The 288,358-nt window shown below is 43.3% G+C and overlaps 5 protein-coding genes, 1 long non-coding RNA gene and 1 pseudogene across 8 annotated transcripts; 6 read left to right on the forward strand and 1 right to left on the reverse strand.

The window, feature by feature from the left end:
• Window positions 1–24,912: 24,912 nt before the first annotated feature.
• LOC308426527 lies at window positions 24,913–68,656 on the reverse strand. 2 transcript variants are annotated; one of them, XR_013975211.1, is made up of 5 exons: window positions 68,517–68,656; window positions 34,609–34,681; window positions 31,577–31,714; window positions 26,139–26,227; window positions 24,913–25,625 (listed from the first exon to the last, which is right to left on the reverse strand). It is a non-coding gene; the product is annotated as an uncharacterized lncRNA (long non-coding RNA). The 2 variants fall into 2 exon arrangements; XR_013975212.1 differs by having other exon boundaries at window positions 24,913–26,227.
• Window positions 41,621–67,087, forward strand: LOC308425706 (myosin-2-like). Its single transcript, XM_080923161.1, has 39 exons — window positions 41,621–41,776; window positions 43,622–43,848; window positions 43,956–44,099; window positions 45,573–45,729; window positions 46,787–46,814; window positions 46,897–47,011; window positions 47,110–47,202; window positions 47,731–47,794; window positions 47,897–47,995; window positions 48,842–48,945; window positions 49,410–49,548; window positions 49,845–49,963; window positions 50,051–50,200; window positions 51,269–51,439; window positions 51,526–51,835; window positions 52,438–52,517; window positions 53,989–54,076; window positions 54,163–54,280; window positions 55,647–55,770; window positions 55,857–55,993; window positions 56,302–56,557; window positions 57,963–58,205; window positions 58,313–58,489; window positions 58,573–58,718; window positions 58,800–58,890; window positions 58,979–59,368; window positions 59,973–60,099; window positions 60,958–61,076; window positions 61,209–61,405; window positions 62,027–62,210; window positions 62,291–62,456; window positions 62,597–62,721; window positions 62,872–63,180; window positions 63,265–63,468; window positions 64,013–64,138; window positions 64,226–64,396; window positions 64,478–64,582; window positions 64,675–64,770; window positions 66,809–67,087. The coding sequence occupies exons 2-39, from the start codon at window positions 43,645–43,647 to the stop codon at window positions 66,959–66,961; spliced, it is 5,829 nt and encodes a 1,942-aa protein (XP_080779287.1). The 5' UTR covers window positions 41,621–41,776; window positions 43,622–43,644; the 3' UTR covers window positions 66,962–67,087.
• A 990-nt stretch (window positions 68,657–69,646) lies between the features above and the next one.
• On the forward strand, window positions 69,647–93,496 carry LOC308426125 (myosin-1). Its single transcript, XM_080923876.1, has 40 exons — window positions 69,647–69,736; window positions 69,989–70,021; window positions 71,452–71,695; window positions 71,788–71,931; window positions 72,030–72,186; window positions 72,675–72,702; window positions 73,418–73,532; window positions 73,633–73,725; window positions 73,827–73,890; window positions 74,565–74,663; window positions 74,752–74,855; window positions 74,976–75,114; window positions 75,333–75,451; window positions 75,540–75,689; window positions 76,453–76,623; window positions 77,782–78,094; window positions 78,186–78,262; window positions 79,247–79,334; window positions 79,415–79,532; window positions 79,757–79,880; window positions 79,967–80,103; window positions 80,194–80,449; window positions 81,925–82,167; window positions 82,275–82,451; window positions 83,231–83,376; window positions 83,454–83,544; window positions 83,630–84,019; window positions 84,817–84,943; window positions 86,365–86,483; window positions 86,627–86,823; window positions 88,084–88,267; window positions 88,538–88,703; window positions 88,792–88,916; window positions 89,345–89,653; window positions 89,738–89,941; window positions 90,233–90,358; window positions 90,446–90,616; window positions 91,120–91,224; window positions 91,343–91,438; window positions 93,238–93,496. The coding sequence occupies exons 3-40, from the start codon at window positions 71,492–71,494 to the stop codon at window positions 93,388–93,390; spliced, it is 5,829 nt and encodes a 1,942-aa protein (XP_080780002.1). The 5' UTR covers window positions 69,647–69,736; window positions 69,989–70,021; window positions 71,452–71,491; the 3' UTR covers window positions 93,391–93,496.
• Window positions 93,497–104,543: 11,047 nt separating this feature from the next.
• Window positions 104,544–127,042, forward strand: LOC308426121 (myosin-4). The gene is made up of 40 exons (XM_080923873.1): window positions 104,544–104,606; window positions 104,819–104,866; window positions 107,332–107,574; window positions 107,667–107,810; window positions 108,128–108,284; window positions 108,902–108,929; window positions 109,031–109,145; window positions 109,533–109,625; window positions 109,778–109,841; window positions 109,996–110,094; window positions 110,212–110,315; window positions 111,323–111,461; window positions 112,108–112,226; window positions 112,330–112,479; window positions 113,032–113,202; window positions 115,010–115,319; window positions 116,320–116,393; window positions 116,912–116,999; window positions 117,079–117,196; window positions 117,418–117,541; window positions 117,633–117,769; window positions 117,883–118,138; window positions 118,842–119,084; window positions 119,193–119,369; window positions 119,559–119,704; window positions 119,782–119,872; window positions 119,961–120,350; window positions 120,823–120,949; window positions 121,281–121,399; window positions 121,509–121,705; window positions 122,166–122,349; window positions 122,435–122,600; window positions 122,693–122,817; window positions 123,040–123,348; window positions 123,968–124,171; window positions 125,246–125,371; window positions 125,459–125,629; window positions 125,710–125,814; window positions 125,918–126,013; window positions 126,788–127,042. Exons 3-40 carry the CDS (start codon window positions 107,371–107,373, stop codon window positions 126,938–126,940), a joined length of 5,823 nt encoding a protein of 1,940 aa, XP_080779999.1. The 5' UTR covers window positions 104,544–104,606; window positions 104,819–104,866; window positions 107,332–107,370; the 3' UTR covers window positions 126,941–127,042.
• Window positions 127,043–139,661: 12,619 nt separating this feature from the next.
• Window positions 139,662–140,020, forward strand: LOC308426124 (small ribosomal subunit protein uS10-like; annotated as a pseudogene). The gene has a single exon. The product of its transcript is annotated as a small ribosomal subunit protein uS10-like (transcript).
• A 4,500-nt stretch (window positions 140,021–144,520) lies between these two features.
• On the forward strand, window positions 144,521–174,250 carry LOC308426122 (myosin-8). Its single transcript, XM_080923874.1, has 39 exons — window positions 144,521–144,566; window positions 146,032–146,271; window positions 147,090–147,233; window positions 147,320–147,476; window positions 150,404–150,431; window positions 150,529–150,637; window positions 150,729–150,821; window positions 150,952–151,015; window positions 151,620–151,718; window positions 151,810–151,913; window positions 152,056–152,194; window positions 153,283–153,401; window positions 153,489–153,638; window positions 155,113–155,283; window positions 156,369–156,678; window positions 156,785–156,852; window positions 158,536–158,623; window positions 158,707–158,824; window positions 158,992–159,115; window positions 159,198–159,334; window positions 160,678–160,933; window positions 162,693–162,935; window positions 163,044–163,220; window positions 163,299–163,444; window positions 163,526–163,616; window positions 163,939–164,328; window positions 164,902–165,028; window positions 165,327–165,445; window positions 165,569–165,765; window positions 166,874–167,057; window positions 167,143–167,308; window positions 167,401–167,525; window positions 169,004–169,312; window positions 169,992–170,195; window positions 171,274–171,399; window positions 171,487–171,657; window positions 171,806–171,910; window positions 172,554–172,649; window positions 173,996–174,250. Exons 2-39 carry the CDS (start codon window positions 146,062–146,064, stop codon window positions 174,143–174,145), a joined length of 5,814 nt encoding a protein of 1,937 aa, XP_080780000.1. The 5' UTR covers window positions 144,521–144,566; window positions 146,032–146,061; the 3' UTR covers window positions 174,146–174,250.
• A 17,477-nt stretch (window positions 174,251–191,727) lies between these two features.
• Window positions 191,728–241,282, forward strand: MYH13 (myosin heavy chain 13; the record flags this gene model as incomplete). The annotated part of the gene is made up of 40 exons (XM_080922382.1): window positions 191,728–191,770; window positions 193,914–194,138; window positions 195,750–195,893; window positions 195,976–196,132; window positions 197,678–197,705; window positions 197,795–197,906; window positions 199,190–199,282; window positions 201,429–201,492; window positions 201,595–201,693; window positions 201,792–201,895; window positions 204,123–204,261; window positions 207,765–207,883; window positions 208,581–208,730; window positions 208,840–209,010; window positions 209,665–209,974; window positions 212,166–212,239; window positions 212,342–212,429; window positions 215,327–215,444; window positions 216,179–216,302; window positions 216,989–217,125; window positions 217,599–217,854; window positions 219,299–219,541; window positions 221,711–221,887; window positions 222,401–222,546; window positions 222,651–222,741; window positions 223,513–223,902; window positions 228,195–228,321; window positions 228,411–228,529; window positions 230,264–230,460; window positions 231,216–231,399; window positions 232,371–232,536; window positions 233,155–233,279; window positions 234,461–234,769; window positions 234,846–235,049; window positions 236,889–237,014; window positions 237,290–237,460; window positions 238,829–238,933; window positions 239,032–239,127; window positions 240,706–240,840; window positions 241,268–241,282. The coding sequence occupies exons 2-40, from the start codon at window positions 193,935–193,937 to the stop codon at window positions 241,280–241,282; spliced, it is 5,817 nt and encodes a 1,938-aa protein (XP_080778508.1). The 5' UTR covers window positions 191,728–191,770; window positions 193,914–193,934.
• Between the last annotated feature and the right edge of the window lie 47,076 nt (window positions 241,283–288,358).

Genomic DNA, 288,358 nt, shown 5'->3' on the forward strand with positions numbered 1-288,358 from the left:
TGGCATCTTTTTATTTACACATATAGTTTTTTAATTAAAATTCATGCAATATATTTGTTCATGCCTTCTCATTCCTGAACTCCTTCCAGATCCTCCTTACCTCCCTTCCCATGTAACTTTATGTTCTTTCCCCCTCTTTCAAGAAGAAAAACAAAACAAAATACAAAACAAAAGTCAAAACAAGCAAACAAAAAAAAAAAAAAAAAAAAAAACCAACAAGACAGGAAAAATAAAGCCAAGCCAAACCAAACCAAAATGAAACCAAAAGCTCATACATGGACATCTAAGCCTTTCCCAATGTCTGCCTACTATGAATAGAGCAGCAATGACCTTAGATGAACACATGTCTCTATAGTAGGATGTATAGTCCTTCAGGTATTCATTGAATGGCCAAATTCCCCTCTGAAGTTGCTATAGCAACTTTCTTTTTCATCAGCAGCCTCCGAATCTGTTTTACGATTTTTCTAGTCATACCAGATACTGGTAATCTTTTACTTTGTTTGCTTGTTTGTTTGTTTTTACTAACTTACCAGCAAGAAAGGTAAGAATTTAGTGCCTCATTTTTACCTGTGTTATCTAGTTGGCAGGTTGGACATTTTCCCACACATTCATGAACATCTGTGTTTCTCTTTTAGGAAGTCAGCTCCTCTAAGCATCTCTCCTCTGTCTCAGCTCAGAGTTCTCAAGCCTGGATGAATGCTAGAATTACCCACTGAGCTTTTCAATGACACTGGCTACTGAGACCCAGTCCAGTCTAACTCTGCTGGATGTCCTTTCTAGCACCTTGTCACTCATCTTCCTACCCATAATTTTAGAACTTCCTTGGTCACCCCGAGCTCCAGCAATGGTGAGAGGGTGGATACTGGCTGCTCCAAAGACCTTGGTTTTAGTTCCTTCTCCCTCACACCATGTCAGTTCCATAGTGCTCTGCGGGAGTTCACTCAAAACTCTCCCTCCACATTTTACCTTGAGCACAGGAGGGAAGAGAGGGAGGGCAGAAGAAAGGTTCAGATCTGTATAAAATGTTTATGCTATGTCCTATTTGAACGAACCCAGTGTGATAGACCTTCCAACCTGGATTCTTAGTTTGATTTTGCAGTTTATTAGCCATAGAACACATTAATATCAGTGACTGAGCTTCTGTTTGCTCTTATGTGAAATAATCTTTACTGTCATTGCCGACAGGTGTGTGTGTGTGTGTGTGTGTGTGTGTGTGTGTGTGTGTGTGTGATATGCATCAGGTGTCACAGATCCAGTAGAACTAGTGGATTTCTTGTCAGACTTCATATCCATCCACCTTGCTCCTTGTTGGAGCCTCCTCCTGTCTCCACTGACAGACTGTTTCTATGTTTACTCATCTTGTAGGACTACTGAGTCTTTCCCGGGTCTCTCAATCAAATCTTTATATACTCTTTTAATTGGATGTTCTATATTTACATTTCAGATGTATTTTTTGCCCCCAATCTCATTTCCTCTCCCCATCCCATTGCCTCCATGAGGGTGCTCCCTCTCCCAACCACCCTCTCCCACCTCAGTGCCTTGGCATTCCCCTTTGCTGGGAAAATGAGCCTTCGCTGGATCAAAGTCCTCTTTTCTCACTGATGCCAGACAATGTTATCCTCTGCTGCATATGCACCTGGGGCCATGGGTCTCTCCATGCAAACTCATTGGTTGGTGTTTTAGTCTCTGGGAGCTGTGGTGGGTTTGGTTAGTTGATAATTTTGTTCTTCCCATGGGGTTTGCAGACCCTTTCAGCTCCTCCAGTCTTTCTCTAGCTCCTTCATTCATGTTTAGTCCGATGGTTAGCTGCAAACATCCTCCTCTGTACCAGTATGGCTCTGGCAGAGCCTCTGAGGAGGCATCCATATCAGATACCTGCCAGGAAGTACTTCTTGGCATCAGCAATAGTGCTTGGGTTTAGTGGCTGCATATGGGGTGGATCCCCACATGAGGCAGTCTCTGGATGATCTTTTCTCTAATCCCTGCTTCTTTATTTGTCCCTTTATTTCTTCCCATGAGTGTTTTGCTCTCCCTTCTAAGGACTGAGGCATCCACCTTCTGGCCTTTCTTTTCTTTGAGCTTCATAAGTTCTGTGAATTGTTTCTTGGGTATTCTGAGGTTTTTGGGTTAGTATCTGCTTATCAGTGAGTACATATCATGAGTTTTCTTTTGTGACTGGGTTACCTCACTCAGGATAATAGCTTCATGTTCCATCCATTTGCCTAGAAATTTCATGAAGTCATTGTTTTTAATAGCTGAGTAGTACTCCATTGTGTAAATGCACCACAATTTATGTATCCATTTCTCTGTTGAAGGATATCTGGGTTCTTTCCAGCTTCTGGTTATTATAAATAAGGCTGCTATGAACATGGTGGAATATGTGTTCTTGTTAAATGTTGGAGCTTCTTTTAGGTATATGCCCAAGAGTGATATAGCTGGGTCCTCAGGTAGTATTATGTCAAATTTTCTGAGGAACCACCAGACTAATTTCCAGAGTGATTGTACCAGTTTACAATCCCACCAACAGTGGAGGAGTGTTCCTCTTTCTCCACATCCTCGACAACATCTGTTGTCACCTGAGTTTTTGATCTTAGCCATTCTGATTTGAGTTAGGTAGAATCTTAGGCTTATTTTGATGTATATTTCCCTGATGAGTAGGGATGTTGAGAATTTCTTTAGGTGCTTCTCAGTCATTTGATATTCCTCAGTTGAGAATTGTTTAGTTCTGTACCCATTTTTAAATAGGTTTATTTGGTTCTCTAGAGTCTAACTCCTTGAGTTCTTTGTATATATTGGATACTAGCCCTATATCAGATGTAGGATTGGTAAAGATCTTTTCCCAATCTGTAGGTTGCCATTTTGTCCTTTTGACAGTGTCCTTTGCCCTACTGAAGTTTTGTAATTTCATGAGGTCCCATTTGTCAATTTCTCATCTTAGAGCATAAGCCATTGGCGTTCAGAAAAATTTCCCCTGTGCTTTTGTTATCTAAGCTCTTCCCCACTTTCTGTTCTATTAGTTTCAGTATACCTGGTTTTATGTGGAGGTCTTTGATCCACTTGCATTTGAGCTTTGTACAAGGAGATAAGAAAGGATAGATTTACATTCTTCTGCATGCTGACTGCCAGTTGAACCAGCACCATTTGTTGAAGAGGTTGTCCTTTTTTTATTGAATGTTTTTATCTCCTTTGTCAAAGATCAAGTGACCATAGGTGTGTGGGTTTATTTCTGGGTCTTCAATTGTATTCTATAGATCTGCCTGCCTGTCTCTGTCCCAATACCATGCCTTTTTTTTTTTTTTTTTTTATCACAATTGATCTGTAATACAACTTGAGGTCAGGATTATGATTCCCCTGGACTTTGTTTTTATTGTTGAGAATAGTTTTTGCTATCCTAGGTTTTTTATTATTCCAAATGAATTAGCAAATTGTTCTTTCTAACTCTATGAAGAATTGAGTTGGAATTTTGATGGGGATTGCATTCAATCTGTTGATTGCCTTAGGCAAGATGGCCATTTTTACTATGTTGGTCCTTTCAGTCCATGAGCATGGGAGATCATTCCATCTTCTGAGATCTTCTTCAATTTCCTTCTTCAGAGATTTGAAGTTCTTGTCATACAGATCCTTCACTTGCTTGGTTAGGGTCACCCCAAGGTATTTTATATTCTTTGTGACTATTGTGAAGGGTGTTGATTTTCTAATTTCTTTCTCAACCTGTTTATCCTTTGAGTAAAGAAAGGCTACTGATTTGTTCAAGTTAATTTTATATCCATCCACTTTGCTGAAGTTGTTTATCAGCTGTAGGAGTTCTCTGGTGGAATTTTTGGGGTCACTTAAGTATACTATCATGTCATCTGCAAATAGTGATATTTTGACTTCTTCCTTTCCAATTTGTATCCCTTTTACCTCTTTTTGCTGTCTGATTACTCTGGGTAGTACTTACAGCACTATATTGAATAGGTAGAAAGAGAGTGGGCAGCCTTGTCTAGTCCCTGATTTTAGTGGGATTGATTCAAGTTTCTCTCCATTTAGTTTGATGTTGGCTACTGGTTTGCTGTATATTTCTTTTACTATGCTTAAGTATGGACCTTGAATTCCTGATCTTTCCAAGACTTTTTAACATGAAGGGATGTTGAATTTTGTCAAATGCTTTCTCAGCATTTGGTAAGGAGTGATAAAGGGTAAATAAGCATTAATCTATCAATATTATCAAATGTCCATCTGGTAGGAGTGCTAGAGTTCAAAGATAGATCCCAATAACTTTCTCAAGGTTGAATGAGAAGAAACAGTAAATTTAAATAAAACCGACAAGAGCAGACAGTCTGAAGGTGAGTCTGAGAAACATGACAGAGTCCAATAGTAATGAGTGGTCACTGGGATGGAAACTCAGGGAAATCTTAAGAAGTTAATAGAAAAGCAGAATGTTGTTAGGTGAAGGGGAGACAAATGCTTCTGGCAAGAAACATGGGGTCAGTAAAAAGCAAGGTGACAGAAGGGACAAATGCTCTGCAGAGATGTTTGGTGAACATGTGACAACTGTGGAGAACAGGGAAGGCCAGTGTGGGGGCATATGGTGCTATTTGATACAATGAGTTTTGGTAGCAGTTGCTTCTTGACCTCAGGATTAACAGAAGCATAATTTACATTCCCCATTTTGTTAGCATTTGGGAGATTAATTTAGTATGGTACAAAACACAAAGGGTGTTATAGCAAAGAGCTCCTCTCTTTCCACTCCAGGCTTCTTTGTATTATCAACCGTTTGTGAATCTTCCAGGGGTCTCTTCCACATAAGGACAGTCAGTTCATGTGGCTTGCCATTGTTGTGTTCTGTAAAGTCACTATGAGTCCTGAATCGGCAAACACTGAACCACTGATCTAAGGGAAAGACAGGGTTTGCTCTTGTCATGCACTTCAGCCTTGGAGCAGGGAAGAGGTGCATCGGTGAGGATACTGTCTCTTTCCTCTCCAGTACCCTGGGGAGGAAGGAGAGTTGTCAATGTCCGGTGGCAAGAAGGGACTTATTAATTCAGGTAGGTCTTGAACTGATGGCAGATGGCAGCGAGAGAGAGAGTGGGGGGGGGGGAGACAAGAAGGGCAGCAAGTAGAAATCAAGGAACTTTATTCAAGGAGAAGTTTTCAAACCTAGATATTCTCAAACTCTCAAAACAGGGTGAAACCTAGACAAGAAGAAAATTGATGGCTCTGGAGTCTTCATGATTTCCAGGTCCCTGGCTCCTGTTTCAAGAAGGGGGACATTCTCAGATGTCAGTTTAGGAGGTGATTTATAAAAAGCTAAGTTTAAAAAGTCTCCCCTCTGCTTCTTATACAGCATTTCATAATGACACCTCCATCCAGCTGCCCCCGAGCTCTGCCCCATCAGCTCTGTGGAATGGAGATTTGGATATTTGGTTTGAAAGTAGGATTTCAGAGTAATGACACTTTTTTTTCCCTACCCCATCACTGCTTCTCCCTGAAACATCCCCAGCTGTGGCCTGGGGACACTTTGCTGAAACAAAGGTTGGAATTAGCTCTCTGACTCTAGCTCTCAATAAGGGCCACCAAGAGTCTAAGGCCGTGTCCAAGGATGAGACCAAGTGTTACAGGGCTTGTAAAGCTCTGAGATCATCATTTCCTCTTTGAGAACTGTCTTGCGACAGTGCCTTTTGGGTCATCTCAGGTGGAGGCTGTAATGGTTTCTGTCATTCTCCATAAGAAACTTCCGTATGAAGTATACATACATGGCAGAGAATGGAGCACCCACAAACATCCACGACGTATCAAATGCCAAGCCTGTGTGTTAAGTGACCTGTTCCCCTAAGATCAACATTCTAGAATATAACATGACCATGACTTTGGCAGAGATGCTGAGGGACCTTCTGGAATTTTCCTCATCAGGAGACAATTCCCTTTCCCATCCAACACTGAAAATGTCTGGAGATGTCTGTGGTTGTCACATCTCAAGGGGTAAGTTACCCCTGAGAAGAAAAGTTGGAGTCACCACTGAATATTCTGCAGGTAGGTTTAACTCCATAACAAAGTCTGCGCATCAGCATTCAGAGGACAAGAAGTCCCAGAAGAGGGAGAATAGGGAACTTGGTGTTTCAACTGTAGCATCTTGCTTAAAACCCAGTTAAAAGCTGTTGAAATGTATCTCAATTGTTACCCCCGTCAGTCTACTGACAGCTCATTATCCTTGGGGACTCATGATTTACAGTTCAGGACCTGACATGGACCGTAATCAAATATCCATACGTGGGAGTTAATTTTAGAGATTCATGCTTTCTATTCCACTGTGGAGCATTTCATTTTTCAGGCTTACGTCGCCGACTCAATATATTTTCTTATTTTATAACTGTGTCTTCAAAGCTGTCATTAACATTGACACTGAATGAGGCTGACATGAGCTCCTTTAAATTTAATCTGCAAGTTTGCAGGTTGTTGATCTCTGCTCTGCCCCTGCAGAAAGTGAGATAAAATTGGTCTGCATACACAGGTACTTACATAAACAGCTGCAAGCAGGAGCAGAGGGAGTAAAGTATCCAGGGCTGACCACTTGAATCAGTGGATGCGTAGGTGATGTATTGTCTGTAAGAAACAGGACAGGCGTGGCGATGCTGCATGCCTGTCATCCCTGAGCTTGAGAGCTCAGGCAGGAGGATCATGAATGGAAGATGATCCTTGACTACAGAGTAAGGTTCTGTCTAAAAACTGAGAAGGGAAAAGAAAGAAAGGGAAAGGCAAGGGAAGACAACAGAAAGAAAAACCTAATAATTATGTATTGGGATAAAATGATGTCAGAAAACACTATTCTTATTCCCGTCTAAAGAAGTTTGCAAATGACCCTTTTCTTTTCTAAATGTGAGTTAAGAGAGCCAGGTGAGGAAGCAGGCTTTACTCTGCATGCAGGTTACTAGGGTTTTTGTCAAATGTAGATTCTGATCTAGTAGCTTGAGTCAGGGTCATGTTCCCTGGGAGGTTGATTTTGCCCACCTGTGGATTGCCTTTGAGAACAGTAGGTATTAGAGGTCTCCAAGTAGCACCTTGAGAAAACTTGTTGCTATTTAAAATCTGTTGGGCACAATATCTGGTACTTAGAAGTTAGAAATCACATCCTTTGAATGCGTTGGGATGTAAATCATAAGTGTTTTTGTGTGTTTGAGATTTGTTCTGTTTTTAGAATACAGAAAAAGGAAATGTTTAAATATGTGGAAAAAGAATAAACAATGGCTATATATTGTCTTTGTTAGGGTCTCTACTACTGTGGTAAAACACCATGATCAAAAGGAACTCAAGGAGGAAAGGGTTCATTTCATCTTACAGCTTCTACTTCATCATCCTGGGAAGCCAGGGCAGGAACTCAAGGCAGGAACCTGAAGGCAGGAACTGATGCAGAACTCATGGAGGAGTGCTGCTTGCTCCTCATGGATTTCTCAGCTTGTACTTTTATAGAGCCTAGGACTACCAGCCCAGGGATTATACCACTCACAAGGGCCCTCTCACATCAATAAAGAAATGCACTAAAGGTTTACCTATAGGCTAATTTCTGTTAAGTGGACATAGAACTATCCAGCACAAAGATAATGTTGATAGGCATTTATTTTGATGGCAAAGATGGCCCTTATTCAGAAAAAAAATGTCATTTTATGCTTTGAAAAGATACAATAGCATTTTATTGTCAAATAGTGAAAAGTTCACTTACTGAATCAGGAAGAACTGAACACTGTCTAAGCCAGTGGGCAATCATTTTGGAGAGCTGGGTACCCTCTTTTGGACACAGTATGAAGAGCACCAGGCTCCTTTCCATTCTGGGAAGATCATAGAAACAAGGCATGAGAAACTGGGAAGGACTATAAGGGAGGACTCACTTGAGGCTTTGAGGTGTTTGTTCCATCTATGAACAACACACATATCTCATATACATGTAGGTATCTCATCATGTCAGCAAGCATTTGAAAAGCTCAGTGGTGGAATTACTGAGAAATTTTTTTTTTCTTAGCTGGGCATGGTAGCACATGCCTTTAATCCCAGCACTCAGGAGGAAGAGACAGGCAGATCTCTGTGAGTTTGAGGCCAGTCTGATCTGCTGAGCTAGCTCCAGGATAGCCAGGCCACATAGAGATAGACCCTGTCTCCAAATACTACCCCCTGAATAAGTAAGCACATAAGTAAGTGAATGTTAAAAATAAGACGATTCAGCAAATGGTGTGCCTATAGATGTAGGAAATTAAATCACAGTCTGATAGTGATGTGGAGTGAGGGCTCCTAGCAGAGCTGCAGGAAGATCAGCTCTTTCTTAGAAGTTATGGCTCTGTGGTGTCCCAAGACATCCAGAAATGACTTAGGCAAGTTTGACACAGAATTGTACAGGTTTCTTCTACTACTGTGACATTAGCTGACATATGGGTACAGAAATGCGTGTCACCAGAGGCCATGGTGAGGGAGTACACACTGATAGAGCCTCGTGTAGACTAAGGTCTAGTTCCTTATCACATCAGCCAATCCTAATTCCATCCTTCCATATCACCAGAAGAAACCATTAACGCTAACAAACCATAGGAATATTAGAAAGGACAGAGCCAAGGAGTGTCAATCAACATTATAGTTTGAAAATGCTTGCTGTTAGATTTTTACATGGTCTTGATCTTAAATTCTTTGCATCTCATTGTGTTCAGCTTCTGCCTGTTGGTATGGGACATGTTTTCATTAATCTGATGGTCACAGGCCTCACCTTTCTAGAACCCATCAACCCCAGGCCAACTAACATAAGAATTTCAACTTTCTCTCCCCATCAACACTACTCCAAATCTGAAAGCTACCAGAATGTCCCTTAATAACCGAATGAAGAGACAAACTGTTCTGTGCCTATAAAGCAGAACTTTACTAAGCAATGAACAAGCTGCCAAGGCATAAAATATTAAATGCATGTTGTAAATGAGCAAAGTAAATTTGAAAAACAGCTGCACATTGTTTCAAATTCAGTGACTTTCTGTAAAAAAATGAAACTATAGAAATAGGTTTAAAAAATCAGTGGTTATGAGGAGCTCAAGAAGATGGAGTTGGGTATAGGTGAACCAAGAAGTGTGTGTGTGTGTATGTATGTGTGTATGTATGTGTGTATGTATGTGTAGGTCCGGAGAACTATTTCTCATGATTCTCTAATGGTAAATAAATGACACTTTGCATTTGTCAAAACCCATAGCCCTTACAACACAAACATAAAACTTTCATGTATGCAACTTAGAAAAATCATAGGTTAGGGTGCACAGCACAATGCATACAGGTTAGTATGCACACATACATTGAGAAATTTCCTTAAATAATTGCCCATTAGCAATAAACACAACTAGTGTCTGATAGTGGTTTCCAAAATCATGTCTAATAAGGGCAAGCAGAAATTCTTGAAACAATACTTAGACCCACTGAGAAGATAAGCCTGAAGTGTCTCATAATGTCAGAAAATCAGAAGAGACTCACAATGAAATAAATGATCCTCAATCAAAATAATGAGAGAATGGCACAGAAGCTAACCGAAAGAACTCTCAAAGGCCAAGGTTAGGACATTCTGAGTAACAAAACACCTTCAACCAATATATAAAAACAAACACCCACACATCTGTTCTAATACAAACAAATCACTGAGTGGTAAAGAGGCAAAGTCCCATGCTGAAGGTTTGTATGCAATCCGTGCAGATGTTCTGCTCTTGAGGTTGGGGAGTGTAACTCCCACTTCTTCAGCTGTGGGCTGCCCATAGGACTTCCTGCTACAAACAGGGCATGGAAGGTTAAGAGAAGAGTCAGAGTGGAATCACCGAGCCAGCATCCCAGTGGCTGTGTGATTCAGGTCAACGTTAGCAGTGGCAAGGCCTTGGGATGCTAGGTGAGAATGGCAGAATGATGCTACCTCAGAAACCTTTACTCTCTAGTCCTGTGGTGTTGGGCATGAGGAGACTCAGGTGATGGGCGAAAGCCCTGTGAAATACAACAAGCAGTGACTCTCAAAACAACAACAACATCCTCAACAACCGCAAATACCGAGGAGGGCCATCAAAACAAGAGAAGTCTGATTGACTGCCACAGCCAAGAGGATCCTGAAGACACCTAATCACTTAATGCAGTACGGCATCCCAGAACAGAAAATGAGTAAGCAGAAGTTAATGTGCTTTCAGAATCAACTCGGGGAGTAGCAGGCTTTATTAATAAATATACACCAGTGGCATTTCTAATAATAGGAAACATATAGTCCTGTTTGCTTCTCAGCCTTTTGACTAAGACTGAGTGTAGAAATGCACCATAAGGCTATGGTGTTAATAACTGGGAAATGATTACCGACTTCTCTGCTTTTACATGGATCTAAAACTTTTGGAGAATATAGTTGTTAATGAACAAATGATGTTAAAATCAAAGGCCTTAAGGAGCCAAACACATGTTGCTACATAAGAAACCGACCCGTGGTGTTACGTGCTCCACCTATATGGAGGGGTCCAGATTTACAAATAGTGGCTTTCTTCTTTTGGCCTGACAAGAAAACATATGATGGTGGCGTCATGATCTAGCTTACTTTAGGAGATGACAAACTAATCGCCTTCAATCCCTTCCTGCTTAGAAGTCGGTAGACACCATCAGTACCTTGATCCCCTCAGCCTTTTACCTGACAGAACCCTGTAAGACTGTCAGTCCGACTATATCAGAGTTGAGTTTGGCAGCTGTGACCGACCTGGTGAGACTTGGCCTATGGACAGCACCTAGAGGTGCTGAGGGAGTGTCCTGGGAAGCCAAACTCCTCCATCTCAGCAAGTTTGCTGATGATGTCAAGTTTCCGTAGTTTCAGCAGCTTCTCTGAAACAAATCCTTAAATGATCCCAGGCACAGGCAAAGGAAACCAAGCAGCAGGCTTGCGTTCTCTTTTTAACCGACAGGTGCAGTGATATTTATTAGGCTTCATAATTTCTCCTATAAAGGATGTGGGAATGTTAGGCTATCAATTGCGAATGCCCAAAGAGTGTCACCTCCCCCAGGGGTTCCATATAAATGTAAAGAGTGGGGACAAAGATGAGAGGAAGAGATAAAGTAGCCAGGAAATGCAAGTGTGTCTTCCAACACACTTAAAACACAGGTATCACTAAGTGTCTTCAATCCTCTCAGTTCCTTACAGTACCCCAAGGGGCAACTATTTTCAAATTACTCTCTTCAAAGTATCTGCTCACACTTCCCAAATGAAAAGTATAATCCTATCCCGATTATTGCAAACATACATTCTTTCGAATGGTTTCAACTCATATAAGGAGCAAACTTTTGCTGAGCTAAAGAGTTTATGCTCAAACTAGCAAAGAATCCAAGAGTTTTCAAATGAGACAGCTGGCGGTTCTCCCACGTTCGCTTTTTAAGTGCAGTCACAGAGGCCGGCACGTCGGAGTGCTGCTTGTGGAAAGCTTTCACGGTGGCTAGACTTTCGGTAGGCTGTGGGGCTCCTCCACCTCTCTCCTCTCACCATCACTCCACGGATGATGCTGGCCTCTGAGGTTAAACTTTACTCCTCACAATGCAAATCATCCACTCTTCAAGGATGCAGAGGTGTGAGATGTTTACATTTCTTGCAGTTGCAATTGGGAAAGTCCAATGATCCAGTTGGAAAAATATGTAGTGTCCGTGGGCAATTTTGGGTAGGTATCTTTAAACACATTTTCAAAACCCATCTGTTATTCCTTTGTTCTTTTAAAAATGTTGGGGTATTTGAAATGTATCTGAGTCTTCCAGTGATGAAAAGATAACATTGTTGCAATGAGTATCCTGTGTGTGTGTGTGTGTGTGTGTGTGTGTGTGTTGTATATCTGTTCAACCAAGTAAATCTTTGACATACCTATGCAAAAATCACTAAGCTAAATGTCTAAAAGTAAATCTGCTTGCCCAACTGATATATACATTTTTAATGTTGCTAGACACTCTGAAGTTCCCCCTCTTACAGATGTGGCCCCCTCTTATATCTCCACTTGTACTAAGTGAAAATCCCCTGCCACAGGTGTTTCTAAAAGGTAGAAGCATGGGCCACAGAGGACAGATCCACCCCACACCCGGAAGATCTACCTCCAACCCCCTCAGCAATGAAAATCCTATTTCTGAAGGAGCAGCCGCAAGGTCTGTTTACTGCAAGGTCGCTATGTGACAAATGTGTCCACAGCTCAAATTTACAAGTTGCAGATGAAGGTCTTTCAACACAAGCCATCTTTCACCAGGCTGATCTTGAGCCTCCAAGGGCAACACTCCACTTAGCACTTGGTGCTCAGGATGTGCCTGAGTCAGGGACAGGGGCACTGGGAAGCTCAGGAATGAAGAGAATAAAGATAATTTTTCTCTCGCTATTAGCAGATTCCCTTTATTTCTTAGGCCGACTCACTTCTCTTCCATAAGAACCGGAGTAACACTGGGACAGTGTGGTTTTAGCTGAACTGTCCTCGGTTCTTGGCTAAGACGTCTATGTTTTAGTGAATTTACTGACAAAAAAGAAGAAATGTTTATTCTGATCAAAACTATCATTTGGTAGAAACATCACTAGTTAAGAACAAAATATGCAATGCCAACATTATAATGTGTTATTTCTGGGACACTTCACATAAGTGAATGTTTTTTTGAAATTGATGAAGTACACAGACTCACATCAATGTGAGACTGGCTTCTCCCTTTAGTTCTCAGACTCAGACATAAATGGACGAGGCAATTGCCTTAGGTTTTCTTAGTAGAGTAAACTATTCACAAGTCAGGAAACCAAACTCTTGACTGCTCTGTGGCTCAGTCCACCGATAGAAGAGCCTCACTATGCCACCCCCACCTCAGCCTGCCAGTTTCCATGGTAGCTGTTTGATGGTCAAATTCTACAGGCAAGAAGAGGGCTGGTGGGTCCACTAGTTTCTCTGCCCTCCTTCCCTTTCTGTCCATCTTGCTTCCCTCGATCTTAGCACTTCTTCTGAGCCCTTTACAGCACCCCAGGTTCGTTTCTGTCTCATCAGATTCACTCTCTCTGCCGACTTCCTGTTCCCTCTCCACTCTGCAACCCTCACGGGCGACCACCGACCACCGGCATCCTCCCATCCTCCCTCGGGAGCCTGCACTGTTCTCCCTGCCCACTGGCCTCCTCCCTCTAACTTCTTCGGCCTTAACTCCTCCTCCATCATTTGCCTGGTCTCCAATCACCAGTCACCCTCACACTTTTCCACTAAGAGAAGCACATTTGACACTTTCCTTGGCCTTCACCCGTCAGTAACCCCCAAGGTGAAGTTTCCAAATCTCTGCTGTTTCTCAAGCGCAGACTGCTATTGCTGAAATCTGACCATTGGTGTAGCTGCAGGCTTCCCCCATTGAAAGGCTTCCATTGGCAACAGTCCTTCTAGGCAGAGAGTAACAAAGGGTCAAAGGCCGCCTGTAACATTTCAGTTATCCGGAATACTCACTTAAACGAAGACAAAAGTAATAAATCTGAGGTAGGGGTAGGGAGCACTTGCCTAGCAGGTGCAAGGGGCTGGATTCAGACTTCAGTACTGTAGGGGAAAAGGTAATACATTTAAAGTATTGAGTTTATATTTTATATAGAAACTTTGATAGAAAAGAAACTCTTCACCTGAAGGCTTAGAAATAGGTTAGCGGAAAAGCACTCTCCTAGATAGCACAGGGCCCTGGGTTCGAGCCTCAGGACAGTAAGTAAAAAGAGAAGCACCATTTTTTTTTCTCTTAGAATTAAAGGCAAGACTATTTTATATTCAATTTTTTTTGTTGTGTGATTTTTTTTTTCTATCAAAATACAAAAGCTTTATCTGTCATTGCTGCTGGCACAGGCATTTTCTGGGGAATGTTGAAGTGATCCACAATGATTGGGTTGTGACAAGAAATTACTTATTTACAAACTGCACCACCAGTTCAGAAAAAGAGGGGAGGTTCTTCTCTACAATCCAAAACTGAACTGCCTGAGGCTAGACGTATAGATCAGCCAGGAGAGCATTCACTTAGCATGCAGGAAGCCCTGGTTCAATTCCCAGCACCGCATAAACTGGGTGTGTTGGTGCACACCTGTAATCCCAGCACTCGGGTGGTGGAAGCAGGAAGATCAGAAGTTCAAGGTTGCCTTCAGCTACCTAGAAGATGGAAGGCTAGCCTGGGCAACATGAGATGACCCAAGGTCCCCTGCTAAGTAAAGGAGTACAAAAAAAAAAAAGGAAAAAAAATATGACATACATGTATGCATACACATATGTACACACATGGTTATTCTTCAGCACTAGTGAGAAGAAGACTGTCACGTGTGAAGGCTGAAGTAAGCTAGTTGCAAAAGCACGTATGCTGTGCAGTTATACTTATATGTTGGAGATGTAGTGACACAGATCATAAAGGCAGAAGTTACCTGAGAAGTAGATTCTAGAAAGCGTGCTCTACCATGTCGAATCTGCGGTTGGTAATGATGCGCTGTGCGGTTAAGGATAGGCCTTACATGTTCTTACCACAATGACAAGACATAAGGGCTGCCTCTCAGCAGGCCTCCTTGGCTGCAGGTGTCACCCAGGAAAAGACACCAGTGTTTGCTGTCTCTGACAGACACACAGTGGAGTGAGCACGAACTCTGAAGGACCTACGTGTGACTCCAGGAGAGGATGCTTGGTCACGGGTAGCATGAGACGGGATAGGAAATGCTGGATTACCTGGAAGCAGGTAAGCCAATGGAAATCTCTTTTCTCCCAGCAGAGGTTGGGAACAAGTAAAGAGCCAAGGGGCGCTGGAGGATCGGCCCTCCCTCATCTCAAGCTGGATGGCCTCTTTAATAAGCCGCGGCAACAGGAGCAATGTCTACCATCTTTGAAGCTCAATCCCTTTGCCCTGGTATCCCCTTCCCAGCCCCCTGCTTACCCACTCCCATCTGCAGCTGCTTCTTCCCCGCTCCAGAAGAAGCAAAACAAAACAAAACAAAAACAAAACCAGAAAGCCATACCTCTCCATTCATGTTTAAAAACACACTTGCTACTCACACGGTTACATGCCCCCCTCTCAGTTCAAAGCCCGTTTATGTAAACACACACATACTGTTTGAGTCTATGTATGTATATGCACACAGGAAGGTATTAGATCTACATGGCTATGTAGATAGAATAACGAGACACATAGATCAGTGTCTTATAAAACATAGAAGATCTGACACTATTAGTATAGATGAAGTAAAAAAAAGAAAGAGAAGGAGAAATCAATTTCTTCTGTGATAATCACCTTTGCAAAGCAAAACCCAATAGGAAGCTGTTAGCAGGCAAGCACTGCCTGGGGTGTGTGTGCTTAGGATCCTGAGTCAAATGACTAAGGGACAGTCCCGCTTATTTGCTACATGATATTCAGCTTCTCTGCCCACTCACTGCTGCTTAATAAGGATTCATCTCCTCTCCTTCTCACCAATTTGCCAGCTCATTTCACAGGACCCGCGGACTGGCCGAAAGAGGCAAATGATTGCGAGGGGGCAGTTCGGTTTTTGTTTTATTTTTTATTTTACTTTATTTTATTTGCTTAAAGATTTGGTTTTTAGGAGCCAAAGGGAATCGGAAGCCAGCCAGTGGTGAAATACAGGACCCAAGTTAACAGCTCACTGTAAAATTACCATCATGTTATGTCAGAGAAAGATAGCATTTTTTTTGGTAGCCTTATTCCCAAAATGCATTAAGCTTCAATGTGATTAAGGGGCTGCTGGAGAATGAATAGGCATGTGTTTATACTTCGATCTGGCTGCTGATGGCCTGGATCTTTTTAGTTGGCAAAAATTCATCATTATTTTATGATGTGTTTACTTGTGGATATTCATGCAGTTTTCCATAAAGAGTATAAAAATGAATGTGCTATCTTTATATATAGGTATAGGATACCTGGAAATATCTGAAAATATATTTTATCAAATGGTTAAGACCCTGGAATGCTTGCTGCTTGAACCCCAAAAGGGTACGTTCAGGATCACAGTCTTGTGCTAAGAAGTTCATTTTACTTGTGGGAGCATGTCTGAGCACAGTCAGCAACAGGATGTTTGTAGAAATGATTTCAGATGGGTTTCGGTTCAGGTGGTAATGGGGGTTGGGCTGTGGCGAAGCCCAATAGACCAAACTGCTCTGTGACCACATCGGTCCCCAGGAGACTCTGCTGAGGTCACCAGCTGTGCCTGTCTGTCTTGCAGGCACTTGAGTTTGGAAGTTAGAGCCATTTGCCGCAGCCTTTGAACAAAGCCAGATATCCAACTTTCACCTTTTTCTCTTCTCCCCATCCCACCCAGGACATTTCAACTGGACCTCAATAGACCCCAATCTACCCTGGACCCCTCTTTACTGCCCCAAGTAGACATGTTATTTAGAACAAGCAAAACTTTGCCTTCAGTGGCATCTCAAGTTTGTGGGTTTCTTGCCTCTGTACCAACCAGCTCCTCCTCCGCTGGCCAGTAGTTTGTTAATAACAACTCCAACTAGTAATAAACTCATCCACTATTTACTGAAAAGGCCGAGATTAGAATGAGGTGCCATCTGGAGACTCCCAGCTTTCGGTGATCCGATTTCTGACTTCTAGGTGGGCAGGTGGAAAGGTGACGTTCCTCTTTCTGATTCCAGGGACATGGTCTTTATCCTTTCTTTTTCTTACACATATCTACAGTACAAAATATATAGAATGCAAAGCATGTCGGGATCACCGAAAGCTGGGAGTCTCCAGATGGCACCTCATTCTAATCTCGGCCTTTTCAGTAAGTAGTGGATGAGTTTATTACTAGTTGGGGTTGTTATTAACAAACTACTGTGTGGATAGAATCTTCTTTCTTTTTTAATTAAATGTATTTGTTTATTTATTCACGTTACAACTCAATATCAGCACTTCCTCTCCCAGTACCTCCTGACCCAAGCCTCCCCAGTTCTACCTTCAGAGAAAGTCCCACATACATCTGGGTGTCAAATCATCCTGCCCCACACACATCAAGTCATATTCCCTCCCACTGAGACCAGACAAGGATGTCAACTTAGGGGTGCAGAATCACAGGCAGTCAGGCAACAGGCTCAGGGACAACCTCGGTTCCAGTTGTTGGGGGGACTCACATGAAGATCAAGCTGCTCATCTGCTACATAAGTGCGGGGGGCCTGGGTCCAGCCTGTGCTTGCTCTTGGTGATTCAGTCTGTGAGAGACCCTGAGGATCCAGATTACTTGACTCTTGGTCTTCATACAAAGTCCCAATCCTCTTTGGGTCCCTTGATCCTTCTCCCAACTCTTCTGTAAGACTCTCCAAGCTCCATCTAATATTTGGGTGCAAGTCTTTGCATCTCCTTCCACTGGCTGCTGGGTGGAGCCTCTCAGAGGACAGTAATGCTAGGTTTCTGTCTGCAGGCATCAAGAAGTATCATGAATAATGTCAGGGGTTAGTTCTTGCTCATGGGTCTCAATTTGGAGCTGTCATTGGTTGGCCATTCCCTCAGTCTCTGCTCCACCTTTGTCCCTGCACATCTTGTAGGCAGGACAAATTTTGGGTCAAAGGGTTTGTGGGTAGGTTGCTGTCCTTATCTTTTCACTGGGAGTCCTGCATGGCTACAGGAAGTGGCTACTTCAGGATCCATACCCCCTACTGCTAGAAGTCTCAACTAGAGTTATTATCATAGACCCTCTGAGTCTCTTTCTTTCCCATATCTCTGGCAGGTCCTAGAGATTGCTTCTAGCCAATCTTCCTTCTCCCTCCCCTGCTTTCCCAACATATATGGCCCCCATCCTGCCCCACTATCATCTCCATCTCCTTTTTCACCCAGTTCCCTCCTTCTATTGACCTCTGATATCTATTTGTTTCCCCTTCTGAGAAAGATTCAAGCATCCTTCCTTGGGCCCTCCTTGTTATTTGGCTTCTTTGGGTCTGTCCATTATAGCATGGCTATCCTGTATTTTATGGCTAATATCCACTTATAAGTGAGCACATATTATACATGTTTTTTTGGGTCTGGGTTACCTCACTTGGGATGATATTTTTTTAGCCTCATCCATTTGCTGGTAAAATTCATGATGTCCTTGTTTTGAGAATCTCTTATGGGACCCAACTTTGACATTTCTGTACTTGATTTTTATCCCTGAGTGGTGCTGGGCCTTGAAAGCAAGGTCTTGTGATGCTAAGCAGATGTCCTGTTCCTGAGCTACACCCCAACCCTTGAGGGAATTTCACATGCCAGCTGTCAGTAATCACTAGCTCTGCTTCATTATCTGTTCCTTTTGACATTCCAGGCATGAATCATTGTCCTTTCAAGAAGAACATCTTTTCTGTTTAGTCATATATAATCTAGGTCCACCATCCCTGGTCAGCAATTCTACAGTTCAACACACATCGAAAAGACAAAAACTCTTTTTATTTTTTTTTAAGAAACTTTGCATTTGGGCAACGATGTTGATTTCAAAGTGATGCTGAGGTACTTCTCTCCAGTATTTGTGTGATGATTTCACTGCAGGATATAAAAGTGTCTGACTTAGCGATGTCACAAACTCTATAGGGACGTTGGTAGTATACATCTACAACCCCAGGCTCATAAGCTCTTTGTCATGAATGTCAGGAAATCATTATTTTTGTGTTTTTTGGAAAAAGTCTATAGAACACATATACATTATCGTGGAATGACTATTATACAGCATCCTTTAGAAGGAGACAATTTCCCACTCTAGCTCTTCAGTCTACCAGTGGGTCCACAGACTTACACACAGAAACTGGCACCTTGAGAGTCATGAAGAATGACATCATGACCTCATTATAGCCTTAATCTACGCTCTCCCTGGAAAATCAATCAGGGCCTTGTGTTACTGTAAAGATGGCTATAGGACTTTTTCGGGTCAAAGTCATGTATCACAGTGAGTGGTGCCTGATATAAACTAAGGCTTTCAGCCAGAGATGTCATAGTGATGTTGGTACATAAGCTGTAATATGTGTACCCCATTAATGGTAGATGTTAGTAGTAGGAAAACTGAGATAGAGAATGAGGAAGCTTAAAGGGATTTGGAATGTTCTGCCCAAACTTTCTATACACATAAAGATTTCTTTGAAAGTCTACTAATAGAAGCTAGACATGATTCCACACACACGAAATCCTGGTGCTTACGGTTCTGAGGCATGAGAAGCCCAAGTTTGAGGCCAGTCTAGGCTACATGGTAAGACCCAACCTGAAAAAGAAACTGTACACATAGGGAGGTGAGTATGACCAGAGTAATGTTTCATGTGTATATGCACATGACATAAACCCTAAAATAAGTCCCATTATTTTGCACAACTAATTACTTTTACAATGAAAAACTTTTGGTTTTTTTCTAAGTCCATGTACATTTTAAATTGAAATTGAAAAAGAAATAATTGTATATGGGAGAGAGACAGGCCTACTTTTGATGAAACAGTCAGTAAGTATGCTGGCAAACTTTCTGTAACATGAGATATGTTTAATGCAACGGAGTAGAGATATATCTACATTTAACCATGGATCTAAAGTGCCCCACCCCCACAATTCCTGCCTGTTAGTGAGCATCCCGTCTTCTTTGCTTGGAGATCTCGATGATAATTAGGCTCCCAAGACTCATTCTAGGGGCAGTGTAAGGAAACAGATACAAATGTGGAAGAGGTGGCTCTTGTAGTGAGATACAGTTTTCCTAAGGAAATGAGTGGACATTGTACATGGAAGAGCTTGAAAAGACAAGGCCCATATCTCAGGGTGGGGGGAGACTGGATTCCCCCTTGAGAGTCTAAGGTGGTGATTAGGGAACTAGATATTAAACTTCCTCACTAGTTGGAGGATGTATGAGGTTGGGGAAGTTATGTGATCTCACCAGTCTTGTACCCCTCTATCGTAAGTAAGATATCATGAGAACACCTGCCCCATAGACTTGTCACAATTAAACAAAACATCCAGGTCAAGTTCTCAGTACCAGTAAGAGTATAACAAATGTTCAAACTAAGGTAGTTACTATTAGCTTTGTATGAACGACCACAATCCTCTCTTGTATCTATATAATAATGAAGTTTTAATAGGCCCAAATCAGTGTGTTGGTTTTGAGGAAACTGGATAGATAGTAGCCAAGGGTAGAGTAAAGGAATACTGTTTCTGCCCCCTCCCCCCATTTCTTCTGTATCGAACAAGACACTGTCGACCAGTCAGGGATTCATAGATCCAAGTTTTAAGTGGAAGAAGTTGGCTGGGGTGGAGCTGGCAGAAAGATTCATGGTGCTGCCAAGGAAACAGATGCAAAGAGAAGCAATGAGACAAATACCACGGTTGATAGGGCAATGCTCCTCTGAAATGGGAGCTGGAGAAACCCATGGGCCCCTGAGAGCCATTCCAAGATGTGCTTGTTAAATTTTGGTAGGCTGTAGTTGACAGCATTTGGGAGCGAATAAACTCAAAAGACAGCACTCAGCACATCCTTGTCCTCTTAGTGAGGCTGCTTCAGAGTTGGCTCACCTCAACTCAGTCTGCCTCCCATAGAGTCAGGAGTTTCCCGTGCCTCTGACCCCTTTCCTCTCTCATCCTGGTCTATACCACATCTTCAGATTGCCTTCTCTATAACTCTGTGCTCCTCTTCTTTCTCTTTCCTTCCAGACTCTTCTATTCCCTTGCTTTCTGAGCCAAGGCTAAGATATTTTTTTCCTTGGGAACGCCTGACATTACCGAAAGGGTCCCTCTTACCTATGCAAGCTTCTAGATGAATCTCCTGTTAAGGTCCCTCTAGTAGTGCAAAATGCCTTAGCAAATGCTTGCAAAAGGAATCTGTAATTTAAGGCTGGCTGATTCAAAATATGTCCATTGAGTTATTTTTGCCATTGGCATCTTGTTTTGTGCACTAATCTGTCTTTAGCTGCTCTCAAAAGTCCTACTCCCTTTAAAACTTTTTTTTTAAATACTAATCAAACACTTCTCTGACCATCATTGTACCTTTCTCATTAGAGCTGTCTGAGCTTTCAAACAGGCCCTTGATGAATCTCATTCCTTTCGGATATGTGGTCTTTAGAGGAAACTCTAAATTTGGGTTCCACATACTTAAGAATTTGTATTATCAAATTAATCAGTAGGAAGAATTAATTGTCCTACTGCTTTTAATGGAAGATCCGGGAGAGAAAGGATCAGTTTCTCGACACATAAAAGGACTGTTCAATCATGAACGATTTAGCTAAAAGGAAAGAATTAGTTCGGATTTGAAATATGTCATTTTCTTTCACTCCTGGAACACAGAGAAGGGACCTGTTCCCTGAGCTCAGAACTCAGTGTCGGCCTATCTTAATTTCCGTTTTTGACATGAGTGTGTTCAGTTTGATATTTCTTGTCTATCAAAGCATATACTTACACAGTAACATGAAGCTTCAGATTCCTTTATTTTACCTAAACATAAGCCTAAGCCCTCAAAGGGAAGGAGGCCAAGTGCCTCAATTTTATTTATTTTATCTGCCAAACGCAAGCCAGAGGAAAATTACTGGGAATTTCTTTGAAAGTCAAATTAATTCATTAAGCGTCTGTTCTCTGCCCTGACGTCACCACCCTAGTCTAGCTTGACTGCCAGCATCAGAAGACCCATTGGTTCTCCACTGCTGCAATGGCTTGTTCACTGCTCTGGTCTCAGACTCACTTCTCAGCTGGCTTTGGAGTCCTTGCCCTGCCCCTTACAAGCTGAGCAGCAGTAAGCAAGTCATTGATCGACTCCTCTCTGGGTACCAGCATCATCGGGAAAAACACCGAGAACAAAGTTCTGCAGAAGAAGTATGAGGGAAAATATGGGAGCTGATGAACCTGGTACCTGGTAGTTCGACTTAAGGTTCAGGTCATTTTGGCGCTGATGCTGTTTCTTCATACAAGTGTTTGTTTTTTGCAAAACATACAGCTTACAAAGAGATCAGCACTGAGGAATATGCAAAAAGTGCCTACCATTCAATAAGAAAGGGTGAAAATATGCAAAGAGTGCCCAGCATTCAATAAGAGAGTGAAAATATGCAAAGAGTGCCCAGCATTCAATAAGAAAATGATAAAGAACCCAGTGTTTTTTTTTTTTTTTTTTTTTGTTTTGTTTTTTTATTCCTCACTACTATAGATTGAACTCAAGGCTTTGCAAATGCATATATACTCTATCACTAAGCCATATTCCCAGCCCTAATTAGCATAACTTTAAAAGCCCAATTAAAATTTTAAATGAGAATTTCTCCAAAGAACAATATCAATGACCAACAATGTCACACTAAGGGATTCTCAACATCATGTCGTCAAACAAAAGCAGATCTAACTCACTGCAGGATATTTCTTTAAGTTTAGCAGCCAAAGCTAAAGTGGGAAAACTAACAGATGGATATATTCAGTGTTATGAAGCAGGGACAGGGAGAGAGTGGAATCTCTTGCCTTGCAGGTGGGAGTATAAAATGGTAACATCAGTTTGAAAAGCTACCTGGCAGTTTATTAGAAAGGTAAATATAGAGTTGCTTTTCAATCCAGCCATTCTAGTTCTAGTCTAGATACTTATGCAAATAAATTACACATCGGTCTGTGAAAAAAAATCCATACACATATGTCCCTAGAATCTTTACTATAGCGGCAAAAAGGTAGAAGTGACTCAAATGTCCATTGGCAGGAGAATGGATGGACAAACATTTTTATAACAGGCTGCTTCCGGGGCATTTAAAAAGGCTTCAAGCATTGCGGTCCCATAAAGTGGGTAAATCTGAAAACAGCATGTTGCCTTAAGGAAGGACAAACCAAATGACCTCATTCTTATGGAACTCTGAACAAACAAGACAATTTATGGTGAAAAGGATTGAGAGTGTGGTCTTTCTTGGTAAGAAGTAGCTGGTGGTGTAATATAAACATATACATACAATGCAATGATATCAGTTAGATTAGAGTTCAATAAGGCAATTCAAAAAAAAAAAAAAAAAAAAAGATCCTGACATGGAATCCAAAAGACTCTCAGAAAAATTAATTCCATCAATGTTAAAGTTAAGACATATCCCTCTATATTTTTAAGGTTTCTGAAGTCATGATGTGCCTTAGAATCAATGGTATGTCAAAGTTTAATTGGTAGAGTTTTTTTTATTCTTAGAAGTATGTTAAATTACAGAACATTGAAAATTGGTGACTTCTAAGTTGTTTCTCTCTCTCTCTCTCTCTCTCTCTCTCTCTCTCTCTCTCTCTCTCTCTCTCTCTTAATTTGCAAAATGTTTTCTACAACCATCCCACTGAATATTTTTCTGTAGTTCCTGCTTTGGCGGGGTTCCTAACACCTGACTAATAGTTAGGTATTAGGTAATCTGATTTCATGGGCTCTGATTTCATGCGCTACAAAATTACTTTCCCTAAGAACTATGCCCTGGAGTCACTGAAGACATTAACCTGGCAGCCAGATTCTAGTCCTGCTCTCTACAGCTCAGCAGTTGAGGCTTCAGCCTCCAATAATAGGCTCAGCTAGGCCACACAACCTGAAGGCCTCTCTAAGCCGGCTCAGGCGGCCAGTTCTCCTCAATCTCTGTCCAGTCCTAATGACCACTTTTACAGAATGGTGAGAAGTGTCAATCAAACCTTTTCCGTTCCCCCAGATTAGTGTGAAAGATAACTTCTGTTGGTTCATTTAACATCAACTCACAACCTCAGCATCCCATGACATCCTCAATTAGGGAGGCTGAAAAGCCCAGGGCGTGCTCTCCTAGCTTCTGTGGTTAGTTGTGGTTAGCCACGTGACTTCTCCTGGCCAATGAACATACTACAATGGGGAAAGCTAAGAGAGAAGTTTCTGGTCTCCGGTTACACCACCAACCTGTGTCTTATCTTGGACTTAGACGTGATGACTGAGTGCAGAGACCTCTCTGAGAGCTGTTAAACAGGAAGAATGAATTCCATACCGAGACAGTAGAGAAGGAGAAACTGTAACAGCCTTGAAACAAACTGTGGTTACAGTTTTAAGGACCCAGTTAATGACATTGGGATTTTGTCTGGAAGTCCTTAACTACTAGCGATTCATGATGAACTATCTATGGGTTAAGTTTGGTGTTTAGAACTTGCCCAGTGGAAGCCGGTGGAAAGAATACATGCGCAGGTAAATGAAATAACACCAACGGTTGTGAAACTGGATCAGACTCACCAGGGCAACTCTAGTTTCCTATGTGTTTTAAATTCGCCATAAAAAACAAAAAACAAAAAAACAAACAAACAAACAAAAAAAAAAAACCAGAAAAAAAACTAAAAGACCAGAGAGTTGCCCAAAGAGTCCTGGGGAGGAGAGGCAATGGGGTAAGGGCTGGATTCTGAACTTTACAAGTACTCCTGAACAAACCAATGAGATTTGAAGGCAAACTGTTTAATTAAAATAGTGTAAATAGAAATGTCTTGCCTTTGACTATTATGCTAATGTGAAAGGAAATGAGGTAAATTGCTTATCAAACCAAAACCTTTGGATCATCTTTATGACATTCCTGTGACTTTAATGACTTTTAATGTCACCTCAAACCAAATAATACTGGGGGGGGGGGAGAGGAAAAAAATTCTCAAAAGCGAATTTTGCTAGAATGTTACTCGAAGTCCACTAGATATAAATTGACAAAATACACTTATTTGTCTGGTGCAGTTAGCTCTTAAAACCCACAGCTAAGAACAGTAGTACTAAGTATCATGCAGCAATTTAGAGGCTTTTCTCTCAGGAGCCAGTTCCCTACCCACAGTGCTGGCCAGAGGCATCTTTCCAGCAGGACTTGCATGCCAACCTCACCCCACCCCCACCCACAGTGTGGCCTGCTATGAAGAGGAAAGACTGGCTGTCTTTCCCAGAGCCTGCCTGAAGCAGACAGTGAGTAGCCCTTGTGATGTAGGATCAAGAAGGATGTCATAGTTTTCTTTTGTATCTTAATTCTTCATTTTCAATGCTTTACAGCGCCAGTTCTTCAGCTCCAATGAATCAATAAACGCAACGGAGAACAGTTCTCATACAAGAGCAATAAAAATAAATGCACACGCCCATAAAGTGATGAAGATGGGCGAGACACGGAACTTTCCAGGAAAGAAAAAAATAAAGGGTGAATGTAAACACACCACCATGTTCTCTGGTGTAAAGACTCTGAGTGGCTTTCACCTTAAAAATATTGCCAATCAAAAATGGGGTGTAGAAATGAACTAACATGACTCATATTTCTCAACGAAAAACATAGGCGGAACACATTTACAAGATAACAGAAGAGAAACCTTCCATGATCAAAGGGCTCCTAGAAATGACCCCCCAAAACACCAGCCATCAAAGAGAAAATTGACAAATTAGGCTCCATCAAAACTTGAAGCTGTGCTCTGGAAAATACTATGTTGAGAGAACAAAAGGACAAGTAACAACCAGGCCAAAGACAATGACATATCACATCCAACAAAATGAAAACATGGGACCCTCAATGAAGCACCAGTAAGGATGTTAAGGAAAGACGTAGAGAGGTGGACCAGTGGTTGAAGTGCTTGCTGTGTATTTGAGAGACTCGTTCGTATCTCTAGAACCCAGTTAGGCATGGGGACTTGCCTGGGACTTGCCTGTAATTTCTGCCACAGAAGCTGAAAATAGGATCTTCAGAGCAAGCCGGTACTTATAATACCTCAGGGAGACCTCTGAATTTGACTGAGAGACTCTGAAAAAGATAAAGTCGAAGACCCATAGAGGAAGATTCCTAATGTCATGCTGTTACACCTGCCCACACCTGTGTGCACCCAAGTGAACACATATACATGCACTCATACAGTACAAACACACACACACACACACACACACATACAGAAAGAGAAAGAGAGAACTATTATATTATTCTATTTCAGGTATGCACCAGCCAAACACTAAACAGCATAGGGGCTTTAGTAGTGTAAAGTTCTATATGACCACACAGATGGCTCAGCCAAAGAATCTGCATCCAGAGTACATAAAGAATTTAAAAATTTACTAGTAAGGAAATTAATGTCTTAAAAATTGGCAGCAATCTGAATAGGTATTTCATGAGAGAAGATATGATGGTTCATAAACACACGAAAAGATGTTCAACACTGTTAGTCATTAGAAAGTCGCCATGAAATCCTACTGAGATACCATTTACAAGAATAATTTCCGCAAAAACCTACATGCAGTAGCAACAAGGCTGGGTGGCACATACCTTTAATCTCAGCACTCAGGAGGCAGATGCAGGTGTGGATATCCGTGAGCTCCAGGTCAGCCTTGACTGTTGTAGTCGGTGTCCTATTGCTGTGAAGAGATACCATGACCACGGCAACTTGTATAAAGGAAAACATTTAATTGCAGCTTGCTTACAGCTTCAGGGGTTTGGGTCATTGTCAGCATAGCAGGAAGTATGGTGGCAAGTAGGGTGACATAACTGGGGAGGAGTTGAGAGTTCTACGGAGAGAGAGAGAGAGAGGGAGGGATGGAGGGAGGGGAGAGAGAGACAGACTGGGGGGGGGGAGAAGGGAGAGAGAAAGAGACTGAACCTGCTTTGAATACTTGAAATTTCAAAGACCACCCCTAATGACACACCTCCTCCAACTAAGCCACACAGGTGCCAACAAAGTCACACCTCCTAATAGTGCCACTCCCTGCTCACCAAGCTTTCAAATCTATGAGCATCTGGGGAAACCATTCTGATTTGAACCACCATAACTATACAGAGCTACTAAGAGAAACCCTGGCTAAAACAAGCAAATAAAATTGTAATACAAACTGCCAAAGTTAATATGGAGGAACTTCTACTTATACTGTTGGTACCTGCTCTGGAAACGTTTGGTGGTTTCTTACAATGTTAAATCTACACTTGTTTGTCAACCCTTGATTTAACTCCAGGGTGTGTGTGTGGGGAACATGAATACCCATAAAAACTTGCACATGGTTGCCCAAGACAGTGCTAAGTAGACCAGTCTCAAACTGTAAACATGATGACTTTTTCCTGGTAGGGGAGGATGGGTAAACATCTATGCAATGGTGCATCTGAGCAATGAAGAAAGATCATGATAATGAACTTGGAGAATCTCAAGGGTGCTGAGTCAAAGAGCAGCCTCTGGGGGTTGTGTAACTGTATGGTTCAATTTATATGCTATTCTTAAGAAGAGAATATAGTGACAGGCAACACAGTGATCATGGGGGTCAAGGTTCTTGGTAGGGAGAGGTGGTTTTTGTGTGCGTGTGTGTGTGTTGTTTTGAATGATGAAGCTGTTCTGTGTCCTAATGGTGGCTGTGTTTAACACTAAGTTCTGGTTGTATCCAAAGTCACAGACCTGAGCATTGCCCTCTAAAATTAATTCTATGCTCATTAAAGTTTTTCATGTAATTTTGAAGTTGGGAATGGGAAGTAAATACTAAAACTCAGCCAGAAGAGAAATCACACCAGAAGAGTGAAGATATTTTGAGCAGGGTGTCCGAAGACGCGTTCTTCCAGTTGCAACCTTTTGTGAGATTATCATGGCTGGAGTGTGGAACTGGCATGAACTCAGAGATGTGGGCATAGAACACAAATCAACGGGAGACGCCGAGGCCAGTGCATACAGGTTTGATAAATGGAGTTCATGGAAACTTTAGTACTTTCAACTATACAGTAGGGCTGCAGTCAACTCACCCTACCCAGTAAGTTCTTCATGGGCAGATTCAATCAATCACAGAAGGAAAATGTTTGTACTGTGTCTGTACAAATTATGTACAGACAATCTCCCCCTGTTATTTCCCAAACCTCTGGGTCTAACACGTATTTGATGGCATTTCTATATTGCATTAAGTATTAGAAACAGTCTAGGGATGACTTAAAACTTTTAAGAGGATGTTGGAAGGAACCAGGAAAACACCAGGTCATCTTACACAGGGGACTTGAATACTGGTGGGTTGTAACACCCAGTGGGGTCCTAGACCCTATCCCCGCTGGATACCAAGAAATGACTGTATTAAGTAATTTGAAACTAATATATAACAGCCACTGGAAATTGTGTTTAAGGGCTGGAGAGATGACTCAGCAGGTAAAGGTGATTGCTGCCAAGCCTGATGGACCAAGTTTGATCCTCCAAGTCCCACACTGTAGATCGGGGGAACTGTTTCCTGTAAGTTATCCTCTGACTATTACACATATGCTGGGATGTACATGCTTTCCCTCCATACTAAATAAATACATAAAATAATTTTAAAGTAAACTCAAATTTTGAATGCAATGAAAAGAACTAATTATATAAAACAAGTTCATAAAATCATTTTTCAGTATGAATGAGAAAGTTCATGGCAGTGCAGTTTCTAATGCAGAGAGAGAAAAAGATGGGAAGGCCATCAGAAATGAAATAGAATATATATTCACACTACGCAGTAGCTACATTAATATATTTGCCCATATGAAAAAATTAATATAGAGCACAATTTCTTTTCTTTCTTTCTTCCTTCCTTTCTTTTTTCGTTTCTTCTTCTTTTCTTCCTTCCTCATCCCCCGTCTCTCTCCTTTATATTTCTTGCTTCTTCCTCCTTTCTTTGTCTTGAGATGGGATCTCATATAGCTCAGATTAACCTTGTACTTGCTATTGAGCTGAGGGTGAACTTGAACTCCTGATCCTTTTGCCTCTGCCTCTTGAATGTTGGGATGACAGGCATATGCGCCTATTGTAACTATACACAAACCAGTCTGGAGAGCTGTGTGCCCCACTGCTTACAGTGAGATGGAAGGCGTAAGAGAATGGAGGGCACTCATGAATAGCTTCACCTAGTCAACTTTTAAAAGACCACTTCTGTATATAACAGTGTATTATTTATCATAAAGCACGGACTAATTTCACCACCCACCCAAGCTGCTTGAGCAAAGGCCTTTGAAAAAGGGGCCTCAAGGGACTGGAGACACAGTTTATTCGGGATGTCCACGAGAGCCTGTCCTAAAAAAGGGATCATGCTGGGTCATGTCAGATACCTCTTGGCTAGAAGGGTTTTCCATTCAGGCAAATCACTTTTCTACCCCAAGCCCAGTTCCCCAATAAGAAGCAGTTGCTGAAGAACAAGAGAGACTCTCTGACCGTCTCCAGGGCCAGGTCTTATTCACCCACTTTATCTGCAGTGTTTTGTGTATGAAGAAGAAAAGCAAAAACAAACCAAGAAAAAGACTTCATCCTGGGCCCTGAGACATGGCTCAGTGGTTAAGTGCACTGACTGCTTTCACAATGGACCTGGGTTTAGTTCTGAGCACCCGCATGAAGGCTCACAACCATCCTCAGCTCCAGTTCCGGGGGATCAGATGCCTGCCTCTGACCTCTATGAACACCAGACATACATGCGGTGCACAAACGCATATGCATGCAAAAACAATACACATAAAATAAGTTGATTTTAAAACAGAGAGTGCTGTGTCCCATGATCTTAACTGATGATCAGTTTGGCCATTATTGTTAGTGCTAACCAATAGTTAATGCCTAGGTCTACAGAGATGCTTTGGTAACTATTTTCTGTGGGGTTTATAGAGGTAAGTCATTTATGAACATTGACGATAACACAAGAGATGGTGTTGGATAAGAGAGTGAGGGAAGGAAAAGGAAGACAAAAGGGAGAGGGAGATGGAGAAGAATCTCCCTTGGAGAAGCCCTCTGTGCACAAAAAGCAGGAACAAGTATTCCCGTCCTGGCCTTACACAGGATGCTGGAGGCTTGGGCGGTCACATGATCAAACGATAGTTGTCTTACCGGTTCTCATGATCGCACAGGCCTCTCCCCACCAGAAGGTGCTCCTCATGGAGGAAACATAGAAAAGATAGATAGGGTACATAGAAAAGCCCATCCCATCTCAGCAGAGGAAGAATTTGAAACACACAGTTCTGAAAAATGCTCAGTGATTCTATGAATATATCAGGTATATTTATTCCCACACATAAAATTCCTTTTGTTACATTTATGGATGCCGCTAGTAATAAGAATGGAATTTAAAATGATTTTAATGGAATAAATGACAATTCTGTCAGGATAAATCAAGTCCTGCCTCATGTTTTAAAGTTATCTTCTGTGATTATAATTTTACTTGTGAAAATGTACTGCTACGGGGGAGAAATCCCTCAAGGTGGGCTCCTAATTTAGAAGTCCTTTAATACTGCTTGGGTTAATTGGAGCTACACTGGGAAGTCCCTCTGAGTTAATTATCACAAGGTCGCTTCTAAAATTGTCTTTAGGACAAACAAGGCCTCACTACTTTAGGTAAACACAACTTCCCACAAACAGCAAGAGTGAAGTGTGTTAGAATGGAACATACATAGCATTGTTCATAAAGGCATTTATAGCTTTGAGGTTATGAGTCAATATTTCTTGGAACTATTAAAAAGCATTTCTTTTCAGCACAGCAGGAAATTGGTTTGCTCATGTAACAAAGACTCTAGGAGCATCGGGTGAGGTGGTGCTGGACGACTGCTGTTCATGTTTACAGTGTAGGTAAATAGTGCTAACCTTCCGCTCATCCTCCAAGAACAAACGAGGGCCAGCTGAGGACCTCTTGCCTTCTCAAAAGTGCTGAAGGAAATCTAACATTTGAACAAAGCACCTGAGTCCTTCAGGGCTGCCTTTCACAATTTCAGGCCGGCCTGAAATTTTCATCCTGAATGAAGGTTTCTAGCTGGGGTGTGAGTTGAAGGGACTGAAGCTGAGGTAAAGATGTTCTAGCCCCACAACAGCCAATACAACACACTGTGTCAAGCACTTCCTGTTTACTGTGTCCTCTGGTCGCCACACGATTACAATCAGGAGGGAACAGAAGCTGTCAAAAGGGCTTCTTTGCAGCAGAAAGTGGTTAAGGCAAGGGTGCATGGGTACATGGTTTGTCAAGGTGCTGAAAACAAGTGACATTTGGGCTGTCAGCATTTAACGGGGCATCTACACTATACCTGCTCCCTAAAACTCAGGGCACTTTGTGAAGGAAGGGGTAAGCTTAAGAGTCACTCTGTAGGAAGGAGGGCTGGGAAGAACTATGCTGCTCGTGAACTCACAGTAGCCACTGTTGCTTGTACAGGGTCCACACAACACTAAACCAGTAGGCATTCAGTCACCTGGAGGACTTATGGGGCCCTGTCTCATGCAGGGAAGCTAATGGCAGTCAAGGACTGCCAAGGAAGTCATTGCTTTCAGCACTAGAGCCATTGGTGAGTTACCCGCAGTACCAATGCAAAGTGTCACATCTGTGCTTGTGAAGTGGCTGTAAGTGACCACTTCTAAAACACACGAGTCATAAAAAAAAAAAAAAAAGATGTGAAAGTGGGGCAGGGACTTGGTGGGAGGGATGGGGGAGGGGTTGGCGGAGGTAGGAGGATGATGAGAGGTGGGTGAGGAATGAGTATGACCAGAACATTTTATACGCACACACACATGCACTCACACATAAATAGAAGGTAGATAGATAGTATACATACTAATTGTATCTACATAGGTACAATATTGTCAAAAAATTAATTAGCTCTAAAAATGAGTCTCAAAAATGTTAAGCAATGTGGTCCAGGCTACCGAACCATAAATCTCAGTATCAGGATGCGAGCGGGATAGCTCCACAGAATCCTAGAGCATACACAGCTCATAGTCAGAGAACAGGAAATGGACACCTGAGACGGAGGCCTACCTTTTGAATAGTAACTCCATGCTAGATTTGTATTTCCTTCATCACCATCTTCCCTCAAGACGTTGACTATTATCACTGTGCACAGGGGATGGCTTCAGTGGTCAGACCATGGTCTGAATGAGAACTGTCGCCTGGGTTCTATGAGGAGTGAAAACAGTAAATTTATGTGTGAGCAAATAGATAAATTAAAGAACATCTATTTGGTAGAAACCTTGCAGATATGTGGAGGATGAGGAGGGGTTGGCGCTGGCAGTTTTGAGGACTTAATCTCTCTTTTGTGTTGTGAGCTCTCAAATGCCTCAGAGGATTCCCTATTCTGTTTCAAATGATTTGCACACGGTGAGAAACTGTGTTGAGAGCATGTGAACTACAGCCTTTAGGTGGTCCCTCTACGTAAAAGTATGCCCTTCCTTTATTCTGTAAGCAGAGAGTTCTGTGTCCTCACCACAGAGCAGATATTCAGAAAAGGGCAGAGAGCTCCACAGAACAGCTTCTCATAGAAGAAAAAGAAATCAAAATATAACTTATTGAAAATATTTGAACTATTCTTCCTTTTCTTTTAAAGATTTACTTATCTATTTTATGTACGTGAGTACACTGTCACTGTCTTCAGACACACCAGAAGAGGGCATCAGATCTCATTACAGATGGTTGTGAGCCACCATGGGGTTGCTGGGAATTGAACTCAGGACCTCTGGAAGGGCAGTCAGTGCTCTTAACCGCTGAGCCATCTCTCCAGCCCACATTTGAACTTTTCAAGTTGGACCTTTTGGCTGGCTTCTCAAAACTCTTTGTAGCCAGGTCTCAAGCTGGAAAACTCGTTGATGATTCACAAGTGCAGGATCTGTGAAGTAGCTGATGCTTGGCAGTAAGTGCCATCTTCAGAGGGATAGTCATCTTCCAAGGGCCTGCCGCAGGCCCTTGTATGAGCCATCAGATGTGAGAAATATGGGTGCTCATTACTCAAGAGACTCACAAAGTGCCTTCCTTCCTTTCTTCCTCTCTTCCTCCCTCCCTCCTTTCCTTCCTTCCTTCCTTCTTTCATTTCTTTCTAGTTCAACACATCCAGGGATGTCTAGACCATGGGTCAGGTACCAAGATAGGCCCGTGAGATGGAATATTGAGCTAAATGGGCCCCCTTTGACACTGTGATATCAAATGGTAGTACTTTCTTCTGGATTCTCTGAATTCTCTGTATCTTCTGACTCAAACATCAGTGCATACCAAAACTCTAGATTTTGAGTTGCAACCCTAAGTTTCTGATACCTTAGGTCAGGGATGTGGCTTGATAATGTGTGCAGTTACCAAATTCCTAAGTGAGACCGCAACCGTGGGTCTGGGGACACTTTGAGAACTGGTGTCCAGGACACAGAAGTCTAGAAACTGCAGACAGTTCTTACGCATGCCCAGGGCCAAACATCACAGAAGAACCATATACTCATTAGCATACAGATTGCAGTGTGGTATAGGGAATATTGAAGTAAGCATAGATGTTACCCTTGAGACCAAGAAATCCACATTATCATGGGAAAGACATACTAGGGCTTTCATAGACAATTCAGATGCCTTGCTGAATAGGTGTTATGTGGTTGGCATCTCAGCAGGGATGGAATGGCTGGAGAAATCTGCACATTTTGGAAGTGAGTGATCTCTGGACTCCCTATTAGGAAAAAAAAACCCAGGAAAAATGAACTTAAGGTCTTCTTCCTTCAAATATGTTAAGGCTGTAAGTTCAGACATCAGTGACAGTGCCTGTCACCATTTAAGCTGGGCATCTCCAGAGGCCAGAATTTCTATAACGAATTGATGGATGTCTGGACAGTCTTTCTAGAGACAAAGACATTTTGAGCTGCAGAACCAAGACCAAAAGGTTGAACAGGACAGTTCCTAGATGGTCCCTAAATTAGTAAACATTTACTTATTTATTTACTTGCTTACTTACTTACGTGAGACAAGGTGTCATTATGCATCCCTGGATGACATAAAACCCACTCCATAGACCAGGCTGGCCTTGAGTTAATAGAGATCTGCCCACCTCTGCCTCCTAGATGCTGGGATTAAGGTTGTGTATTATCACATTCGACTTATTACCTGCTCTTAGTGCCAGCTTAAGTCATTTGCTTTAATATGACCCCAGGAGGGAGTGTCTCTCTAACAGCCAGCCACCCCATAATGAGTCTGAATTATTCAGGAAGTATGGAACTCTGCCACTCCCACCCCCTTTCCTCCTGGCTGCAATGCACTGTTTGCTAAGTATGTGCACATGTGTTGGGCATGTTGGTCGGCTCCCTGCTACTTTATCAAACACCCGAGACAGTCAACCTTTGGCCCAATTTGGGATGTTCCATGACCAATTGACCCCGTTGGTTTGGGCCTTTGGAGAGGCAGCCATGATTTGCCTCATGATGAGGTAAGAGGAGAGAACAGGAAAGATGTTACCGAAGGTCAAGAACACATTTCCAGTGGCCCGAATCCTTCTAACTACAGATTCTACCACCAAGCTTGGAACTAGTCTGTGGGTGGTTGGGAGAAACGCAAGCTACAGTAGCATGAATATGAAGCACAAACCTCCTCCAAATGCACTCAGGCAGTGGAGTCCAGTTCATCAGATCTGGAAGACTCTTGAGGATTACCTAATTAATGTTTCTCTGCAGGTTATGCTAAATCATGGGGGATATCAATGGTTTTTAATTTGTTTTTCTTATTTGCTCAAGGGAGAAAGAATACAGAAAATGAAGTGGTGCCTTCCAACAGACCAACCAAAACAAATGGATGTGTGTGCATTTGCAGGCAATTTTTTAATCCAAAAGGGACAAAGCATGTGAAAACTTCTGTGTTCAGTTTTTCAACTTGAATGGAACTGGGTCTCCAACATTTGGCTTTTGGAAGCGAGGCTGCTGACTTCTGTTCTGTGGTCACTTTCTTGGGTCGTGACAAGTTTCAGCTTCTTCACAGGACCAGAGCTTTGGATGGCATGCCCATCCTTCCCTTCATATAAAAAAAAATCCTTCCTCCTCAAGCTCTAAAAATACCTCTGGGCCTTGGAGCACAGCCTTCTTTTCAGCAGCTTCTCTTCACCGGAACAGATGCTTGACCTGGAACAAGCTGAAACCAGAAAGAAAAAGAAGCTGATGTACATGTGGGTCTCCTTGAAGTGCCCGGTTTACAGAAAGAACAGAAAAAGTATTTGCGTCCTCAACCATGAGATCCCAGTTCAGTTCCACCTTCTCCTTTGCTTTTCTCAGGGAGGGCTTGGATGTGGTATTTTTATTTTGCTTTTGGTGGGAGATGATTTGGCAAGACAAGCTCAAAAGCGACTTGACTTTTCATTCTTTCAGCCGACATAAAGAAAACAGAATTAGGTTTTACTTGGTGACTCCCCCCACACCCCCCAGTTCTAGAAGTTATCTTTAGAAAACCCCATGGTACTCAAATGAAATAAAATTCTTCAAAGAATTGGTGGATAGACTTTAAGTCATGTAGGAGACTATTCAAGAACTCCATGGTGTACTATTCTGGATTTATGCCATTGCTACTTGTGAAAGTTTGTGTGTGTGTGTGTGTGTGTGTGTGTGTGTGTGTTGTTTGTCTGCCTCTCTCTATGTTTGTGTATCTCTCTGTCTCTGTCTCTGTGTTTGTTTATCTCTCTGTCTCTCTGTGTGTGTCTTTGTGCATTTTTCTGTGCATCTATCTGTCTCTGTCTCTCTGTCACTCTGTGTCTCTGTCTCTGTGTGTGTTGGGACCTCATATACACCGAGCATGGCCATTATCATTGAGATATATCCCCAGGCCATGACTGTGTTGAACTAGCAGGCCGGTGGGATTGCATAGGAGCCGGGCAGAAGTAAAGCAGAGCTGTTTCCAGTTTCGAGAAACATCCACATGAGTGAAGACACTGGTCAAGGGGGTGAAGGTGGAAGGTTAGGAGCCCCGACAGAATCCCTAAATGTGTTCTGGGGTTGCGAAGAGATCAAGGGGGAGGAGTCAGACAGGGAGAGGTCAGTGTAGCTAATACCCATGTAGAAGATGGGAAATCAATCCGAGAGTACAGAACTGTGTGACACATGAAGGAAAGAAAAAAGAAAATGACATGGAGGAAGCAGGTGCAATGGAGTCTGAGGAAAGAGGACTGTGAGCTCAAGACCTGGCCACAGAGCAAGACTTTGTCTCCAAACATCCAGGGAAACAACCAACCAGCAAACAAGTGGAAGGTTTATGTGGAGTGAGGGAATGTCAAAGGTCTGACGAGAAAGGCAAAAAGAAAACACTCTGGTCATCCCTGTGAAATTCTGGAACAGGACAATCGTTCTTAATGACTTAGTCAGCATAGCTTCTTCTGACACATCCTACCCAGCGTGCCTCCCTAGCTCGTCCCTCATACAAGACTTCCCAGTACAGATGAAGTTGTTCTCCCTCTTCCTGACTTTTCTCTTTCTGCTTACATTTTTGCATCAAGAATTTCTTTACCTGGACTTGATACTGTCAAATCCTGTACATTCCTTCACGGATTCTCAGGGGAATGTGATCAAAACACATCATATACATGGATGGGATGCCATAGCAAAACCCATTATAATCTAAGACTAATAGTATATGCTAATAAGCTTGTGCAAATTATAATAAAATAATTTTGTGTGTGGTTCCAGTGTGTTGAACTTGAAAAGACTAAAGATACAGGATGACAAAGACTAGACACAGGTGGCTCTTTCATTCCATCTTCTCTGGGCTCCATATTTAAATATTTCACATTCCAGAATAATTATTCTTCCGTTTATTACTTTAGCTTCCTAGCAATGTTGTATGGTGCCTGAAGGCTACCAGTTTACTGACTTGCATGCCGATCAGCAGCCCAAGGGTTTTAGAGTGGCCGGGAGTGAACAAGACTTGCCAGTGCTTGCACTAGGCTTCAGAAGCAATAGGGGTGGGTCAGGACATCTTTATTTGAATTCCAGGGTGATAACACAAGACACTTCACTCCCTTTTGAATCCTGGTTTCCCAGAGAAAAAAGTAAAGACAGCTTACCTGTCCCATCCACACCTTTTAAGAAAGATGGCTGCTCTTCAAAAGGTATCTACAGGATAAGAACCCCAGGTAAAGTTTGGAATTACTGAAATAATTGGTGCCTATCCTTAGCCATTCCAGCCATGCATATTAATGCCTGTCATGATAGGAATGGGACAATAGAGGCCATGTATGCTCACTGGTCATACCTCTCAATTGCATTGTTAATTGGACACGTGTTTTACATAAGCACACACAGACATGTGTACAGGTGAATGCATTTTGTCTCGTGGTCACCAAGACATCACTTCTCCAGATGGCTGTAGGGACACATGCCCATGACTCCACCATCCCAGCACTCAAGAAGGAGAATCCTGAGTTTATGTCTAGCCTGGGCTATGCATACAGCAAGAGCCTATCTCAAAACAAGCAAATAATTTCTTTTTTTTTTTTTTGTTGTTGTTCTTCTGTTGTTCTTTCCCCAAATGTCTGGCGTGCTCGCATAATCATATACCTTTATGATTGAAAGAAACAAAGTATGTTTTAGTCTCAAGGGAGTTGGCGTCTTTCCCAGAATCTTCTATAGTCATCACCAGGCTCTCTTGTGTCCAGATGTTGTGCTTTCTGCTGTGGCACTTCTGGGTGAGGGAGGCTGGGTGTGGCCACCTTGCTCTGTTCTAAGCAACTCACATGGTCTTACATAAGATCTGGATTTTGTTGGGTTTTAATATACAACTCTCTCGGTAATCTCCCACATAATTCCATCTACGAGAGAATACCGATACAGAACCTTCTTCTTTCTATACTTGTTTCAGGGCTAAGCAATGTGGTAGGCTTTTAAGGCTAAATCAGGAACGACGGCAAAGCCACTGCAGGTACAGAAAATCAAATTTAAAATGACTTTTGAATGATCACATCACCTGTTTCAAAAATTCTAATTCATGGGAACCAAAAGACCTTTTTCTGGCTGTCATTTTGTTATTTGTTATTGTCATTGTTATTTATACTCTGACCTGTCCCTTTCTTTGTTTTCTTTCTTTGTTTGCCTCTCTTGTCTCTCTGTGTCTCTATCTGTCTCTGTCTCTCTCTCACTGTCTATCTGTCCTCTCTTGTTTCTCTGCATCTGTATCTGTCTCTGTCTGTCTGTCTCACTGTCTTTCTGTTTGTATCTCTGATCCTTGTGGGCGCTGGTTCTTTCCTTCCATCATGTGGGTCCTGTGGATTGAACTCAGGTCAACAGACCTGGAGGCAAGAACCTTTACCTGCTGAGTCATTTCACTAGCTTCATTTTTTTTTTTCCTTTATAAAGCAATTTCTTAGAATATGTTATATCTGGGTATTTAAACCTATTTTATGCAGGTAGACTGCTGATACATAGTTTACAAGTTTGAAGCAGCTAAACAGCAATTCCTAGAAAACTATCAATATTCATTGCTTTCTGCTTGCTTACAGAAACATGGACTAGGAGTTTGGTCTACTGTGGGGTAGGGGTGGGGGATTGGGAATTGACTCTTTGAAAACTCCCATCTCCAATCCTGCCTCTTCTAAGTTGTCATCTTATATCTCTAATTCTGTGTTCATACTTCTTTCAAGTGCATAAATGATCTTTCTGGAATCTCCAGCTTTTATTTTAAAAGCAATAATATAAGCTGGTTCTTCCTCTGTGTGGACTTGAAGCCCTTCTTCCTCTCACCTGTTCTTTCTGGTTGTACTCGGCACAAAATTCAAAAGATACAAAAAAAAAAAAAAAAAAAAAACCAAAACAAACAAACAACAACAACAAAAAACCCCAGAGACTTCCACCGTTACCAAGCATCCGGTTCCTCCCCGGAGGACAGCAGCTTGCCCGTTTTTCCACCCAATCAATTCACTCTCCATCCACCAAGTATCTACCCTAAGCTATGATTTCTTCACAATTATCATAATGTGACAGCTTTGTGTCTATTACGGGACCAAATTGCGGTTCCTTCGTGAGGTGGAATAACAGAGAAAAATGTGTGGGTGTGATGAACTCGGGGAGTGGTAAGGAAGAGAGAAGGGCACGCCACGAGGGCAGTGGGGGCTCAAATGGAGCCTGGTGCATGATGGGTAACTGAGATGATAAGGAAATAAGCCTTGCTGTAGCAGAGAGTTCAACAGAAGCACTAACAAAACACCGGGGCCACTGTAATCCCAACTGCTAGATAAGCAAGGGTACCACATGCTGTTCTAAGTGTCTAGGCCTTTTATTATTTAATCCCCACACACTGGCATGTGCTATCACTTCCTTATCCTTTTATATTTTGGGAAATGGAGACTTGGGAGGCTGTTCTAACTTTTCAAGGGCATACGGCTTTACACGTAGTCAAAACATAAGTCCATGTCAGCCTCGAGGAACGTGGATGTTAAATCAAAGACATTCGGAGCATCCTGAATGTGCACACTTAGATTTGGTGGCACTTTCTAAATGAGCTCCTACCTTGGTTTTAAGAAGGATAAAACACAACTCGTACACTGCAAAGAACTTGGACCCTATACTTTAAAATCTTGCTGTCATGTTTTGAGGTGACTTGAACCACACTGTCAGCATCTTTTTGATTCTTCAGACCCAGTCCTTCTGTAGACAAGGTCGTTGTTCCCTCTGGAGCCTCTCTGCACATCATAACCCAACACTCACTCTTGAATTTCCTCCATTTCTGATTTTGGCACCAAATTTGAATATGACAATTAGACCGGGGAAAGTGCTAGACTGATTCATTTGAGCAGCGCTGAAATCCAGGAGGCACAAAAGGGATGTTTATCCTGACTTGTTTGCAGAGTGGAAAAGTACACTAACTCAACTCATTCATCTATATCCAAAGTGCTGGTTAGAGAATATTGAAGAATATTTACTAGTCACAAGTCAGGAACCAAAAAGCAAAAGGAACAACTAGGGCTTGTGTCTCAAACACCAGGAAATTTAGCTTTGGATTTTCTCCTTTACACTAAAAAAGTGCCACACCAGATAGTCTCTAGTCATATAACACAGCATCATACAACATCTGAGAGAGGGGCTCACAGATGGAGGAAACATGTATGTTCTGAGATGAACGAGTCACCATGAAAGTGAAGATTGGTTCAGAAACAGCACAGAACAAGACATATTTAATAAGGCTTAAGGAAGCCATTCATGGGGAGAAGAAATAAGTGAATACCAAAATATCAGATTGGACACTCATACTGTCTAATGGAAACCTGAAACATAGCTCACCAAAGCAGAAGTAAGTGCTCATGTGTCCCAGCCTTTAAAACGTTTACAGATGCAGGATGGAATGTTGATCCACTCAGTGTTAGAGGAGCAGGTGGGACATGACCTTGAGGCAGCCCTTAGCTATAACAAGGGTCCCTTGAGAATAGCCTGGGCTTTGCTAGAGTTTGGCTGTGTTCTCTTTATCTCCACGGGAGGCGAGCACAATGGTGTCTTTGGCCATGTGTTCAGTGGAACCAGGAAGGGCTTCTGCAGCCAACTGGAAGTGTGATGGGACCTGCTGTTGTCAAGAGACCCCTGTAATTGTTGGAAAGCTGATGTTCCAGAATGCCTGGGGCAGGGCACAATGCCCAGAAGGCACCAGCTGAAGGAAAGGTGCTGGAGGGAGGACCTGGGATCCTGGGTGCTAGCTGAGACTGAAAGCTCCAAAGATTCAGCTTTGACTATATCAGGCACTTCTCTGTGTCTGTGACTAATGTGCCCTTTGACCAACTTAGCAACTAAGGACTTTATTAGCACACAGATTTTTTTTTTAAATTATGGCTTCATCAAGTCTTGAAGTATATGATATGTAAAAGAGATCAAATGGGTCAACATTCTACTTCCATTATCCGAGAAAATTCAATGTTATAGCTCGTTAGTGAAGGCAGAAGAGGAGCCTGGCCAGGTCTCCATGCATTGTTTTAACTCCCTTCACTCTCTTCATGTGCAAGCATCTCCATGATGCTGATGATGAAGAATTCAGAAACTGTCCCTTAAAAACTTTTGGTTAGAAAAGTGTCCTCTTTTGAGCAGGAATTGAGATATGCACTTTTTTTTATGTGTGAGATCTACCTCAAATTTCTCCATAAAAAGGATATTAGTTAGAAGCTCAAGATAATTCAGTATTCAATATTTTTCTTAATATGGTCGATATTATATTTGTTATATTTTATTAACAAAAGAAGGTGTGAAAAGATAAAGAGCCTTCCCATGACGTCATTTATGTCGAAACAGACAAATCAAATCTCTCCCATAATCCTCTAGTGTATTACACTCCCATTGTCATTGTTTTTCTTGATGTACTAGGATATAAAAAAACACTGGGAAGTATTCTTAAAAATCACCTTTTACAACTAGGAAATATTTGACTTAGTTTTCCTTGCATACATGCCAGTGAGGAGAACAGGGAATGGCATGCTACTATACCGAGAAATAGCTTGGCCAAGGCAGTTGTTTTATTATTATTATTTTAAATAAAAGCCAGGAAATTCTGGGAATGTTAGGAAGACAAAGAGAATATTTTCTCTCTGCTTCAATTGTTGGAGGCATGCAACTTAATTTTGCTGGGCTGGAAAAAAAAGGATTAACAGGTGAAAATTAAGCCTTGTGAAATTAAAATAAGTATATTTTACTGATATAACTTAATAGGGGTAATATTTGAGAGCGATGCAGGGCTCTGAATGGCATGCCTGGCGACTCCAAAAAAGACATTCCGATGGCAGCCAGGTATCCTGCTGGCTGGCCACTGTCTTCATCCACCAGCCCAAACCTTCCTTTCGGATCATCTTCTCAAATTATCCATAGGAGATTTATCCACATACTCAATAAGAAAAATATTTCTAATTATATCCAACCATTCTTAATATGAATGAGAATTATGCAGAGACGCTCCATTGCCAAGAGGGTTTTTGCCAGACAATTCCTTTTGACTTAAGAAAGAAGAGGCCGTCGCATTGTTTCCATAGCTAGCCATATAAAAGAGTCCCGAACAAGGCTGACTCGTCCTGCTTTAAAAAGCTCCAAGGTAGGTGGGAGCAGGACTCTGGCCACTGCCGGGGCTGCAGCTTCTCTGCTTTGCACATCTGTGAATTCTGGTGCCTCCAACTTTCTGTAGCGAGTGAGATTTACTTCTCAACTAATCAAGTGCCTTGCTCCTTTCTCATACAGGACCCTCTTACTTCCCAGCTGCACCGTCTCATTTGCCAGTAAGGTAAGGGTTGAACTAACCAGTCCCTGGAGGTGTGATGGAGAGCCTCTGGGGTGGCTGGCTCCACTTCAGGTAGCATCCTTTGAGAAAGTGCCTGTCTCAGGAAATACTAACAATAGCATTTAAGGAAAGATGCTGGGGAGGGAAGGAGGACTTTTATTCCTGCCATGTGAGCAAAATCAACTCTGAAAGGTTGGTTTTTTGTTTTGTTTTGTTATTTTGCTTTGTTTTGTTTGTTTGTCTTGTCTCTGCAAGAAAAGAAATCCCCATTAAAATCTCCTTGGTAGAAAAGAATTCAGTTAGTCAACAAACCTCTAACAAAAAAGCAAGGAAGTACTCAGAACAATGGTTCCTTTAAAGATGGCAAAAGTCATCTCATAACACAGAAACATAGCTAAGTTTAACTTTTTTTTAAATATGAAAACGAGGAATTCAGCAGACCTATAGGACGGCATGCTGCCTCTCTGTAGAAGGAGATGGGGGAGAGAAGGTTTAAAGGAGCTCCAAGCGTTTGATCCCGCAGTGGCTGTACAGGGTAACCTCTCCTACCTGTACCTCAAAGTGGCACGGAGCAAGCTGCCAGGTTTCACATTCAGTACAAGGAAGCCTAGACCTCTGGGAGCCCTGCCATGGAGAAGCACAGGATGGGCGTGGGTGTGGGCTGTCCCCTTCATGAGTTTAACTTGGTTTAGTGTGCAAAGACATCATGTTAGAATAACTTCACCCAACCTCCAACTTAAAAAAGGAGGTCCAGAGATGGGTGGGTGAGGGACAAAGAGAAACACAATTAAAACTCTTCCAAAACTACTTTGGGTAAATTTAGCCAAATATCTATATGTGGAAATGAAGTGGTCTTACTTGACGTGACCAGAAAGATGTGTGTGACATTAGAGCAAATGGCATTTTCTGTGCAAATAATATCCTGAACCTGTTCCAATTACTTAGTAGTCCTTTAAACATTTTTTTCCAAATGTCACCCTACCCCAGGGCTTGAAAGTGATAAGGGGCTAGTATTATCATCCCTGTCCTAAAGATGGAGTTACTGAGGCTCAAAATGATCAAGAGACTTACCCAAGGTTGTACAGTCCTTGGCCACATGACTCTACCTATAACCTAGTTTCCCAAGTAGGATGCCAGTCTCAGATGATGGGAGATATTGGATGCTCGGCCCTAAGCACACATCACTGTAACCTCGTGCATGTTTCTTCTTGTGATGTTTGCTTCAGCAACTGCAGCCTGGTAACAGGAAAGTTGCCTAGTGTAATTTGCATCTGGGACCCCTGTAGTAGACGCTTTGACAGTGGTTCCCAACCTTCCTAATGTTGCGACCCGTTCATACCATTCTTCATATTGTGACCCCAATCGTAGAATTATTTCATTGCTACTTCATAACTATAATTTTGTCATGAGTAGTGATGCGAATATTTGTGTTTTCTGATGGTCTCAGGTGATCCCCGTGAAAAGGTCTTTTGAACCCTGAAGGGGTAGAAACTTAACAGTTTGAGAATCGCTTCACTGTAAAGATCCGCTAGTTGGAGCTGGAGAAATGGCTCAGCGGTTAAAAGCATTTGTTGCTCTTGCAGAGTTAGATTCCTGCCACCCACATGGTGCTTCAGAACCATCTGTAACTCCAGTTCCGAGGGATCTGATAGTCTCTTCTGGCTTTTTGAGGCACCAGGCATGCACACACCGCATACAATATATACACACAGTACATACATGAATGCATACTTATGTACATGCATACAGGGAAGATACTCATACAGATCAAATAGTGATAACTGGAAAATGAGCTGCTGTTCTACCAGGCACTGCAGTCTGTATGATTTTTTTTTTAATCCCCTTTAGGGTCTGTGAGTTCAGCAGCAGCCATGAGTTCCGACGCCGAGATGGCCGTTTTCGGGGAGGCTGCTCCTTACCTCCGGAAGTCTGAAAAGGAGCGAATCGAGGCCCAGAATAGGCCTTTTGATGCCAAAACATCTGTCTTTGTGGCGGAGCCCAAGGAGTCCTTTGTCAAAGGAACCATTCAGAGCAAAGATGCAGGGAAAGTGACTGTGAAAACCGAAGCAGGAGCGGTGTGTATACGTGTTCCGCCATGTTATACCTGTCACATTTGTGCTACTTTTTGCAGGGCTGGCCCCTCACTCACTTGACACCAATAGTTATCTTTCCTGTTTACCAGACCCTGACGGTAAAAGAGGACCAGGTCTTCCCCATGAACCCTCCCAAGTATGACAAGATCGAGGACATGGCCATGATGACCCACCTGCACGAGCCTGCTGTGCTGTACAACCTCAAAGAGCGTTACGCAGCCTGGATGATCTACGTGAGTGTCCCACACCAGGGGTCTTTAGTGTCATCACCATGTGCCCTAAAAGCCGAGGCACAAGTGTGTCCTAAGTGTCTCTCAGACACTAGAAGTCACTAGTGGAATTACTAGTTATTATAAGGTTCGTTACTGAGAATGTAAGACACATCCCAAAAGTAACACCTTGTTTCTCTCCCAAGGGAAGGCCATTGTGCTTCTGGCCACTAGCTTTATCACAGATCTGTTGATTAAACATACTAATGCTTTCCCTTTCCCTTCATTTCCTCCCCTCCCCATTTTCTCCCCTCACTTTCTCTCCCTCCCCTTCTTCTCCTCTCTCTTCCTCTCCTCTCCCTCCCCTTCTTCTCCTCTCTCTTCCTTTCCTCTCGCTTCCTTTCTTCTTCTCTTCCTTTCCTCTCTTTTCCCTTCCCTTCTGTATCATGATGCTGCAGAATTATCTCAATAAAGAGAAGATAAACATGATGAAACATTTAAAAATGGAAAATCTAGGGGTTAAATGTCATTTTAGGGATTAAATCTCCCCAGACACCAATACACCAGAGTCTCTGAGTCCTGGTTCCTTCCATCTGTGTGATCTTTCCAGCCTCCCCAGGCAGCCTTGAGAGTTCTGCCCTGCTCTTTTTATCCCGTCCTCACACTGACTATGTTTTTTTCCTGGTCATTCATTAACTTCCCCATCTACTATGTTGACTGGGAATTTCTCAAAGGATACCCTCTCACTTATGTTTTAGTCTGACATTCTTGCAGGGTCCAGGAATATAATATATATCCAATAGACATATGAATATAATTTTGTATTCATATTTTCTCACAGTTTAGCCAGTGCTGATATTGAGCTGGGCAACATCCACATAGATACCACATGTTTGCACTTCATAGACACTTTAATTGGTTAGTGACAGTCCTTAACCAGTTGACAGGCAACCTTTAAATTCCTGCATTTAGTCATCATGCGTTCATTTGTTCTTTGTCACTGCATAACTAAAAAATATTTCACAGTGTTTCCCAATGCCGATATATCTACAAATTATCCCCCACACTTTTGATAGCCTTTTATCATGTTGTCTTAAAATATTCCAAAGTCCCCATCCTTCTCTTATTGCTGAATACATTTATGTTCAAATTTATGTTCTTATAAATTCAAAGTGTCTCAATTCTGCAAAAAAAAAAAAAAAAAAAAAAAAAAACATTTCTGCTTCTTTCAAACAACAAAAGTCTCTCATAGTTCACACTTTAAAGGAAATAGACAGACACGGTTGCTCCTGCTGTGTGAAAACCATGACAAGTCCCAAGGGTAGCAGTAGGAGCTCTGAACTGGTCATTGCCCTCAAAGATGTTGCTATCTGCCAGACAATCAGCTTCCATGCTGATGCCTGGGAGAAATGTACTCACAAAAGTCCTTCTTTTTCTTAAAACCCAACTAAGTGAGTTGCACAGACAAGAAGGACTTTTCTCTCTCTTCTTATGCAGACCTACTCAGGCCTCTTCTGTGTCACTGTCAACCCCTACAAGTGGCTGCCGGTGTACAACCCTGAGGTGGTGGCAGCCTACCGAGGCAAAAAGCGCCAGGAGGCCCCGCCCCACATCTTCTCCATCTCTGACAACGCCTACCAGTTCATGCTGACGGGTGAGTGACTTGGCTATTTTATGTGTGCCCAAATTTTCCACTGCAGACCTCTAGAGAAAGTCTTGGATCAATGGCATCCCTCCCCTTGAGATGATCCCCTTCTTCAGGGGCTTGTGTGAGATAACACAGAGTGGCCAATGAGCTCTTTAACGTTTAAGGATCGACAAAGATTACCTGCCGAGAGACTTACGAACATGGAAAGACAGACACCTGTCTGCAGATGTACGTGTGCACACATAGACACAGCCACACATGCAGGCAGTTTCTATACAGCAAGAAGCAGAAGAATGAACTTTGCCTTTGTGGTTTTCTCCTCAGTATCAGAGAGTATGATCAACAGTAGATAGGGAGCTGCCTTTGCCAGAACCAACCAGTGAGATTTTAAGGCATATTGAGGATTGAGATATTAAACTGAGACTCTATCTCTATGGTGTTCTGCTCCGCTAGGTTGACCTGATGTATTTGTAACCCCTTTGGAGATGGATTGGAGAATTCTTTAGGCTGAGTGAGGCATCACAACTCTTGCTTTCCATTAAAAGTATGATGAAGCCATGAGTACTGTCAGCATGACCACCATTCCACCCCTTGTTACTCCTCATGCATCAAAACATTTCCAATATCCCCATCGGCAGTTGGCCTTTGGCCCACCATGAATGTGTCACTGACTTAAACTGTCATCAAAATGAGATGGACCAGCAGAGTCTACTTTAGATATTGATTTAGTAGTAGAATATTAGAAAGGAAGCCTTGTGCCTGGAAAAATCACAATGTAGGCACCCCTTCTAACCAAGGCTTTTAAGCAATTTCTTCATCATAGGATTCCCTCCCCCCCCCCCCAATGAAATGTTCTGGGAAGACATGAGTGGTTGCACTCGGTTTAAATGGGTGTGTGTGTGCACTAAGTACAGGGAGAGAAGAAGGCAAAGCTGTTAGGTCACTGTGCACCAGGCACTAAGACTGTTAAACAGAGAAATAGAAATCTCATGCCCTTATACCATTCTAACCATCCACAAGTGGGTTTGAAACAACATTAAGTGCCTGCAATTTCTTTTTGCAGACCGGGAGAATCAGTCAATCTTGATCACGTAAGTAGGGTTTTATGATTGCTTTTCATGGCTGTGGAAGCTCTTAGATGTGGGGCCTCCTCTGATTATTTTGATTTGACAGCGGAGAATCCGGGGCCGGGAAGACGGTGAACACCAAGCGTGTCATCCAGTACTTTGCAACAATTGCAGTCACTGGGGACAAAAAGAAGGAGGAGGCGACTTCTGGCAAAATGCAGGTGAGGGTGATTGTCCCAGTGTCCAGGATTTTGGAGGCAGGCCTCCAAGGCAAGAAATCTCTGAGCCTGATAAGCAAAGTCTGATCTTTCCCTCGCAGGGGACCCTGGAGGATCAAATCATCAGTGCCAACCCCCTGCTGGAGGCCTTCGGCAATGCCAAGACTGTGAGGAACGACAACTCCTCTCGCTTTGTGAGTCTCTAATACACTGTGATGGGCACTGACCATTGGCCCAAATCCGTGGGAAGTCTCTGATGTAGTCTTCGAATCTTTATTCACATTATGTTATACTGTGGTTTTCTCTTGCTTATTTTGAAGATCTCTGGTCAGAAGAACATGTGATCCCTCTCTGGAGTATTTTATTATTATTATTATTGCTGCAACTACTGTAAAATACTTTATCTTTAATTTTAATTAACAATAACTGCATATATTTATGGGACACAATGGATGATTTAATATATTTATACATTGTGGGATAATTAATCCAAGCTGATTAACACAGCCTCACCTCGTATATTTATATTCATAAATTCCTAAACCCAAGATAAAATCCCTCGACTTGTAAAATGGAAAATAGACATTTCATTTTTTTAAATAAATAGTCCCTGGCTTGGTTTAAAATTAAAACAGTATTGTCCCTGTATTAAGTGTTTTTGAGCATTTTCAATGATTCGATATTCTTGAAGGCAAAGTAGACATGTTAGCTTTCTTTTCAAGGGGAAATTCATCAGGATCCACTTTGGTACTACGGGGAAACTGGCGTCCGCTGACATCGAGACATGTGAGTGCTCACCTGCAGCCCGGTTCTGATCTCGGGACTGCTGAAGTGGCCTGACATTCAAACCTGGCAGCTTCCTCACTTTCCTTGCTTGCTTTCTTCTAGACCTGCTAGAGAAGTCCCGGGTCACTTTCCAGCTTAAGGCGGAAAGAAGCTACCATATATTTTATCAGATCACATCCAACAAGAAACCAGAGCTGATTGGTAAGGGATGTCATAATTCCTCTTCAAAGTCACCACCCCACACAAGTCACCACACCAGCCAGGGCATTGCCAACTTGATGCACCATGTCTGAATTCCTTCGAGCTTTATTATTTGTTTAATGGAAAAAAAAAAAAAAAACTTTTTAGGAGTAATTGTAGCTCGATGAAATGAGCTCAAGTTCAATCCCCAGAACCAAATAAATAAATAAATAAATAAATAAAATAAAATATTTTCTTATTATAAAGATTCTTAAGAAATCAAAGGGAAAGTGAAAACTTATCCCCAATTTCTACTATGGAATAACCATTATGAACACCCACATAAACATCATCCCATTCACCTTCAATATATATTGTTATATATAGATAAGTGCATACAATTTACCCAGCTGGAGTAATGGTCACACTTTTGTAATTCACATATATATATTTATTGAGTGTGTCATAGTTTTATCCATATTAATATTGCTGCGTGGTGTTGTAGATGGTTGCATGGTATCCCACATTAAAAATAGACAAATTTTACTTAATTATATCCTTTTCCCTTTAAGGCCTCAGTTTGCTTCCCTTTCTAATTGTTAAATAGTCACTATAATAAAGACTATGGTAGTATAAGGCAACTTCTCCTTTACTCTTTGAAAACTTCACACATGCATACCATTCATTATATCGTGGTGACGTTTAAAAATTTGTCAAGGACAGGGAACACCATGCCATCATCTTCAAGGTACTTAGTGCCCATCAGTCTTTCGGCCATGTATCAAGTAGTATCCTTAGAATCAGACTGAAAATCTCTTGCTTTGTTGAAGACATTGTTCTCATCTTAGCTCTCTTTCATGTACGTAGAAATGCTGCTGATCACCACGAACCCGTACGATTACCCGTTTGTCAGCCAAGGGGAGATCAGTGTGGCCAGCATCGATGACCAGGAAGAGCTGATGGCCACCGATGTAAGTCGAACACAGATCAATGTTTAGAACTACTGCATAGGATCAGAGATGGGGTTCACTGAGATAACTCATTCAGAGCCTCCAGAAGAAACAGCAAAGAGTGGAGGGTGTTCAGAAAACACTGGCTAACTGGGCCCAGATGCTGTCCCCCCCCCACAGGGTTTTAAGATTCCTCCCCTCAGAGTTTGCAGAGGTCTCTGATGAAGCCGAGGTGCGGCTTCTCAAAAATAACAAGTGTCTGAGCTTTACAGTGTTTTCTCCTAAGCTTCCTTTTGTGAGAAGACATAAACCTTTAACTCCATTGATCAAGTGAGCATCATTTCCACACCCCTGCTAAGAAAACCGCTTTCCCTCCAGAAGTTCTGCTGTGATTTCCTCAACTTGACCAGCTAATGAGGAATGGGAACACGGGCTCTAAGTAGCAGGTCATAACCTAACAGCTATCATCGTGGTTTTGTTGGCAGAGTGCTATTGACATTTTGGGCTTTACGAATGAGGAAAAGGTCTCCATCTATAAGCTCACGGGAGCCGTGATGCATTATGGGAACATGAAGTTCAAGCAGAAGCAGCGGGAGGAGCAGGCTGAGCCAGATGGCACTGAAGGTACCAGCTGTGTCTTCTACCTGACTTTGTGCTTCATTTGAAGCTCATGTTCTTAGCGTGTTATTTCGACTTTTCCTAAGAAGGCAAATTCACATTTCAGATTTGAGCTTTATAGAGCACTTAAATTATATGCTATGTAAAGCAGAGATATCATTTGGGGTAGTCATGGTCTTGAACTCAGGAAGAACATAGGCAAGACTATTAAAAATATACTAAAAGCGCTGCACAATATGCTTGAAGATGAAGTTTTAAGAAAACAGGTTTCTTCACACCCTAATACCATTGTATCCCTTTAGTGGCTGACAAGGCTGCCTATCTCCAGGGACTGAACTCCGCTGATCTGCTCAAAGCCCTCTGCTACCCCAGGGTCAAGGTTGGCAATGAGTACGTCACCAAAGGCCAGACTGTTGAGCAGGTAAGCGTGAAATTAATAACCACCACAAGGGCATCAAAGCCTTGAGCCTTCCTCATGTAACGTGGAGTTCTATTTTCATCTTTCAAGGTGACCAACGCTGTGGGTGCCCTGGCCAAGGCCATGTATGAGAAGATGTTCCTGTGGATGGTCACCCGCATCAACCAGCAGCTGGACACCAAGCAGCCCAGGCAGTACTTCATCGGGGTCTTGGACATCGCAGGCTTTGAGATCTTTGATGTAAGCTGCAAGCTGACTAATGGAACACCTTTAGAGCTCTGACTAGATTGCTAAGAAGGAATAGTATTAGGAAACTTCCTTTCTACTGTCTGTTATATGAAGACACAAAGGAGGTTTTCTTGGCACCCAGTAGTCATTTCCTGTGGTAAATGACAAACAATGTGTGCAATGAAGACCCTTCAACTTCCTGCAGGAAAGAGGGAGTTTAGACTGTGAAAAGCAAAGGGCTCTAAAAAAAATCCCACAGTATAAAGGAAGCTGACATTAAATAGCACAGCAGAACTTAGTCACATATAATATGCTCAGAGTATACAGTGCAGAAGTCACTGAGAAATACCTAGGGAGATAATAAAGCCTGTAAAAGGCTTAATAATTTAGAATCATCATTAATTAAATGCAATTAACTTTTAATGCTTGTTAATGTATTATCACGAAATAAAGTTTTCTATTTGATCATGAAATACATCTCCCTGCTCAGAGCCTTTTAAAAGTTTATCTTCTTTTTGATTGTGACAATAAAACTCGGCTTTAACAGAAAATACAGAAAAGCAAGAAAACGCACCTAATTCTACTAGGAATATCTAGTCCATTTGACAGTTTGGTAGGGTTTCTAAAGATATGCATGTGTGCTGTTATATTTTAGTGATCGACTGGGTCTTGTTTATTGTTTCCATTTCACACTAAAAAATAATCACTAGTCGTTTGAAATTCCTACCGTAGTGATATCCCTGCAGTGCAAGCTCTGGAACAACTCTTTATGGACTGAGAGTATGGATGAGGGCTCTGGAAGCCATAGGGACAACTGGAATAAATAGAGGGAGGCTAATTAGATACTCAGGAAAAAGACGTGTGCCTTTAAGCAAATTTAAGCAAAGAGTGCCGATTTAAGACTTTCTGTAACACGGCAACGATCAGTGACTTCCACATGCCTCAAACCTTCCATACATTCCTGTTTTGTATGGCCAACACAGACTCTTCTGACCAATGATGTTGACACTCACCTCAAAGCCATTTTAAAGAAAATGCTCAGTTAATTTTGGAGAGAAATAATCACACCCATTTATTTAGTTCAACAGCCTGGAGCAGCTGTGTATCAACTTCACCAATGAGAAACTGCAACAGTTTTTCAACCACCACATGTTCGTGCTGGAGCAGGAGGAGTACAAGAAGGAAGGCATCGAGTGGACCTTCATCGACTTCGGGATGGACCTGGCGGCCTGCATCGAGCTCATCGAGAAGGTATCCCACCCCGTCTGCTCTGTGCCCTCTTCCCATGTTCTTTCTGCTCGTATTCACTCTGCTGCTTTGCCTCGCCTTCAATCCAGCCGATGGGCATCTTCTCCATCCTGGAAGAGGAGTGCATGTTCCCCAAGGCAACAGACACCTCCTTCAAGAACAAGCTGTATGAGCAGCATCTTGGAAAGTCTGCCAACTTCCAGAAGCCTAAGGTGGTCAAAGGCAAGGCCGAGGCCCACTTCTCCCTGGTGCACTATGCGGGCACCGTGGACTACAACATCACTGGCTGGCTGGACAAGAACAAGGACCCCCTGAATGAGACGGTGGTGGGGCTGTACCAGAAGTCTTCAGTGAAAACTCTGGCTTACCTCTTCTCTGGGGCTCAAACTGCTGAAGCAGGTTAGGCTTCCAAGCCTTAAGTTTCTGTAGATATTACAATTGAGCTATTATGGTGAGGCTGGTGAGGTAGCCTAGGCAGAAGTGTGGCATGCCAAATCTCTAATTCCTTGAGTAGTAGGCTATGCTGTAGTTAAAAATTTGTGGTTCCAACTACTGAAAGAGTCCTCATCACAGTGGCCAGAAAGGAACTAACAGGTTCTCAAACAAAAAAGGCCTGGACTTCCAAAATTCTTTCCTTCTTCTCCTACTCTACTGAGTGTGAGTATCTGAGGATATTTCAGACAGTATAGTGACCAAATTCTGCCTCCAGCATTAACCTCTGCTGATATTTTGAGTCACTTTGTGCCAAGTATTAATATCGGAAGGCCTGTCTCTTCATGGTTAGGTGATTGCCGTTTCCAGCAACTCCATATAGATAATGAACCACAGAAAAGTGGATGTGAACTTAGTTAAAAAAACAAAGTTTCAAGAGGGCCAGTGGAATGGGAGGAAGTTCATGCCATGGAGGAAAGTTTGACTTGAGCATCAAGAGCACAGAAGTCGGAGAGAGGGAGCTTACTCACTGTATTCGAACAACATTATCCTTTTTTTTTCTCCTTCAGAGGCAAGTAGCGGTGGAGCTGCCAAGAAAGGTGCTAAGAAGAAGGGGTCCTCCTTCCAGACCGTGTCTGCCCTGTTCCGAGTAAGAACAAACTCTAACGCCTCCCAATTGCTTTAGGAATTTAGCTCTAGAAGTATGAGCTCACATTTTCCAGAAGATTCTAGAAAAGGGTTGACATTTATGATTTTGGTTGATCTGTAGTGGAAGAAATTTAAATCATACTGACATTACCTTATCTCACTTTTCATGGTACTTCCTCATAGGATGAAGGGCACCTCCTGAGAAATCTTACAGAGGATAATGAGCCACCATTCATAAACTAGTTGGGTGACAAGGACCAAAGCCATGTACAGAAATATTAAGAAAATATCAATAAGATGAAGGAACCTGTAAGCTGTGATGTTGTACTCCTGTAATCCTTGGGAGGCAGCAGCAGGAGGATTGAAAAATTGAAAACAGTCTAGGGTACATCTTTGAGAATATCACAATGACAGCAAGCCCAAATTAAACCAATATCAAAACAAAGAAGAAAGACTCATGTGATTTAGCAGCTAACCTACAATGAAGCTAATATAATATTGCTGCTTCTGATCCATTCAGTTGTCAACACCAAGTTAAAAAGTCATTAAGTTATGGATGGAGCTGTAAAAAAACATCCAAGGTCCAAATATTCTACATGATTGTATCTCCTTGTTGAAGAAGTAGAGCATAGTAAAGGATAGAGTCACTCTCTAGTGCAATGGTTCTCAACCTTCCTATTCCTGCCACCGTTTAATACAGTTCCTCATGCTGTGGTGATTCCCCAACCATAAATTACATTCATTGCTACTATAGTTTTGCTGCTGTTATGAATAACAATGCAAATATCTGATATGTAACACCCCCCCCCCCCGATAAAGCTTGCAACCCACAGATTGAGATCTACTGATCTAGTAGATAAACATGTTTGGGTGATCAGAGATCAGCGAAGACAGAACAACAATGTTCATACAAAGTGAAAGAAAGCACACATCAGGCTTCCTCACAGACACCCTGCCCACCAACAAGAATGCAGACAGATGGACTGAGCAAGAGTCTGCAGCTCAGCAGAAGCAATAGAAGTCTTTCTTCTTTAAATGAAAGCTGCTTCTCCTGGGCCAGGGCTGGCAGCCTAGACAGTAAAGTCTTGTAAGTGTCACACGTGTCTGAGTTTAGATTCTCAGAACTCACAAAAAAAACCTGGCATGGCGATGTGCTCCTACAACCCCACTAATGGTGAGACAAGAGGCAGAGACAAATGGAGCCCAGGCCAGCAAGCTCTGACCTATGTAGCAAAGTTCTAATATAGTGAGAGACCCTGTCTCATCCACAGGTGGATGATACCTAAGGATTGATACCCAAGATTGGTCTAAAGCTCCACAGGAGTGGTGTACATGTGCACGAGCACACACAGACACACACAGACACACACACACACACACACACACACACTAGCCACAGACTGATTTTTGCAGATGTCACCAACTGCTCTTTCCTCTGCTGCTATTCTGACAAAAGTTCCTTGCTCTTACAGGAGAATTTGAACAAGCTGATGACCAACCTCAGGAGCACCCATCCTCATTTTGTGAGGTGTATCATCCCCAATGAAACCAAGACTCCTGGTAAGAGTCTCTAGAGTGAAAGCACAGAGCATGGTTGTCACATCTCCTGTACTAGATTCCACTGTGAAATCAATATGCATTTGCAGGTGCCATGGAACACGAACTGGTCCTGCACCAGCTCAGGTGTAACGGGGTGCTGGAAGGCATCCGCATCTGCAGGAAGGGGTTCCCCAGCAGGATCCTCTATGCAGACTTCAAACAGAGGTCAGGCTTCTCCCAATTATGATCTGTCTTTGATGTTTAGTAAATAAGCAAAACAAGTTTTAGTGAAAAGCATGTCTCTATTTAATCAGCCACAAAAGGATGAAAGATTCTGAACCTCACAACACTTTTAAAAGATACTATATGTTAAGCACCATATGCAAAATTTCCACTGGATTTATCAAGGCTCACGGATATACATTCCCCGGCTTCCTTTTCACAACTCCATCTCATTCAACCCCCACCATCACACGGTTGAGATAAGAACTGCTACTACCTCAGTTTTTGGACAAATGAACCAGGGTTCAGAGAGATCAAATTATGTTGCCTAAAGTCACTAGGTGGCATGTTTTACCTAGAGCTATAAATAGGTCACCTTCGTGTTCTGTTTGATTTCAGTTTTCTCTTGCAGGTTACTTTCCCAGTTCCTCAGAATAAGAGGGGGACATGTCATGGTGACAACTCCTTAATTAGAACTTCCAGATAAGCTGATCTAGAGAGTCAAGAATGACTTCTGGGTGGCAGCTTCAGGACACTGGTCTTCTTTAAGTCTAGAGTTGGTTAAGTTGAAGAGAGTAGCAGTAGTGCCCGAGACCCAAGGGGACCCAAGGGCACACAAGGTTTGCCCTCAGGCCATTAGGATAAGTCCCCTTATCTAAAATATCGCCTACTATATTTCTCTATTTTTATCGTTAAAATATGATTTTACCATTTCCCTATCCCCCTTTCTCCCTCTAGTTCCTCCCATGTTTCACCTCCCTTTTTTCTTCTTAAATTACTTTCTTTAATTAGTACTAATTAATTACTCTAATAAATTCATATTAATTAATAATGCCTCTATATTTATTAATTTAAAAAGCAGATTTCTTGGACCCAGTATCTTCCTTTAAGGAAATTAAAATATCAAGCCATGATAGCATACTATTGCATAGGTTCTCTACTCTTAAATGTGAGCAGGAGCACGTGATCCTTCCTTGAGTCTGATTAAAAAAAAAAAAAAAGAAACAGCAAGGGTGGGGTCATGCATTCCAGAGGCAGAGGTGGCAGGGCTCTGTGACTTTGAGGCCAGTCTAGTCTACATAGTGAGGACAGCTAAAACAGAACCTATATGTATGTACCTTGTCCAAAAAAAAAAAAAAAAAAAAAAAAAAAAAAAAAAAAAAAAAACCAAAAAAAGATTGTAAATATAAAGGAAGCTACATTGGCATGAAAATATATAGCAAATAGGTTGAAAAACATGCAAATGATGTTCCTCCATAAATCAAGAGTAATAATTATCAAAATATTTTGATTTTTTAAAAGTAAATCATTTAGAATTTGACTATTGTTTGTAAGTCAAATCTTTACAAACTACACTTACTTTAAACAGATACAAGGTGTTAAATGCAAGTGCCATCCCTGAGGGTCAGTACATTGATAGCAAGAAGGCTTCTGAGAAGCTCCTTGGCTCTATTGACATTGACCACACTCAATATAAGTTTGGTCACACCAAGGTAATCCTCTTGAAATCCAGTCTCGTGGCTTCTTGCCCTTTGGACTTGGTATGTCATTTTTGATCTGCAACATTGCCTGCACACAGGTCTTTTTCAAAGCTGGTCTTCTGGGGCTCCTAGAGGAGATGAGAGATGACAAGTTGGCCCAGCTCATTACCCGGACTCAGGCCATGTGCAGAGGGTTCTTGGCGAGAGTGGAGTACCAGAAGATGGTGGAGCGCAGGTATAAAAACTTCAGTTTATTCACATCTCCTGTCTTTAAACATACACTCAAGGTGGGCAACAGTTAGGACTCGGTTCTGAGAAGAAGATCAAACAAGGAATAAATAGGCTAAGTTCTGTCAGCATGGAATATATCCTGAGAGTCCTTGAGCATTGCCATGAAATGTATCTTTTATAATATGCAAGGTTAAATGCAAATAAAGAAAAGGGGGGAGGGATGGAGGGGGGACAGAAGCTCCGAGCCTCACTCCGGACATATATGTTTGTTTCATCATCCACTGTATCTAATTAGCAACCGCTGCATTGCAGGGAGTCCATCTTCTGCATCCAGTACAACATCAGAGCCTTCATGAACGTCAAGCACTGGCCCTGGATGAAGCTCTTCTTCAAGATCAAGCCCCTGCTGAAGAGCGCAGAGACCGAGAAGGAGATGGCCAACATGAAGGAGGAGTTCCAGAAGACCAAAGACGAGCTGTCCAAGTCGGAGGCAAAGAGGAAAGAACTAGAAGAAAAGATGGTGTCCCTGTTGAAAGAAAAAAATGACTTGCAACTCCAAGTTCAGGCTGTAAGCTGGGGCTCTACCCTTGGGTATCACTAATCAAGATGAAGTGCTGGTGCTCTGGCCATGATAAGTGAGATGTATCATTGATAGGGAGGCATTCATTGTACAGAGATGGTTAAAGACTCCAACCAGACACATTTCTCTCACTGCTCAATAAACACCCCCCTCCCTGGAACAGTGCCATGACAACGAAGTAGAACTGTCTGTTTTCTTCCAATCTGCACAATTTTATCAGTCTACAGGCATTGTGGCTTCTTTTCAGCTTGAAGAGAGTCCTCAAAAGACATTAACAAAACCCAAATAATGTATTAAAAGAAAGATGATATGGAGAATTATTTTCTTTTCAAACGTCCTTGAACAACATCTTGACAGCCATTGTCTTCCCATTACCATATGGACAGCCAATGGATGATGATGTTCTAACCTGAATTACTGTTTGTTATTGATCCAAAAAACTCATGCCTGTTATATCTTCCATCTCCATGGACAGAGACCTTTTGTTCCATACCTACAACCCTGTGTTAACTTCTAAGCTGGTATGCCTTCTCCCAGTTTTTATCCCACCAAATTTATTAAGTGCTCACTTCTGGCCCAGCCATTTAGAGATCTTCCCACTGATCTGAGAATATAATATACAAGTCTAGCTTCCATTTGGGTTAAACTGACTTGGTCAAAGGGGCCTTCTTTCTGCTTTCTTCAAGTCTGCACTCAGTTATTCCTTCCTATTCTCCCCAAATGGTTACTCAGATTCCATTCACTCGGGTGAATTTATGACATGGCACACCCCAGTCTCGTAGGCATTCAGCAGAGAAGGGCAGAGGAGCATTAGCATATGATTTTCATATATATAAATGTATCATACATATTATCTGTATAAGTGTATCATACACATCATCTGTATAGGTGTATCATATATCTATATAAACCATTTGTAAAGTAGAACCACCCTCCAGTATCACAGAAAAATAAATTCAGCCCTTGTAACATCTTGAAGTTTCCTTGCACAAATGCTTCCCCATCTTTCTCCTTATAAGATGATTTCTATGCACTTCATGCCTATCCATCTCACAAGGGTCAACTTGAAAACTAATTTCATGAATGCATCAGGGAACCAATGTGTTTGATGTCCAATATTATGAGTTATGTTTTAAATTAATGGCAGCCTCTGAAAGATGGGTGTTCTAATCTACTATAAAACACATTGTTATAATGGAGAGAAAACAACATAGCTTGTTTTCTCCACAAAGACAATAAGCATTGTACACAGTAGGTAGTTTATGAAACATGAATCCTTGAATAGATAAACAAACATGAGAAACCCAGTAGACTAATTCAAGCAGGTTAAACTGTTATTATGACAATATATTTTATTCTTTCTCTCTAATTTTGACTATATTGCTAATGCCAGGAAGCTGAAGGCTTGGCTGATGCCGAGGAAAGGTGTGACCAGCTGATCAAAACCAAAATCCAGCTGGAGGCCAAAATCAAAGAGGTGACGGAGAGAGCCGAGGACGAGGAGGAGATCAACGCTGAGCTCACAGCCAAGAAGAGGAAGCTGGAGGACGAGTGCTCAGAGCTGAAGAAGGACATCGATGACCTAGAGCTGACACTGGCCAAGGTTGAGAAGGAGAAGCACGCCACGGAGAACAAGGTATGAGATGTGCACACGGCAGGCTCATGACTCTTTTTCATTAAGTAAAAATAAAACCAAAGTCATTCAGACATACCACTTAATGCAAAGCGTGTTTGCCTCCTAAGGTGAAAAACCTCACGGAGGAGATGGCAGGCCTGGACGAAACCATCGCCAAGCTGACCAAGGAGAAGAAAGCCCTCCAGGAAGCCCACCAGCAGACCCTGGATGACCTGCAGGCAGAGGAGGACAAAGTCAACACCCTGACCAAAGCCAAAATCAAACTCGAACAGCAAGTGGATGATGTAAGTTGTGCATTACCAAGGGCATGATTTCCTTCTAAAGGAAACTACACATTTCTTCTGATCCAAACACTACATTCATATAGCTTGAAGGGTCCTTGGAGCAAGAAAAGAAACTTCGCATGGACCTAGAAAGAGCCAAGAGAAAACTTGAGGGTGACTTGAAGTTGGCCCAGGAGTCCATCATGGACATTGAAAATGAGAAACAGCAGCTCGATGAAAGGCTCAAAAAGTAAGCAGAAAAGAAGGTCTCAGGGTTTTGCTTCCAGTTGGTGACAGATGGAATTTCAACGTTGTGCTTCTTTTCTTTAAGGAAAGAGTTTGAAATGAGCAACCTCCAGAGCAAGATTGAGGATGAGCAGGCCATCGGCATTCAACTGCAGAAGAAGATCAAGGAGTTGCAGGTGAGTCCAGGGCTTCCATCAGTCTGACTCATCAAGATAAAACGTGACTGACCCAAGAAGCTGAGTTGGTCCTTTGCACCACCCCCAGGCCCGCATCGAGGAGCTGGAGGAGGAAATCGAGGCAGAGCGGGCCTCCAGGGCCAAAGCAGAGAAGCAGCGCTCTGACCTCTCCAGGGAACTGGAGGAGATCAGTGAGAGGCTGGAAGAAGCCGGTGGAGCCACTTCCGCCCAGATTGAGATGAACAAGAAGAGAGAGGCTGAGTTCCAGAAAATGCGCAGGGACCTGGAGGAGGCCACCCTGCAGCACGAAGCCACTGCAGCCACCCTGAGGAAGAAGCACGCGGACAGCGTGGCTGAGCTCGGGGAGCAGATTGACAACCTGCAGCGGGTGAAGCAGAAGCTGGAGAAGGAGAAGAGCGAGATGAAGATGGAGATCGATGACCTCGCTAGTAATGTAGAGACAGTGTCTAAGGCCAAGGTACATGTTTGAAAAATAGATATTAGTGACAAGAATCCATATGGATACATCAGTTTGCATCGAGCACTTTCTATACATTAAGTCGTTTGTCACTTGCAGAAATACAGAAACGTGACCAGAGAGATGATAGTACTTGTCAGTACTTCCATTTTACATATGAAGACCTGGGATTAAAAGAAGCCAAGCACAGGAGCCCGTCACTCTGTTAATAAGTGACTTAAGCACAGCAGATCACCTGTGTTCTCCAAATTAGGGCCTGTCATATTTTTTATTGTCGACCATGTTCTAGTATATGTAAAAGCACTGAAGTATTTTTAATAACTTCATAGAGAACAGACCATATAACCCTTACAGAATCATAAAATCAGAGTCCCATCTTCAAACTTTTATATTACTATTGCATCCAGCTTTATCAGTAAAAGGAAAGGCGTTGTCTAGATTATATTAAATGTAGGATAATTTGATTCATTTGTCCAAAGAAATTTGTTTTTCATTTCAGGAAACTTAGCTGCAGCAAAGGCTCTTCATTCTGACCAAGCTTTGTCATCTCTCTCTCTCTCTCTCTCTCTCTCTCTCTCTCTCTCTCTCTCTCTCTCTCTCTCAGGGAAACCTGGAGAAGATGTGCCGTACCCTGGAGGACCAGGTGAGTGAACTGAAGTCAAAGGAGGAAGAACAGCAGCGGCTGATCAACGACCTGACGACCCAGAGAGGACGCCTGCAGACAGAATCTGGTAATTCTGTCTTCAATGCTGTCTGAGCATAGAGATGAGGGAGGGAAGGATGAATGAGCTGCTGATGTGAGCACCTAATATAAGCAACTAAGAACAGCGGTGATTCACCAGAGGGCTCAGGCTCAGCTTAGTCCAAAGTCAGGACTCGTCCAATCTCTGATCCAGAAACACAGAATCCTGAGTTATCCGCACAGGAAGCACTGGAACCAGGAGACATGCCAACACATTGCTATTCCTATTTTGCAGTGCAGGGGATCAAACCCAGGGCCTTGCACATGCTCAGCAAGCCTTGAAGTCGTGTCCCCAGCTCTTCAGGTCCCTTTGCTTATGTCAGCAAGAACTAAATCTGTGAATGAGGCGATGCACAGGCTCAACATCTCTCAATTGTCCTTGGAGGGTCCTCAAGATGACTCACTGGGCAACACCTCAAAGGCTTGGAGTGTTGAGTTCAAACTTTAGAACCCACAGAAAGCAGAAGAAGAGAACTTCAAAGAGTCGTCCCCTTTCACACGAATACTGTAGCAATCACACACGCAAACACACGCACACACATCTATGGAATCAGATATTTTAGATCCTCGGTTTGACAGTCAACCCTAGATTTACATAATGTCATATAAATACGATTTCACTCTGAGGAGAGAAAAATAAATTTGCACTGGCTTTATTCCTCTGGGTGGCTGTGCATGTTTTATTAGAAAACCTAGAGATTTTGCACAGAGCCTGAAAATGTCAGTAGATCATTTAATCATCCGAACTCTCAACGTGGGGTGCTGAGAGTTAAATTTGCTTCTAAAATGGGTTTCAGAGTTGGTTCTTTACTTAGAGAACAGTGGTGCTGTTTCCTCTGTTTCCCAGGTGAATTTTCCCGGCAGCTTGACGAGAAGGAAGCGATGGTATCTCAGTTATCCAGGGGGAAGCAAGCATTTACCCAACAGATTGAGGAACTAAAGAGGCAGCTAGAAGAGGAAGTAAAGGTGATTATTAATCTAAGGCTGACCACTGCAGTTTGTTTCACGAGTTGACCCTAGAAGAAGCCAGTTCCACCATCTTTAAGGGGACTAGGTATTTAAATATCTAGTACAATGAAGGTGTGTCCATCTTCATAGGCCAAGAACGCGCTGGCCCACGCCCTGCAGTCCTCCCGCCATGACTGTGACCTGCTGCGGGAACAGTATGAGGAAGAGCAGGAATCTAAGGCTGAGCTGCAGAGGGCGCTGTCCAAGGCCAACAGCGAGGTGGCCCAGTGGAGGACCAAATACGAGACGGACGCCATCCAGCGCACGGAGGAGCTGGAGGAGGCCAAGTATGAGCACATTTGGGAAAGAATGTGCAAAAAGCTACATATCCATGCCACGTGACTGCAGACGCGCTTCTGTCTTCTAGACTATCGTAATAGTCCCCACATAAAATGAACATGTTCCCAAACTGCTGACTTAAAAATCCCAGTTAAGGTTACAAAGGAAAATGAATAGTAGCTAATTCCAGAGCCTGCTCCTCTTTGCCAAATACCCCAGGCTCATTGCTGCCTCTGCACTGGCTGTTCCGTCTGTACACAACCGTCCCTGTAGCTCTGCTAGTAGTTCGCTCTGTTTTCTTAGCAAGACTTTCCCTAAATAGCTAGAGTTCTCACCCACAGATCACCGCGTCTCATTTCTCTTCACTGCATTCATATCTGAAGGGTGTTATTAAGCAATTTCAGACATGCCTGTCGTTGATTTCTGTCACTTGTCTGTGAGCTTCATGAAGCTGGTGACATTTGTCTTGTTCCCTGTTGTGTATTCACGTCTGGTTCTAAAAGGACCCTAGTGACTCTTGTTGAGCCAATGAGTAGTACCGGTATGAAGTTTTCCATACTGTCCAGTGTGGTGATAGTTCCTATTTTTGATATGGTTTCTTCCTCCTGAAACTTCCCGTAATCTTCAAGGAAGAAGCTGGCTCAGCGTCTGCAGGCGGCCGAGGAGCACGTGGAAGCCGTGAACGCCAAGTGTGCTTCCCTGGAGAAGACGAAGCAGAGGCTGCAGAACGAGGTGGAGGACCTCATGCTGGACGTAGAGAGGACCAACGCCGCCTGCGCCGCCCTGGACAAGAAGCAGAGAAACTTCGACAAGGTGATTCCCGAAGCATCCTCTCTCTGCTCAGCGCACCTTTCTCTGTGATCCCCAGCAGCTCACCCCTCTTGGTTTCCCAGATCCTGGCAGAGTGGAAGCAGAAGTATGAGGAAACGCACGCCGAGCTCGAGGCGTCCCAGAAAGAGGCCCGCTCCCTGGGCACGGAGCTCTTCAAAATGAAGAATGCCTACGAGGAGTCGCTGGATCATCTGGAAACGCTCAAGCGCGAGAATAAGAATTTACAGCGTAAGGCCCTTTCTTTCTCAGCTATCCCCAAGCCTGGGAGGGAACTCTGTTACTCTCTTCGACGTCACGCCTTGACCACGCCCTTCCTGTTTTTTGTTTTGTTTTGTTTTGTTTTGTTTTGTTTTTAACCCTATTAACAGAGGAGATCTCTGACCTCACGGAGCAGATTGCAGAAGGAGGAAAGCGCATCCATGAACTGGAGAAAATAAAGAAACAAGTCGAACAAGAGAAGTGTGAACTTCAGGCTGCTCTAGAAGAAGCAGAGGTACAGGCTGCGTGCGTTCCGGATAACCAACGCATCGGGAAGGATTAAGTCCACCTACAGAGCGCATAAAGGGGCACAGCACAGGGCCATCTGTGTTTGGCAACACTGCAGCATGCTTGTTTGCTAATGTCGCCTCTTGCTGTCCTTAAGGCATCCCTGGAGCATGAGGAGGGGAAGATCCTGCGCATCCAGCTGGAGCTGAACCAAGTCAAGTCTGAGATCGACAGGAAGATTGCCGAGAAGGACGAGGAGATCGACCAGCTGAAGAGAAACCACATCAGGGTCGTGGAGTCCATGCAGAGCACGCTGGACGCCGAGATCAGGAGCAGGAATGATGCCATTAGGATCAAGAAGAAGATGGAGGGAGACCTCAACGAGATGGAGATCCAGCTGAACCACTCCAACCGCATGGCTGCCGAGGCCCTGAGAAACTACAGGAACACACAGGGCATCCTCAAGGTAGGTGGCACCAAGAGGTGGTCCCAGATGAGTGGTGTGACCCGTCCCGAGGACACGGTGTCTCAATGATCGTTCACTGCACAGGACACCCAGTTGCACCTGGATGATGCTCTCCGGGGCCAGGAGGACCTGAAGGAGCAGCTGGCCATGGTGGAGCGCAGAGCCAACCTGCTGCAGGCTGAGATCGAGGAGCTGCGGGCCACGCTGGAGCAGACGGAGAGGAGCAGGAAGATTGCAGAGCAGGAGCTGCTGGATGCCAGTGAGCGCGTGCAGCTCCTCCACACCCAGGTAGGGTTTTGCACAAACACCTCCCAGCAGTAAATGCTTAAATGTCTCAGCACATAAAAGCCTGTACTTTCACACTTAATAGCCAGGTTTTAACTCTTGCCAAATTTTACTTTGTTACTGACTGAGAAATCTCTCACTGTTTTATGTTAGTAATTGTATTTGATTCTCTTCTATAGCATGTAATGGGGGACCATACACTACTGTATCAGTGTATTTAGTCATTCTTACTGCCAACACTGACATTTTTCATTGTAGAGAAATGTCATGCTACAAACATCTGTTGCAATCTTATTTATGTGCATGGACAGTCTGACTGGTAAATGACAATCATAATCATAAAGCTACTTCACCTTCTTCTAATGCACGTGAAGGTGCTGACTCAGCATATCTACTTTTCTCTTTATAATTTGTGATATATAACAAAATACTTTAATGTTGAAGAGAGCTTCTTTTTACTTACAATATCTTTCTTATGATTTTCAAGAAAGAACTATCACCACGTACTTTGATAGCATAAGAAAGTGTAACACTTATTTCTAACCAGAACACCAGCCTCATCAACACCAAGAAGAAGCTGGAGACAGACATTTCCCAAATCCAGGGAGAGATGGAAGACATCGTCCAGGAAGCCCGCAATGCAGAAGAGAAGGCCAAGAAAGCCATCACTGACGTGAGCAGAGGGTCAAATGGAGATAGCGATCCTGAGTCCTGCTGGGCCTTGTCAGCCCTTAACCAACTCTGTCTCATCTCTCGCCAGGCCGCCATGATGGCGGAGGAGCTGAAGAAGGAGCAGGACACCAGCGCCCACCTGGAGCGGATGAAGAAGAACATGGAGCAGACGGTGAAGGACCTGCAGCTGCGTCTGGATGAGGCCGAACAGCTGGCGCTGAAGGGCGGCAAGAAGCAGATCCAGAAACTGGAGGCCAGGGTGGGTGTCCCTGTGCTTCTGCACTTCCGTAGGTTTCCAGTTTCTCACTGGGTCGATTTTTCAGAGCCTTTGCTTTTGTAGGTGCGAGAACTGGAGGGCGAGGTGGAGAGTGAGCAGAAGCGGAACGTTGAGGCCGTCAAAGGTCTGCGCAAACACGAGAGGCGGGTGAAGGAACTTACGTACCAGGTAGGCCGTGGTCCTTAGCCGCTAAGCCCCCTCCAGATGCGTGTGAGATACTCACAGTGATAGCGTGCCCTATGGTTCTTATAATCTTGCAGACAGAAGAAGACCGAAAAAATATTCTCAGGCTTCAAGATTTGGTGGACAAACTCCAGGCCAAAGTGAAATCTTACAAGAGACAAGCCGAGGAGGCAGTAAGTATCTTTAGGATAGACAATAGGATAGACGCCCTTGAACTGGGAAAAGCTTCTGAATAAGTCAGTGTACTGCCTCACTTAGTTAAGAAGCTACAGATTCTGTAACCAGAGCTTTGTACACACACCGTTTCTAGTGTCAGTGGCTCGATTTTAAGGGAAAACCCCGGCTTACCAAGGAAACTATATAAAAAAAAAATTAAAAACAGAAATTATTCAGGCCATTCTCCCATGCCGTGGCAGGACAGAATGATACAGAGATAAGATTCATAAGCAGAAATCCCTAGACACCTAGCTGTTAACAAGCAAACTTAAAAATAACCCTTGGGCACTGGAGAGATGGCTCAGCAATTAAGAATACGGCTACTCTTCCAGAGGACTTGAGTTCAATCCCCAGCACCCACAACCACCCGTGACTCCAGTTCCCGGGCTCTGATGCTCTCTTTTGCTCTCCATAAATACCAGACAGACAAGTGGTTCACAAACATACATGCTGAAAAAAAATATCTGCACACATAAAATATAAAATAAAAGTAAAAACTAACTCGGGCTAAAATGGATATTGGAAAAGCACGATTACCAGATCATTATTTATTATAAACAATATGAAAAGGAAGGTGTGACTTTTACAAATATATGGAATGCAGCCAAAATTGCTTAGAGGGTTAATAAACCATTGTTTTATAGGCTTTTAGCGTGAATCAAAATAAATTAAAAATAAACCAATACATTTATATCTAATCTAGAAATTAATACCAGTAATGCAATGAAGCAAGAAATAAGTTGATTAGAGTTTATTATTTTGTAATATGACATTTTAGTAATACCTGATAACTTGTGGAGAATTAATGAAGCAAATACATTTATAGCTAGTTTAATGAAGAAACCAGAGAAAATACAAACAGCACCACAGAAACATAAAGGGAGAAATGCCTTGTAGACGGAGCAGTGTTTTTAGTGTAATGTGTAAAACAGTTCCTGAGTTCACAAAGAAACTTTTTTCCCCCAAGAGAATGTGAGTTACCAAGCTGCGCTAAAATGTTACTTCAGGGTTACTGTTGAAAAGGACCCAGGTGCAGATAGGTCTTTCAAAGTTTCAAGGAACAGATAATCCCCAGCTATGTAGGCATTGCAAGAGCATGAGAAAGAAGCAAAGCTTTCCAATTCACATTACAAAGCTCACATAGCCCTCATACCGAAACTGGTCCAAGGGAGGATAGGGGAAAAGTGAGGGCAGCCTTACCCCTGACTGTAGTCACAGCAGGGACACATTGCTAAACACTGAAACCCTTACTTATCCAAAGCACTTGCCTATCAGTGAGTGAAGAGACTTAAAGTCCAAGATGTAAAGATGCCTTATTTGAGAATCTGCCATTTATCAAATCAATCGTTATATCAAAAGCAGAGAAGATAATCATTTGTGTCAAAATAATCTATGGTAAAATTTGATGGGCATTTCCATGTTTTAAATGGCTATTAAATTATGCTTAATATGATAAGGAATAACTAATTTCAGTTAGCTGTCACCCCCTAAAAGCTAGCATTAACCATCTGGCTTTTTTTTTTTTAATTCTTGCTTTTCTGATCTTTTTTCTTCTTTTGCTTTATTCACGGCATATATGCAGTCAGATAATTTGGTTGTTGAGAATGAGAGATGGTTCAGCCATTAAGAGTACTTGTGGCTTTTCCAGAGGATCTGCATTTGCTTCCCAGCACCCATTCCAGGCAGCTAATAACCTGCAACTATAGCTCCAGGGGGTCCAGCACCCTCTTCTGTTCATCAAGAGGGTTTGCATACACACATGAAGACAGACAGACAACACACAAATAAGATTCTTACAAAAAGATAGTTTGTTTTGCAAAATTTGTGACGTGATAATTTTGAGACGCCCATCTCTAATAAAATAATTTCAGCGGTAAGCATGAACCTTGGAAAGGGTAAGATTTTACTTCTCCATACCAAGCTCTGTCTCTGCCAGTCTACAGTGCATAGAAAGATTACAGCATGGGTTTAATGTAATTCCGTTTTTATTCTCAGGAGGAACAATCCAACACAAATCTCTCCAAGTTCCGCAAGATCCAGCACGAGCTGGAGGAAGCCGAGGAGCGGGCTGACATCGCCGAGTCCCAGGTCAACAAGCTGCGGGTGAAGAGCCGTGAGGTTCACACCAAGATCATAAGCGAAGAATGAAGCAGTCCTGATGCTGTGGAGTGACTGAGGAGAGGCACAAAATGTGAAGCCTTTGGTCATGTCCCTGTGTGATTCTATTTAATCGTATTGTAAGGAAATAAAGAGCCCAAGTTCCTTTGCAAGCAATACCCGTGGGCTGGCCCTGTCTTCTGTCACCTTCCTAAAGCAGCGTCAACATTTGAAACATCTTGAGTGATAGTCACATCCTATCTGCAACTCAGAAGCACACACATCTTCACAAGTATCTTTGGTTTATTGGGATAGTTTCAGTTGATAAAGGTGTCACCAAAAAAGCCTGTTCTGATGAACAGAACTCTGGAAGCCATTTTTCTTTCTTCTTAGTTGTTCCTGGTATCTCTATATTGTCAAATCCCAGAAAGCTTCTGCATCCCATAACATAAACCTGATTTTCCAGGTCTGGATAAAGAATGGTGCTAAGCATATTTCTATAGAGATAGTTCACACTAACCATGTCATCAATTCTCCATGTTTAATAGCTGCATATTAAAACAAGCACCAAGTATTCTTCATTAGCTCATGAAAATGCTCTCTTGGATTAATACTGACATCCTGGATTCACCCCTAGTGCACATGATGACTTATCTGCTTCATCAATTGGAAATCATGCTTTTTCTTGTCAAAGCTATAGGATGCCTATCAAATCTGAACATATAGAAAACAATATTTTATGTTATAATTTGGTATAAGTTATGCACCTACTTTTCACATTCTTTGTAGCCTCCTGTATAATTCTATAAATAAAGTCAATGACTTAGAGACCAGACCAAGAATCTCAAAGCAGTTTACACAAACACACATATATGTATATATATATATATATATATATATATATATATATATATATATATATATATACACACACACACACACACACATATATATATATATATATACATGTTTATATATATGCACACATATGTGCATGTATATACAATATGAAGATGCCAGGAACAACTAGAAAGAAATATATATGTATATGTATTTACCACATATATAAAGATGTGGTAGCTATCTAGATTATTGAGACATTTTGCTAGAGGATTAACATTTTAGATCTGGAGACAGCTTTGATGCACAGCCAAAAACACAATCTTTCTAGACAGTACTTGGTAAAAGCTAAATGCTAACTTCCCAACTAAGCCAAAAGAAAATTGTCTTGGCTTAAGTGGCAAGTCTGAGACTGATTTCAACCAAGACATGTGGAGGCAACTTCACAGGTAAGCTGGTTTGCACTGGTCTTGGGGAAGAACTCAGGGCTGCTCTTCTCACTGTAGTGGCTCTTCCTTCATTATTTCCCCACATTTGTCAATGCATAAGTGTCTTATAACTTGGTAGTAACAATAACACCACACCAAACTCTTGCTTTCTCCTCTCTGAAAAGTCCACCCCCTCCCCAAGTAGAACCAAAGTCCATCTTAAAATTCCCATCAAATCCTATTCAGAGACTTATGAAAACATTCGCTTTGAGAACGGTTAGTCACATTTTACAGATACCTACTAGAGAAACAGATGTATAAGAAGCAAAGTGATGTACCTGAGGGAACAAAGCAGCTCATAGTTGCCTGGGGAGCTCCTGGGGGATGTAAAGTTCTTCAAAACCCTTCCTGGAGTCCTTAAGTCCGCTTTAGATAGAATGTGAGTGTTGGGCTACAGGTCAGTTAGCCCAGAGTCTAAACCACTGTGTACCGCTCCTCTAAGAGTAGATACTCCTCTCTTCTTTGAGCTTGATTGCTTTGTTAGAAGGACGGAATGTGGATCACAGTAATAAAATCATATGACTGTCTCGACCTGCATCTCTAGATACCTACACAGCAACTTGCAAAACAAGACCCTGGGGGCTCAGACTTAGTCATACAATGTTAACTATCCGAGAAGATTTAAGGCCATTCAGACAGCAAAGCAAACACAAGTTTAAAAAAAAAAAAAACGAAAGAAACAATGTTCAGGTGTTACCTATACGTGAGAAATTTAATATATACCAGTGTGGCTTCGAGAGAAGTCAGACTCACTGGCACCCATTTTTATAGAGGAAACAGGGTTTCACAAGCAACCTGAGGTTGTTTATTTGTTTGTTTGTTCATTTGTTTTTAATGACAGAACATGCATCTGACTAGGAAACGCTTTGGGTGGTAGGTCAGAAGGGAGGAGATGATTCCAACAGTGAGTCAGAGGTGCCAAACCAGAAACAAAAGCAGCTGTTCTTCTTTGGCTGTTCTTCACCAACCACATTTTAAAATTAAGCTTTGGAGCATCCTTCAAACGGGACAATGATCTGAAAAAAAAATTCCCATCTTCTTGGAGGAAACAACAGTTGTTACAGAGACACCGAGACTCAGAAAGTTTCCTCTGTGGCTTAACATTGCAATTGTGTGGCAGCTGAAAAGCCTTCACAGAGGGCACTCTGTGAAACAGAAGCGCTCCAGGCAACAAAGTGCACGGATTCCAGAACTCAGCAGTCTCTGAAACAACACCTTACATTATTCCAAGGACGGATCGTTTTCCTATCACCAACAACTCAAATTATTTATAGGAGATTGATTCATATACTTAACCCAATGTGAGAGGGAATATGTCTAATTATATCCAAACATCTTTAATATGAGGGGAATTAGGCTTGGAGACCTTCCTTGCCAAAAACACATTTTGCCAAATATGTTTTAAGAAAGAGGAGGAGGTTACGTGTTTTCCATATTTGATCCTATAAAAGTACCCCTTGGAATGAGAATGACTTGTCTTTCCTCATAAAGCTTCAAGGTAAGAGTGTGTGAGGACAGGGCTCTGTGTGGACGGGAAGGGATGCCTGGCTGGTGGTGTGCATGACACACATCCTGGCTCTTGCTGCCCTTGGCAGTCCTTCTAGTGAAGCACCAAGTTACTCTGCAGCAATTGTAATTAGATGTTGTGGTCTTCCCAGTCATTTCTTGGTTCCCTCAGATAAGAAGTGTGCTCTTACTGGGAGTCACTAGCTTTTAATCATAAGGCTGTTTTTGTTTTTTCCAAGTGCAGTTCGGACCCACAGTCGAAGTTGCATCCCTGAAGGTAAGGTCTTCCCCTCCCTCTCCCACCTCTTTCTTTATTCTGAGTGCAAGTAATCTTTAGTATTTCAAAGTTGTCTGTTGGGCTTGAAAAATGAAAAGCATTTCAATGTCATGGCTGATCATGCTTCTGCTAAAATAAAAAACTCTGAGGGGGCCCAGGAAACTGGGTCTCATTAACACACATCCTTTGCAGCATATGGGATGCTGTCTTGGAGTCTTGGGAATTTTGTGCATGAGGTTTTCTATGTCTAGTTTTGTACCTTGTCTTTTTAAGTGATTGCAACATGCAATGAGACACAGTTTGCTCGTTTAAAAGGAAAAACATAAGCAGTCTATGCTAGAGATTTTAGCACAAATTAATAAGACAGTGAGACAGTGTCTAAATGGACAGGTGGAATGGATCAACCCTGACCTACCAAAGTACAGATCTGCATGTTTTCTTATGGTCTGTCAAATAAAAATTTAAATGGTGAGAAAGTGGTTTCAGCAAGACAAAGTACTTTAATTTTGATATCAGCGGTTGCAATTTGAGTGGAGAAATGGGGGGAAAAAGTTTACCCAGTGGAGTTTTCCCAGAAAAGGATATCTTTAAAAGTTACAATATGGATTATATAGGATGACAGTCCTCAGAGCTCATGAATGGTAAGAAGTTGATCTTAAAGGAAAAAGTTGAGGGAAGTTATTTAAAATAACACGAGTAAAAAAACCCACAAAAACCATAACTGAGTCTGTCAAAATTCGGATAGAGGGATAATAAACGGTCATTTTAACAAGATAATGATAAACCAAGCTTTTCACATTTCTGCTTTCTATTCAAGCGTGCAACCTTTGTAACTGCTGAGTCAAGGGTGGGGTGGGGAAGCCTAAACTCTCCACATTCGAGAGAGATCCTAAAACTTTAGCCACATAGCCGGATTGTTCTTTTTAATAATGGATCCTGCTCCGGCGCCCTTCTCTGTATCCAGCATGTGTTCTCAGAGGTGTGAAGGCTGGCAGAAAGGAGGGACTCCTGCTGCAAGGTTCAGGGAATCCAATAGGGAAGAAAAAAAAAGGTTAAAGAGCCAGAGAATGTCTTAGCATCCTCTGAGCTCCCTATTTTCTGGGAGCCAATGGTAGGCAGCTTCTAAAGATTAACATGCACAACAAAGAGGTGCAGGAAGCAGTAGACATCTCTCACAGTAGGCGAGCCACACACACACACACACACACACACACACACACACACACACTCACGACTACTTTCCAAATGCTTGATTAAGTACTTGTCAGCACTGGCAAGGAACAAGGAGTCTGACATTTCAGCCACACCACAGCCAGGGAGGTGGTTAGGCCCAGTGCAATGCATTCACCCAACTGTCAGGGGATGAAAAGAAAAATGCATGTGATCCTAATAGTCGGTTTCTGCATTTCTACCATTTCTCCCTCTGCCAGGCAGGCTCTTCCACTGGGCTGCCACCGATAGCCCGCAGCCATGAGTTCCGACGCCGAGATGGCCGTTTTCGGGGAGGCTGCTCCTTACCTCCGGAAGTCTGAAAAGGAGCGAATCGAGGCCCAGAACAAGCCTTTTGATGCCAAGTCATCCGTGTTTGTGGTGGATGCTAAGGAGTCTTTTGTGAAAGCAACCGTGCAGAGCAGGGAAGGGGGGAAGGTGACAGCCAAGACTGAAGGTGGAGCTGTGAGTAAACACCTGGAGCTGGTGTCACTACCCCACTGGGCTAGCTTGACTGACTCTTAGTTCCTAACTCAATATCTCTCGTTTATGGACAGACTGTAACAGTAAAAGATGATCAAGTCTTCCCCATGAACCCTCCCAAGTATGACAAAATCGAGGACATGGCCATGATGACCCACCTGCACGAGCCTGCTGTGCTGTACAACCTCAAAGAGCGTTACGCAGCCTGGATGATCTACGTGAGTTTGCTATCATGGCCTTTTGACCAAGAGAGTAGTTAACATGTTTTTCTTTTTTAAAAATATGTAAATAATGGATGTTCCTTCTTTTGATGCAGACCTACTCGGGCCTGTTCTGCGTCACCGTCAACCCCTACAAGTGGTTGCCGGTGTATAATGCAGAGGTGGTGGCGGCCTACCGAGGCAAAAAGCGCCAGGAGGCCCCGCCCCACATCTTCTCCATCTCTGACAACGCCTACCAGTTCATGCTGACGGGTGAGTGGCTCAAATGGTTTTCATATGAATTATCACTTATAGCACACAATATCAGAGTCCAAAAGACCTTGAGAAAAAAAATAATTGTTCGTAATCATTCACAATGTTCTAAGTGTTCACAAAAGCTGTCAAAAGCAGAGGTAGGTAGGCACTATCAAGCCTGGGACTAAACTCTGCGTGCAAGTCCGTCCTGCCTCTCATCATCTTAAAGTCACCTTGCTAGGAAATGTGTGCTTTCCTTTGTGTGTTTGAATAATGAGAAAATGGCAACTGAGGCGAACACATTGCTTGACTAGAAGTGCAAGTTATGTGGTCATGACAGCAATTTTTCGTTTTCTTTCTTAACTTGAAAGTCTAGAGACTAAATCCCATCTATAACTTTACAATAATACAGTGACAAACGTTCCATGGAAAATATGACACTTAGCAACTCAAGAAAAATGTATGTGACTGATTTATGTGCTGACCACACACTGCTTCTCTTCCAGATCGGGAGAACCAGTCTATTTTGATCACGTATGTATTTCTATTCTGAAACTTACTGGTGTATTCCTCTCGTTGGGAAAATGAAAAGTGAGCCCCAGGAGAAAATTAGGTAGAACTAGAGAAATGACAAGGTGAGCGTGAGCGAGGACCTAGGGTCTGCCTCAGCTTCACTGTAGAGGGCAGATCAAGTCCAGATGGAAAACAGGAGCACTACAACTCAGCCTGCTATCCATGTGGCTTTCCTGGGAGTAGGAGACATAAAAATTCCTGTCGGAGCTTGGCCAGAGCTCAGTCCAGTGCAGAGAGTAGCACATATCAGCAGTCATGATCTTTGAGGCCTACTTAAGGACCATCTAACCCCTGGGAGAGCTAACTGGAGCCCCATCTCTAGTCTAAGGCAGCCCAGGAGTACACATAACCCAGGGTCTTACTCTCCCTCCATTCCCTACGTAGCTGTTGAGTGGCTGCTTGGTGGACTCCTCAAGAGCAGGTCTCAGCACCTTGAAAAGAGCTCAGACCATCTTATTCACTCAAACCACACATCAAATGAATGCTAAATGGATCCCCCTACTTGTCAGTGCAAACTAAGAGGAAACATGAGTTATGTGTAGACTAAAAAGACCTCACCTAGTCGAAAGTGACAGAGATGTAAAGACAGATGCATGAGAGAGTTAAATACAGTGAACAGAAATAGGTTCACTGGCCACAAAGCTCAGTTTTCCGTATATTGGTGTTTGTTGGACAGCGGAGAATCCGGGGCCGGGAAGACGGTGAACACCAAGCGTGTCATCCAGTACTTTGCAACAATTGCGGTCACTGGGGAGAAAAAGAAGGAGGAGGCACCTTCTGGCAAAATGCAGGTGAGCTGATTGTCACAGTCCTGAGTCTAGGCTCTTTGGGGGGGCTCTCAGGCAAGGAAGCCCAGAACCTGAGATGTGAGGATTGCTCTTTTCCTCCCAGGGGACCCTGGAGGATCAAATCATCAGCGCCAATCCCCTGCTGGAGGCCTTCGGCAATGCCAAGACCGTGAGGAACGACAACTCCTCTCGCTTTGTGAGTTCCTTGGTCTTCTCTTCCTTCCTTTTAAACACTGCATTCACTCTCATCTGTGTGCTTCAAGCTTTGAAGCTAACATCATCTTTTTACCTTCCAAGGGTAAATTCATCAGGATCCACTTTGGTACCACAGGGAAACTGGCTTCTGCTGATATTGAAACATGTGAGTAGTCACTGGACCTTCTAGCTAGAATCCAAGAATAACAAATGAGGGTTTGGAGGCACACTTTGCAGCTCCTGCTCAAGCATGGAGTCTAGAAACCACCTCAGCTGCCAAATAGGCGTGCAATGAGTGCCAGCCCTAGGCAAAATTCACAGGGTACTTTACTAACCCAGGCATGAGCTAATGATTCTGTAGGAACTGCCAGGCTTTCTTGGACTCGTTTGAAGTGTGCTGGCTCAGAACACTTTCATTTCCAATTGAATATTTCAAAATACTCAAAGAACAAAGTAACATGGGGGTAATTGAGTTGCCTATGGATTCAAAGTATGTGTTTTTTTTCTTTTTTTTTCCTTTTCCGAGCCTTGGTAACTAATTCCCTTTGTAGCTTCTCTAGTAAAGTGACGTTAAGAAGCAGCAGTTTCAAGTCTAGATTACATTCCAAATGTCAAGGTTCTTCTCTATGACAAGTGAGCATTCCTTTGGCCAAGCACATTTTTCCTTCATTTTTAAGGTGGTAGGAGGAAACTCAGTGCAGAGATATAGCATGTTGCACCTGATAAACACTGAGCTACCATCTCAAGGGGTCATAAGACTTAGCTGATGATCTCAAGTTCTAAACCCATTCTAAGACACCTGATAATCTCCTCTCATCTGATGTTAATTTGCCACTATAGATCTTCTGGAGAAGTCTAGAGTCACTTTCCAGCTAAAAGCTGAGAGAAGCTACCATATTTTTTACCAGATCATGTCTAACAAGAAGCCAGATCTAATTGGTAAGCACCTTACATTCATAGATAAAAGTTACTCTTTCTATCAACGATTTCTAATATTAAATATATACTCTGAACCCTATGTACCCAGAAATGCTTCTGATCACCACCAACCCATATGACTACGCCTTTGTCAGTCAGGGGGAGATCACAGTGCCCAGCATTGATGACCAAGAAGAGCTGATGGCCACAGATGTAAGTCATATATTACAGATGAGTATATGCCAGCAATAGCCTGGTTAGAGCAAACTATAAATCCTGCCAAGTAAGCAGTATCTTCTGCCCTTACATTTATCCTCTTATGTCTCCTCATAGAGTGCCATTGATATTCTGGGCTTCACTTCTGATGAAAGAGTCTCCATCTATAAGCTCACAGGAGCCGTAATGCATTATGGGAACATGAAGTTCAAGCAGAAGCAACGTGAGGAGCAGGCTGAGCCAGATGGCACCGAAGGTACTAAACCCAAACAGCCAAAGCCAAATAAAACTCTCTACGTGGGTTCGAATAGAAAATATAGTCCAAACTCATGTTTCTTCTAAAGCTGAGCTTCTAGAGAGCACATGCATATTTATCCCCAAACAGGGTGCATAAGAGCAGTCTAAACATTCTACCTCTGTGTCTTCTGGGCCCTGGAGGAGGTAATGTTGGGAACCTGAATTCTGTTTCTGCAGTTGCTGACAAGGCTGCCTATCTCCAAAATCTGAACTCCGCTGATCTGCTCAAAGCCCTGTGTTACCCCAGGGTCAAGGTCGGCAATGAGTATGTCACCAAAGGCCAGACTGTGCAGCAGGTAAATGTGTGCCCTCTGTGAAGCACACATACCAGAGGCCCCCTTGACATCATTAACAATGTCAACAAGAACTGCTTTGTCTCTGAAGGTGTACAACTCAGTGGGTGCCCTGGCCAAGGCTGTCTATGAGAAGATGTTCCTGTGGATGGTCACCCGCATAAACCAGCAGCTGGACACTAAGCAGCCCAGGCAATACTTCATTGGGGTCTTGGACATCGCCGGCTTTGAGATCTTTGATGTAAGTTGGCAGAGACTTTGGAGCAGAGAAGTTTGCAAATCTTGTTCTTGTAGTCACCAAGGATTGGCTATGAAAACTAACTGCATATAAACTGATACACGCAAAAGGACTGAAAAGTCTGGAAAAGGGTATGAACTTTGGAGCTAAACAAGAGCTCTGTCATTTTCTCACTGTGTGACTGTGGGGGTGGCATACGCCTGGTCTTCCGCGGAATCTTAATGAAGACTCATCCATGTCTGTAACATCTTCTTGCACAGCTTTTCGTCAGTTGTAAGACTGCAGCATTTAAAGCCCTGAAAGCAGTCCTCAGTACACAATCAGCAATCAGTAAATGATTGAAAAGATGGCAAAGTGACAATAGCATCCAAGTGGCACCAGAAAAGGGGATGTCAGATTGATACAGACATTGAGATCCCTATCTGCTTAATTAGGGAAATGGAGTGTTTTGACACTAAGGTATCTTCTGAAACTGACCAGTCATAAGTGGACAGAAATGGCAACTAATTAAACTCAAGTATGTCTGCCTAAAAGGAATGCTATATAGTCCAGTCAATAAAGGTGATACGCTCTCTACTTACCAGTAGAATTTCTAGTTGGTCTCATTCTGAAATTAAATTTGTGGACCCTTTTCTAGGAAGGTGAAATTTGAGTAAGGGGGTTTGCTGCAAGCGAGACAAAAACCCCACCATGCCAAGAGAGCGGTGGGTCAGCCTATCCCACTGAGGAAGAAACAAAATGCTAATTTCCATCTCCATTCATTTAGTTCAACAGCCTGGAGCAGCTGTGCATCAACTTCACCAATGAGAAACTGCAACAGTTTTTCAACCACCACATGTTCGTGCTGGAGCAGGAGGAGTACAAGAAGGAAGGCATCGAGTGGGAGTTCATTGACTTCGGGATGGACCTGGCGGCCTGCATCGAGCTCATCGAGAAGGTTTGTATGCCCTGTTCAGATCACAGTTGTATGGTGTGTAAACAAAAGACAATAAAAGCTCGGCATGTGCGATGGAAAAGGATGTCTATTGATAAACCAAATGAGGAAAGTATGCTGATGAATGAGACAAGATTTTTTTTTCTTCAAAAAAAAAGTTTATTCTTTGACTACTTTGCACATACGTATATAATATATTATACATAATACATTTTGGTTATTTCAACTCCTCTCAATCTAGTAACTCTTGACCGATCCTCACAAAGCCTTTCTTCTACTTTTTATTTTGATCCCCCGAGTTTGCATGAGTAGACATGAGTATGGGGGAGGGGACTGCCTACCACGCTATGGGCAACTTATCGGTGGCTATGCCACAGAAGAAAATACACCTTACCTTCCTAGCTGCCACTAACTGTTTGCAGCTCCTCATGATAGAGTGAAGTCTATGAACCTTCCCATCCAAGGTAGAAGGTTAGCAGGCTTCATTTCATAGAGGTGTTGGGTAGGTAACTTACCACAGCTACTGAGATCATGAGGACATTGGCCAGCTCGTGTTCTAGAGTGCACTGGTTCATCCATCCTTCCATCTTCCAACTCATTCATTCCTTCTGTCCCCTCTTTGGAGACAAATATGTTCTATAGAGTTCAGAACTCTATGCCTATGCAGAATTTAAAATCAAAATCTCACATAGAAAACTATCTTTCTTATAAAAGTTTAGCACTTATTGGCACATTTTTGTTACTCCTCTAACATCTTTGGATTCACTAGTGAGTCTCACTAAACTCATCCCAAATACTTAACACTAAGACAACGTCCTCTGCTCTCACTCCCATGAGTTCTCTCCTGCACAATGTTGAGTAAGCCTTGAAGTTCACATTGTGAACATTAGTGCAAGTAGTTCAGAAGGCATGCTTGGAAGAAATTCTGCTCTAAGACTTTCGGGGTAAAGACACAACAAACTCCAGAAGGGCATAGCCCTCATTTGTCTTCCTTTGTTATAGAGCTAAGAGTCTCATTAAGTCAAGCACTTCTGACCAAACAAATGAGTCTTCGAGAGCTCTGTGGAACTGAAGACTGAATCTAGCCATTTGTGTCATCTTTCACTCCTATGAGCAGACACAGTTTCATGGAGCATTTCTTACTGTGCTTATATTATTTAGCCAATGGGCATCTTCTCCATCCTGGAAGAGGAGTGCATGTTCCCCAAGGCGACAGACACCTCCTTCAAGAACAAGCTGTATGAGCAGCATCTTGGAAAGTCCAACAACTTCCAGAAGCCCAAACCTGCCAAAGGCAAGGTTGAGGCCCACTTCTCCCTGGTGCACTATGCGGGCACCGTGGACTACAACATCGCTGGCTGGTTAGACAAGAACAAGGACCCCCTGAATGAGACCGTGGTGGGGCTGTACCAGAAGTCTTCAATGAAAACTCTGGCTTACCTCTTCTCTGGGGCAGCAGCAGCTGCTGAAGCAGGTGATTTTCGATCAGTGACTTTTATTTAATGTGGAATTTCTAAGCAGAGAGGCCTGGCTTCTGACTGACTATGCTTTCCTTGCTTTTCTAGAGTCTGGTGGTGGCGGTGGAAAGAAAGGGGCAAAGAAGAAGGGTTCTTCCTTCCAGACCGTGTCTGCTCTCTTTAGGGTACAAACTTTATTTTCTCTGTAAACAGGTTTAGGATGTTAGATTATAGGCTGCTATAGATAAAGGGTGTGGTGTGGTACAGGGATATTGTCTTGAAGGCTCTGAAACTAGATATGTGACTCAGATTGGTTGGAGTGGGTCAGCTGACAGTGGTTTACCTGAATTTTAGGGAGGGTCAGAATAGCTTTGAAGCAATTTCGCAGTAACTAAGATAAGGATCAGCAGTGAGTTACAGAAGTATTAGATAAAAAAAACTGAATTGGAAACTCAGTAGTGAGGTCATTCACCATTAAAAACAAACAAACAAACAAACAAAAAAACCCCAAAAAACAGAAAAGGAACTCCAATAGGAGAGGATTGCATATATAATGAGATTTTTCTCGAACTTCTGGGAGCTTCCAAGTGATTTAGCTTCCTAAGTATATACTAGGAGTCTATTCCTTCTAGAGGCCTCATTTGAAAGTGGAGGACTGGTGACTCATGACAGGAATAGAAGAGTGAGTTAAAAGGAGGAAATATAAGACACCAGATGTGATAAATCAAGAGGATTTCAAGGGAAAATTTTTCTTTTCTTGGCAATCTCAGCTCTTAATCAAAAACTGGGTGCTCTTGTTATTTTGAAAGACTTTCCCTAAAAAAAAATATGGAATTTAGCCACACCAAATATCTCAGTAAAGGCCCCATATAGGAATGTAGCTCCTTCATATGCTTATGATGCTATGATAACTATGTTATGTATGCCAAGAAATTCATCAGCAGTGAGCAGCCATCTCCACAATAACAGAAAACCATGCTCAAGGTCTACAAAGCATAAGCTAGGAGGGTGTGTCAAGAGCTTAGAAACTCCAGCCATGAGTTTGGAAAATTCAAAACTGTATACTATTCAGTAGAACTGAACCAAAGTGGTGGCTCCTGGCCATTATGTTTGTAAATAGGAGTGTATATAGCAGCACATACTAAACTAGAAATTCTACGACTCCATAGGAGAATCTGAATAAGCTAATGACCAATCTGAGGAGCACTCACCCTCACTTTGTACGATGCATCATCCCCAATGAAACCAAGACTCCTGGTAAGACACTTCTTCCATCTGTCCAAATGGGTCCCAGTGTGTTTCAGAGTCTAGACCAAGAAATGCATGTGTTCTTTCAGGTGCCATGGAGCATGAACTGGTCCTGCACCAGCTCAGGTGTAACGGGGTGCTGGAAGGCATCCGCATCTGCCGGAAGGGGTTCCCCAGCAGGATCCTCTATGCAGACTTCAAGCAGAGGTAGTATATTTGTCACCATAGATTATTTGAAGGTTTTTACCATTGCCTTTTCTTTTTAACAATTAGAAAAAGCAACACATTCAAGTGACTTGGGGACACATTGTAAAGTTCTTTGATATAAAGGCTAGATAAAGAGATAAGATAGTTCCTTCAATCGTGTTTCTATGGTAAAGAAATTGGTTTGGTGACAATAGCTATGTCATTTATTTGGTTGGTTTAAACAGATACAAGGTTTTAAATGCAAGTGCCATCCCTGAGGGACAATTCATCGATAGCAAGAAGGCTTCTGAGAAGCTCCTTGGCTCCATCGACATTGACCACACTCAGTATAAGTTTGGTCACACCAAGGTAATCCTCTTGAAATCCAACTTAATGTTCCCTGCCCCTTTAAACTTTGTGTGATGTTTCTGATCCGCAACATTGCCTGCACACAGGTCTTTTTCAAAGCTGGTCTTCTGGGGCTCCTAGAGGAGATGAGAGATGACAAGTTGGCCCAGCTCATTACCCGGACTCAGGCCATGTGCAGAGGGTACTTGGCGAGAGTGGAGTACCAGAAGATGGTGGAGAGAAGGTATGAATAAGGGAAACATTCATTGTTCTAGTCCCTTTATTCCTGATTCCTGTTAGAATCCAACTTAGAACATCTCTGTTCCTATCACAGGGAGTCCATCTTCTGCATCCAGTACAACGTTCGCGCCTTCATGAATGTCAAGCACTGGCCCTGGATGAAGCTATATTTCAAGATCAAACCCCTGCTGAAGAGCGCGGAGACCGAGAAGGAGATGGCCAACATGAAGGAGGAGTTCGAAAAAGCGAAAGAAAACCTTGCGAAGGCAGAGGCCAAAAGGAAAGAGCTGGAGGAAAAGATGGTGGCTCTGATGCAAGAGAAAAATGACCTGCAGCTCCAAGTTCAGTCTGTGAGTGTCAAAGTTCTCTTCAGTGCTGCTAAAATCTCAGCTCAGTGATGACCAAGAAAATGCCAGGATTCCACGGAATCACGTGACTGGCTAACAGTCATTTACATCCACAACTCCTTCGAGTGCTCTGTAACATTCCACATACAACAGTACGGCAAAGCAGTTCAGTAGGAGTCCTAGGCGCCTGGAAAATAACCAAACATTTCCCATTCTTTAATTGCTCTTCCTGGCAGAATGTGGATGGTAGATAGGGAGATATTTGCTCTCCCACGGTCCCACCTATTGATAAATGTCAAAAGAACAATAGTATTAGTCAATAGGGAGACGACCTTGTAATAAAAATGTTTCAGTCTCCATTCAATATTCCAAATGTTTAACTAGTGGTCTTCTAAAAACTTTCTATGCAGTTTTGTTTTTAGGAAGTTTAGACTATCTAAAAGAACTGGATCATGGCAGGACTTTCTATAGATAGTGTAATTTTTTTTTAATGCATGGCATGAGGGATTGAGTTGATGATCTCACTTGATGACCCATAAAATATTCAAAGACTTGGAAAATGTGACGGGCTGTGATCTAATGTCTTTGTTTGTTTGTTTACCCCAAGCTATGTCATAATCAAGTGTAGAAACTCAAAAGGCTTCTCTTTAGTTTTCTGAATTCAGAAGGGGAAGCAACCTGTCCCACTTTATTCTGCATACATAACAAAGGAAAACACAAACATCAAGGTTGGCTTGCATTTTTACTGTAGTTTGTAGAGACCGACATGTTCCAAAATGAGAAGAAGAAAGAGATTATTGAAGGAGATGCTTAAGCTTGATCCAGTCTCTCTCTCTCTCTCTCTCTCTCTCTCTCTCTGTGTGTGTGTGTGTGTGTGTGTGTGTGTGTTAGCAGTATTCCATCTACTGCCCACTCAGTTCTAGAACCTAGAGATACAGGCATGTTGTCACAGAGTTTATATTTCAAATCCCATTTCATCATGAGAAACAAGGTTAATCCTTATCCAAGGACTTCCTGTCCCTCTGACCCATTCTCTTTGGTTCTTCCATTCATACTTCTAAGCTATGCTGTCACTGGAAGACACACTTTCCATTAAAGTTACTTTTTTTCTGATGTCACTCACCTCTTAGCAAGGTCTTGATACTCAATTCTTTATTCTAATATCTTTTTTTTTTTTTTGTATACTAAACTTCAAATAAAACATCAAACAAAGAAAACTGATTTGAAAGTATATGCTGATACATTAAACATATAACAAAACGATGGTCTCATGGTTGCTCTGGAAACCATGTTTTACATTTCTTTGCTATTATTCACGTTAATAGACAGTGCCCTGACAATTTTTCTCAGTGGTAAAAAGCTAACTAAAGAAAAATAATGCCTTTAAACACCATTTGTTTGCTTGCTTTCAAAGTATTAATAAAATCTAAAAGGTCCAGGGAACCTACAATTTAAAAATGCCTAATATCTCTTCATAGGAAGCAGACAGCTTGGCTGATGCCGAGGAAAGGTGTGACCAGCTGATTAAGACTAAAATCCAGCTGGAGGCCAAAATCAAAGAGGTGACTGAGAGAGCCGAGGACGAGGAGGAGATCAACGCTGAGCTCACAGCCAAGAAGAGGAAGCTGGAGGACGAGTGCTCAGAGCTGAAGAAGGACATCGATGACCTAGAGCTGACACTGGCCAAGGTTGAGAAGGAGAAGCACGCCACGGAGAACAAGGTATGAGATGTGCACACGGCAGGCTCATGACTCTTTTTCGTTAAGTAAAAATAAAACCAAAGTCATTCAGACATACCACTTAATGCAAAGCGTGTTTGCCTCTTAAGGTGAAAAACCTCACAGAGGAGATGGCAGGCCTGGACGAAACCATTGCCAAGCTGACCAAGGAGAAGAAAGCCCTCCAGGAAGCCCACCAGCAGACCCTGGATGACCTGCAGGCTGAGGAGGACAAAGTCAACACCCTGACCAAAGCCAAAATTAAGCTCGAACAGCAAGTGGATGATGTGAGTCTAATACCTCAGAAACATTTTTAAAAACGTATTATCATTAAGCAAGCGTGAGCTTGTCTCCCCAGGACATAATGGGCATCACCAAAGTGCTTCCCCTATACAAGAACTTTAGGATAGAATTGCTGCCATGAAGACCAAGATTCACACACAGGAAAATCAACAAGATAATATGAGTAAAAAGAATGAAAGGCAACGGGGACTTGTTCACCAAGATGTGTGTGACCAAAACAGTCTTTAGCTCACTGGGAACACTGGTGGCTTCAAGAATCCAAGGGTGAAGGCACATGGCCTTAGCAGGAAGTATAGCAACATGTCAACAGGCCTCATGCTCAGAGGGACAAGGGAATACTGGACAAGGGTTTGGAAGATCAGCTGGCCTTCACGATGACAGGATATCTAAGAGATATCCTATTGGACATGTGTGAATATGGGATGCAGTAGCCAAAGTCATGGTGTGAAACTATCCCTTTGCTGCCCATCACATGTGGGAAATACTGTCCATAAAGGACTCAGTGAGTGGCATGGAAACCATGATGTCTTACTAGTAGTCATGGCACAGATCGGCATACTTCACATTTTAAACACTGACTCTTTAGTGTAAGCAAACAGTAAAGAGGCAGGGGGAGTGATGAGACAGGCCTTCCTAATTCACTAATTCATAACCTCCTCCCCTCCCCCAGAGCATGCCGATGCACTATGAATTAATGTCACCAACTTAGCCAGGGGTAAATGTGCTACTCTAGAGACTGAATTCACAAATTGTTCACTTTTAGCTTGAAGGCTCTCTGGAACAAGAAAAGAAAATCCGCATGGATCTTGAAAGAGCCAAGCGGAAACTGGAGGGGGACCTGAAACTGGCCCAGGAGTCCACAATGGACATAGAAAACGACAAACAGCAGCTCGATGAGAAACTCAAGAAGTAAGTGGTGAAGATAAAGGTCTCGGGGGACAGTAATATCAATGGCTCTTTGACTGATACAAGGGCTTTCCCTGTAGGAAAGAGTTTGAAATGAGCAACCTCCAGAGCAAGATTGAGGATGAGCAGGCGCTCGGCATGCAGCTGCAGAAGAAGATCAAGGAGTTGCAGGTGAGTCCAGGGCCATCAGTCTGACTCATAAGGGATAAACGTGACTGACCCAAGAAGCTGAGTTGGTCCTTTGCACCGCCCCCAGGCCCGCATCGAGGAGCTGGAGGAGGAAATCGAGGCAGAGCGGGCCTCCAGGGCCAAAGCAGAGAAGCAGCGCTCTGACCTCTCCAGGGAACTGGAGGAGATCAGTGAGAGGCTGGAAGAAGCTGGCGGGGCCACTTCCGCCCAGATCGAGATGAACAAGAAGAGAGAGGCTGAGTTCCAGAAAATGCGCAGGGACCTGGAGGAGGCCACCCTGCAGCACGAGGCCACAGCAGCCACCCTGAGGAAGAAGCACGCGGACAGCGTGGCTGAGCTCGGGGAGCAGATTGACAACCTGCAGCGGGTGAAGCAGAAGCTGGAGAAGGAGAAGAGCGAGATGAAGATGGAGATCGACGACCTCGCTAGTAACATGGAGGTCATTTCCAAATCCAAGGTACAAACATGACATAAATGTCAAAGAGATTTCTGTAGACAAATCGTTAGGAAATCACAGGAGGAGGGGCAACCCAGTTGGGACTGGGGAAATGAGAGGTAAGTCTAATATGCTCACTGTAAGTGAGAAGGGCCATATCCAAAAGAATAGAAGGAGTGAAAACTGAGCTCCTTCAGAAACCAAAAATCACTATCCAGCTATACACTTTGAGGTTCTGAAATGCTTTCTATCAACCACGGCACTTTTCATTTATCCTTTATGATCAAACAAAATTTGCTTCTCACAAACACGCGATGAGCTCAGTCAGGCATCATTATCTTATACCGTAGCTATTTTTCTAAGACACTCATTTGTTCTTTGAATGTGCTTTCATGCCCTTCCTAGGTGTAGCAGATGGGCATGAGCTTTCTTAAAACTATTCATTACAACTCGATATTTATTTATTTATATGCCTCTGTGGAGCAACGCCGGTTTTGTCAAGTGCAACTTGCCCATCACATACGGCTCATTCCTGTGTTTGGACATTTTATGCGTATGATTCTTAACCCTCAGAGTATAAATAGTCTGATGTGCTGATTCAAATTGGCTATTGCATAGGAAAAAAGAGAAAAAGACATTCTAGAGAAGGCACAGGATTCACCAAACAACATAGTAGCTGTACGTTCAGACCATTCTTCTCATGGTATCTGAAGCTTACTGTCTCTGTCTGTAAAGACAGTTTATTCTCAAATCAGCAGCTATGTCTGGATCCCACGAAAGTTCTTGTTTGAATAGCTCCTACAACTCTCTGAATGCAGGGGAACCTTGAAAAGATGTGCCGCACTCTGGAGGACCAGGTGAGCGAGCTGAAGACCAAGGAGGAGGAGCAGCAGCGGCTGATCAACGAGCTGACAGCCCAGAGAGGGCGTCTGCAGACAGAGTCAGGTAGGCTGTATCTGCCACAACCTTATCATGGGTGTCCAGCTTGTTCAACACTTTACTGAGTTACTTGAGGTTACATATTACCTTCCGTGGAGGCATTTCATTATTGAGCAATGGCATAAGGTTGCTTTTTTTCCAGAAGAAGATAGTTAGATAGATAGATTGGTTGATACAATCATTTTTCTTTTGCTTTAAACATCACATAGAAGATTAGCTATCAAATATGAATTGGGCATTTAGGCACATACTCATAGTTGTAGTCTCTGGGGGGTGGGGTTGAAGGATGCTAAATGTAAGATAACCCGGCATATGCTGTGTGTTTTAAGCCAGCTGAAGCTACACATCAAGGCTTGATCTCAAAACAAACAGAATTATCAAATACAAAGATTTGTGACTCTTCACTTTTCCTAATATTGTCACAAGCTTACAATTCTTTTCTCATTACCCTGTATGATGTTAACCCCACTTAAGGATGACACGTCTTGGGGACAGTGGAGTACCGTGTCCAAGTACAAATTGCCGGGATAAACACAGTTCAGTTAGCAAACAGGATCGAAAGTGAAGCTATGGTTTGGACGAGCCTGACTGGAAACTCTGTGCACGAATTCCTCTTAATGACTTGATCAACTCTCTACTAAAGTCAGATTGCTCCTCCTGTGACACCCAGAGACTTTATTATTGTTATTAAGGTGGGCAGGGCATTCAGAGTAGAACAAAAGCTGTTCTCAAGTTAGGACACTCCCCAGAATTTCTCTTCACCAAATGGTTGAACCTTAAACACCTGCTTCCTAATAAATTCAAAACAGGGAAGATTTGTAACAAACTTTCACGGGAGGGGGGGTACTGCAAGCCTTTCTTCACCTTGTATTCTTCTGAATATGTTATTTTAAGAACCGGAGACACATTTAAGCTCCATTTGGTTGGGGAGCTATTTACAATTCAAAACCAACTTATTCTGGGGACAGAAAGACACTTGCTTGCCCAACATGGACAGACCTTCCAGAGTGTCTACTGAGCATCCGTTCTGCATATGAGGTCTATTATTTGAAGATTCCCATTTCCCACCAAAAAAAATGTTTCAGGGGGCCAACACAGTAACTCGGTAGCCAGAAAGCATCTGAGTGCTTTGACCAATCTCTGTACATTGTTTTCCACGTGTTCACTCGCCTCTTTTAACTGCAATCACATCATCTCGAATGTCTGCCAAAACCTTCTTAGTGGATCATAAAGAGTTTGGCTCAAAATTCCCCGTATTCTTATCGGACAAAGACTTGCTCGGTCAGCACTGAAGTGGATGATGGACATCGAATAAAATCTCCATCTGTCGCCATGTTTTAGCCTCGGTACCTTCTCTGCTCCGGTTTTTATTTTAGAGTTTTAATGTCTAACGTCAGGCTGAGTTTTCTGGACCTTGGTCTCTACAGGTGAATATTCACGTCAGCTGGATGAAAAGGACTCATTAGTTTCACAGCTCTCCAGGGGCAAACAGGCATTCACTCAACAGATCGAGGAGCTGAAGAGGCAGCTCGAAGAGGAAGTAAAGGTGAACTGGCTACCTGTTGTCATGGTTATCACTGATCTTGCAGTTGTTTGTACCCTCCCCCCTTTTGCTGGTGGGATCTAAGAGCTTAGAGAAGAAATACCAGTTCAAACACAAAATTAAATCTCTAAACTCTTATTTTCCAGGCCAAGAGTGCCCTGGCTCATGCTCTTCAGTCCTCCCGCCATGACTGTGACCTGCTGCGGGAACAGTACGAGGAGGAGCAGGAAGCCAAGGCTGAGCTGCAGAGGGCCATGTCCAAGGCCAACAGCGAGGTGGCCCAGTGGAGGACAAAATACGAGACGGACGCCATCCAGCGCACGGAGGAGCTGGAGGAGGCCAAGTATGTGCCTGACTTGGTTACAATGGCTTTCTATCTATTAACAAAGTGCTTGGGTCAGGAATTCTCTGTGGACAAAGGATTCTTGCTTTCTCAAAGCTCAAGGATACTGGGGGAAATGTGAACATTAATCTATATGGGAAATACAAATACCCTAGGTAGTCTGTGGAAAGATATGACAGAAGTCCATGGAAAACAGAGAAGATGTAGGCAAGAGGAAACTGAATGGTAATTTTTCAGAGGGGGAACCTTTGGCCTCATTCTGTCTACACAGATGCAGCTAGAATTAGAATAATAGCGCACTCAGTTAATTATATCCTCTCATGCGCTTTTCCTCTCTCCCCCCACTCTCCCTCCCAACCACTAATGCAATAATTGGCCTAGGGGTATAAGTGCAAAGAGAAAAGTAATCTGGATTGATAGTAGCTCTCTTTTTATATGCAAAAATATGACTTCAAGAGGAAATAGAAATATATGTGATCAAGGCCCAGTGTGGTTTATAAAGATGCTGCAGTAAGGGGAGGAGGAAGCACACCGTATGACGGAATAGACATCCGACGCCATTTGAAAGTTCAAGGCTGAAATTTTGTGAGACAGGATCTAGGTAGGAAAGAATCTTACTCATCAGTTTAAGGTGCCCTTAGTCATTCATTCTTAGAATAATGCACAGTGTATGTATGTATGTATGTATGTGTGTATATATATATATATATATATGTGTGTGTGTGTGTGTGTGTGTGTGTGTGTGTATGAACTTAATGTTTTGGTAGATGCTTAAGAGGAAAGATTTTTGTTAATTAACAAATTAACCAAAATCTGGCAAAAAGGAGAAGAAATACAAATATTCACACAAAGACAAGAATGTATCATTTGAATTTAACATGGTCAACATTCAAGTACTTGCTATGTGGGCGAGCCTACAAGAACACTAACATACAGACTCCACTATCTGAGCATTAAAACTGAATGGAGACACAGGCATAACTGGTAGTAATTCAAGGTAGATTCTAAATTCTACAAAGAAAGGAAGAGGGGTCAAGTTGGCTCAAGCTTCATAAAGAATACTTATGATGAAGTGTGGCTGCATTTAGCACTTGCTGTTAGGAGAACAAAAATGAGTTCTCAGAGAGCCTGTGGTACCAAACAAGCTTCAGAAACAGTGGTTTAGGAAGTCCGGCTTTAGAGATGCTCACTTACAGCTGTTTTGAAATAGTCGTTTCTGCTGATAACCATCCTCATCTGCTACCCATTTTCCATTCTCAGGAAGAAGCTGGCTCAGCGTCTGCAGGATGCTGAGGAGCACGTGGAAGCCGTGAACGCCAAGTGTGCTTCCCTGGAGAAGACGAAGCAGAGGCTGCAGAATGAGGTGGAGGACCTCATGATTGACGTTGAGAGGACCAACGCCGCCTGCGCCGCCCTGGACAAGAAGCAGAGGAACTTCGACAAGGTGATTCCTGATCCTTCTACAGTCTTTAATGTGATCAGCCTTTCAAACCACTTAGCTGCTCTCGTCCATTAGCAGGAACAGTGGTGTGTGTGTGTGTGTGTGTGTGTGTGTGTGTGTGTGTGGTACTCCTTTGCTTGTTTTTCTCCTTCCTAATTATTTTTCAATGTGAGATTACTCAGATCAAACTGGGTCTCTAGAACACACAACTTCTACCCTCCCCCATCAAACTTCATCAGCTACAGTTTTTTCCCTTCATGCCTTGCTCATCAGATCCTGGCGGAATGGAAACAGAAGTATGAGGAAACCCATGCTGAACTTGAAGCCTCCCAGAAGGAGTCCCGCTCTCTCAGCACGGAGCTCTTCAAGATTAAGAATGCATATGAGGAATCTTTAGACCATCTTGAAACCTTGAAAAGGGAAAATAAGAATCTGCAACGTGAGTGCATCTCCTGTTTTCTTCAGAGAGAGATTTGAAGGAACACTCCCTGGCTCTATGCACATTTCTATTTCTATTTTCCTAACAGAGGAGATCTCTGACCTCACTGAACAGATTGCAGAAGGAGGGAAACGTATCCATGAACTGGAGAAAATAAAGAAGCAAATTGAGCAGGAGAAATCCGAGCTCCAGGCTGCTTTAGAGGAAGCAGAGGTAGACACTCTATTGAACATTTCACAACAATTATAGAAGGAACAAGGCCCTGGCTCTGAGGTGCAAAGATTGGTGAATCAAAAACATGAAAAATGATTCTTTATTCTCTCCACTGAGGATGAAGATAAAGAATGAACACAAGTACCATAAGTACCTATATACTAAAAATAGTGGTAGAAACAGAAAACAGACAAATATGAGTAAAGGGAGGATCCTTCCTTAAGGAGAACCATCTGGTTAGATAGAAGGAGTACGTAACACCAACAATCATGCACACCATGTATTTCTATAGCACTAGAGTAAAGTTGAATTTTAAAGTGTATGGTGGTAGCACAAAGACAGGAGCTAGTGAGGAGGGATACTTTAGCCTTCCTAGGACACTGCACAGTGGCAGTCCTCTGCTAATGTCACCTCTTGCTGTCCTTAAGGCATCCCTGGAGCATGAGGAGGGGAAGATCCTGCGCATCCAGCTGGAGCTGAACCAAGTCAAGTCTGAGATCGACAGGAAGATTGCTGAGAAGGACGAGGAGATCGACCAGCTGAAGAGAAACCACATCAGGGTCGTAGAGTCTATGCAGAGCACGCTGGACGCCGAGATCAGGAGCAGGAACGACGCCATCAGGATCAAGAAGAAGATGGAGGGGGACCTCAACGAGATGGAGATCCAGCTGAACCACTCCAACCGCATGGCTGCCGAGGCCCTGAGAAACTACAGGAACACACAGGGCATCCTCAAGGTAGGTGGCACCAAGAGGTGGTCCCAGATGAGTGGTGTGACCCGTCCCGAGGACACGGTGTCTCAATGATCGTTCACTGCACAGGACACCCAGTTGCACCTGGATGATGCTCTCCGGGGCCAGGAGGACCTGAAGGAGCAGCTGGCCATGGTGGAGCGCAGAGCCAACCTGCTGCAGGCTGAGATCGAGGAGCTGCGGGCCACGCTGGAGCAGACGGAGAGGAGCAGGAAGATTGCAGAGCAGGAGCTGCTGGATGCCAGTGAGCGCGTGCAGCTCCTGCACACCCAGGTGTGTAAATAAGTAGGAAGGGGAAATTCCTGCATGGCTATGATCATTCTTTAAAAGGAAACCCATAATGCTTTATGAAGGAGTAAGTTTAACATGTTTACCTGGGGGAGAGTAACAACATTTTTGTTTATCTGACCTATGACATTTAGAATTGACAGTCCTTTAAAAATATGCTGTTAATTTAGATAATTTATGTAAGTAGTTAATAACTAGTTTATAGGTTCCTTTGGACATCTCTTTCTAACTTTTTTCTTCAATATTTAATATTTCTACATTTGGTATTTTAATCAGAACACCAGCCTCATCAACACCAAGAAGAAGCTGGAGACAGACATTTCCCAAATCCAGGGAGAGATGGAGGACATCGTCCAGGAAGCCCGCAATGCAGAAGAGAAGGCCAAGAAAGCCATCACTGATGTGAGCAGAGGGTCAAATGGAGATAGTGATCCTGAGTCCTGCCGGGCCTTCTCAGCTCTTAACCAACTCTGTCTCATCACTCGCCAGGCCGCCATGATGGCGGAGGAGCTGAAGAAGGAGCAGGACACCAGTGCCCACCTGGAGCGGATGAAGAAGAACCTGGAGCAGACGGTGAAGGACCTGCAGCACCGTCTGGACGAGGCTGAGCAGCTGGCGCTGAAGGGCGGCAAGAAGCAGATCCAGAAACTGGAGGCCAGGGTGGGTGTTCTGGTCAACCAGGACTACTCTACTCTAGCACATGACTTTCAATACCTAAGACAGCTAGACCTTGTAGGGCCTCCTGAGATGAAGAACAGATAGTCCCTGTTGCCTGACAGCTTAGGTATGGGCACTTGGATGAATACTACAGGTTCTACATATAAAACAGCTGGCCAGTGGAAGAAGTAGAAACTCATTGACTGAGTAGATGATAGAACGTATTCTGATAGATCTACCTTTGGGGGATGAAGAGATGGCTCAGTGGTTAAGAACACTTACTGCTCAAGCATAGGCCCTAGGTTGAGTTCCCAGCACCTGTACCCAGGTGATAACTCACAACTTTCTCTACCACCAATTCCAGGGCATCTGATGACCACTTCTAACCTCTGTGGTACACATTCACACATGCATGCAGACACTCATACACATAAAGTAAAATAAGCAAATCTAAAAAGAATTTTTAAAATTCACTTTTGTGTGTGTGTGTGTGTGTGTGTGTGTAGGTCCGTGAACTGGAAGGAGAAGTGGAAAATGAACAGAAGCGCAATGTTGAAGCGATCAAGGGTCTGCGCAAACATGAGCGGAGAGTGAAGGAACTCACTTACCAAGTAAGAGAAGGCCTTCCCTGGGCTCCTACCCATATCCCTCAGCCATTGAAAACCACAGAGAGGGAAAAGAGAGGTGGTATTTATGCTTTCAAGAAACTCACACTTTAAAATCTTTCAGACTGAGGAAGACCGCAAGAATGTTCTGAGGCTCCAGGACCTTGTGGACAAACTGCAATCAAAGGTCAAGGCATACAAGAGACAAGCCGAGGAAGCGGTGAGATCAGAACCCCTGGCATGGCTGGGTGACCAACAGATACCAGGAAGCAAAAAAAGAGGAAATCAAGGAAGGATCAGAGGACAAATGTCCTAGCAGGGGTCTAAGAATGTGATGCAACAGGCCATTCCATAAGGCAGAGAAGAACGTATTAGCCAGAATGAGGATGGGGTATAGCTCTGTGGAAGAAGGTGGGCTTGGCATCTCTGAGGCCCTGAGTCCTGTTGTAAGCGTCAAACCCAACTAACAAAAGCATAGTTCCTTCATTGTGCTAGAGAGAGGGAGGAACAGAGTACTGGGTCCTCAGCAAGACTGAGGAAGAGAACCGTGTAACTGGGGCTAGAGAACTGGGACAGAAAGTAGGTCACATGGTCTTCTGGGCCCTGGAAAAAAGTCTTCGTCATAATACCAACACAATCAGGCCACAGAATCAAGACAAATACTCCCTTCCAGGCAGATGTGGCCTGCTTTTTATTTTTGAAAGGTGTCACTACGGTGTAGAGAAAAGATTGTTGGATAACCCAAGTAGGTGCAGGAGCGTATGTGGGGAAGTTTTTCAGGTAGGTGCGTGGTTTGCACTGAGACAGAAATAAAGAGAATTGATGAGATTCAGGATTCGTTCTGGAGAGAGAAGGCATTCGGTTTGCCAGTAGGTTGGCCCTGGAAGTAAAAGGAAGTAAAGCAGGAATAATCCTCCAGGTTGTGGTGTGAAGTAGGATATCACTGAAATGGAAAACAAAGGTGACTAGAGGATCCAGATGAGAAGGAAGTGGGAATTCTGCCTCAGTTACATCACGAGACATTGTTGCACACACAGTAAAGAGAACCAGGGAGCAGCTGAAGGGTCATACATGGTATGGAGGCCAGAAGGCCCAGTAATGTTCTAAGCAGTGGGTGACGACAGCTCTGCGCTGTCACAATTACCCTACTCTGACTCACCTGAAGGAGTCAGGTGTCACTTGTGTCTCTGTGGAAACATGTACCTGCACAAAGCAGATAAGGTCCTCTATCCACTGGTGGCTTCTGTTTACCTCCTGAGTTCTTAGTCCTGAGAGGAAGAGAAATAGGAGGAGAGCAAAGGACAAAGAGAGGACAGACATACACACATGTGTACTTCACACCCATATCCTGGCAAACCACATATCCTCCAGCTACTCCAGCCCTTGCTTTTATCTACCGTGAGAGGGAGATGTAAGGGCTTTTCCGAACTACCCTATTTTAAGTCATTTTAAGCTTCATAAATGTTCTAAACCTGCATGTCATGTTTTGCGAAGGTTCTTAATGAGACATTAAAAAAAAAGAATAATTACTGGAGACTAAATTAAAACTGACCTTTCAAAATTCATGACTGTATCTACAAGCTTAATCAGGGACAACTTGGATTATTTTCGAGAATAATAAACATGTTTAATTTCTAAACTTTATTAAGTGGGGGATAATTTATGACCCAAATGGCACTAATTTATATTCAGTTTGGTGTCATAGAGATTGCTTGTGTGAGTCTTTGTCCATCCTCGGGAAAACTCAACAGCAATTACAACAGAGCCTGGGAACCTGGCACAATCATAGCAGCGTTAGCTTTTCTGAAAGTTCAAAGACAATGGTACCTGTGTTTACCAGTGACTGCATGAAGCTTAAGGGGGCTTAATAGAACAAAAAAAAATGTACACACTTCTCTAGACTTCTTTGAAAATTTACTAGGATGAATTGATTTTAAGCAAAAAGACACCCAAGATGCACTGATCCAAAAGTCTGGAAATGTGAGCGTTTCTTCCTTACAAATGCATTCCCGTTCGCAGGAGGAACAATCCAATGTCAACCTGGCCAAGTTCCGCAAGCTGCAGCACGAGCTGGAGGAAGCCGAGGAGCGGGCTGACATCGCCGAGTCCCAGGTCAACAAGCTGCGGGTGAAGAGCCGGGAGGTTCACACCAAGATCATAAGCGAAGAGTGATCGATCCAGATGCAGGAAAGTGACCAAAGAGATGAGCAAAATGTGAAGATCTTTGTCACCCTGTTTTGTACTAATGACTTTTGGAGATAAAAAATTTATCTGCCAAGAGCTTGTGAGTGTCTTTTTTCCCCCTTTCCATGTTGGCTGGTCATTTTGTACACAAGGGAGAGAAAAAGAAAAGAAACATTTTGCTTACACTTATGTCCAAATTCTTAGTCACCTAGGTCTGGCATGGAAAACACCCAGACAAGCCTAGTAAGTACCACACACATGCCTATGGGAAGATGGTAAAGCCTAGAGGCATGCCAAGACAGACACAAGGGCCCTGCTTGGCCCATCACCTGGCTTCTGCTAATGAGGTTACTGATCAGCTTCATGAAGGGATATGAACTGCTCCATCCTAAGAGGGAGTAAAAATCAGTTAAAATGGCAATTATATAATACAATCAGAGCAAAAAAATTTTTTTTAAATTTTCTATAATTCCTATCAAAATTATTTAATATATGAACCCTTCACCAAAATGGCATCAATCACTAATCTGGGGTTAGGATTTCTTGAAACAATGAGTTCTCCACTTCCTGGTTGTCTTTATGTAGCAATGTGTGGACTTTGTTGTCTACAGATGTTTAGATGCTTGGTTATTACATCTGCTTGACACTTAGGGATGGCAAGGGAGAATTAAGAATGACTGTCCCTTGTTTCTTCCATCCTTTGGAAACTGCCATATTGCATCTGAGTTATCTTCTGCTCTTTGATAGCACCAGGTCAATTAGCATACATATGTTGTATTTTCATATCAGTTACAGATATACTGCATGCCACTTCCTGCTTTCACTAACTAACACACACACATACACACATGCACACACACAGGTACACACATGCATGTATGCACACAAACATATATTTCTTTAATGGAAAACCTCCCTGATGTTTATTACTTTATCCAGATATGGTCTGGCACTGTACAGAACATTTTAGTATTGGTATTGTTGAAAGAGTTCTACAAGTGGAAATGTGACACCTTTGACTCCAAATACTTTAATTGCCATAAATGTGTTTAAAAACACACATTAAATGCACGTTGACACCCTACTTTCTAGAACCTCAAGACTACAAAATTCATACACTGTACAGATGTGGAGAAATCTAGTTATTACATAACAAATCAGTCACCACTAGGAACTCCTTATGTAAAACATGCATACTGATTTAGAACTCCTGGCTTTTGAGCTCCAAAGGACCTCTGAACTTTAATGTATGCAACAAATAAAAATCACAGTATATAACTGAAATTTTGGCTGAAAATGTCAAATGCCTAAATATTTCAGATAAAGGAAATGCTTCCCACAGTGCTATGGTAGTTACTGTTCTCTTTACAGTAATGACTAGAACTCTATCTGTGATAAGCATTTAGGTCAACGTTAGCAGGCGCGGAATAAATACAATAGTTAATGCATTTATTAGAAATGTAACAAAGGTCTTTTTAGAACCTTACGTAGCCAGTTACAAAGGAATACACAATTAAGCATTTTTAACCTTATCACCCAGTAGGTTAAATTGTTCAGCACCTCTAGACCTCAGCTTCTAGAAGATTCTCCCTGAAGTACTATTTGTTTGGATCCAATGGGTAATCATAGTGCTCCATCTTGAACTAGACTTTAAAATGATTTACAAAGCAGTTTTTAACAATCCCTACTGTCCAATTTTCTGCCAATGGTTAATACTTAATGCCGCAATCACATTACCATTCCATCTAGCTATTGTCTTAGTGAAAAAAAACAGATAGATAGGTGGACAGATGTTGGCAAAGAGTCAGGAGGGAGCAAAAGGGATGACTGTGCTGGTATCTGTTAGCTGAATCTCCATTTAATCATGACTGTGCTGGAAACACAAGATGTCTACATTCCACTGGCAGAACCCATCACAAGCTTAAGTTAAAACCTACATGTGCTCTCTCCCCGATTCTCTCTCCAACTTCTATTGCTCTCTATGTGTCTCTCTCCGATATCTCTCTGTCTCTCTCCATGTCTTTCTTTCCCTTCCTCTCTCTCCCTCTCCACATCTCCCCCCTCCTCCTTGTGTGTGTGTGTGTGTGTGCATGTGCACTCGAGTGCATGTCTTCTTCTCCTTTGTCTTTAGCTAGAAATAATATCTCTATCAATTGCTAGAATTACTTTAAGTTTTAAGAACTGCTGGCCTAAGACATGGTATGCTGTATTATTAAAAAAAAATCCATGGCCTTTGTTTTTACATAAACACACACATATAATACAAATGCAACTTTGCTTACCCTCCATTTCTCTCTAGCTCTTTCTTCTTTGAGGCCCATGCCTACCTTTGCCCTTAGGAACAGACTTGCAGTTCCATTTTCCTGCTGTGAGCTCTAAAACAAAATCCTTGATTCTGTTTTAACCCTTCTACGCTCTATTCCATGTTGGCACTGCATTCTTAGGGAACTAACTACTTGGTGGCTCAGAAGAGCCTTTATTGGAACTCCCTAAAACATATCTGCAAACAAGCAATAGGCTAATAGAGCCATGAACTCTGAAACATCAGACCTATTGCAAAGGGTCCCAGGGTCTAGTCAGTCTACCTGGAAACAGCACTCACATCTGCTTGAGATCCTGCTACAAGAACTGCCAACTGCAACATTACAGACCCCAAAGTAACCACAAAATGCAGCTCCAACTCTACTCAACCACAAACCTAGAGGCAATCCTATGAGCCTTGGGTTGCAACAGGGTAAGGTCTTGACCACGTGTAAAGATTGAAACAGACATTTGCCTTTTAAGTATGGAGGCATCAATGTAAAATTTATGCAGATAATAATCAGACAAGTGAGACACAAGTAAAGGGAATAAGTAAAGCTCCAATAAGCAACCAGAGAAATGGAGATCAATTAACATTCTGAAAAAGAATTCAAATAATCTTTGTTAAAAATCTTATTAAAAATAAAATATTTTAAAATTCAGAAATGGATAACTTAGCAAAATTGGGACAATAATTCATAAACAAAATGAGAAGCTTAATAGTAAAAAAGAAATAATAATAATAATAATAATGATAATAATAATATTAATAAAGAACAAGAGAAAACCCAGAAGCTGAGCATGTAATTGTAACAGGCCTCCAGACCTTAGCACAACTGGGGCCATGTTAGAGGGACTAACCTCACCTTAAAACCCAGCACATCGGCCCCAACACCTGCTAAAATGGGAACAAAGACCTAATACATCAAAGACTTGGTCCATAGTTCCAGGATTCAGGAAAGTCCCTAAATATACTAAACTTGCCTTTTGGTGTCTCTAGTTTTTTGATTCTCTCTAATTGTTCTTGCTAACTGAAGTGTGTCCATGAGAATGTGGTTTTTGAACATGAAATAAAAAGAACTGTAGGGATCAGGGGTTGTATGACCTGGGCAAGTTCCCCATGTAGCCACCCACCAGCGATAAAGACTTTCATTTCAGCTTTCTGAGTGTTCGTGTGTGTTCTCTGGCAGACTTACCTCAAAACACAAGGATAGAACTGAAACACCCAGTCCCAACATGATACTCAGTCACACTAAAGAAAACCCAGTGAACTCCAAGATGCATTATCTGAAAGTATCAAATTATAAGAGAGAAAAGGGGGAAAGCGTAGGGATTCTGAACCACCACCAAGTATACTTTCTGGTCATGGGAGCACCAGAAAGAGAAGAGCGAGGAAAGGGAACAGAAAAACTAACTGAAATGCTGGATACATTTCCCCAAATCTTTGGAGAAATGTAGATCCAGAATCACAAAATCTGAAGGATCCCAAAATTAACAATTTTAAAAGTGGCAGAAGAAAAGTGACTTTTCTCTCAGGAACCTGTAGGAGGAAGCCCGTGGGAGGCTAACAGTAAAGTTCCCTACAAACCAGATAACTTGCACACTCAGTTCTAAAAGACATTAGCACCAGGCAAAAATGCTGTGTACGAAAATACCATCTTTCAGAACATAATGGAGAGGGAGATTATTCTTTCTTCTTAAAAAGCAACATTTCTTGGCAGACAGGAGTTGAAAGAATTTATCACTGTAAGAGCTATCAAACAAGAAATGAGAGACTTCTTCATATTAAAATTAAAGAACTCTCAAGTCATCACATGGAGACAGAAAATTATAAATTCATTGCTTAAGGTAAGTACAGTCAGTTCAGAACATCCTAATATTGTTTGTGTTTGAGACAGAGTCTCACACTGTAGCCCAGGCTGGCCCAGCCAAGCTTGTTGCAATCCTGTGTCAACCTCTCAAGTGACTGGATTATAGGCGTGAGCTACCACTCCTTGCTTCAATACCCCAGTAGAATGATTAAGTAACTTTTAATTCTAGAATAAGTAAAAAATTAAAAAGTATCAAAATAGCTATAGTTTCAATAACTTGCTAATGGGTACACAATGTAAACATACCTACAATGTGGCACCAATGACATAAAATGTTTTAACAGTATGTGTTGAAATCCTACACTTGCCTTACATACCTGGCTATTTAGAGTTGTACCAATGTATATTGGGAAAAAGGGAAAAATTTGGGAAAAAAAATGTTGCTTTGAAAATACTATGCAGTATTACCAAGTCATTCAAAAGTAGACCTTGACATTTGAAGCTACAGTGGTTGAACACTGAGAACATTATACTGAGTCAAATAGGCCAGGCACACATTGTGCAATCTCACTTCTGTGGTGAGTCTAAAATGTCAGGCTCAGAGAAGCACTGCATCTCTCCAGGGGCTGAGAGTTGGGAGAAATAGACAAATATTGGCGAGAGGATGCAAAGCTCTCGCTTACAGGCTAGCTATGTTCTCAAGATTTAATGGGCAGCATGTGTGGTGACCAACCTATTGATCAAATTGTGGTAATCACTGGGGACGTGCATTGTATATAAAATATTTCATATATAAAACTTTATCACACAGATTGTCAGTAACTGTTATCGCTAAAGTATTTTAAAGTAGAAGAAGCAGGAAATGAGTGCCAGGAAGTGGGAACTGTCCTCCATTTCTATTGTCATGTTCTTCATATAAGAAAGTTACCCCTTGAACCTCTTGGGAAGTTTATGCAATGGAGTATCTTTCTCTTCCATTTTCTTCCCAAATCTCTTCAAATCTACTGAATTCTTTACATCCTCCCTTGTTCTTCTTTCCCGCAGCTATTGTCTATCTTTTGAAATTTCCTTTCTGAGTACTGATGTGCATATAGAGTGTCTTTGTTCCCTTACCTTCCCCCACTTATCAGCTCCTGCAAGCCTAGTTTTTGTTCCCTCTGTTCCCTTTCCAGGACATCTCTATGATCCTTAGTGACTTATTTACTTCTGAACTAAACACTGAGTCCTTTGACTTTCTCACCCACATAGAATGCCTCTGACCATCTTCTCCTTTTGGAATGTTCCCCCCCCCCCCAATTTCTAAGACTCTGATCTTCCTGGATTATATTCACGGCTCTGCCTATCCTATCTCTTCTCTTTTCTTTATCTTCCTTTGCCAGATCTCCAGATGCTCCTGAAAACTCAGTGTGACAGATTCAACTCACATTGGAGCTCTTCTATTTTTTATGATATTAGTATGATATAATTTAATTGGTCATAATGGATTGATATTGTATGACTATTTGACTAATTAGTATGGTAGGGAATGTTGCTATATCCTCAATATATGACTGTCTAATATATCTTCCTTTTAAGTCCTTTATCTTTATAAAAGGCTCTCTCCTTACAATAACTCAGTGAAATGGTAATTTTTTTCCCATTTTACAAGTGAAGAATTTGAGCTGTTTGAACCAGGTCCTGATTCTAGGGCCCACATTCACTCTATTGCTATTCAGAAGAATGAATAAAATGAGGTTAAATAAACTGTGTTTTGGGTAATTTCCCCCTCCCCCTGCAGTTGTTCTCAAACCTGTAGGAGTAAACTTCGGCCTTTATTGTTTCTTCTATCTTCCGAATGCTGCTAGAGCTCAACATGATAAAAATCTATATTTTAAGTAGTAGTTGTGAATGTATTCTCCACGACAGTTTTGTCCTGTCTCTATATTTTAAAGCAATTTGTGGCATTACCCCCAAATATACTATGCACCATAACACCATCAAATTCTTCCAGTGTGTTTTTAGTGGGTACCACACACTGTGTTGGCAAAAGAATTGATACTGCAAAGAACCCTCCATTTTCATTTTACATTTTTTCCTATGTGGTTTCATCCTTTCTCCTGGTTTCTAGCACCATCCATGCCCTGTGAACTGTGAATTTCTATCTCAAACCTAATTTTTTCTTCCCCCAAGATCTAGGCTCAGTCTCTGCTAATGGTCATTCCAAACCAGAAATAGACAAACCATAACATTCCTTTTAAAAGAGAAAAATACTTTCTTTTCTCTTGGCCATTGGAGTTTTAGTACAGTCAAAACCAACCAACCAACCAACCAACCAAAAACAAAAACCAACTAAGACAGAAGTTAAGACCCACTCATCTTCAAAGTGTAAGCTTGAACTACATTTCATTAAGGAAATATTCATATACTCTCAAGACTACTAATTCATGTCTCAGACTAAAGAGATAATGGCTTGGCTTGGTGCTTCTCCAGAGGATATATTCAGTTCTAATATGACAGCCCACAACCATCTCTAATGCCAATTTCAGGAGGTCTGACACCATCTTTGGGTTTCTGTGGGCACTAGGGACACATATGGTGCACAGACATACATGCACATAAAACACCCCTACAATTAAAATTAAAAAAAAAAAAAGTTCCTATCTCCTAGTCACTATAATTTTTTGTTTCTGGCTCACTATGACTATAGACAATATATTTCTGTCATTTCAAAATGTTAAGTCTTATATATGCAGGCCTGGCGTCTTACTGTATCTTTGGGGTTTGGAGCAACTACCAGATGCTGTTTCCTGTTCAGCCATTGCTTCCAGTCTCGTCTGCTTGGATCACTCCACCCCATCCCATCTTTCATCCTGTGTTCATTTTTTGAGTCCAAGCCACCGATGATTCCTGTCTCTCCTCTTCCCTCACTTCATCTTAGCTTATCTCTTGGTTGTATGTAGCATATCCAGCTTTATCTTGAATGCCCAGTCATTCTAAGCCACTTTATCCTTCCTCCTCAGTTCTCTTGCTCCGCCTGTGCCTTCCACTCACTTGCACATCCTAGCTCATCATCCAGGACTCTTAGTGCTTGCCATCTTCTCTCTCCTCCCCATCTAGGCTTGCACATGGCTTCGGATATTCCACCCTGCCTCGCCCTCTGCTAGCTTTTGCCTGATTTCATCTACTCGGTTCCTGTATTGTTTTATCTCTCCTGTCCCCTTTTGGTCTTTCACCTTCTGCACTGTTTTTTATCTTTAATTCCCATTTATTACACCATCCTCTCCTCTCTCTCTCCCTCTCTCTCTTTTCCCAAATCACCACATCTTCTCTCTCATTATGTTAGACCACCTTGATTTTTCTCCTGAGTCCTACCCTAAGTCACCTCTTCTCTCCGGTTGTTACATCTGTCATCTCGGTCCTGTTACTCCAGGCAAGCCCACGTTTTAGAACAATCTCTGCTTTACTTGTTTAAATAAAAGAAGTTGTATCTAGTCACATTTTATTTCGGAATCTCCTTCCACTGCAGCACATATTTGATAAGAACATGCTTTTCTTTAATAGTTTCTTAGTTTTGACCCTTTAAACCAACTGGCAACCATCCACACAGTAAGATTTATAGAATCCAGACATACTCACTAATGACTGGTACGTAAGAACTGGAATACCGACCCCCATCTTTCCCCACAGTGGACGTCCCTCTTCATGGTCATCCCTCATGGATGGGCCACCACGAGGGAAGGTAGTGTATCTCTTTCCTCTCCTTGCCAGCAGCTGTGGCCCTGGTATCCTGCTACATTTTTCTTCATTAAAGGTTTCCTAGTACCACATCTCAAAGAGAAAAGTAAATCCTACAATTGACTTTGGCCTTTAGTCTTCAAGATTTCCCCCTGGAGCAAAATAGCAAAGCAGGCCTTGCTGTCTGGCTGGGATCAAGCAGGTGAGGATTCAAGGGGTCCTGAGCTAGAATTAAAATTATCTGCTGATTCGTTTTCATTATAGTCCATCAATTCCCGAAAAATTAGATTCTCAAACACTAATTGCTAATGTTACCTGGAGAGTGAGGACAGCCTATGATTCTTCAACTCTGAAGCGTCAGACAATGAGGAAAGCAACAAGATTAATAGAATTTTCACTAACACACCAGGAATCAATGGAGTCCTAAAGAATGCAATGGAGCGATTGTTACAGAAAGTCAGAGCATTCCATTCTCCCCACTTCTGAGACTTGTTTTTCTAGGACTCTGTGCTGTGAGTTAATCATAACACCTAGTAGGTGCATGGAAGGTGGGCAATGAGGAAGTAAAACTCCTGCACGTGTTGGGGCCAAGGGCTGAATATGTCACCAAGACAGAATTTTCTCATTCATATCTAGCAACGTAAGAACTCAAGTCTTGACACAGTTCTGACTTTCATATGCTTCCCATCTTTCCGTGCGTTGTGTCACGGTTTTAGCTTACTTCTAGTTTCCTGGTTCGGGAAATGTCAGCTTCTGGTGGGTAAGTATGTGCAAGAGGGTATTGTAGCAATACATGAAGTCGAGCTATGGGGAAAGGGACAAAGAGAGTTGGGGAAGTGCTCAACAAAATGAAGTCTGCAGGAAGAAGACATATGGCCACCCACAAGCTCACGACTCTGAGTAAAGAAAATGTGATAGGAGAACACAGCTGATGCGACAGAACAGGAAGGGACAGGCAGACTAAAAGTGAAGGCAGGACACCCTGCTTTGGACAAAGTATATAGAGTCCGATTAGTGACGGACATAGATATGAATCTGTAGCCTTCCCAGCAGTGCTGTAATGGGAGTCTCAGGGGAATCTGAAAGAGAACAAATACCAGCTGGGCTTGCTGGGGTTTAAGACATTTTGTTCATATGCCATGATAGCTGGACACCACAAAAACTAGGCTATGGATATCTCCAGTCTGGGTTTCAACTTCACTGTAAAACTCATATCAAAACCCGAAAAACCGTGTCAACTGGACATTCCCTAAGCACCTACAATCTTTTGCAACCACTTTAACTCCCTTGGAGATTCAGGAGATCCTTGTGCAACTATGACCTGCATCCCCCTAAGGGAGAATGTGTACCTCAGCGCCCCCTAGTGACAGAGTCCTGAGCATTTTATAAAGATGTAAGTTGCAGGGGTGAGTCTACATACCAATTCACACACGGTGATACAACCTAACACAGAGACTTACAGCACACAATTAACTTTTATGACCATGCAAGGTTTAGACAGTGTTAAATTTCTCCCAGATGTGCTTGCAATAGATTCAAAAAGTATAAAATTCTCAGAAACCTGTATTTCCTCATCTGTGAGGATAATGGGGGGGGGGGATGCCAACGAGAAGTGTTTATTGGGCTGCTGAATAGCACATCCAAATTTTTCTCTACTTTGAAATAAGGCAGGCCTTCCCACGTGCATGTAGTCACAAAGACCCACACAAGTACAAAAGGTCTCAGCTTCCTTTCCTGTGCTCTCTATTTAGACACCCCTTGGATAAGCCAGCCCAGGGGAATCAGGCTCATCCTCCACCAAAGTCGCTTCTCTTCTCTTCCTGCCCACGGTCTGTGGTGGTCTCCGATGTCTACTATTGTGGTCCCTGCTGGTTGGCACTACTGTGTCATTGTCATGTTTTTGGGGTTCTCAAGATAGTAACTGACTAAAGTTCTGATGACATAGTTTCTTTTAGCTACTAATGTAAAAATGTGCTCCCTGTCCTGGCCTCATTCCAATGTTCTTCTTTCATCCTTCAGATCCAAATGAATTTAATAAATAATTATTATGTCTATAATAGTGATGACAGCCCCTAAGAGGGGTGAGAGAAGTAAGTTGTGAAAAAATCTTAGCGGGTCAGAAGACTTTTCTTTCTGGCTTTGAGCCTAACACTTTGGGTAAGTCACTCACTCATGGAGGTTGCTGCCATAAAGAATACCCTATTTCATAGCGTTATATCCAAAGACAATTTAAAAGTATAAAAGGTTTAGCCTGCCAGTCCGTGAAAGGCAAGTTCACCTAACAGAATTAAAAAGCAGCCTTCTACTGAATTTAGCAATTTAAGTCAGGAGACCGTGGTTGAAAATACCACGCCAGATCCCAGGGACAGTTAGAGTAGATTTCCTGTCGTATTCAGCAACAGCTGTGCCTGTATCAAGTTTGTCAAATCCAATTTCTGCCTTTCAAGGGCACTGGCGGCGGTGGGGGGGGGGGGCGCGATCCACCCACCTAGTGTGTCCATGGGGAGAGTTTTGTGGACAGCATGCCTGTCCTCCCACCTTAAGTAAAAGTACACAGTACCCACTCACTGAAGCTACGGCTAGCCCCAAGCCTTTGCCCACGCCCCCGGAAGTCCCGTCTGTGTCTCCTTCCGAGATGCAGTAGAAACACACGTAGGCTATCACAGAGCACCCTGTTGCCCCATGCAGTGGAAGAAAGAGTGGGAGACATCTATGACAAACCCTCCAGAAGGGGACCAGACACGTTCATCTCTGTTCTGACTGCCCCTCCCCTTACTGCACCACCATCGCTGCCTGAGCTGAGCATTCACTTTCTCCCTCATGGTTAGACCTTCAGACCCCAGAAGAATCTAGCGCCGGTCTCTCTAAAACCCCAGCCCTTGCCTAAGCATTTCATCTTAATATCTCAGTGCTTCCAGTTGCAGTGTCAGATCTAAAGTTCATTCCAGACTCCGGAATGGCTCTAAGCACTACCAGATTAATTAGCACTACTCTCTCACTCACACCGGGCTCAACCTGTCGAAACAGCTTTATGGGCACGAGAGTCAGTAGGGAGCTGGCTTTGAATCCCGTGATGAATGATCCAACACCCAAGCCAGAGAAACGGCCTCCGAAACCCTGGATCCCCATTCCCTATCAGATGCCTATAAAGAACCCTAGATCATCCCCTGTCAAATTATTTATAGATGACAAGAAATATTTCTAATTATATCCATTCACAGCCACAGTCAGTGAATATTGTGCAAAGAGATTGCCAAAAATGGTTTTGCCAAGTAGGTTCCAGCTAGGACAGCTGAGGTGGCTGCTGTGTGTGCAGAACAGCTTCTATAAAAGTGAAGCCCTGGCGCCTCTGTCCTGTCCTTCCTCAGATCCTTCAAGGTAGGTAGGTATGTGTGGCAGAACACCTGGCCAGCTGTGCACTCCTGGAGTGAGGGAGTTTCTATGTGAGGGGGATGGATATTCCCTCCCACACTTTAAGTACTGCCAGCATCCCCAAGAAAGGCATTGCATACAATATAGTTCTAAGATTTTGTGATTAAATGGGGGGAAATGCCCAGTATGCCTCTCTCTTTTTTTTTCTCTTTCAACAGTAGTTGTCCGTCTCAGCCCACCTCCTTCTTCATCTGGTAACGCAAGAGGTAAGAGAAATTTATTATTACCTTCCAAAGAACACAGGGCTGTCTTTATTGTTATGTTTTAATGAGTGGCTATTTTGTTTTTTATCTTATTATTGGGCATAGGGGCAACCGGTCTTTAAAAACAACTTCTCATGAAACTTTGCCTTTTTTAAAGCCATTTAGTCAAACAAAATTTTATGCAATTTCTTTTTTGCATTTTGTTGGAACTTGATGAAGAAGGCAAACCCTCATGTATATTCAGTATGAACTGCCACACAATTCAATCGCTGAAAAAGGCTATATGGAGAAATTAAAAAACAAACATTGCACCAGAAGTCAAAATGTCTGGGTGCCAATATAGGCTTTTCACCAATTCAAATCCCTGGGCCACGCCAGCTAGCTTTTACGTGTCTTCAAATGTGTGTGTTGCAAGAGCATTAACACCAGACCTGGACTTAGACAGTCGGGCTCATAGCTCACCACTGCCTCTTACCACCTCGGTGAGGTGACCCTGGGTGACCCTTTACCTTGCTGAACCTTAGTTTCCTCATCAGTAAAATCAGAAGGGCAGATTGAAGTTGCTGCTCACGTCCCTCTGCTCTTGTCTAATATCTAAGCCAGTGGTTACCAAGGACTCTTCCACCAATCAAAACACTTGGTGGATCTCCCATCTTCTGCATAAGCAGATGCATGTGCAGAGCACAGAGATGAAGAAAAATTGCTACATAATAACTGATTGGTTTAAGCAAGTTCATGGTTAATATATTAAGTAATAGCAATTTAGAAAAAGTAGAAAATCTATTGCTTCCAAGGGAATGAATGTTTCTTGTTGGTATCGGAGGTGATCACTACTGTGTAGACAGAGCCCAATACCACACAACAAAGTGAAGGTCCCTTGAAGGCTTGGAACCCAAAGGTGACAGAGGACATCTGAGACAAGAGCAGAGGGGTGGTGTTCTTCCTGTGCCCTAGGATCTACTGCATAACAGCAATCATTAGGGCAGAGTAATTGATCCAAATGAGCTTCATTTAAAAAAAATGAACGAAGTCATACAATAGCATTTAAAGGGAAAAATGCTAATACCCAATGCTTCAATATCTGTCCCTTGAAAACAGGTCTCAGTTTCCATGTCTCCCATAAGCCTTTTGTTGATTCTAAGCTTCAGTATGTGGGAAATTTCATATGTATGTTGAGAAGAGGGTCACTGTTTATAATGAAAGGAAGACTGGGATGTTTTCTGGAAAATCTGTGAAAGATTGGAGCCTTTGCCATCACTGCCGGTCACCAGGACTGATATGCTGCCTCCGTACTGTCCCGTCCTCCACTCCGGAGGTCACCAGCTTTCACTCTGGTCAGAGAGGGAGTTGTTTGACCTGACCAGGATTTGTCAGTTGGAAAAAAAAGAGTTGTGAATTGGTATTGGCTTGAAGCTTCATAGTGGCTATCAGTTTCAGGAGAGAGAAATTAGAAATGTGACGCTCTCAGAGAGAGAGAGAGAGAGAGAGAGAGAGAGAGAGAGAGAGAGAGAGACCATAAACCTGAGGCAATAAGGATCAGGCAGAAACAAGGTGGAGGCTGAAGGCTGAAGCCAGTAAAAACTGGGAAAGACAGACTTTGATAGGGAACCACTGGACATTAAAATGTCTCATTAAAATTCGGATGCTTGTATTCCTTAAGCAATCCTTTGGAGTTACGTTTGCTCAGATAAGAATGACAATTTGCACACATTTTTGTCATTATTTTACATTTTTCCTTATACTAATATTTTATTAATATCCATCGGGCTTATTTTTTCTTCATTTACTTAGTCCTTGTCAGTTAATGACAAGTTTGTGTGCATTAAATATTCAACCTAAATTCAGACTTTCTTTTCTTACATCCAAACTTAGTGATTTTGGCATTCAATTTTAATAACTTGTGGTGAGGAAAAATGGCTCAGTATTTTTGGAGACAGTAGCTCTCTATGATGTAGCTCTGGTTTACCTGAAACTATGTAGAGCAGGCTGCCATTAAACTCACAGGGATTTGCCTGCCTCTGTCTTCCAAGTGCTAGAATTAAAAGTGTGTGGCATCATACTGAGCAATTTTTAGGCTTTTAAAAATAGGTTCATTAAGATGAAACAATTAGAAAAGTTATTTTTTATTTCTTGTGTCACCACAATGGCAAACAAACAGACAAGTGAACGAAATGGGGGGTGGTAGGGAAAGGAAAGGGAACCAAAAAAAGAAAAGAATCCACAGAAACAACGAAAGATACTGAACACACTGGTAGCCTGACAAATGTGATTGGATGGCCATCATCCCCTCCCCACAGAAGGAAGAACCAAGACTTCAAATGTCAAAAAAGCTATCAACACAGGGCTATTGGGTGCTCTAGTCTTCTCCTAGCTCCCTGGTACAGTCCACGGAAATGCACTAGAGAGTGAATGAACCAAGCCTGTTAACACAGGCCAGGGCTATCATTTGTGTCCATTTCTTCCTCTAGGTGCACCTGGCCTTGAGCTGCCATCGATAGCCCGCAGCCATGAGTTCCGACGCCGAGATGGCCGTTTTCGGGGAGGCTGCTCCTTACCTCCGGAAGTCTGAAAAGGAGCGAATCGAGGCCCAGAACAAGCCTTTTGATGCCAAATCATCTGTGTTTGTGGTGGATGCTAAGGAGTCCTATGTGAAAGCAACCGTGCAGAGCAGGGAAGGGGGGAAGGTGACAGCCAAGACTGAAGGTGGAGCTGTGAGTAAACACCTGGAGCTGGTGTCACTACCCCACTGGGCTAGCTTGACTGACTCTTAGTTCCTAACTCAATATCTCTCATTTATGGACAGACTGTAACAGTAAAAGATGATCAAGTCTTCTCCATGAACCCCCCCAAGTATGACAAGATCGAGGACATGGCCATGATGACCCACCTGCACGAGCCTGCTGTGCTGTACAACCTCAAAGAGCGTTACGCAGCCTGGATGATCTACGTGAGTGTCCCCTGTCATATTTCATCATATTTCTGTTGTTGAAGTGTCCCATTATGTCAATGTTGAGAATTAAACCATCTTTGAACATGCGCCTGCCGATAGCTATCTGTTTAACCACAGTAGCTGTCTATCTGGCACATTAGTGCTGCATCAGACAATGGGGGAGGAGGGAGGGGAGAAGCTGTCACTAGATGCAACCATGAAACCCTACAAGGACCCACACTTCCTTGGAGCCTCTCCCCTTGCCCACACAGTGTTATTTCCAAGTTGGAGAAATGAGTTGATCGATGACTGAGCATCCTTATCTTTGTGCACAGACCTACTCAGGCCTCTTCTGTGTCACCGTCAACCCCTACAAGTGGCTGCCGGTGTACAACCCTGAGGTGGTGGCAGCCTACCGAGGCAAAAAGCGTCAGGAGGCCCCGCCCCACATCTTCTCCATCTCTGACAACGCCTACCAGTTCATGCTGACGGGTGAGTATATCCATCATTACAAACCTTACACACACTAGAAAACATGTAAGGAGTCGTAGCAAAGAGAACATATGGCCAGATCCCCGAGAATGAAACGCTTTGCACATGTGACAATAGCAACGAGACTGAAAAAACCGATTAAGAACATGATGTACCGATTCCAAAAGCGTAGGGAAATCGGCTTAGACTTCTATGCTAAAAATCCAAATTGGTTGGTGCTCATTTCAGTTCAGTGTGATCAAAGTTAGGTATCAACGCTGTATCTTAGTTACCTACCTCTACTGTATTATCTCATTTTACAAAGTACGCTTTGAAATTTCACAAGCACAGTAGGGAGCGCAGCCTGGACATTCGAAACACGGCAGGATTCTGAACTATGATCCAGGTGAAAGACAGAGACTCGAGGCTTTTAAGCCACGTGTTACCTGGCCGATTCTCATTGGAAAAGAGTGAACTGGTTCTACCCATAATCCTTCACGTTAATGATGAGACCGGTGTGATAATCAGCACATATTTTACACCTTAGTCCCTAAGATCTGTGAAAAGAAAACCACACCTATAGGCAGTGTTTTGTCTGCGCATTCGCTTACTATGTCTGCGCCTTTTTCCCTTCACAGACCGTGAGAACCAGTCCATCCTGATCACGTATGTAGATGCCACGCCTTTCTGTCTGCTGGGTTTGGATGGTTGGGGCAGTGCCTCCTGCCTTACGTTCTGACTCACCCTGTCCTCTTCTGTCCTCTCAGTGGAGAATCCGGGGCCGGGAAGACTGTGAACACCAAGCGTGTCATCCAGTACTTTGCAACAATTGCGGTCACTGGGGACAAGAAGAAGGAGGAGGCGACTTCTGGCAAAATGCAGGTGGGCATGTATATCTGAGGGAGGATGGAGGAAAAGCAGGCTTTTCAAAGCATGACAGTGGCATGTCAGAACCATAGCAACCAGATGTCCATGATGCCAGAGTTCAGAATGCAAACGGTGGAAGGGCTTTGTGAGGCTCAGAAGAACAGGCTGTTATGTGAGCAAGTTATAGGCCTGAGTCCCCTCTGCCATTTCTCAGAAGCAAAGGTGGGGCCTGAGAGGCAGGGAAACCAAGTTATGTCACAGGCATGTCACACTCTCTAATGTGGACTCCCTCCTTCCTCCTAAAGCCTTGCCAACGGAGCGGGGAGAACAGACGAGAAGCTGTTGTATTATATACAACTCAGATAACCCAAAACTTTATCTTCCTCTCCCATTTATCTTAAGGGGACCCTTGAAGATCAAATCATCAGTGCCAACCCCCTGCTGGAGGCCTTCGGCAATGCCAAGACTGTGAGGAACGACAACTCGTCTCGCTTCGTAAGTCTTCTGGTCGTCCTGTTCGAGTGAGAATGACCACCATCTAAAATGGCTCTTTTAGATATGCCATGTCAATGTGCTTCCCACTTATTTGGCCCCTAGTTGATGAAATGGTTCCCAGCTTTTAATCTACCCTCCTTTGCCTTTTCAAGGGTAAATTTATCAGAATCCATTTCGGTGCCACAGGCAAACTGGCCTCTGCAGATATTGAAACCTGTGAGTTAATGATCCCTGGTGACGGGGAGTCTGTTCTCTGGGTCTCGGGAATTGAAAAGGCTTGCTTCCTCTTCTTTCTGCTGTGTGATGTTCGAAGCCTACCTTTTCCACTCATAGCCTTTTCATTTAAAGCATGCTTATCCTGTTTTTCCAGATCTGCTAGAGAAGTCCAGAGTCACCTTCCAGCTCAAGGCTGAAAGAAGCTACCACATCTTCTACCAGATCATGTCCAATAAGAAACCAGAGCTTATTGGTAAGGGACATCCTGATTTATTTCCACCAAGGAAGACAACGCCCTGATGACTACGATGTCCCTCTGAAATGTGCTGAAAACCAAACTAATCCCGCATACTCTCTTCCCTGTGTCCAGAGATGCTTTTGATCACCACAAACCCATACGACTTTGCCTACGTCAGCCAAGGGGAAATCACAGTGCCCAGCATCGATGACCAGGAAGAGCTGATGGCCACAGATGTAAGTGTTAGGGGAGAGGCAAGAGACAGCAAGGTCCTTTCCATCACGGAACCTTCTCTTCTTCCATCAGAGTGAAATGGGCTAGCACAGACAGTGGGTCAGACAAGGCTACCTTTCAGGCTTTCTACATTTGGGGGAAAAATCACAGATTTAAATGCCACATGCATTTACATTTCAAACATCTGCAAGAAATGCTAGGTACTTGAAATCCCTCACCTAATTGGGGCTTTTTAATTCTTGTGGTGTAGGTCACTCTTGGCCCAGGACTTATACCCCCAAAATGCAGTAGCTTATTTTCTACTTTATGTCAACCCCCTTAGTCAGGAATCTTGGAAAAGCTATAATATTAGACTAAGTAGTCAAATCCAAAAGGTTTAAAAAAGCATAGCAATCTCACCCCAGGGCCTTGTGAATTATATGTAGTTAGTTTCAGGATGAGGTATCCCCAGGGAGCTAGGACAGGAAAAAAGAAGGAAGTCTTAGGAGAGACACACTTTCGTATACCTCTCCTGATGCTGGCTCCTATCTAGAAACCCCATCCATGTTTAGCATGAGTAACTAAGACTGCAAACAAAACCCGACCGAGTGGAGAACAGAACAGAAAGCATTTCAACAGATGTGCCAAGACACAGCGGGGGCCAAAGCTTTTCTTCTGCCTCTTTCCAGAACCACCTATATCAAGTGTGGTGGGAGGAGAGTAGACTGGAGCCGTGCATTAAATTAGGGCAACATAGGGGAAGAAGAAAACGAACTGGGAGACAAGAAACAAGACACATGTCTGGATACTACACATGCTGTCCTTAGCATGCACACTACTCATGTGGAAAGGCTGATCTATATTTTCTCATGTTACTCTGTGGATAAGAGGAGAGAAACTGACTCGCAAGCCATTGGAATATTAGTCCGATATAAGGCAAAGCAAGCTGAGGAAGTGGGAAGCCAGACCCTTGGTGTCCCCAGCAAGCTGGCCATGGTGATAGTTGTTGCTAATTCAATTCTTTCAACAGACTGCTGTGGACATCCTGGGGTTCAGTGCAGATGAAAAAGTGGCCATTTACAAGCTCACGGGCGCTGTGATGCACTATGGGAACATGAAATTCAAGCAAAAGCAAAGGGAAGAGCAGGCTGAGCCGGATGGCACGGAAGGTAATACTCCTGTTGTCATTAGGCCTTTGATACAACTGGTGACATGAGCCTTTTCAGAGGCAAGGACTTGTTTGTACTGCCTGACCTAAAGAAAAACAGATGGTTTAGGACGAAGAGATGATACACTGATATTTTACATTATTGAGAGCAAATTACTATTTCTGTCTATTCCCCTGTACTGCTGTGTGTATGTGTGTGTGTGTGTGTGTGTGTGTGTGTGTGTGTGTGTGTGTTTGCATGTATGTATGTGTGTGTGTTTATCTGTCTGGTGCTGGGAACTGAACCCAGAGCCTTGTCCTGAATTACATCTTCACCCCTCTCCATCCTTCATTTTCTTTTTATAAGAAAAGCACTCACTTCTTGATGGGATTTTGTTCCAGTGAATAATTCAGAATTTCCTTGTCACCACTGGGATAGGGTTTCTCATATTATTATCTGCAGTGCACTTTTGCTGTGTTTTAAATATCACACAGAGCATAGGTTCCCCAAGCTCCAACATGTAAATTATTAGAGTTGGTGCGAAGAGCAAGAGTGCATTCCGGACATAAACAAATGGGCCGACTTCAGAACATTGCTGCCTGCATCATTATTTGCAACGAGGTTGTGTAAGTCTGTCAGGCTCACTGTTCTTGCTTCTTTCCTGCAGTTGCTGACAAGGCTGCCTATCTGACAAGTCTGAACTCTGCTGACCTGCTCAAAGCTCTCTGCTACCCTAGGGTTAAGGTCGGCAACGAGTACGTCACCAAAGGCCAGACTGTGCAGCAGGTAAATTGTGACACAAGCCCACTGATTCACTTGAACCACTGGAGACTTAAAAGTTCATCCTCTGTGTCCAACTCAAACAACTAAGCAAATGCTCTTAATGAAGGTGTACAACTCTGTGGGCGCCCTGGCCAAGTCCATGTATGAGAAGATGTTCCTGTGGATGGTCACCCGCATCAACCAGCAGCTGGACACCAAGCAGCCTAGGCAGTACTTCATTGGGGTCCTGGACATTGCTGGCTTTGAGATCTTTGACGTGAGTAATGAACTGACTAGTAGATTCACTTTGTCAGTCATGTGGCTGATCTTGCTAGAGCCCTGGAAAAACTCTTTATAAAAGACAAAATATGCTGTTTAAAAATGTACAAATTCCTGATGAATTGGGATACTGGAGGGATGTGAAAACATATCAGCGAGCCTGAGTAGGAAAAAAGAGAGTGCTATGTTTTTAGGACTAGAGAGAGTCTCCGAGGATAGCTTGTTCTAAACTGATCTTGAGTTCAAGCACACAAGCATAGAAACACTTTTTAGTTCACCCTAGATGAGTATGTCAAAGAGCCTCTATTTAACAGCATTGTACCCAATATGCAAGACTTAATATAGTTCCTTGGAAAACTCTGGAGAATCTAATTCTTTAATTTAGAACTTTAACACTACCCTTTAAGGGATGATCTAAAAGTCCAAACCTTCAATATAATAACTCTAAATGTCTTAAAATTTGAAAAAAAAAGGTATTAGGTACCTTATAGAAACAAATAGGTAATTTATGACCAAAATATCTTACATTCATTTATGTCTTCCTATATAGTTCAACACCTTGGAGCAGCTGTGCATCAACTTCACCAACGAGAAACTGCAACAGTTTTTCAACCACCACATGTTCGTGCTGGAGCAGGAGGAGTACAAGAAGGAAGGCATCGATTGGGAGTTCATTGACTTCGGGATGGACCTGGCTGCCTGCATTGAGCTCATAGAGAAGGTCAGTGTGACTTTTGAAACTTCAGAACAGGCACAAAAAAGTGTCTGCCTTCCTCTGAACAATAACACACACACATACAAAATACATGTATTCTCATTTTCAGCTCTTATAACTTCGTGACCCCTCAATTTTTTTTTTTTTAAATGACATAGAGTGTCCCTATGTAGCCTTCACTGGCATTGGCGCTCACTATGTAGGACCAGGCCAGTCTTGAACTCACAGAGATCCTCCACTTTCTGTCTCCTGAGTGCTTAAAGGCACATACAACCATACATGGGATTCCTAATTCATCATTTTTTATTCCTACATGATTTCATAGGAATAGGAGGAAAGGTATGAAAGTGTGGCCAGCCCTTTGAATAGTTAATTAATTTTAGTATAGACATGCGTTGCACATGTGTCCTTCCATGTGTACTGTATAGCAGGGCATTGCATAGTAAGATGCTTAAGGAGGGAGAGTTAATTGTTGAATCTATTGATTTATCCCTTACTCATGATTACTATCAAATAACTACACGAAACTTCCATTTTACCTTACCTTGGGAATGAGCTCTGAATTCTCCACTAGTAATTAAGGGAAATAGTCTTCAAGGAAATCAGTCCAATTAAGTTGGAGCAACAGATGTATCATATTAAGATAGAAATCATTAAACAACTTCAACATTCAAAACTGTTGGGATCCTGGGACTGGAGAGATGGCTCAGTGATTTTGGTGTGCTTGTTGCTATATAGTGAGGTCTGGAATTCTGATTCCAGCACCCACATCAAGTGGCCCACACCAGCACCAAGGGATCCTCCAACCTTTTCTGGCTTCCACAAGACTTCAAGCATACATACATACATACATACATATATACACATACACATACACACAGATGCATTCTCTCTCTCTCTCTCTCTCTCTCTCTCTCTCTCTCTCTTTCACACACACACACACACACACACGCACGCACACATTGAAATCTACCTGTTGGTACCAAGAAAGAACCTCCATGCACTCTCCCTAAGCAATGGTAAAGGAGAAATAAAATGGAATCTCCAGCTAGGAAAATTTCAAATACTCAGCTCAAAAAAAAAAAAAAAAAACCCTAGGTTGCACAATTTAGGAAATGTTAATTTGGCGATGTAACAGTTTTCCAAACTACACAGGCCTCAGAGAAAGTATTTCTACTTCCTTCACTAGTATTTCAAGTTCTGGATTATCAAAATGATTTTTTTGAGAATGAATTTGTCTTTTAGTCTTCTATATCAAATTTGTCTCAGAAAAGTCCAACTGCTTCCTGAGCAAATCCTGATGGGTCACCAGTCCTAACTCCACAGACATGGGGGAAGGGCTGGATGCACAGAGAGTTTGCATGAGGTAACAGGAGATGCACTTTCCTCTCAGTGAAGTTTTATTTTTGTTCACCAGACACAGCCTCTCCTTCTCCCATCTTTTCCATGTCTAGAGTTGCGGTCAAGGATGTTACACTTTGAGAAAGGAGGATATCAGAGTATATCTGCATTTGTAGGATAAAAATCAAGCTTTAGGATTTCCTTTTACATACTGAACACAACATTTGCCAGATGGTCCAGATGGGCTTTTAAACTAAGTCTTTCAGCAAAGTATATCCTATGTGTTCTTTAGATGATGACTGTCGCATTTTGTTAGAAGAGGGGATGATAAGATACGATGTCATCTGTTTAGGCATAATTCCAAGTTCTTACTTTGGAAAGCCTGCTTTTCAAGTTTATACCCATCATACACTTTATCAGGGGATGATTTTCTAAGGGACCCATCACTATCTTCGCCATTTTTAATATCCAGCCGATGGGCATCTTCTCCATCCTGGAAGAGGAGTGCATGTTCCCCAAGGCGACAGACACCTCCTTCAAGAACAAGCTGTATGAGCAGCATCTTGGAAAGTCCAACAACTTCCAGAAGCCCAAACCCGCCAAAGGCAAGGCCGAGGCCCACTTCTCCCTGGTGCACTATGCGGGCACCGTGGACTACAACATTATTGGCTGGCTGGACAAGAACAAGGATCCCCTGAATGAGACCGTGGTGGGGCTGTACCAGAAATCCGGGTTGAAGACTCTGGCTTTCCTATTTTCTGGGGGACAAGCTGCTGAAGCAGGTAACTTTCTTTTTATAGCATCGACTTGTTCTATAGAATCACACCACAGAAATCCAGTTTATCAGAGAGAATATAGGTCAGTGGTTCTTAACCTGTGACCCTTTGGGGACAGTCAAAAGGACTCCTTCACAGGGGTTACTTAAGACCATCAGAAAATACATATATTTACATTATGATTCATAACAGTAACAAAATCACAATTTTGAAGTAGGAGTGAAAATAATTTTGTGACTGAGGTCACCATAACCTGACGTGTATCAAAGGGTCACAGCATTGGGAACCACTGATACAGGTACTGCCAGATCTACTGAGAATTCAGGCCAATGCAAGTGAAATAAAGAAATCCTATTCAACAACCATGGTACACAGGCATGAGGGATGACTCAGTCCACAGCATCGATTATAAGTAGAGTTTGATAGGTTCAGGGATTTGCTGATAATTGCACCAGCCACTTTCCCACACCAATAATACTGCTTCCATCAAAGATCCAGCTGAGTTGGAAATTAGGAAACCCTCCACCAGGGCCACAGCACTACAGTAACTGAATGAGGTTGTCTTATCTTCCTTAAGTATCCGGAATCTAGATGTACAAGTAATCCTATGGGGACATAGGAAAATAGCAACAATGGGTCCCTGCTAATAAGCCAAGCTTAACTACCTAGGAGCAAGCATGCAACTCTGCCTGTTCAGGGCATGTGTGCACTAGCAGAACCCTGTTCCCTCTGTCTTCTGGGTGGACACTTCAGGATTGAGACACTGCTGATCCCACCTCATACCCACGTCTTCCATCTTTTGCAAAAGTCTTCTTCCCCGGGGTATCTAAAATCACGCCAGTGATGACTATCTTCCTCTAGAATTTAGATAGATGAGCTATGGAAGGAGGAGGGGGAAAGGAGAGCTCCACAGACTCTTGAGAAACATGGCCATCCTGATGCCTGCACACACGGAGTGTGCAAAGGCCAGAGTGAGTAATCTCCATTTTTCCACTCTGCTTTTCAGAGGGTGGCGGCGGTGGAAAGAAAGGTGGCAAGAAGAAGGGTTCTTCCTTCCAGACCGTGTCAGCGCTTTTCAGGGTACGGCATAATCTTACACTTAGAAGCTAATTAAACTGCTTTTAAGGAGAGATTCTAAAGGATGCTCACGGGAAAGGGGGAAGAGAAAGTAGCAGTGTATTTTTTAAATATGAAAAACATCACAGGAAATTTTTAACAAAAAAAGAAGACACATGTCTTTTTCATAGCAAAGCCTATTATAAATGAAGCCTTGCCCAAGTCTCAAATAAGAGAGATCTGGTAATAAAGACATTGAAAATGAAATCAAACCCTCTTTAAAAACCACCCACTGTGCTCCAGAACATCTACTCCTTATGATCAAAATCTCAGTATAAAATCTTTTGGATTGTCAGGGTTTGAGCAAAACTTAAATAAACTATTTCTGTATAACCAGGGATATTCTAGAAATCCACCCTTCAGACATAGGATAGTTCCCTTGGTTACCATGGTCTATCTGAGACAGCTCATTAGAATGAGATAGAGGAAAAATGAGCTCTGTAGCCGCAAGTTGTTCTAAACCTCTCCATATGGTTTCATAGGAGAATTTAAATAAGCTGATGACCAACTTGAAGAGCACCCACCCCCACTTTGTCCGATGCCTCATTCCCAATGAAACTAAGACTCCTGGTAAGACCCTCTCATGAGCAGAGCAATCCCAGCGTGGCTTCTCTTTAGATGACTGTAGAGACTGTATTCCTTTTTCCAGGTGCCATGGAGCATGAATTGGTCCTGCATCAGCTGAGGTGTAATGGGGTGCTGGAAGGCATCCGCATCTGTAGGAAGGGGTTCCCCAGCAGGATCCTCTACGCAGACTTCAAGCAGAGGTGTGAGCACATTCTCTCACATTTGATGTAGAGCACTGTTAAGTTTTAAATGCTGTTTGGTCCTCTATTGTTTGATTGATCCATCTTTTCAACAGTAGCTGCTACTACTTATTCTTCTATCATCTCTTTTGTGTGTGTGTGTGTGTGTGTGTGTGTGTGTGTGTGTGTGTCTGTGTGTAGGCAGAATTGTGTTTTTAAAATTATGCTGTCCATTTTGACAGATACAAAGTTCTCAATGCAAGTGCTATCCCCGAAGGTCAATTCATTGATAGCAAGAAGGCCTCTGAGAAACTTCTAGGTTCCATTGACATTGACCACACCCAGTACAAATTCGGTCACACTAAGGTACCACCAGTCCAAATTGCTGACATAATTTTTAGCACTTTCAGAGTTTCTGCCTGAGGCGAACTAACAAATCTATCTGCTCTCTGCCAAGGTTTTCTTTAAAGCTGGCCTCTTGGGAACTCTAGAGGAGATGCGAGATGAAAAGTTGGCTCAGCTCATCACCCGCACTCAAGCCGTGTGCAGAGGGTACCTGATGAGGGTGGAGTTCAAAAAGATGATGGAGAGGAGGTGAGGAGCAACATGTGTCTGCCTTTCCCACCTCTTTCATCCCTCAATCCAGAGCAGGCGTGATGGTCACTGCATACGTCTTTGCCAACACGCATCTAATTTTCTCCTTCCAGGGAGTCCATCTTCTGCATCCAGTACAATGTTCGCGCCTTCATGAATGTCAAGCACTGGCCCTGGATGAAGCTGTACTTCAAGATCAAACCCCTGCTGAAGAGCGCGGAGACCGAGAAGGAGATGGCCAACATGAAGGAAGATTTTGAGAAGGCCAAGGAGGATCTGGCTAAGTCAGAGGCAAAAAGGAAAGAGCTGGAAGAAAAGATGGTGGCTCTGATGCAGGAGAAAAATGACCTGCAGCTCCAGGTTCAGGCTGTGAGTGTCGGCTATTGCTCATGGCCCTTTCATAGTACGTCAGGATGTGACTGCAGTGAAGTAACCCTGGGTTCCAGAGTAGAGTTTCTATGGAAGAATCTGTTTTGATTGCCTGCCCGTCAAGCCACTAAGATTCAAACCTAAAAAAACGGCAGCCGCAAAGTCGCATCCATGGTGCTTACATTCCTTTGTGCATGGTACACAGCCTGGTCCCTGGGAAACCATGTCATGAAAACATCTAGACATTTCCTTTTGTGTATGGAACATCTTCTTAGAGTATTCTCTTTTGGGTAAATACTGTTAAATGCTAGCTAGAAAGCACTTTATTTTTATCAGAGCAGGGGATGATTAAAAAGGCTAATTTAAACCCCTAACTAGATGTGAGGGGAGAAAAAAAAACTATCCTGTGTTCAAGATTTAGTAAATGAGTTTCCATAAGGACTGAGGGCTAGTAAATTATATATATTTTCAACAAACACAACTTTTCCTCATTTTTTTTCCTTCTACACATGGATATGTAGAGGGAATGTAGTAATCTAGATGATCAATGTCTTAATATTGTTGCTTTTTGTCTAATTATTTTTAAGTTAGCAAGTTAATAGTCTATTCAAAGACCAACTAGTAGTCGTCCATTCCCAATTTTTAATATATTATTGTGTATTTTCGGATATATCCTATACAAGTATACTATTTCTCCTATTAGGAAGCAGATGGCTTGGCTGATGCTGAGGAAAGGTGCGATCAATTGATCAAAACTAAAATCCAACTGGAGGCCAAAATCAAAGAACTGACGGAGAGAGCCGAGGATGAGGAGGAGATCAACGCTGAGCTCACAGCCAAGAAGAGGAAGCTGGAGGACGAGTGCTCAGAGCTGAAGAAGGACATCGATGACCTAGAGCTGACACTGGCCAAGGTTGAGAAGGAGAAGCATGCCACGGAGAACAAGGTATGAGATGTGCACACGGCAGGCTCATGACTCTTTTTCATTAAGTAAAACATAAAACCAAAATCATTCAGACATACCACTTAATGCAAAGCGTGTTTGCCTCCTAAGGTGAAAAACCTCACAGAGGAGATGGCAGGCCTGGATGAAAATATCGCCAAGCTGACCAAGGAGAAGAAGGCCCTCCAGGAGGCCCACCAGCAGACCCTGGATGACCTGCAGGCAGAGGAGGACAAAGTCAACACCCTGACCAAAGCCAAAACCAAGCTGGAACAGCAAGTGGATGATGTAAGCATGACAAGCAACCGATTTCCTTGGAAGGGATGGCATAGGTCATTGTGAAATGAAGCCATCTTAAAGCCCGTGAGCCCTGAAACGCAGGCTGAGAGTCCTTATGCTAACTGGTGTCTTCTAAGGTTTTTCCTGAGTATCTGAGGGCATATGGTTCAGGGCTTAACAGAGTCTTTTATAATTTAGCTTGAAGGATCACTGGAACAGGAAAAGAAGCTTCGGATGGACTTAGAAAGAGCCAAGCGGAAACTGGAGGGGGACCTGAAACTGGCCCAGGAGTCCACAATGGACATAGAAAACGACAAACAGCAGCTCGATGAGAAACTCAAGAAGTAAGTGGTGAAGATAAAGGTCTCGGGGGACAGTAATATCAATGGCTCTTTGACTGATACAAGGGCTTTCCCTGTAGGAAAGAGTTTGAAATGAGCAACCTCCAGAGCAAGATTGAGGATGAGCAGGCGCTCGGCATGCAGCTGCAGAAGAAGATCAAGGAGTTGCAGGTGAGTCCAGGGCTTCCATCAGTCTGACTCATAAGGGATAAACGTGACTGACCCAAGAAGCTGAGTTGGTCCTTTGCACCACCCCCAGGCCCGCATCGAGGAGCTGGAGGAGGAAATCGAGGCAGAGCGGGCCTCCAGGGCCAAAGCAGAGAAGCAGCGCTCTGACCTCTCCAGGGAACTGGAGGAGATCAGTGAGAGGCTGGAAGAAGCTGGCGGGGCCACTTCCGCCCAGATCGAGATGAACAAGAAGAGAGAGGCTGAGTTCCAGAAAATGCGCAGGGACCTGGAGGAGGCCACCCTGCAGCACGAAGCCACAGCAGCCGCTCTTCGGAAGAAGCACGCGGACAGCGTGGCTGAGCTCGGGGAGCAGATTGACAACCTGCAGCGGGTGAAGCAGAAGCTGGAGAAGGAGAAGAGCGAGCTGAAGATGGAGATCGATGACCTCGCTAGTAACATGGAGACTGTCTCCAAAGCCAAGGTCTTTCCTAGCTTCTTAATTTATCTGAAATACTTGACAGTAGTTGTACTGTGGGACTTTAGCTAGTCACACGACACGCCATCCGAGATTTTCTGATTGACAACATTGTATTAAATGGAACCCCTCAAGTTTCCACATCTTGTTTTTCAAAACCACCTTAAACTCCGTTGCTATGGCTACAGCAATAGTAATGCAGTGGGGGAGAAAAAGCCCCCTCTACATGTTACAAGCTGTAAATTATGTCCACATCCCCAAAGAAAGGACTCTAGTTCTGATAATTCAGTATTTATTCAATCAGTCACATAGGCTCCTCCACTGCTGTGCTCCAAAGTGTCCCCAAGCACTGTGTAAGGCTTAGACAGAAACATCCGCAACATCCTGTATCAGAGATACATAGTAACAGATCTCTAAATCTCAGATTCCCAAGTCCAATAGCATCATCTTGTCCTGTCCTTTTTACTTCCCACCTCAGGGGAACCTTGAGAAGATGTGCCGCACTCTGGAGGACCAGCTGAGCGAAGTGAAGACCAAGGAGGAGGAACAACAGCGCCTCATCAATGAGCTGTCGACCCAGAAGGCACGCTTACACACAGAGTCAGGTCAGTCCGTGAGCATCACTGTCCTGGAACAGCGAAGTAGGAAAGGTCTGCCCCATCCTGGGAGCTGGGGTCACGGCTCCCACAATGCAAGAGATGGTTACAAATGAATGACTCTCAGCTATGATCAGAGGCGGGGTGAGAAACGAATCTCTTGGGCCTGGGAAAGTTTTGTACCCTCAAAAGATCCCCAATTATAAGATACCAAAGTAAGCAGTCCGCTGAAGTTCTGGAGATGTCCCTCGCATTCTGTGAAATAAAGAGGGTTGTACGCTAGTCCACTGTATTCTTTGCTGAGAGAACGGAATTCCAGCAGTTTTGTTTTCTCTCTCAGGCGAGTTTTCCCGACAGCTGGATGAAAAAGATGCTATGGTTTCTCAGCTCTCTCGAGGCAAACAAGCATTTACTCAACAGATTGAGGAACTAAAGAGGCAGCTAGAAGAGGAGTCCAAGGTGAGAACCCTTGCTTGAGACTTTCATTCACGGAACTGGGCAGCCTGACACTCCTGAACCACCAGCGATCAGAATGCAAACTCACAGCACACAATTTTGCGTGATTTAGGCCAAGAACGCACTGGCCCACGCCCTGCAGTCAGCTCGCCATGACTGTGACCTGCTGCGGGAACAGTATGAAGAGGAGCAGGAAGCCAAGGCCGAGCTGCAGAGGGCCATGTCCAAGGCCAACAGCGAGGTGGCCCAGTGGAGGACGAAATACGAGACGGATGCCATCCAGCGCACGGAGGAGCTGGAGGAGGCCAAGTACGGGTTTCAATGAATTATACAGAAAGATGTCAAAGTAAAGGAAAAGGGAAGGAAAATGAGAAAGAATAATTGTGCCACGAAGAACATCAAATAATTTCTCAGCTTCCATAACTATGCATTTAGGAGGAGCACGTGCACGGGCTAGGATCCCATTAACCAACCCTAACATTAGTGAGGAAATGTATCCTTTCTGAGTTAGCTTCAGGGACCCCCACCCCACCCCTTTTCTTTGGTTTTATAGATATGTTTGAAATGGACACTTCAGATGGATAAGAGCTCTCCTGGGAAATCAGAATTCTGGGAGAGATAAAATGGTCACTAAGAAGTAATCCTGAAAAAAAAAAAAATTGTGGGCACACAGAAATAAGAGACCTTAGGGGAAACTAGACTTTTCTAATCAGCGGATAGGCAGAGCTCATTGTGTTATCTTCGATTCCTCTCACGCTGACCACCTCAGGAAGAAGCTGGCTCAACGTCTGCAGGATGCTGAGGAGCACGTAGAAGCCGTGAATTCCAAATGTGCTTCTCTTGAAAAGACGAAGCAGCGGCTTCAGAATGAGGTGGAGGACCTCATGATTGACGTGGAGAGGTCCAACGCCGCCTGCGCCGCGCTGGATAAGAAGCAAAGGAACTTTGACAAGGTGGGCCACATGGCCTGAGATTTATACCTGGGAAAAGGGAGGCACTCTGCCTGGGTTCAGAGTCTAACTAATGACACGCTTCCAGGTCCTGGCGGAATGGAAGCAGAAGTATGAGGAAACTCAGGCTGAGCTTGAAGCCTCCCAGAAGGAGTCCCGCTCTCTCAGCACGGAGCTGTTCAAGGTGAAGAACGCCTACGAGGAGTCTCTGGATCAGCTGGAGACGCTGAAGAGAGAGAACAAGAACCTGCAGCGTAAGTCCCGATCCTCAACCCTGCTCAGCTCCGACAGGGCTCCTCCGTGTTGCCGTCATCCCAACCACTTCCTTTCGTCTGTTCTTCCACAGAGGAGATCTCCGACCTGACCGAGCAGATTGCAGAGGGAGGGAAACACATCCACGAGCTGGAGAAAATAAAGAAGCAAATTGACCAGGAAAAGAGCGAGTTACAGGCGTCTCTGGAGGAAGCGGAGGTATAAGCTTTGTTTGCTCGCCCATCTCTTAGAATTGCAACTGGGATCTGTCTTTTTGTAAGCTCCGAGGGAAAGCTTGTACCAATCAAGGAGAAACCTGACACCTGGCAAATTTAGGAGAGATAAATCTAAGTTGAGATGTATTGAAAGTTTGGGAGGGGCGTTAAATGTCTTCTTGAGAAACTACCCTAGTGAATTCACTAAAACGTTGCTTTTACCAAGGCGTCCCTTGAGCATGAAGAAGGTAAAATCCTACGCATCCAGCTGGAGTTGAACCAGGTGAAGTCAGAGATCGACCGCAAAATTGCTGAGAAAGACGAAGAAATAGATCAGCTGAAGAGAAACCACCTCAGAGTGGTTGAGTCCATGCAGAGCACTTTAGATGCTGAGATCCGCAGCAGAAACGATGCTCTGAGGATCAAGAAGAAGATGGAGGGCGACCTCAATGAGATGGAGATCCAGTTGAACCATGCCAACCGCCAGGCCGCAGAGGCGATCAGGAACCTTCGGAACACACAGGGGATCCTGAAGGTACCTAGGGGTGAACGCACACTGTGTTGGTAGGCTCGGTGTTATTGTAGAATTCAAACCTTACATTTTTTTAAGGGAAAATTACAGGATTTAAATTATCAAGGCAATGCGGTAACAAGATTTAGGGGGAAAAATTGTATGTGCCTAGTTGGTAAGGAGCTAAGTTAAATCTGAATGGCCCAGGGGAGAATTTGTTTTGTTACCTTAGACAAATGAGTGGGAAGGTGTATGTGGATAGTGATGACACAGTTCAGCTTCGCAAGTGCTAGAACTTTAGTCATGACCCACCAAACCCAGCTCTGGACCTCCCCTGTTAGTCACCTAAAATGATGTAACCAGTTTAGCTGAATTTTAAGGGTACTTTATTGATACAAAATTTCATATTTGTACCCTTAAAATTCATGATCAGTTTTTATGGTTTGGGGATCTGAAAGAAGCCATTATGTGCTTTTGAATTTAAGCACTGCACCTCGCATCCGAGAATAAGTCATTACGGGTGCTTGGAGATGCTCCTGTTTAATCAGACTCCGAGCTAATAAGATCCAGGTGTGAGCATGACGTTCAATTTGAATCCCCTTGAACTGGAACGTGAGTAAGAGTTTCTCTGCTTCCCGTGCAGGACACGCAGCTGCACCTGGATGATGCTCTCCGGGGCCAGGATGACCTGAAGGAGCAGCTGGCCATGGTGGAGCGCAGAGCCAACCTGATGCAGGCTGAGATCGAGGAGCTGCGGGCATCTCTGGAGCAGACGGAGAGGAGCAGGAGAGTGGCGGAGCAAGAGCTACTGGATGCCAGTGAGCGCGTGCAGCTCCTGCACACTCAGGTGTGGTTCGGGGCCATCTAATGCACTTCCTGAAGCTAAAGGCAGTCTGAAGGGGTGAGGGGTGAGCTTTCTCATGAGATGCACACGTAATATTGGCAGGGAATATCTTCTGGGATTCTGGGAAATGCAAAGAGCAACCTAAGTACATACTGAGACAGAATTTACAAGTCCACTTCTGGGCTGGTGTAGCCATGGACATGAACAATCTGGAGTTTAAAGTTTATATAAAGCAGCAAAGAAAACAACATGCAGTTACCCCTCCAACACTGGTGGCCATCTTGTCTTTCACAACTGTACACAGCAAGTAAATAAGCCAATAAAATGTAAAAACAGTAAGCCGTCATATTAATTATCATGTTAACATCAAGCTACATGCAAAGAGCTCTTGGCTTCAAATCTATGGGGCCATCATTAGTGCTAGCACTTGGGTTCCACCGTGCATTTCAGTATTTAATAGTTGTCTCTGTTTACTGAGGGTGTGTTATTCTTGTCCTATGCTCATTTGCACACTATATTTTTTAAATAGTAAACCCATGTAACAGAATATCTCTGTACACTGAAAATGTTTGAATCTATGCTGTAATTTTAAAAATCAAATGTTAGCTAATGTGTGACACTTTTCTTATTGATTATGAGTATCTAGAACTGATTGACTATTTCAAGTACTGTTAACTTTCCAAAAACATGGGGGCCCTGGGTTACCGTTTGTATTAATAAATATGCTATTTCTGAACTTACAAAATAGAGGCAACCAATATGGATGAACAGCTAAAATAAGTTATTTTTCATCGGCTGTGTGGTACACGGCACTATAAAGCTAGGCAATTTTACTCTGTGTTTAAAAATATCCATAGGTAGCAAGTAAATACCTTTGGCACTAGAGATTAAATTCTGCATTGAATCATTTATGTTTTACAGCCAGGGATAGAGGTAGAAAAGCCATGAACTTGGAATTAACTTTTGATTTTGTTCTTATTATGGGCATTTCTTATTATCAACTATTTAGGGCGACATAAACGAGTTATAAATGTAATTAAATACAGCTTTCTTATTTTTTTTTTAATTTTGTAACAGAACACCAGCCTCATCAACACCAAGAAGAAGCTGGAGACAGACATTTCCCAAATCCAGGGAGAGATGGAAGACATCGTCCAGGAAGCCCGCAATGCAGAAGAGAAGGCCAAGAAAGCCATCACTGACGTGAGCAGAGGGTCAAATGGAGATAGCGATCCTGAGTCCTGCTGGGCCTTGTCAGCCCTTAACCAACTCTGTCTCATCACTCGCCAGGCCGCCATGATGGCGGAGGAGCTGAAGAAGGAGCAGGACACCAGCGCCCACCTGGAGCGGATGAAGAAGAACATGGAGCAGACGGTGAAGGACCTGCAGCACCGTCTGGACGAGGCTGAGCAGCTGGCGCTGAAGGGCGGCAAGAAGCAGATCCAGAAACTGGAGGCCAGGGTGAGTGTCCATGTTCTCTTTCAGGCCCCTGCCCATGTGCGTGTGAACGGCCAGACTGGTAACCGTGTTCTCTCTCCCAGGTGAGGGAGCTCGAAAACGAGGTGGAAAACGAACAGAAGCGCAACATCGAAGCTGTCAAGGGTCTTCGTAAGCACGAGCGAAGAGTGAAGGAACTCACCTACCAGGTGACAGGCCTCGCCCTCTCTGCCCGGTGCTACAGCTTTTGAGAAAATAAAACTAGCAGGGCAGTGTCGCCTAATGAAGTCATCTGTTTGCTGCGTCTTTCAGACCGAGGAGGACCGCAAGAACGTGCTGAGGCTGCAGGACCTGGTGGACAAACTACAGACCAAAGTGAAAGCCTACAAGAGACAAGCGGAGGAGGCCGTGAGTATCTCCACAGAAGCAGGGAACTGGGCCAGGACCACGGCTGAGTCCGTGGGGCACTGAAGTCCCCCGTAATTCAAGGGACTTTCTTCTAAGGCAATAAGCAAACTAGGAGCCCAAAATTAGGAAGGAAAGTGAATATTTATTTGGAAGACCAAACTTCTGGTGCAGATGACTGGAGCTTTAGACGTTCGTTTCTCTGAGACTGCTTCAAGCCCTGTTTCAGACAAATCAACACAGAAATGTTTCTCACTATTTAGAACATTCCAAACTCCCAGCAACCATAGCGACTATGCAGATAACGGTCTCGGTTATTCTAAGCCTTATTTAACATTGTGATTAAACCAAGTTCCAAACTTTAAAAAAAAAAAAAAAACAAAAAAAAAAAACGAATCTTTTTCATCTGTAAGTGCCCAACTCTTCCTTAAAACTCTGCATACCCAATATCACTACTGGGTCTTCTTCCCTTCGAAGTTATAGAAACAAGACTGACTCATCTCTGCTTCTTTGACCTCTCTGTAGTCACTATAGCATTGTCCGTGTGCCAGAAAAAAATCACATGAGAGAGAATAATAGGGGCAGGGGCATTGTAAGCATCCTCATTTATGTCATCAAATCTGTGGGCTGTCCCGCCTCCAAATAAGAATGTGGCCAAATGACAGAACCCTTTGCCTTCTCATTCATGAAGCAAGCGCTGTAGCGTCTGAGCAGCAAAGGCAATTAACAAGCAGAAAATGTCAAATTTTGTTCTCTCAAATTTGTTCTCATTCGCAGGAGGAACAATCCAATGTCAACCTGGCCAAGTTCCGCAAGCTGCAGCACGAGCTGGAGGAAGCCGAGGAGCGGGCTGACATCGCCGAGTCCCAGGTCAACAAGCTGCGGGTGAAGAGCCGGGAGGTTCACACCAAAGTCATAAGTGAAGAGTGATTCATCCTTCTGTTGAAAGGTGACAGAAGAAATCACAAAATGTGATGTTCTCTGCCACTGTCCTGTATAGCAAGGAAATAAAAGCTGCAGATAATTTTGCAATCTGGGAGTTCATTTGTCTTTTAATTATAAGCTTCATGATGCTTTTGGGACCAATTTATTTCTCAAACATTTGCTGAGTGCTTACACATGCAGAGATGTCGAAGAAATGAACCAACTAAAGACCAAGCAGAGGATGAATTTGAGGTTCTCATGATAACGAAGAACAGGTAGGGCAGTACCAAGGAATTTAGTTCTGCAATGTTCAAAGTGACAGATTGCTTTGTGGTTATCCATTCATTTCATTTTGGGAGAAATCTTTTCCCTTGGACTCTTTCTCCTTCCAAGAAGAATGAGTGGGAGAATTTCCTTAGTAGCTTAAACATTTTAAGGAGTACAGAGAAAGGGAATTCATCCCTTAATATCTCTGTCTCTGTCTGTCTCTGTCTCTCTCTGTCTCTCTCTGTCCCTGATTCTCTCTGTCTCTCTCTCTCTCACACACACCCACACAAGAAACATATTTGACATTTTATCTTAGCTACTGTTTGATTTTTTTTTCTTTTATACTTTTCTTGAAAATTAAAAATTTAGTTTCTTTGGGTGGATGTTGAAGAAAAAGGCAAAAGAGGCCCAATTTCTCCTTTTCAAGTAACCGATAGATACCCTTTCTAACGAGGAGGCCACTTTGAGAAACTGTCTTCCCTTTGAGAAACCTAATTAGTAAAGAGAAGCTTGCTTCAGCAGAAGAGAATTTCAAAAGCCTAGAAAATAATTATGAGGAATATCTCACCTCAGCCGTGATGAAGACTCATGAAATATCCTCTTCACAGTAGGCATTTACTATTAAATCTTAATTAAGCTCTGTAGAGTTAACCTAGCGACCTCCAAAGCACTAGGCGACCGTTGGATTATTCTGTCTCCTGACTATGTAAGTGATTGCCTAAGCAAAGTTAAGGATGGGTCTTGCCATATGTAAGTCAACTATTCTGCACCCCTTTAAAATAAGAAGCTTAGAGATCACAGATATTCGGGTTAGCATTCTTCTTCACTTTCCTCACAGATAAGGTGGGTTTCAGCCTCCATTCGGTGTCTTCTAGAATGAAGCCACGCCCAGTCATCTCAGACTGCCCACACAATACTCCTTACCTCCTCTTTCATTGCTCTGAGACATTAAGAAATATCTACACTTCCAGGAACCAAGACAGAGTACATGCAAAGGGTAGATTGTATTGAATTTTCAATATGTATGAATGTTCTAATTACAATGAACACTTTATCTGGAGTGACTGGCTAAGCAGATAAGTAGATCCTGGGGTCTGGAGAGATGCTTAGAATCTGCACTTTTCTTGCAGAGGAGCTTAGTTTTGTTCTTAGCACTTCTTTTGGGAAGCTCACCATGACCTGCAACTCCAGGAGCACCTGCCGTCTTTGCCTTAACTTCCATACATCTTATTTCCTTGATTTGGTTCATTTCTGACCTGCTACAAGATTAACTACTGATTGTCTCCTTCTGCTAAAACATAAGCTCTACAATGGCAGACAGTGCATTTGGCTTACTGTTGAGTATGTGGTAAGTCAGGCATGACCTGACACACCACAGGTAGTTGAGAACTGTTTGCGGAACGAGTGAGAAAGTCTATTAAGACTTTTATCTGCACTGTGTGAGTGCTACGCTATATACACACCATCTAAAAATGGATGGATCTACACCCAGAGGAAGTTTTAACACAGTCTCTTTCACAAATTTAGTAAGGAAACCTTTCCCTTCCTAGGAGGTGGAATAGTTGCTTCATTACCTGTTTTCCCCAATAAGTATACAACCAACATCCCTCTCCCCTCAGATATTCCGTTTTACATTAACCTAGGACACTCAGACAGACAGGGAAGATGAAGGAGCCTAGGGTTCAGGATGGTTACATTGGTGAGGTCTGTGGCTTTGCTCAGTTTCTTCATATGCCTCGACTCAGTGTTAAAGAAGCAGACAACACAGAAACACCAATGGATACGGAAAGGGGGAGTAATAGAGGATAAGGGGGTGGATAAGATCTCCCCCAAATTCTTTATCTCTAGGACAAAGACGTGGGCAGCCTCGCAAAGACAAACAACCCAACTTTAACCAAGAACTGTTCTAGGCATACCTAACGACACAGAAGCACTGCCCCACCCAGCCCCAGCAAATGTTCAATGCAAAGCCTGTAATTCGCCTTTATGCTACTGGTTTAAGGTGCTTCAATACCATTGCAGTACCGTCAAAGGAGGTCAGCTGGGAAGATAGGATTCATCCTGGCTGGTTCCTATCAGGTCTGGTGGCATCAGTAAAAAGATAGCACAGCAACCCTTCACACCCACCACCGGAGAGCAAGGTTCTTGCTCTTCTGCCACAAGGCTCCTAGAAGAAGATTATGATTATCATTTTAGACTCTTTCCAGCAGTAAGAAACCTACCCTCACCCAAGAGAAATGGGGTGGCCCCCTCAGGTGTCAATAGATGGGGACCAGGACACACACCATCATCCTGGAAGCAGTCAGTGGCACCACCCCTTTCTCTCCACACAGCGGTGTTGCAAAGACCTAGGTTTGAATAAGACCCACAGTCCAAGAGCATAATGGAAAACACTGCATTTTCAACAGGAAATAATTACCCTACCAGGAAAACCTCACACCGACGAGAGAAAAGGTGACCCATACTCACAAAATAAAAAGATTACATAGGGCTACGGGAGATGGCTCAGGGGAGAGAGGCATCTGCTGTAAGCATGAAGACCCGAGTTCAAATCCCCATCAGTGGTGTGAAAGCATGGCCCTGTGTGCCTGTAACCCTGTGGGCTCTGTGGGTCAGAGACGGAAAGATCACTGAGGCTTCCTGACCCCCACACTAGAGGCTTCCTGACCCCCACCCTAGAGGCTTCCTGACCCCCACCCTAGATACAGACCTAGTGAGATGTTCTGTTTCAAAAGAATAAGGCAGAGAGCAACAAAGTAGGAATCAGGGCATTTTCCTCTGGCCTCCACAAGTGTCAATGTCAACTCCCACATTCCCTCCTACCTACACACCAAAACACTACATGGACAGTTACTTTCTCGTTTTTACCTAATTTTTAAAAAACTTATAAAAAAATACAACTGCAATGTATTATTAGGCCTGTAATCATAAAAGGATATCATAAACACATGTGAAATAAATAAATGAAATACATTTGGCGATATAGCCCAAAGGAGCTGTATGGAAGCAAAGCCGTGTTGAGCAAGGAAATGAGTTCAGATGCTAAAATGATAACTCCAACAATGTACTTTTGAGTTTGCAGTGTTAAGAGATGTATTACACATAAAGATAAAGTGACAAAGCATAGGAAAGGAAATGAAGCAGCATAAGAGTTAATAGTTCTTACAGGAATATAAGAACTGAACTAATAAGAATCTAAAGCTGGTAAGTTAAAGCACATATGATAAACTATAAAGCAGCCATTAGCATGTCAGTCAAAGGTCATTACATAAGTTAAAATGTTACATTATAGACTGTAGACCTAGCTCAGTGACAGGTACTTACCTCCAGGTACAGGACCCTCATTTCATCCACAATACCACACAAAAATTATAAAACAGTGCAATAGAAAGAAAAAAAGAGGAACAAAAATGTCATGAACCATTTTAAAAAAATGTATTTTAAAAACCATGATGTAAATGGATTAAATAGTGAAATTAAACGATAAATGTTGTCTGGCTGCCTTAAAAATACATGATCCAAGTAAAGGTCATTTGTATTACCCAAAGTACAAATTAACTGAACATGAAAGAATGGGGAAATTACATATTATAAACAGCAATTACAAGGCTGGAGAGATGGCTCAGTGGTTAAGAACACTGATTGTTCTTCCAGAGGTCTTGAGTTCAATTCCCAGCAACCACATGGTGGCTCACAACCATCTGTAATGAGATCTGATGCCCTCTTCTGGTGTGTGTGAAGACAGTGATAGTGTACTTACACACACAAAATAAATAAATATATCTTTAAAAAAAACAGCCACCACATGATAAATGAAAAATGGCTCTGTGGATAGATGATAAAATAGCCTTAAAAAATCTATCCACTGTAAGAAATAAAGATGATGGATATTTTGTAATGATAACATTATTAATTTTTCATTACACATCAAGGCACATCCAGACAGAAACAAACACTACAATTTTTTAAAGTGATAAATGAAACAAAATAGAGAGCTTGAAATACATCCAATATTTATATAGTTGAATGAGATTTTTTTTCTAAATTGCTAATTAAACTCACTCTGAAAGCAAAAAAAAAAAAACTTTGCTAAAAAGAACACTAAATGAATTAGATTTGTGTGTGGAAAGCAAAAAATATTTATTTCAAGACATTTAATAGGCTTAGTGAAAAATCTTAAAAAAGACAAACCTTCTATAAGAAACACAGATGTATGTTTCTGTGATGACAGGCAAGAGCTCTCTAAGGTAACACAGCACACTCAAATACAAAATATAAAAATGACAAATTAAAGCTATTTAATCACATAAAAACAAAAAATTTTAAGGCTCGTTTAATGGCTCACCAGGACACTGTTGGGAACACAAAAATGGCAGGCTACAGGCTTGGGGAAAATACACGCTTTACATGTTTTCAACAAATGACTTACAGATACAGAATCAAGAGCACAACTCAACAACACTGAGCAAAAGAAAAAAGACAATTCATGAAGAAGATACTTTAAGGTCTAACAACTATATCCAGTGACATTCAATATGGTCGGCCAAGGGAAACAAATTAAAATCACAAGGAGACTTCATTATTAAAACCTGCAAAAATGAATATTTTACAAAGACTAGCAGTGGCAGATGCTGAACAGGCTTATGAGCTTCTGCTGTTCCTGCAGACACCGCTCACTAGCAGGGTGGACCACTTCGCTTTTGAAAAAGATAGTTTGCTAATTTCTTATAAATATACCGTGAGCTCTTTATCTAGAATCCTTGCTACTTAAGCAACAGACATAAAAGATATGTTCACAGAAAGGTCATACAAATATTCATCGGCAAGGGAATCTACGCAGAAGCTGAGCATGGTGACGCAAGCCGATTGTCTCATCCACTGGAGAGATTAAGATCAGGTAGGTCACAAGTCTTGAACTCAAGACCATCCAGAGCAACAGTCCCACCATTTCACAACGAAAACAAAACAATCAAGCAGCAAGCTTAACGTGAGAAAGGAGAGATGACAAGATCCTGTTTGCCCTCAGAATGGGATATTACTCACCATCACTACCAACAACAACAAAAACAAACTAATGGTATAGTCATGGATGAGTGTCAGTAACATGGCTGTGCCAACGAGGCATTTGAAAGGCAAGTTGTTTCCTTCAGCTGAAGACAAGATAACTTCCCATTTCTACCTCAGCACAAGATGTCTGAAGTGGGTGTAATCTATCTGCTTTTAGTTGCCGGGTGGAGAAAAACAGAGGGACTCTGGGGGCAAAAGGAATCTTAGGAATTGCAAGCTGATGTCTGGTAGTGACTCTCAAAGCTTCGGGATCATTAGAGACAGTAACTCGACGCTTGCCCCGGGCTTAATTGTAAGTGGATACTAGCAAGAATAGCAAGGGCAGGGATTTGTGCCAGACCTTGGAAGAGTTTCTAAGTTAAAGAGCTGCCACGCAGGACCCACGTAGAAGTTATTTATGCCTGTGAGAAGGACTAGAACTACAACAATAATGAGGCACATGTCCGCAGTTACTTTGCTCACGGAGACCCATCAGCACCCCCCTCACGGTTTTTAAGTGTTTACAGGGATTTTGGTTTTTCAGTGTTGTGGCTCGGAGAACCAGTGGGGGAAAAAAGGACTGTGGCAGTCCAAATCGCAGATTAAAATGAGTGTCAGGTTCCAAGCACTGAGCACACTAACAGTTCCATCACTTAACAGGTGGTCACCTAATTAAACACACAAAGTCACCGAAGAGATATTTGTCTCCCACAGTTTGAGATTTAGAAGAAATGCTAGGTACACAGCGTTAATCACGATGCCCTTTCATGGGATACAGTGAGAAGTAAGAATTATTGCAACTTTAGGCTTCAAAGCAGAAACCAATTGCCCCAGAAGGCTTCCTCCACCCTAATTTCCAGTGAATGAGTGTCCACTCCTCCACATGTCGCTATTTGCTCGTTTTGATCCACCCCCCCCCGTCAACCTAATTGATAAAATACACGTGTACTCAAGCATCCGTCTTGCATCTGTTGAAGCAGAGCATGTTTTGATTTACCAGTCATTAACGTGTCCTGCTCAGAGAACCCTGTCCTCGATCAATTTGAAATTAGACGGTGCTTTTACCCTGTTAGAGACCGTCCTGATCTGGGTGTGTACTGCACCGGTTCCGGCTTGCCTAACACATGAAACGATCTAGTTTGACCCTTAGCCCTGAGGGAAAAGTGTCTTTCCTCTCAAGGCTTACACATTCTACATTTTCACACCTGCTCTTGCCAGTTGCTCTTTAATTTCAGGTCAGGAGTTCAAGAGTCTTTTATAACAGACCACCTTTAAGTAGGAACAAGCAGAGAAGAAATTGTTGCTTTTTCTAAGTGGCACCTTGCTCACTAAACTGTCTTTTCTTTCCTCTAATGACACCAAAAGCCACTTTTGTCACAAGAACTTCTCATACATACAGGAACCCACGTTCTAATGATCAACCTGCCTTCATAGGGACTTCATACTGCTTAAGCCCCACAGTTTGAAAATCTATCTCGACTCGGTAAAAATCACATCCCAGGAGGCTTGCTTCCCTTGGGGGAAGCTCGCCATTGCAGTTTTCCACCCAGACAACCTCTACATTTTGTCCATTGCTTCCAGGCCCGTTCTATTTCCAAGGGAAGTATTTCCTTCAATCTGAGGAAATCCCATTTATTTCTACTTATCTTCAAGCAGAACCAATTCAAGTGGTTTCTGGGCATCTAGAATTGTGTTTCTCAGTGAGGCCAGAATATTGCATGCCCCTTTTCATACCCCAAATCTGATGCCTTAGCTTGAGTCCTCAACTCTTTCCTCTAACAGCACAGCTTCGTAAGTAGGTCCCCCATCTCTGTTCCAGTCCTCAGCTCCCTCTTCCGGGCTGCTGGCATGATTGTGCCTAAGACAAGTCTTAAGGTCAATTCCACATTTCAAACATGGCAGGGTTTATCCATCACCCACAGGATACAACTCCTCCCTTACATGAGTCCAAACAACTATTTAGCAAGTATATTCAACACTGCCAAATATTATTTAAAATACTTCACATGCATTATTAAATAAATTTATATTGAAAGGGATGAGAAATCAAAGCAACCCCTTCCTGACAGGTAAGCAGGCTTAGGTTTAGAGAGGTCAGGTGGCCTGAATCTAGAAATAATAGAAATAATAGAAAACAACACCTTTCCAGCTACATTGGTATTTTAGCCAACCACTGGGCACATCATCAAAGGCACATGAGCCAGATTAGTACCTAAAACTTACCTACTACAGGGAACACATAATGTATTTTCCAAATCAATACTTGGTTATCTTAATTCTTTGTTTTGAGGCAGGCTCTCATTGTATAATCCTGGGTGACTTGGAAGCTCTCCATATAGATCAGGCTGGCCTTGAACTCACAGACATCTGCCTACCTGGCTCTGCTTCCTAACTAGTGGATTCTTAAAAGTTAGATGCAAGATAAAATAAATCAAGGTGGTTAAAAATATGAGTAGGAGAAAAATCAGTTAGTATATGTGCTACCAGAGTGTAAAGGCAAAGCTATCACAATTGACATGTGAGAAAAATAGAATTCAAGGCAAAACAGTGCAAAACACAAACAGTCCATACCTGATTTTTTAAAAGATGCAATCTACCATGACAATATAAAGAACAGAAATTTCTATGCAGTTAACAAATGCTTTTGAGCTAAACAAACCAAAACATATGGAGGACTTTAAACTTATACTCAGTAGAAAATAATAGACCAACTATCCCCAAGTTAAGACACAGACAGTGTCAGTAAGACAAGTAACAATTTTAAAGTAAATATGGGGGTCTGGGAGGTGGCTCAGCTGTTAAGTGTACTCACTGCTTTTCCAGAGAACTGGAGTTCAGATCCCCAGACTCCTGACAGGTAGCTGGCTCTCATCTGCCTGTAACTGAAGTTTTAGGGAAGCTGACAACCTCTGCGGAACACCACCCATATCTTTACAAATTCCCTCAGGCACTCACACACACACCCATAAGTAAAATAAAACTCTTCAAAAAGTAAATATAAAGCTTTGTAGCATTAATAAGAGAAATTCAATGCTTTCCATATATCTGACATACAAGTTTTACTGGGAATGATATTGACTCCATGAAAGGATGTGAATGTTAGCTTTTGAAAGAATTTTAAAAAAAAGATCTCAGATATTGTAACAATTGGTGTTCTGCCCTACTTCTGAAACTCAACTACCTGGAAAATTTTATTAGTTTTAATTTCTTTTTACAAATATAATTTAAATTTAGATTAATATAATAAAATCTTAATCCTTAGTATTTCATTTCTTTTTGTGAACAGAAAAGTAAACTTAATTAAAGTGACCTATATTTTAATTATTTTTTGTTAATTTAAATAGTTTTTTTCTCCTCGGTTGAAAAAATTAAAACGTCAATCTAAAGCACTTATAAAAATTATTCATATTCAGAGATGAGAGAATATGTGTGGTAGTTTATTTACCTACAACACTTTTTGAAAGATACAAAATCTGAAACTTATCCATGTTCCTAAGGACTGGGTACCTGAATGCCCAAGGCTAGCGTCTACTCTGTATTCTGCAGTTCTGGAATTTGAATATATACAAATATTCTCTTAAAACGCTGATCATTGTGATGACTAATTCTTTTGTTTTTATGATCTCAATTCCCAATTTTATTTTCTATTAAAAAGTCATATACTATGTATATGTGCTCATATTCTGCATTTATCATCATATATAATAAAATATAATTGACTATAGTATTAATTCTATACAATTCTGCAATGTTTTCACTTAATATTAATTATAGTACATACAAATTCAGTAAAGCAGTAAGTTTTGATATTTCTTTTTTTTAATTGAACAACTTTATTTTAAAATACAAAGATAAATATACAAATTTTAACCATTTTTACATAAAAGCATACAAATACATTTTTGTCAGTGCTTGTTTTTTTTTTTAAAGGTTTGATAGTGTGCATTAAGATCTTACTAGTTATAATGAGCATGAAGTACATGTAAAACAGGATGTGACCTGGAATTAGTCAAAGTTTTCTTGGTGTGTAAGGATTAAGCATAATGATTTTTTCTTTCCTTTTTTTTTTTTTTTTTTTCCTTGAACTTCACACAGTCTGTGAGTTGTTTCTGAGGTGTTCAGAGCTTTCTGGGGTTAGTATCCAATTATCAGTGACTGCATATTATGTCTGTTCTTTTGTGACTGAGTTACCTCACTCAGGATGATATTCTCTAGATGCATCCATTTTCTTAAGAAGTTCATAAAGTCATTGTTTCTGATGTGATGCTAATTCTTGAAGAAAAAATATCTTCCATGATTGTTTAATTGTTCCATGGACAAAGCCTTTATATTAAACCAACAATTTGACAATACAAACCAGAATTAAAACTATGTAAGAAACAGTTTTAAATTTAGTCTCCTAAGTTAATTAATACTATATGGAATATAATTACATCTTTTTGACTGATATAAACTTCTATGTCCAGATCATAGCTATGGCAAAAATAGTCACACATTTTTTCTTGGCTCCTAGATTCTGGCTGTATCCCTATGTTCTGAATTCTAAAATAAAGTGTAAACTTTTTGGAAGAAGGAGGAGGAGGAGGTGAAGGAGGAGGAGGGGGGAGGAGGGAAAGAAGGAGGAGGAGAAGGAGAAGGAGGAGGAGGAGGGGGAGGGGAAGGAGGAGGAGGAGAAAAAGAAGAAGAAGAAGAAGAAGAAGAAGAAGAAGAAGAAGAAGAAGAAGAAGAAGAAGAAGAAGAAGAAGAAGAAGAAGAAGAAGAAGAAGAAATAATCTATCATTAGGGCTGGCGAGTTGGCTCAGTGCTTGAGAGCACTGACAGTTACGGCAGATGGCCACCTGTTAAGTTGCCAGCACCCACACGATGGTTCAGAACCATCTGAAACTCCAGTTCCAAGGGATCAGTTGCCCTCTTCTATCCTCTTTGGTACTTAGCAAACAGATGGTTTACATTTATTCAGGCAAAATACTGAAAGGCATGAAATAAATAAATCTAAAAAATTAAATAAGCAGATAGTTTCCATCTGGAAATAAAACATGCATAAACACTCTGCAGTTACCAAGGCACATCAACTGAGGGTGGCTGGCCTTTTTAACAAACAGCACCAACCATTAGATTTCAGTGGCAAAACTAAGCTGTCATCCCCTAAGCAGAAATTTACATCAAAGAACATGTAGGCACAAATGAAAGAACTTTAAGTATAAAATAGCTAGCAGGGGAAAAAAAAGACTTTTGTGACTTTGTATTACAAAAAATTTGGAAGATCTGACACTAAAAATGTGGTATATAAAAGAAAATATTGATAAACTATACTTGACTGGTTAATTTAATGTTAAATGATTTACACAGATAGGAAGAGACTATCCATTAATCACCTGTTTGACTGATGACTCAGATAAAACGCCAAATAAGAACTAGCAACTGATAAAAGGAAAATGGCAACATTGTTTCAAATAGGCTAAAGATTTGGAGATTGCAAATGCACACATATGCATAAATTGTAAAGGGGCAGATGACATTTGAATCGCTGTCCATTAAGGAAATGCAGATCTGAACCAGAGGAGAAACCACTTTACACCCAGTAGGTGGGGCACAGTCAAAGGAGGCAGGGCACAAGAACAGGTGACAGGAACACAATCAGAACTGTTGTTTACGGCTGGTGGAAATGACAAATGTACAGTTATTGTAGGAAAGAATTTGTCAGTTTCCTAAGAAGTTAGACACACAGAAATCTAGGTCCTAGATAGCTACCCAAGAGAAATGGAAACACCCAGCAACCTGTACTATGTTCATAGTGGTGGAAAGAATCCACATAGGGCAGTTGTAACCTACTGCCCTCCCACAAAGAGAGATGCCCTGTGGGAACACGGAGAGCTCGGGTGGGAGTGCCTGACACAAATGACTCCACTGCAGGATTCCATCTACGTGAAATTTCCAGAAAAGGCAAAACTGTACAGGCAAAGAGTGGACCAGAGGTTGAAGATCTCAAGTTATTGTTAAGACCTTCTCAAAGACTGGCTCTCAGACCATTACAGAAATAGAAATACTATTTTGTAAGTCTACTAAACGCAGAGTATTCTTACAATGGGTCATTTTCAGTGCATAAAAAAGCTCACTAAAGATAGTAAGGGGAGTAGATCTCAGCTAATTCTAAACATCACACAAATGGCAACCACTATTTCTCATGTAAAACAAATGCAGATAAGTTAAATAAAATTAGAGTTCTGGCAAAAATACCCCACTAATAGTCAAACATTCATCTACAGGTGATAAAAAATCATACTTATATTTAATACTGTAGAGCAATTAATATAAAATATAATTACATTTAACTTTCTGAAATGAAACTTATAATAATAATTTATGTCAAAAGAATAAAAAGGGTCCAGAGAGATGAGTCAGCAGCTAAGGGTACTTCATTTTTCTCCAGAAGACCTGGGTTCAGTTCCTAGAACTCACATTGGCAGGCTCACCCCTGCCTGTAGCTTTGGCTTCAGGGGATCAAAACCCTCTAGTCTCCACAGGCACAGCACTCTCATGAAACATATTCACACACACACATATTAAAAAGTACATATTCAAAAGGCTGTATTCATATGTCACATTTTATGTAAATAGAATCATTAAATTTGGGAACTTTGCATCCCAGTTCACTTACTTAGCACTTAAGGTTCTATGTCCTCTACATGACAGCACCTCCCAGCACTTCCTCCCTTTCTACAGAGCTAACATTCCATCAAACACACATGGCAGAGTTTGCTTATGCACCTGAGAGATGGTGGACGTTTATCATCCCCACTTTGGGCCATGATAAATAGTGTTTTGTAAACTACATGCACAAACTTCTGTATAAATTTGTATTAAAGGCCTGGAGAAATGTCTTGGGAAATAAATCACATACTTCTCTAGAAGAGAAGCCAAGTTTGGCTCCCAGAACCGACATTAGGCAACTCAAAACTTCCTTTTTAATTCCAGGGCCAGAGGACCAACCTCCTCCTCTGGCTTCCTTGGGCACCTGTACTACATGGACATATAGACATGTACAGATAAATATAATTTAAAATAAAATAAAGATTTTTTAAACCATGCATTTAAATTTCTTAAGTAAATACATAGAGCTTGAATTATTTTATTGATATTGTTATCAAAACAGTTAGCAAAATAAATATAAAAACATAGTAAGTATTATACTGGATAAAACTTCAAATACAATACATAAAATATAACGGTATCAAGATATCATGTTATTGCCCATAGAAGTTTACAACTATTACTTTGTCTATCAAAAATAAATGTTATCTTTCTGAGACCTGTTGGTGGGTGCCGCGGAGCTTCTTCCAGTCTGCTCCGTCCTGACTCACCGCTGTTCGCTCCTGCTGAGGAAACAAGTCGGTCAGGAAGCAACGCCTCAGCCATGGCATTTAAAGATACCGGAAAGACGCCCGTGGAGACCGAAGTGGCAATTCACCGAATTCGGATCACGCTCACCAGCCGCAACGTGAAGTCGCTGGAGAAGGTTTATGTGGACTTGATCAGAGGCGCTAAGGAAAAGAATCTGAAAGTGAAAGGACCAGTGCGCATGCCTACAAAGACATTGAGGATCACTACCAGAAAAACACCTTGTGGTGAGGCTCCAAGACATGGGATCGATTCCAGATGAGGATCCACAAGCGACTCATTGACTTACACAGTCCTTCTGAGATTGTTAAACAGATCACTTCCATCAGTACTGAGCCAGGAGTGGAGGTTGAAGTCACCATTGCAGATGCCTAAGTCAACTGTTTAAATAAATTGACTTAATTGTTAAAAAAAATAAAAATAAAAATAAATGTTATAAAGTCAAATATCTTATAAAAACAAAGAGAAGAGTAAAGATACTCTTATACAGTATGTGTCACAAGTTTATAGTTTAGTTAGTATAATAGCATATAAGCATAACAATATATTAATAATATTCAACATTTTTCTTAATGTCACAAACAATAAAATAATAGGATAAATGACACAGAAATTGTAACACATAAATTAAGATATGAACAAAACACAAAATTTTGATTATTTGTACATGATGCACTGAAAATTCATATATATATGTACTTTAACTGTTATAGTGATATATATATAACAACTAGAATTTTATATATATATACATAAAACAATTAGAATGATATAGATATATAACAATTAGAATGATATATATGTATATATAACAATTAGAATTATATATATAACAGAATGATATATATATACATATATATAACAATTAGAATGATATATATAACAATTAGAATGATATATATATATAAAACAATTAGAATGATATATATATAAAACAATTAGAATGATATATATATAAAACAATTAGAATGATATATATATATAACAATTAGAATGACATATGTATAAAACAATTAGAATGATATAAATATATATAACAATTAGAAGTAATTAAGGAACAAAGCCAGGTATATGTCTATAATCCCAGCTCGCAGGAGGTAGAGGCAGGAGAATTAGAAGTTCAAGGCCAGTCTTGGATACAAGTCTAAGAATAGCCTGGTTTACAAGAGATCCTGCCATAAAACCAAACCACCAAAAAAAGAAGCAAAGATGGAATTCTCAAAGGGTGTAAAAGAAGTGAAAGCATAACAGAAGAAATAAATTACTTTTTTTTTTTTTGAGGATGACTGCTGTGGGTTTATTTTCTGTTTTATGTAAGACACAGTTATGAGGTCAGGAAAGCTAAGGGCTATGAAGCAGCTCCTCCTGGTGTCTGTTCAGCCTTCCTAGTTCACAGAGAGGGTTGGGAAGGTGGACTCTGGCCTAGCACCACTTAAATTTGGGCAGGCTGCTGATTTTGACAGGTCTGGACAGGGTCTTGGTGTTGGTCTAGCCAAGATGGATTAGAGCCCTCTTCTTCAATGTTTTAGGAGTCAGGCCACAGGTGATTGGGGTTCTGGAGGCCTGGGCGTATTCTGCTCAGGAGACTCCAACACTGTGGCCGTGAATAGGAGAGCAGATTCCCCCCAAAATTAGCTGGTCCATCAATGACCTGGCTCAGCCTTGGGCAAACCCGGGGAGTGGGGCATGGTGTCCCCCGGGTTCTCAGAACTCTTGCTGGACAAGGAGCTCAGGTGTCCTGGGAAGGGAAGGTGGGTCAGCCACAAGGCCTTGGCCTAGACCTGACTGGAGCCGGCAAGGGGCTACTTACAGATCGATGTCATGTGTAGCCAAAGAGCGAGCCTCTGGAAGGGACAGCTGCTATGCTTCAGGGCTGGGGTGCTCAACCGAGACCCCTCCTCACAGGCAAGGTCACTGGTGGCAAGACCTGGGGTGCTTAGTTTTGGAGCTCTTTTGCAAGGATAACCCATGAAACAACACTACTCCATAGCCACCAATGAATGGCTTTCTAGAAAAGCACAGCTCAGAAATATCAAGGCTAAGTTCTCTGAAATTCTTTTGACCCTTCATTAAAGACTGTCTCTAGCCAGTCACCTGTGTTCTACATAGGGAAACAGGAGGATGGGAAAAGCAAAGGTGCTACATGGAATCCTCCCTCTTTTAATAAAAAGGCTATTCTGGGAGGCTGGAGAGAAGGCTCAACAGTTAAGAGCTCTGGCTGTTCTTCTGGAAGACCTGGGTTCGATTCCCATCACTCACATGACAGCTCACAACTGACTAACTCCTGTTCCGGGGATCTGACATCCTCATACAGACATACAGGCAGGCAAACCACCAGTACATAAAATAAAAATATATAAACTATACTTTAAAAAGCGATTCTAGAAGTGCCACACAGCAACGTCTGTTGGCGCCTTATAACCACAGTACCACCTCCCTACTCTGAGTGCAAAGGGTCCTGAATTAGTTGGGCAAACTGCTCCCACAAACAAAACTGTAGTTCTGAATATTCAGTGTCTGGCACATAACAGTGATCAAGGAAAAAGTAAAAATAGACCCATACAACAACAACAACAACACCTAGCAAAATAAATAAGACCTAGTAAAGAGCTAGAGAAGTAGAATGATTTGGGGTCAACATAAACTACATCATGCCCAGGGAAGGAACCCGCTCACAGCTCTCAATTCTCGTCCAACAAACCTACTAAATCAACCGAATCTAAATCAAAATTCAATAAAAGCTTTTCACATCTGAAAACCTGATACTAAAGCTCATATACAGACTTAACAAATCATCAAAACAACATTGAATAAAAGTTGTCCCAGTAGACATCGAAAACTATGTGCTATTTGCATGAAAATATGGGAGAAAGTATGAAATCTAGAAACCAATCTCACATCCTAATACATGTGTGTGTGTTGTGTGTGTGTGTGTGTGTGGAAAGAGCAGAAATAATAACGCTCCTGTAAATTAATAATTAATTACATAATTTAATTAAGAATTAATTAAAAATACATTACAAAACTAAGATTTTCTTTAAAATTAGTTTGAAAATATACAATAACATATGTATGACCCTGAATCCCCAAATTTTAGAAATCCCTTAACAGTACACCCATAGGAGCAAAGACATAAAGAAATTCTTTTCATGAATTTGCCCAGAAGTTTAGGTCTTCTAGAACCTAAGCTTGCAGATCCTACGGCAGAGCATTATTAGACCACAGGAAGTTGTTCAGAACATGAAAAGGCAAATCATATCTCCAGCATATGAAATTCCATTCAGATTTTATAGTACATAACTTCAAAATAATCTGGTGATGAGTGGGGGAAGATGCTACAAATAAAACAAACTGGACCATGAACTATTAATCAAAACCACACTGCATTCATTAGACTAGTCTACTTTTATATATTTTAAATTTTTCCATATTGTTGCATATTGATGAAAGAAACCAACCAAAAGCAGAAGAAAGTAAGTTGGGAAGTGACTAAAGTACATTTTAAACATTTATAATGTCCATTGTCTATGAGCCTATTTTTAACGCCTATTTTACCAATTTATTCTCCCCGGGAAATACATAAGAAAGTGCATTCCCTCCCCCCAAGTCTGAATTATTACAAACCAAGGGAGAAATTTAGCCTAATCTATAAGGTGTTGATTTTATGTCATTAAAATGTACGAGGCTACAGAAACACACACAGTTGCCAAAGCTCTTAGAACTTAGCCATACAGCACCCCTGCCTTCACGGTGGTGAGGTGAATAATTGCATGTTTAAACACGGCAAAGGAAGAGAACTTTATTGCGAAATCTAAAAAAAAATCCTAATTCCAATTCCCAAATGGGTAAGTTAGGTCATATATACATTATATCTCAATGTAAATGACTTTAAAAAGGAAAGTTTTAACTTTAAAAGTGCATCCATGAAGTATTTTCTTTGAAGGGTAAGGATGTTAATTATGCTAATGACCTGAATCAGCTGCACTAACGTTAAGGCAGGTTGTTAAGACATGAGTGTATATAAAGTTTGACCCCACTTACATCCCCCATGCTATCTCTCCAGACGAGTTTAGGTGCATTTTCTCGTTTCTTTCCTATATTTTCCCCTATGACGAATGCATTGACTTCTAATAATAATTCTTTTGCCTGCTGGCAGTGTGGGCACTGACCCAATGGTGGAGACTCAGCATAAAGGTTCTTCTCCATTTGGCTCTGTTGCCCCAGTCAGACTCCAAGGATGAGCCCTGGCGATGGCCCAAGGGAATGCGGTGTGGGGGCTCCTGTGGGAACAAATAAGGAAAGTGCGTTGCTGGGCATCTGATCTTTGGCAGCACAGGACAGGCGGGCATGACAGTTTGCCAAATTGAATATAACCCTTAAGAACCAACTGATGAGAAGGCCCACCAGGAGCTGTCAAAGATTCCCTTCCCAACACACTAGAAAGCATTCTCAGAGGGCAGATTGGTCCTTGTCAAATTATTTATAGGAGATTGGTTCACATACTCTGAATGATATGAATACTTCTAATTATATCCGAAGATGCCAAATGTCACTACAAACTTTGCCGAGGGCTCCTGTTGCCAAGTGTTTTGCTCTGACAAAGAGGAGGGAGCCGCAGCATCAGCACTTCTGTTCCTATATAAGCTGGGCTGCCCCTCACACCCCATCTCCGCCAAGAGCCCAGAGGTAAGAGATGGATGGGAATCTCGGGAGGCTGAGGACCCTGGGGGGCAAACAGCAAAAAACCCAGTAGCTATGCCTGAGCGTGAACCGATTCCTCTTAAGCTTGAAGGTTTGGGGTGGGGAACTCTTAAATTCTATACTGTGTGGCCAGGATTGCTGAGTGTCACTAATGGGGATGAATCACTGTTTTACAGTGCAGGACATTCGTGACTCTACGTTTTCATCCAGATCCCCATAGGTAAGACTTGGATTTCTTCATTTATTGATGACAGAGGGGATTTTAGCCTAAGGAAACTATGAATAGTTCTTAATTCTCTACCATTTCCACGTTTTTAGAGCAGGAGGTATTTTTGAGGGACGGCTTTGTACATGCTGGAAATCATTTTTTTTCCAGAATATCTTATTCTCAGAGACTACTTACCCCCACTGGAGCCCAGGATTAAAGAATATTTGAGGCAGGATGAATTTTGACAGTGAGTTATCAGCTGTAATTCTCCAGTGGCAATCAACTACTGTGTGCTAAGCCTCCTGCATAGCATTGAACACACACACACACACACACACACACACACACACACACACACCACATGCTTTTCAGACAGTGCTATTTAAAATTGGAAACATAGACATCTTGTTAAAACCACATAACCATATCTGAGTCATTTTTAAGCATTCACTTAATTTTTGTGAGAAAAATACAGTTTTTCTTTTCTTTCTTTTCTTTTCCTTTTTTTTTTTTTTTTTTTTTTTTTTTTTTTTTTTTTTTTTTTTTTTTTTTTTAGCCACAGGTATTCCAGCCACAGAGTGTTAGAGATCATGCATAATTTAGGAGCAATTCTGCCTGTGACCCGCAGAAGTCAGTACCTGAGAGTAAAGCTAAAACCCCACCAATTAACATGCCTCTGCAGCAGAGGCTCACTGACCCATTGTCAGTCAATAACATTTGTGCATGTGACGAACTCTTAATGCTTTTCTTTTTTCTCAGTGGAAGGGAAGGAATCCCACAGAATTTCCGTGGGAAGAAGAGCCTCCACACTGAAGCTCATTTCTCTGCGGTTAAATCAGCTAAACTGATAGCTGAAATCTCTCATGTCAAAAGAGATTTGGGAAACAGGGCAGTTGCTAAGTCTCCTGCTCCCAAGCCAAAGGATGAGAATCCAGAACCAAGAATTGGTTAGGAAGTTCTAATAGCCCAAGGAGAGATAGAATTCCAAATACCAGTAAAAAAAAAACAGTCCTTTGGTTTTGAGCAACATTGGTCATCTTTAAAAAAAATCAGAAAGTGTCTCTGGTAGCTTTGAAAATTCCAACAACCTTCATTTGCACAAAGCCACATTTCCTTCCTAACTACTGGACTGTCCCAGCGTGTGGCAGATGCAGACATTCTGCAAGAGACAAGAGGATTAAGTAATGACAGTTGCTGTAATACAATCTGTCAACAGCTTTAACTGCAGAGATCACCATGGTTCAGAGGGAAAAGAGGGGTAGAAAGGTTTTCATTGTAACCAAAGATGTAGGTGCCCACTCCTTGGGAGACAAGATTCTGGGAAAAACACTTGCCAAGTTCTAAAACTGGATCCTCAAATGTTCACAAGCTATCAGATTGCAGAAGGGGGTCTCAGCCTACCCTAAAGACCATGCTTCAAATTCTCACCCGCATAGCTTACTTTTGCTCTTTATTTCTCTCTTCCGTGTCTCCCAAGGCCGACACCTCGGCTAAATAAGTAGCAGCCATGAGTACGGGTTCGGACGCGGAGATGGCTATTTTTGGCGAAGCTGCTCCTTACCTCCGAAAATCGGAGAAGGAGAGGATCGAGGCCCAAAACAAGCCTTTTGATGCAAAAACATCTGTCTTTGTGGCGGAGCCCAAGGAGTCGTACGTGAAGAGCGTCATACAAAGCAAGGATGGAGGGAAAGTGACCGTGAAGACGGAAAGTGGAGCAGTAAGTGAAAACGTGGAGGGTCCGCTCCGGGATCATTTCTCCTGCTCAATCCGGAGGCAGGGTCTGCCTTGCTAGGGATGCCTGAGTCTGCAGCCACATGAGCATCCTCTTCCTAGCTTGCGGTCCCAAGATTTGGGAGCCAAAAGGGTTCAAGCTACAGTACCTCCCCTTCCCAACTTCCCTCGGGATACAGCTCATTAATACCGGCCTCCACTATCTCCCTTCATTTCCCTACCTGCAGGTCTAAATCTCCAAGCCTGAGAAAAATAAAATAAAATGATCCCGTTCTATCACAAAAGTTCCTGGGCTACTTACATAGTTCCATAAAGTACTGATCTATTTAAAGAAGTTTCTTGTAATGGGTGGGGTGAAAAAAAATTTAAAATGCTTGGCTTAGCAAAGGAGAATAAAAGGATAAGAAAAAATTAATCTTGTTAAAAACATGAGTAGTACTGTATTAACCGTTTGGGTCTCTGTTTTAGAGGCGGTTTCATTTCCTCTGACTATACAACCAGAGACGTGGTGGTCGGTTCATAGAGGGCTGGGTGGATCCGATCAATGCACACTGCATGGGTGTCTAAGAAACAGTCATGCTAAACCTTCAGAATCTGTAAAATTAAATGTGTCCATAAAAGCACTGACTCCTATGCTTTCATGGGAAACAGGTTTCCTTAGCGTCAGACCTGAAAGTACACATTATCAGGCCTTTAAAAGGCATCGAATAACGATATGATGGGGAATGTGTTTGATAATAGGTTTATAGCCAAAATAAGCAGACAGACATAAATCTGTCTCAAACCACTCTGCTACCTTACCAGACTCTCACTGTCAAGGAAGACCAAGTCTTCCCCATGAACCCTCCCAAATACGACAAGATCGAGGACATGGCCATGATGACCCACCTGCACGAGCCCGGAGTGTTGTACAACCTCAAAGAGCGTTACGCAGCCTGGATGATCTACGTGAGTGTCCTTTTTCACCTGTTTATTTCTCATAAAAAATGAAACAAGAGGCACTAGATTGAATTTTTTGATTTTTTCCCCCACAGACCTACTCAGGCCTCTTCTGTGTCACTGTCAACCCCTACAAGTGGCTGCCGGTGTACAACCCTGAGGTGGTGGCGGCCTACCGAGGCAAAAAGCGCCAGGAGGCCCCGCCCCACATCTTCTCCATCTCTGACAACGCCTACCAGTTCATGCTGACGGGTGAGTGGGACATCTGTTTATAGGAATGCGCGCACACAATTGGGATAGACAAACGGAGCTCACCCAGGTCTTATTATAAGACATCTGTGCCTCTTGGGACTTGCCATTTCCAAAGAACAACCCCAGCCATGACATTTGTTCTTTCCGGCAGTCATCTCCACTTTAGGATGTGAACAGTGACACTCCGGAATTCACTGGCCTGCTCAAGCCAGCGGGGCTAGCAAATGAAAGCTCAGATAGAGCAAAGAGCCGGTTTCCAAAAACAGAATAGTTTCTTCCCTCATTTTTTTTTTTTCTGACTTGGATATAAAAAATTTAGAAGAGATCCTTTTGAAAGTATTTACATCCTCAACAGTCAAAAAAAAAAAAAAAATGTCTCAGCCATATCCAGAGAACTCTGAATTCTTATGTGGATTTTCAAATGACAAAGCTGATGTTGCCAGTCTTGGGGAGTGTAAACTGGAAATAGCCCATAGGAGGTAAAGAGAAACTATAGAATTCCTCTCAGGGACTTTGAAACATTCTCCTATTAAAGTCTGTTAGTCCATCTTCTCAAAGCATGTAGGTCCCAGAACAGCACTAGAACCTTGTCTCTTCACATACCAAATGCCTCTGAATATGGCCTCAGTTCCCACATTCCTTGTCTTCTGTGGAGTTTTGTAGCTGTACACGTTTTTCTCTTTCTTGTCATTTTGCTGTTCTTGTTCATAGACTGTCTTTTAAAGGGGTGGGGAGGGAAAGTGACACATCAGGGATCCCGTATGACAAACTGGCTTGGACTTTCACAAAGACTCTGTGCCCACGTTCCTCAAAGTTACACGTGTTGGCTCCTGCCGGAGGTGTCAATATCCAGAAACTGCAATATACACCATCACCAAATGACTCTCCGTGCTTTGGGGCTACCCTAAACTTAAAGTCACCTAGGCTCCCAAACATAATTTTCATACAATATTGTACAGAACCATGGCACTGACTGGCTGAGTGTTATTTGAACATTGCCTGAAACACTAGGACATTGTTTTCTTGTCTATTCTCCTAGAAGTAATGTGGTTGTACATGATTTTATTCATTAGAAAACGAGGATGATCTTATGAACCCAAAAATCCATACCCATTTCCTTGAACAGAGAAGCTAAGGAAGAAGTCTAAGTGTGCACATACATCTAAACAACCTGTGGACTTTTCTCTGGAAATGCTTTTGAACTTAGAAGTTTCAAAGATTCACAATCCATCAACACAGAATTGCAGAGTTGATAAAGTAGAATTTTTGAGAAAATACATTATTACATATAGATAAATATCTATATTGAAAGAAAATTCATTCATTAATTAATTAGATCATTTCTTATTTGGCATCATCAGGAGTCAAATTAATGACATCAAAAGGGAACAAAGAACAAGAAGTTGAAAAAATAGGTAAAGCGGACATAAAATACCTGACTATCTTCAACCTTACCTGTAACTCAAATTTAAGAAGCCATTGTCTTTTAACTCTCAGCGTCACTGTCTGCCAAGTGGGAGATTTCACCTAAGCAACATCTACCGTCTCTAATGACCTCACAATCCAGGGACTGTTATTACTCACATCGAAAATCACCCTATGTCTGAGATGTTTTTTTCAAAATAACCCAATGTGGTTGGAATAGCAGAGCAATGCCACGAAATTGGCCAAGTCTTAATGACTATTCCTCTATAGGACAGGTCTCCAGAACCTCAATAGCATAGTCTCTGCTCTTATGTGCACTTAAATGTTCTAATGACATAATTTTCTAAAATAAGGATGCAATTCACTGTTGGTGGGAATGTAAAAATGGTAGAATTTCTATGGAAAATAGTAAAGTGGTTCTCGAGCAATTGGAATATAATAAGGGTCTCATCCATGATCTCTACTTCTGGGAAGCTAGCCAAAAAAAAAAAAAAAAAAAAAAAAAAAAAAAGGAAGCAGGCATTCCAAGATCTCTTAGCAGCTCTTGTCCATAGCAGCGTCATTTATAACAGCAAAAATATGCAACAAACCCACACACCCACCAACTGGAGAACAGTTAGGGAAAGGATGGTATATACATGCAATGGAATAGTACTCTTCCTTTAAAGAGAGTTAATTCTGGCAGTACCACAACAAAGGCAAACCTTGAGAACAGGCTATGTGAAAAAGTCACAAAGACACTGTGTGATTCTGTTCTTATGGCAATTTGATAATAGTCATTTTTGTCAACAGAAAGCTGAAGAGTAGTTTCCAGGTCCAGAGGAATGGGGGGGGGCACTATGTAATGGGTACAGAGGGTCATTTTTACAAGATGAAAAGATGTTTGAAAGAAGAAGGCTGTACAGCATGAGAGAGAATAATCCCACAGAACTATACCAAGGAGACAGCTACATAAATATAGTGCTTCTCCTAACATAAAGAACAGAATATAGATCCCTAGCAACCAAGCAAATGCAGCCTGGGCCAGGGGAGTTTAGGATTCCACCCCCAGCCCACCTCCAAAAATCCAGATAGCTAGACTAGATGTATCTGTGAGCTTTAGGATCAACTGGAAGACCTTGAATCAGTGAGTATGGTGCAGAGTGATCAAGGAAGACTCCCAGGACCAGTCTTGGGATTCAGTATGTGCACACACACACACACACACACACACACACACACACACACACACACGTTCTCATGCCCTTACACACATATACACCACAAAGACACCATGAGAACTTAAAAGGTGATAGATTTTTATGTTATGTGTATTTACTAAAACAAAAAACAATAAAGTAAAAAAAAAAAAAAAAAAAAAAAAAAAAAAAAACATAGGTGATTCCTTGCCTCTCGCTTTCAGAAATCTTACTCTAAGAGTCAGTGAGTCTGGGCTCCCCCATCTTCACTCCTTTCTGTTGAACATACTGAGTTTTGACCACTGGTCTTTATTGCTTTCACAGACCGAGAGAACCAGTCCATCCTGATCACGTATGTGACTTTCTTCTTCTTTCTGGTTGGCAGCAACTGTCATAAGCGTTGCTGGCAGACTGCACAGTTCTGATCTCCTTTCCCCTGTCTTTAACAGCGGAGAATCCGGGGCCGGGAAGACGGTGAACACCAAGCGTGTCATCCAGTACTTTGCAACAATTGCGGTCACTGGGGAGAAAAAGAAGGAGGAGTCTGGCAAAATGCAGGTGGGTCTGGTAGCCAGAATGTGGATCCAGACTCTGCTATGGTGTTCAGGAGTCTGGATCCCAGATGCAAAGATTGCTCTTTCCCATGTAGGGGACCCTGGAGGATCAAATCATCAGTGCCAACCCCCTGCTGGAGGCCTTTGGGAATGCCAAGACTGTGAGAAATGACAACTCCTCTCGCTTTGTGAGTCTCTGGGTTACAGGGGGGCTCTACCTGTGCTTACTTGCTGCGATCATCCCATTTAAGTTGATATTTTTGATGTTTATCTCTGTGTGTCAGTGTTTAGTACTAAGTATGTCTTTATCTTTTCCAGGGCAAGTTCATTAGAATCCACTTCGGTACCACGGGGAAACTGGCATCTGCTGATATTGAAACATGTGAGTAACTGGACCACTGAAAATCTAAGAGGGGGAGAAAAGTCAGCTTGGTTACAGGGCCATTATGCAACGTTTTCTATATAAGAAGACTTCAGAACACCACTTGGCCGGTAGCGTTGTCCGAGAGCCAATGCCAGACTCACCCACAGTTCACTATCTCAGTATCTCGGTATCACCCAGGACTCAGCCTCAGTATAATGATCCCATCTGCATTCCAGAGGACTTGCCAACCTCAGAAGCACCTCTGATTTCCCACCCCTGGGGTTACCTGCCAATTATCTCCAAAGTCTTCAAGCTAGACTTTCACCACAGATAATGTAAGATGATCCAAAGACACTGGAAGCCAGCTAACAAACGGAGGTCGAGGATCCCCCATTTGAAACTAATTTTTGGAAAAAAGTGGGGTTCAGTGGCTGCACCCACCCGGAAAGTGCAGCTGTCCTGTGTACTTCGGTAACCACAGAGTGAGCCCACCGAAATCTCAGTGGAGCCAAGCGCAGTGTCCTTTAGTTTTGGCCAAAGACACTAAGGTTTACATTACGTCAAAAGAATGGTTTGTTTGTTTGTTTGTTTGTTTTTTCTAGTTTGATCTCTCTCTTTCCAGATCTTCTAGAGAAGTCTAGAGTCACTTTTCAGCTAAAAGCTGAAAGAAGTTACCACATTTTTTATCAGATCACCTCCAATAAGAAGCCAGAGCTAATTGGTAAGGAAGAACTTAAATTTGGGGAGGGAAGGTAAATTTTACACTAACAATTTCTGGTGCCAAACTTATACCCTTAATTCTATGTGCTCAGAAATGCTCCTCATCACCACCAACCCATACGACTTCGCCTTTGTCAGTCAGGGGGAGATCACGGTGCCCAGCATTGACGACCAAGAAGAGTTGATGGCCACAGATGTAAGTCACGATATATGCACACACTCCTTGAAAAGGCTCTGATGACAACAGCAAATCCCACAGAGGTGTGGTCACCTTGGTGGATATTATAAATCCTTAGTGTCTTCTGCTTTAACTTCTGCCCTTTCGTCTTTCCTGGTAGAGTGCCATTGACATCCTGGGCTTCTCACCTGAAGAGAAAGTGTCCATCTATAAACTCACAGGGGCCGTGATGCATTATGGGAACATGAAGTTCAAGCAAAAGCAGCGTGAGGAGCAGGCTGAGCCGGATGGCACTGAAGGTACCAAAATACCCTTTATGTAGGCTTGAGTTGGAGAATTTTCTAATTGAAACACTTTAAATCCCATCCCATATGCATATCTCCTTGTGAGTCTGCTTCTGAAGACTACAGCACACTTGTACACACATATGGCTGCCTCCACACCCTCCTTTTACACTCCTCCATCACTTCATCATCACTGTAGATTCAAACTAGGTACGTCAAAGCTCAGCAGCCACAGATAAACTCACCTAGGGTCAGAGAGCTGGAAACAGAACGAGGTGGAACTCCTGCTTTGTCCTGGCAAAGCCAGGTCGGGACACATGAGAGAGTTACGTGGTGTTTTAGCGTTTGCTGGGAAAGCCTAATGGTTAGGAGCGCCAGCACACTCACGCTGTCAAAGGCTGCAAGCAAGAAAAAAAATAAAAAGGAGCTGACAAAGAAAAACCATGTGCCCTACATATGGAAAAACAAACATTCGGTATATAGGAATCACCGCCCAGTTATTCACCTGTCCCCAAACATGCTCCCTCTCTTTCTTCCTCTCCCTCAGTCTTCTCCAGATGTTCTTTCTCACGCATGGCACACGTTATATGTGTCCAGATATTCTGGACTTTTAGAGAGGATCACCCACTCTAGTTAACCCTTGCTTTTTTAGATGAAGGAATAGGTTCTTTAGATCAGGTGAGGCCAAATCTAGAGAAGTGGAACCAGGAAAAGAGTCCAACTTCCCTGCCTTTTACCTCCTTATGGCTTATTTCTCTTACCCTTCCAACAATATCTGAAGTCTTAAAGGGAGGGACCATGTCTCAAACCTGGAGCAGAATGTCAAAATAAGCACTGTTTCTCATGGTTAATGAAACTGTTCTCAAATCCTACTTTCGACAAGTCATTAAAAGCCAGCATTAGTGACCAACCATTTAGTGGCTACCAAGTACCTTAATATACATACACAGAACCTCATCTGACTGGTTTGTGTGAATTGATTTAAAGAGTTTTTTTTTTCTTTTTAAACCCAAATAATGGAGTAATTAGATAGGAGAAAGACAAAGGGATGAGGCTAAGAAGGATGGCCATTGTTAAACATTTCTTGATTTGTGTCACCACAGTGGCTGACAAGGCTGCCTATCTCCAGTGTCTGAACTCTGCTGACCTGCTCAAAGCCCTCTGCTACCCCAGGGTCAAGGTTGGCAATGAGTATGTCACCAAAGGCCAGACTGTGCAACAAGTAAGCATATAACATATCCTCCGTGAATCAAACACTGAGGCCTACCCGACACAGCTTAATAACACTAACATTGCTATGTCTGCAAAGGTGTATAATGCAGTGGGTGCCCTGGCTAAGGCTGTCTATGAGAAGATGTTCCTGTGGATGGTCACCCGCATCAACCAGCAGTTGGACACCAAGCAGCCCCGGCAATACTTCATCGGGGTCTTGGACATCGCCGGCTTTGAGATCTTTGATGTGAGTTATCTTTGTATTAATACGAAGTGAGGGGCACAACTTTGAACTTCAGCGTACTGACAATCATTTATATTGCACATATTGCTTGCTCCAACATTGAACCCAGCATAAGAGCTAGTCCTAAAATATCTAAGCAGTAATAGAAAACAGTAACAGCTAAATTTATTGAGCAGTCAGTATATTTTTGATACTAGGGACTTCAAATATTGCCTCATTTAACTTCCAAGAAAGAGAAGTCTATGTTACCATTATCATCATCATCATCATCGTCATCATCAACAACAACAATATCATCATGATCATAGTAAAACCTAATACACAAGGAAAATCAAACACATGTTAAAGATTTGATGAGCATATAACACAAAGCCAAGATAGGTTCTATCTGCAGCATTTGGTACATAGAAAAGGCATCTTGCATTGACCTGGGCACGAAGGAGAAAAAGTAGAAAGACTGGAGCCCAGCCATAGGTGTTCGCCTCTCCTCTTCCAGGTTTACCTTGTCTAAACTATTTCCCTGTCAGGCTTCAGCTTTATCCTAGGGAAAGTGAGAGAGTGAGTGATACAAAGACTCTCGGATCTTCAACTGCTGTACTGTACCAGACCTTTCTTTTCATGGACCAGACAAGTGAGGTTATTTGATGTCAACAGAAAAGAAACTAATCATCCATTTCATTTTATACATCAATTAAGTGTCCCAACGAACTTTCCTTAAAAACATGACAGCCAAAGTATAGACTCTTCTAGAATTGGAGAATAGAGATAGCACCTCTATAGGCTTTTCTAATAAGCCACTTTTCCATTCTATTTTACATCAGAACCATAAAGCATAGGGCCGAAGTCCTATTCTTGACATACATTCTTATCTGTGCATTCTTACAGGCAAAAGTAAAGTAGATGCTATTGGGGCTGTAATGTATTAGATAGATAGGAGAACAGATAAGAAAACAAAATGTGGATGTTCAAGCACGACTGTGCACACCCGTATTGCCAGCAATCAAGAAGTAGAAACAGGCAGATATATCTCTGTGAGTTCAAAGTCAGCCTGGTTTATGTAGTGAGTCGAAAGACAGCTAGAGTTACCTAGTAAAACTCTCTCGAAAAAAAAAAAGAAAGAAAGAAAGGGAAAGGGAAGGAGGAAGAAAGAAAGAGGAGAGGAAGGAAGGGGAAAAGGAGTGAAGAAAAGAAAGAAGGAAGGAGAGAAGGAAGGAAGGAAAGAGAGAAGGAAGAAAGGAAGGAGAGAAGGAAGGAAAAATTGCAGTGTAGTTGATATATGAATTCCCAAAGAATGTCCAGAGTTCACAGGAAAGACACTTCTCTCTGGGAATGTTGAACAAACCACAATTCGGCTTAAATACTTAACATTTAACTTCATTGCTCTATTCAGATTATTTTCCATAAGAATATTTTCATGAACAGATTTTACTCCTATAAATATCCACTTAACCCGGGAAACCTCTACTGCTCTGTGTAGTTCAACAGCCTGGAGCAGCTGTGCATCAACTTCACCAACGAGAAACTGCAACAGTTTTTCAACCACCACATGTTTGTGCTGGAGCAGGAGGAGTACAAGAAGGAAGGCATCGAGTGGACCTTCATCGACTTCGGGATGGACCTGGCTGCCTGCATCGAGCTCATCGAGAAGGTTTGTGTGACTTTAGCGGCAGACCCTGGCTATGAGGATGAATCTCTGGTGTCTTAAAGAACTCTAGGAAGTATCAGTGTCCTTCCCATCGCCTGAGAGCTGAACACATTGGAAGAGCACTGTTCAGAGGTCACACACATTCCCTGTACAACGAGGGTTTGGGAGGCGCTGCCTGCACTCGGTTCCTCCCTATTTTGTCCCAACATTGACTCATACCCCTCTGAAAGGCGGTTGTGAATACTCTGTCTGGGACAGTTGCCTTCGCTGAACCACTCTTGCTGGTTCCAATCTGCCTCTCCTAGAGTCCAGGACGGAAAAAGAAGTAAACATCTTTTCCTAAAGAAAACACTGCTGGATAGAGGATATAGCTAGTGCATCTGAAACCGAGGAGCCAGATTGCTCGTGCTACTTAATAATCTATACGAAAGGAGACTAAATAGCTAAGATGTCTTGAGGAATGCTTGGGTTATTTGGATTTTTGTTACTGTACACGGAGTCAATATTATTCTCAGACAAAAATGTGTGCATGCTCAAACACGTGTAGGCACATCACCTGTGCCCCTGTGCATCCCAGAGAAGGATACTAGGTGCCCTCCTCTATCACACTGTGTCTTCCTCTCTTGAGATAAGACCTCTCACTAGGCTGGGTAGCTCCTACCTGCCCCACAGCAGTAAGGTTACAGGTATGTGTATGACTGGATCTTACTTTTATGTGTGTTCTTGCAAGCACTCTTGCCTGCTGAGCCAGTTCCAGTACGTCCTTTTTGGAGTAAAGTAAAACTTTGGCAACAATTTTTATTCATTTAACATGGGAGAGTATAATAATAAAAAGTATTTAACAAGTTTTCTGTAAACTCTGTGGAATTAGTGTTCAGCTATGCTTTTAACTGAACCTAATGCTACAGACTGAGTGAGAGACTGAGGATGGGAAATCCTAGAGGTAACAAAGGGACTGTTTGAGCTTGGAACCCTACTTACTCTGTGCTTTTATTTAACTGGGAATGTTCATAACTCAAAGGGCAGTCACTATACCTGTATCCATTGAGAAAAGTGAGGTTTATCGAAGTTCACTTCTCCGAATTCAGCCACTGGGCATCTTCTCCATCCTGGAAGAGGAGTGCATGTTCCCCAAGGCGACAGACACCTCCTTCAAGAACAAGCTGTATGACCAGCACCTGGGAAAATCCAACAACTTCCAGAAGCCCAAGCCTGCCAAAGGCAAGGCCGAGGCCCACTTCTCCCTGGTGCACTATGCGGGCACCGTGGACTACAACATCACTGGCTGGCTGGACAAGAACAAGGACCCTTTGAACGACACCGTGGTGGGACTGTACCAGAAGTCAGCAATGAAAACTCTGGCTAGCCTCTTTTCCACATATGCCAGTGCTGAAGCAGGTACTTCTGTGTCCTTCATCCAAACCAAACTATTCCCTCAGAATGTACCTACACCCCTTTGACCCCAGGGAACCTACTTTATTGATGGGTTTTCTTTTTATCTCAGATGGCGGTGCAAAGAAAGGAGCTAAGAAGAAGGGCTCTTCTTTCCAAACTGTGTCAGCCCTTTTCAGGGTAAAGTATAAATTTAAATTGGAAGAAATAGATTCAGTTTCTATGTATTATATCTATGGGATTTAGAATAAATTAGGAGGGAATGGGATGGTGACAGCAATCGATTTTAATATGTACTCATCAGGATAGATCTAAAGCAATGCTTGGGTAGGGGTGGGAGCTTTATTCTTTATTCCTCATTATGGTTTCCTGATGAATTCAGGAATGTGGACCTCTCTTTTACACACACACACACACACACACACACACACACACACACACACACGCACAAGCATAGAAATAATTACCAACAATAAGTATGCTTTTTACGAAAGCACTCTGAACCTCAGTGTGATTATCCCTGTGACGGTTGTATTCCAGTCCCATTAACAGTACTATTTGGGAAGACTTGGGACTTCCTTTGCTCTCTCTGGGACAATATCTTCCTATGTAGCTCACACTGCCATTGAACTTGTGAACTTAGTACTTCAAGCTCCTGGGTGCAAGATTCCAGACATGGGCCCCCTTGCTAGGATTTATGTTTCCTTTGAAGATGAACATGCATTCTTTAGAACATTCTCCTATCCAAACACATTCTCCCCCTGAGATGGATGGAACAGACAAAAGTCTCTAAAACTTAGCCTAGTGATCTAAATGGATGGCTAAACTACCAAAGAATAATACTATGTCGAAGTAGTGGAGCTTTTCCATTATATACTTGAACATTCCCATAATGCAATTATAACTCTTCCATGCCATGGCTCTTGCTGACAGGGGCATGTAAGGTGTTTAGTCTGAGGACTGCTTGTGAGGACTTTGATGCTTCATTGCTTTCAAAACTAAGATGCAGGTGTGACCAATGACCCCAGACTTAGCCAGAAAATTTTGTCTTATCCTTTTCCCATCTCACTATAATCTACATTATCCAACAAAATGGAAGGCTGCTTTGTAAACTTGTCTGTAAAGGCATTTTTCAGTCTTAGATCTTCATGCTGTTTGTTTTGATTTCCTAGTGGCTGAGATGCGTGGAGAAAGCATATGTAAGAGGTGTCTACATGCACATCTTTACGGCTGAGTGACACACGGCATCATAATCAATTACTCCCCCATATACTCTAGGTTGAAAATGCTTTCACACACCTAAGATCCGCCCACACAGAATTACATTGACTCATACCTTTACACTCTACAGCAAACAAAACGAGAAATTACCAGAATGCTAAAGGTTGGAAGGACTGCTGAGCTGAGTTTTTGCTGGAACTTGCCAGCTACTGTACATTACTAGTGCTGAAGATGAGAGGTCACAGAGGTCATCTGAACTGTTTTCACGAGAGGCCCAGGGAGACAGAGGATGGCACATAGGCAGCCGAGTCCCTGTTGGCAGAGACAGCCTATGGCCAGTGTTCCGATGCTGGCTGGGCGTACTGTCTGCATATGAAGACCGCTGACCATGCTGTCTGGACCTAGGTGCTACCGTGGACATGTTGGTTATCTGTATTTCTACCCAGCACTTAGGCCTTCTGAGTTTTAAAGCAGGTTAAATACTGAAAGCCTTCATAATGCCCAGCAGTTTTGGCCTCGTATGCTTACGTCCAGTAGATAGGAATGTGTGCTATATAATTTTTACCAAAAAAAAACAAAAGCAAAGAAAGGAAAGAAACTTAAAACTCAACTTTCTCAAGGCTCTTCTGTCTCCCTTTCTAGGAAAACTTAAATAAACTGATGACCAACCTAAGGAGCACCCACCCTCACTTTGTACGGTGTATCATTCCCAATGAAACCAAAACTCCTGGTAAGACACAAAGCATTAATAACAAACGAGGCTCAATCTGAAAATTCACTACCCAGGACTTAACTAGTTTTCTCTGTTCACAGGTGCCATGGAGCACGAATTGGTCCTGCACCAGCTCAGGTGTAACGGGGTGCTGGAAGGCATCCGCATCTGCCGGAAGGGGTTCCCCAGCAGGATTTTGTATGGGGACTTTAAACAGAGGTCAGACCTCTTTGCCAAATGACACTAAATGCTATGAATGTTTATCGTTAGCTCATTAGATCTCTACTTTAAATTTTGTTCTGGGAGTTAAGCAGCTACTTCTATTCAGTGGCAGTTTGGCAAGAGGTTATGCCTTTCTGACCTTCCTTGTGTGTTTAACTGTATAGATACAAGGTTTTAAACGCAAGCGCTATTCCAGAGGGACAGTTCATCGACAGCAAGAAGGCCTCTGAGAAGCTTCTGGGCTCTATTGATATTGATCACACTCAGTATAAATTTGGACACACCAAGGTATGGCTGCGACTCCTGTACACCTGACCCATGGACCCACAGCCCAAGTATGGGGAAGACTTGTTACTTGCTGTTCCTCCAGGTTTTCTTCAAAGCTGGTCTCCTGGGTCTCCTGGAAGAAATGAGAGATGAAAAGCTGGCACAGATCATAACAAGAACACAGGCCGTCTGTAGGGGGTACCTCATGAGAGTCGAGTACCAGAAAATGCTTCAGAGAAGGTAACGGCTATGTACATCCTTGGGATCACGAGGTCACCTGACACAATACACCCTGGGGACTGTCCATCAGCTTTCCTCATTCCTGATCCTCTCATTCTGAGATTAGCATGAGCTTTCCTCCCTACAACACATCAGCCTTAGCATCACCCTTCAGGATAGACTTCCCAGGACTTCTCTCCTCACTTCTGCCCCACCCCTAGCACCCCCAATCCATCACATGCACAGAAACATTTTACAGCAAGCAGTTTTCATCACCCCACATCTCTGTTCCCAGATTGCCATAAAATTCTACAACCAAGCCAGGCTGCTTTGCTTGGCGGTCCGTGTTCTATTTCCCACCATATCTTTCTTATGTAACCATACAGTCTTTCCCAGCAATGCTAAATAATTCACTTGCCATTTATTCTCAGGTCTGAACAGACCTTGTCTGCTCACCCAAATGTATTTAGTGACAAGTCCCTTTTCTTCTTTCCCAAATGAACACCCTCCAGTTTATCTACACAACACTTTTGTGCATTGCTCTAGCCATACACACATCTTACCAATTTTGTTCATCTGAATTTTTAAGGTTGGCATCATCAGAGTTTTGGGTTTTTTCCCCCCAATCCATCTGTATCAAAGCTTGTGTCATGGTATCTGCCTTCTCAGAGTTGGATTTCCTGGCAACTGAACCAATAGAAATAAAACCTGCCTGGTAATAAACTTATAGATGCCTACATATTGCCTAAGTCACCCAAACATTGTCAGCCTATTGCTATCATCTGAAGAACTGTACCAATCTTACCATTCCATTTTTTTAATTTAAATAAAGCTTCTTTGGAGCTTACTTGCTGCTAAAAGATGTCTCCAAATGTGAACGAGGTTATTATGCAGACAGGACTAAGCCACTCAGAGATTTTAGAAAAGTCAGTATATTACCTGAAGACACCAACAGGAGAAGAGTGGCTAATTCAGCAGGTGAATCCTTCAGCCTATGGTGCCTCACCTGGAAGCTTACAGCTCTGTGGCAACAGTTAGACAGCACAATCTGAGTATAATGGCCATGTTCTTCCATCCACTCCTGTCATGTGTGTCTGCTCTTCCCATGGCAGGGCGCTCAGACAGTATAGTCTGTGTCCTCCACACTCAGCCCATCCTTGCCAGCTCGGCAGGGACTGAGAACACTCAATCGCTCTGTGTGATCAGCATTCATATTCACAGAGTAGCAATACTGAGGGTGACAGACTCTAACTTCTACTGTTAGGATGAACACGTGTCAGGACAGGAAAACCATGTTGTCGGCAATAAATCTCAGTCACTGTGCTGCCGGTGGGATGGTTACACCATCTCTTCCCACAATGCAGGGAGTCCATCTTCTGCATCCAGTACAACATTCGCGCCTTCATGAACGTCAAGCACTGGCCCTGGATGAAGCTCTTCTTCAAGATCAAACCCCTGCTGAAGAGCGCGGAGACCGAGAAGGAGATGGCCAACATGAAGGAGGAGTTCCAGAAAACCAAAGATGAGCTGGCCAAGTCGGAGGCAAAGAGGAAGGAGCTGGAGGAAAAAATGGTCACTCTTCTCAAAGAGAAAAATGACCTGCAACTCCAAGTTCAATCTGTGAGTGCTCTGTTCTGACCATGTCATATCACCCTGCTGTAGGTGGCAATTCCTGAACTCTGAGACTGTCACTTACAGCATGGGACTTTTCTTGAGGGAAAAAAAAAACTCTTTTGAGGGAAGCAGATTTATTTTGTTAGTACTTTAATTTCCTTTCAATTCGTGTGTTGAGGAGGAGAGCTACAATTACTTTGACATTACACGGGAAGGGGGAGGGAGGAGTCACAACTTTGAAGCAAGAGGTTGAAAACCAAATGAACAAACCTTACTCAAATATTTTTGCATCTTTGACTTGGTTGTATTGTCCCAGCTTTAAAAATATAGTTCTGAGCCAAATCTACTAGTGCAAGGCCTTTAATGCCAGCTATTTCAAAGGTTGAGCCAGGAGGATCCCACGGGCCTGCCTGGGCTATATAAAACAAGTCGAAAGCCAATTCCAGCCTTAGCAATGGAGTGAAGTTTTGTCTCAATATAAAAAGTAAAAGAGGGTGGGCAGTGCTAGAGATGCAGACCACTGGCACACAGCGCTTTCCCATCTGCTAAAATGTCTGGGTTCAGTTCTCAGCAAAATGCAAGAAAACAAAACAACAATTAAAAAATAAACAAAAATAAACTCCTCAAGATGGTTCTAGTTTGAAAACGGGAGTGCTTAAGACTGTCTTACAAGACAAAATAATCAGAACTAGGGTGGCAGAGGCAGACAGATTCTCTGTGAGTTCAAGGTCCAGAAGGTCTACATAGTGAGTTCCAAGACAGCCAGGGTTGTGTAGAGAGACCCTGTCTTTTAAAATGTTAGGTTAACCATCCCCCTTCTCCTCATCCCTTGAGATGAGAATACATGATGCATTTATATGAGCTGAGCTACTACTCCGGAAGGCAGTGTGTGGCTCCCTCCCCAACTCTTCCATTGGCATGAATGAGTCTCTTAAAGTCACCCTTCCTGAGTCCAGGGGGAGACTGTGCTGTAGTCAAGTAGGGGAGTGAACCCAGCAAGAGCACTTCAATCAGACATAACTGCCCATTTCCTGGGACAACAAGCCCAACCGTGGCAGGAAGAAATTGTGGGAAGGACAGTTTTCCAAATGTTTGAGACTAGATCCTTCTGTCTCTTGATCAGTCAGAGCAGTTAGGCACCTAGTGCATCGCTAGTGAAGATGAGAACAGGCACCTGAAAAGTCCTCAGCCAAATCCAGTTTAAACACTTAAGACAAAACACATTCTAGAAGCAGAGGCATCTACTAAGTTAGTGGTTAAACTTTTGAGCCTTTTAATTAGTTACTTATAAAAATTTTATGTAGCTGCATAATTTCTCAGAGTTGCTTGTTCTTATCGATTCTGAATTTCTATTTGAAGACAATAAGTAATTCTTGACATAGAAGTAGAAACCTCAAGCAATCATCGTGTTGGGGGCGGGAGCAACTTGCCCTAGACAACACATATGGGATGTTTGGAGACAAGGATCCAGGCTTCTTACTGCCCTGCCTACAAATCTTTCTCTTTTCTACACATAATTCTACAGTCACCACTTTCTCCAGCCCAATCATTATGGAGATTTCTTTGCTTCTAAACATCTATTTGAATTTTTAAATTAGTTGCATGTCTCTAAGTCAGATCTAACATTCAATTCAAGGTGGACTAAAGTTTGTGCTGAAGAATTCAACAGAATAAAGATGAACACTAGAAACTTTGCTCCTGGCCCCCAAAAAAGCAATTTTCAAAACAAGTGACAGACTGTCTAAATGTCTTAATGAATCCACAGGAAGCAGACAGCTTGGCTGATGCTGAGGAAAGGTGTGAACAATTGATCAAAAACAAAATCCAGCTGGAGGCCAAAATCAAAGAGGTGACCGAGAGAGCCGAGGACGAGGAGGAGATCAACGCTGAGCTCACAGCCAAGAAGAGGAAGCTGGAGGACGAGTGCTCAGAGCTGAAGAAGGACATCGATGACCTAGAGCTGACACTGGCCAAGGTTGAGAAGGAGAAGCACGCCACGGAGAACAAGGTATTAGATGTGCACACGGCAGGCTCATGACTCTTTTTCATTAAGTAAGACATAAAACCAAAATCATTCAGACATACCACTTAATGCAAAGCGTGTTTGCCTCCTAAGGTGAAAAACCTCACAGAGGAGATGGCAGGCCTGGACGAAACCATCGCCAAGCTGACCAAGGAGAAGAAGGCCCTCCAGGAGGCCCACCAGCAGACCCTGGATGACCTGCAGGCAGAGGAGGACAAAGTCAACACCCTGACCAAAGCCAAAACCAAGCTGGAACAGCAAGTGGATGATGTAAGCATGTTTCAAATGCCCTTCTGAAATATTTCTTTAAGTGTATTTCGATTGTAACAGGTTTCTCTTCATCATTAGCTTGAAGGCTCTCTGGAACAAGAAAAGAAAATCCGCATGGATCTTGAAAGAGCCAAGCGGAAACTGGAGGGGGACCTGAAACTGGCCCAGGAGTCCACAATGGATGTAGAAAACGACAAACAGCAGCTCGATGAGAAACTCAAGAAGTAAGTGCTCTAGAGAGAATTCTATATGATGCCACTTTTCAGACAATTTGCTTGTTAATGCATGTGCTGTTCTATCTAAAGGAAAGAGTTTGAGATTAGCAATCTGATAAGCAAAATTGAAGATGAGCAAGCCGTGGAAATCCAGCTGCAGAAGAAGATCAAAGAGTTGCAGGTGAATCTTCTCACATCTTTCTTTTCTTCTTTCTCTTTTCTTCCTTCCTTCCTTTCTTTCTTTCTTTCTTTCTTTCTTTCTTTCTTTCTTTCTTTCTTTCTTTCTTTCATGTATTCATTCATTCATCCATTCATTTTGGTGTTTTGTGACAGAGCTTCACTATATAGCTCAGGTTGACCTCATACTCACATCCTCCTGCCTCAGCATCCTGAGTTCTGTGATAGAAGGCATGTACTACTAGCCCCTCACCTTCCCTTTTATTCTATACCCCAAAAAGTAATACTAAAACTGAGATGTGTTAATGTACGTGTTTGATTTCCAGGCCCGCATCGAGGAGCTGGAGGAGGAAATCGAGGCAGAGCGGGCCTCCAGGGCCAAAGCAGAGAAGCAGCGCTCTGACCTCTCCAGGGAACTGGAGGAGATCAGCGAGAGGCTGGAAGAAGCTGGCGGGGCCACTTCCGCCCAGATCGAGATGAACAAGAAGAGAGAGGCTGAGTTCCAGAAAATGCGCAGGGACCTGGAGGAGGCCACCCTGCAGCACGAGGCCACTGCAGCCACCCTGAGGAAGAAGCACGCGGACAGCGTGGCTGAGCTCGGGGAGCAGATTGACAACCTGCAGCGGGTGAAGCAGAAGCTGGAGAAGGAGAAGAGCGAGCTGAAGATGGAGATCGACGACCTTAGCAGTAATGCAGAGGCCATCGCCAAAGCCAAGGTGCCTAACGCTGCCTCTAGAGATGGCATTGAGCCAGAAAAACAGCATCTGCTGTCCTTGGTATCAAACATGGTTTTCAGGCATTTTATAGCATTATTCAAATATTTCCTGTCCTGATAATATTCAAATAATTTCATTTTCTAAAATTTCTAAAATTTTAAAGTAACCCACTCTTCTGACTTCAAAAATCCACAAAAGTGAATGTTGGTATTATTGGGATATGTGGCTTTTTTCCAATAATGAATATAACATGTATGTTAAACTCTGGCACATGCCAAACACCAATGATGTAACTATCTACACATATTTTAAAAATATATCTTACTATTTTAATATTAAAACATCTTAATTACATTAAAATTGGGATTCAATTTTTCTTTTTTTCTCTTCTTTCCTTCTCTTCTTTCCTTCTCTTCTTTCTTTCTTTCTTTCTTCTTCTTCTTCTTCTTCTTCTTCTTCTTCTTCTTCTTCTTCTTCTTCTTCTTCTTCTTCTTCTTCTTCTTCTTCTTCTTCTTCTTCTTTGCCTATATTCATATTCAGTGTTTGATTACCCCTTGTGCATGTGGTCCTTAGGGGAACCTTGAAAAGATGTGCCGCACTCTGGAGGACCAGGTGAGCGAGCTGAAGAGCAAGGAGGAGGAGCAGCAGCGGCTGATCAACGAGCTGACAGCCCAGAGAGGGCGTCTGCAGACAGAAGCAGGTAGATACTCCTTCCCTGGCTCCCACACCCTGCACTGCCCAAAGGGGGTTCTTACTATGCGGTGATATTCTCATTTAAGAGGAAAATCAACAAACTATCAGAACACTTCTAATGAGGCCTCACAGATGTGGGGAGCAAAATTAAGTAGGGAAGTTTGTTAGGTTACAGCGGCACACCTGCTCGTGAAGCGCCATGTCTGACTCTGTTGTTAAAGCCCACTTCTATGACAATGTTTAGATATCCAAGTACACACAGCTTCTTGCTAAACAATGGGTTCTCCTGCTTCTGCTGGTCTTAGGTGAGTATTCCCGACAGTTGGATGAGAAAGACGCATTAGTCTCTCAGCTGTCGAGGAGCAAGCAGGCGTTCACCCAGCAGATTGAGGAGCTGAAGCGACAGCTCGAGGAGGAAACCAAGGTGAGTTTTACCAGCGATCCCCACAAAGCAAGCCGGAGAAGGCTCAGTCACAACTACTTGAGGTGTATAAGTTAAGTGTTATAGGATCTATGAATTGAAGTCACTGGACTATCATCTCTGCAGGCCAAGAACGCCCTGGCCCACGCCCTGCAGTCCTCCCGCCATGACTGTGACCTGCTGCGGGAACAGTACGAGGAGGAGCAGGAAGGCAAAGCCGAGCTGCAGAGGGCGCTGTCCAAGGCCAACAGCGAGGTGGCCCAGTGGAGGACCAAATACGAGACGGATGCCATCCAGCGCACGGAGGAGCTGGAGGAGGCCAAGTATGAAATGTGAACTTAAGAGAACAAAGTTACGGTCTCCGTGCTCCCTAATGCAGCAAGTCCCACAAGAAGCCATGGGTGTGGCTGACATGAAGATATCAGTGGCTGACAATGATTGAGTGTAGTTTCTTTTAACCACATCAATGTTGATTCAGGAGCTGAAGGAAAGACAGGTTTTGTCTTTCCTACTCCTCTATGTGCCTGTGTCAAATATTAGCCAACCATATGCTCATTTAGTGGCACAGCAGATTCACGTCACGATTTTTGGTTTGTTTTCATTTTATAGATGAAAGAAGTTAACCTAACCTGAGGGTATAGACTTACTTAGAGGAAATTTGGTATTGGAACCAGAGGCTCTGGTTAGAGAGTTCATCTTAAGCTCTGAGTGGACCAAACATTCAAACAAATCACAATCGCGTTCCCTAAAACTATATGAAATGTGTAGGATTGGTCTAAATAAGATAAAGTTTTAGTCTTGGTAGACAGAGGGCACCTTCAAATACACCTTCCCCTTTCTGGGTGTCAAGTTGAAAGGCTGCTTTAAGGTTGTGGCCTTGGCACACCAATAAGAATGAAGCAAGAATAGAGACCAGTCAAATGAAAATCAAACTTGCTTTATGCATTTGCACGAACCATCAGGATTTATCTGACAATTGTGTTCTCTAGTGTGACTGTCCAAACAAACACAATTTAAACAAATTAGTTATTCTTTCCGGGTGTGTGGGGGGGGTGTCATAAAAGGAATCAGAAGAGTCTGAGAGAACACACACGGGCTTAAGAAGGGATATGTTAACCAATCAACAGTGTTGTCCTAGCTGATGATCTTCACAGTCATTCTCAAACAGAAGTTCTGTCAATCTGGAGCCATTGATCTATTAAGGCACTGACAGCAGCCCGTGGAAATCAAATAACATTTCAGGAACTTCACTGAGCCCAACGATCTGCCATTTTGGAACCTTCCAATTTGTCAGTCTAAAATGAAGTGTAGTGATCACTGCTGAGAAACAGCTGGGTTCACCAGCCTAGGGCAGGAAGGTGAGAGGGATTGTCCGGTTACTGTCCTGTTTCTGGCTGTGGCTGGGCCTTGACAGTCTGGCTAACTTCTCAGGAAGAAGCTGGCTCAGCGTCTGCAGGCGGCCGAGGAGCACGTGGAAGCCGTGAACGCCAAGTGTGCTTCCCTGGAGAAGACGAAGCAGAGGCTGCAGAACGAGGTGGAGGACCTCATGCTGGACGTAGAGAGGACCAACGCCGCCTGCGCCGCCCTGGACAAGAAGCAGAGGAACTTCGACAAGGTGGTCTAGCCTGCTTGAACTTTATGGAAGCGCTAGTAGGTCTTTCTCCTCCTTGTCCCCAGCTGACAATCTATGGCCTTTTCAGGTTCTATCAGAATGGAGACAGAAGTATGAGGAAACTCAGGCTGAGCTTGAGTCCTGTCAGAAGGAGTCCCGCTCTCTCAGCACGGAGCTGTTCAAGGTGAAGAACGCCTACGAGGAGTCTCTGGATCAGCTGGAGACGCTGAAGAGAGAGAACAAGAACTTGCAGCGTAAGTCCCGATCCTCAACCCTGCTCAGCTCTGACAGGGCTCCTCCGTGTTGCCGTCATCCCAACCACTTCCTTTCGTCTGTTCTTCCACAGAGGAGATCTCCGACCTGACCGAGCAGATTGCAGAGGGAGGGAAACACATCCACGAGCTGGAGAAAATAAAGAAGCAAGTGGAACAAGAGAAGTGTGAGATCCAGGCTGCCTTGGAGGAAGCAGAGGTACAGGTTGCTATGCTGTGGGGGGAAATAGCAGACAAACACTGGCAAAAAAAAAAATTAAGCTGAGTAATGGTATCATGAGTTGAATACATTACTATGCAGATTTAAATTTAAAATTGGGCTATCCTATCAAAAGCCTTCATAATGTCAGTACTAGGGCTGGAGAGATGTCTCATAGGTTAAGAGCTTGGATTGCTCCTCAGGAAGACCCGAGTGTGGTTCCCGGTACCCACATCTGGTGGCTCACAACCACCTGTAACTCTGGCTCCTGTGGACCTGATGCCTTCTTCTGACTTCCCCAAGCTCCTGTGGAAACATGATATCCATCCACACAAACATGTGTGCACATAAACAAACTAAAAATAAGTTGGGAAAATGCCAATGAACTCATCCACTCGGTTTCTTAGGATTTACCACAAGAAAAATAACCTTAAGAGGTAAAACTTCAAGACAAATATGCCCAATTAAATAAGGAAAGCTATCACAGTAGAATTGCAAATGACAAGTATGGTTATAGTCCAGGAGAGGTTACACATACCTGAAATCCCAGCAGTTGGAGGTAGAGGCAGGAGGATTAGTCCAAATTTGACGCCATATTGACCTACACAGTAAGATCTAGGTCAACCAGAGCTGTATAGCAAAGTCGCACCTTAAAAGACCAAAAATAGCCCAGACAAAGGGCTCCGTAGTTTAAGGTGCTTTCCCCCAATCTTTATGCCTTCCATCCAATCCTCAGAACCCACAAGGCAGAAAGGAAGAAGCAACTCGCACAGGTCATTCTCTGACCATCATGTTCTATCTGTCTAAATCATTTATTAAATAAATAAGTGAAAAATGACCCAAAAGTATGATTAATGGGGGGAAAGTTTTATGATAGACATAGATGTTTGTTTTTAAAAAGGAAGATGTATATTTACATATAAAACTTTGATTAGATAAAAATAGACAGAAATGGAGAAATAGAAAAATCATGCATGAACCCAAGGTATCAAAGCAAGACACTCTGCCTTAAAAATAGTAGAAAAAAATTGTACCACATTAAACTAGTTGACTGTGAGGGGCAATGGAAAGCTTTGTTTTTATACATTGCCTCCACATTGTTTATGAGTACACATTAGATAATCAGGGAAAACTATTTTAAAAACAATAGTTTCTACGCCCGATAAATATATCATTCACAAAGACTGTAGTTTATGAAACATTATACATGTATAAATGTAGTATGCTTATACTACCAGTAAAATTAACGCTATAATTCTGCTAGTATATCATGAATCTTTAGATAGTGCACAGCACCTTTACAACAGAATTGTCCTATATAATCTGTGACTGGATTTGCCGCATAGGTTCTTAGAACAACTATATTAGCTTTAAAATTCAACAAGATGACAACGAGAGTTTGCCTCGAAAACTCCAAGTAGACTCCAACCACTTGAGGTCTCTTCTGCTCAGTGATGACTGATCACTATGTTTTTAAGGCATCCCTGGAGCATGAGGAGGGGAAGATCCTGCGCATCCAGCTGGAGCTGAACCAAGTCAAGTCTGAGATCGACAGGAAGATTGCCGAGAAGGACGAGGAGATCGACCAGCTGAAGAGAAACCATGTCAGAGTCGTGGAGTCCATGCAGAGCACGCTGGATGCTGAGATCAGGAGCAGGAACGATGCTCTGAGAGTCAAGAAGAAGATGGAGGGGGACCTCAACGAGATGGAGATCCAGCTGAACCATGCCAACCGACTGGCTGCCGAGAGCTTGAGGAACTACAGGAACACACAGGGCATCCTCAAGGTAGACATGCACTTGCCTCCTAGATGAGTTACAGAACACACCTGCCCACTGTTCTCACGATTACTTCTTAAGTCATCTGTTTTTAGCTACTTTCACCCACAGATGTGATAAAATACCCCAGGGAAGAGCAACTTAAAAGAGAAAGGAGTTATTCTGGCTCACACTCTGCTTAAAGCACAATAGTCTGCAGGCCTCATGTGTAGAAGAGCAAACAGAAGCTGAAAGATAAGAAATGACAAGATCGAGAATACACAGGCTTTACATAAAACAGGCCTGAGGTCAGGTCTTGGTTTTGTTGTTTTGACTTCAAGGAAGTTATTTAATTCGGGCCTGTTACTTCTATATAATAAAAATAAGTTTCCCATCTCATGGATGGCTGTGAGGATCAAATAAAATAGCAGATGCCAAGCACTATGTGGGGTATTTAAAAAACTGTTCTGTAATTGATTAAGGATAGTAGGGGCCATTTGACAGATAATAAGTTAAAGGCAAAGACAGAACAAGACTTTTGTCCTTCAACATCTTGCTCTCACTCTGAACAAAAGTGAGCATTATTTTTCAGCTCATACACATAACAATCAAGTCATCTCCTGTTCCCAACACCAATGCACTCCTCTGGCTCATCTCCGAGGTGTTTCAGATCTTCGGAATCTTCAAAACATTTTTTTTTAACCGATAGGACACGCAGCTGCACCTGGATGATGCTCTCCGGGGCCAGGAGGACCTGAAGGAGCAGCTGGCGATCGTGGAGCGCAGAGCCAACCTGCTGCAGGCTGAGATCGAGGAGCTGCGGGCCACGCTGGAGCAGACGGAGAGGAGCAGGAAGATTGCAGAGCAGGAGCTGCTGGATGCCAGTGAGCGCGTGCAGCTCCTCCACACCCAGGTGAGACAAATGCTGGTGCACTGCTAAGTGTGGAATCTATCGTGTGGGGATGTGCATATAACCAAGGATAGAGCTATATCCAAACCACCACTGTAGCTATGAGGGGCTTCTGGGTCACCATATTGGGCATTCCTGTTTGTCTTTTCTAGATTTTTCTACCAAGAGGGTTTTGTAGGTTTATACATAAGGGTAGACTATGGGGGTTAGTAAAATCGTGAAGAATAACCCTGGGTAAGCGTGCCTTTGACTCCAAAGCGAAACATACTTCATGCAGCACTTACCAGGGGCACATCAGAGTTCAACTGCACCATGGTCACTGTTCCATTCCCTCACAGAGCACTTAGTACCACCCGCTCTTGCCCAGGCATTAAATGTCGGAGCAGTCCCTCCAAAGATCTCAGTGACACCACAATCACACTCCAGCATTCCCAATCCATGCGGAGGGAGTCTCCCTTCCCTGCAAGAATCCTGGGTTGAAATTTTTCAGGACCTTTTCATAATACAAATTCAGAATATCCCTCCTCCCACACACAATGGACAAGTCCGTCTCTCTCTCCCTACACTACCATGTACACACACATAGCTCTTTTAAGAGACTTCCTGTGTCAAACATTCTCACACATATCAAAACAAAATAAAGCAAACAAAACCCCTATTGTTCCCAACCTTATAAGCAGAGAACACTATTAATAAATCAAATGAAAAGAACAAAGGCGAGATGATTACTAATAATGGGTATTCACTGTTGTCTCGAGACAGGATCTTCTTATGTGCACAGACCGGCCCTGAATTCATGATCCACCTGCCTTAGCCTCTGGACCACTGGGATGGCAAGCATGCGCCATCATACCCTGTCAGTACAGGCACTCTTAAAATGCCACAGGTCCTTATACATAAGTCAGATAGGCAATAAAGGACTGAGAATGAGGAAGGAGGTTCCAACCATGCAAATGACTACAAATTTGTGCCAACTAGAATGCTCCACATTAGTAACTTCTATGTTAGACTAAAATAGAACAACTGTACAACCCAAGTGGGAAACCTGAAAGAGTTATAAATGCCCACCATTCTTTAACAGAACACGAGCCTCATCAACACCAAAAAGAAGTTGGAAAACGATGTTTCCCAGCTGCAGAGCGAAGTGGAGGAAGTGATTCAAGAGTCACGCAATGCAGAAGAGAAGGCTAAGAAAGCCATTACTGATGTGAGCACCACGCACATTATCCTCCTCACACCTGCGCTGCCCGCCACCACCCGGGCTCATGGTTTTCTTGACTTATTTTCCTCTCAGGCCGCCATGATGGCAGAGGAGCTGAAGAAGGAGCAGGACACCAGCGCCCACCTGGAGCGGATGAAGAAGAACATGGAGCAGACGGTGAAGGACCTGCAGCACCGTCTGGACGAGGCTGAGCAGCTGGCGCTGAAGGGCGGCAAGAAGCAGATCCAGAAACTGGAGGCCAGGGTGGGTGTCTGCAGTCCTAAATCTGGGAAGGTCAAGGGGGCACACTCCTCTTGTTGTGGGATCGGGAGCACCCTGCTCATACCTGTAGTTGACCCTAGACTAACCCCCCAACACTGACTAGAAATACATCTTTCTTTCTTGGTGACAGGTACGTGAACTTGAAGGAGAGGTTGAAAATGAACAGAAACGTAATGCTGAGGCTGTGAAAGGATTAAGAAAGCATGAAAGAAGAGTAAAGGAACTTACCTACCAGGTAAGAGAAATGGCTTCTGAGAATGTACAGGTATCTTGCCCGAAGGGAAAGGAAACCCCTCTTGACAACTTTGGTGGTACTTGCAGACGTTTACATTAACTCCATGTACCTAAAGAATGAAAAACAGAGTTGCTGATCCCAGGCATACACTGAGCTAGGCTGGTTAGGGAAACCTTTACAAAACAACACAGAATGGGGCATGCAGGTCAGCGGAAGACTACATAGTTCACATGAGCTGGATTCCCACTAATAGGAAGAAAGGTGGAAGGAAGGAGTAACAGGAAGAAGAGAAAGGGAAGAAAAGAAGGGAGGGAAGGCAGTGTTAGAGAGAAAAGAACATAGGCATTGCAAAATGAACTAGATGTTAGTTAGTTAGTTAGTTAGTTAGTTAGTCAGTCAGTCAGTTAGTTAGTTGGTTAGTGTGGCCTCTCCCAGAATATGAGGGTAAGAACTGGAGAAGATGTATGGAATCCTTTAATACAGAAGCTGGACCACTGTTTATAGCATGGGTAGGTCAGGTTTACCCCTAAGTCCCCTTTCTGGTACACCGGTGACTTATATTAGCACCCAAGGAAGACATATTTCTTTAGATTGAATGCATATCTTTTCTTTCTTTTTCTTTTTTTTTAAATCAAACTTCCAGACCGAGGAGGACCGCAAGAACGTGCTGAGGCTGCAGGACCTGGTGGACAAACTACAGGCGAAGGTGAAATCCTACAAGAGACAAGCGGAGGAGGCTGTGAGTATCTTTGAGTTTGTAGAAAGAAGCAGAATTCTGTTGGGAGATAAAAATATGTTTTGTTTTTGTTTTTCAAAAAGCCATGTATGGAGAGGAGGAAGGACACACAGCAAGAATCTACTATTGACATATTTTACAAAAGTTGTGTTCTTACAAATATAAGTATACACCCCATGCAAATCATAGAATAGGGCTCAAGAGAAGATGTTTAAATATTGTCAGGCTGGAAGGACCAGGTAAAAAGAAAGCTCCGAATACCCTGCTTTAATTGATAGCAACAGTCACACAACAGAAACACTAATGCCAGGATGAATGATTCATGTCCCTCAGCATACACAAATCATGTGTTCCTAAAAGTCAAATACTGATTGCCCTCCTCCCTCAACTGACTTGTTGACTCACTCTGTAGGTAAGGCTTTCCTCCCTGGGTGCTGGAGATACTAGAGGGAGAGCCAGTGGCGTGAGGCCCTATGTTCTGCAGGGGCAACAAAGAAATGATGCTGGAAGGCTCGCCAGCTCTTCCTTTCCCTGCTGTGCCCACCCCCATTCCTGTAGATACATGATAAGAAGGTAGGCACGGAAACAACCGCAAAAGCAGGCGACTTTTGTCTTAGTCCCGCTTTCCCCTTCTCTGTATTAGTCTTAAAACACACAGGGAAACAACAGTCCGTGGCATTTCCGATCTACTGCAGTGTAAACATCTGCATACTGAAGTCTCTAGAGGCACCTGGCTCTCTTCTCCTCCTCTACCCAAGAAACACATCAGAAAAGTAAACAGGATGACGATGGAGAGATGGATCAGTGGTCAAAAGCACTGGCTGCTCTTCCAGAGAGTTCAGGTTCAACTCCAAGCACCCACACGGCAGCTCACAACCACATGTAATCACATTTCCAGGGGGAAGGAGTCTCTGCTTGGAGGACCTCCAAGATCCTCTTCTGGCCTCCTTTGGCACTGCCTGAATATGTTGCACAAGCATATATGTATATACATTTATATCTGTGTGTATGTACATACGTATGTATATATGTATGTATGTATGTATGTATGTATGTATGTATGTATGTATGTGCAGGCTAAACACCTGCCACATAAATGAATCTTGAAAGAAGCAGGGAGGTGGAACGAAGGTTAGACAAAAGACTAGTCTCTTCTATTTGAAAACAATTTCTTCTTTCCTTCCTTCAAGTCAAAAATGTCACTAGAGTCACAAATTGGGTTGAGATTGGAGGTTAGACATGACCAGCGCCACATGAGAAGGAAATGCCATTGTGGAATAATCTGAGCTGGCTAACAAACAGAGTGAGGCCCACTGCATCTAAGTGCCAGAACTCTCGTCTGTTCTCAGGAGGAACAATCCAATGTCAACCTGGCCAAGTTCCGAAAGCTGCAGCACGAGCTGGAGGAAGCCGAGGAGCGGGCTGACATCGCCGAGTCCCAGGTCAACAAGCTGCGGGTGAAGAGCCGGGAGGTTCACACCAAGATCAGCGCCGAGTAAACACATCTTGGCAGAGGCTGCCAAGTGGCTGAAGGAAAGAACAGAATGTCGCTTGCCTGGTCACTTGTCTCTCTGTGTTTACTTTTTTCCTACTGCTGCCTGAATAAAAACGACAACACATTGATACATTAAACCAGGCTCTCTGTTTTATTCGCAAAATTATTTCCTGGCAAAGCCAGTTTTCACCTAACTCTCTCTTTTTAAAATTGTCATATATGGCTATCTAGGGTTACCTTAGCTCACTTCCTGTCACAGCAATAAAACACCGACGACTAGGGGAGAAAAGGGTTCGTTTGGCTTGCAGTTTACAGTCCACCAGCGAGCAAAGCCAGGGCAGAAGATCAAGGCAGGGATGCAGGAACTGAAGCAGAGACCATGGAGGAAACCTGCTTACCAGTTTGCTCTCAAGGCTTTACTCTATCTACTTTCTCACACACCCCAGGACCACCCGCATGGTCTTAACCCAGACTCACTCACAGACATTCCCTTAAGCTAACCGGATGGAGGCAATTCCTCAGTTGAGTCTCCCTCTTTCCAGATGACTCCCGTTGGTGACAAGTTGACCCACGCAACTTGAATGAACACAAGAACATACAATATGCTGAATCGTTGCCACCCAGAAGCCCTTTTCCTATCTCAACTCTCAAGTTCCCTTCCACACATTATGTTTCAATACGGCTTTTTGCTTGAGACAGGATCTTTCTATGATGCCCAGGCTGGATTTGAACTTATAATCTGCCTGCCTGAGCTTCCCTGCTGGGAGTGCTGGGAGTACAGGTATGCTTGGCCAGATCCTGTTTTAATAAATACATCTGGATTGCTACAAATTACTAAGGAAATCCCTCTCTGAGGAAACCTCTCTGAGGATACATCAGTGAAGGTGTTTTTTTTTTTTTTTTTTTTTTTTTTTTTTTGGTTTTTGTTTGTTTATTTTGAGGATGTCCCTCCAGAAAGAATCATTCACTTAGTGACTCTAGATACTGTCCATTTACCATGTGCCAGGCACCATTCTAAATTCTGTGGGTGTTGTAGAGAATAAACAGACCTCAGAGATTTACATTCTAATAGGAAAGAAAGGTAGCCAGCACATGAGCAGCCATGCAATGTGATGGGTCAGTGCAAGTGGGACTGTTGAGGTTGACGGACACAGTTGTATTTTATTGAGAGCAGTGATACAACGCCTCTCTAATGCGAGCATATTCCAGCAGAGACCCGAAAGCAGCAAGAGAGCAGGCCAGACCAATTGTCTGGGGACTGAGTCTTTCACCAGATAAAAAAGAAAATGCCAAGACTGGAACTGGGGAACTGTAGCTGCTCGAGTATAAGGAAGTTGTCCTGGCTGTGGCTGCAGGAGAATGAGAGACAGAATAAGTGAGAAACCAGGGGCTGATCATGCAGTGGCCCCAGGGGACACTCAATGCCTTACTCGCTTGTCTTCAGCACAGAGCACGGTGAGAAAGCCTGAGAAAGTTTCAAGCAATGTGGAAATATTCACATGCATTTCCAATGAGTCTCTTTGTCTGGTGTGTTGAAAAACAACACGGGGCGGGGGGGACCATGGGTAGACACCTGGAGAGCAGAGAGGAGACCCCCACAAAATGTAAGATTTCTAAATGCCAATGGATTAAACCAGAGAAAGAACATTGGGAGATAATTAAAGAGCTGATTCTGTATTTATTGAAGGGTGCACAGGAGATTTTCAGATGGGCTAGATGAGACAGGGAGGGAAAGGAGGAAGAAGGGAGGGGGGAAGAGGGGAATGGGAAGGAAGGTGAGGCAGGAGCAAGAAAATTAACAAAGAAGAGTGACAAGGGAAAAGGGGGCCTGTGCAGTGGAACTGTGGAGCAGACTGCAATCTAGACAAAGCTTACCTGTCACATTCCTCCTTCCACCTTCTAGCAACCCCCCACCCCAACCCCGAAAGCCTCAATTTTTCACAATACAAAAGGAACAGGCCACAGTCGCTGCTGGCATGTTTACAGCTAACAGCAAAGGCTTAAAATAAAACGAAAGGGTGAGAGAGATGGCTTCCGCTGTTCTTCCAGAGTACCTGGGTTCATATCCCAGCACCCACATGATAGCTCACAACTGTCTGTAACTCCATGACCTGGCACCCTCACACAAACATACATGCAGGCAAAACACTAATATGCACAAAATAAATTTAATTAAAAAGAAAAGAAAGAGAGAAAAAAAAATTACCAAACATTTTGTCAAGTGCAACTTTGGATCAAAGAGGAAATTAAAATCATAATCCTAACAATGACCAAGAGCTTGAGCCATAAATTAAAAAAAAAAAAAATAAAATAAACTGGACTTCAAAATGTAGTGTCTGTTCTTTGAAAGCCACTGTTAAAGAGAAGGAGAAGACGAGCCACACATTTCACAATGCTTACATGGATATTAATGATGAAAAGACTTCATCAGCACGGGCCCCAGCAAAAGAACAAAGCACAGAACACCTCCTCCCATAGATGTTAAATGACAGGACGTGTGGTCCAGAGGTTGTGGCCAGTGAGAAGCTACACAGCAGTTGGGTAGACTTTTTGTTTTTTAAGTTAGGAAATAATTCTTATAGTCTAGCCATTGTACTGCTGGTTGCTTTTCCAGAGAGGTGGAAGTAGCAGCTACATGAACACTTGCATAGAAAGGTTTGCAGCATATGTGGTAAAGCCTCAAAAGCAGGAGAGAATCCAGATGTTCATCACCAGGGAAACAGACTCCAGCATTACCTGTAGTGGGCTGGCCTGATACAGCTCGAATTCTAATGCTAATAATTTGGGGCTCCCAAGACTGTTTGTCCTAGAGAGGAGAAAGTCTGTTCCTAAGGTGCTAAGTGACCCTGCCCTCAAGTTATTTCTGATTGGGAAGTAAGGATGCAGACAGACAATAGCTGGGCAGAAGAAACACAGGTGGGTTTTAGATTCAGTGGGCTTAGGGTCAGAGGAGGACCCAGAGCAGAAAAAGAAACTACCACTGGGTTAGGTGAACCATGAAAACATGACCCTGCCCTGAGGGCTGCCAATTGGAGTTAAGGGCAGCCCAAATAAAACATTGTAAACAGGAAGTATTAACTCAGGGTTATCGATAGGAAAGTATATTCTAATAGCACCAGGGGGGTGGGTTTCCCTCAGCTCTTGTGCTGTTTAAGGCTTATTGTAACTATAAAGACTGTGTGTGCCTTTTATCGGGGAACTAAAGGGTCAAAGGCGAGGTAGTAACCCTGGGAAGGGATTAAATATTTCTATAGCAATTTATCCACACAGCGAATCATTTCCCACAGTCAAGGGAAAAGTGTAAGCATGAGAGAATGAGGTTCCAGACAGGCATGCTGGCTGAGAAAACCACCCAAGGCACAGTTTGGTTCCTATGCATATGTCCCTGTCATAAAAACAGGTTCCCAGAAACCATCTTAGTGGAGACCAATGGCTACTGGTCGACGTGGAGGAGGGGCTGTGGCATGTCCAGACACACTTGGAGATTACAAAAGAGCAACCAGAAAGCTTCAGAATCCATAACGTGCTTATTATCCTAATGGGGATGATGGTTTCAGTTGCAGACAACGTTTTAAGTTACACAGACAAGTGCAAGGTTTAGGAACCAGCAGGATAGTGCTGCGGAGTAAAGGTACTCGCTGGCAAACCTGAAGACCTAAGTTCGGTTCCCCGGATCCACACAATAGGAGAGAACAACAGGTTCTTGCAAGTTGTCCTTTGAATGCCAACAAGCACGTGTGGCAAATGAAAAAAATAAGACAAGCTACCCCCAAGAAAGGGTAATAGTAGGTGTTGAAGAGGAATAAAACACAAAAAGACACATAAGTCATGAAAGAAAATATAATGTTAATTGGTCTTCTAATTTCACCTCTGTCAAAGGGATTTTTTTCCTTCCTTTTCTGTGGCAGATAAGACCACAAAACTCTAACTGATAGGGAAGGTGTAGAACCCTCACTCTCTCTTCAGAATGGCTGCTGGAACCACACAGTCGCTTACTTAGGTGTACTTGCTTGAGACTGGGCAGTGCTCTATTGTGTGAGTGCTTCTATTAACTGTGTGGTGTTTTTATTTGGGAGTTCGTGACAATGCAGTGATTTTAAAAATAAACTGATGAGTTAAGATGAATAAACGTTTCATTAGGGAAATACTATAATTATATAGCACTTCAGGAATATTCCTAACGGAATAATGTTTACTGAATGTAAAAGAAAGAGAACTTTTATAGGAATAATATAAATGTAAGAGAATTTTTTAATTGAACAACTTCATTTTAAAAAAACAAAGATTGATGTACAGATTTTAAGCATTTTTGCATAAAAGTATACGAATACATTTTTGTCAGTACTTGGTGTTTTTGAAGGTTTAATAGTGTACATTAAGATCTTACTAGTTACAATGAGCATAAAGTACATGTAAAACAAGGTGTAACCTGGAATTAGTCAAAGTTTTCTTGGTGTGTAAAGATTAAGCATAATGGTTTTCATTTTCTTTCTTTTTTTTTTTCTTGAACTTCATGTAGTCTGTGAGTTGTTTCTGGGGTGTTCAGAGCTTTCTGGGGTTAGTATCCAACTATCAGTGACTGCATATTATGTCTGTTCTTTTGTGACTGGGTTACTTCACTCAGGATGATATTCTCTAGATGCATCCGAGAATTCTTTTATAGGAACTGTAATAAGCCCATCATCTGTGTTCCGTCTCCCAATTCATGACCACTGGCCTTGTTTGCACTGCCATATACACACATGTACCTCAGCAGCTGCAGATGATACTATACAGATTTCCCTCAGCTTACAATCAGACTGTGTCTCAGGAAACCCCTATTGCTAGCTGGAAATATTGTCAAAGCGAAACCTAACCTAACGTCGGACTTCAGGGCACTGGTGTTTCCCACGGAGATTTCTGGGCTATTCGGGGGTCCTGAGTGGGCAATGCTTCACACAGCAGTCTAGGAAAATATCAAAAGTCAAAGGACGCTTTCAACTCTTGCTTTTACAGTAATGTAAATTAAACTCTTAAAAGTATGGCCATCATGTTTGCGAGACCCCAGTGATGACTACCACAAGAAAGGTTTCAAAACATGTCGAAAAGCAAAATATAGAACCATGTTTGCCGTCCTGTATCCTAATTTAAGTGTGGAAGGTGTATGCAAACATGGGGAGAAGCCAGAACTGAATTGAAACCAAGGTATAGACTACTATACAAAACTTTTAGGAGGTTTCCGCGCAACTCTTAGTCAAAAGATACAAAATTAGAGCCAAACAAGGGAACTAAATGGAACAGACCTAACATACAGTGTGGAGGTTAGATTTTTGTCAACCTGACAAAAGCAAGTCATCTGGGAAGAGCAATCTCAACTGAGAAAGACCTCCAGAAACTGGCCTGAAGACAAGACATGTGTGTGTGTGGGGGGGTGTGCTTAATTAATGATTGATGTGGAAAGGCTCATCCCATTGCAGGAAGTGCCATTCCTGAACAGGCGGTTCAGTGTATAAAAAAGCAAGCTGAGCTAAACATAGAAAGCAAGCCACCAGTATGCAGTGTTCCTCTGGGGTCCCTGCTCCAGGCTTATATCCTGCTTAATTAAGTTCCTGTCTTGGCTTCCCTCAGTGATGGATGATAATAGGGATGTGTGAAACAAGCCCTTTCCCTGACTAAGTTGCTTTCGGTCATGATGTTTATCACAACAGAAAACAAAACGGAACACACCGCATAGTAAGTCTAGCTCATGATAATATCTAGTGTTCTTGGAAAATGGATAATGGATATTAAGTGTTCTTACCACAAAATAACTATGGAAGTTGATATATTTGTTAATTAGCTAAGTTTAAATACTCATGTATGTATATGTGCATACATACATGTTCACATGTGAATAAATGTATACTTACATATATACATGTATGCAATTATGAATACAGATATGCATATGCATGTCTATACATGTATGTATGTATATATATATGTATGTGTGTATGTGTGTGTGTGTGTGTGCTAGCTGGCTTGTATGTCAACTTGACTTAAGCTAGAGTCTTCATAGATGGGAAGCCTCAACTGAGGAAATGCCTCCATAAGATCTGACTATAAAGAAGGCTGTGGGCATTTTCTTAATTGGTGATTAATGTGGAAGGATCCTGCCATTGAGGGCATGGGTATTAAAAAACGAGGCTGAACAAACCATGGAGAGCAAGCTGGGAAGCAGCACCCCTTTATGGCCTCTGCATCAGCTCCTGCCTTCAGGTTCCTGCCAGTTTGAGTTCCTGTCTCAATTTCCCTCAAAGGGCTGAGACTCAGGATAGAAAGCCAACTGAACCATTTGTTAGCATTCTTTCTAGCCTCCACAATGCTAATACCCTTTCTTCTCCCAGTTGGTTTTGGTTATGGTGTTTTATAATAATAATAATCACCCTAAAGAATGCATATGTAAAATATATATGCATATAATTCAAAATGCATTGTTCTTGATTAAACACATACTACATACGATTGTCAGTTCTTAATTAATAAACTTTTGTGTGGTAGAAGTGTGTGTGGGAAGCCATCCATCTTATTTTTGGAAAAAGCATCTCTCCCTGGTTTGGAGCTCCCTGACTAGTAGACAGGATGCCCAGGGGATCCTCGTTTTTTTTTTTTTTTTTTTTTTTTTTTTTTTGTTTTGTTTCTACCACTCCAGAACTGGAAGTAAAAATGGGTACTATTGCTCCCAGATTTTTCACATGGATTTGGGGACAACAGAACTCAGGTCCTTGGCTCACACAACAAGCACTTTACTGAGCTCTCTTCTGAACCTAATTTTAAAAATTAATAAAAATTTCCTTCAGCATGTTTGATCCTTCTCTTCCAAGCATGTGTTACTTTGGAATTTTTTTCCCCAAGGCTCATATTATTAAAACAAATAAAAATAACCTGCCTCTTAATATTTTATATCCACTTCTCATCAAAGAAAGGGGCAGAGCTGACAACAGAGGTCTGAGAGGAGAGGGCCATTTGACGGGTGAGACCATTAGGACAGCTGTTAAAAGCTGTTCCCTTTCATGCAAGCTTTTCAGTGGGGATCAACATTCCAGAGCTAAGACCCAGCAGCTGTCCCGGTAGAACTTACATTCAGACTCCTGGCTAGGGTAGAGCTTTGGGCACATGTTACCAGTATCAGTGTCCCCAGGCACCCTCTCTACAGATTCATCAGTCACTTTTTCCTAAGCGGGAAGCTGAAGAATCAGCCCCGGGGCAGATCCTTAAGCTGTGCTTAAGGATGGAATTTACCAACCTGATTCCTTTCTCCTGGCTGCCAGAGTCCCCCAGAGACAGCTTCCTGCAGCCCCAAGGAAAACTGAAGGCCTCTGGTTCGTGAGGAAGGAGACAAACACCCGGCCTTAGGGATCGCACCCAAGACAGGGCTTATCTTAGATTCCCCGAGGCTGACCTTCACAAGCACGCGGGCAAACTATTTTCTCAAGGTTGTCGCAGAGGCTAGGGCTCGGCTCGTGCCTCGGGGAACTCTTAAGGACTGGAAGCAGCGTGGAGGTTCAAATTATGAGAAATTGTGCTCACAGCACGGATAAGGGTGACAGCAATCTAAGCAAGGGTTGCTGCGGAGGTTCACCAACACCGCGCAAATAACTCACAGATTTCGGTACCCAGCTCTGATTCACTGTGACATTAAATAGAGATCTTTATGTAAGTGAGTAACATAAGGTGTCTGAGAAACTTTAAATTGGGCGCCTGGCAACAATTTCCAAGCCCTGTCAAATGGTATGGCTGTAATTCCAGAATTCAGGAGGCTGAGGCAAGAGGATGGCCAGAGTACAGCGAGGGCAACACAGGGAAACTCATCTGAAAGCAAAGCACGGAACTAGAATTTCCAAAATATTCCTTCTGGCCAGCCAGGTCATCTGCCCTATGCTCGGATTCTCTGTGCACACCAAATTTCACACACACTCACTCAGTCTGAAACCGGCTCTGATGCACTTACTGTTCTCACTCGCAGGCTGGGCTGGTCCCACCCCTACCGACATCACTTCCGGCCCCTCAGTCCGCCCCCTTCCCAGGTATTCTGGAATTCAGAGGAAGTGACAGTGATGTCCACCACCTTTGGACCATTGAAACAAAGGTTTCGCTCTGGAGGTCTTGGGTGGCTTTCTCAAGCGCTATTCCCACCTTTTGAGACCTGTCATGAGCCAATTAAATCCTGAGGATTTCAAAGAACAACTTTGTTTTGATACCCAACTTCCAGGACAGCGTTTGTACCCCTTTTGCTGAACAAAACAGGAACATGCAACATAGTCTTTTTGTATGAAAATGAAGCAATGTTGAGCACAAAATAAGCATCGCCACAGATCCTGTTTCCAGATGGCATTTTTTTTTTTTTATTTTAGACCTACGTGTGACTCAGCCCTTTTCTAGGATATGCAAAGCCTGATTGGACCTCAGTGTACGAGTGTGTACATGCACACACACATGCACACACACATGCACACACATGCACACACACATGCACACATACACATAAGCACACACACACAAACACGTGTGCATACACAAACACACAACCAAAAAAATGTTTTGCTCACAGAAGTAGAGAGATGAGCAGTATTTTCAAAGTGGAGAGTCTAAGGGTTACCAGAACTTGAGGGAGGTGATGAGGAAGGAGGGAATGAGAGAAAAGAGGAAGAGTTGAAAGACAGGGAGAGGGGGGAAGTGCGGGAAAAGAAGAAATAAATTCTGCAACAGATTAATTATAAGACAGTGCATATTTCAGAATAGCTAGATTTCAAGTGGTCTCATTACAGATAAATAATAAATGTTTGTGGTGATGTGTATGCTGACTACCCTGATTTCTTTAATAGCCAATATATACATGTATCAAAACATCAAGCTATACACCATAAATATGTACAACTCTAAGGGTTCCATAAGGTAAATAAAAAGAGAGCCGGCACTAGAACCAATTCTCGAGAAGAATAGATGTGACTTTATAATAAGAACTGACATTTAAATCCAAGTACTGAACTAGTAGTCTCACTCAGTAGCAGAATGTGTGCCCAGCACAGTCAGAACCAAAAAGATAATGAAGTGGTTAATTAATTTGCTCAGAGTTTGCATCTTTATTTACAAGGGGATAGCCATTTGTCCTCTGCCCTTCCTCCCCATTACTGGCTGGCTCTCTGTCCCACTAGCCTTCCTTCTGTTCCTATGCAGGCACATTGGCTCCTCTAGTCTTCACTCTTGCTCATCAGCCTGGAACACTTACCCTCACCAACCAACCACTTAACAGTCATGTCACCGGGAGATCTGTTTAAATATTACTTCTTCAGAGATCCACTGTTTCCTCCTTCCCCCTTTTCCTCCCAAGAGTTTTTATCAGTAAGTGACAGTACATGTCAGTTTGGATGCTGCCCCTCGTATACAGTGCCATAGTCATCTTCATGAGGACAGAACCCCACATATGAAAATTCCCTGTCCTAAAACAGGTCCTCAGTAGAAGTTGGAAGACTAAATGGTGAAATGAATGCACGCTCCTATTGTGTTATTGGGTTGTATTCAAGTGTCGGAACCAGCAGTTTCGGACGCAATTCTTGTTTTAATCATCCTCGTGGGGCTGGAAGGAGTATCTTAAACTGACAGAATCTATACAGAACCTCAATTTCTGACTCTGTAAGGTGAGAGACTAGAAAATTTGCCAGACACCCTTAACCACCCAATATGGATATTCAGTTCAACGGAACAATTCAAATAATGAATATGTGCTGTTCACTGACGTACCAGTCCCAGGACATTCATCCAGAGACTTCTGTTCCTGTCCTGAAAATGTCATCTGTCACATAAGCGCTTAGCCCAAGTCGTGAGGAGTGAGGTGTGATCCCACTATCAGCACAGTTAATTGCCCTTTCTTCTCAGGTACCCATGTAAGGGACGACCTTGACCACGTTTGCTTCCTACTCTTCTCCATCTGGCCTTGCTACAAGTTTCCTGTTCTTCCCACTGCACTATCTGAATCTACAGTTTCCCCCAGCTCCAGTTTCCACTGTGATTGGTGCCCAGACTCTCCTAGTAAAATCAGGGAAAACTCTCTTCCTCCTCAACACCTGTTCTTGCCTCAATCCCTACCCTAAGCTGACACCCCCAGCATCCTGCTGATGTCCCTGTCAAGTCACCCTCCTTACCAATACAATGCCCCATCCTTGATCCTCTCTTTTTCTGCTTCTCTGAATAGTCTTTCCACATAGTCCCTCTTGAATACGTTGTTACCATCCACGACTTCTGTGTTGTCTCCAATAGTAGTATCCTATATCATACAAGAAGACATTTTGTAAGTAGACTAGAGAAAAATCTTCATTGCCAGAGCTCCTTTCAGATATGAGGGAGAAGGACATGGTGCAGAAGCTATAAACTACAAGCCATAATGGTAGGATAAAGAGAAGACTTCCGACCCAATGAGACTCTTTAAGGTGAAGGATTTTTATTACCTGGATTGTACAATAGGATAGTAGCTGCATCTGTAGTCCCAACTCATGGATATGGTGGTAGACATTAAGTATGTATAGGCTTTTATATAGTGACCAAATCCCAATACAATAGTGGAAGGAAAGGAGGGAAGGAGGGAAGGAAGGAGGGAGTAAGAAAGACAAGGAAGGGTGGAAATAGCCTTATGAACTAATATACTCCTGTGAGACCTAACTCATTCTGATAGACCAAATTAATCCCCTCACAAAGGCAGCCATGACCTAATTACCACCCAGTAGGGTCACCTCTTAAAGACCCTGCCACCTTTCATTACTGTTTCACTGGGGACCATGTCTTCAGCACATGAACAAGACACAAACCATAGCAGATGAGGACCCACTTGGGACTTCTGATATGAGATATAAAAGGAATATGTCTTTTCATTTTGGTATTTGCTTCCTTGTAGAATGATTCTTTATTTGTGTCTCCTTTTCTCCTCTGTTTTGTTTTATTTCTTCTTCCCACATGCTTAACACAGTCTTCCCATGAGTGTACATCTTCCTTAATAGCTTCAGTTACCACCGCCATGGTAATGATGCTGCCTGACACAGACTCTGCATCCCAACCTTGACTTCTTTAAAAGCTTTCCATCTGAACACATTTTTCTGCCTACAGTTTCTCCTCTGGACTCCTTTTGGGGACCTAGATTAACAAGCTGAAATGAGGGCTGTATGAAAAAACAACATTCTATGATTCTTCCTCCTGCCTCCAGTTGCACTTATCAAGATCCTGCGAGTCCTACCTTCGAGGTAGCCCTCTGGTTTTCTCGTTCCTTTTAGACCTCTTGATCAAGGCTCTCTTCTCTTTACAGCATTGACTGTATCCAGTGCAAGTGGCATATATGACAAGTTTTAATTATTGTCATAATGAAGGTAAGACTTCAAAACGTAAGCCTAAAGCTCATAAGAATCTTAATTATTCCCAAACATACTTCATTCATCGAATGACTGCCTGTGGGGAATTAGTTCTCTTTTCTTATGATATCTAAGTGGGATGCCATGGCAACCACAACCTATGGTGACATATAGTGCTCTTTAAACCTGTAGCTGGACTCAGGGCCACTAAGGCTACAAAGACTATGAAGGCCACCCTACTGATCTGGGAATGCTTAGCACAGATTGATTCCTTGGGGAATCAAGCACCCCCAGGTTTGTTTTTAACCATTATAATCTATTGTTAGTTCATATATGTGCATGCATATGTACACGCACATACACATTCACATATTCATGTACATGCTCCTCTATAATCTCCTAACAATGCCATGATCCATTGCTGGGCATTAGAAGCCCACTGTATACCAGCCTTTATGTCCAGCCTCCCCCTGCATGCTAGCCCCACTAACTCTATCTGCCCTTCATCCAACCTCACCTGGTTGACTTGCTAAAACACATCCTGAAAAGTTCTGTTCTGAGCTGTGATTCTTTTCCCAGAGCCTAACCTCACCCGAATTCTTCTGACCTATGTCAAAATCTACCTCTTTGGACTAGGGTATGGTTTAATGGTAGAGCACTTGCCCAGAATTCATGAGGGCCTGAGGGTAACCCATGACATTGAGAGGGTAATAGTGTTCACCTCCTTTGGACACTAAGGTAGAGGACAAATTAAAAGTATCAGTTTGGGTTGAGAAACTCTAAATCACCACTGTCTATGAACAATTACCCCCCCACCCTTAGGACTCAATGTCCCCATTTGAACAAAGAAGTTAATAAGGATATAAACAGTATAAAAGGATATAAACAGTATAACTCTCTCACGAGAGCAAAACGTAAGAAGACAAACATTTTATATGAATTGCAAAATGATCAGTATCTATTCATAGTCACCACCCCACTCCAATTATGCCTGTGTGTGTGTGCCTGCGTCTGTCGGTCTGTCTATCTATCCATCTGTATCTGTGTGGGTTGATAGCAGGTATCTTGATCAGTTACTCTCTGAGTTGTGTTGTTTGTTGTTGATTGAGCCAGGTTCTCTCACTGAAGGTAATGCTTGCTGATTCGGCCAGACTGTCCTTCTGGCAAGTTCCTGAGCTCCCTTTTTCTCTGCCTCCCCAGCACTAGGATAACAGGTATGTGCACTGTGTCCAGAATTAACCTTCCTTTCTTTCCCCCTTTTTTCATGTGTGCTGGAGATTAAATGTAGGTCCTCAAGCAATTTACTGAGTCTCTTCTCCAGCCCCATTAATAAGAATTATGATAGTATGGAAGTATAGGTATATATGATGCACATGTTTATAATATATATGTATATGAGACAAGTAAGTCTGATCCACTCTACATCCTGCTCATTGAGTAATTAATCTTTGGAGAAAGGCTTACCGTGTCTGTCTGTTCCCATTTCCACTGCTAAGTATTTAGGACAGTGACCTTATCTCAGATCCCTCTTTCCAGTCCCTGTGACAATGTGCACTTATCAGTGTCTTTCTTCCACATGGAGAGTTTGGAAGCATAGGAGCCAGATCCAGAGAGGATCCAAATCCCATTCCTGTTACTTACTAGTTGTGTGGCCCTGGAGGAGCGATTCTACTCTCAGAGACTAAGTTTCCTTTATTCTAAAATAGAAATGACACAAGCATATACTAATAGTTATAAAGTTTCAAAGAGCCATTGTAGATAAAACCTGGAGTGTGGTGTGTCCTTAATAACTAAAGAAGCTGATGATCTAACCTCTTTCTTTTTCTGCCTTATCACTTCAGGTCTCCGATTGTCTCACCAACCACCCTGGTTGTTTATTTACAAGAATGTTCGCTGAGCATCTGTTTCATTCAGAACACAGTAGCTTGAATACAAGCAGCCGAGACTGTCAGTTAGTTCTCTACTGTCTGCTGCTGGACCAGTATTTTGATGAGGGCTGCATCCCTCACAGTCTTCTCTTGCTTCACAAAACAGGGCACAACAAAGATGTTGTTCCAATATTAAGTCATTGTAAGAAATGCCAGATTCCCCATAAAGTTACTTAGGGCTGGTCTTACAGTTACCAGTAGAGTGTTTGCCTAGTGGACACAAGGTCCTGGGTTCTGGGCACAGGAAGACAAAATAAAACCCATATTTCTTTATTGACAATCCTCTAGTCAAATGGACCACATGACTGTCTGACAGGATCAAGTGGAGTTTGCCACATGGAAGTCATTTGCTCAGAGAACCCACTCCCAGTTCTCCCTCCCTCATTCACCAGATATTCTGTGGAGAATATTGTGTGCTGGTACCCTTTCCTCCTAGTCCTCCTCTGCTCACAAACATGTTTTAGAATATAACCCACCCTGTACCCTGTCCTCTGGAAGTGGCTTATATAAGCATCCGGAGGTGCTGATACAATTCTTCCACGCATTCGGTAAACACTGATTGTAACCACACTGAACTCCTATGAATGACTCTAACTTCTGCACATACTCAAAGTCACCTTCTTTTCACTAACACTACCCTTCAAAACATGCCCAAGTGACCGCAGAAATGATCACATATTTTTCTTAGAATCTGCATCACTCAAAACCCCTTTATCCCTGTCTTAACTTGATGCTTGCTTTTTAATCCGTTTCTATAGGAGACTTTAAAAAGTAAAACAGAGATAAAGGAAGCAAACTTAGATGTATACACGAGAGGATGAGAGGAAGATCATGAAGGTCACCTCATATTGTGTTAGCAAGGTGTGGTTGCTACCCGTGCTATCGATCATTTTGCATAACCAATGAGCCAGAGAAGCGTCCTGCCCTTCCCCGACCTTCTTAGCACACTCTGCCCCAGTTCCACTCAGCCCCTAGAACTCTCTAAGTCTCAAAGATCTGTGTCCAACGTCAAAATCCCTATGCAGCTGACTTGGCATTATAAAGCCTCCGCTGGTCATTTATCCAAGTAATTCAACAAGAGTGAGAGATCAGGACTGCGACGCATTTACATCTAATGAGTAAATGGTGATCCCCCAAATCGAGCCAAGTAAGAGTGCTGGGCTGGCAGATTTGGGAGTATAAAGAGAGCTGGGGGCCACACTCATGAAATTGCTCTGACCACGGCATCTAAGGTAAGCACTCACAAGTGCCCGCTTTCTCTCCTGCAGATAATGATAATTAACCTTGTTGGGTGACCAGCCAAGAGCAGAGCAGCTACCTTACCAATGAGATCAGGCAACATGGCCAAAGTAGCACCTCAAGAAGATTTTACAAGGGGAAAAGAAACAAAAGTACATCCATATGGGAGACCAAAAGAAAATTCACATGCAGAATGAAACCCATTTTCTAGGTAGATGCCACATCATGTTATTAGCAGATTAATAACGTGTTGATGTATGGTAATTCTTTTGTGGTTATCTTAAACAATTCAAAGGACTTTATGACTATATAAACTTCTGGTTTCGGGTGGGAAGTTCCCATAGTACTGGTTTACTTTTAATTCCTATTGAAATGCACTCTAACCTGGTTACTGGTGATTGGTTTCTACATTGGTCTGGCATGGAGAACGGTGTGCGGTTTGCACTGAGGCTAGTCTCCAGCACAGTAGCAGCTGCCGTGATGACTCCAGCTTTTGGTACTTTGATTTCAGGCTGTCCTCTCTACCTGAGAACTTCCTGTTTTGGACTCAGGGCTGAGAGGAATCTTGAGGCTTTTCTGGTATACCTGTATCGTTTTACAGAAAGGAGTGAACGATCCAAAGAATTCTCAGTAGCTGCTTAACAGAACCAGCTTTGCCTCCAAGTCTCACGTCTCTTGAGTTAAGGACTCAGCATAGAAGTTAGTGCTTCTGAGAGATCTCCGTGAGCTTCGAATATAACTGAGGCTTATTAAAGACTTGAAAGTAAAGGAAGCAATGAGTGCCACCAAACCTGACAGCTTCTGCCACAAGGCATCTCATGACATTGTCCCTACCATTGTAACAGTATTTAGTAACTGGGAAGTTTGTTTGAATTAAGTTTGATATTTAACTTTTTTTTTTTTTTTTTTTTTTTGCGGAGAACTTCTTGAGATGGTAACTCGACTCATCAATACCTGGCCTGGGTCAGTATTCTCTGGCCTTAGGTGACTTTTCGGCTGTCTAGTCTCCACCGTCTCCAGGAGACTTGAGAATATGCATAAGTGGCACCTGAGATGGGCACAAATCAGAATAAACATGTTGTCTATATGTAAAAAAAAATACAAATTTGGAATCATAATTTGTTTCATTCTGTTTTTTGCTTTTTGCTCTATCGAATCAGCCCCAAGAGGACACCCAATTCCCAAAGGACAGTGACAGTCACGCCGAGAACCAAGAAGGTAAGCTGTACTTTCAGTGTGATCATAATGGTGGTCACTGAACTTAGCAAACAGCTTTTTACACATTGGTGAACCTAGCTGTGCCTGTGACAAGCTGAAATCAGTGCACTGAGGCTGACCCCTGACGTATTCTTACAAGTGACGTTACAAAATCACAATGTTGACTGAAGGAAGAACTTTGCATATTTGCTTTGTGCTCAGAAGTGCACTGGATGCAGTGCAGAGCTTCAGTGTATGAGGTCTCGGGCCATTTACTTTATCTGCCCAGAACCCGAGACACAGCTCTACACGCCTGACTAACTGTGGCTCACCCTTGGGCACAGTCTGAACCCTTCAATCCATGAGGCCATGCCTCCATCACAAACAATAAGTGAATAACAGGAAGAGGTCATCCAAGCCAATGCAAAAGTGGTACTGTGACCTCTCTCGTTCCAAACTGTGTTTTAGAGATAACTCTAGATGCTTTAGGAGCAAATAAACTAAGGTCACTGTCACTAAGTTATGACAGCCCCACAGGTGACGAGAAACTGTCTGGGAAATGTTTAGAAGAGGAATAAGTCAAGGGCAACGACGGGGCACAGCCAAAGCAAACAGAAGAGAACTCAGGGGTGGTGACAGAGATTGGGTGGGAGGACTAACCTCTCAATTAGAAGGTCCTTGGAGACAGAAACAGAGCCGGTGGCTGAAAGCTTACAGCTATGCAGTGTGGGGGCTTGTTATGCAGCAAGACAGAAAAGGGCTAATCAAGGGACCCAGTGAGGAGAAAACTCCGGGACCACTGTGAGTCCTGTTCCGAGAGAATTTGGTTGGATCTAAGGAGGTGAAGTTTATCAGCCAAGAATGATCATTTTTACACTTGGGGCTCAGCCCTTGGTAACATAAATATGGGGAGAAGTTTTGACTTAGCAACCGCATGCCCGGAGAGAAATGAGGGGCTTTGATGAACAACAACAAAAAAGGTGAGTCCGAGGAGTGATGTGGCTGCCAGGGACCAGCCTCGGCCTCAGCCGTTACACCCAGGTCAGGAGAGGTGAGAGAATTCTGGAGGAGGATGAGGAGGACATGTGGTTTGGATATGACACATGATGAGATTAACAGGGTTGCACTTGCGTACAGTGACAGTAAGGAGATACAGTACTCTGTGCAAGAAGCAGATGAAGATGTAACTGGGGTCATTTAATGCAGGGACAATAAGGTCTGGAAGAACACAGAACAGCATGGGACAGGGGCAGAATAGTCTTACAGAAGGACCTGGATGTGTCTGCCCTTGATCACGAACTAAGATAGTGAGCAATTATCCTAAAGTTATAGACAGTCTTTAGGCTAAAGAAACAAGTACCTGGAGTCTGTTGTAAAGGTGTATAACTAGGTTGACTAATACCTACAAAAGAATTTTGCTGAGGCAACTCCTTTTTACCCAGGTAATACAATGAGGAGATGCTGAACTAGAGCTGGGCAAAAGGTGGGGAAAAGAATCTTTAAATGAAAACTAGAAATGATTTGAGACCCTTGGGCCTCTAGAATAGTCTAGAAGAGGAAAAAAAATCTGATTTTTCTAGAAGGGTAAATATAAGTCAACCATTAGGTATTGTACAGTTTTCCCACCTACATGAGTTATTCATATAGTATCACCTAGGCAACAGAAATAGAAAAAAACTGTAAGATCTATCAAATAGAAATCCAAGGGCTGGAGAGATTGCTTGATGACAATGTACTTGCCATGAGGACATGAGACTAGCTTGGGCTACTCTGTTTCAAAACAAAGTAAAATTGAGTTAACACGAAAGCTAGACCAACGTGTTATAATGTAATCAAATATAAATATTGATGATTTCAGGTTCCACATTTCAAGTAGCCTTTGAGACTCTACAACTTGTCAAGTTTAAAACAGTAAGTATCTCTGAGTGATGACCTACATTACTTGAATAGATAACGAAAAGATAGTTTGACAAGCCCAAACCCTTGCTGTTCCTTTTCTTCTCTAAATTATACTACTGTGTAAAGAGCTGATCTTGATATATGAATGTATGTATCTATCTATACATATATACATATTTATTTATTTACATATATTTACTTTAACCAGTCTGACAACAGACATGACAATTAAGCAGACATTGGAGAGATCACAAAAACCAGAGTGCTGTTCTTCTCTGCAATTTCTTGGTTCTGAAAAGTAGCATTTTCAAAACTATGTTACTTATAAGGAATTGGATAGTAACTTTTAGAGAATCCATAGATTCCAATTTCTCACTGGGTATACACTGGGAATGCTACCTCCTCGCATTTTCATTAGAAGAATATGTAGGGGTCCTAAGCCTGCTGAGCTGGAGAAGTGCAACCCCCCCCCTTAAGCCAGAACGGTGAAGCCTCCCTTCTGGGAGATGGAAGAGAAAATGGTAATTCTTTTATTCTCCAGGAAATAACAAAGGCATTTGAAAGCAGCGTGAAGGCTGGGAGCCCTCTTTGAGGGCACTATATTAAATATCAGGTTTTTTTTTTTTTTCATTAAATCTTAACCACAGTCCATAGCTCACTTGCAGAAGCCACAGGCCAAAATAAAACAAAAATGAAACCATCAGGATACGGCCCGGAGCTAAGCAAATCTGTCTCCTCGTAGAAAGTTTCATCCGCAGCATTGCAGAAAGGATATTTCAATGGCAACTAATGAACAGCAGTTGCCGAAAGGCCAGATGGGAGAAAAACTAGAACAGGCTTGTCCTCACTTTTAATATGGAGTTTAAGAGCTATTCAAGTATTAGCTGTTTAAGAGCATAGATGAAGATGAATATGGATGCTGTGTATATAATTTAATTCCATTTTATTTTAATTATATTTTATCTCAGCTACAGGAGAACAAGCAGGAAGGAAAAGAGAAAAGAAGAGGAAGGTTGTGTGTGGGGAAAATACAAGGAGGAGACTGGGGGTGGGGTACAAAGAGGGAAGGAGGCAGACAGGAGGAAGGGAAGTCACCGACCCATGATACACACTTGGATGAGGTAGTCAGGAATTGTGTCGTCATTTTTAATACGATGAGGCAGGAGCCCAGAGAAGTTAAAGGACTTGAACAAGGTCACCACTACAGGGACTTTAAGATGAGTTTTCTAGCTTGTAAGCAGAGGAAGTACACACAAAAAGAGAAAAGCCAAGGAACTGAGATGACTTCTGGGGAGATGACAGAGGGGCTGGAGCGGCCACCCAAACGTTATGCACTGGGTTCTAAGACAGTGTTGATTAAACTTTGTCCCAACCTGACACTACTATATCCCAAGTGGACTTTGTAAACAGTTGTTCTTAGGCCCAGCATTAGTTTTTCTGTCACAAGGCCAGAACTCCCCTGAGAATCCTGATATGATGCAGGTTTTGTCTTAGTGGTCTTCAGGTCTGAGATCCCATATTTTCTGACATTCCCCCCTCCCCCGGGGGAATAGCTAAAATCAAGAAGATGAAGGGACAGTATCTATCAGAGAGTGCGCTTCGGACTAGCAGCAGCCACATCACCTGGAAACTTGCTAGAAATGTCAATTTCCAACTCCTAAATCCTGAAGTAGTTAGTTGGGGCCCAGCTATCTACTTTAACTGGTCCCTAGAGGGAACTGACGCGTGTTGAGATTTGGACTGCTTGCTCTGGGTCAGCATGCCTTCCTTAATTACATTGTTGCTGAAGCAGGTGCCATGAATCTTTATGTTCCGGTAGGTGTGTTAGCGCTGAGCTGTGTGAGTTTTCTATTAGGTATCATTGGCATTCCAAAAACCATTCCCAAATTTACATAAAAGCTTCAGGTGGCAGTGAAGTCACAGGGCTCAAGCAGGATGAATCATTTATGAGGTGCTTTGTTTTCTTTATTGAACACGTGCCTGCCTTGAACTGACCAACTGATGCTTCCCTAGGTCTGGTTAGAAATCTCTCAAAAGGTTTGTTCCAGAGCTGCTGAATCTCCCCCCCCCCTACGCCCCCCATTAAATAGCAACAGGGGAGGGGCAGATAAAGTACTTGCCCAAGCCCAAGCCTCAGAAGTCCCTGTCTTTTCAGCCCCCACTACCCCCTGCAGTCATGAGCTCAGACGCGGAGATGGCCATATTTGGAGAAGCAGCTCCCTACCTCCGAAAACCAGAGAAGGAGAGAATCGAGGCTCAGAACCGCCCGTTCGACTCTAAAAAAGCCTGCTTTGCTGTGGATGATAAAGAAATGTATGTGAAAGGCATGATCCAAAGCAGGGAAAATGACAAAGTCATTGTCAAGACCCTAGACGACCGGGTGAGTGTTGATCTTTAACAATTTGGTATCCTAGCTGTCTTCTGGAAGGAACTGCTAGGGTTGCATGCTGGGCCAAACCATCTGGAGACAGAATATAATTTTTGTTTTGCCATTCTGTGGTTGGAAGAGCTAGAGAAGACTTGCATTGCCTTTCCTTCTGCCTCTTCCCTTTGAGGATTTGGGCTTCAGTGGTGTTTGCTCTGGAGGAATAGAGGGGGAAGGTAACAGGAAAAGAGGTTAGTCTACTTGAAAAAAGAAAGTGATGCTGGTTGCTGCCTGCTGGGCTCATGCAATACACATTCTGGACTGTAGAAGGAGTCTTACAGGGCAAGCTCGGAGGAGTGCAGAATCACACCGAACACTTCGGTTCGATCCTTATTGGACAGCCACCAGATCTCAGCCATGGTATCAGTCAGTCTGTAAATCTATGTCAGCTGTGGAACCCTCTGACCCCAAGTTTACAGTCGAGTGTTAAGAGGTGTGTGTCAGGAAGGAATTCCAGTTTGAATGCAGGCACAGGAAACAGATCTTGTGTACAGGTTTTATCGTGGAACTTAACCTCTGATTCTAGCTCTTTTCAATGAACAAGGGGGTGGTGGAGTCATTCTTGGGCTCTCCCTGGCTTCAGAGCTGTGCCCCATTTTCATAACCTTACAGAGAGTCACCCTGGACCCACTGGCTTTCTGATGGATCACCCAGAAATGAGTGTCAGTCCCTAAACTATCAGGATAGAGAGGCCTTCTTTCTCTCCACTGTGGGTTATCTTAGGTGTCTCTCTGCAGGCTCAGATATTAGGATAGAAGGGTCTTCCTTCCTCCTGAACTTCAACCTACACCAGCCAGTCTCCACCCATTAACCTTAAAGCTCTTCTAAGAACTTCAGTTTTAAGAGAATAAAAGTCAGCAAACCTTCTTGGCTCTGTCTTCTGCCCTACTTTCTATGTCTCCCGAGAATGAAGTGCAGAGCCAATTATATGCCTCAGTAGGAAGGAAAGGTGGGAGAAACGCAGAGAGGTGAAATTCAATGATTGTCTCCAAATACTCTTCAGCCACGAACCATCATACCTGTCCAAATGTTTAACGATGACAGCAGAGATACAGGCAATTATCAGAGCTTTCAAGAAACAGGTGAAAGGAAATGGGGCATGAGATTGGGCACCTGAGTGAGGCTCTAGGGGTTTCTTTCTAGAGACAGCTTTAATGAAGATATTCTAAAGACACCTATAAGAGAGCAGGGCATAGAGGCAGGAAAGTCCAGAACCCATGTGAAAACTTTCTTAACATGTGTCTGTCACAGCACTCAGAGCAACAGGTTAAACCAAGGCAACCTCCCTTGACTTTGACTATCCTAAGCTCTATCTGACAATTTCAAGGGCCAACAACTCTTAGCTTCATATACTTGATGCCCCTTCCGAGCCATCAGCCCCTGGGGTCAACAGAACAGGATCAGGTTAACCAGAGTTATTGCTAAGTTATCTCTGGGCATGGGAATGATCCAGTAAGTTGTGGCAATGTCCTAACTACACTGCAGTGTCTCACCATGTCGCCTGCCCCAGGAGAGTACCAGTCAGTGGTCCTGCACCCACTTCCTGCTTTTCCTTGTTCTACCCAGGAGCTCACTCTGAACAATGACCAGGTCTTCCCCATGAACCCCCCTAAGTTTGACAAGATCGAGGACATGGCCATGATGACCCACCTGCACGAGCCTGCTGTGCTGTACAACCTCAAAGAGCGTTACGCAGCCTGGATGATCTACGTGAGAGCCTTTTGACCTCTTTCCATTTTGCTATCTCTTTGAGGAAAAAAGAAAGATGCATAATCTTTTAAATTTCCCACAGACCTATTCAGGCCTCTTCTGTGTCACCGTCAACCCCTACAAGTGGCTGCCAGTTTATAACCCAGAGGTGGTGGCGGCCTACCGAGGCAAAAAACGTCAGGAGGCCCCACCCCACATCTTCTCCATCTCTGACAACGCCTACCAGTTCATGCTGACAGGTGAGTGGGGCCTTTGATTGCTATGATTGTAAGGTATGACTGCCTAAGTACTTGGGCCCTTATGCACACCACTCGTTTGAAGAATACAGTAGTTAGTGTTAACTTGGGAGCCTCAAATGACTTGGGGGTGAACAACCAAAGTTATGGTATCTTTCATTACAGTGGTCATGATGAAGGGAGAAGCCAGGAGTTCTATCTGAAACACTCTAACCCTGTGCTCATTTGGGGGGGGAGTTGTGAAACACAGGGACATTGCTCTTTCATATCCCAAACTTGCCCTGCTATGGGTACACTTAATCAAGACACACAACCACTCAGAGAATGTAAAGTTGGACGGATGGGTAGAGCAGACTTCTCTGAAGCAGATGTGTGGTGACTTTGCTACACCACTATGCCTACCACAACTTGCCTGCTCGACTTTCACGCGACTTGATTTGCCACAAACAGAGGAAGTGAGTTCTTAGGATCAGAAGGTCCTTGAGAAGCAAATGGCACCTTTCCAGTCCTCACTTCTCCAATGCCTTTGATTTACATGAACTGAATTTACACTTTTAAAGGGAAGAGTCATATCACTATTTGCATCAGCTTGCTGTGGCCACTGTGACACAATGCCACAGGCTGAGCCTCTTAATGAGAAATACATTTATTTGCCTCACTGTTGCAGAAGCTAGTGATCAAAGATGTCATTGGGACTGAGAAAAGATGTATTCAATTTGCTCACCCTGCTTCTGTACTTTGTAAGCCTCCTTTGGTGTTGCTTGGCTTGTGGAGACATCATCTTCCTCTCTGTCTTCCCTTCCCCTGGTATTCTCTCTATATGTCTTTTTTTTCCCCTTATTCTGCAGAGGACACAGGGATGTGGTGTTGTATTTCTGGGCACATGTCTTCCTTTGTTCCTATACTACAAGGACACCGTGATGTGGTGTTGTCTTTGTGAGCGCATGCCTTCATTTTTTCCTATGCTATAAGGACACGGTGATGGGAATCAGGCCTCAACCTGATCCAGTCTGACCACATCTTTAATAACATCTGAGTCTCATTTACATTTTATTTCCAAATGGGGTCACATTCTGAGGTTCTGAGGGTTAGAACTTCAATATATGAATTTTCGAGTGTCACAATTTGGCTCACGCGCTCTCATAAATGAAAAATCAGTCTTACTTTATGCAAGTAGAAAACCAAGACCAAAAAATTGAAATGACATTCAATCAGCTAAAACGTGTGGCCTCTCAATAGCTCAGGACCCAAGGCTTGCTTCCCCTGTGAGAGCAAAATGAGAACGTTCTAGCAAGGAGTTCAGATCTGCAGACATAAATACCCTTCGCATTGTGGGGCTCCGTGTTCATTTCCAGGCTCCTGCCCACATCCAATATCTCACTTTTAAGAAATCTTCATAAACTCTCCCATGATGATTAGACACGCCACACTCCTGGCAGGCAGCAAAGCCAGAGCTTGTGTTTGGGGAGCCCTGGCTGGTTTGCTTGTTTTTCAGTCTACCTGTTCTGTTTCTTATGTGATTGGTTTGACTTCTTTCTGTTCTTCTAGATCGAGACAACCAGTCCATCCTGATCACGTGAGTTGCTCATGCCAATACCACAATAGTTTTTGGATCCCATACCTTCTCTTCTGCTTTATTTTATCCCATTTATTTTTAATTGACAGCGGAGAATCCGGGGCTGGAAAGACTGTGAACACCAAGCGTGTCATCCAGTACTTTGCAACAATTGCAGTCACTGGGGACAAGAAGAAAGAGCAGCAGCCAGGCAAAATGCAGGTAAGGAATACTGTGCACCAAGGGCTTGTTAGGATAAATATAGATGAAATATTAGGTGAATGCTAAGGGTATGTAGGATGTACAGTCAGAAGAGACAGCCCAATAGGTGTTTATTTATTTATTTATTTATTCATTCATTCATTTATTATTAGTCTCTTTGTGTTTTTATATAGAAAAATTCTCATACCAATGAGAGCACATTTTTTTAATAACTGAATTATCCTCTAGTTCTCTGAAAATGCCAACCAGGATCCTACAACTCAATTTAATTCTTACACTACCTTCAGGGACATATCATCACATCCCACAAATTAAGGACGCAGGCTCACAAGCCTTGGTTCATACTACCTGTACACCAAGCCAACTTCTTAAAAATCAAATGTTCCTGCACTCTCCTCTGTGGCTGGAATGGATCGCAGAACTTGGGCTATAGGTTCCTTAAATTTATTGATTTATTATAAAGGATAAAACTCAGAAACACTCAGAATACTATGTTGGAAGAGAAGTCCATAGTTTTAATGCCCTTTATAAGCCTGCCAACTCCCAGCTTCTCCCTGAGTTCACCAGTCTAGAATTTCTCTAAAGCCCTCTGGTTAAGGATCTTCAAGAGGGTTCCATTAGTCAGCCATCAGCGACCAGCTCAGACTTTATGCTCTCCCTCTAAACCCCCAACCCTCTGATCATGTGACGCCCTTGTCCTGAGGCTTCAGCTCCCAGCCACAACACATATAACACCACATCACACCATACCACACCACACCACATCACACCATGCCATATCACTTCAGAAACCCCAAGAGATTTAGGTTTGTGCCAGGAGGAAACTGAATGATGACCAAGGTACACATCTCTGTCTGAGTAACAGTCACCCATGAGAAGGTGCTGCCTATGTGGACACCAACTCTGTCAGCAACAGCTGCATCATCTTGATCAACTTCATAGCTCCTTTCAAGAACAATTAATTAGTAGTACCGTGGTTTTCAAAAGGAAGAACACACTCACTTCAGAATCACCAAGAGGACTTCTTAACAAGGCTTGTGAAGTTTTAGGCTTAGGATTTCTAGGTGACTAGGTCTCAGGTGCACCTGTTTTACTGACTTCCCTGGTAGGAATAATGGAACTCCTTTGGATGGCTATCCACAAAACAGCTCTGACAACTAGTCAAGAGTGACATTCCCCCCCCCCAGGACTCTGCCCAGAGCACCCACAGTTTCTATTCACCAAACACCCATCCCAGGAGATAACCTAGGTTCTCCCCCATTCCTCTCTTTGCTTGCTACTAGGGAACACTGGAGGATCAGATCATCCAAGCCAACCCCCTGCTGGAGGCCTTTGGAAATGCCAAGACCGTGAGGAATGACAACTCCTCCAGATTTGTAAGACCAGATAGGTTTTCAACTCCCCACCCAATTGCACCCATCCACTAAATTCTAGATGTGTAAACTTGCTACAAATACTAAGATACACTGAGCCTTGGTCTACCCTTACAAAACTCAGATCAATTAATCGGAGTGGAGTTAGGTTTTGGCTTATTCGTGGCCAAAAAAAGGGGGGAAGATTTAACTGTCTGTCCTTTACTAGTGAACATCCCTTCACAGCATGCTGAAGTCACTGAAACCCAGGCTCCAAGAGTAAGAGGAAATCATTTATATCAAATTGGCCTCTGTAGGTGGAAGAATGTATTTTTTTTTTTTAAGTCTCTGTGTGTGTTCATATGCACACACCTACAAGGAACTTACAATTCTTTCTCTATCACTTTCTCTTTTGCCTCAAGCTAGGGTTTCTTCCTGAACTAAAAACTTTCCATTTCAGCCATGAACCTAGCCAGCAACCTCTCAGGATCAGCTTATCTCTGTCCCAAAGTTTGGGGGTAGTAGGCAACTGGATTCATGCTCTGTGTTTTGAAGCATTTTTAAAATGAAAAAGTTGATTGACTTAGCCACAGAAACCTCAGTAAGACTTAACTTAGCAAACTTGACCTTCTTCCCGGCAGGAGGCTCTGGAAGGAGGGGTCAGCTAGTGAAGGCAGGAAGGGAGACTAGAAACTGAGAATGTTTGGGTATTGGCAATGCTGAAAGATATAGTCCACCATCCAGAATTTCATTTAAGATTAGCTCAACTTACTTACTACCGTGCTTACAGATTAATAAATTTTCATTCCTCTACTTAACTGTCATGGCCAAAGGAACAAGTACTCCTAGTTGTGAAAGCGAATAAACACTCCCCACTCTTCACTAGCTGGGGAACCTCAAGCTCACATCCCATAACCTTCTTAGAAGGACCGAATGGGCACTGATTAGAAAGTTGATGCATCTCTCAGAGAATGTGACTCCGAGCCCTGACTATTCCTTCCTTAGCTGTACAGCCCTTTCGCCCAGCTCACTGCCTCATGCACACCTGACTTCCTGGGTACACAGCTAAGTCCCACCTCTTTGGTGGAGGATGCAGGGGTTCATCATACAAACTCAGATCAAGTTGGTTATTGTGTTGACCTTTAGTGGAGACGATGCCTTTGGGAACTCTGCATTAGTACACCCTTAGTCATGTGGCCTCTTCACTTGGCTCTGATTTAGAATCACAATCATATCTGTCTACTCCACCATCCAGATGTCTAAGGGGTGACATCCATTTTCTTATATTAAGTTGCTGAATATTCCACTTACTAATGAAGACTTCTCTAACTTTTCAAAGATTATTCATGAAACTCTGAAAAACTTTTGAGAATTGAACACATTACAGACTATATAAGGAAATAAATATGGCAAGACTTTTGCCCTCAGTTTCACTCATAGTGTAGTAGAGAACCTGCTAAGTGCACAGTACAAGAAAGGAGTACATACATTGTGCATACTACTGTTCTAAATTATACATTGATACAATTTCATAACTAAAGTCATATAAATAGCACACAAATATTTTGTTTCACATTTAGTATATCATGTTTTGTGTGTGTGTGTGTGTGTGTGTGTGTGTGTTAGAGATGGGGGGGCAAGCAAAAGGGATAACAAACCCTAAGTTGTTGATTTGGGAGCCTGAAAGAGGGATTTGCCATTAGGAAATAGCATGCAAAACTGCACTGAGAAATCTTAAAAGTAGCCTCCAGAGGCAAAGCAGAAACCAGAAAAACAGCTATGGATTCTGAGGTGTGAGCAGGAGTGTGAGAACCCAGAGATAAGGTCATTAAAACAGGCACAGTTCCAAGCAGAGAGTCGGAAAGTAAAAGAGGCAATCAATCAGTACTGATGTGGCCCAAGCAGAGAATTCAGAAAATGAGCCTGGAGGCTTTCCCAGAGTTGCAGGAACAAGGTTGCAGTTCACTTTGAGTAGAATTCTCTTAGCCTTGGAGGACCCAGTCTGGGAACATGCGTGTCAGGGAATCAGAGAGGAAAAAAGTATCTGTGCTTCTGTCATCTCTCCCAGTTACACCCCTCTACGCACTCCCTAATATTGATGGTAGCATCTCTCAGAGAATCAGAGGCACCATAAATAAATTAACTTGTTTGTCAACCTGTTGTTTGACAGGGGAAGTTCATTCGGATTCACTTTGGAGCCACGGGGAAGCTAGCATCAGCGGACATCGAAACCTGTGAGACTTTACAGTGTATAAAAATGAAGCTTAGCTAAACCCTTTTCTCAAGAATCTGACATCATATGATTGTTGTTGTTGTTGTTGTTGTTGTTACCGTAGATCTCCTGGAAAAATCCAGAGTGACATTCCAGTTATCCAGTGAAAGAAGCTACCACATCTTTTATCAAATCATGTCAAACAAGAAGCCAGAATTAATTGGTAAGCTCCAGAGGTGTTCTTAGCTTCTTGATCAGTAGTAAGAACAGTACCCAGACTAAGTGCTGGCTGAGGTATTAAAGGCTCTCCATCTTTCACAGACTTGCTTTTGATTTCGACCAACCCCTTTGACTTCCCATTCGTGAGCCAAGGAGAGGTCACCGTAGCTAGCATCGATGACAGTGAGGAACTGTTGGCAACTGATGTAAGCATATATTTATCTGTTTGCATAGAGTGTTACAGAGCTCATGAGCTGAGAGACATCTTAGTGAGTTCAAGGAAAAATGGGGGAATCCAGAGACCCTTGCTGATTAAACTCAAGACTTGCTTCACCACTGCATCACAATGCTTCCAAATGGGATCCATTGAGTTCTACAAGGCAGGCTACCAGTTCCACTCTCTGCCATTTTGATACAAATCTCTTTTGCATTTATAATGTGTGTGAAATCAGTCGGAAGCCTTCACATTGCAGAAAAGTACAAAGCAGGAAAAAGATACCCTCCCCTCTGAGTGGCCTCTTCATCTTCCTTTCTACCTTCCACCTAGACTCCTCCCAGGCATCTACATGCTCAGCACACAGGCAGACATGTAACCTTTATATTTGAGGATTCCCTGCAGATCTAATCACCACAACGATAATAACTAAATGTGCTAATCACTGACATGTCATGGGGAAAACTAACTTTACTTTCATTATTCAGTTAAGTCTGAAAAGCATCTTTGTGAGGACTAAGAAGAGTCAGGTTAGTAACTGGTGCTCCAGCCCCAGAGGAAGGCTCTCCTACAGCGTTTATGGAAAATTAGTTTTCTGGTAATCCTTGCGTCTCTCGTCTGTGTGCTTTAACTCTAGACTATACTGCCTAAGTCAGTGTAAATAACACGCAGTTCTATTATATAGGCACAAGTATACATCACACATGTAGCCAAAGGCAGCTGTAGATGTGACCCAGTACAAAAAAAAATCATAAACTTACTCTTAAAATCATCAGGTTGTTTTGCCTTTTTAAAAAAAATGTCACGGTTCTCAAACATGAACTTTGTAGATTACAACATCACATCTAACATCAACATACCTGGAAAGCAGAAAGCTCTGTACAATATGCTTAGTACAGTGAACTTTCCCCTCAGATGTTTTCAGTTGTTAGTGACTGAACCCACAGATGAAGGCCCATCACACCAAAGGTTCCTCATGTTTATACCTTCCCTCCCCACTGTTCTCTCTACTGGTGGCATTTCTTTTGAGTGGCAGTTAATAGCCTAAGAGAAGAATGCCTCTGGGGTATTGTGTTCCCAAGAGGTTTCCCCAAAAGTAACACTTTCTACTCATCCCTCCTAATATTTAATGAAAGGGTCTCTCAAGCTCTTAGAATCCCTCACTAAAACTAGCTAGGGACCACTGAGATAAGATATGAACTCAAGGATGACTACCATGGCCCCAAGACCCTTCCTTTTTGCTTGATCCTTGCATGGGATCTTCATGCCCACAGTGGAGTGTCATCCTGGAAGTGCCTCAGTTCTTCAATATCATCCCCCTGGCTCACTGGGTCTATTCAAACATGTCCAGATGTGTTTCAGCCCTATCAAAGGATATGTGTGGTCTGAAAACCTGCTATATAATCAATGTAAGCACCTCATTGATATTTTAAAAATCATTTATCACTTATTATTTTATCAGGCTTAATGGTAAGAAGATGGACAAAATAGTTTTGAAACCAAATTAACAAACATTGGATCTAGACTAGCTCTAGTATCCATCTGATAGCATCCTCTCTATAGGACCCTGGGCAGGTTCTCATCCTCAGAGAATCCTCTTTCTTCATCTATAAGTCTGTATATCTACAAAGTATATAGACATGAAGTGTGTACACACACATACATGGATATACATGCTATATATATAGACATACTATAAACCTACAAGGTATTCATGAAGACTTAATAAGATATGGATATCACCTAATCCAATATTTTATATAAAATAGGGGTTCTGCAAAAATGTGCCCTTTGATCATCTGAAAGTTAGTTATATCTCTGCTGACCTTCCCTCCCAGGTCTAATATTCTGTAGTGACTTTACTAAATGACAGACCACACTGGGATTCCCATGTTACAGCAACATGAAAACTGAAACTTTAGACACTATCCTCTGTCACTGTCTACGCAATTCTCTTCCTCCAGCATCATACGGTGGTTTCAACACCCTCATCCAGAAAACAGTCTCATGTGTATGTAGTTGGGGAGGTTACAACAAGTTCCCATTTAATAAAAAAAATAAATACCCCATTTTCTTCCCATATTCCCCACTCACCTAAACAAACATATTTATAAAACCAAATCTTAGCACTTAAGTTGACACATTCATCCACCGTGTGAGCAAATGCTGTTTCATCTGATGCACAATACAGATCCCCAAGTCCGTTTTCTTCCTTCCAGAATGCCATTGACATCCTGGGATTCAGCCCAGAGGAGAAAGTTGGGATCTACAAGCTGACCGGAGCTGTGATGCATTATGGGAACATGAAGTTCAAACAGAAGCAGAGAGAGGAGCAGGCAGAGCCAGACGGCACCGAAGGTAACCACCTTTGAGGATGGTGGGAGGGCGGATTGATTCCTCACCATTGTTCATATGTGTCCCAAACCTATACTATGTGAGATACACTTTGTTGATCTTCCAAAATTATACACCCAGCATTTGAGTTCGCCAAGGTTTGTCATGAATTCACGTTGTAAACTAGTCCACTCATTTCATTAAGACTTAATGTGGCAAATCGTCATCTACACTCATCATCAAAATGTGCTTCATGTTTGAAGTGTATTTGTGTGGAAAACTAAGGCTAAGTGAACTTCACTTTCTCTCTACACATGTGAACATCAATCCTCAGAATACTGTCCTGATCATTTGAACTTAAAATGAAAAACCTCTGGTAAAAAGGAAGTCAACTTTTCTTCCTCCTATTGCTCACACCCCCAACATCTACTGAACTTGACCCTGAAGCAAAAACTAGTGACCAAATCTCCCCCTTAGTAATTCTCACCTGGCTGCTGAAACACACCTTCTCCCTTACACATAAACAAGGCCTGCCATACCCACAGAAATCCTAGAAGTAAAACTGAGCGTAGTAGGAAAAGAGGAAAGGCAATGGAACTCACACCACCCTGTGTGTGGCCTATTCTTTGGACATCTTTTCTCTCACATGCATCCTAAAATATTCCTTAAATAAAAGCATGAACAATCATGGGTCACCCCTAAAATTACTCCCTATTAATTCTATCCTCACAATGTATAAATCAGAATTGGTTAAGCCTAAAGGCATCAAGAAGGTTCTCTAGGCATGGTCTTAAACGTTAAGATCTTATGGTATCTGTTGGTATCTTATTGGTATGCTGTCAAGGTGCACCTTATTTGTTTTTATCCACCTGAATTAATCTTCCTTTTGTCAACTTAAAGCCATCTGACAAGCCGCCTTGTCATGGGCACAATAGCCCACCATATTCATAGATCTCACCTACACTCAAGAAGAAGATTATCCAAGATGTGCTCCAGAGACACATGTCTTGGGAGCCCTCTTGGAAGCCTTTTTACCTCAGTGGTACATGATGGGAAAAGATACCATATTCAGAACAGGAATCATGCTGGCCCAGGATAACTGTGGAAGGTTTCTTGGAGTAGGGAACAGTGAATTGGATTTTGAAGAATGGGTAGTATTCTGAAAGATGTAGGGAGAGAGACACATGCTGAGGTAAGGATACGAGAGAAATAACGTGGTGGGAACTGAGAGCTGGTCCACTTTGGCTACAGAGGGAAAAAAAAGAATGTGGTACATTTGCATTTGGCAAACTATGTAAGCCACTGACGCCCCATGTAGAAGGTGGTTTAGTCAGTCAGCAGTCAGCCTACCTCAAGCAAGGAACCTTAGGAAAAATGCACTAGGTTCTTCTACAAGTGTGGATTGCATAGAAACATGTTCTGGTAGAGTCCCTGGCCTTCTTCTTGCCCTGACAATTATGTGCCTCGTGTTTCTAACAGAAGGAATCCCCACAAAAGAGACACTGAAGAACTTAGCCAAGGCACAAGCACCTCTGATGGTAGCAATCTGAGCTAAAATCAAGATTAGTCATCCATTGGGAGCTCACTGAACACCAGTCATGCCTCCTGGGAACCCTAAAAACCCAACACTGTCAATATCACCCAAATTCTGCAAATGACAAAACTAAAGCTTAGAGAAGCAAAAATCCAGAGCCAGGCAATCCAGTCTGGATCCAGGCAATCTGATCCTAGAGTTCAGACTCTTTGCTGATGTACTGTTTCACAGGCAAGGGAAAGGTCAGAAACTTAAAGGCATGAAATGAACATGGGCTCACCAAGGGAAAAAGTGGCTGTTCACCTAAATGGACAAAGGAAAATGAATAACTGTTCACCTAAATGGACAAAGGAAAATGAATAACTGTTCACCTAAATGGACAAAGGAAAAGTTGGTGATAGTTTAAGTGAAGTAAAATGTTTATTTGGCATTTGATTATTACTTAACAAATACCACCCTGGATTTGAATGAACCTGTCTCCATAACCAGCAAGATGTCACAGCCCGGGAAACATTTCTCTACCTTCGTGATGGGTTCTGTGATGTCAGTAAATGTCTATGAATGTCTCTGCAGGCCTCACTTGGCATTTTCTAGGCTTAGATGTCAAGGAATGTCTATAACTCCCATGTCCCAGCTTGCTTTCTGTTGCTGTGTTAGAAGCCATGACCAAAACCAACTTAGAGGAGGAAAGGATTTATTTTGCTTACAGGTTAGTCTACCACTGAAGGAAGTCAACCATCAAGGCAGGAACGTGGCAGCAGGAACTGAAGTAGAGACATGGGGGAAGCCACTTACTGGCTTCCTTCCTGGCTCATGTTCAGCTACCTTTCTGACAACCTAAGACTATGTGCTTAACAGTAAGCTCTGCCCTCCTCATCAATTTGCAATCAAGCAGATGCCTCACCCACCCCTGACCGATCTGACGAAAAGCAATGCCTCTTTTGAGGTTACTGCTTCTCTAGTTTGTGTCTAGATGACAGAAACTACCCAGCACATACTAAAAACATCTGCAGGTGAACTCCACTGTATAAACATGGCAGTAACTGTGCCCTGATGTAAATTATCTCTAGATGACTTTAACATCTACTACAATGTAAATAGTCATGCTATATTGCTCAGTACAGATGCAATTTTGTCGTGATTGTTGTTGTTGTTGTTGTTTTGAGACAGGATCTCACTAAGTGGCCCTGGCTAGTCTAGAATTTACTAGATAGACCGGGGTGGCCTGAAATTAACAGAAATTCACCTATCTCTGCCTACTAGGTACTGGGATTAAAGATGTGAACTACTGTCACTGACAATGCATTTTATTTTTAAGTGTTACATTTATTTTGGGGGTGTGAGAGAGTTGTACACCAGGATTCATGTGGTGAGGTCTGAGAACAACTTGCAGGATTCAATTCTCTTCTTTCATTGTGTGATTCCTAGGGCTCAAAGCCAGGTTATTAGACCTAGCCAGCAAACACCCTTACCTGCTAAACTATCTAACATGCTCAGACTTAATTCTTTGTCTTAGTATTTTTAACTCATGCTTAATGGAACCCACAGGTGTTACAGTGTGATTAACGTCCATTTTGGTTTGGGTTTGTTGTTGTTGTTGATGATGTTTTGAGACTGTATCTCTCTATGTAGTCGTGACAGTCCTGGGGCTTGCTATAGAGGGACTGGCCTCAAACTTACAGAGGTTTGCCAGTCTCTGACTCCCAAGTGCTGGGATTAAAGGAGTGCACCACTATGCTGACTAATGTGTTTACGAAGTTGAAATATTAGTAGGTCAAAATCAGTCAAGATGCATATTGTCTGGCATGTAGCTCAACAGTAGAGCATTTGCAAGTTCAAAGCCTTTACAGACAAGTCCATGCCTGTTACAGATAGGAGAATATAAAGACATCATAGGAGGACTGAGAGACATGTTTCTTGAAGGAGCCTGGGCTAACTGGACAACCCAATGGCTTCTTTTTTTTCTATAACACCATGTCTTCTCTTCCTTCAGTGGCTGACAAAGCTGGATACCTGATGGGACTGAATTCTGCAGAGATGCTGAAAGGCCTGTGCTGTCCAAGAGTGAAGGTTGGAAATGAGTATGTCACCAAAGGACAGAATGTCCAGCAGGTAACAGATTCTCAGAATTCGGGTGACTTGGATGGCTTGCTAGTATAACCATATCTGCAGCAGTCTTCTGGTTACATTCAGAAAGTCGTGTGAAACTGACTTCAGCATCAAGGTGGAAGTTATCCTTAGGTCTCAGGGGAGGCCCAAGAAATGCAAACACAGGTGTGTCCACTCCTGCTGTGAGGACAGGTAACTAGAAAATGAATCCCCTCACTGATTCTTTTGTAGCAGCAAATGCTATTACCTCTGTCCTCTATTGTGTCTTTGCTAAATAAGGTCCCTTTGCCTCTCCTGCCTGAGACCTCCCTTAGACCTCTCAAATTTACTCCTCTATATTTCTATTTTCAACCTGAGATTCAGACAAGTGGTTTTTGATTCCAATTCCAAATTCTTAAAGGGATATTAATTTATCCAGGCTTCTCTGACTGGAACACAAGGGCTGGAGTCACGTGCTATGACTACGGCTGTTAAGAAACGATATCTTTAGTGAAATTGTTATTCAGCGAAAGGAGAATATCATGATCTAGACAGATATCTTTAAATTATTTCATAAGATGCTGAATGATGAGGAATCGTCAACACTTAATAATTTTTGACCATTATGATGTCAATTTTATGATTCAATTCAACTTAACATAACCAACGACTGTAGACTAATGACTTAATATGAATGTAAAGAGGACGGTCCTTTTTCAAGGTGACCAACTCAGTGGGAGCTCTGGCCAAAGCTGTCTATGAGAAGATGTTCCTGTGGATGGTCACCCGCATCAACCAGCAGCTGGACACTAAGCAGCCCAGGCAGTACTTCATCGGGGTCTTGGACATCGCAGGCTTTGAAATCTTTGATGTGAGCTGTTTGGGCAAATGACTTGCTTGGTTTGTCTGCTTAGCTCTGGTCCCAAATTCATTCATGCAGATTTCTCACACTTAAACTCTTTCATATTGCATCCACCCAGTTCAACAGCCTGGAGCAGCTGTGTATCAATTTCACCAATGAGAAACTGCAACAGTTTTTCAACCACCACATGTTCGTGCTGGAGCAGGAGGAGTACAAAAAGGAAGGCATTGATTGGGAGTTCATCGACTTTGGGATGGACCTGGCGGCCTGCATCGAGCTCATCGAGAAGGTAGGGAGGCTCCTTCCTTCCTCTGCTGGTGGCACCCTCACATTCTCCTCTGCCTCTTCTCTGCTCATAGATGGGGATCTCTAATCCCTCTTCCTTTTAGACAGCTGGATTCCTCTTTGCAGACAGGGTACATTTGGAAAGTAGAAGACTCAGAAAGCACTTAGAACTGTTCTCACACCTAAGGAGGTGCTTGAGTGGTTAACATATAAGACCACAAGCATGTCAGTGAATTCTGTACATGCACGGTGGCATCTCATACCTACTGACATGCCCCAAAACTCAAAGAGCAGAGACTGCGAACTCTGATATTCTTGGTGGAAAGTTATTGTGAAAACAAGGCATTATGTTAATTTGTAGTAAGGACTTCGATGCTGGGTGAGGGGATACATTCCTGTAATCCCAATGCTCAGGGATCAAAAACAGAATGCTTATTAGTTTCAGACTAATGTACCCAGCAAGAGCCCGTTCTTTGTATCTACCACTGTACTCTTACTACATCACACACACCAGGAACCTTGTTCTCAGGACTCGCAATCCAGTGATCTTAGTAGCACAGTGGTGGCACCAAAGAATTTCTCTTCGCTTACTTCAGCCATGAACTACCAGCATGGGCTCTCAACAATAAAGACACCATCTCTGTCATGCTCCTTCTAGCCAATGGGCATCTTCTCCATCTTGGAAGAGGAGTGCATGTTCCCCAAGGCGACAGATACCTCCTTCAAGAACAAGCTGTATGACCAGCACCTGGGAAAATCCAATAATTTCCAGAAGCCCAAGCCTGCCAAAGGCAAGGCCGAGGCCCACTTCTCCCTGGTGCACTATGCGGGCACCGTGGACTACAACATCGCTGGCTGGCTGGACAAGAACAAGGACCCCCTGAATGAGACGGTGGTGGGGCTGTACCAGAAGTCTTCCCTGAAGCTATTGTCCTTTCTCTTTTCCAACTATGCAGGAGCAGAAGCAGGTAAGGTCCCTTTTCCTTCATGAAAAGCTCCGTGTAGTCTCTCTCTCTCACACACATGCACACCCTAAAGCTGCTCATGCATCAGAAGCCCAACATGAGCTTCTCTCATATTTGTTCTTACCTCCATTTTTTTCCCTCCTACTGCCAGTGTTCCTCTTAAAGCAGGAAGCTCTGTGGAGGTAAAATGGACCCTAAGGGGACAAGGTAGCCAGTAATGCATTGTTCAATGATTTTCTTTAAGCTGAGATGTAATTGAAATACAATATAATTAGTACTTAAAAATTCAGTGGGTATGTATGTTTGTAATGTTGGGAAATCACCACTAATATCTAATTTAAAAACACCGTATCACCCCTGTAATGCATAAGCAGTCTCTCACCATTGCTGTCTCCATAGCCTGGCAACCTCTGATCTACCTTCCATCTCTACAAACTTTCTTGAAGCTGGCCAGTATTTCTGTAAGCTCACTCAGGGATAATACCAAGATTTTACTACAAGGACTTGAGAACTCCCATAGAGCTCAGGCTGGGTTGAGGGGGTGTTTGGCCTTTTCTGGAAATTTTACAGAAATGGAATCAGACGTGAGAAGGTCTTTCACTCGGGCACCATAATTTCAAGGGTTGTGCATGATGCAGTAGTGTTAGTTCTTGGTTCCTTTCTAGACACAATAATATCCCACTGCATGGAAGGTCTTCACCTTGTCTCTGCCGTCACCAATCTGTGGGTATCTGGACCGTCTCCGCTTTCTGGCTCCTGTGAATAAGGGCTTCAGTGAGCATGTGTATGCAGATTGCTGGGTGCTTATCTGTTGTCACTGACAAGAGTATATGCCTAGGACTGAAAGTGTAGGGTCCCATGATGTCCTCGTGCCCTTTCCAGCTGGTGCTATAGCCATTCGATAACTAAGCTTATTGTTTGAAATAGAGATTCACTTTATAGTTCAAGTTCGCCTAGAATCCAGTGTCTAGCCAAACACAATGCAAACTTGGCAATCCTCCTGCCTCAAATTCCTACATGCTAGGATATGGGAGCGTGCTACTACAGCCAGCCTCTATGTCTAAACACTTGGGAAACTGAGGAAGTTCCCAAAGTGGATACAGAGCAGCTGGTATCGACTTCCAAGGTTGCTAATCCACGATCTCTTTACTGATAGGTGTGGTGCATTAAACGGTTGCCCAAGATATGGTTTTAAAATACTGACAATTTAAATACATGCATTAATTAATTAATTTCTTTAATTTAAAATGAGTGCAAGATAATCACTCAGTAGATGACGACATAACGTTGTAAGCATTACATAACGTTCTAAGCATTATGTTCTAAGCATTAATGTCCAGGTGTTCTTTGGACTCGAGGGTGCCTCTGTCTCTTAGGGACAACGTCACTTAGCAACAACGTCAAGACATTATTAGAAGAACCTGTAGAAGGATCTGGATCTAAAAAAGGGGCTTTCTAACCTTCCCTCCCTGACCCAGATATACACTCCTGCTAGTCTGACACAGAGAGACCATGTGACAGAATTTAAGAAAGATAGAGGAATTTTTCCCCCAAGCTGAACTATGATTAAGTCTCAGGGGCTAAATAGGAAAGACAACCATTCAGTAAACTTAGACCAATCATCACCGACTTCAAACTGAGACAAGAAAGCAGGTGGTTTCTCCCAGAAAAAGAAGAGGAGGGGATAGATTATAGAATATTTATGAAAAAAATCTAGTTTTTGTTCTTTTCAGTTTCTTCCTCATGAAGGCAGATTCCAGGATACTGAGGCCCGTTCCTATGATCCCAGCATAGGGGTGGTAGAGGCAGAAGAATTGCTGCAAGTTCAAAACCAGCCTGAACTACATAGCAAGACCTGGTTTCAAAAACAAAACATAAAATTATGAATAATAAAAGGGTTAAACGCACAAGAGAGACTCCAATCATGGAGAAGAATGTCTCAATCCATTTGACTAAATGTCAAATTCCCCAAGAAGAGGACTGTCTCCTGACACCAAGAATACACATTACGCTCTCAGTTAAATGTCACCACGTCCCACCCCAGCCCATTAGCATAGTGATAAAGTTGAGTATTCACATATCTGGGCAGCTTAGGTGTGAGCTGAGAACACCCCAACAAAACTTGGGCCAATACAATCCTTCCCCTAAGCCCCCAGCATTGCCCCTGACCCCAACTCTATGTGTCCCTCTGAAGGTGACTCCGCAGGAGGCAAGAAAGGCGGGAAGAAGAAAGGCTCCTCTTTCCAGACTGTGTCAGCTGTGTTCAGGGTACGTGGTTTCTCTTTTGGTGCCTTTCTCATTCAGCCGTTTCTCTGCCTAGAAAATTGGCATGCGCTAAGAGAAATGTGCTTGCTTTCATCTGTGTCCTAGGAAAACTTAAATAAACTGATGACCAACCTAAGGAGCACCCACCCTCACTTTGTGCGATGCCTGATTCCCAATGAGACCAAGACGCCTGGTGAGTGACTCTCCAGGACAGTTGTTATTTGAAGAGAACAGGACTCACTAAAATAATGTGCACATTCCTAAGGATGGGCTGAAGAGAGGAGAGGGGGCAATGGCTTGGGAAACAATTTTAAGTTCAAAACATGGGGCACAGAGGCGCATGCACATTGCCAATCCCAGAGTCCCTGAGGTTCAGGTGAAGGGTTGTAGTTTGATGTCAGCGGAGGCAGCATGGCAACCCAAAAGGGGAAAAAAGAAAAAGAAGAACAGGTTTAACGGATTAATGCAAAGGACTATCGATGGCCCATCTGGAGAGCATGTTCATGGGGCTGGGAGCCAAGACAGCCTGATCCCTGGCAGAACTCAGCTCAAATTCCTAGTCAGCTTTAGTAAGGGGGACCTGGGGTCTAGCCTCTGTTCTGTCACCACATGGCAAAGTCTCCCACAGTATCCTGTCACACTATGAGATTCTTCTGTGGAGTTTTAGAAAAGGCCAGTCTTGCATGGCCTCCGCCCCAATGGGACCATCACTGGATGATGGTCTTTAAGTTTTCTTCCAGCTGTTCTATAATGCCGCCTTTCTCCCTGCCCTTGACTCCCCAGAGCTGTAGCTTTGACCTTGTCTGCTTGCTTCAGGCTACAAAAAAAAAAAAAAAAAAAAAAAAAAGACATGCCCTTTGGGGCTCCTTTCCACAGGCTAGGGGCTGCTTTAATTCTGTTAATCACTTCAACTCAAACCTACACCTCATGAGGTAGGAGCTCCGGTTCTCCATATTTTACAAATGAAGAAATCGAAATCGAGACGTGTTAGATTTCAAGAAATTCCTTTTCCCAAAGTCCAGCATTTAGACAAAAGCCCTGTCTTTTAAGAAGATAGTTTATGCTGGTTAAAAGGAGTCATTCTCCTCATCTCCAGCAAAAGAGACCGGATGGATAGCTCCTCCATTAATTATGCCCGGGATGCCTGTTTAACATATCAAAGTGAATCACTGCAGGCGGTCTCTCCCTGCACAGCCTTGTTTCTGAGTTTAGGCTCCTCTCAGCATTCCTCACCCCACCCCTACCCTCAACCTCCCAAGCCCCTGAGCCTCACTTCCCTTCCCCTAGCTTCTTGGACTCCTTTATAACCCAGTCATTCTGGCTGTCATTCTCTTGGTCTCTTGGCTTCTCCGTGTCTGAGCTCCCAGGGAACCCTCTTTGCCCCCCCCCTTCTCTTCCTCCTCATGGTCCAGTTCAACCTGGACCATTCCAGTTGTCAGTTTCTGTTCTCCTGTCTATCTACAATGAATCTTCTCTTCAACTCGCACCTTGGAGCATCATGTCCTTGTTTGATTCGATTTGATTTGAGTTTTTTGATTTGTCAAGACACAGGAGATCCCCTTTCATGCAGCTGGTAAACAGCACAGTTGGGATTTGAACCAGTAAGAATCACATTCATGTACTGAAATACACTGTGTCTCATTAATATGCGTAAGCTTGTTTTGTGCCTCTGTTAAAATTAAAAATCAGTGGATACTTAAGAGGAAATGTGAAAAATGAAAAATATAAACCACAAATATTGCCTGGTATAAAACCAAGAGAAATGAATACCAACGTGTTATTAAAAAAATAAGAAAGTTTATATATTTAAATTTTTCCCTAATATAACCAAGAAGTAGGAATGTTGGAAATTTGCCAAAAATGAATAATTCATATATATATTATATTATATAGCATATATATATATATATATATATATATATATATATATATATATATATATATATATTGCTAAAGCTGGAAGAGAAATTTTAACAGTACCCCCAAAACCATGAGAATCTTAAGAGTCCCTTAAATGGATTTTCTACTCAAGATAAATTGAAACTATTACCATCAAAAAAGAAAAGAAACAGAAACTGTGAGGACATGAGGGAGGGGGAACCAGACTGGAAAAGGGCTACGGTTCCCTGCACAGAGCCTTCTGGAACTCTGATAGAGATATTTCCTCCCCAGTCTTTACTAATCTCTCTGCGGGGAATCCCTACCCAGGAGACCTTTGGGCAGAGATGGTAGTGTTCTGTATTTGCACAGTATGGTGTCCACCAGCTGCACGGAGTTTGGCTTAAGGCAACTAAGATGAATCCTCTTTGTTGATGGCTTAAGTGTATAAGGGTAATTAACCCCTGCACTAGGAGTGTCTACAGCTCTAGTCAAGCCGTGAAAACTCACAAAGACCTCTCTTCTGAGCAAACAGGAACACCTGTAGACATTCTAGAAATTTCAAAGCCACAATTGGCTGTGCCCCTCCCCAGCAACTTAGAAAGCTCACAGTGAGAAACCACCGCAGCCACACACAGTCTCTCTTCTAACCCTCTGACCAGGCTCATTACCAAGAGTTGCCTAGGCTTCTCAGCCATAGGCTTCTCTGGTCCCTCTGCCCCTAACTATGACATTTAACTCCTACTCCCTGAGACAGGTTCTGAGCAGATGGCCACCAGCCCCCGACATGTCACAGCCTCCAACTCCTACCTTAATTTCGGTCTTGATTTTGTTTTGCATCTGGCTTTGCAGGTTCTGTAATAAGACATCTTCACCCCTGAACAGAGACCGGAAGACTTTTCGGGCCGTCTAATGGGAAGTCCCAGGCCCTTTCCACATATCCCTGCTTTGCTCAGAGCATAGTTACCCAGTTACCATAGTTACCCATACTTCTGACAGGATAAATCTCTTATTCTCATGGCGTCTCCCAGGAAGACTGGGGCGGTTTTCTCAGTGAGGCTTGTTATACAAATTGCAGTCACCCCTAGGCCTCCACTTAGTGCTAATAACAACATACTTAAATGATGCTGATACTGAAGAGTTCATGGTGTCTCAGATCATCAAGGCAAACAGTGAAAAGCCACCAATGTCCCACACCCTGTACCTTCTCAGGTGTGATGGACCACTACTTGGTCATGCACCAACTGCGCTGTAATGGGGTCCTGGAGGGCATCCGGATCTGCAGGAAAGGGTTCCCCAGCCGAATCCTCTATGCCGACTTCAAACAACGGTAGGTCACCTCTTCCGTGTGTCTATCTCCTTTGGGCACAGCTTTTATAGACACGCCCCATCCAAAGTACCCTTGGTATAATAACAAGCTTCTCAGGGTTTTCTATAAACATCATTTTGCCACAAGGATCAGCCTATGTCCAGTGTGAGTTTTGGGATGTCCCAAAGTGGTCTATCAGTGCAGTCAGACCTCAGCTGATTGCTGAGTTAGGTCTGACTGTCACTTTCAAACAGGACTGATGGACATTTGGAACTTTATGATCTTATACAGAGGTGCTCTTGTATATTAGAGCATCCTAGTACCCTCTACCCAAAGATGCTGGGCGCAAATCACATTTCTATGCTGTCACCGTCAAAGGTACCAGACATTGCCAGGTGTTCCCTGGAACCCAAATATTCCAGCTGAAACACACTGCTCCAGAACACCTCTTTCCTTCCAGGAGTCCAGATCCCTTGAGGAGTAGGAGGACTGAGGTCTCCAAGCCACAGTTTAATTCAAAGCTCTTCCAGGTCAGAGAAGAGCCATTTCCTCTGAAGGCAAATTTTCTGAGCTAGGTGCTCAGCCCAGCTTCCTCCTTCCTTCCAGCTTCTGTCCCTCCACCCCACCCTTGAACTCTCCCTTCTTCCAGGCTATTCGAACAGTATTTACCTTTTTGAAGAGTGGAGAAGAAGGCTCTAGAAGGTCTGGTCTCAGGTACCTGCTGAGAGGTCAGAACCATTGTCTCTTCTCCTCAGGTACCGGATCCTTAATGCCAGTGCCATTCCAGAGGGACAGTTCATCGACAGCAAGAACGCCTCTGAGAAGCTCCTGAACTCCATTGATGTGGACAGAGAGCAGTTCCGGTTCGGCCATACCAAGGTGAGAACAGGTAGCCGGGGACTCCTGCAGCCTTGCAGCTAGTTTGCTGCTCAGAAGGAAGGGTCTTTCTTCTTCCGGTCAACTTGAACAGCCTTGCCTTACAGCCCAGGCAGTGGAGCCCTGGGACACGGCCTGGGGGCTCTGGCTCTGTGCTGATCTCTAAGAGGCAAGAAGCTTACGTTTAGAAAATGGAGCAGCCAGCAGGGGAATCCTCATAGCCTAGAGAGAACTGGGAGAGAGACTCTCAAAGGGGAAGAAAGCTTCAGCATGCATAGAACACAGGGCAGATTCCAAGGTAGATGATTGAGAAGGATAATTATAACTGAGAGGGACTCCTGGTCACCATGTGTGCATTTATGTGCCCTGTGCACAGCCACCCAGACATATATCACTGATGTATGTGCCTACTCTGGGCACAATTTTGCCCTCTGGTTACTTTCTGGATTTCTCTTGATTGCCTTTATGTGGGCTCTGCAGAACCAGTCCGGGTGGCTGGAAGTTACTTTAGAGAACACTGCCTTACCTGCAGCCCTAGAGGTACAAAACCAGAGACCACACCCACTGGAACATGGGGCCTGGACGAACTTTGGATGTTGAGGGTGGAATTGGGAAGAAACAGGTTCCATCACTAGGCTGACTGAACACCTGCTGAGGATATAACGGGGTTCATCTCTTTCTTAACGCAGGTGTTTTTCAAAGCCGGGCTCCTGGGGCTTCTGGAGGAGATGAGGGACGAGAAGCTGGTGACCCTAATGACACGCACGCAGGCAGTGTGCCGGGGCTACCTGATGAGGGTGGAGTTCAAGAAAATGATGGAAAGGAGGTAAAGCATCTCTCTTACCCACCCAACTCAGCAGCTAGAAATCACTTCCTGCTTTGGGTCTTTGAACATTCATTCATTCATCCATTCATTCATTCATTCAGCCAGTCGTGACTGAGTAGCCATCCCAACAGTTCACAGATACATGGAAAGCAGACACGTGCAGAGGGCTTCAATACTTCCGACAGTGACATTTTTATAGTTAGGCAAAGGAGGACCTGGTAGAGATAAACCTCTTTCTGGCTCACATATTGGAGTTGGCATGAAGGGCTCAGCCTTCCTTCTTCCTAATTATCTTATGCTGCACCCAGTGTCCTCATTCACATAGACTCACGGGGTCTGCAAAGCTCGGGTGTACCCCCTTCTACCCAGCTGAGTTCCAATGAAGATTCCGAGACTTGTCGGGGAGGGGCTCAAATGGACAATGGGCTAGCAAGTACTGTGGGTAATTAATCCGAGTCCCTGTGGGTGCACAGGGAGTCCATCTTCTGCATCCAGTACAACGTCCGCTCCTTCATGAACGTCAAGCACTGGCCCTGGATGAACCTGTTCTTCAAGATCAAGCCCCTGCTGAAGAGCGCGGAGGCTGAGAAGGAGATGGCCAACATGAAGGAGGACTTCGAACGAGCCAAGGAAGAACTGGCTAGATCTGAGGCTCGTCGGAAGGAGCTGGAGGAGAAGATGGTCTCCCTGCTGCAGGAAAAAAATGACCTCCAGTTGCAAGTCCAGTCTGTAAGTTTCTTCTACCCGAGAGTTCAAAACACAGATTCCCAGGACAGCGAAGGATCAGGAAGGGCCCCTTAGCTGTCTATTTAAGAGACAGTGGTGCCACCTAGTGGTCCGACCAAGTATTGTAGCACTACCTGGACAGTGGGAGCAGGGCTGGCCTTGATTTCCCCAGAAAACATGTTGGCACAGTAATTGCTCTCTCTGGTCTTTTCTCTGTCTTCCACAGCAAGAAAAATACCCACTAATACACATAAAATAAAAATACTTTTTAAATGTTTAAATGCACATAGTTTTAAACGCATCAATAGAAACAAATCATTAAAATTAAATAACCCAACTGAAAACAGAAACAAATTTTCCACACATGATTTACACTATATGATTATTCTCTGAAAAGTTCTTTTGAGAATTTTTTTTACCAAAAAAATGGGGTGGGGATGGAACCACATTTTCAGGCTTCAAAATTCTGGTATCATAATTGTCTCCTCTCCAAGAAATGTATTTTTTTTTCCTCTTAATAAAATCCTCAGAGACTTGCCTTGCTTGTCCCCTTATCTACAGTCATGTGACCTCTTACTCTCACCCTGTGAGGAGAGTGCTCCCCATGGGAGCACCACCTTCCAAGGCTCAGAGGACAGGAGTCCTAGAGCCAGCTGTGTTAACCTCCCAGATTCCCCGACTTGTTAGCCCAGTTAGTTCTTGTCTGCCTTCGTGTTCACATCTAAGAATGAACATCATCACAGTACAAAGTGAACATCACAATGGTGAATGGCTGTCAAAGAACCGGAGGCCTTGACACATGTCAAGTGCCCAGCGTGTGCCAAGGCATCGAGAGGTTTAGAAAACATTGGCAAGGAATCTTCCCAGTCTCGTTCTATGCACTCCCCGGCACTGTGTGTCTAGTGCTTCAAATGCTCCACAGTGGGAAGGCATCAGCTGCTTTAGTTTAAGAGCATAATTAGCCAGTTTTGGTCCTATCCACAAAACGCACTACACTCTTCTGACATGGGCCTACTGAGTCACCTAGTCCTGTGTGCTTTCAATCTCCTGTTGCTGGAGGAAGCACAGCCAAGGACACATAGACACCCCCCTTCCGCTGAGTGTTAACAGGCAGTAAGTAGGCTTTTGGAATCGCCCATCTGCTTTGTATAGATGGCAGGAAGTACGTGGATCACATGGTTTTTGACTGGTGGAAGAGGCTTTCTTGTTTACAATGAACCTGCAACTCCGTGAGCGTCTTCGTGTGAGGTTACGTTGAGTGACTGGCTCTCAATGATGATGTCCTCAGAGGTTAAGAGAGTCCACGGGTGACATTTGTGTACATGGTACATACACCCAGCTTGCTCCTCAGCTCGGTTTAGGTGTCGAATTTTAGAGGGTTAAAACCCCCTTCTTCCCGGGGTTTACAAATAATTGACCCCAGCTCACAGGGCCCCGGCTCTTCCAGGAAACCGAGAATCTAATGGATGCAGAGGAACGGTGCGAGGGTCTCATCAAAAGCAAGATCCAGCTGGAGGCAAAGGTCAAGGAGCTGAATGAGAGGCTGGAGGAAGAGGAAGAGATGAATTCCGAGCTGGTTGCCAAGAAGAGGAACCTGGAAGACAAGTGCTCTTCTCTCAAAAGAGACATCGACGACCTGGAGTTGACCCTGACTAAGGTTGAGAAGGAAAAGCACGCCACAGAGAACAAGGTTGGTGCGTCACAGGCTTTCTGACAGTCCTCACTCATCACCTAGAAGTGGGAGGCAGGAACTGGGGCCAGCCTGGTCTACATAACAAGCAGCTGGCAGGTATGGTTCCTCATCCTTGAGCTCCACTCCACAAGCTCTTCTCAGCTCTCCCTGGGGATGTTGCTAACTTGTGCATCTCCTTGACAGCAAGGATTGGATCCTCAAGCTTTTTTAGAAGGATGCAGAGAAAGTCAGTTGGCATTACTCCGTCCAGTTAGGAATCTAGTGGCTAGAGAGACAGCTCAGTAGTCAAGAGCACTGGCTGCTCTTCCAAAAGTGGTTTACAACAGCCTGTAGTTCCAGCCACAGGGGATTTGATTCTTCTGGACTTTATGGACACAGCACACACACATGGTATACATAGGTCCATGCATGCAGACAAAACACCCATACATACCAAAAAAAAAAAAAATGTCCAGGAGTAGCTGTGCCTTGATCCCAGCACTCAGAAGGCAGAGGCAGGTAGAACTCTGTGAACCTGGGGCCAGCCTGGTCTATATAACAAGTTCTAGGAGAGTTAGGGCTACATGAGAACCTTGTATAAAAAGGAAGGAAGGAAAGAAAGGAAGGAAGAAAGGAAGGAAGGAAGAAAGAAAGAAAGAGAGAAAGAAAGAAAGAAAGAGGAAGAGAAAAAGGAGAGAGGAAGACTCTATTTACCCTACGATCCCAACAAGTCTGTTTTGTTGTAGAGTAAGGAAGTTTCCCATCAGGGTCTGGGGAACACATGCAAGGTGATTGCATACAAAAGGATGCTTTCAATAGCTTTGTTCAGGACAGAACAGGGAGCCATGTCATGGGATGTTGGGGCATCATGTGGGGTGAATCAGGTAACTGGTGCTCAGTGGGGAGAAGTGTTAGTCATATGAACAGGAAGCATGCATGCACACAGCACAGAAGTGTAAACTTGACATGGGTGCTTATATGCAGGCCATGGCTCACTGAATGAGGGCTACTCATGGGGCAAGACAAAGTCTGCTGGGCATGAGAGGGCAATGGCAGATGGCACCAAGAGTCAGTGATGGACAAACAATATTGAGCAATGGAAATGGACAGTAGGTAGGGTAGAGACTGCGGTTAATGCTGTCTGCAGGTTGCCCATCTCACCGTGGCAGCCATGACTCAGTCTCATCCAATGATGGGACTGTGCAGCCAACACTGCTGGGGGTTTAGACTTCCCCAAGAAGCCAAACATCAGGATACAGGGTAGACTCTCATTTTCCCAATGTTGATAGCATCTCAAAACCATGATAAATTAAATACATCTCTGATTGGATTCAGGTCACAGGTGAGAGTTACCAACCTCTTACCTGGAAGCTTCTGTTTAATGCCTAAAAGCGCCAGGCCCCCTTCCTGCCAGCACATCTTTTGGATTTTCTTGCCTCACACTTCAGGCCTCTCCCTCCCCTACCTTCTTCATTCTGAACCCCTGTCAGCTGCCTGGCAAATGTTCAGTGGTGTACTATGAGTAAATCGATTTGCTGTGTTGCCCTTCACATCTGGGGCATTTGCATCTTAATAGTGTCCTTTCTAGTGAAATATAGTACATTCTGAAAACATTGGTCCTGATGGGGGGACGTGAGACACCAGGATAAACCAGGGAGGAAGAAGGTGGAGTGTTTACCTAGCATTGATGAAGCCCTGGGTTTGATTCCAGAACCATGTGAAACTGAACATGGGTGGCCCCCAAGATATGCACACCATAATATACATGCTGCATCTCGGCATATGGAAGATAGAGGCAGGAAAGTTGGAAGTTCAAGATTATCCTTGGCTGTGTATCAAGTTTGGTGTCACTTTAGGCCAGGGGAGATTCTGTCTCACAAAAACCTGGCAAGACTGTCTGGTACAGTGATCTGTGCCGTGTCTTGGCTACTTGGGATGGTGAAGCAGAAAAACCTCTTAAGCCAAGAAATTGGAGCCAGTCTGGGAACTATCTGAAGACCTTTTTAAAAACTAAGATGAAATAAAATTAAAATGATAAACAAAGAATTTTTTTTTTAAAAATGGAGAAACTACCTGTCCCAGAATGCTAAGAAGCTAAGAGACACAGGAAGGCAGCCATAGGTTTTATTCCTAGGGGCTGCTGGATTCATTGCTTCACTATTAAGCGGGTTACTGATTTTCTCCTAGGTGAAGAATCTCTCTGAAGAAATGACAGCCCTTGAAGAAACCATTTCCAAACTGACAAAAGAAAAGAAGTCTCTGCAGGAAGCCCATCAGCAGACGCTGGATGACCTACAGGTTGAAGAAGATAAAGTCAATGGTCTCATCAAGATCAATGTCAAGCTGGAGCAGCAGACAGATGACGTGAGAGCTCAAATTCTGGAATCAGAGCCTGAGTCCGGATTCCAGCTGTGCCCTGACCCCAAACACACGAGTCCAAGGTGACAAGCAGGTCACGTGACCTTGGGAGCCACCAGTTTCCACTGATGAATTAGGGGTACATACAAATAGCTGGACATCAAAGGATGTCTAAGGAAAGAGTTCAACACATAACATTTTCAGGAAAGCATAAACCACTGGCTACTTATAGGTTAGCATTACTTATAGGTATTCCCGGCTCAGAACCTCCAATTCTTCTCTACAGCTAGGCAAGGGTGTAGCTCAGTGGTCTAGCCTGCACGAGACCCTGACTTCCACCAAAAAATGAAACATAAAAACAGGCCAGGAAAATGAACCTTTTTCTCCTTCATGACTATGACACAAAAGCCAGGTTTCAAGCTACCTGGTTTTATTCCCTCTTATAGCTAAGACCTTTTGTGCGCTTCTATTTTAATAAGGCTAGGGTAGGTGTGACTCTGTTGGCTGATGTTTCCCCAGCTCGAGGGCAGCTTGGAGCAGGAGAAGAAACTGCGGGCTGACCTGGAACGGGTGAAGAGGAAGCTGGAAGGAGACTTGAAAATGTCCCAGGAATCCATCATGGATCTGGAGAACGACACGCAACAGCTGGAGGAGAAACTGAAGAAGTAGATGACTGGTGTTCTGCCCCCTCCATCTGAGCCCAAAAGCCAAGGGTGCCTCCCTCAAAAGGTCTGCTTCATGCTGTTCTGTTTGTTTCATCCTCTTGCAGAAAGGAGTTTGAAATAAGTCAGTTACAAACCAGAGTCGATGACGAGCAAGTCCTCAGTCTGCAGCTGCAGAAGAAGATTAAAGAATTACAGGTGAAGATGCCCGGGCCCTCCAAGTCCCAGGGGTGCCTGCAAGTGCCCAGCTTGCTCTCTCCCAGGCTTTCCTTCCTTCTTGTGTCATTACATTCGGGTCTTTCCCTTTCTTCTTTCTCCTCCCTGCTTCACCACCACAATGGGCATCTTTTATATAGTTTTTGAAATAAATAGTTCAAATGTTCTCAGCGGCATACATAAGCCAGTGGGGCGACTTCAGGATGTGACCAATGACCAGTCATTGGTGCTAAAGGAGCACCAACCACTGTCCCTAAGCCCAAGGCCTGCCAGTCTTCCGAGAAGGAACTGCTTGCTTCGTGTGGCTAATGATCTTTCAGGATCTTTTCTGCTATGTGTTTCTGTATATAATGAAGACATGGAGAAAATATATGGTATATATGCAAAACCTCATTCACATTTCTTCATATTTTCAGCACGGATCTTTTAATCCTAAGCACAGAATGCAACTTAACCTCTTTCACATATTGGCATGCTCTGAAGGGCTTTCCACAGTAGACCTGCTACAGCGTTGAGTCACTGCTTGACGTTACAACAAGGAACTCGCCACAAATGATTGATCATTCCCCTGCCCTGATGATAGATACATAGGCTATTTCCAAACAACTGTCATTGGTCTTTTGTACCCCACTAAATCAAAACATGTTCTCAGCTTTGGGCTGCTTTTTTCCATCCCCTGACCACCTAGTTGATTCTGAACTGGGCTGCTCTCCTCCTCCCTGACAACCTTCCTAATTGCAATGACCCTTTCAGGCCCGCACAGAAGAGCTAGAGGAAGAAATTGAGGCAGAGCACACAGTGAGGGCCAAAATTGAGAAGCAGCGTTCAGACCTAGCCAGGGAACTGGAGGAGATCAGCGAGAGGCTGGAAGAAGCCAGTGGGGCCACTTCCGCCCAGATCGAGATGAACAAGAAGAGAGAGGCTGAGTTCCAGAAAATGCGCAGGGACCTGGAGGAGGCCACCCTGCAGCACGAAGCCACAGCAGCCACCCTGAGGAAGAAGCACGCGGACACTGTGGCTGAGCTCGGGGAGCAGATTGACAACCTGCAGCGGGTGAAGCAGAAGCTGGAGAAGGAGAAGAGCGAGCTGAAGATGGAGATCGACGACATGGCCAGCAACATTGAAGCCGTCTCCAAGTCAAAGGTATCTGACTGACTCTCTGGTCTTGGCAGCCATGTCTTCCCGCCCTATGAGCAAGTAGAATTTGATGCCCCAAACACACTGTGTGTTGTAAATTGTTACCATCTTCTTGCCTCTGGTTTTTCTAACTCTTCAAAGCCTTTCAAGTCACGTGCCCTAAGTAACTGAGGCTACTATAACGAAACACCTTAGGTGGGGAAATTTTATAAATAACAGAAGTGTTGCTTACAGTTTGGGAGCTAGGAAGTCTGAGATCTTCGGGAGACTCAGTGTGTGACTAGGGCTCTCTCTCTCTCTCTCTGCTTCAAAGATGGTGCCTTCTCCCCGTGTTCTCCAACATCAGAAGGAACAGGGAGCTAACTCTTACCTATGTGTTCTTGTTTGTTTCTTTGTTGCTTTTGAGGAAAGTTTTCTTTAGCTGGCCTGGAACCCTATGTAAACCCAACTTGTCTCAAACCCACAGATATCTGCCTGCCTGTGCCTCCAGTATGCTGGGATTAATGGCGTGTGCAAACACATCAATCTTCTCACCTCTTTTATAGAGACCCTTACTCCCTATAAAGGTGGATTCCTCATGACCTAATTACAACCGTCCCCCACACATACCCCACTCCCCACTCAGAGGCCCTACTTCTCAATGTATGGAGATTGAGTTTCAGCTTAAGTATTTGTGGAAAACACAAAAATGCAGAGCCGTTTCCCAACTTGGTTGAGCAATCTGCCACTATGAAGAAGGTCATGATACCTTTCCTGAGTCTTCCAGTCCCTCTGGCACATATGAGATCTAAATCAATGGCTTGGCTAACACCTGGACTTTGTGAACATGGTTTTCTCCATACCATCTTCTTACCCCACAGTATTTGTCACTGGGAGTGGCCCTTGAGACAGACGCAACAGAAGAACTAGATGTCTGGAAGAAAAAGCACAAGGGACTAGAGAGATGGCTCAGTGGCTAAGAAGCATGCACTGTTCTTGCGGAGGACCCAGGTTCAGTTCCCAGCACTGGTAGCTCACAATTACCTACAAGACCAGCTCCAGAGAATCTAGTGGCTCTGACCTCCGAAGGCATCTACATTCAAGTGCACATACCCTGCCCCTACATACATTTACGGAGATGAAAGTAAAATAGATATTTCTAAGAAAAAGAAAAAGCATAAGTCAGATGTGGCAGTGCATGCCTGGAATCCCAGCACTTAGGAGGCAGAGCCTGGGGAGTTAGAGAACAGCCCGGTGTATATTGTGAGTTCCAGGACTGTCAGGACCACATAGTGAGACCCCGTCTGGTGTTAGGGACTGGGGGAGTTCAGAGTCATCCTCAGACACATAGTGAGGCCAACCTAGGCTCTATGAAACCTTATCTCAAACATAAAGAAGGAGGAAGAGGAAGGGAAAGAGGGAAGAAGGGAGATAAGAAGAAAGGAAAGGAGGGAGGAGGGAGAGAAAAAGAAAAGAAAGAAACAGTCACCCCTTAGTATCTGCACTGGTTTGGTTCTTGGGCTTCCCTGGACAACAAATTTATAATGCAGGACTTTAACTAGATGGCATACAATGTATGCACACCCTCTTCTGTGCACACTTTCTCCTGTGAACACTCTCTCCTGTGCACACCTTGTTCTGTGCACACTCTCTAGTGCACACTCTCTCCTGTGCACACTTTCTCCTGTGCACACTCTCTCCTGTGCACACCTTGTTCTGTGCACACTCTCTAGTGCACACCCTCTCCTGTGCACACTTTCTCCTGTGCACACTCTCTCCTGTGCACACCTTGTTCTGTGCACACTCTCTAGTGCACACTCTCTCCTGTGCAAACCCTCTCCTGTGTACACTCCCAATGCGCACCCTCCCATTTAAATCTTCTACAACTCACACCTCCTCAAATAATGTAGATGCCATGAAAGTTGTTATGCCATGAATAACAGGGCATAACAACCAGAAGAAAAAGTCTGGGGTGTGGTCACCTGTGATCCTACCACCTGAGAGACAGAAAAGGTAGAGTACCATATGTTTAAGGCCAGTCTACTTCATAGAGAGTTCTAGGCCAGCCAGGCCTCAAAAAATCCTAAAACTAAACTAAACTAAAGCTAAAATCATTTTCATGTGCTGAGCCCAGATCTGTTTGTTTTAGCATTTTCAGTTCTCTGGGCTTCGTTGCTGTTGTTTTTGTTCTTAAATAGGTTTCCCTGAACTTGTGACAGTCTCCTGCCTCAGCTCCCAATTGCAAGTGCTAGGACTTACAGGTTTGCACCACCACACATAGCTGTTTTAATCGTTTTGGATCTGCTACAAGTTCATTCTAAGGACTGTGCCTGTGAGCACTGAAGATTGTGTGAATACAAACTTTGGGAAATGAAGCATAAAATGAGCATTTATTTAGTTGCCTTTCTTCCTTGCTTTGAGAAGATAGGAATTGGGCCTAGGACTTCACACATGCTGGGCAATCATTCTGCTATTTGGTCAGACCCCAGACAGCACATTAATTCAGGTGTAAAAAGAAGCAGAGAAAGGCACAGGTCACTGATGTGATGGAGACATAGCTCCCTTTCCTTTGAGAACATCTGGAATATATTCTGTCTCCCCTCCCTACACAGGACTCCTCACTCTCCATGGGGCTCATGCAGTGAAGGTTCTGAGACTTTAACCCAACCACCTTTGTAGAAAAGCTGCCTCCCTGTGACTTCACAGAGAATTCTCCTCAGAGAGCAACTATGGCCTCCTTGATTTTAGGGCTGTTTCCATCCCAGTATGTCCCAGGATGCACTTGGAACTGTTCCGCTGGGCTGGGAGGAACACCTCTGACCCCAGTGGGGATGTGAGTCTCTCAAAGAGGTTCCGAGTGTCAGGGAGTGAGCTTGAAGAGGAAGTGTTAGAGGTAAAGTCAGGAAAGAAAAATAGGCTTGTGAAATCTGTCTCTCTCTGCTTCTCTGTGTCTGTGTGTCTTTCTGTCTCTATCTCTCTCTGTCTCTGTCTTTCTCCATATGGTCTAGGCAAGTGCTCTACCCCTGAGCTACTACCACAGTCCCTTTGCCATCTATTTTTAGATTCTGTTTTACATAGTATTGCTTTCTTCTTTTTTTTTTAAGATTTATTTTGTTTGGGGGGTGGGAGAGCATGTGTGTGCAGGTAGCTACAGAGACCAGAAGAAAGTGTTGAATCTCCTGGAGCTGTACTTACACATCTTTGGAGCTGCCTGACGGGGTGATGGGAATCAAATTCTAGTTACTCCCTGTCTTAGTTCATTTCCTAGTGCTGTAGTAAAATATCCGAGGCTCTGTACGTTATAAAGGAGACAGGTTTATTGAGACCATAGTTGAGAAGATGTGCCAGCATTTATTTAGCTCAAGGAAGGACAGCAGATGACAACACACTGGTGGGGGCATTTGTGAGAGGAACATGGAGGCCAGTCAGTTTTACATCAGCTCTTTCTCATGCCCACTAATCTAGTGTTAAAAGACCAGCATCAATCCGTTCGGCGAATGGTACCCAAATGACCTAACTGCCTTTTAAAAGTCTCACCTCCCCTCAATACCATCACACCAGCGGCCAAGTTCCATCTCACAGCATCTTACTTTTGGAACAGCTTCTTTTACTCTCTTCTCTCAACTTTAAAGCCCATAATTTCTTGTTTTAAAAGTCATTGTGTCCTTTGAGTATTCTTTTTGAGAGTTATCTTTCCTTTCAGCCCCCCCCCCCCCCGCTGGAGGTCTTCCACATGCATCATCCTCAAGCAGGTCCTGAGCTCCTCGGGGACCATTTTTGATCAATAGCCCATCTTCTGCTGCGCGTGTCTCACACTTTGTGGTCTAAAGCATGCAACACTTTATTCTATATTTAATGGAAAGAAAAGAGAATTGAAGTCTGAATCATGCACAGAAGGTATGAATGAACGTCATACAACAGCGGGCAGACAGGAGGCTGGGATAGTGACTTCCTCATCTCTACAACCCACCTCCAGAAACCGCTGTAGTATTGAAAGAAACCGCACCGTGTAGGCAGGAATAGTGTCCATCTGCCAGCAGACTTGCTTATCTTCCATCATGAGCCCAGGGTTCCTGTGAGTGGCATCGTATTAGAAGCTGATTTACTGATCACTGGATGCAAAGCTACCAAAGCTGGCATTCTGCACTATTGCTGATTAAAGAGCAAGTCACACACAAATTCAAGTACATCCAAAGTGATAATGATTCTTAGAACCAACTTTCATATGCTTCATAATTTCATTTAGTCCAAGAAGAAGCCAGACTATCAAAGCATCCTTCCCCATTCCCCCGGCTCTTTTTTTTTTTTTTTTTTTTCAGAGTAACATGGAAAGAATGTGCCGATCTGTGGAAGACCAATTTAATGAAATCAAAGCCAAGGATGACCAACAGACACAATTAATCCACGATCTGAACATGCAGAAGGCAAGGCTGCAGACCCAGAATGGTAAGAATGGCAAGCCTCCAGGGCCCAGTGGGGACATGGTGGGTGGCAGTCGGCCATGCTCAAGTGGAACCACGGCGTCTATTTGGCAGGCGAGCTGAGCCACCAAGTTGAAGAGAAGGAGTCTCTGGTTTCACAGCTCACCAAAAGCAAGCAGGCCCTCACCCAGCAGCTGGAAGAGCTTAAGAGGCAACTGGAAGAAGAAACCAAGGTGAGGTTGCCTCTTTAGGGGAACAGCTGTCAGATAAACCTGAGCAGCCAAGTAATGCGACCCTTAAGGGAGACTGATGGGAGATGGATGGCTTGGAGGAAAGACTGGTTGGAGGCAGTGCAGGATCAACAATGCTTCATCTCTCTCTGCCCTTCGGTGTCATAGTAACCTGAATGACAGCACCTTGGTGTTAGTTCTTCTCAGGACTAGCAAGTCCTAACAAGCCCCATCTCCTTTACCCCATCAGATGACCTGATAAACATCCCCTCCAGTCAGGAGCATCCTTTCCCACTATTGCACTGGTTAGACCATCTCATGCAGAAGTTCACCCCAGCATCTTAGAATGCCATCTTCTTTGTGGGCTACCTACCTCCTGTATGACCGGTTCTTAAGTACCCTTTCTCCCTCCCCCAAGACATCATGGTAATGCCAACTTCAGCATCTAGATACAGTCTACAATACATGCCTACCTACTGATCTGTAAATGGATAGAAATGACCTCTCTCCCCCACCATAGCTATGGACAGTAAAAAAAAAAAAAAAAAAAACTTCCACTAGAGCAGTGTCCACAGTGGATGTTAGCGTTTCAAGCATTAGAATGAAAATCTAGACCCCCAAAATCCCGCATGAAGGAAGTTTGCTTGGATCTAGTTCAGACTACTGTGATAGTGGGGGGTGGGGGTGGTTACAAGGTAGCCTTTGAGATTCTCTTTATCTTTCATTTCTGGCAAAGAACAGTACTGTATGTATCTCTTGTCTTTCTGTTCTGAGGGAAGGTTTTTGGTGGGCTAGGGCCCAAGGAGGAGTGGTGAGAAGCAGAGATCAAATAAGCAGGTCACCGGAGGGGAGAGGCCGCCCCAACTCACTGCAGCTGTAAGACAACGTTCTGTGTTTCACTGTCTCATCTAAAAAGGATGAAAACACAGAAATCATTGTCCTCGGTCTTCTCTTTGGTGGTGGCACCCAAGGATGCATTGCAAGCATTAAAGCTAGAGCTATACATTTGCCCTGTCCAGAGGGTAATGAGTATGGGAGGATGCTCCGTTCACACCATCTGTTCACACCAGTGGTCCCCTGCGTGGGGATGCTGGCCTCTGGAGACCCCAGAGGACTCTGTAGCTATCTCATGGTCACAGCATCCCGTCACACTGCACGGAGTAGCGGGATGATTTTCTTTCCAGCTGCCTTAATTCTTGCCATTGCAGCCACTGAAAGACTTCAGTGTGGACAGTGGGCTTTTGGCCGTGACTATTACTTAATTAGGAAACCGAGGGTAAGCCTCAAGCACAGAGTCCCAGCATGCAAGTCTACCTAGGTGCTGGGGATGTTGCTTTGTGTCTGTTGTATAAATTTCTAATATTTCTTATGGCAGTTGGGGAAGAGCATTGCGGGAGCATTTTATTATGACCTAGAACTCAGCAAGTGGTTCAGACTGCCCTTGAATTCATCATCCTCCTGCCTCAGCTTCCTAAGTACTAAGTATGCAGTACCATGGCTGGCTAACTATTAATAGATTTCTCTTTACTACGGTGTAATCATTTCTTATAAAAGTAAATATAATTATGAGGAGAATTTTTAAAAGTCAAATATGAGGTATGTTGATACAACAAAATCTGCGAGGCAACATGAAAATGTTTCAAATTGGGAAATCATTCAAATTGGGGGAAATGGAGTCACATCTTCTCTGGGAAGAGGCCATGTGGATTTGCAATTGGTTACCATTGTAATCCCCAGGCCAAGAATGCGCTGGCCCACGCCCTGCAGTCCTCCCGCCATGACTGTGACCTGCTGCGGGAACAGTATGAGGAGGAGCAGGAAGGCAAAGCCGAGCTGCAGAGGGCGCTGTCCAAGGCCAACAGCGAGGTGGCCCAGTGGAGGACGAAATATGAGACGGACGCCATCCAGCGCACAGAGGAGCTGGAGGAGGCCAAGTATGAACCAAGTGCCTCATGGGAGGAAAGGCCCTAGAAAAAGGCCCAGTATGGCCGTTCTGGCTAGTTGGAGAGGATCTCTCTCTTTCCTTTGTACTTTTTAAATATTTCAGAGAGTATCCATCCACACTGCCTAGGGACTATCCGTCCACCTGGATCAATTGGTAACTGATTATAGACCAACTTTGCCACTAATCAGTTCAGGATTTTTCTGGTAATACAGACAACACAGCTAGACAGTGGGGTGTGTTCTGAGAAGTGCGTCATTAGAGATTTTATCACGAGACTCTTCAAGAGTGACTCTATGAACCTTGATGGTGGGGCCTCTTGATGGACTCAAGAGACTCAGTATTCCTGACTTATATGAACTGCCTATGTATGAAAAGCACCGGCACTTTATAGTGAACTTATCTTTCATGAGTAGAACAAAGAGTGCCGCTCAGACAATACCTATCCCAGGGGCACAGTTGTTTGAAGTATGAAGTACTTAGCACCTATGCAATGTTGCCAATAGCTTTGCTACAATGCTTACAGTGTGGCTAGGTGATGGGGGGTGGTGGACACTTATCACCTCTCTCATGGTCTTAACAAACCATCCTTAGTTACATTGTTCACAGCACATCCTTATGTGCTTATGATTGTACAGGCTCCTCCCCACTCACACCTCTTCTAGACTGTCCGTTCTCCTTCAATGAGATAATCGCTTGCAAAAATCTCCCACTCTGCTGAGACATAACAACATCTGGTCCTCCTAGGAAAAAGCTGGCCCAGAGGCTCCAGGAGGCGGAGGAAAACACAGAGGCATCCAACTCCAAGTGTGCCTCTCTGGAGAAAACCAAGCAGAGGCTTCAGGGAGAAGTGGATGACCTCATGCTGGACTTGGAGAGGGCCAACACAGCCTGCGCCACCCTGGACAAAAAGCAAAGAAACTTCGACAAGGTCTTTCCCCAACTGCTTCATGGACGTGGTGGTCTTTCACATGCATGTTCTAAGATGCACACAACTAGGTCCTCGATTCCTGGTCGGAAGATTCGGGGAGTTTCTTTTCTTCTCTAATGGTTTCTTCAAGAGAAATCCTAACCAAAACTCAAAATCTTAATTCACAGTCTGATGAGCTTATCACCTTTGACCCCTCACACTCAAAGTCTAAATTTTTTGAGTGCCATCCTGCTACAAAGTGGAGAATATCCCACGTCTGATTTTACATGACAAGTAGTAGTTAAAACATGGACATGCCTAGCTGAGGAAATAGCTCAGTGGGTTCAGATTCTCAGTCAAATACATGAGCCTCTGTGATCACAGCACTCCTACCAAAGGATGGGAGGCAAAGACAGGAAATGACTGCGGGCCAGCTAGTCTAGCAGACTCAGCATCTCCCCTCATGGTGAAAGGTGAAGGCTCATTATCCAGGGTTGTCCTCTGACCTTTGCAAGCACATCATGGCATGCTTGGACCTACATACACAGACAAATTCTCCCTCACGAACACATTGTATATGTAAACACACACATGCACATCATATATTCACATACAGCCCCTTACACACAAGCATGCTAAAGGTACCAAGTAACATTTCTTATAACCACAATGTAGGAAAATAAAACAGCAGTACGTTTTGTATGGAGCGTGGGTCTCAACTTCAAGGTCTCCCATGTCTTCTCAAATGCTCCAAATATTTTGAAATCTGAGAAAATGACCTGTCAGATTAGTAATACCCAGCCTGTATTTTAAGAACTCAGCAGGTCACCTGTAGAGACATCTGGGTTTGCAGTCCCTGGTTTTGGAGGAGGAGGGCTTGGTCTTCAAGGATGAGAGGGTGGAGCCTTGGCATTGCTCACAGCCTGTGTTTGGAGTCTCTCCCAAGCCCCCAGGACCTTGTGTTTCCCATGTTCCCCATCCCTTCACTGCAGGTCCTTGCAGAGTGGAAGCAAAAGCTGGATGAAAGCCAAGCCGAGCTGGAAGCTGCCCAGAAGGAGTCCAGGTCTCTCAGTACTGAAATCTTTAAGATGAGGAATGCTTATGAGGAGGTGGTGGACCAGTTAGAGACACTGAGGCGGGAGAATAAAAACCTGCAAGGTGAGCTCCCCCGGAAGACAGCTGGGCTCTACTGCCCTCTCTCCTCCTGCCAACTCCAGCCCCTGTTAGCCACAGCTTCCTCCTTCCCATGACCGTATGACATCCTCATCAACAAACCTCAACTTTACTAGTGTTCCCTAAGTTTTAAACCCTCTTCGGAAAAGGTGCAATGGTCCCTGATTCCTATTTTGAGGACTGGAGCTACCTGGTGAGCTACTCAGCCCACTCTTCTTACAATATAAGGGACTTCAGAGCTTCTAGTCTTCAAGCGACTTTGAATCCTTGAGCCTGTTACTTAATGACTTCAGACTTTTGATTGATCAAATTAAGACAGCAGCCAGATTTCCCTCAGTCTGAAAGACTCAAAGTCTGAGTTTTCTGGTCCTTCATGATGAGTATACTTAAGGTCATAAAAAATGTTCTTCTTCTTGTTCATTCTCTACATAGTTCGGGTAAAGCAACATTTCTGGGTCTGTGTCTCCACTTCCTCGGAACAGCTTCCTGTATTCTCTCCTCTGTAAATGCCACACATGAACTGCCATCCCCTACCCTGTCTGGCAAGCACCTATGCTGTGAGCTTGAGCTTTTGAAATCCTAAACCAAGCCCATCTTTTGCAGAGGAGATTTCTGACTTAACTGAGCAGATTGCCGAAATGGGCAAAAATCTCCAGGAAGTGGAAAAGACAAAGAAGCAAGTGGAACAGGAGAAGTCTGATCTGCAGGCTGCCTTGGAAGAGGTGGAGGCAAGTGGCTTGTCTGGAATCAGATAGGGACCAGAAAGAAAGAGCATCCATCCACCCACATGGAGCCCTTCCAGCCAGTGGCTTGGAGTCCCCACTGGGAAGAACAGCCAACAAGCCCTGGATCATTTATCCCCTACTGTCATTTATTCTACGTCCCCCTTTGAGAATAAATGTGTTCATAAATGTCCACAATATCTCCCTCTCAAGAAAAATTGTCAGTCACCAAGCATCCTGAGAGCCAACTCAATTCATACAGAGTCATACAGAATTCTGGCTACCAGGAATTTTATGTCATCAAAATAGACTCAGAGTTTCCTAGTATCATGATCAGTAGGTGTCTGTACAGAACAAGCAGCCAGCTGAGATGTTTCTGGAATTTGGCTCATGCAGGATAACAGAAGAGAAGTTGTGCTGAACCTACAGAGACTAGATCAGCTCCTGAATTAGAGCCACTATTAAATACACCATTTAAAAACAATATTTACCAGCTCAAATGTTATTCTGCCCCTTTCAAGGTATAAGATTATTTAATAGGAGATACAAAGTTTTAGTCCTACTTTCTCTACTCTTGAAGACATTCACTAATCCATCAAATGCTCAAACCTCAGAGCACTGTCCTCAGTGTGAGCATCATGACCCCATATTTAGTATAGTTTGAAAGAGAATGCTCATTGAAGGTAATTCCGGGTATATCGGCTCACACCTGTAATCCCAGAATCCAGAAGGTACGTGAGTTTAAGAACAGCTTGGGTTGGATGTGAGAACAGTATGATTGTAGCATCTATCACTCATTGGTTACTAGGGTTAATTCAAGCTGCTCTGGTTGGCTAGGCAGGTATCCCCTTCATCCTTCAAGCCTCATTTGCATCTCTGCCAAAGCTGCCTGCTCAGTAAAAGAGGACAGCTCCTCCCCCCCCCAAAGGGAGGACCCATCTTCCATCAAGTGTATATACAGAGCTTCTCTACCCTGCTAGAACCTCCACACAAGCTCTCAAGAACAGCCTGGGTTACATAGTGCATTCCAGGCTAACCTGGACCACATGACCCTATCTTAATAGAGAGAGAGAAAGTGAGGGAGGGACCAAGAGAGGGAGGAAAGGAGGGAGGAAGGAAGGAGGGATGGAGAGGGAGGGATGGATACAATGTTACTCACAAAATTCCCATCGTTCCTTTGTTTTTAGGGTTCCCTAGAACACGAGGAGAGCAAGATCTTGCGAGTCCAGCTAGAGTTAAGCCAGGTAAAATCTGAGCTTGACCGCAAGGTCACAGAAAAGGATGAGGAAATCGAACAAATAAAAAGAAACAGCCAGCGTGCTGTGGAGGCCATGCAAAGTGTGTTAGATGCAGAAATCCGGAGCCGCAATGATGCCCTGAGGCTGAAGAAGAAGATGGAGGGCGATCTCAATGAGATGGAGATCCAGCTGAGCCATGCCAATCGCCACGTGGCAGAGACTCAGAAACACTTGCGCACGGTCCAAGGCCAGCTTAAGGTGAGCACCAGCCCAGTTGGCCGACCTATGGGCTCGTGGTTCACCGCTCTGCCATCACTCCTGGTTTCTCTTCAAGGATTCCCAGCTGCACTTGGATGATGCCCAGAGAAGCAACGAGGACCTCAAGGAGCAGCTGGCCATTGTGGAGCGCAGAAATGGCCTCCTGCAAGAGGAGCTAGAGGAAATGAAGGTGGCCCTGGAGCAGACAGAGCGGACTCGAAGGCTGTCGGAGCAGGAGCTGCTGGATTCCAGCGACCGTGTACAACTGCTCCATTCCCAGGTACACTGCCTCCACAACTCAGGTCCATCCTGGGACAGTTAACTCCTCCTCTACACTGCACACCCCTCAACGCTTCATCCATGGGCGCAGGGGCAGGAACAGGGATGGCAAAATGTGGTGAGGCCCAGATAGAGCCCGGGTGCCTTGGTAAGGAGCTCCTGACTCCTCCCAGACTAGCAGTCAAGACCAAGCCAGGAAAATGTTGACTCTTAATGGATAGAGCTCTGAACTCTGTTTGATCAGAAGGAAAGATGAAAGATCTTGCAGGCTGTATGCTGTGGAACTGGAGCAAGGAAGCAGAGAAGGATTCATGGGGGAAAATGCAGGTTTAAAAATCCTTATCCAAAATACACACGGCAAGTTTACTCCTGGATAAAAGTGTTTCTGACTTGGGATGATTTGCATGTGTGAATATTTGCATAGGCGTAATGAGAGCTGGTGGAGGTTGAGGGCCAGCCTTAACTTGAAACTCATTTCTTTATACACATACCCTGAAGATGATTTTGACTATGGCTTTGGCTCATTGCATGAGGTTGGATGTAGAATTTTACACTTTGATATCCTGTTGCTACTCAAGGTTGTAGATTTTGGATCTTATCTGAATTTTAGAAGTTCAAAATAATTTAAGCGGAAATCTTAAGATGCTAAAAAATCACACTCTCCAAAAAACTATTTTTTATTAATTTTATAAAATTAAAGATACTCGATCTAAAACATATAAAGCATAAGCAAACAAATAGAAGAAAAAAATCAAATGCTCGGCGCATTAGGAGTTCTTGTTCTTAGGTCTTTGTGAATTACATAACTATCGTGTTTTTGTAAAACTTCTTCTTTTCATTTAACAATGTGTCCAGAATATATTTCTAACTCTTAATGTCTTCAGTGCTGTGGGTTTCAGTAGTTAAAAAAAATGCAGGCTATGAAAATTGAATATTATGACTTCGATCAGTCCTCTATGGCTGGCTATTTCACATTGTTACCAATAAAATTCTTTACTCTTATAAAGACTAATTAACACTGTCTTTAAAGACTAAATTCTTGCATTCATCCGTGATAGCGATCGTCAATATTTCTGAAAGAAAATAAATGTCAGGGATAAAAGAGTAAAGGCATTTATATATGACCTTTATATATAACTCATGTAAATTGCTTCTTAATAATACTGTCCCAAGTTTATTTCCATCTATTGCCATGTGACGACTCTTCTACAAATTCTAAAAGTCCCTAACTGTTAAATCTTCACCAACTTTATTGGTGAAGCAGACATCACTGGTTTATCATCATCATCATCATCATTATTATTATTAGTTTTTTACTAATGATGAGATAAATCACTTCATCACTTGAGTGTTCATCGTATTTCTTTATGCATTTCCACTATTTATTCTCCTTGCCCCTTTTTCTTACTAATACATCTTATTTATATAAGGACGAGGCTGTTTTTCATAGATAGATAATGTTTTCTAGTTTGCCATCACTGTTCCCATTTCAATTCCATGCATGGCCTATTTTAATCAGTAGAAATATTTTTCATTTTCCATAGATGTGTCTATCAATCACATTCTTGTTCCAATGCCTTCTACTGGATAATCTATCCATCCACAAATGTTTGAAATTCTCCCTTTATCATTTACCCAATTTTCTGATGGACAGCTCTTGGCTCTGTTTCAGAACTTTCTGTTCTGTCAGGAACGATATTGTCCCCAGCAGAGCACTCGTGTGGAAGATAAGAATTGAGCAGGACTGTGATTCAGTTCCCTCCCCGCCCACCGCCCTCCCTCCCCATTGTTTTAAGTGCCCATAGGAAACCTTCAACCTTAGATCTAATTTTTCTCACAGAACACAAGCCTGATAAATACCAAGAAAAAACTAGAGGCTGACTTGGCTCAGTGCCAGGCAGAGGTGGAGAACTCCATCCAGGAGTCCAAAAACGCAGAAGAGAAAGCCAAGAAGGCAATCACCGATGTAAGCATCACTCTCTGCAGAGACGGAAGTGGGACATGAGGAAGGAGGACTTCAGACCCGGGGCATGGCAAGGGGGTTTCATCTCTTCTGAACACAGCCAGTCTCCGGTGGCTTCCCGGAGCGATGTCAGGAGAAATGGGATCCCTAGAGAGGCAAAGTGGGACATGATGACTGGGAGGGAAGGCTTAGCACCATGCTCAAGATTACAGCATTTTCTGTGTGCTCTGGGTGGTGCTGGGTGGGTATCCCATGCTGTGTCCCATCAACTGACCCAGGCCGCCATGATGGCAGAGGAGCTGAAGAAGGAGCAGGACACCAGCGCCCACCTGGAGCGGATGAAGAAGAACCTGGAGCAGACGGTGAAGGACCTGCAGCACCGTCTGGACGAGGCTGAGCAGCTGGCGCTGAAGGGCGGCAAGAAGCAGATCCAGAAACTGGAGGCCAGGGTGGGTGATTTGAGAAGGCACTGGCTTTCCATGTGACCTTGTTTCAGCCATCTTGGGTAGAACCATGACCCAGAAATTTAGATTTAGGTGGTGGGAAAGCCTCCCGTCCTCAAGGTCTTATTGTGTAGAACTTACAATGTAGATCAGGCTGGCCTCTAGCTCAGGGAGAGCTTCCTATTGTCTTCCCAGTGCTAGGCTTAACAGTGTGCACCAACACACTCAGCAAACAGAACGCCTTTTGATGTTCACTTCTTCTTGCCCATGTAGATTCATGGTCATAAACATATATAGGGAAGATGCTCTACGATCATGAAATTCCCCACTTGGGCATGGTTTCTACTTCCAATCTAGCTTCCTTTTGATAAGCAGTACTCCTGCTATATAAAGTCTGTCTGTCTCTGGGTCTCTGATTATTCTCTTTCCCACTGGCTTTTCTAATCCCTATATTCAACTGCCATTGTGGGGTATCCACTGCATCTGCAAAGATCTGTTTGATGGATGCATCTTCCTCCAGATTAGTACATGGGAGAGACTTCTCCTCCCCACAAGTCCTGCACTCGACTTCTGAGCCTATTTCACACTTGCTCATTTACATTGCTGATCACTGCTTGTTCCTCCACCCCTCGATTTTTTTCCCTGTAGATCTGTGTTATTTCGATCATTTTTGCAATGGGCTGCATAAACAATTGACTTTTCAGAGAAGCGCTGCATGGGGGAGGTCATTAGAATATCTCCTTTGTCCCGGGAAAAGAGGAAATGGAAGAGTGGGCAGGAATGAGGAGGAGGAAAGAGGAGAGAATTTTCCCAACAGGAAGTGCCTGGTACAATTGTTCTTTATCTGAGCCTCTCTAGAACATGGCCACTAGGCACATGGTTTCTTTTAAATATGCAAAGGTTTTTATTTTTATTTTTTGCCCCTTGGCTCCAAATAAAAAAAAAAATGCCTCCCTTCCTTTTTCATGAGGAGGAGCTTAGGCCTATGCTTTTCTTGGGGCCATTCCGGAAGGTAAGGGCTAAATCCCATACATTCTGGGTTTTCCTAGCTTGGCCAGGAGGCTGCGGTCACCTTACCCTCAGACAGACACTTTGAGTGTCCTCCAATCCCAGATGCTCAGTTTCACAAGTCCAATACATCTTAGAGACGCTTGGAGAGCAAGGCTGGGGATAAGGAGTTACAAGACCTGATAAAAGAAGACGGGGCTGTTTGACACAGAGCCCAGAGGAAACCTGCTTCCCCGGGATCTTTCAAAGTTGATCGAATGAGTCTTGAGGTCCCCTTGAATGACTGACTAGCTTGTGAGTCTGTGGGATCAAGCTGGTAGCCTTGGCCTCACTTGTGGGGTGTACTCTTTACCCCCCCCACCACAGGTGCGGGAGTTGGAAAGCGAGCTGGATGCTGAGCAGAAGAGAGGAGCTGAAGCTCTGAAGGGGGCCCACAAGTATGAGCGCAAAGTCAAAGAGATGACTTACCAGGTAGCAAGCTCCAGACCCTCAGCCATTGCTTTGTGGAGCGGTGCCCAGCACAGGGAGCCAGGAGCTGGAGGTCTTTGCTGTTGGCATTCTGTTTATAGGCCGAGGAGGACCGCAAGAACATCCTCCGGCTCCAGGACCTGGTAGACAAGCTGCAGGCCAAAGTGAAGTCCTACAAGAGACAGGCAGAGGAGGCGGTAAGTGCAGGAGGTCCCAGTGTACCTTGTCACCCAGTGGGGTGTCCTCATGAAGCCTGAGTGGGAGTCACTGCCTGATTAGAATTACTCAGGGAGCCCCAGGTCTGACTTGGTACCTGTGGATCACACACAGAAACACCCGCCCTTCCTGCTTCCTTGGTCTGTGGTTTGGAATCTTCTCCACCTCCAAGTTTTCTGCACCCTCAGAACTCCCCAACTTCTCCCAGCCACCTCCTTCTGCTACCTACATTTCCGTATCCAACCACACCCTGGTTCATTTTCTCTACCCCAAAGCATCTTAGCTCCCTCTGATGACATTACAGCATTCCAACTCACTCTGACCAGTCCAGACCAGACCAGTCCAGACCAGACCACCAGCTCTGACACACCTCATCTTACTGCTTATCATCCCACCACACTCTATTTTCCTGGGCCTTCACCCCACCTCCAGCCTTCCACAGCAGCATCCTCACACTCCCTTCCCATCCCTGTTTAATTACCTCCTGATCAATTAGGTAAAATCAACAGGAAAAACAGGAGACAGGCCAAAAACCAGTGCTCGGAAAGATGTCTTGCCAGGGCATTGGGTCTGAGGGCTACAAATAGCAAAATTTCCGAGCCGAGATAAGAAGTAGCTTTTCTCTTTATAGAAAATAAACCACGCAGGCTGGTGACACCGGCCTGTGATTTCTAGGACTTCAAAAACCAGAGGCCTTCTGAGACCAGCCTGCACGGAGATAGCCTGTCTCTAAAAATTAGAAGAGAAAAATATCAGCCTAATAAGATTAAACCAGTTGTCTTCAAGGATTTCTCTAATTATATGGCTGATACTTTACTTAACCCTTCAAAGCAAAAAAGCCCTCTGAAACAGGGCCTTTGCTGCACCGTCTTGGCTTTGGGGCTGTAGCATTACCCACAGAGCATCTCTCAGCCACAGTCTAAAGGAAGAAATGACTGGTGTATGGCCTCTCCCTTTGCCTTCTTCCTTCCCTGCTCAAGAGCCTGGTCAGTGACTTTAAGTAAGAACACCAGAGCCAGCTAAGAACAAGAGACTTGTGCACATCAGATCTGTAGAGTCCCAGCAGGACGATAAAGAACCATATAATAGTCTGTCCCAAATATGTGGCAATTATCAAAAATCATAAACCAAAAGGGACTTGGACCAATGGTCTGATGCCTCCAGGTACTTTGACCTTGAGTGTACTCTGGACCTGGGTCATCTCCAGGTTGTATGGGTTGCATGGGGGAGTCATTGTGTGTGTGTGTGTGTGTGTGTGTGTGTGTGTATGTGTTTGTGTATGTGTGTGTGTGTGTGTGTGTGTGTGTGTGTGTGTGTAGGGGTCCATGTGCTGATCCTTGGGAGAACAACAAGAAGAGTTTACAAGGAGCCCCTAGTTAGCGTAACACCCCAGCTGTGAAGAGGACACTTTCCTCATTCTTAAAGGAACGAGGTTCATCTTCCCTCCCTGCTGTCGGTGAAGCCATGGCCCACTTTTTCCTGGTTCCCCCAACTCCTCGGAACCCCATAGTCACAAGGAGGTTCCACAACTGTATAACCTCCCTCTCCTTTCCACGCAGGAGGAACAAGCCAACACACAGCTGTCCAGGTGCCGGAGGGTCCAGCATGAGCTAGAGGAGGCTGAGGAGAGGGCAGACATCGCTGAGTCTCAAGTCAACAAGCTAAGGGCCAAGAGCCGTGATGTGGGAGGCCAGGTAAAAACAGACATGTGAGAACTATGTCTTCCCAACAGGTTTCATACCTAAGGACCAACAGACCAACAAAATCTCGGAAGATGCTTTTGGGTACCGCCGTTCTTGCCACTGGTCAAACACCCATAAACATCACTTTTGTATAGACTCTTATGTAACAGGCTCTGGCAAGAGGCACAGTGGGACAGGCATGTTATCCCCCTGTCTCCCTGTTAATAGATGTGCATTCTAGGAAGCCTCTGCTTTTCAGATGACTTATCCTGTCCCTAGCAGCTTAAATGGTTTCATTGTCAACACAAAGGGAGACAAAGCCATCCCTGAATGCCATTTTTCTGAAGTTCCAGGGATGCATCCCCTCTCCTTGAAGGAGAGGCTGGGCCTCCCGTGGAGTTTGACTCATTTCCTGTGTACAATTTCTTTTCTCCCACAGAAGATGGAAGAATGAGGCTCTCCTGAGGCTTGTTGCCATGGGCCACCTCCGGGAGAGCAAAGGGAGACTGGGAAAAATAAACCGTCCTGCATACTCAGTATCCAAGCTCTGCTGTGTTTGTTATTGTGGGGTTTCGGTTCAGATTCTAGCCCGCTTTGTTTTAAACAGCAGGACAGTCAGAAATGGGAAAACGTTTGTTCATTGCCTCAAGTAGAAAAGGTGAAAACCCAGCCTGTTTCTGGGGGAGAGCACTTGCCTGATAAATGCAAACCTCTGTAGTTTTCATCCTCAGCACCACACACAAAAGAAGTAAAGCTCAAACCAAAGACCCCATGTCAGCTGACACCTGACGCCTGTTAAAATAGCTCTCCCCAGAAAGATGAAAGCTAACAAGGGTTGGTGACAACAGAGAGATGCAGAAACCCTTGTGCACTGTTGCTAATAAAGTGGGTCCAGCCACCATGGAAAACGGTGTGAAGATCCCACAGAAAACAAAAGCGGTGCTGTGGTGCCGCCCTGCAGTCTTCTGAGATCAGAATGTTGACACAATACAATGACACTCCTGGTTTATATTAGACTTCGTCACAATATCCAAGATAAGGGAACACCCCTTGTCTAAATGTCTGTGGGGATGAACGAATTTTAGAAATCTGTTGTCCAAAACAAAGACGGCCAGGGCTGGGGAGACAGCTTAGTAGGTGAAGTGCTTGCTGAGCAGGAGTGAGGACTGAGCTCAGACTCAGCACTCATGTGCAAGCCTGGGAGGGGATGTATGTACCTGTAACCCAGTGCTGAGAGGGACAAGATAGAAGGATCCCTGGAGATGACCAGTCAGTTCGTCCACCCTCTAGCCAACAGGTGTCTTCCAAGTTCAACAAAAGACCTTGTCTCAAAACATATGATGAAGAACAATAGAAGGGAATGCCATATCTGGCCTCCACGTGCTCACATGTACATGGATACAAAGACCCATACATGTATCACGCAGACACACACACAAATTGTGCCTCGATATGCAACAGGCTATTCTTCAGCCTTTAGGAAGAAGGAAATCCTGTTGTTTGTCATAACATGGGTGAATGCAGAGGACACCAGGCTACGTGAAACAAGCCAGACACAGAAAGATAACCCGTAAATGATGACGCACCAGTCACTCATGGAAGCAGAGTGGATGTAAGAAAGGGTTAGAAGTCAGAGGAGATGGGAAGATGTTGGGCCACAAGAAAGTAAACTTCAGTTGTACGTGATGACTAAGTTCTGGAGATGTGGTGCTGTGCACAGCAACTCATCCATATATATGTGAGGTACTGAGTTCAAGGCCATCACACATAAAGCACAACAACAAAACAAGTTATATACCTTAGCGCTATAAATCTCCTATTTGTCTATTATATGTTATACCTCAATGAGCTTGAAAGATAAATACTTGAAGAAAGAAAAGAAGGCAGGTGTGGTGGTGGCACAAGCCCTTCATTTCAGCACCGGGAAGGCAGAGACAGGTGGCACTCAGGTGAATTCAAAGTCAGCCTAATCTACATTGTAAGGTCCAGGACAGCCAGTGCTACATAGACAGACAGTGTCTCTTAAAGGGGAGAGTGAAAAAGTAAGGAGGGAGGGAGAGAGAGAAAGGGGAAAGGGAGAGAGGACAGGGGACAGGGAGAGAAAAAACACTTTGGTAACTAAAAAACATCTGATCAAGCAGGAGGTATCATCAAATCCATTCACTTGTAGCAAGTCAGACACACTGGGAAGATACAGACTAGGCCTTGGTCCCCTGCCCCCTGACATGGGCAACTCTTCTCTACCTGCCTGCATCCTCTGTAGGATGCCTAAGGCAAAAGGTCAAAGAAACAAACTGGGCCTGGAGAACTCCCTGACTTTCAAAGTTTAGGCTGAAACTAGGTCCCCTGTTCACCCAAACAAAAACTGGTTAGTCTCAAGTCTCCCTTGGGTCCTAAAGGTCCTGATTTTTTATTTTGCTGATTTGCTGGTTCTGGGGGATGGTATGGAATGAGGACCATTACAGAAAGCTTATGTGACTTATGGGAAAGGTTATGATTTCACCCTAAGGTGGTTGGGGAAACACGAGACATAGGCCTCACTGGGTAACAGTTCGAGTCTGCGACTTTCTTTATGGGTCTCCTGTGGTTTGAGGAATCGACATGCCTTGCTTGGGGTCTGAGAAATTGCTATGGAACTATCCCTCTTCGGTATCTCAAAAGATGAGACCTGAATTTTCTCTTCTCAGATAGTCCCCAGCTTCTGTGGAGTTCCCCAGGAAAGAGTTACTCTCATGTCTCTACACTGAGTTTCTGGTCCCTGCCTGGGTCTCTGTTGAAAAATAAACAATGCCTATATTCTTCATAGATGAATGTTATTATTTTAATCTCACATCATGAACACCAATTGTGCTCACCAATGAGTCTTCTCATTCTGCAGACTCCCTTATGATCTCCTCCCTTCCCCCCAAAGAGAAAGGAAAAAAATAGAAAAAACTAAGAAGATCATTTTGTGCTGTCAATATATTCACTGGAACATGGTCAAATTCCTAGTGTCCAGCCCTCCAAGGGAAGGCGAGTCTTTCTCTACCTCTACCCCCACCAGAAGCCATCAACTGAGGAGAACTGTACAGCCACAGAGAGGAGCAAGGCCAGTTCTCCCTAGCCCAGGGTTATCAACATGGCTTCAAGCAACAGCCACAGACATCATACAGCCCCTAGCTGCATCAGGACCACCAACCTACTCATGAATGGCCCTCAGCAACCTTGGGCGGCCACATGTGCTACCCACATCCACACTCACTCCCAGCAGCAAAACCCAAGAACACCACCGAGGCATCAGTCAGCAGCACAGACAGCACAGGTCCACAGAGATCTCGGGCTTCATGGTGGCCTGGGACAGCAACATGTACCACAGACAACAACATGGCTTCTAGTGGCACTGTGAACCATGGTGGTCCTTCAAGGAGGTCAATCCAGAAAGTGAACCTTTTCTTACCTTGAGCCTTGATGTTCCCCAGAACTAGGGTGGCATGTTCATGGGCTGAATCTGCATCTGCATCCAAGATGCTTCACATCATCCCACAGATCCTACTCTCTTCCCTCCACCCCCCTCCTGTCACAACCGCCACCAGAGGTCTCCAGTTCCACCTCTTTCTATAGCACACATTGCTCCATTTCTCTCTTCCACTTCCCCACTACAGATGTGTTCATCAGAGTGGCACCCTTACTGTTTTATAATCACTACCCTGGTTACTGAATGAGAGGGAGGAAGGACTGACTGACTGATGGAAGGAAGGACAGATTGATAAATACCTGGCAGTCTTTCATGCCAAACTAAGCTGCCAGGTATACCTTGTAAAAAGTTAAGTAATTTGAGATAGTCTTCCTTCTCTGGAGCTGAAAAACAGTGAAGATGGGATTCGTGTCCTGAATTTTTCTCCTCATCTACATGTTAAGGTCCAACTTGAAACTCAGGCTAATCCTGAGTCCTCAGGGTTTTTTGGATCCTTAATTCTCCTTCAAAATGCAGATGAAGAGGAAGGGAGCCTGCCACAAGCTAGAGAATATACAGGACAAAATCAAGAGAACCTAGGAGTTGTCCCGACACATCTCTACTTTCCAAAGGCTGTGAGCAAGTCAAGGAACACGTCTGAGTCTCAGCATGGAATAAAAAGTCTGCCTATCCATCATCTGCCTGTTTGATGGGCTTGTTAAAAGATTCCTGTATAACAATATGAAAATGTTTCCCAACTACGCGATCCTGCCCCAAATGAAGGTGGCATCATTGCTGTTACTTGATTGCCAATAATGATCATGATGACCCTGCTGTTATTATTACTAATTGTTATTCAGCATTAAAACCTAAGTATTGAAGGTGGACTTTGAGTCCTACCAAGGGCACCGAGGTCTCCTACCCTGGTCTAAAGCCCCCTCCAAAACAGGACTTTGCTGCCACCTTCTGGCTATGGAAAGAAATGCGTTGCACTATGCCAATGATCTGGGGCTTAAACACCTAACTTTTTGGAAGAGGTATTGAGGTCCAGAGGTGTCCTTGAGAATCATGGTTGTCTGTTCCTGGTCCTTGGTTCTCCAAATGAGCAGGTTCCAATTGCTAATGGTATCTGTGAACCTGTTGGGACAGTGTCAGAGCCAGACACCCACACCAAGTCTCCTGGATCTGAGACCAAGGCTCCTTCAAAATGACTATCCAAAGAAAAGCCCCTGCAAACATCGATGAGATTTGTGGGGCAAGTGGACCATGCAGAAGAACTGGTAAGGTTGAGCAAGCCCAAACCCCAGGAAATGTCAGAATTGAGATGGTAGGCATGGGACCAGCTCTCAGCCTAAATGTCTGATCTGGGACATATAACCATGACTCCCCACTGAGAGGAACATGACATTCAGTCACTTAGCATAAACACCTGGAGTTCTCCATGCAAATAAGGTATCTAGAGAGGCCTCTAGTGTTTAGCATTCCTTCCCTCAGAGGGTATCTAATCCCTCATTCATCCTGAGTAAGATGTATACATTCACATCTTCAATCAAATAAAGCAGTTTGGACAAGGAAGGAACATCTCTTTCAAGGATTGCTGGGATGGGAGACCTTTATCATAAAAAGCAGTGCGTAAATCTCCTAGAAAAGGTCTTTTTTTTTCTCCAGCCCCTCTATACCCTCAGCACTCACTGGGGACCAAACCAGATTTTACCCCAAGTCCTGGGCTCAGCTATCTCCTTTTCCTGGTGCATAGGAAAAGCACAGACCCTTGAACCCCATTCCCAACTCCCTGTGGTCCCCAACAGCAGCAGCGTCTGGGTACACAGAGGCTGGGAACAACAATATTCATTACAAAGTCCACTGTTTCTCATCTGAAAAAGCACAGGCTGGACCACCTATCACAGACTGTGTCCTACCTCCCCTGAGTTGCTTGCAGGCTGCACTCAGGCACCCCAATGGCAAGGCAGACATGCAGCCCAAGAGAGATTAGAATGGCCGAGTAGGGGAAAAAAAAAAAGGTTATTTATGGATGGTCCTGGTTTCAAGGGGTAGGGGAGCACAGGACCACAGCCACAGTCTGTTCCAATGACCCCTTTCTCATCCAAGGAGCCTCTGTCAAAGCAGAAAAGATGCCTTGGTCCTGCAGAGGAAGGTACTCCTTGCCTCTAGCAAGGGTGAGTAGAGAGCAACCAGCAGTTCTAAAAGCAGGCTGTCTAACTTTTCTCAGACCCAAGAGAAAATGGTTTTGTCTGAAGGATTATAACATTGCTACCCCTTCCCACCCTGTTCAGAGCCCCCAGGAGCTGGGCACTGGTGTACTCCACTGCACTTTGGCTTAGGTTGGGTCCTGACCTCAGAGAGCCAGAATGGAAGAGCAGAGGGGAAGATTGGATCCAACTCATTTCCATCATTCTTTGCTGCAGCCAAAGGACCCGTTGCCTATTAGGTATCCCAGCCCTCTCTTGTCTCCAGGCCCTGGTAGGTCCTTCTCACTTCCTGAAGGCACTGATACATTAATGACAACCCGGGCTTGTGAAGTACAACCCTGCTGGGCCTGTGGTTTCCCATATCTGGCCACACATTTGTTAAAAAGTCTCTTCCTCAAACATTCTCCCTACTGTACTAATTTAGCAGTGGTATCTGCTTCCGATGGAACATGGCTGATACAGGATCGTCCCTAACTGATACACGTACATTATTGGCTCATAGGTTTTCTGATGAAGGTGCCCGTGCCAGTAAGCGTTCTCGATGCTTCCCAGGTATCAGTAGATCACAGTCCTATGCAGGCAGCTAACAATGCATTCTCTTTCCTTACATAACTATCATCGGTCCTTACTAAAAGCTGCCAAAGCTGTGAAGAGGTCATCCATCTCATCAAAGCGGCGTCAGCGGTGAGCTGGAACCAGCTTGCAGAGCCAGTTATAAAACGCAGAGATTCTGTGAGCCAATTGTTGAACGCGAGCATTAGTAAAATCTTAGATTGTAGAGACTTGCAGTTAAATGTGAGTGCCTTTAAAACAAAAGCAAGATATTCAAGGCCACCCTTTCTCAATCACCTATGACATTTTATCACCTCTATTCTCTTGAGGTTGTCTACAACCATGAAATCTGTGTGGTGGCAATGCTATCTAATGGTGTACTTTTTTTTTCAGCTCCCTGTTTGGTCACGTGATATTGCTTCCTCGAGATTAATTGGCCACGGTGAGAATATCAAGAACTGTCAAACACTACAAAGTACAGGCAGAGGCTTGTAAGCTCAGCAGCAGCATGTCACTGACTGGAAACAATGACAATATAAGCAAAAGAAACCTAAACTTCTACCTATGAGAGACTCTGGAATACGGAGAGCCAAGCCCAGTCTAACCCCCTCGCCTCTGTCAGCTTAAGCAAGGTGGCTCATTGAAAACCTGTGAGATGAGCAATTTCTTCTGCCTTCTTCAGGGCAAGGTTGGAGAAAGGGCAGAGAGGACATGGAAGACTGCGGGAAGTCCCACTCCGCTGCTCTGCTCCAGGCCAGAGGACTGAGTCCACTGTTTCAGAAAATCAGCACTAAATATCTACGGGAAAAGAGAATTTAGTGGTTCACCAAGAGGAAGTTCCAAGAGCAGTCAAACTTCAGGCTGCCGTCTTCTCGGATACATCATGCTCGGATATAGGCATTCAGATGATTCATTCTCTCCCTCCCTCTCCCTACCCCTCTCCCTCTTTCTCTCTCATTTCTTTCTCTCCTCTCCTCTTTAAACCAACCGTATTTCTAAAATTTTATTACATTTATGTGTGTGTGCATGCCCGTATGTGCGTGCGTGTGCCACAGCGAACATCTGGAAATTACAGGATAACTTCTGGTAGTCAAGTCTCTCTTTCGTTATGTGGGTTCTGGGGATTAAACACAGGTTGTCAGGCTTTTAGGAAATGCCTTTACCTGCGGATCCATCTCACAAGCCCTAAATCAAGTCAAGTGTACCACCAACAAAAATAAAATAAAAAAGGCTTTGACTGGTTCCAAAATGGGTGAACTTATAACTGACATTTTAAAATTCCATGAACTGCTTTGCTTCAATTGCCGAACATGGTCCCACGTTCGTGGGGGGGGGGGGGGGCGGGGAGGATATGGAGTCTGGCTGGTCAGGTGTGAGTCACAAGTCCTGGAAGGGTTAGTAGCACCAGCTCCTCCCAAGCTCCATTAACTAAGAGTGAGGAGGGTGGTTCCTACCCTCACACAGGGTCAGGGTCCTCTTTCCAACGAAACAGCATGAGAAAAGCAACAGACATTTGCTTTGTGACTGGGGACCGTGCTTGAATGAACCGGTGCTTCTTAAAGTTGGACAGACTCTGCCTTCTCTATGGGTCACTGGAAGGACAAAGGGACATGGTGTCTGTAACCTCACGAATGCCAGTGGCCACTTCCCTTTCTTTCCCACTCACCCTCATTAGTCGCTTTGCTGGGAATGACAGTGGTACTCCATAAGCCTCTGACAGTGTGGAACATGTCTCTCTCCTCGCTCACTGTTGAGTCAGCCAGCGCTCAGGGCCAGCAGACAACCCTCATCTTTCACAGCTCCTACCGGACTCCAGCCTTCCCTAACATCTCAACATTTCTCCCTCAGCTCATGTCTCCAACTGCATTCAGTGCCGCAGCCTGTTGACAGCGGGAGGGAATCTTGCTCAGAGTCAGTGCCCCTCAGTCAGGAACTTCCTGTCCCATGAGTCAGGAAGGACAGATGTGGGTGGGGCTAGACAAAACATCTGGACCCAAATCAGGACATGGCTTCCATCCGAACCCAAGGCCACCCACAGCAAGCTGCTGGCTTCAGCAAGAGGAATGAGCCTTCTGGAGATATGTCAGCCAACTCATTTGATTAACAATGAATTAAGTGAGGTCCCAGGTTTTGCCAGGAGCTATTCTGGGTACTGGGAAATAAACCATTGGTTAAATAAACAAGAATGGTTAGTGCTTCCGCTCAAAGACATAACCTGCCTCAGTTTCTTCCATCCTCACATCCTGACCCATGTAACCCCCTGCTCTGTTAGAATCACAAGTTTCTCACCACAAAATTGTCGACTGTGTCAAGAGCCGACAGGCTCTTCACCACCTATATCCAGCATAAACCAGACTGTGCACATACAGGAGACTAAAGGATGGACATGCATAAGAGCGTTGTTATAATTAAATAGCTACGACCTAAAAAACTCAGTGACAAAGGTCTGCCCAAGTCTGATATGGTGATAAGCATAATAGTTACAGTCACAGAGTTAACTGGGTGCCGATGACGTCCTCAGTACAGATTCAAGACCTTGCGGTGGATCATCTCATGTCTCACTACAGCCTGGTGCCAGAGGCTCTTACTTTATCCTTATTTGACAGATGTGGCACAGGCTGTTTAAGAAATCTGTCAATGTTACACACAGGCTCTCTCCCCCACCCCTCCGAGTGTGTGTGTGTGTCTGTGTGTGTGTGTGTGTGTGTGTGTCTGTGTGTGTGTGTGTGTGTGTGTGTGTGTGTGTGTGTGTGTCAGACACTGGGCTTGCAGTCACCATGCTATGTATATTTTGAAGGCAAATGCACAAGTGACATCATATGTACATGTGGACGCTTATACTCATAGGTACTGAACAAAAGGCGTCCATGTTGATATGCACATACTAGTCTTCATCATGTGAGAACATAGGGCTTTGTCAGGAAAGTCCACCGTGTGGGGAGTAAGATGGGGCATCTATTGGACATGAATCTTTGTTTCTTTGCAGGGATGTGAATAGCTTCTGTAAGTTAGTTGCCTGAGGGGTTCTGTCCTTAGGGCTCAGCAAATGAGTCTAATTTGATAGAAGAACCTATTTAAGAGCTTTAGGAGAGACTGCCTCAATCCTTCAGCCCACTGTCAGGAGGCACTTCCACAGAACTTCAGGAAACAAGGCCACCTTTAGGGGACGACTGGTCATAGGAAGTCCTGAGAGTCTAAGAAGAGGTTAGGTGTCATTGAAACCCTTGAGAAGGGGGTCATAAAGAGTCATAAGGTCACAATAGCCATTTCTGCAAAGGAAGATACCCTCTCACTGTTTGATTCTGTCTCCCTCATCCCCGAGCTCTACAGGGTGTCTATGGATGAATAGACAAAGAGAAGCTCGGTTGGCAGTGTTAGTGATGGGGACTCTGGATGGGGTGAAGCAGAATGGAACCTCCAAGAAGGTAGAGGAAGCAAGAAAGCCCAACAGGGTCAATGTACAAGTTAAGCAGTAGACACTGCGCTGTCCAACCCTGTGCTGGTTTCCTTCTTCCACCCTTCAGGCTTCCAAAGATCAGTAATATAAAAATATCCATACTCCACAGCTGGAGCCATCCCAGGAAGTGTGAAAGGAAATGCCTGCTGTGCCGGATAGAGCTGGGGAAGGAAAGCTGGAAGAAGAGAGGCTGTCAGCTGGGGAGTGGAGAATGGGTGGTATCCACACAGGCCCACCTGAACTGGAGTCAAAGATTCAAAGACCAGTTGAGGGAACCGATTTTGACTGGCCTCAAGGTGAAACTGGGGGGCGGGGGTGGCGGGAGGTAATAGGAGACTCACATCTTGACATAGATGCTCATGAAGAAAGAAAGCATTGTATTCTGCTCTGGTCTAGAGTCCTGCTATTCTAAGTGTGGTCCATGGTCCAGCATCAGTATTTGTGGATTCTTAGAAATGCAGAATCCCAGCTTCCCTCCCAAATGTAGTGAATGCCAGGACACACCACCAAATCCCCAGGTGGGGATTTGTAAACACATGAAACGGATCCAGAACACTTCCATTTATGTTATGGTCTGAGACCAGGGTCCGTCTCTGAACTGTTCAGTAATGTTCTTCAACAAGACACAAATAGAAACTGAGTGTTTGGAGGTTTTATTGTTGCTTTTGGTTTTTTGTTTGTTTGTTTGTTTGTTTTAAACAATTTGACACTACTAGGAGAGCCATGCCTAGGGTCAGGAAGTCCACCCATTGCATGGGGTGTACTTCTAGCACTGTAAGACGAGGCACAGGCTGTAGATTCATTCAGATTTGGGAGGAAATTTATCACTGCAGACATTTGACCTCAAACCAATGGCTCTCGACTTCCAGCTGGCTAAAGGCCGGACTGGCCCAGCCAGTTTTTGACTCTCTAGTTCAGAGGTGAGAGCTGAGATGAACTTACATTTCTAACAGGCTCCCACTTGGAGGAACTCTGATATTACTGGTATAGGGACCACATAGGGAGAAACAGGGCTCTCAACTAGAAATTCAATCCATATACAAGCTACCACAACTGGCCACATAGTTCTATTTCAAATGAATGAACTTTTTTTTAATGTCTGTTTCATTTTCTATTCAAGTAAATACCAATATGAGGACCCACACTAACCAAATTTTGTAGCTTCAGTGTCTTTTAGCAGGATACGGAAGAAGCTGGCTGTGACCAGAGCCTTGGAACATTCCTCTCCTAACATTAAACCTGTGCAGGTGAGGGCAGCTTCCCAGGGTGCAGTGCAAGAAAGGGGAACAGGAGAATTTTTTTCCTCTCTTCCTTTCTTGGAGTATGTCCCGAACAGCCTCCTTACAAGTGTCAGGGAAAGCATCACACCCTGTGCTCCCAAACAGATGGCTGTGGAGGTTTCTGATCCATATCACTGAAGGGGCTGAGCATATCAAGACTGAAGAGAGAGGAGGGAGATGAAGGAAGATCCCAAGACACAGAACAAGCAGCATTTGTCAGAACACGATGCTGACGTTGCTCTTCAAGACTTCAGTAAACACCTTTGTAGTAGATGTGAATTTAGATGCTACACTGAGTGTGGGGACTCAAGCCCCTTGGCTTTCTGAATAATCTCAAACGTCTCCAGCAAACACATAGCGAGGGATGCCCTCCATTCCATATGCTCCCATATGCTCCAAGCTTACAAAAACTACCCACTGGCCTAAGAAACAACTGGCATATAGAGGCTCCTGTATCCCCATTACTCTTGGCATTATGGAGCCCAGAAACTAAAAGCCAGACACAGGCTCTGCTGGGCAGTCCATCGCTAAGGTGACCCATGAAGAAACACTTGGCGCTCTAGGAAAACATGGTGTAAGATTTGAATCCTGAAACATTCAAATCGAGATTGTCATATTTTGTAGCTTTAAACACCCGTGAGAGGAAAGCAGTAAAGGAAAAAAAAAATAACTCCAGTCTTAGCCAAGAGTGTCTAGAGTGCCAACCAGGGTCATTTCATGAGGCCAGTATCATCCTGGTGTCAAGATAAAAGTTACAGGTCAGTTTCTCTCAAGAGCACGGATGTGAAAGAATTCTAGAAAGCATATTGGCCAACACAATCCAGGACCATTTAAGAAAATACTATATCCTGAGAAAGACTGAGTGTATTTCAGGATTTTAGCTTGACTGGACATTAGAAAATTTATCAGTGGAGGGACAGCTTAGTTGGTACTGTACAAGGACTTTGGGAGTTTGAGCCCCAGAACCCATATTTAACAAACAAACAAACAAACAAACAAACAAAACCTGGGTATGGTGGTACTTGCTGATAATTCCAGTGCTGGAGAAGTCGAGAGGGGTTGATTCATGGGGTTTACTGGCCATTTAGCCAGTTTAGCCTACTTATAAAATAAATTTATTTGATAAAATTCAACAAGCAAGCCCATTACAGTAAAGCATAGTTGTGCTAGCAAAATATGGGGGTTGGGGGGGGTAAAAGCAGAAGGGGGAGCATTGAGACTGGCTCAGCTACACATGCTGTCTAAAGACAGAAACCACTACCCACACCAAAACCACAACTACCACAAAAAAAAAAAAAAAAAAAAAAAAAAAAAAAAACCCTTAGCATAATACCTGACATAGACTGCCTTCAATCATGCTAACTGGAACTGAGCATAGTGGCTCATGTCTATAACTCCAGCATTCTAGAGACTGAGACAGGAGGGTTGCCTACAAAGTGAGTTTCAGAATAACATAGACTACAGAGTGAGACACTATCTCAAACAAAATCGCTCATCTCTTGACCTTTGAAGATGGAAATATAAGCAGATCTACAGTCTAGGGAGAACACATAAGAAATCTGGTGACTCTGAGTTCATCCTCAGGATGCTGACACCAGCTTTGGGTTTCACAGAGGAAGAACGGGTACAGCACAAGCGTATATGACGAGTCTAACAGAGAGGTTCAAGGTGTGCTCTAAGGGACCCCTATCTCTTCTGTTTCTGCAAAGTAGTTTGGAGAAGTGCCATTTGCTTAAAGGAAGCAATCTGGTTCCCCTGAGATGAGAACTCCCATTTCGGGGTAATCCCACCAAACGGTGATAAACCCACAAGGCTCCAAAGTTCCAAAGCCACGGCAGTGATGTCTTAACCAAGGTCTGCAGTAGAACCTCTCCTGCCCCGGTTCCATTCCAGACAGATTATACACCCTGAGCTGGGCCCAAGGGACCACTGGGATGCATCACAGCTCCTTTAAGGTTTCCATTACCCCCAAGCATCCAGGGAGTTCAGGAGATGCAAGTAGGATGCAGGAAGGAGTAGACAGGGCCTGGGCAAGCATGATGGGAAGAAATTCCACATGAGAAACTTTGCAGTGAGTTCTCATTCTCATTTGGTGCCAAGAACAAACTGGAAATTCCCAGAATATTTCTCTTTGTTTTTTTCCTCTTCAATATCTATGCCCTTCTCCAAACTCCTGGCACCTAACAAAAGCTACAGAATCTGTTTTTAAACTGTCCCCTTATTCCTGCCAGTTCTGGAAGACTCTGGAGAGAAAAATAGAGCGGGGATCAGGAAAGGGAGGTTCTGCCATCATTCCAGAGTCTCCCCAGTGAAGAAGACAGACCTGGGGGTGAGGAAGGGGAAGGTCAGCAGACATCTTAGAGCACTTCGCTGATGTCACTTAGGAATTATGATTTCTGGAAAGAAGTATGGACGTGAGCTTGTTTGTTCTATATGTGACTCCTCGGTCACCTCGCTCAGCCAGAAGGCTTCCTTTACCCAACACACAGCAACAACGACAACAAAATAGCACAAAGGGTCCAGAATTTCAGTTTAATGTTGACCCTAAACTTCACTGCACTGAAAATTTTTTGGCTACCCTTGGAACTAAGGAAATGGCAAAATTATATATTCTAAAGGCCTGCCTGAGCTTATTTCCCTTGCCAAGCTACCCCAGGGTTGCTGCTGCTGCTGCTGCTGATAATGATGATGATGGTGGTGATGGTGGTGGTGGTGGTGATAGTGATGGTGATGTTGGTGGTGATGGTGGTGGTGGTGGTGGTGATGGTGGTGATTATGATGGTGATGGTGGTGGTGATGGTGATAGTTTAGTTCCCACTACCTAGGTTGGGCAGTTTACACCATATGTAATTCCAGATCTATGGGATCTGTCTTCTTCTTCTGGCCTCTTAGGATACCTGCACTCACATTTGTGTACACACAGACAGACATATACATAAATAAATAATGAAATAAAGCTTAATAATAGTAGCCAAGTGTGGTGGCACATGCCTTTAATTTTGGCACTTGGATGACAGAGGCAGGCAGGTATATGTGAGTTCAAGGCCAACCTGTTCTATAAAGTGAATTTTGGGGTAGTCTGAGGCTACAAAGTGAGACTCCATTTTAAAATAATAATAATAATAATAATAATAATAATAATAATAAATTAATAGTAATGTTTGTTGATGATAACAATAAAATGTGAAAGACATGTTTACTAGGTCTTGATTTGTTCAGTCCTTTCTAAACTTTTTTATCCACCTACAGCTTTACAAGGCTGATTTGATGGTACTTTGTAGAAGCAGAAGCAGGTTAGAATTTACTCAAACCAATTCTGTGGAAAGAGCCTGCATTTTCCCCTGGGAATGATGCTCCAGAGCTTCGCACCATACTGCCTCCCTAACAGCAGGATGATGATAAGCAGAAGACCCTAGACCCAACACAGGCCCCACCATGTTCCGATGCTAGTGGAGGCCAGACTTTCGGACTCCTAAGGGGGTTCCATGGAGCAGCCGAAACCAAAGATCCCTGCTTCTTTTATCCAGAGGCCTGAGATTTAGACTCTTTAGAGGCAGTCGATCTGAGTTTTGCTCCATCTAGTTCATAGGCAGGGGTTCTATGTCTGGCTGAATATGGTGGGTTACATGGGATCGTATCAAGATCATTCCCTGTGCTGCAGGCCCAGTCAGTCTCCTGTGGGCTCCAGAACCCAGCTTCAACATGGAGATCCCTATGAGTACACCTCCATGTGCTTGGCTCATGCACAGACAGAAGGACAGAAAAGAATAAGGAGTGCCCATCCCCCCACACACACACCCATCAATCACACACGCACCCAAGAGCTCCTTCTTTCCTGCGGACCACAATGACTTGCCTTATCCAGCACAACAAAGGCTTTTTAAGGGAAGCCTGTACCATCGTTGCCAGCTATTTCCAGCCACTTGTAAGAATCCCTTTCATTACTGCTGGCTCCTGGCTGCCCTGACAATGTGGGAAGGCTTTTCTGCAAGCACTTTCCGCTCGCCCCTGCTGTTGGGACACGTGCACCCCAGCGCGCCCCGTTGCTCTCCATGCTTTGCTCTCCTCTCTTCACGCTTTTTTTTTCAAGGTGAAGATTGATCTCTGCCCAGCGGGTGTTGGGAAGTTTCCTTAGATGAGGCTTTTATCTGCACCTGCCTAGTCTGTGGGTGTTTTAATAGTGGTACTCTATTCAAGGATGCATCCTCTTCCTGTCCAAAGACCAGGAAAGCCCCGTTTAAACAACATTGGGTCCATCCAGTCCAATGTCCACACATCTAGTCTATCAGTCTGTCTGCTCTGGTGATTTTACCTTCTTCTGTAGTTTGGACTTTGTGTTTGTGTGTGTGTGTGTGTGTGTGTGTGTGTGTGTGTGTGTTTTGTGTATCTGTGTGTGTGTGTATCTCTGTGTGTGTCTGTGTGTGTGAGCATGTGTTTCTGTGTGAGAATGTGTCTGTATGTGTATATGTGTGTATTTGTGTTTATGTGTCTATGTATGTGTATGTCTCTGTGTGTCTATCTGTATATATCTATATGTGTATTTGTGTGTCTGTAAGAAGCTGGACTAGTCAGCACCAGAGTGAGTTGTTAAGCTTTTACAAGGCAAGCCTGGCTTCCTTAGCCAGTCCCTTTCTCTGACACCAGCCTTTCTGCCCACCTGTGCATTAAGGACCTGCAGTTCTTTTGATTGTGAGTGTCCCCCACAAAGGCTTGTTCCTTGATGCTTCTTAAAGGGTGTACTGGCTGGTTTTGTGTCAACTTGACACAAGCTGAAGTTATCACAGAGAAAGGAACCTTAGTTGAGAAAGTGCCCCCCCCAACCAACTCTTGAGAGTTGAGTAGGAGCTTGTCAGTTCAGTGGTGAGGCTGGAGGGGAAAGGATTATCTTGGGACTTACTTGCCAAGACTCAATACCCTCTTCTTAAAGTGCAATTAAAATAGAATTTTAAAAGTGTCCTCATGAGCTGTTCAGGTGCCTCAAAATATCCTTAATCCAGTGTTTTCCCTTCCTGGACCAACTTCAAGGCCCAATTGCATTTCCCCTCATCAGAACCATATCTGGAAATTCACATGGGAATAACAACCTCTTCCAAGATCATTTCCCTGCCCCCACCCCCAAAAAATGGTGCTTTTTTTTTCTTGAGAATTTTATGTGTTGACATGGTAGAGCTAAGAACTTACCGGAAGAATGATAACCAACATTAAAAGCCACATCACAGGCCTTCTGCTTCCCAATCCAACATGTTTCTGTGTTTCAGATGAAGAACTCCTGAACACAAAGATTTGGTGAGTCATTCAACAAACACTGAATGAGCCTTTACTACATGTGAGACACTGTTATAGCCTTTGGAAATAAACAGTTAACCAGACAGTAGGAAAGCCATGCTTGAGAGGTAACTGCAAGGGAAGATCATTTACTAATCATACAACTGCAGGCACAAGGCTCTTTGCCATGCTAATAAGATTGTCAATAAAGCAACTTCATATTCATATTCAAGGCAAAATAGGTGGTAGAGGTTAGTGGCAGAACACCTGCCTAGCAGGCACAAGGTCCTGAGTCTGAGTCCAGCATCACCAAACAAACAAGCACAACACCCTCAAACCAAGAGGTGTTTGGTTTGGAGAAACAAGGAGAACTCAAGCAGGGAAGTGGCTGAATAAACTCTTTCATCAACCCATTTCTCACATCCTCACTTTCCACAGTCTTGGTTCTTTCCAGAGACATGTCTCCTCCAGCCAGTTCATGTTAGTTTATACACGAATCTCAGCGCTCACATCACTAAGGCAGGAGGATCATCACCAGTGTTAGTCCAGCCTGGGATGCATAGCAAGAGCATATCTCACAAAAGTAAAGTTAGTAACAATAATATATCCATTTTCACCTTTTTGTTCCTTACCAGCATCCTTCGAAGCACTGGCAGACAGTGTCAGCTAGGAATGTGATTAGTCAGAATTATCAAAGAAGGGAACAACAAAGATTTAAGCAATTTCACCCTCCAAGTCATCTTGCATTCTTTTTGCCTTTCTATTCCTCCATCCCAGTGTGTTTGTTTGTGTCTTAAGTGCTCAAGTCTTGTAGCATCATGGTCCCAGGAGCTCTATACATTTGAGATACGAGAAATGCAGGTGAGGTACTATATTCATTAGTCACTTGAAAATTTGTTGGGATAAAGCACCATAACCAAAGCAACTTAGAGCAAAACAAAAAGGCTTTATTATTGCTCCAAGTTCAAAGTTCCAATCCATCATGGTGGGGAACTCAAGTCAGCAGGAGCTTAAGGGCAGCTGGTTGCATTGCATCTCTATAGGAAAGATGTAGAGAGCAATGAATGGTTGTGCTCACTGGGTCATTCTCCCTTTTATACCGTTCGGAATCCTATCCAAGGGAATGATGCCACTCACAGTGGGCAGGATCCTCTCACCTAATGAACCTGACCAAGAGAACACCTCATAGTCAGGTCTATAGGCTCATCTCCTGGGTGATTCTCAAGCTCATCGTGTTGACAAGATTTACCACCACAGGGAGCATGCCAACCTGCCTTCTGCACAAGAATGAAAAGATTCCTTAGAAACCCCTAACAGACTTCCCCTCTTTCCCACTGGCCTCACTCAGACCACAGGGTTATATCTAGTGCAAGGGAGGCTAAGAAATTCCATCTTCAGTCTTCCACAATCAAAGGCTGTGGGTGAAAGAAATGGGTCAGCAATGCCTGGTGGAAACAGTGTCTGGCAGAAAAGCTAGCAAGTACACATGACCTAGGGCTGAAGGTTTCTCAAGCCATCTTAGGCTGGGAAATCTTTTTTTTTTTTTTTTAATTGAGAAAAATAGTACACTTCAAACTGAGCCTAAATATTGTGTTTCAGATACTAGCTGGGCCAGTTTGGGGAAATCCGAAGTTGGAAAGCCCCACTGCTCTAGGGAAGGCACATAGCCTCAGCTGTGTGACCACAGACTCTTCAAGGAAGATACTCAGCACCAAAAGAGAAGGTGGTACCTATTATAGTGCATTAAGGCAGAAGTGGGGGCTATCTGCTTAAAACTTCTGCTGTTAGAGATTCAAGAGAACAGTGACCTTGGACACATTTTATGGAATAGATGGGGCTGAGAACTACCCAACCCCATCCTTTCCCCTTACCAGCTGAACTCCACCCTCTACTCAAGTTACATAATAGCCTGGTCCCACTGTCATTATGAGTCAAAGTGTCAGTTCAGCCAAATCCATGGGGCTTTGGGCTCCCACACATAGGAAGTTGGAAAGTGACACTCTAGTCAAAACATAAGTTTGGCATCAAATAGTAAAAAGGAAAAGAGGAAAAGAACCCAAACAAAATTCTCTGTGCCTCTGTCCATGTGTTTGTGGGAAAACAAATCCACACAAAATGTCAAAAGGCCACACTGGTTTGATTACATCCTAAGTCCAGGCTTGTCCTTATAGTGCTGACTGCATTTAGAAATTTTACAATAACAAATGAATTTTCATTCCCACATGTGTGTCTTTCATGTAGACATGTTAAATTAAGTTGTTCTGTGAAGAAAATATACATCTTCATCATGCTTACAGTGTTTGGAAACAATCGTGGTAAATGAGTCCTGGCTTTGGTAATCTGAGGACATTTTCATCTATTCACCCAATCACCTGCCTATTCATATACCTATGCACCTATCTGTCTGTCTGTCTATTCATCCATCCACCCATTCACCCACCCATCATCCATCCATCATCCATCCATCCATTCACCCACCCATCATCCATCCATCCATCCATCCATCCATCCATCCATCCATCCATCCATATTTTGACCCCTCTGATTTTCCATTCACCCATCCGAGCATCCAAATATCTTCTAAGAAAACAACTATTTGTTTTCATATTTCTTTCTAAATCTATTTTATATTTAGGACCATTTATATTTCCGGTCCATATTTTTTTCTAAATTCATACTTAGCCATCTACATATTTAACTATCCTTCTATCAAGCCATCCACACATGTAACAATTATGTATCTATTCCCTTTAGGGGGGTCTCTATTCTTGCTTCTTCTTTGCCTGGAAATAATAAACTTTTTACTCCTCCCCTGCCCTTGTTTTCTGTTTTGTTTTGTTTTTGAGATAGTGTCTCATATGTAGTCTTGGCTGGCCTGGAACTTTCTATGTAGATTAGGTTGGTCTCCAACTTACAGATACTGGCCTACCTCTGCCTCCTGGGTGCTGAATTAAAGGCATGTAACACTATGCCCAGTCATTTCTTACTCTTTTAAATCTTTCTTTTTCACATGGAATGCCTTTCCCCTGACAATGCCTAAACTCCACATTCATCTCCCTTTCAGAGGTGCTCCACGGACCTTCCTTGGAGACGGCAGTGTTATATTCCCCTTCTCATGCTCTATGTCCTTCTCTGATAAACTGCAGCCCTCTGCATCTCTTCAATCCTGTATCACTTCTCCTATAACTTGTGGTTGAACTATTCTGCCGTATTTCTTACCTCTCTAAGTAAATGGCAAACTTTGTGCGATGAAAGACTAGTTTCCAGTCCTCTGCAGCCTCCCTCCACAGCTGGTGTCTTACCTAATAGTATGTAAATTGTAAGCACTCAGCAAATGTACCACATTGATTGGATACACAGTATTCATACGTGATGTGGGAATAATATTGACACTCTAGAAGTAGTGTGAGGTCCTGGTGTGGCTATGAAGAAGCCCCACAAACCCCAAAGTCCTAACTATATCACCATTATTAATAACATCACTTCCTTATAGTAAGAGTAAATACAGTCACTATTTATATTTTACCCACAATCCAAGTGAACAAGGATATAGCCAGTGGATTTCTTGTTAATACTTACAGGAAGTTTACATCTCATACAAGATGCCAGAACTTCAAGGATAGTGCAAGTTTGATCCCAGAGGCATAAGCACTTGCCATTCATTGTACCTGATTCTGCAGAACCAACACAACACAGACACAAGATGCTCAAAGCATTTAGGCACTCTCTGATTCTGCCTGTGAGGAGCAGGAAAGAAGTCGCTGAAAGACTGCCACTTGGGCAGAGCTTGAGAGATGCCTAGAAGTGTAGCAGATAGAGAAGGGATAAAGAAAAAAAAAAGAAATCGCTTTACAAAAGAAGCAGCTCAGATGTGCTGGCAGTGTGGGCAAAATGATGTTGGGCTGTCTGAAATGGAAACAGGCAGCTGACACTAAGCATCTGGCCTGGTCCGTGTTGGCTTTGGTTCTGGTGACTACAAAAACTACATAGAAGAAAATGATTAGCTTTGCATTTCATCCAGATGGCTACCAGGGCCATTGCTTTCCTTTGAGTAATTGCAACCCATTGAGGCTGGTTTGGGAATGGGCATAGTGTCCTAGCACTGAGGGCACTGAAGCCAAAGGATCACACTGTGAGTTCAAGGCCAGTCATATAAATATATATGAGTTTTCCTACAAACAACAACACCCAACTGACTTTAGTCTCTCTGATGTGTTAATTTGGAGAGGAAGACTCTGGCACAGCACCACTGAGTCCTCAGAAGCCCGTGGCCCTCCATGTTTCCACTCTGCAAACTTTACAAGCACTTGATGGCATTATTCTTGAATAGTTTCAAGATGTATTCTGGTGATACAGTCAAACAAATTTCAAAGCATCTCCCATTTCCCCAAGCCATTATAACTCACTGGGTCACAAAAAAAAAAAAAAAAAAAAACCCTGTGATAAGACACAGGCATTTGTCATGGTTTGTCTCAAGCTGTCAGATGACAGGAGACTATCTAAGAAGATTCTGCAGACTTCTGGCATAGAGCAATAGCTGCAAGCCTGGGGGTGTGTTTGTAAACATAAAGGATGTGGGGTTTAATAGTACCTGTGTAAAAAGACTGCATTTTATGCTCCATAGAAGAGAAGCCAGGCGTGCTTCCAAAGGAGAGTGGTACTCTACGCTTTAAATCCTGTGTAACAGGGTGATGAGTGTCCCACTGCTGAAAAGGGGTGTTTGAGTGGTCATTTTGCATAGTTACAAGGTCTACATGACAAAAATTTAAACCATGAGAAAGGAATTCACCTATCACCATCCTTTCCTAGAGGCAGTAAGAAGATTGTGGAGGATCTGACTGGGGCATCACACCACTCAGCTCCTTACCACTTACAGGCTGAGAGCCTCAGTTTCAGTCTCCTCGTTATGCCTAGCTTGAAGGTTGTTATGGCACAGGGTAAGCATGGTACCTGGTGGAGTAGGGACATTGTAGAATCATAAGAATGAAATTTGGGGTTTCCATCACAGTTCAGGTACTTACCAATCATATAATCTCAGTCCAATCACTTCAATCAACTGAACCCAAGTATGTGTGCCCATGACATGGGAGAAATACCCACTCTGTACCTATCAAAGTAGAGCAATACCCATTGTAGGGTATTGGGAGAAGAGGATATGCCAAGTACTGGGGTGGAATGCTGCTGCTGAGGCAATGCACGTGAGAGAGGTTTCTTCTAGAGAAGTAGAAGCCTCCAGGTACTCCTCTCTTCACACTAGAAGTTGGGGATGACAGTTGTCTAGACGTAGTCAATCAGATGCATGGACCCAGGTTGTAAGGATGAGAAGAATAACTGAAGCAAGAAAAGTTGCAAGAACGTTCTTAGGATCCATCCTGTTTCAGGGCCCACAGTGGTCTCTGTGATCTCCTCAGTGTGCAGGCTAGCATGTTCCCTGGTGGTACCCTCTTGGTCTCTAAATTTAATGGCATAGGTAACAAGTTCTGTGGCCAGATTTATGCTGCTCGTTGACCACAAAACACCATTTCATTCCCACTTACCCGCTTTACCCAATTATCTAATATTTCTGAGAAATCTACAAACAACCCTTTCATGTGAAAAATATTAAGCTGTTTTATTCAACACCAGTAATTTCCTGACATTGTGAGTAAGGATTCTATCTGCCCAAGGACCAACCCCAATGCTGTTATTGGGAATTAATACTGGTTTCTTTATATATATATATATATATATATATATATATATATATATATATATATATATATATATGATTTATTTATTTATTTTATGTATATAAGTACACTATAGTTGTCTTCAGATACACCAGAAGAGGGTATCAGATCTCATTACAGATGGTTGTAAGCCACCATGTGGTTGCTGGGAATTGAACTCAGAACCTCTGGAAGAACAGTCAGCACTCTTAACCGCTGAACAATCTCTCCAGCCCAATACTGGTTTCTATATCCTGTTGTCTTTTTGCCCCCGGTTTCTTCTCTTCCATATAAGCTTTGTCCTAACTAGATGTGTCTGATTAGTGAATGGGAACTTTCTAATTTATAAACAAACATGGAGACCCTTCATTATGCACCTTTTCTCGCCATTTCCAATGGAAGGTCATCTACAAGGTAACAAACACGGGCTGAGGACTAGTAAGCATGAAAAGGCAGGCGATTGTCTTGTGTCTAAAACTTTTGAAGTGTTCACTCAAAAAAGAGGAAGGAGCACTGGGGCTTCAGAAGCAGAAGTGGAGGAACAAAGATACTGAACAATTCGTTTATACAGTGCATTACAATTACATCACTATGACAAAGATGTCCCCGAGAAGGACTCAAAGAAGGATCTCTTTGGCTCACAGTTGTCAAGGCTTTGATCCATGATGACTGGGCTCCATGTTTCCCAGGGGATTTTTGTGAGGCATAGACATGGTGGCAGGGACACAAGGCACCTCTTGAACATCATGACAGATATAAAAAAGAAAGAAGCAACGAAAGAGGAACAGGGTAAGATACAGTCCCCAAAGATCCAGCTGGCATCCTCCAATCTGGCAGACACTCTGCCACTTCCTAATAATCTATTTGAATTTCAAGTCTATCTATGGGTTGAATAACTCAGCACATCAGAGCCTTCATAATCTGGAAACTCTACCACAGACACACTTAGACATGTTATTTACAAATGTCCCAGGCATTTCCCAGTCCAAACAAGGTGGCAATCAATGTTAACTATCACGAATGGTAATCATCCTTCAGATTTCATAAACCAATAGTCTCCAAAGACCTGACTAAATAGTGAGAAAAGGTAGACCATGAAAGCATGTATTATCTCATGTAGGATATTCCTAACTCCTGGGTACTGGAATAGGCACTGGAGAGCTTTGAGAATACGTTCTTGGTGATCTTAGATGAACAACGACACTTCCATCCACAAAACGTTCTACTGTGACTCAGGGAAGTCATTTAGTCCATAGGCTCCCTCAAGCCCCATAGAGACCCCTCCTCAAAGCAGCTAAGCCTGCAGTTATCCATCATCAGCTAGCTACTCAGCCCATGCTTCGTCCTTTGGTGATGAAAGCAATGCTTGGCTCCAAAGTTGGAGGCGGTGATGTGCTGGCATTTGTTGTCTCTGGACCACATCTATTGGATGTTCATGCATCCATCTTATTATTCCTCCTCCTCTTTCTCCTCCTCCTCCTTACTCCCACCCTGGGACATGTTTTCCCTTGCCCAAGCCAGAGTCTCCCAAGTCTTCTACTACAGAATATTGATGTTGGATGCAGTGACAGAAGCAGGTAGGACCAGGTGAGACCAAGATCTACATCCTGCTGAGTTGTTCCTACTGCCTAGACTCCTAGATATCTCTTGTTCTGACATTTTCCATGCCTGGCTCCCCTCTCTTACCTCCATGAGGAATCCCAAAATCTTAAATATTTTTCATCATGTACTCATTGGAATCTGCTTATCTCACAATAGTAAAAGTAGTACTGTTACTAATTATCAGGAAGTTCTCTTACCCAAAGGAGCTCTCCCTCTATTCCATTTCCACTGCTGTGCCCGGAGGCTGTTTTCTGGAACGGTGTTAATATTCTCTGTTTTACAGCCATCCGTTGAATGAAATATTTTTCCACTGGTTCTCTTTAAGAGAAATAAATAGCCCTGACTTCTCAAGAGTTATTTACAGGTATAATTTCCAAATTCATCAACATCTTAGTGTCCTGCTTCAGAACATTAAAATGTAACCAGTGCCCTGCCACAAGATGCACATTAGACCAATGGGTAGTTCATGTCTCCCATCTCCTATTTTAATAAATAATCACCCCTTCACATGCTGTATTATGCTAGTATATTATGAATGAAAACAACTTTTTTTAAAGTTCAAGGCTATGTCTTTAGAAATAACATAATAATAAGCATTACATCATCTTTGTAGAAAACTAGAAAATATAAATGTAAAAAACCCTGTGATACCCCACCTTAATGTAACAACTGGTATGAACATACGTTTGTAAAATCTAGACTGTTTTCTGTGTCTAGTTCTGTTGTCTTTTATCCTGACAGTATAGTATTGTAAAGCATATATACATATTATATTAAAATAAGAATTGTCTTATATTATAAATATAAGTAATAGTTAAATAAGTAATAATATATTAAGTAAATGCATAGCATTTATATAAAATTCTCTGGATGTCCAATTTGACTATTAGCAGGCTTTTTTGAATATTATCATTTTTTGCCATCACAATAACTTGATAACCAACCTACACATGTCTGTGCATACTCGTCTGACAATAGTTTCTTAATAAGTGTGTGTATAAACTATGGATCCAAATATTTGCTTTCAAGTTAGCTGTGGTTAGTGCACTCTGTAATCTTAACACTTAAAAAGCTGAAGCCGGAGAGTTCACGTTTAAGGCTAGCCTGGGCTACATGGCCAGTCTCTGCCTCAAAAACAAATGTCTCTTTTTTATATAGTCTTTAACGATGTGTTAACAAATTATCTTTCAAAATCAAGTTTCACTTCTAGCTTAAGGTTATAAAAGACCTAAGAAGACTAGAATTTTTTAATGAGATTTCTCACAGCCAGCTGTCCCTCTCCTTAATTAGGTTTAAAGCCAGGAATTTTCTTTTCTCACCTGTGGTAGAGATTGAACCCAGGGTCTTGCATACACTAGACAAGCCTTCTACCCCCGAGCCACAGTAACTGGTTTTAAAATAAATAGAAGACTTTTGTTTTATCTACTTAGCTCTATCCCTCATTGCACCTGTCCATATGATGACATTTATGACTGGACCACAGATGTAATTACATATCCCTTCTGGTCTTATACACCAGTGACACTGATGTATGTTCACAAAAGTTTTGAACACCACTGTTGAACAGTGCAGAGACAAGTCTTCTAGGCACACCATCCACCTGAGTGTCACCATCTTCAGCCCACCTACCACCTCTGGTGACACAGTACGTCATCTCCACCAGTCCTTCCCAAGGGCCCTCAGTCCTGCCCACATCCAGCAGCGAACGAGGTGAAGCTTAGCATCAGCCTTAACTCCTATGACAGCCAATATGACCCTGACTGGCTGCTACCTAAATGTGTTAGTGGTTGAATACCATACTCCCTCCCCTGATGAAATAAATGGTAGTGGCTACCACAGATGTCTCATTACTTTTAGGAAATAAGATCTCACAGTGGAGTTGAAGTCTAACTCCTACCCCCCTCCACCCCAAAGAGAACATCCCTTAATGTGTTATTCTTTCTGCACACTGGTATGCACCCAGAAACAATGCACAGCACAGCTGATCTTAGGGGTACACGCTTGTAACCTTAGAAACTGGAAAGCAAGAGGACTGTGAACTTTAACCTTTTACTTTATTAATTCTCTAGTCAGTCTGAAAATCATAATGGGGTTGATTTAAATAAAATCGCCTCTTGTTTACAATTTACTTTAAAAATAAGTTTTAGTGATTTTTAATATGTTTTTTGAGGTGTGTGTGTCTTACTCTGTAGCTCAGGCTAGCCCAGAGCTCACAATCTCCTCCAGAGCACTAGGACAGCAGGTAAGTGTCGCAGCACCCAGCATTACTGTATGTTTTCTCTGTTTGAAAATTTGCCTTTACTGGTAGGAAAGATCAGAGCAAAATATTTTCAAGGGCTGTTGCTTCCACTGTCACCATCTCAGATACATTGGAAATGTCCTGTTCTTGTTTCCCGAGTAGCTCCAAACACAGGACTAGGTGTAGATTCTAATAATTCCATTAAGCCTAACAGCATCTGACTGTGGTCTCTACATCTTGAGAACCCCTTCCCAAAACTCTTCATCCAAAGCAGAGGCAGCAGTCACTGTGGAAACATCCTTATTCAACATGGATTGCATGTCTGCATCAGAACATACATGGAAATTTCATCACCAGTGGGAGACATTAAGAAAGTAGAAACTTAACCCAGCACTATTTTCAGGTGATCCCTTTGGGAAGTAATTAAGGTTAAGGAGCCCATGGGTTGAGACCCTAATTCAAGGGGACTGTGGCTTTATAAAAGGAGGAAGTGGTAGAGCTATTAATAGAACACAGCCTTCCATCTGATGCCCCAAGCCACTTTGGAACACTCCACAGAGTCCCTCGTAGCACAAAGGACCTTGCCAGATACAGCTGCCTAGTCTCATTCAAGCCTCATAAATTATCCAGTCTGTGAACAATAGAAAATGGACTAAGACACTGCTGGCACCCGCTTTCCATCCTCTCTTGCTGCAAGGCTATAGACACTTAAGCAAGGATCTGCTAATCCAAATATACGACCCTGGTTTCTGACCAGAGACTTCAAATCTTAGTGCGATGAGAATCGGCCTTGTATCTTATTGGAAGCAGTTTCCTGAGTATCGCCTGGAAAAGTCTGATGCCAGGAGTCTGAGAGAGACATTCACATTCACAAGACTGACACATACGCAAGAGACGTTTGCAAACCTGGGCGGAAGGGAGACAATACTACAGACAGAGCAAACTATCCTGGTGGTCAGAGTGTGCTCCTGGGATGACAGAGTGGCTGTGACAGCCAGTGTTAACAAGGGATGCTGAGTTTGTTTAATGGTAGGCGTTGGGGTATGGTTACTGGCTGGTTAGTTGCTAACATCAGTCCTCTGCCCCCGCCCCCCCAACAACCTGTGTTACCCTGCTTCTTCTAAATAAATTCCACTGCTGCTTAATTTTAATCCGAATCAGTTTCTATTGTTCGTAGCAAAGAATACTGGTTTATCTTGGCCTGGGTATGTAGCTGAAGACCTTGAATGTCTCACCCTCCCGCCTCCACCACTGGAGTGCCAGGGTTCCAGGCATTCACCTCCTTGCCTGGTTTACAAGGCACATAGTGGTGATTAAACCAAGGGCTTCTTCTAAGTTTGTGCTAAGCAAGCACTCTGCAGGCTGAACTGAATGCCTGCCCAGTCTGTGTTATTCCACGCTTATACTGTTTATGGGCGATCGTATTGTAGGGGCGGGCTGTCCTGTAACTCCTCCTTATTCTCTCCAGCAATATAAGTAAACGCTTCCCTCTGTCAACAGCACTCCACAGTTTAGTCTGCAACAGCGTCAGAGCCTGCAGGATAGGATGTACTGTGATCTGTTGACCTTAGTGCTGATGTTTGATGTGCAGGTTGACTTAAATTGTTCACTGTTATAAATAACAGTGCAAAGTCTGACTCAAAATGGCACATTCTGAATTGGTTAGGGGCTCTTCCTACAGCCTCTCCATAGACTCAAATTCCCTCATTCAACAAATATGCTTCAGAGTTTTCCCCAAAGAATGCCCCATTTGAGCCACTGAGGGTAAGGAAACAAAATAGATAAAGTATCCTATCAATAAGGAATGAGGACAATAAAACACATTCATGGCAAACACACGGTCTAACTAATAATACGCCAATAACAAAACAATAATAATGGCAGGGCCATTTTTAAATGTTTGCCATCTGGCAGAAACAGTGCTAAACTCACTCTGCGCAGTTAATCCTCAGATCCTATTATAGTTTCTTTCTTCCCCCAAAGGTCCTATTTTCCCCTGCTCCTTCATCAATGCAGGCAGAACTATTGTCTATCAGTTAAGGTGACCCCTCCCCCAAAAGCTATGATTTTGACCAGAAGGAGCAAAGGGAGGGAAAAGAAACTGTTTTAGTTAAGGAAGTAAAGCAGGTCTGAGCTACTCCAGGATGTGAACCAGAACCTGGGCTGGTCAAAAAAGTAAGCCAGACCATGTTAATAAAAGAAGTGAACCAGGATCTTAGCTTATCAAGGGTCATTTCAGCCACTGACCAAGAGGGAAAAAGACAAAGTATTGCCCTATAAGAGCACAGAACAGTTTGCCTTCTACTACGGACAAGTACCAGGTTGTCTTAGACAGGGTTTCTATTCCTGCACAAAACATCATGACCAAGAAGTAAGTTGGGGAGGAAGAAGTTTATTTAGCTTACACTTCCACATTGCTGTTCATCACCAAGGAAAGTCAGGTCTGGAACTCAAGCAGGTCAGGAAGCAGGAGACAATGCAGAGGCCATGGAGGGATGTTACTTACTGGCTTGCTTCTCCTGTCTTGTTCAGCTTTCTTTCTTATAGAACCTAGGTATACCAGGCCAGGGATGGCATCACCCACAATAAGCTGGGCCCTCCCCCTTGATCACTAATTGAATAAATGCATTACATTTATGGATCTCATGGAGGCATTTACTCAAGGGAGGCTACTTTCTCTGTGATAACTCCAACTTGTGTCAAGTTGAAACGCAAAACCGGTCAGCATACAGGTCATATCTCATTTATGAATATGTTTAGAAAATACCATCAAGATGAAATTTATTTAAAAATACAAAAAGAAAGAAAAATGTATGCTTGGGCCTAGAGCAAATGTGCCCCTTGCCAGATCAAGGAAGGAAGATGTCAGGAGACATTTATTGCACCCACTGTGAGGTACAAGAAGGCATGGACTTCTGAAACATGACATCATTAGGCAAAAACAGATGCACATGAAAGGCAACAGACTGAGATTAATAAAAGTAGCATTCCAAAGGCAATAAAGAAAGATTATGAAGAAACAGAACAATGAGATTAGAATTCATAATGCTCTCACAGCGGGTAGGACCAAATCTACCCCAAAATATTAGAAGCAGAAAATACCATATATTGGTGGGGAAGTAAAAACATTACAGCTCTTGTGCATTCCTTATGGGAACAAATTTGACAACATCCACGATGTCTGCAGGTGAACATCTGGAGATGCACACACCATGAGACTGGAATTCCATTACAAGGTGTATACTCTGATGAAAGCTATTTAAACCTTGCTGATCAATAGAATTGCTTGCAATACCCCACGGGGAGGGGGGGGGAGGGAGGGAGGGAGAAGGAGAGGAAGAGAGAAAGCAAGCACAGGCTGAGAATGTAGCTTAGTTGGAAGAGTGTTTGCTTGCCTAGCACTCATGAAGTCTGTAGTTTGATGCTTAGAACCACATTAACCAGGTGTCTCAAGATCTCAGCACTCAGAGAATGGAAGCAGTGTGACCAAACACTCCAGGTCAGGGATTAAGAGATGGCTCAGCAGTTAAAAGAACTGACTGCCCTTCCAGAGGAACCAAGTCCAATTCTCAGCGCACATACACAACAGCCCACAACCACCTGTAGTTGCAGCTCCAGGAAACCCAACATTCTCTTCTGTCTCTAAGGGTGCCTCCGCTCAAGAGAGCGTACCCACACACCTATGCATAATTTAAAATAAAATTTAAAAAGAAGATTGCCAGAGCAGACCCTGTACCGTACATAGCCCAGCATCCTGGAAGTCTACCTACCCAGGGTTTTAACCAGCAGCATGATTCAAAATATGGCCATGTTTGGGAATGGCTGCTCCAGAGCCATCCTTCCACACATGCACAGAATGGCATCACCTAGAATTCGCCACAGCAACACTTCATAATTGCAAGAACGCTGGTATTTCCAGGGTCCACATGCAGTGTGTGTATTCATTAAAACATTATGCTCCACTGGAAAGGAAATGCGGTATGGCCACTCCTTCCTTTAAGGCTAACTCTCACATAGGTGGAACGGTGGAGGGATGAGTCACAAGCCAGGCCAGAAGTACAACTTCATTTCATCTTCATGGGGGACATCATCACACAGCTAGATAACACACTTCATAAGACCATCTCTGCCATGGGCTAATTGGCACACAACAGAAAAAAACTCAAGGAAATGATAACACAGAATGTAGGATAGCAGTTACCAGGGGGAAGGAGGCAGCTTCTAAGACAGTGGCACTGTTCGGGTGTTTAAATTGACTATGGTAGCTGTGTCTTACATGTATGTGATAAATATTTTGTAGCTTGAGGATGAAGCTCGGGCTGAGGGTGCTTGCTCAGCAGATAAACCCACGCTTCAATTGCCAGCACTGCAATAAACAAATTAGCACTATTTTGTTTGCTTGAATTATTTAACTCAGCGTCAAAACTTCGCACTCTTAAACTTGTGCATACATGTGCACAGGAGCCCGCTGGGCAACCAGCCAGCCAGGCCAGTCTGGATTCCACATCCTCAGGTAATATTTCAGTAACACTCTTATTGCTGTGAAGAGATACCATGACCGAGACAACTTATAAAAGGAAGCATTTAATTGAGGCCTTGCTTAAAAGTTCATAGAGTGAGTTTATGACCATCACGCCAGGGAGCGTGGAAACAGGCATGATGCTGGAGCAGTTGCAGAGAGCCTACATCTTATCTACAAGTTGGAGGCAGAGGGAGAAATTGAGATTTTTCTGGGCTTTTTGAAACCTCAGAGCCCACCTCCAGTGACACACTTCCGCCATCGAGGCCACACCTCCTAATCCTTCCTAAATAGTCCACCATCAAGGGACCAAGCATGTAAATGCATATGTACATGTATATGTATATATGATTATATTGAGGGCCACTCTCATTTAAACCACCAAAAATGCTAGGAGAGATAATAAGATTGCCATTTTAACATGCTAAGTTCTGAGATAACTAGATCTGCCCATAACTCATAGCCAATATAGTACATCGAAACAGATTACTAGGTTTCATGCCAGCAAGAAGTAAGGGGGGAAAAAAAGAAGAGACAAAAAGGTCAAGGGTCATCCTTGAGAGGCATCTGCATTCCTTATGAATTATAGCTTTGTTCACCTCCTCATTCAACAAAACTGGAGGAATCTTGGCCTATCTCCTAAGATTGATGGACCACCCAAGGGAGGTGCCTGTGAGATACAAAAATGATACTGGACCTCCTCCAGTGGAGTCACATGCTGCCAGCTGGATGCTTGTGTGTGTGTCGCCATGGATACCTGGATATAGAAAGCACCACAGCCCATTCCTCCATATAGGGGAGATCATCTACCTTCAGTTAGGGTTGGCTGGTCCTAGAGTGCCATGTCAGGAGGGAGTAAGGAGGACTCTTGCTGGAGGTTGGAGAAACCAGGGTTCTGAAGACCTAAACGTCAGACTTTGAGGTTCTGCCTGTGCTATGACCTTGGGCAGAGACACACTGGCTGTCGCTTATACCAAGCAGCTTATTGAGGCCCAGTGGTATCCAGGATACCAGATAGATGAATCAATCACACATGCACACAGCCAGACAGTACAGGGGACCTGTCTGGTATCGACAACCATGAAAGGGGACTTGAAGCAGTCTTCAAGGATTGGGAGAAGCAGACTTATGCTGGGATGCTTAACCTCTGAGCCTGTGCCCTGACACCAGACAGCAACAGAGGATAAAAATATCCGAACATTATGAAATGTTTACCCAAAACGAAACTTTTAAGCTGAAGTGACCAGACAGGACTGATATTTATAAAGCTGGACTGAGTTCGGTTTTTCCATTGCTGAGGCTGAAGGTGCGGGTTATTTTTTTTCTTTTAGGAAAAGGAAGTGAATGACAAAATTAAAGCCCAAATCTTTTTTTTTTTTTTTTTTTTTTTTTTTTTGAGACTGGAAACTGAACCTAAGACTTCACAGGAAACACGGTCTCCCTGAGCCACCCAGGCTGGCCTTGAACTCACTCTAACCCACACAGGCCTTAAATATAGAATCTTCCTGGTATAGTCTCCCAAGTCGCTGGGACAATAGGCCTGTGCCATCAGGGAGAGATATGGCAAATTACTTGTTGTTTTTAGACAGGGTTTTCTCTGTGTAACACTAACTGTCCTGGAACTCTCTCTCTGAACACCTGCTTCTGCCTCCAAGCCCTGGGATCAAAGGAAAGTGTGCACCACCATGCCTGGCTCAAGGCAAACTTCTCACTGGAACATAGCAAAGTAAGGACAGTTTGGTTAAAGCCGAGATATATACATACACACACACACACACACACACACACACACACACACACACACACACATATATATATATATATCATGAGACCCGAGCAATGTACCCATTGTTCTCCCAGAGGCTCAGGACACAATGATCTCATCCCTTTCTCTTCCTTCTTTCCTTTCTGCCTGCATTTAACACCCACAAGGACGTGAATAGGCCCTTCCCTTTTGTGCTGCCTCCAAGATACCTCCACACACCCAAAATGTCAGAGTCAATTGGAAAATAAAATCTCTGGGAAGAAGGAAAAAGAAAATCTTAACTCAGTTAACTTAGTTAGCCTGTAGGCAACTCCATGGGGGCATTTTATTGATTGGTTATTGATGGTCAATGTGGGAGAGCCCATCTCAAAATCAGTAATACTACCACCCAGTTCATGGTCCTAGATACCCTAAGAAAACAGGTTGAGCAAACCATGGGACAAGGCAGCAAGAGTATTCCACAATGGCCTCTGCTTCAGTTCCTGCCTTAAGTTCCTGCTCTGACTTGATCATGGACTCTGATGTGCAAGTAGAACGAAATAACCACCTCCCACCCCAGGTTGCTTTTGGCCATGGTGTTTTATAAACGACTTGCCTTCAAAACAGTGAGGGAGCTAAATTGCAGTGGCAAGTGGATGTTGAGCAAGAACAGCAGCTGTTCTTTTGCGGCCTATGACAGTCTTTAAAAACGCCCTTTGATGCAGCTAGCCAGCCTGCCCCTGTGCAGTCTCCCCTGTCCTCAGAACACTCTGCTGGCAAGATCCTCAAGTGCTGCCATCTTGGGCCCAGGAAATGAAATCCTCTTCAACACCATTGACATCACCAGCTGCTTGCTTCCAGCATCCTCTCCTTTCTCTTCCAAAGTCACAAGCATCATGGACTTAGCAAAGCTGCTTCAACACCTCTGTCCCTAAGTCCTTCACTGTCCTTCTCAGAACCTTAAAGCTTCCAGAACACATTTGAGATGGTTCACCATAGCACCCAGCTCACACATCATGGAAAAATGGGTAGCAGCTTAAGACATGGAACACACGGACGATCACATCTTGGACTACATTTCAGACCCACAGTGTTCCTCCTTGCTTGCCCAGGCACAGTCTTAGGAAGGATTCACTTCATGCTGAGATGCTCAGGGCTTGTTCAGACCTGGGCTGCTATAAAACCCGGACTATAGTACCTGGCTCCAGATAAAGGAAGCACCATATGTTGAATGGTTCGGGGATTTAGTTCTAGTCTTTCCCTTTTCCAGAGACCTTTAAAAAGAAAAAGAAAAAAAGTATCAGACATGGTGACACACACCAGTACTAGTGAGGCAGAAGCAGGAGAATTGGGATTCAAGGCCAACATAGGCAACACAGTAAATTTCAGGAAAGGTTGGGCTACTTAATGAAACTGTTTCAAATCATGAAGGAGTGAGAGGGTAGGGAAAAGAAACAGGGCAAAGGGAAGGAAGGAAACTAAGCTGAAGATAGATCAGGGAGGGGATTCTGGGATCACTTTTCTAAGCTAGGTGGCAAGGAATGTGTGTCCCTTATATTGTTAATTATATTTAATTAGGTTACAAATTTAATAAGTCACAGAATACAATTCAAGTCATAAAGCAAAAAACCTGGGCCAATGAGATGACTCGGAGAGTAAAGGCACTTTTTATCAATCCCGACGAATACAGTTCAATCCCTGGGAGTCACATGGTAAAAGAATAGAACCATCTTCTGAAGGCTGTTCTCTTCCCCCCTACACACACCCGAGAGCGTGCACGCACGCGCGCGCGCACACACACACACATACACAAATATAACGCTTAAAATTTCTTTAAAAAAAAAAACAAGTTTGATGACACCACTCCCCAGTTTGACACCTACGCTCTTTGTCTGACACACAAAATCATTTGTAATTCCATTGGATCTTGTTCCTTCTCACGAGTTACATACCAGGAATTAATCTCCTCCCAGTTCACTTGCCCCACTATCAGTGTGCTAGCATTTGGAGAAGGGGATCTCCTGGAGACGATTAGGAGCAGATACATCTATGAAGGTGGGGCCCTCACTGTGAGATCAGTTTCCTCTTAAGGAAGCCAGGAGTCATGGCACACTTCTTTTATCCCAGTACTTGGGAGGCAGAAGGAGAAAGATATGTGTGAGTTCAAGGCCAGCCTGATCTGCATAGAGAACTCCACACTAGCCAGAGATATAGCTATGTGAGTATGTATAATTAGATCAAGTCTCAAAAGAAGAAGAAGACGGGAAGGAAAAAGAGGAGTGTCGGGAGAGGAAGATGAAGGGGAGAAATTACATTTCTGTCTCCCTGTCCTGTCTCCATCACAAGGACTTGGTGGGGAAGCAGCCACCTGCAAACCAGGAAGAGAGACCTCATCAAGGTCAGAAGCTGTAATTTTCTTGGACTTCCAGCCTCCAGAACAGTGGGAAATAAAGGCCTGTTTTCTAAGCCATCAAGTCTGTGATACCACAGAACCATAACCTAACCATCACATCACCCTCCGACAGCAGCCACTGCAGACATCCAAATGTGGCAGGCTCTCCCTTGATCCCACGCTTTAGAACATGTCTTCCCCCACCTCTCTAATTCTCATCCACCATGTACTTAGTTAAGCAGGCTAACAACAAGTTCTCATAAGACAATAGCTTAAAGAATGAAGGACTGTGGAGATGGTTAAGTCAATAAAGGGTTTGCTAAGCAACACAAGGACGTGAGTTCAGAACCGCAGTACACACAAAATTGCCATATGTGGTACATGGCATCCAATCAGTGATCTCTAGATTCAGCTCTTGTCTGAAAACAGAAGGTGGATAAAGGAAGACACTGGCTGTCCATCTCTAGCTTCCACACACAGATGCTCAGGGGCACAACCACATTCATGCACACAAAGTAACAACATATGCTTTTTTCTGATGGAACGGTTCCCAGATGAGCAGCCCTTGGCAGTGGGAGCCTCTGTTCTTCATGGTCACCTAACTGGCTGAGGCTGGGTGTACTGGCTGGTTTTGTGTCAACTTGACACAAGCTGGAGTTATCACAGAGAAAGGAGCTTCAGTTGGGGAAATGCCTCCATGAGATCCAGCTGTAAGGCATTTTCTCAACTAGTGATCAAAGGGGAGGGCCCAGCTCATTGTGGGTGGTGCCATCCCTGGGCTGGTAGACCTGGGTTCTATAAGAAAGCAGGCTGAGCAAGCCTGGGGAAGCAAGCCAGTAAGTGACATCCCTCCATGGCCTCTGCATCAGCTCCTGCTTCCTGACCTGCTTGAGTTCCAGTCCTGACTTCCTCTGTTGATGAACAGGGATATGGAAGTGTAAGCTGAATAAACCTCTTCCTCCCCAATTTGCTTCTTGGTCATGATGTTTGTGTAGGAATAGAAACCCTGACTAAGACACTGGGTCACCGACTCACGCAAAGTCCAACCTACAGGCAGAAAGAAGAGTTATGAGAGGCATCTCTGTGACAAAACACCTGACAGAAGTTTCTTAAATGCCAAAGGATTTCAATCATTTTAGTTACAGAAGATGTGGACCATGGTTGGTTGGCCCGTGCACTTGCATGGAACATCATGGTGGTGGGGTGTGGAGGAGAGAAGTGTCTTTACTTCACGTGGACAGAAAGCAAAGAGAAACAGAAGGAGTCTTTATCCACCCAAGACACTGCCCCCAGCATCCTACTTCCTCTTGTTAAGTCTTACTTCCCAAAGTTACTCAACCCTCTCAAAATAGCTCCCTCACCTGAGACCAAGTACATCCATCCATGAGCCTTTGGGGGTTGGGGGTACAGGTCATATCCAAACCACAGCACACACATCGTTTCCACTCGTTCTATCTATTGGTGAGAAGTTGGTCACATGATTGCTGCTAACTGTTGGGATGGTGGGAAATGTGGTCTCTCTCTAGACAGCCATATTCCTGTCCACAGTTTTGGAGTGAAGGAGAGAACTTCAACATCCATGAAGCTCAGACCTTAGTTTCTCTGACCACATCTTGTCCATCCTTGACCTGTCTCTATATTAGCTCTTGCTGTGAGAGCTTAAGGCTCTTCTTATCAGTCACCTCAGTAGCTCTCAGCTCCTGCTGCCCCAACCCTGCCCCTCCCCAAACTTGACTTAGCCTCCAGGTGACTCTGAGCATGTTCAGTGTGGCTCTGTGTCTACATCTAAGAGTTCCTTATTTATACTGGATTCCTCTTGTGTTGTAGTATGGAGGATTTACTGTGATTTGACGGCTCTGTACAAAATGCAAGCACAGTATCTCCTGGTCAAAAATAAGAATTTTGGAAGATGACAAGAGAGCATTATGGGATGCATAGTCTTTCTTAGCACATTACCCTTTGCTTCTCATGAGTCACATCCATGAAATTTGCACCCAGCGCTTGTTTCAAAAATTTCTTTCTTATGGAGTCATAAACAACATCTACCCCTTCCTTATAAGGTGACAATGGTAAAACAAACTTCACCCAAGGGGGCACCATGAGTTCATTGGGTTACTTATAGAGGATACATAGTGAGGGGTTGCTTACCAAAGCATGGAATCTTACAGCAATTCCTTTAGAGAGCCTTTAGCCAGCATGGATGATGGTTTTCCATAGCTGCTTAGATGGAGCCCCCTCATTTAACCTCCCACAGCTTCCATATTCCAGCCCTTCCTAAAACCCAAGACCACCTTCAACTACAGCAGAATTTTCTACCAATGACTGTAGATGACAGGCCAATGATTCTCCCTATCCCCTAATTCTATGAGGCGGGTATCAAAAATCCACACACTCACCTCTTGCAAGCAAGCACATGTACTCTGATGAAGGTGGCTGCTCTTTTGCCTGGTGTACCTCTTTCTACAACAGTCCTTCAACAATGAGTAAGTTAATCGTAATGTGGGAGGAGCTACAGCTACAGATCTGCTGGGTACTCATAGGCAGAGAGTAGTGATGAATAAAATCACTCTTGCAAAAAATCAAGTTTGGTCTTTGCTGCCCTACAGGCTAAATGCTATAGAGGTCACATCTCTGTCTTCCCAAGGCCAGGCCTGCAGAAGGTAGGACTCATTAGTTCCCTAGCAGTCCAGATGTGGCATCGCATCTCCTAAAATGTTCTCTGTCAGCAGTTGACATTGCGACAATCTCCACATTGCCTCAAAGTCCCTCTGGGTTGGGAATACCTTAGAAATCCCTGCCAATCACTTCCCCAGCATCTGCTCACACACCTCCAGCAATAGGAACTTCCTACCTCCCCAGGCTGCTCCTTCTGGATTTTGACAGCTCTGTGGATGAAGTTCTTCTTAGAGCCAAAATCTACTTCCCAGTGACTTCCGCCTGCTGGCTCAAAGCCACACAAAGGCGCGCATGGCACTCCTGTGTTCTGCACATTTTTGTTTAAAGGGCTCTGGTATTTATTTGCCTGGAAGCTGAATGTCTAAAAAGCTGTACAGGAGTGAAGCACTGGCCTGGGAGTGTTTACCTCAGGCAAGACTAAACTGTTTTAGGTTTTCTTTTCTTTGCATCAGTTGCCAACACTGAAAAATCTAGAGGGTTCTTATAAAATATAGAATCCAAGACTGGAAATCCTGGAAGTGCTGGCAGTATTAGTTGCCCTAAGAACACCAAAAGAGGGATGTTGTGTCCAATACTGCCACATCTTTCTGCTGTGGGCACTTGAGACCCATGCATTGAATGACCCTAATGTCAGAGCCCTTGCAGAGGTCAGTGTTCCTATGCATAGCTTTCCTAGGAGGCACTAGAAGGAGCCAATGAGTTGTAAGCCCAAGACTTTAAATGGGCTTTGTGGGGAAAGGCCATTCAATGGGATGATTTCCCATTTGTCTTTTTCTTCTTCCTGTTTCAAATGGAGGGGTGCTGGCAGGTACTCCAGAAACTACAGTGTGACCATGGCAACCTTAAGGATGAAAGCCACTCGTAGGAACATCAAAACCAGCAGCAATATTCTGGCTAAGAGTGGTTGGGGTGTTCCTCATTCTGCTCTATCTGCCTTTAAAATCCTTTTACCCAAAGTAATTAGGAAACAAACAGATATACCTCGCTCACCATGCCTGAGTGGGATGATTATTTTGAACAACTAAATGCTGCCCACCCTAGGATACTCCTTTGTAGCTGCCTCTTCATAATTTGAGTTTTTATTATGGCAAAGTCTCTACATATACACATGTAAATAGAACTACCAAAAAGAATTAATTACCTCACATCATATAAAAAAATTAGTTCAAAGTGAGGTTTTGGTTTTAATTATATGCTAGCTAGACCTGTAAAATCCTTAGAGGAAAGCATACTAGTAAATCTTCAGATTTTTTTATTTTATCAATAATATTGAGTCTGGAACCAAGATTATAAACATTAAATGGGGGAGAAGTAGAGGCTGGGGAGATGATTCAGTGGTTAAGAGTGTGAACTGTACTTACAGTGGAGCTGAGTTCAGTTCCCAGCATCCAAATTGGGTTGTCCTTACCTGAAATTCCAGCTTCAGAGGATCTGATGCCCCTTTCGGGTCTCCACAGGTATCATACACATATGAAGACATATATACACAATTAAAATTAGAATAAACATTTTTAAAAAGAAGACCTAGTCAGAATCCAAAGCTTTTGTTCTTCAAATGTTACAATCAAGCAAGCTGATATTTAGAGACTGAGACGCTACTTCCAGAGTATTGCTCAACGAGAATTTACACCAGAGGAAGGAAGGAGGCACTACAACATGACTGAGAAGATTTAAAGGTTTTTGGTTTTTTTTAATGTGCAAAGAATTTGATTAGACATTTCCCTAAAGAAGATATACAAATGCTCAGTAACAATCCCATGAAAACATGTTCAACCTCATGAGCTGCTACAATGACACACCACCTCACACCTACTAGGACAGCTAGAAGCAAAAGTAGCAAGCATTGGCAATGACAGGGAGAAATTGGAAGCCCTGTAAGTTTCTGGGAATCAAAAATGGTGCAGCTGCCATGGAACCATCTGGCAGAGCCTCAGAAAGTTAAACATAGACTTACCATCAGATGCAGTGGTCTCACTTCTAGGTATACAGGGAAAAGGGCTGAAAGCAAGAAGTTTTTCTACCTATGTCCATAACAGCGCGATTCAGGGCAGCAAAAGCTAAAATAATCTGACTGTCCACAGACAAAAGAATGCATCAGACATAATAAACACATAACAACTTGCTAAGTGATGTTTCCCCAATAAGAAGTGAAATTCTAGCACATGTCACAACATGAATGACCTTCTAAAACACTCTCCTGAGTTACACACACACACACACACACACACACACACACACACACACACACACACACACACACACAAAACACAAAGAAAGAACAAACATTGGGCCCAGGGATAAGGGAGACGGCTCAGCAGTTAAGGGTGCATGTTACCATTCTAGAAGACCCAAGTTTGGAACCTCTGTTGGTTTACTCACAGCCACTTGTAACCCCAGGTGCAGGGATTCTAAGGACCTCTTCTTAACTTTCTGAGCAGCACACACACACACACACATACACACACACACACACATACACAGAGGGGGGGAAGGATGAAGTAGGGGAGAATAGAGGGAAGGATATAAAGATATTTTAAAAAGTTAATCTTTAAAAACTGGCTTAAGTGATGATGTTAACAAATGTATAATCACAGTAAGAATTAAAGTTTTAAAAGAAGGATGATATTGAGTGTTCACGAAATTGTGGGAAAACCAGAAGCCTACTGTGTTCTCTTTAGGAACATGGTGTCCACTTTGAGAAGAGTCTGGCAATTCCCCCATATTCTAAACAGGGACTCCACAGAAGACAACAACTCAACACCTAGAAACACTCAAGAAAAATGAAGACCTATAGCCACATAGAAGTGTTTGCAGGAGTGCTCAGAGTAGAATTGTTCATCATGGTTCCACACTATTAAATGACAACAGCAAAAACAATGAAGTGTTGATGTCATGTGGATTAACTGGGAAAACATGGTAAGTGATAGAAGCCAGGGAGGCAAGACCATGTCTATCACATGTATCCATGACCCTATGAGAGTCTGTAGCCAATGTGATAAAAACAGAGATAGGCTAATTATTGCCAAGGACAGGGAAGAGGATCCATATGGAGTGGTTATTAATGATCATAGCATTATGTTTAGGTTTTCTTTCTTTTTCAATCAATCTTTGAAGTATTTAATTACTTTATATACTATATACTTTGAATGCACGATGCGTGTAACTGGTGCCCTCAGATGCAGAAGAGGACATCAGATTCTGTGGAACTGGAGTTGCAAATGGCTGTGAGTCACTTTGTGGTTTCTGGGAATGGAACCTGGGTCCTCTGCAACAGTCTGAACAGCCTCTCCAGCTGCTTTTAAAAATAGATCTGGAGACAGGTTGAGATGTTAACCCTGGCTGTCAACTTGATTGGATCTGGGATCAACTAAGGGACAGGCTCCTGAAGCAGATCTATATAAGGGCACTTCATGGAAGGATCAACTGAAGGAAAAAAAGATTATCCCCTAAAGATGGCATCACCTTCCATTGGCAGCCCAAATATAAGGAAGCCCCAGGGGAAAGCTGCTGTGTTTTGCTCTCCTGCTTTCTTGTCTTACTTGTGAGCACATCTAGCCCATTGTTGCTACATCAGAACCCAGCTTCTTCAACCTTCCAGTGCTGAAGCTAATGGCTCTCCGGGAATCATCCAAACTATCAAGGGCATCCTGGGAGAACTGAGCAATTATCAGGTCCCCAGCCTCGCCAGTGCTTAGCCAGCCATAGTGCCCAGAGAGAACTACACAACCTCATCAAAAATACTCTGTGAGTTTGAGGCCAGCCTGGTCTACAAAGCAATTTCCAGGACAGCCAGAGCTGTTACACAGAGAAACCCTGTCTCAAAAAGAGAATTAAAAAATTTTTTAAATTTAATTAAAAATCAAAAATCTAAACAAGACAAAACAAATTTAAAAACTAAGGCAAAAATAAACAAAAGGAAAAAAACAACATAAACTACAACAAAACAAAAAAATTCAAGTTGTCTCTCCTCTTGCTGCTCCTCCTCCTCCTCCTCCTCCTCCTCCATTTTCCTGCCCTGCTTTCTTCTTTTTCTTCAAGACAGGACTCATTATGTATCCCTGGCTGTCCTGGACTCACTATGTAGACCAGAATGGCCTCAAACACAGATCTATTGCCTCTGCCTCCTTAGTGCAGGAAATAACAGCGTGTGCCATAGTGCCCAGCATAAATATAATTGTTTTTTTAATGCTAAGAAGAATGAGGGAAAAAATAGTGACCAATATCTGTCACATATTGTCTTCTTCCTCAAGTCAGGGCTTCTCTGTGTAGAACTCCCTGTGCTGGGAGTTCTTACTTACTTACTCTAGACCAGGCTGGTCTTACAGCCAGAGATCTGCCTGCTTCTGCTCCCCAGGCTGAAATTAAAGGCATGAGCCACCATTGCCTATATATATATAACATACGAGGCTGGTGAGACGGCTCAGCAGATAAAAGTTCTTGCCACCAAGCCTGATGACCCGAATTCAATCCCTCAGACCCCACGTGAGAGAAGGAATGTTGGTAACATTTACACTTGAGGCTGTTTTACGTTGGGATGCAAAGAATCCCAGTTCACTGCCAAGTACTATTTTACCAATTACACATATATCCATTCTGTGGATCCGGCATTTAGAGGGCTACACAGGGTCTCTCTGTGTAGCCCAGGCTGGCTTTGAACTTGGTCTCTGAACCATACCTCTGAGTCCTAGGATTAAGGCCCTATACCACCAGACCCATGATGGTTTTCTTTTGGAGGGAGGGGTGATACATTTAGATGATGGTGATGATTTTTTAACTCGTTTAGAGCTCAGTAGGGACACACTGTCAGTGTGGCCCCATCTCTGTGTCTTAACAAAGCAGACTTGTAAAGGGGAGTCTATGTATCCATCCTAAGCCTCAACACTTCGCTCCCACATTACCTTGAATAAAGTCCCCAGCACCTTCTCAGAGAGAACTGAAGAGCCGCAGCCGTGCAGTGTGTCTGATTGGCTGAGTTGTCCCTGGTGCGTCCCACCCAAGTGTGGCTCTTCAGCCTTCCTGGAAATGTTGCAAAGGAACAACTATCTGGAAGTTATGCTTTTTTTTAGGCAACTAAAACCATAAAAGCTGGGCACTACGGCAGATTCCTGTAATCCCAGCACTGGGGACACAACGGATTTTAAGGGGGCTTGCCGGTCAGCCTAGCCAAATCAGTGAGTACTAGGTTCAAGGTGCAATGAGAGACTCTGACGTAAACAATAAGACACACAATATTAACCTCTTGCATCAACAAACACAGGCATATAAACGTGAAAGTTCTGCCTGCCTGCCTGCCTGCCTGCCTGCCTGCCTGCCCTGCCCTGCCCTGCCTGCCCTGCCTGCTCACCTACCTACCTAACCATTCGTCTACCTATCTGTCTCTTAAAGGACTGTTTCTTTGAATGATAACTTCCTCAGAAATTTCGAGGTGGAAGCTGGGAAATTCTGCTTGCTCTTGAGAGAAGCTGGATTGGAGGATCAGTTCTTCTCAGAAAACACCCAATGGCTTAGCAGTAAGACTGAATGTAGCGCTCAGTTGATGTCTATCCTGGAGTTTCAATCTGATCCCCTAATGGCCTTCGGAAAGGTATTCCCTTGTCCCTATACTGACTCGGAACTGCTGTCATATTCTTTATGACATGAATACACCACAGCTCCTCCCTCCATCTTGAATAAATTCCACTTATTTCCTGCAGTCACTACACTCATTATATTTAAAATAAAAATTTAAAAAATCAATGATTTTTGCTTGGCCTCGGCCTTTGGAATTTAGCTGGCTGGCAAACAGCTTGCCTGAGGTTTTTCATTCGTGGGTCTACTCTAATTAATGACATGACCTTCAACCACACACTCAAACCACTTTCCCTGTAAAATGGAGACAGCAATTCTCACCTATGTGTGGGTTGAAAGGACTGCGTGATAAGGACTTTACATTAATGCCTGATAAAATTAGTCATTCAACCGCTGACTGGGCTTCCACCCTGCTCGCCAGCCTTTTGTCACAAATACATGTTGAGTTAGATCGAGTGCGTGTGCCCCTTCAGTCAGAAAAAGAAGGCATTCTTGTCATTATTGCCTTGGTTTTTGAAGGAGTGCACTCATTTATTTTTGAAATATGTTACTATTCTCTCCTAGTAATAAGCATTTATTGAGTGTTCGCCCTGTGGCAGGCGATGGACCAGAGGTTTTACTGTTCCCTTTCATCTCACCTCACTATTAACTGAGGATCATTTCAGAGATGAGAAAACTTGGACTTGAGATCCATTTGCTCAGCCAGCATTGCTCAAAGAACAAATAGCTTGCCTGGGGTTTGTCAGACCACCTACCTGTTTCTAGAATCTTCCTGGTACTCCTTCCCTGCTCATCTGACTTCTGCCTCTAGGCTGTTCACTTCCCAGAGATGATTAAAGAGGGTCATTTTCCTACATGTAGTCCCTGGGCCCAACAGGCTTGGGATCAGGTTAAATATGGGCCACCATGGAGTGTGAGAGACTTTCCAAGATTGCCAAATTATCCCGCTACATGACTCTTCCTCCTGCATTGCTTGGGTGGGGGATGTGTCTCAGGGTCTTGGGGATTCTCTTGATTGACCCAACACCTTGCTTGTAATTCTGATTCTATGCTACCTTCCTGGCCCTAGCCCACAACATCCCAAACACTCCAAAACAAATGCAGCTCCTTTCCTGACTGTTAACTGCCCATGCTGCTTGCACCACGCATGGCTTAACATTTGACATGCGGCCCTTGACTTCAGCTTCACCAATGTAGTAGGCAGCTTATAAAATGGGTCCCAGCACTCCTTCAGATCAGAAATGGTTCCATCATGTACAGTCTGACTGTGTCCCCTAGGTCAGTCTCTATCACTCATTCCCAACCCCCCACCTAAAAAATAAATGAGGTTAGACAGGAGAAATAAGCTTTAAGCTCCCAGTGGTAGAGTGGTGAAGCACCACCTAGCATGCCCAAGGCTCTGTTAAATCCACACACCACACACTCAACACCACACTGCCCACATACACAATATACTCACACCCACCACCCACATATACCACACACCTCACACACACATACATATGCACACACGCTACACACATACCACCCACATGCACCCCCCATACACATTGCCCACATTTGCTGTACAACTCTCCCATACATATATACACACAGTCCACATACTCTACACACCTTACTCACACACATTACACACACATACACGCATACAACCCATACACTGCCCACATATATTATGGACGCACACCTCTCACACATACATACCACACACACATACTCTGTCCACGGACACCACTCCCAGGAACCTCATGGCACTGTGTAAGACTTCTACTCACCTCCCGACTCAACAAGGGCAGACATTGTCGACCCCTGGCTGCACCTCTCTCTGGAGGAAAGTCGAAGGTCCCCGGAAAGCGATGAATACAAGACATTCCTGAGATGGAACCAAATCACCCAGTTCACAGTTCAGGGGATTGGTCTGTGGATCTCACTCTCCAGCATTGCCACCATTAAAAGGACTAAGTTCTGGTGCCATGTAGGAGCTCTTGTTACTATACCATCAGCATCCATGAAAACAGCATCCCTGGGTCAATAGATAAATGCTTGTTCGGCCTCCAGAGCCCATATAAACACTGGACACAGCATCTGTAACCTCAGTTTCCCCCAGAGACAGGAGACTGAAGTGAAAGTATTCATTACAAGGCTCCAGGGTGGCACCAAGAGTCCATGTCTCAACAAGCTGGGAAGGTGAGGGCTGGCCCCCAAGGCTGGTCCCGGACCTCCGCAGGTGAGTCATAGCTCCATGTGTGAGCTCAATGTGTTTCCTGCTCAAGGTAATTCTCCCGCTGCTCCTTTGCTGATGCTGCATGTACCTGTAGCACACCTGTGTGTGTGTAGAAGTCAGAGGACAAGGCTGGGGGTGTTTCTTGGGCTCTGTGCACATTGTTTTATATATATATATATATATATATATATATATATATATATATATGTATGTATGTATGTATGTATGTATGTATGTATGTATGTATATATATATATATAGTGTGTGTGTGTGTGTGTGTGTGTGTGTGTGGTGGGTTCTGGTGACTGAATTCAGGCTGTAAGGCTCAATGACAAGTAACCTTTCTGCACTGAGCCACCTCAACAGCCCTTACCTTGTTAGTTGTTTTTTCCTTTAGGGTTTATTTTATTTTTACTTATATGTATATGTGTGAGTCCATGTACAAGCACACAGTTTTATGTGGTCGTGAGCCACCTATGCAGAACTCAGGCCCTCTGAAGGAACACAAAACTATCTCCCCAGCCCAACCCTAGTCTGCTTTATTTCTTTATTTTTATTTTTATTTTTTTATTTTTCAAGACAGAGTCTTTCACTGGCATGGAACTCACCAAACAGGCTAAACTAGCTGATCAGCAAGCCCTGGGCATCCCTGCCTCTGCCTTTTCAGTACCAAAATACAAACATGTGCTACCACACCTGACTTCTATTTTTTCGTCTTTTAAATATGGGTTCAGGGTATGGAATACTGGTCTTCATGTTTGAGTGCAAGTATTTTAGCAACCAGCCCATGACTGGGTTTTCAACACATACTGTCTCATTTAATCTTGGCAAAAACTCTGTGAGGTAGATTTTATATTCTTTTACAGAGTTCTTCTCAAACTTAGGAGATTAAATCGTGCCTAGAAGTCATGTAATGAATACAGAAATGGAACAGAGTTTTTAAAATAAGATTTATCTATTAATTTTATGTATATGTTTATGTGTGTGTGTGCATAAATTTATGTGCACCACATGAATACAGGTATCACAGGGGCCAGAAGAGGGCTGCAGCTTCCCTGGGAGTGGAGTTACAGGTGGCTGTGATCTGTCTGATGAACTCTTTTGGCCCTGATCCTCTACAACAGTATATGCTCTTAGCCACCAAGCCACCTCTCCAGCCCCAGATGAGATACACCTTCAACCTAACTCTAAATACAGTGTTCTGAGCTGTATAGTCTCAGCTACTTCAGAAGTTGAGGCAGGGGGATCACTCTGAGCCATTGCATTTTGAAACCAGCCTGAACGACAGAGAAAGGAACCAGACTCGAAAAAGAAACACAACATTTCTCCCAATACTCTTTGAAGCTGTGCTCAGCATCGGAAATTCTCTTGGACATTTCATTCCACAACTGGTGTGGAATAAATAAAAAAATTAGCAACCCTACTTCAGGTCATGTCAACCTGAGCATAATTACGTGCATTGCAGGGGAAGTGTATCTGCTAGCTGAACGTTAGTCACAATACAGAAGCATGGTGGCCGCAGCTGGGTGGAATTTGCAGCCCTGATACCCGTGTTCCAGTGCACATTGCTGTCTTTAGACTCTCAGAAAATTTATATTCCTGATCCGCCCTTCAACTGGTAATTACCCAGCGTCTGTTCTTTTTAAAATCCTTATTATTTTTTATTCTTGCCCAGATGTGGAGTTGAGCTGCAGTGATTTCGGGGTTTCAGTAAGGGGTCCAGCTGCCGGGGTTGGGAAGCATCCACTTTTTGTTTCCTCTCAGTCCTTCAACTTGAATTTATAATGAGGCGTTGTTGAATACTGCCCCTCTTTCGGCCCCGCCCTCTTTGCATGTGTCTGAGTCTGCAATATCTTTGGCTTAATTATGCGGATGTGCCTCTTGCAAGAAAATTTATGGGATGACTGCTGCCAGGGTCCTGGAACCAGGATTAGGGATTTGTGATCCAAACAACCTTGACTCGATGCTGCAATATATCCACAGTGGGACTGGGAGCACAGGTAGCTTGTGAATTTAAAGCTCTATCAGGCTCGGGGTTTGAGAAACTCTCAGGCTTGAAGGGGGTGACAGATATGTGATGGGGATAAGGGTTTGAAGGACTGGGGTGAGCTGAGCAAGTGGGACTGGGGCTGGGTGGGAGAAAGAAGACAGGATAAGGTAATATGTTTACATTTTGCAAAAGGTAGGTCAGATCTATAGCTTTGCTACGCGGAGGTTACAAGCACTGTCTGTATGTACTTGGTTGAATACCTTGGTTAAACTCACTCATTCCTATCAGGGTGTGGTATAACTGTAATCCCAGAACTCTGAAGGACTCTAAATTTGAACCTGACCTGGGCTACATACATAGCAAGAGTCTGTGTCAAAAAATTCAAACCAGTTTTATTAGCCTAGGCCTTGTGTCGGTTTAAATGAGAAATGTTCCCCATGGGCTCAAGTAGTGGTTTGAATAAAAATGGCCTCTGTAGGCTTATAAGGAGTAACACTATTAGGAGGTGTGGCCTTGTCGGAGGAAGTATATCAATGGTGTAGGAATGGGCTTTGAGGTTTAAGAAGCCCCAGCCAGACCAATGGTTCACTGTCTCTTCCTGCTGCCTGCTGATCCAGAAGTAGAACTCTCAACTACGTCTCTAGCACCATATCTACCTTCATGCCACACTT

This window comes from Micromys minutus (genome assembly GCF_963924665.1).
Source record: "Micromys minutus genome assembly, chromosome: 10".
Classification (NCBI taxonomy): Eukaryota; Metazoa; Chordata; class Mammalia; order Rodentia; family Muridae; genus Micromys; species Micromys minutus.

Excerpts from the sequence above, each read along its gene's own strand:
- LOC308426122 (XM_080923874.1), top strand. The coding sequence starts at position 146,062 with ATGAGTACGGGTTCGGACGCGGAGATGGCTATTTTTGGCGAAGCTGCT. Across the intron at positions 151,016-151,619 it reads ATCTGCTGATATTGAAACAT|ATCTTCTAGAGAAGTCTAGA; the intron begins GTGAGTAACTGG and ends CTCTCTTTCCAG. Across the intron at positions 155,284-156,368 it reads GCATCGAGCTCATCGAGAAG|CCACTGGGCATCTTCTCCAT; the intron begins GTTTGTGTGACT and ends CTCCGAATTCAG.
- LOC308426121 (XM_080923873.1), top strand. The coding sequence starts at position 107,371 with ATGAGTTCCGACGCCGAGATGGCCGTTTTCGGGGAGGCTGCTCCTTAC. Across the intron at positions 109,842-109,995 it reads CTCTGCAGATATTGAAACCT|ATCTGCTAGAGAAGTCCAGA; the intron begins GTGAGTTAATGA and ends CTGTTTTTCCAG. Across the intron at positions 116,394-116,911 it reads CCGTGTCAGCGCTTTTCAGG|GAGAATTTAAATAAGCTGAT; the intron begins GTACGGCATAAT and ends ATGGTTTCATAG.
- LOC308425706 (XM_080923161.1), top strand. The coding sequence starts at position 43,645 with ATGAGTTCCGACGCCGAGATGGCCGTTTTCGGGGAGGCTGCTCCTTAC. Across the intron at positions 48,946-49,409 it reads AAGAGCTGATGGCCACCGAT|AGTGCTATTGACATTTTGGG; the intron begins GTAAGTCGAACA and ends TTTTGTTGGCAG. Across the intron at positions 63,469-64,012 it reads TGCAGCTCCTCCACACCCAG|AACACCAGCCTCATCAACAC; the intron begins GTAGGGTTTTGC and ends ATTTCTAACCAG.
- LOC308426125 (XM_080923876.1), top strand. The coding sequence starts at position 71,492 with ATGAGTTCCGACGCCGAGATGGCCGTTTTCGGGGAGGCTGCTCCTTAC. Across the intron at positions 75,452-75,539 it reads AAGGCCAGACTGTGCAGCAG|GTGTACAACTCAGTGGGTGC; the intron begins GTAAATGTGTGC and ends TTGTCTCTGAAG. Across the intron at positions 86,824-88,083 it reads GAGGAGCTGGAGGAGGCCAA|GAAGAAGCTGGCTCAGCGTC; the intron begins GTATGTGCCTGA and ends TTCCATTCTCAG.